General features: G+C 45.4%; 62 protein-coding genes and 1 non-coding gene across 63 annotated transcripts; 24 read left to right on the top strand and 39 right to left on the bottom strand.

Annotated features, from left to right (window-relative positions):
• Positions 1-8,594: 8,594 nt before the first annotated feature.
• GGS25DRAFT_524458 (uncharacterized protein) lies at positions 8,595-9,792 on the bottom strand (the record flags this gene model as incomplete). Its single annotated transcript, XM_049264611.1, has 3 exons — positions 8,595-8,754; positions 8,815-9,474; positions 9,536-9,792. 3 exons carry the CDS (start codon positions 9,790-9,792, stop codon positions 8,595-8,597), a joined length of 1,077 nt encoding a protein of 358 aa, XP_049113750.1.
• A 1,496-nt stretch (positions 9,793-11,288) lies between these two features.
• GGS25DRAFT_406675 (S-adenosyl-L-methionine-dependent methyltransferase) lies at positions 11,289-13,380 on the top strand. Its single transcript, XM_049258466.1, has 4 exons — positions 11,289-11,440; positions 11,917-12,154; positions 12,268-12,354; positions 12,589-13,380. Exons 1-4 carry the CDS (start codon positions 11,412-11,414, stop codon positions 13,141-13,143), a joined length of 909 nt encoding a protein of 302 aa, XP_049113749.1. The 5' UTR covers positions 11,289-11,411; the 3' UTR covers positions 13,144-13,380.
• Positions 13,381-19,904: 6,524 nt separating this feature from the next.
• GGS25DRAFT_406610 (uncharacterized protein) lies at positions 19,905-22,188 on the bottom strand. The gene is made up of 4 exons (XM_049258465.1): positions 21,652-22,188; positions 21,491-21,561; positions 21,011-21,418; positions 19,905-20,946 (listed from the first exon to the last, which is right to left on the bottom strand). Exons 1-4 carry the CDS (start codon positions 21,713-21,715, stop codon positions 20,050-20,052), a joined length of 1,440 nt encoding a protein of 479 aa, XP_049113748.1. The 5' UTR covers positions 21,716-22,188; the 3' UTR covers positions 19,905-20,049.
• A 2,013-nt stretch (positions 22,189-24,201) lies between these two features.
• On the bottom strand, positions 24,202-27,313 carry GGS25DRAFT_406540 (SET domain-containing protein). Its single transcript, XM_049258464.1, has 3 exons — positions 25,579-27,313; positions 25,122-25,504; positions 24,202-25,065 (listed from the first exon to the last, which is right to left on the bottom strand). Exons 1-3 carry the CDS (start codon positions 26,885-26,887, stop codon positions 24,337-24,339), a joined length of 2,421 nt encoding a protein of 806 aa, XP_049113747.1. The 5' UTR covers positions 26,888-27,313; the 3' UTR covers positions 24,202-24,336.
• Positions 27,314-33,692: 6,379 nt separating this feature from the next.
• GGS25DRAFT_502762 (cytidine deaminase-like protein) lies at positions 33,693-37,095 on the bottom strand. The gene is made up of 3 exons (XM_049262036.1): positions 35,289-37,095; positions 34,413-35,073; positions 33,693-34,355 (listed from the first exon to the last, which is right to left on the bottom strand). The coding sequence occupies exons 1-3, from the start codon at positions 36,372-36,374 to the stop codon at positions 34,132-34,134; spliced, it is 1,971 nt and encodes a 656-aa protein (XP_049113746.1). The 5' UTR covers positions 36,375-37,095; the 3' UTR covers positions 33,693-34,131.
• Positions 37,096-37,978: 883 nt separating this feature from the next.
• GGS25DRAFT_502761 (uncharacterized protein) lies at positions 37,979-41,669 on the bottom strand. Its single transcript, XM_049262035.1, has 2 exons — positions 39,242-41,669; positions 37,979-39,181 (listed from the first exon to the last, which is right to left on the bottom strand). The coding sequence occupies exons 1-2, from the start codon at positions 41,009-41,011 to the stop codon at positions 38,309-38,311; spliced, it is 2,643 nt and encodes an 880-aa protein (XP_049113745.1). The 5' UTR covers positions 41,012-41,669; the 3' UTR covers positions 37,979-38,308.
• Positions 41,670-43,236: 1,567 nt separating this feature from the next.
• Positions 43,237-45,270, bottom strand: GGS25DRAFT_524452 (uncharacterized protein; the record flags this gene model as incomplete). Its single annotated transcript, XM_049264610.1, has 3 exons — positions 43,237-43,350; positions 43,421-44,794; positions 44,857-45,270. The coding sequence occupies 3 exons, from the start codon at positions 45,268-45,270 to the stop codon at positions 43,237-43,239; spliced, it is 1,902 nt and encodes a 633-aa protein (XP_049113744.1).
• A 1,453-nt stretch (positions 45,271-46,723) lies between these two features.
• GGS25DRAFT_406347 (uncharacterized protein) lies at positions 46,724-49,339 on the bottom strand. The gene has a single exon (XM_049258463.1). The coding sequence runs from the start codon at positions 48,766-48,768 to the stop codon at positions 46,783-46,785; it is 1,986 nt and encodes a 661-aa protein (XP_049113743.1). The 5' UTR covers positions 48,769-49,339; the 3' UTR covers positions 46,724-46,782.
• Positions 49,340-51,344: 2,005 nt separating this feature from the next.
• On the top strand, positions 51,345-54,052 carry GGS25DRAFT_502744 (uncharacterized protein). Its single transcript, XM_049262034.1, has 3 exons — positions 51,345-52,012; positions 52,087-52,518; positions 52,577-54,052. Exons 1-3 carry the CDS (start codon positions 51,899-51,901, stop codon positions 53,483-53,485), a joined length of 1,455 nt encoding a protein of 484 aa, XP_049113742.1. The 5' UTR covers positions 51,345-51,898; the 3' UTR covers positions 53,486-54,052.
• Positions 53,716-54,052, bottom strand: GGS25DRAFT_502741 (uncharacterized protein). Its single transcript, XM_049262033.1, has one exon. The coding sequence runs from the start codon at positions 53,998-54,000 to the stop codon at positions 53,839-53,841; it is 162 nt and encodes a 53-aa protein (XP_049113741.1). The 5' UTR covers positions 54,001-54,052; the 3' UTR covers positions 53,716-53,838.
• An 805-nt stretch (positions 54,053-54,857) lies between these two features.
• Positions 54,858-56,924, bottom strand: GGS25DRAFT_515437 (uncharacterized protein; the record flags this gene model as incomplete). The annotated part of the gene is made up of 3 exons (XM_049263082.1): positions 54,858-55,695; positions 55,783-55,933; positions 56,693-56,924. The coding sequence occupies 3 exons, from the start codon at positions 56,922-56,924 to the stop codon at positions 54,858-54,860; spliced, it is 1,221 nt and encodes a 406-aa protein (XP_049113740.1).
• A 4,639-nt stretch (positions 56,925-61,563) lies between these two features.
• On the bottom strand, positions 61,564-62,596 carry GGS25DRAFT_406045 (uncharacterized protein). The gene is made up of 2 exons (XM_049258462.1): positions 62,185-62,596; positions 61,564-62,076 (listed from the first exon to the last, which is right to left on the bottom strand). Exons 1-2 carry the CDS (start codon positions 62,329-62,331, stop codon positions 61,720-61,722), a joined length of 504 nt encoding a protein of 167 aa, XP_049113739.1. The 5' UTR covers positions 62,332-62,596; the 3' UTR covers positions 61,564-61,719.
• Positions 62,597-62,915: 319 nt separating this feature from the next.
• Positions 62,916-63,686, bottom strand: GGS25DRAFT_502727 (uncharacterized protein). The gene has a single exon (XM_049262032.1). The coding sequence runs from the start codon at positions 63,306-63,308 to the stop codon at positions 63,009-63,011; it is 300 nt and encodes a 99-aa protein (XP_049113738.1). The 5' UTR covers positions 63,309-63,686; the 3' UTR covers positions 62,916-63,008.
• Positions 63,687-65,331: 1,645 nt separating this feature from the next.
• Positions 65,332-66,260, top strand: GGS25DRAFT_405801 (uncharacterized protein). The gene is made up of 2 exons (XM_049258461.1): positions 65,332-65,924; positions 65,978-66,260. Exons 1-2 carry the CDS (start codon positions 65,589-65,591, stop codon positions 66,080-66,082), a joined length of 441 nt encoding a protein of 146 aa, XP_049113737.1. The 5' UTR covers positions 65,332-65,588; the 3' UTR covers positions 66,083-66,260.
• A 1,556-nt stretch (positions 66,261-67,816) lies between these two features.
• GGS25DRAFT_502679 (protein-tyrosine phosphatase-like protein) lies at positions 67,817-70,202 on the top strand. Its single transcript, XM_049262031.1, has 3 exons — positions 67,817-68,864; positions 69,357-69,709; positions 70,002-70,202. Exons 1-3 carry the CDS (start codon positions 68,466-68,468, stop codon positions 70,180-70,182), a joined length of 933 nt encoding a protein of 310 aa, XP_049113736.1. The 5' UTR covers positions 67,817-68,465; the 3' UTR covers positions 70,183-70,202.
• Positions 70,203-72,041, bottom strand: GGS25DRAFT_502675 (eukaryotic mitochondrial regulator protein-domain-containing protein). The gene is made up of 2 exons (XM_049262030.1): positions 71,173-72,041; positions 70,203-70,966 (listed from the first exon to the last, which is right to left on the bottom strand). Exons 1-2 carry the CDS (start codon positions 71,650-71,652, stop codon positions 70,424-70,426), a joined length of 1,023 nt encoding a protein of 340 aa, XP_049113735.1. The 5' UTR covers positions 71,653-72,041; the 3' UTR covers positions 70,203-70,423.
• A 2,920-nt stretch (positions 72,042-74,961) lies between these two features.
• GGS25DRAFT_515436 (CheY-like protein) lies at positions 74,962-76,502 on the top strand (the record flags this gene model as incomplete). Its single annotated transcript, XM_049263081.1, has 2 exons — positions 74,962-76,221; positions 76,308-76,502. 2 exons carry the CDS (start codon positions 74,962-74,964, stop codon positions 76,500-76,502), a joined length of 1,455 nt encoding a protein of 484 aa, XP_049113734.1.
• Positions 76,503-77,770: 1,268 nt separating this feature from the next.
• GGS25DRAFT_502670 (uncharacterized protein) lies at positions 77,771-81,597 on the bottom strand. Its single transcript, XM_049262029.1, has one exon. It carries the CDS (start codon positions 81,070-81,072, stop codon positions 78,325-78,327), a length of 2,748 nt encoding a protein of 915 aa, XP_049113733.1. The 5' UTR covers positions 81,073-81,597; the 3' UTR covers positions 77,771-78,324.
• Positions 81,598-82,005: 408 nt separating this feature from the next.
• On the bottom strand, positions 82,006-84,671 carry GGS25DRAFT_502668 (putative sulfate adenylyltransferase). The gene is made up of 5 exons (XM_049262028.1): positions 84,195-84,671; positions 83,985-84,012; positions 83,749-83,931; positions 83,536-83,684; positions 82,006-83,476 (listed from the first exon to the last, which is right to left on the bottom strand). Exons 1-5 carry the CDS (start codon positions 84,361-84,363, stop codon positions 82,281-82,283), a joined length of 1,725 nt encoding a protein of 574 aa, XP_049113732.1. The 5' UTR covers positions 84,364-84,671; the 3' UTR covers positions 82,006-82,280.
• Positions 84,672-94,342: 9,671 nt separating this feature from the next.
• Positions 94,343-96,260, bottom strand: GGS25DRAFT_405461 (uncharacterized protein). The gene is made up of 8 exons (XM_049258460.1): positions 95,839-96,260; positions 95,698-95,772; positions 95,178-95,611; positions 95,065-95,097; positions 94,968-94,999; positions 94,841-94,914; positions 94,699-94,769; positions 94,343-94,647 (listed from the first exon to the last, which is right to left on the bottom strand). Exons 1-8 carry the CDS (start codon positions 95,889-95,891, stop codon positions 94,547-94,549), a joined length of 873 nt encoding a protein of 290 aa, XP_049113731.1. The 5' UTR covers positions 95,892-96,260; the 3' UTR covers positions 94,343-94,546.
• GGS25DRAFT_502661 (uncharacterized protein) lies at positions 96,071-99,736 on the bottom strand. Its single transcript, XM_049262027.1, has 2 exons — positions 97,009-99,736; positions 96,071-96,960 (listed from the first exon to the last, which is right to left on the bottom strand). Exons 1-2 carry the CDS (start codon positions 99,291-99,293, stop codon positions 96,630-96,632), a joined length of 2,616 nt encoding a protein of 871 aa, XP_049113730.1. The 5' UTR covers positions 99,294-99,736; the 3' UTR covers positions 96,071-96,629.
• A 1,292-nt stretch (positions 99,737-101,028) lies between these two features.
• On the bottom strand, positions 101,029-103,094 carry GGS25DRAFT_502657 (uncharacterized protein). The gene is made up of 2 exons (XM_049262026.1): positions 102,564-103,094; positions 101,029-102,499 (listed from the first exon to the last, which is right to left on the bottom strand). Exons 1-2 carry the CDS (start codon positions 102,677-102,679, stop codon positions 101,506-101,508), a joined length of 1,110 nt encoding a protein of 369 aa, XP_049113729.1. The 5' UTR covers positions 102,680-103,094; the 3' UTR covers positions 101,029-101,505.
• A 130-nt stretch (positions 103,095-103,224) lies between these two features.
• On the top strand, positions 103,225-104,515 carry GGS25DRAFT_405292 (uncharacterized protein). The gene has a single exon (XM_049258458.1). The coding sequence runs from the start codon at positions 103,475-103,477 to the stop codon at positions 104,330-104,332; it is 858 nt and encodes a 285-aa protein (XP_049113728.1). The 5' UTR covers positions 103,225-103,474; the 3' UTR covers positions 104,333-104,515.
• A 111-nt stretch (positions 104,516-104,626) lies between these two features.
• Positions 104,627-107,308, bottom strand: GGS25DRAFT_524437 (putative GMC oxidoreductase; the record flags this gene model as incomplete). Its single annotated transcript, XM_049264609.1, has 11 exons — positions 104,627-104,656; positions 104,719-105,187; positions 105,284-105,344; positions 105,433-105,582; positions 105,658-105,717; positions 105,854-105,889; positions 105,966-106,418; positions 106,491-106,617; positions 106,679-106,941; positions 106,999-107,031; positions 107,098-107,308. 11 exons carry the CDS (start codon positions 107,306-107,308, stop codon positions 104,627-104,629), a joined length of 1,893 nt encoding a protein of 630 aa, XP_049113727.1.
• A 3,959-nt stretch (positions 107,309-111,267) lies between these two features.
• On the top strand, positions 111,268-114,169 carry GGS25DRAFT_524436 (uncharacterized protein; the record flags this gene model as incomplete). The annotated part of the gene is made up of 10 exons (XM_049264608.1): positions 111,268-111,352; positions 111,432-111,477; positions 111,539-111,619; positions 111,689-111,895; positions 111,955-112,084; positions 112,133-112,223; positions 112,285-112,472; positions 112,535-112,769; positions 112,845-112,921; positions 113,000-114,169. The coding sequence occupies 10 exons, from the start codon at positions 111,268-111,270 to the stop codon at positions 114,167-114,169; spliced, it is 2,310 nt and encodes a 769-aa protein (XP_049113726.1).
• Positions 114,170-117,712: 3,543 nt separating this feature from the next.
• On the bottom strand, positions 117,713-119,354 carry GGS25DRAFT_502642 (N-glycosylation protein-domain-containing protein). The gene is made up of 2 exons (XM_049262025.1): positions 118,514-119,354; positions 117,713-118,451 (listed from the first exon to the last, which is right to left on the bottom strand). Exons 1-2 carry the CDS (start codon positions 118,844-118,846, stop codon positions 118,002-118,004), a joined length of 783 nt encoding a protein of 260 aa, XP_049113725.1. The 5' UTR covers positions 118,847-119,354; the 3' UTR covers positions 117,713-118,001.
• Positions 119,355-142,497: 23,143 nt separating this feature from the next.
• GGS25DRAFT_515427 (uncharacterized protein) lies at positions 142,498-143,493 on the top strand (the record flags this gene model as incomplete). Its single annotated transcript, XM_049263080.1, has 2 exons — positions 142,498-142,711; positions 142,802-143,493. The coding sequence occupies 2 exons, from the start codon at positions 142,498-142,500 to the stop codon at positions 143,491-143,493; spliced, it is 906 nt and encodes a 301-aa protein (XP_049113724.1).
• Positions 143,494-144,919: 1,426 nt separating this feature from the next.
• Positions 144,920-147,721, bottom strand: GGS25DRAFT_502628 (uncharacterized protein). The gene is made up of 5 exons (XM_049262024.1): positions 147,359-147,721; positions 147,216-147,295; positions 147,058-147,090; positions 146,186-146,530; positions 144,920-146,123 (listed from the first exon to the last, which is right to left on the bottom strand). Exons 1-5 carry the CDS (start codon positions 147,418-147,420, stop codon positions 145,072-145,074), a joined length of 1,572 nt encoding a protein of 523 aa, XP_049113723.1. The 5' UTR covers positions 147,421-147,721; the 3' UTR covers positions 144,920-145,071.
• A 935-nt stretch (positions 147,722-148,656) lies between these two features.
• Positions 148,657-150,658, bottom strand: GGS25DRAFT_515425 (zf-DHHC-domain-containing protein; the record flags this gene model as incomplete). The annotated part of the gene is made up of 2 exons (XM_049263079.1): positions 148,657-149,445; positions 149,507-150,658. The coding sequence occupies 2 exons, from the start codon at positions 150,656-150,658 to the stop codon at positions 148,657-148,659; spliced, it is 1,941 nt and encodes a 646-aa protein (XP_049113722.1).
• Positions 150,659-151,764: 1,106 nt separating this feature from the next.
• Positions 151,765-153,432, top strand: GGS25DRAFT_404686 (uncharacterized protein). Its single transcript, XM_049258456.1, has 5 exons — positions 151,765-152,149; positions 152,215-152,518; positions 152,641-152,692; positions 152,784-152,968; positions 153,158-153,432. Exons 2-5 carry the CDS (start codon positions 152,387-152,389, stop codon positions 153,200-153,202), a joined length of 414 nt encoding a protein of 137 aa, XP_049113721.1. The 5' UTR covers positions 151,765-152,149; positions 152,215-152,386; the 3' UTR covers positions 153,203-153,432.
• A 160-nt stretch (positions 153,433-153,592) lies between these two features.
• On the bottom strand, positions 153,593-156,016 carry GGS25DRAFT_404627 (phosphoserine phosphatase serb). The gene is made up of 2 exons (XM_049258455.1): positions 153,932-156,016; positions 153,593-153,756 (listed from the first exon to the last, which is right to left on the bottom strand). The coding sequence occupies exon 1, from the start codon at positions 155,360-155,362 to the stop codon at positions 153,941-153,943; it is 1,422 nt and encodes a 473-aa protein (XP_049113720.1). The 5' UTR covers positions 155,363-156,016; the 3' UTR covers positions 153,593-153,756; positions 153,932-153,940.
• A 2,000-nt stretch (positions 156,017-158,016) lies between these two features.
• GGS25DRAFT_404752 (phosphoadenosine phosphosulfate reductase) lies at positions 158,017-159,620 on the top strand. Its single transcript, XM_049258457.1, has one exon. It carries the CDS (start codon positions 158,373-158,375, stop codon positions 159,378-159,380), a length of 1,008 nt encoding a protein of 335 aa, XP_049113719.1. The 5' UTR covers positions 158,017-158,372; the 3' UTR covers positions 159,381-159,620.
• Positions 159,621-160,659: 1,039 nt separating this feature from the next.
• On the bottom strand, positions 160,660-163,643 carry GGS25DRAFT_502604 (uncharacterized protein). Its single transcript, XM_049262023.1, has 4 exons — positions 163,364-163,643; positions 163,177-163,243; positions 162,313-163,046; positions 160,660-162,243 (listed from the first exon to the last, which is right to left on the bottom strand). Exons 1-4 carry the CDS (start codon positions 163,373-163,375, stop codon positions 160,987-160,989), a joined length of 2,070 nt encoding a protein of 689 aa, XP_049113718.1. The 5' UTR covers positions 163,376-163,643; the 3' UTR covers positions 160,660-160,986.
• Positions 163,644-164,449: 806 nt separating this feature from the next.
• GGS25DRAFT_524425 (complex 1 protein-domain-containing protein) lies at positions 164,450-165,227 on the bottom strand (the record flags this gene model as incomplete). The annotated part of the gene is made up of 4 exons (XM_049264607.1): positions 164,450-164,459; positions 164,545-164,594; positions 164,810-165,013; positions 165,174-165,227. 4 exons carry the CDS (start codon positions 165,225-165,227, stop codon positions 164,450-164,452), a joined length of 318 nt encoding a protein of 105 aa, XP_049113717.1.
• A 349-nt stretch (positions 165,228-165,576) lies between these two features.
• On the bottom strand, positions 165,577-167,549 carry GGS25DRAFT_404548 (uncharacterized protein). The gene is made up of 2 exons (XM_049258454.1): positions 166,338-167,549; positions 165,577-166,280 (listed from the first exon to the last, which is right to left on the bottom strand). The coding sequence occupies exons 1-2, from the start codon at positions 167,316-167,318 to the stop codon at positions 165,912-165,914; spliced, it is 1,350 nt and encodes a 449-aa protein (XP_049113716.1). The 5' UTR covers positions 167,319-167,549; the 3' UTR covers positions 165,577-165,911.
• Positions 167,550-167,868: 319 nt separating this feature from the next.
• GGS25DRAFT_404485 (splicing factor 3B, subunit 5) lies at positions 167,869-168,401 on the top strand. Its single transcript, XM_049258453.1, has 2 exons — positions 167,869-167,959; positions 168,035-168,401. Exons 1-2 carry the CDS (start codon positions 167,957-167,959, stop codon positions 168,311-168,313), a joined length of 282 nt encoding a protein of 93 aa, XP_049113715.1. The 5' UTR covers positions 167,869-167,956; the 3' UTR covers positions 168,314-168,401.
• GGS25DRAFT_502598 (MAGE-domain-containing protein) lies at positions 167,892-169,759 on the bottom strand. Its single transcript, XM_049262022.1, has 4 exons — positions 169,297-169,759; positions 169,109-169,237; positions 168,036-169,025; positions 167,892-167,960 (listed from the first exon to the last, which is right to left on the bottom strand). The coding sequence occupies exons 1-3, from the start codon at positions 169,502-169,504 to the stop codon at positions 168,490-168,492; spliced, it is 873 nt and encodes a 290-aa protein (XP_049113714.1). The 5' UTR covers positions 169,505-169,759; the 3' UTR covers positions 167,892-167,960; positions 168,036-168,489.
• A 72-nt stretch (positions 169,760-169,831) lies between these two features.
• On the top strand, positions 169,832-173,007 carry GGS25DRAFT_502595 (mitochondrial inner-membrane-bound regulator-domain-containing protein). The gene is made up of 3 exons (XM_049262021.1): positions 169,832-170,911; positions 170,974-171,248; positions 171,348-173,007. The coding sequence occupies exons 1-3, from the start codon at positions 169,981-169,983 to the stop codon at positions 172,767-172,769; spliced, it is 2,628 nt and encodes an 875-aa protein (XP_049113713.1). The 5' UTR covers positions 169,832-169,980; the 3' UTR covers positions 172,770-173,007.
• A 926-nt stretch (positions 173,008-173,933) lies between these two features.
• Positions 173,934-176,588, bottom strand: GGS25DRAFT_404252 (translation elongation factor EF-1 alpha). Its single transcript, XM_049258452.1, has 6 exons — positions 176,505-176,588; positions 176,135-176,206; positions 176,036-176,076; positions 175,888-175,976; positions 175,409-175,547; positions 173,934-175,344 (listed from the first exon to the last, which is right to left on the bottom strand). Exons 2-6 carry the CDS (start codon positions 176,137-176,139, stop codon positions 174,233-174,235), a joined length of 1,386 nt encoding a protein of 461 aa, XP_049113712.1. The 5' UTR covers positions 176,140-176,206; positions 176,505-176,588; the 3' UTR covers positions 173,934-174,232.
• A 1,335-nt stretch (positions 176,589-177,923) lies between these two features.
• On the bottom strand, positions 177,924-180,795 carry GGS25DRAFT_502587 (uncharacterized protein). The gene is made up of 3 exons (XM_049262020.1): positions 180,425-180,795; positions 179,356-180,370; positions 177,924-179,296 (listed from the first exon to the last, which is right to left on the bottom strand). Exons 1-3 carry the CDS (start codon positions 180,663-180,665, stop codon positions 178,459-178,461), a joined length of 2,094 nt encoding a protein of 697 aa, XP_049113711.1. The 5' UTR covers positions 180,666-180,795; the 3' UTR covers positions 177,924-178,458.
• A 358-nt stretch (positions 180,796-181,153) lies between these two features.
• On the top strand, positions 181,154-183,826 carry GGS25DRAFT_502582 (UPF0016-domain-containing protein). The gene is made up of 4 exons (XM_049262019.1): positions 181,154-181,277; positions 181,468-182,226; positions 182,286-183,180; positions 183,265-183,826. The coding sequence occupies exons 2-4, from the start codon at positions 181,600-181,602 to the stop codon at positions 183,333-183,335; spliced, it is 1,593 nt and encodes a 530-aa protein (XP_049113710.1). The 5' UTR covers positions 181,154-181,277; positions 181,468-181,599; the 3' UTR covers positions 183,336-183,826.
• Positions 183,782-185,191, top strand: GGS25DRAFT_502580 (rhamnose mutarotase). Its single transcript, XM_049262018.1, has 3 exons — positions 183,782-184,352; positions 184,441-184,583; positions 184,672-185,191. Exons 1-3 carry the CDS (start codon positions 184,169-184,171, stop codon positions 184,753-184,755), a joined length of 411 nt encoding a protein of 136 aa, XP_049113709.1. The 5' UTR covers positions 183,782-184,168; the 3' UTR covers positions 184,756-185,191.
• GGS25DRAFT_524416 (uncharacterized protein) lies at positions 185,012-185,864 on the bottom strand (the record flags this gene model as incomplete). Its single annotated transcript, XM_049264606.1, has 3 exons — positions 185,012-185,079; positions 185,237-185,601; positions 185,722-185,864. The coding sequence occupies 3 exons, from the start codon at positions 185,862-185,864 to the stop codon at positions 185,012-185,014; spliced, it is 576 nt and encodes a 191-aa protein (XP_049113708.1).
• A 607-nt stretch (positions 185,865-186,471) lies between these two features.
• GGS25DRAFT_524415 (MFS general substrate transporter) lies at positions 186,472-189,076 on the bottom strand (the record flags this gene model as incomplete). Its single annotated transcript, XM_049264605.1, has 5 exons — positions 186,472-187,888; positions 187,956-188,029; positions 188,081-188,394; positions 188,483-188,800; positions 188,926-189,076. 5 exons carry the CDS (start codon positions 189,074-189,076, stop codon positions 186,472-186,474), a joined length of 2,274 nt encoding a protein of 757 aa, XP_049113707.1.
• Positions 189,077-191,142: 2,066 nt separating this feature from the next.
• Positions 191,143-192,165, top strand: GGS25DRAFT_524414 (uncharacterized protein; the record flags this gene model as incomplete). Its single annotated transcript, XM_049264604.1, has 2 exons — positions 191,143-191,733; positions 191,872-192,165. The coding sequence occupies 2 exons, from the start codon at positions 191,143-191,145 to the stop codon at positions 192,163-192,165; spliced, it is 885 nt and encodes a 294-aa protein (XP_049113706.1).
• A 420-nt stretch (positions 192,166-192,585) lies between these two features.
• Positions 192,586-193,438, bottom strand: GGS25DRAFT_524413 (ribosomal protein L37e; the record flags this gene model as incomplete). Its single annotated transcript, XM_049264603.1, has 5 exons — positions 192,586-192,725; positions 192,847-192,918; positions 193,057-193,119; positions 193,182-193,198; positions 193,407-193,438. The coding sequence occupies 5 exons, from the start codon at positions 193,436-193,438 to the stop codon at positions 192,586-192,588; spliced, it is 324 nt and encodes a 107-aa protein (XP_049113705.1).
• A 305-nt stretch (positions 193,439-193,743) lies between these two features.
• On the top strand, positions 193,744-195,782 carry GGS25DRAFT_502555 (autophagocytosis associated protein). The gene is made up of 4 exons (XM_049262017.1): positions 193,744-194,768; positions 194,843-195,305; positions 195,378-195,541; positions 195,598-195,782. Exons 1-3 carry the CDS (start codon positions 194,248-194,250, stop codon positions 195,429-195,431), a joined length of 1,038 nt encoding a protein of 345 aa, XP_049113704.1. The 5' UTR covers positions 193,744-194,247; the 3' UTR covers positions 195,432-195,541; positions 195,598-195,782.
• A 352-nt stretch (positions 195,783-196,134) lies between these two features.
• GGS25DRAFT_515409 (MFS general substrate transporter) lies at positions 196,135-198,732 on the bottom strand (the record flags this gene model as incomplete). Its single annotated transcript, XM_049263078.1, has 10 exons — positions 196,135-196,472; positions 196,590-196,603; positions 196,683-196,708; positions 196,811-197,076; positions 197,248-197,317; positions 197,455-197,500; positions 197,580-198,049; positions 198,191-198,354; positions 198,427-198,520; positions 198,622-198,732. 10 exons carry the CDS (start codon positions 198,730-198,732, stop codon positions 196,135-196,137), a joined length of 1,599 nt encoding a protein of 532 aa, XP_049113703.1.
• Positions 198,733-199,344: 612 nt separating this feature from the next.
• GGS25DRAFT_403799 (uncharacterized protein) lies at positions 199,345-200,471 on the bottom strand. Its single transcript, XM_049258451.1, has 2 exons — positions 199,996-200,471; positions 199,345-199,941 (listed from the first exon to the last, which is right to left on the bottom strand). The coding sequence occupies exons 1-2, from the start codon at positions 200,043-200,045 to the stop codon at positions 199,677-199,679; spliced, it is 315 nt and encodes a 104-aa protein (XP_049113702.1). The 5' UTR covers positions 200,046-200,471; the 3' UTR covers positions 199,345-199,676.
• A 596-nt stretch (positions 200,472-201,067) lies between these two features.
• GGS25DRAFT_403784 (uncharacterized protein) lies at positions 201,068-202,108 on the bottom strand. The gene is made up of 2 exons (XM_049258450.1): positions 201,197-202,108; positions 201,068-201,145 (listed from the first exon to the last, which is right to left on the bottom strand). Exon 1 carries the CDS (start codon positions 201,968-201,970, stop codon positions 201,281-201,283), a length of 690 nt encoding a protein of 229 aa, XP_049113701.1. The 5' UTR covers positions 201,971-202,108; the 3' UTR covers positions 201,068-201,145; positions 201,197-201,280.
• Positions 202,109-202,136: 28 nt separating this feature from the next.
• GGS25DRAFT_t84 lies at positions 202,137-202,208 on the bottom strand. Its single transcript has one exon. It is a non-coding gene; the product is annotated as a tRNA-Arg (tRNA).
• Positions 202,209-202,405: 197 nt separating this feature from the next.
• GGS25DRAFT_502549 (uncharacterized protein) lies at positions 202,406-204,665 on the top strand. The gene is made up of 7 exons (XM_049262016.1): positions 202,406-202,643; positions 202,822-203,508; positions 203,577-203,749; positions 203,819-203,926; positions 204,007-204,158; positions 204,226-204,357; positions 204,434-204,665. The coding sequence occupies exons 2-7, from the start codon at positions 203,095-203,097 to the stop codon at positions 204,457-204,459; spliced, it is 1,005 nt and encodes a 334-aa protein (XP_049113700.1). The 5' UTR covers positions 202,406-202,643; positions 202,822-203,094; the 3' UTR covers positions 204,460-204,665.
• Positions 204,666-205,703: 1,038 nt separating this feature from the next.
• Positions 205,704-207,517, top strand: GGS25DRAFT_533790 (uncharacterized protein; the record flags this gene model as incomplete). The annotated part of the gene is made up of 2 exons (XM_049265712.1): positions 205,704-206,311; positions 206,465-207,517. The coding sequence occupies 2 exons, from the start codon at positions 205,704-205,706 to the stop codon at positions 207,276-207,278; spliced, it is 1,422 nt and encodes a 473-aa protein (XP_049113699.1). The 3' UTR covers positions 207,279-207,517.
• Positions 207,518-208,376: 859 nt separating this feature from the next.
• On the bottom strand, positions 208,377-209,155 carry GGS25DRAFT_524406 (uncharacterized protein; the record flags this gene model as incomplete). Its single annotated transcript, XM_049264602.1, has 2 exons — positions 208,377-208,733; positions 208,898-209,155. 2 exons carry the CDS (start codon positions 209,153-209,155, stop codon positions 208,377-208,379), a joined length of 615 nt encoding a protein of 204 aa, XP_049113698.1.
• Positions 209,156-219,089: 9,934 nt separating this feature from the next.
• Positions 219,090-220,566, top strand: GGS25DRAFT_403568 (RNA-binding domain-containing protein). The gene is made up of 3 exons (XM_049258449.1): positions 219,090-219,396; positions 219,480-219,585; positions 219,669-220,566. Exons 1-3 carry the CDS (start codon positions 219,175-219,177, stop codon positions 220,199-220,201), a joined length of 861 nt encoding a protein of 286 aa, XP_049113697.1. The 5' UTR covers positions 219,090-219,174; the 3' UTR covers positions 220,202-220,566.
• Positions 220,567-220,637: 71 nt separating this feature from the next.
• On the top strand, positions 220,638-222,039 carry GGS25DRAFT_403542 (uncharacterized protein). Its single transcript, XM_049258447.1, has 4 exons — positions 220,638-221,193; positions 221,302-221,345; positions 221,522-221,747; positions 221,817-222,039. The coding sequence occupies exons 1-4, from the start codon at positions 220,931-220,933 to the stop codon at positions 221,953-221,955; spliced, it is 672 nt and encodes a 223-aa protein (XP_049113696.1). The 5' UTR covers positions 220,638-220,930; the 3' UTR covers positions 221,956-222,039.
• Positions 222,040-222,687: 648 nt separating this feature from the next.
• GGS25DRAFT_403550 (uncharacterized protein) lies at positions 222,688-224,231 on the top strand. Its single transcript, XM_049258448.1, has 2 exons — positions 222,688-223,781; positions 224,034-224,231. Exons 1-2 carry the CDS (start codon positions 223,381-223,383, stop codon positions 224,188-224,190), a joined length of 558 nt encoding a protein of 185 aa, XP_049113695.1. The 5' UTR covers positions 222,688-223,380; the 3' UTR covers positions 224,191-224,231.
• A 3,249-nt stretch (positions 224,232-227,480) lies between these two features.
• Positions 227,481-229,142, bottom strand: GGS25DRAFT_533784 (uncharacterized protein; the record flags this gene model as incomplete). Its single annotated transcript, XM_049265711.1, has 2 exons — positions 227,481-228,167; positions 228,204-229,142. The coding sequence occupies 2 exons, from the start codon at positions 229,140-229,142 to the stop codon at positions 227,823-227,825; spliced, it is 1,284 nt and encodes a 427-aa protein (XP_049113694.1). The 3' UTR covers positions 227,481-227,822.
• A 2,315-nt stretch (positions 229,143-231,457) lies between these two features.
• On the top strand, positions 231,458-233,738 carry GGS25DRAFT_403458 (glycoside hydrolase family 16 protein). The gene is made up of 2 exons (XM_049258446.1): positions 231,458-232,396; positions 232,462-233,738. The coding sequence occupies exons 1-2, from the start codon at positions 231,921-231,923 to the stop codon at positions 233,396-233,398; spliced, it is 1,413 nt and encodes a 470-aa protein (XP_049113693.1). The 5' UTR covers positions 231,458-231,920; the 3' UTR covers positions 233,399-233,738.
• Positions 233,739-236,862: 3,124 nt separating this feature from the next.
• On the top strand, positions 236,863-240,016 carry GGS25DRAFT_403381 (glycosyl transferase family group 2-domain-containing protein). Its single transcript, XM_049258445.1, has 3 exons — positions 236,863-237,497; positions 237,557-238,210; positions 238,307-240,016. The coding sequence occupies exons 1-3, from the start codon at positions 237,066-237,068 to the stop codon at positions 239,897-239,899; spliced, it is 2,679 nt and encodes an 892-aa protein (XP_049113692.1). The 5' UTR covers positions 236,863-237,065; the 3' UTR covers positions 239,900-240,016.
• A 2,947-nt stretch (positions 240,017-242,963) lies between these two features.
• On the top strand, positions 242,964-244,782 carry GGS25DRAFT_403359 (glycoside hydrolase family 16 protein). The gene is made up of 2 exons (XM_049258444.1): positions 242,964-244,095; positions 244,168-244,782. Exons 1-2 carry the CDS (start codon positions 243,284-243,286, stop codon positions 244,655-244,657), a joined length of 1,302 nt encoding a protein of 433 aa, XP_049113691.1. The 5' UTR covers positions 242,964-243,283; the 3' UTR covers positions 244,658-244,782.
• Positions 244,783-245,489: 707 nt separating this feature from the next.
• GGS25DRAFT_533780 (uncharacterized protein) lies at positions 245,490-246,551 on the bottom strand (the record flags this gene model as incomplete). The annotated part of the gene is made up of 3 exons (XM_049265710.1): positions 245,490-245,968; positions 246,067-246,288; positions 246,378-246,551. The coding sequence occupies 3 exons, from the start codon at positions 246,549-246,551 to the stop codon at positions 245,720-245,722; spliced, it is 645 nt and encodes a 214-aa protein (XP_049113690.1). The 3' UTR covers positions 245,490-245,719.
• A 2,178-nt stretch (positions 246,552-248,729) lies between these two features.
• GGS25DRAFT_403300 (citrate synthase) lies at positions 248,730-250,994 on the bottom strand. The gene is made up of 4 exons (XM_049258443.1): positions 250,560-250,994; positions 250,299-250,483; positions 249,543-250,241; positions 248,730-249,468 (listed from the first exon to the last, which is right to left on the bottom strand). Exons 1-4 carry the CDS (start codon positions 250,605-250,607, stop codon positions 248,976-248,978), a joined length of 1,425 nt encoding a protein of 474 aa, XP_049113689.1. The 5' UTR covers positions 250,608-250,994; the 3' UTR covers positions 248,730-248,975.
• Positions 250,995-252,536: the final 1,542 nt, after the last annotated feature.

The following is a 252,536-nucleotide window of genomic DNA, read 5'->3' as shown; positions in this document are numbered from 1 at the left end:
AAGAATCCCGTTTTTGTATTCTGACAAACGATGAGGCATAGGTCCAATCGCATATCACAAACGCCCAATATGTATACGCGGCCCGTAGTTCCCCTGGATGAGCCGACGTCAGGCGGACGGTCATCTCGGGTATGGGAGGAGCGAGGACGGTGACAAGTCATGATTCCCGTCGGTTTGTTGGTACCACTTTCACTCCTTGGCCAATCAGCTTCTCTGGCAGGGTATTTCGCTACTGCATCGCGCAAGTGTGATCAATCAGCATGTCGTGAGCGGCCCGAAATGTTCAATTCTTTTCTCGTTTCATCGTGGGTCTTCCACTTTAGTCCATGATGAGGTGTGAACGTGTCAGCTTTTAGATTGCCACGGCTCCAGTGCTTATTGACTACCTCGTACATACTGGAGTCTGGAGGTAATAATATCAACAACATTATCACTATACGACATTATACGAGCTTCCTTCGGCTTACCGTGTTGATACTTACATATTACCTACCTATTTATGTAGCTACTACTCCGTACATAGGTAGGCATGTAAGCATCCATCCATGCAGCCATGGAGGCGTAGGGCGGCAGTGTAGGCAAGACCTTGGTAGGTACCTATCCTACCATGTACCTAGGTAGGCAGATATGCATCCGCCACCTTTTAGGCTCTTCCCGCCCTTCGTACATATCCGCGCAGATCCCACGTTCGTTGGAATTGAGACCCCGTACCCGTAACTATCTGTATTGTACCTACTAGTGTATGTAGGTAGGTATGTAGTTGCGCAAGGTGCGCAAGGCACTGTAGGTACCGTGTACTCCCAGGTTTCAATTGCAGCGTGCCGTTCCAATATGCCAAGAGCCCCCAGGGCGGGCTTTTATGGCTTCTACACTACAGTACCTACACAGGTGCATATTGGCATTACCTATACTTACCTAAGTGTAATACATAGATGTACTGTATGTATGGTGAAGACTTCATTTGAACATCGAAGTTGCTAAACCCAACTTATATATGTACTCGCTCTTGTCAACATACAAGTTAATGTAAATGCCAATTCGTCACTATTCGTATTATTCCCACTGGTGTAGGTAGTTATGCCCAATCTCACGAGCCATGTGCTCATTATTTGGTTCAGAGAGGATCTGTTCCATAAATTCTTCTTCGCACCTAAAACACGTGGAGAGCGTAATCTGTCTTCTTGGCCACGGCTTACTCGAGTCTGCATGAACATACACGTGTTACTGTTATACTTTTAGTGGCCACCCACCCTCCCATCCAACCAGTTAACTATAAGTTTCCTGCAAGAAAGAAGAAGAAAGTAACTGACACTACATTCAACCTCCGACGAGCTGTCGTTATCGGTCAATGCAAGCCCCATGTCTTACGGGAAGACTGGGCGCTGTTGGCTCTAGACCCTCCCAGCTGGGGTGGTAAAGACCGCGATAGCGCGCCACGGCTTTCTGCAGGAGCTCGACGCTGTGACCCAACTGTGCCTACTAGTGTGGTGTAGGCAGGTTACTAGTCTAGGCACATGAGGCAAAATCTACACAAGTCCACGGCGCTGAGCGAATTAGAGGAATTCGATTGGCCCGGTGCATCGAATGCATCAAATGCAAACTCGCACTCGCACGAGAAACCCCCCGATGCATACTTGGATGTTTGTCTGCATAATCTGAAGCCACCTGCTCATCTGTACGCCCAACCTCCAAGTTGCACGACGGTAATGAATGAAAAAAACCCCCCCAATTATGAGGTCTTAGTTAGAGGGTTGGGCATGTTTTAGCGATGTGACTATGCTGTCCTTGCTACAGTTGATAATGACCCCTATTTGCTTATGTAAATGCTCAAGGCACAACAAACGTGTAGACAAAAGGATGATCATCTTTGATTCTTTTACAGTGGTAATAATGGCTTCAAATTAATTTATTCCGAAATACTATCTAGGCGGGTAGGTAAATTGAGAGCCTACTAACTGACAAAGTTAAGGAATGTTTTCTGACCATCAAACCGCTACGCAGCAGACAGGATAAATTTACTGCCTGCCAGCGCGACTTGTAGTAATCTATAAATATACCTACCTAAGTATGTATATATATGTTCTCAGCCTCGTAGTCTCTTAAGTAGGTACTCTTAAAGAATGAGTTTGTTAATTCTATATCTAACCTAGCGGATCTCACAGGTCTCGCCCTATTTCTCAGGTATCATCCAAGACGCTACGGTTCAATTTGATGCGATATAAGTTACCTGTACCAGTACCAAACATGATGAAGAAGCGTGGGCGAAATAGCGTGTAGAAAAGGGTATAGAAGGAATCATTTTAACAATACTGTTTTCTTGCAACTGATAATGCCTAGTGAGTTACATTCCATTGGCTTTTTCTTCTTCGTTTTACCATCGAAGACCTCAACACTTAGCACTACCTATAATACAATGTGATATACTAGCCCTATGCCCCTAGAGTTACAGCTAGACTATGCTAAAATACTTAGCTTCAGCAACCTAAGAACGATTAGGTAGGTCGGATCTAACATGCTTAGGGACCCACGGGACTCGAAGACGGCACTGTTAGTGGTTCTGCATCATTCTAATAGCGGACTTAGGTAGAAGACCTCCCTTACCTTTCTTGCGGTTACTACAATGTTATTTTACCTGTTTTCATCCGACAACGAGGTGTGAATAGACACATAATTAATACGAATCTAACTCTACGTACCAACGATAAGGGTTCCTCGCTAACACATATTCTCCCGAGTGCCCCAAACATAATAAGCTAATTCTCTACGAAATTTCCTTCAATGGAGCGGCTATCTGTGAGTGTAAGAGACCGAAATTCAACGCTTTATTGCCTCCAAACGTCTGATACGAAGCTCTCCAAAAATGATAACAGAATCATTAAACTACCTAGGCTAGTACATTCTACTCCCAAGAAGCAGCGATGTCTCCCTTCCTGTACCTAGTAGTTTGGTGGGCAAGTTTTTAATTCTAAGTGACGCATGTATCGTTATTGTTTGGAATTAGACTGGGCTTGAAGTCCGGATATTTGTAGGAAGTAGGGCTACCAATTGTTCAATAGAAGCTAGAGCGAGCGACCCCTCATGTCAAGAAACAGTTGTATGATATTGTAGTCGTCAATATGCTTTCTTAAGGAGACCGTTTTGTATCTAACATGGCAGCCACTAGCAACTACAACATAATCGTGGTAGTACAGAACGAAGTCATATTAGAACGATATTCGCACGTAACTCCTATCTATAGCACTGCAAGCTTCCAAGGATTCCGTCGAAACACTCAAGTCTCCTTCTCTATGTCCCTAATTACTAACGCTGAAAGTAAGTGGGTGCCTACACACGCCGCCGGCACTTGATTCTTTAATGATTTTAGCTTCGCATCTATTTCCCTTCCGTCGTTATATCTCGGGACTAAGCTACTAGATAACTACGATGTAGCAATATGTACTATCCTCCCTTGTACTAGGCATATATATACATACTATGTACCGACCTACCTAGTCGAGTAAACACATAAACACCTAGGTTAGTAAACTTCTACATACATATCTAGTAATAATAGCAGTAGTGAAGACTAAGATAAACGGCTAACGGCAACAGAGGTGATTTTTCAAGTGAGAATCGCGACGACAAAAGAAGAGTGGCAGGACGCCATGTAACAGAGGCCAGGGACCCATATCGGCGCCCGATCTAGATGCTCGGCTACCTTGTGAGCCGATAGAATCTCTCGATCGATCGGTTATGCTCTCATAGCAGCGTATCGGAAGCCTCCGTTGAGCATTTCAACTTTCAGCTTTCCCACTTTTATTGGGTTTCATTCTCTTAACCAGGTGCATATGAGAGGGGTCTGCTTAAACCAAAACCAGCAGGATGACCGCATGTTGACTGCCACGTAGGTAGGCAGACAGGCAGGCAGGCAGGCAGGTCGGGTATCAAAAGCCTTCTTCTCTTCTCCTCGCCTCGCCTCGCCTTGCCTTACTTTTCCTATTTTCGATTTCTATGAATTACTATCCAAGCACCTATGGATAGAATCTAGTGGTAAGTAGGTAAGTATGTATGTACATATAAGATACCTACCTACCTACCTACCTACCTACCTACCTACCATAGTAAAGATATGAACTCCAGAGTCCAGACCGCAATTCTGGTAGGATGCAATTAGGCGGGGGAGGGGGGAGGGCCAAGAAGAGGACGAGAAATTCACTCTAAACCGACTAACCGTTCTCGACCAACGATGGAATCATAAAAAAAAGGGAAAGAAGAAAATCACACCGACAATTTGGAAAGACAAAAAAAGATAGACTACCGACTAACTACGTAGTACGTAGTACCTACTAGGTTAACTACATACCTCCATGGTAGACCGTAGGTATGTACTACTAGTAGTATCTAGGACTAATTACTACCTATATGGATCCAAATCTTCGGGAGCTGCACTTAAGCGATATTTAGGCGATATTTAAATATACTTAAGCCATTCTAAGTTAACAAGTCGGGCAAAAATGATTGGATAGCTAGAACGACCGACCAATCAAGGGACCTTGATGTCTTGTTCACGTGACTGAATATGCATGCAGCGAGCCGCTCCCGCAAATTACCCCCGTTTTTTACTAATCTCTAGTTGACCTATTGAGTTAGCTACATAGTACTAGTAGTACTAAACTTAGCTCTAGAGCTGTTAAAGTTAGTTATTTAGTGGTACTACCAAGGTTACCATTCTTCAATGTCCCATTGTTCCCTACCTCCACTGGTCCTTCCAGGGCTACTTACCTAGGGTAGGTAGAGGTACCTGGTAGAGGTACCTGGTGTTTGCTGGCCTCCATCCATTGAATCACCGCTAAACTTTATGGCGGATCTTTTTTAGAAAAACTTCAACCATTTCTCTTCCTTAGATCCTCCCCCCACTACAAAACCTCTCTCACCAATATCGGGCGTATCCAACCGACGACACTCTAGGGTATCCCCAGATGAATAACTGTGGACAATGCACAAGTCGTACGAGAATTCTGGGTACATCCTAGGTGGGTAAGTATCAAGTATTCTCATCTGAGCTACAGTTATGAACTTATGGTACGAAACCAATCAAGATGGATCAGCATGAGATCATTTCGATTGCTGTACGAATAATAATTCGTCTTCCATTTGCCGATCTCTTGTTTTGGCATGTCGTCACGCCCAACAATGAGAAGAAAAGGGTATACTGGTTAGTTATGCCCCTCATCTTCTCTTCTAGGATAAGAGAAGCAAGGGAGATCAATGCTCAGAATGGCCTATTGTTCCGGAGGCTTAAGCCAGGAAACCCCTTCAGTCGAAACCGACATTGTGGATGTGTGTGATCACCATCGTCACAAGCCTACATACGCGTTTCCCTAACGGCCTACGGGCTACTAACCTACATATTGTCATATAGTACTATACCTACTAACTATGTATGTACAACATTGCTATTATGATACCTAGTAACAATCCGTACATAAAGATGGGTCAGTTGACAATCCCTCGCTTACCTATCAATACCCATTTCACCCCGAAATGCCATCTATTCGTTTCATTGGCTGCCCCGGATATAGCCGAAATACTCGGCGTCTTCTATGCCAAAGTTTTATTTTAAGACACCAGCACATTTCAACTTTATGTCAGCCAGCCAGCCTTCGTACAGGTATCGAAGCTGGGGAAATTAACGCTTCGGCGCGGCTTCGCGCTACGCCACACAGCTTATGTATTGGACTTCGGCCCACATCCGCGTACAGGACCAACCCAACAGGCCAAGATTGTCCTTACCACATAACTACTATTATCAACCTTAAAGTATGCGAAATGGACAAGGCCGTACGTAGTAGTTTACAGCCTGGAGAGCGGGGATGCATGTCATTGCTATGGCGTTCATCTTCAGGGCCATAGTTCTAGACTCACTGATCGACAGAACCTCATGAAACCTTAGCCTAGACTAATGTTGCATCGTTGGCATCCTGAAGTGTCAGCCATACAGGGTATACGAACTGTAATTGAGCTGTTGCCATCCAATGCCGTTACAGACCAAACTTTTTCTAGCACCCAACCTGATCTCGATCTGCACAGGCGGACGGAACCAGGAACAGCCTATATCGTGACGGAGGGGAGGAGGGGTCCGAGACCTCGAAACCATGGTGTCGTGGGGAGCGGCAGAGCAAAAAAAGGCTCCGAGACGTACATATCTGCATCACGACAAGGCAGCGATAGTTAAGAATAAGTGCTGCACTATGCCTATCCCAATACAAAATGTCCACGGTAGGTCCGTTCTAGATGGAAATGTATACGCAATTGGCGGATTGGATACCTGAAAATATCCGGGCGACTTGGCGAAGGGCTGGTAGCGCTAAGAAGGGAGCCCTAACCCGTCCTTTCGCAACAAGCTCTCGGACTGCGCAACTATTCCAAGAGGAAGCCGCCGACAGAATGCCTATCACCGTATGACAAAGGGAGCTGAATATGGCCTGGTCCTGTTTCCCCCCTCCCCTTTTTTCTCGATTGGTATGTACGGAATTGGAAAGTAAATGATAAGCAGGTTTCAAGTTTGTACAAGATACTCCTATTCAAGAATTGGGGGTTTTTTCCCTGCCCTAAATAGACATTTGAGGCTTATAATTCAATAGTTTGTTGGGCTCGTGGTGGTTTGAAATCTGCGATCTACGAGGCGAAGCCGATTACAAGCGCGTTGTACGGCCTGTCTTCAAAGCTGTTGGTTGGCTGGCTATGTATGCTGGTCACGCGAAGATGTAGCGGCCGCCATTGACCGCGCTTCTTCCCTCTAATAACCGACACGACTCTACATAGCATACATAGCTAGGTTAGGTACTTGCACACACACTTACATATGTCAACATTGATTTGCTAGAAACAGTAAATGATAGCTTAGTAAAGACAAAGTAGCTCCACGGCGGTATAAGACCTTTACACCCATCTTCTCGTGCCCACGCTGCCACGTACGTATACGACGGTTGTACAAAACAACATGGATGTAACGGCAACAAAGATAACAGTAACAACAGAAACACGCTCAACCGAATCCTGCGCAACGGTTGCGCGGTGAAGCAGCGGTGAGAATTGCAACCGAATTTATTCCATCCGTACCTACATACCGATCCCCCTTCCGAACAGTCGCGAATCCTAACTACTTAGAATCTTCATAGGGCAGGAAAAGGAAAGTATGTCATCCGATGGGTGAATTGGGTGAATAAGCTAACTAACTAAGTTGGGCAAATAGATCATACACATGTACATACCTAGCCTACCTATCTACCTTTGTACAGGGTCTTGCTGGCAACCACGGGGTAGTAGAATATACATAGTAGATTCCATAACTTTATTATCTCCGGATCCACCTGTTGGATCTTACTAGATGTAGGTTAGTGAACTATGTAGGCATTGAACCTGCCTTGCTCGTCGTCTGGTTGTCAAATTGTGTACTAGCTGGAGGTAATACGTGTACTTGCCGTACCTGTCTGCCAGCCTACCTACCTGCCAGGCCCTCCCTACCTGTTATATCATACCGTACAATAGTCTTGACCCGATATTAACCTCCTTTCGCTGTCGAATTGCGGCGTTTTGCGTGATACGGTCTTGGGAATAACTATTGGTATATTATATCAATATCATTGATTTTATATGTGCAATACATGCAATGCAGTACCTACATAGTACATACATAAGCAACTGCAGAGAAGTACTAATATGTACCTAGGAACATTGAAGAAGAGAAAGAGGCACACATCATTGCATTTACAGTTTACAATGTGGTATGCACCTATGTACTTAAGTAGTACCTTCCACGGTAAGCCTCAAATCCAAGATCGGTCACGTCATTTATCACATTCAGTATAGTTATGGAATTAAGTTTTTTCTTTTGTTTCCTTTCCTTTTTAAGGTTTCGTCGTCATTTCCTTCATTTGGCTATATCTAGGTTGGCATTTACCTAACAGGGTAGGTACGTTACTAGGTAGGTAGGACCTGGTAGGTGTATTACTACATAAGATGTAGTGTTTCCGTATCTTCGATCTCTTTGCTGTCCACCCGGTGGGAACTGCTACAACTACCAGGCGTACATACCGAGGTGGTCCCAAGCGGATTCATGTCAGCACCAATACTACACTTAGGATGATTCTTATAACCCTTTCAAATATTCCTCGTGCATTTTTACCCGACATGCATGCTGACCACCTGCAGAGAGAATCCCAAAATCCCAGGAGTCCAGAGGCCCCAAGGCCCAGAAGCCCAGCCCCATCCAAGCGCTTGGTGTTTGATGCTTGGTGCTTGGTACTTTGTCGATGCCCAAACCAAATATCGCACCACCTGACTTGATCAACCCCATTAACGGACGTTTCCAACAGGTGCGTGAAGGTTGAGTGAGCATGGTACTTGGATTCACTAAAGCTAGTAGTCATCGCCATGACTACCTCATGACCTTTAGAACTATTCAAGGAGTTCGGGCATTCATTTGCGTGACACTGAGCAAAGGCGATCTGGAAGGGTAGTAGAACACAAACTACTCACACACACAGCTAACTGCTGGCTTTTCAATCATAACGTTAGAGCTAGATAGGAGTAAATACTTGGCTCCTTGCTCTTTATCGCGCTCCTTCAACCGCCGGCATTCTAGTGCGTATACTCATTTGGGTCAAATAGCTGAAAGCCTTCATCTCGGTCGATGGTACAGTAAAATGCGAGACACTATACTCACTCCACATCTGCCTTGTACGGGGAGTCTCTGCGTCCGAAAACACCTCGCTAAAGCTGATATTTTAGTCTCCTTTTTACCTTGAGATATAATGTAATACCTCGACTTACAAATGACCACTGAACGTCTGGACGCCACCGGACGTAATAACCAATGCTGGACGCGCAATATCGGCAATAACTTCACTAATGGCGACCGCCGGGAAGGCAGTGAATACAAGGGTATCCTCATCGATTTCTGCGAAGCCACCTGCCCCATACTTGCCTATAATTTGGAAGCTATTTTCGCTTAGAATATCATTTGTCTGCTCGCGATACCTCGGATCCTGAGCTTTCAGTTCGACGGAGACCCCCGTGTGGTGACGAATTACTTCTGCCATTGTTAAAGCCATAGCATGTTGCATCAAACCTTTTTCGACGACTCTTGTTTCCGAGACTGGTTGTTCCGTGTCGCGCCCACGGCTCAATTCCCATTCACTAGTTTTGGTGACTATATCACCAAGGCCAAAGCATACAACCTTTGTTATCCTTCGCTTACCGGTACTCAGTAGCCGTTGGAGCTGTGCTCTGAACAAGTCGCAAGTGATGCTGTTGTTCCATGATTGTCGCCTTGTCTCGAAAAGCGATTTGCTATGCTCTATCACCCCTTCATACCTTAGGGGAGTTTGGTTTCTCCAACCCAGTAGATAGGAGCATAGATATGTCTCTGGAGGACCATCTGGTTTGATTGCTACAAGCTTCCAATATCCTTGAGTTTTGAGACGTGGAGCCCTAAAGGGTAAGTCAGACTAGGGGCGTCTAAGTATTAGAGGTGGGCGAAAGGAGGTCTTACCAAATGGGATTTTGAACCCTATACATTGGATTCTTTATGCGGGCTACGACGCCATCAATACGGCGTGCTGTGAAATATTCGATCTCGAAGGACCGTGCCAGTTGTGCCTCAATATCTACTAAATCTTCCGTTCTCCAGAGCTTAACTCCTGCTTCATACAGATCCGAAGCGCACTGACTGCTTAGTATCCATGGCGAGCAATCGTGATTGAGTTCTGGGGTTGGGTCTTGGCTGGGAGAGGGATTTGAATTAGCCATGGCGCTCTCACAATCGTGCTTCTCGCAGTTGGTGGATATGCGCTACTTACGAAGTCGCCAACGTTACTACATGTATGCAACGAGCCTGGAAAGGTAGATAGGCCCGCGCACCGCCACGATGAGTCATCAGACACGGTGGACGGTGGGCTTAATGCCAGGTGAGTTCCCGTGTTCCCCTTTTTTTTCTCTCCTTCCTTCACTCCACTATTATTTTCAAACGCACTTCCGCTTTCTTCACCTTGCAGACGCCTGTGACGCCTGTGACGCGGTACATATTTACTGCATACTGCATACATATCCTACCAAGGTACATATACAGCGCACCCCTCCCTTGCGGTCAAACCAGGTAGCAAGGTAATATGTACCTAAAAGCCAAAAGCTAAAAGGCCAAGGCTAGGGCTCGCCCAAACTTGTTCCTGCTTTGGGTGCTGTGCATTGCTACAGCACACCACCTTAGGAGGTCTGAGGGCCACATTGCAGCAGTAAGCCCTACATAGTACATATGCACTTCCTCTTGTGACTGCGACTTGCTGCGAAGCTTGCAGATCCGCCTACAACATTCCAAGTCTGTTTAGGTAGATTTGGGGACCCAAGCACAAAGTACAATACCAAGAAACCACTACTGTCACACTATCTGACTGGTAGGTATGCAGTATACTATGTAGATGATAGATGATAGTTCCATGAGTTGTCAGATTTGGAACCATGCTGTTGGAACGGATGATGTGGTGGCACGCATCCAAGACACCCTTACCCGTGAAACCCCGTCTTTCCCCCCTCCCCCCTAAAGATGCACCTGCGGGAGGCACTGTCCGAAGCGCACCTACGGGAGGGTTAATAGGGGAGATCCAATTGAACCATGCAAGGCGTAGTATGACTAACAAGGGGCCTTGCTCTCCACGATGCAAATGGCCCATCCAAGCTCCAGTTTTAATTGCTTCATCGCTTCTTCGTGGTTGCAATGAATGATCGAGCCTGTCGTTGCGTTCCCGAGGTAGGCTTCCCGCAAAAATTCCCCCGATTTGCTCGGTTCCGTGCGTACTACTGCGGCGGCTGGCTGCCCGTACAAGGTATATATGTAGTTGTTTGAATTATTACCTTGGACGATATGATATAGGTACGGTATGCTATGTACCTACCTACCTACATCCTGCATCCTACCAGGACCTACCTACTTACAGTACATATGTACCTACATACATATTGTAAGGCGGTGAGTGTTCGTTGCGTCGAGTCTGGGCCTAGATCAGATAACCCGACGGGGAATAGACGAGGTGCATACATACATATATTATGGGTTAATTACCTAGGTTAGTATGATATGGTACATACGGGAACGTAATATACGTACTTGGAACTGGTATTAACTAGTTAGCGAGTAAAGTACAAGACTGAAGTTACAGGTAGGTAAATATGGATTCGGTTAGACGCCCCGGCGTGGCTCCGAGGGCTCCACCGGATCGAAGTGCAATCCAATGGCTGCAAGGAAATCCCTAGGTTAGGCAAAAGTTACCCGCGATGTTCTTAAACGACAAACCCACGAAGCATACAACGAACGCATCAGACCAGGGACGAGACAGGACAGGACAGGACAGGACAGGACAGGACAGGACGGTAACATGGCTGAGCTTAATAGGTTACACTTTAAGTAAGTTGGACCCCGTTCTTCCGTTCCTCCGTTCTGCTTGATTGGTAAATCGCTGCTTATTGAGGACCCCCTTTTCCTTTTCTGGCATCTATGCCATGTAACTTTCCGCCCGTATCTTGAGATCTGCATCTACACTCCTCCTTTCCATCCCATCCAAGGCAGCCGAACAAGAATACCGAGAATAGTTGTGCATAGAATGCGCATTCTTTTGTCCCATCCCCCCATCCCCCCATAGCTCCATTTTCATGTCACCTGAATAGATAGTCACCTAGTATCATCACTCCTTCGGCCCAGTGCGCCCCCCTCGTGCTCTTTTTGATCTTGAACACGTATTTGTATGCATCGTCGATCTTGTGGATCGATTTGGGGAGGCGCTGCGCAGCGCAGCATTTTGTTTTTCTTTTTTCTTTTTTTCAGAGCTACCTAGATAGTAATACAGCAGGGTCAAATTTAAGCTAAACGAGATGTATCTGTAGTGAAGAGGCGTCAGTCTATGATTCCAAGCACGACAAGTTCAATGAACGTGTTGCGAAGGAGATTCGGGCCCGCTTGGACTGGATAGGCGTCGATTGGGTCTCGGATGACGACGACGACGACGATGATGATGACGATTATGGTGATGGTGAAAACGATAAGAGCAACCGCGATCCTTCTCGACCCAAGAAGGAGGTGAGACTACTAGACTACGCTTGCGGCACTGGTGGGATGTCGAGAGTAAGTTCTTGGCCTTGTCGGAGGAGGACCTTTATATTCTACAGCTCTCATTTCTCCCCTTTATCATATTGCTTAGGACGTAGTGCTGTAAATTATTCTCTAATACGTGCCAGGCTCTTGCTCCTTATACGACACAATGTATCGGCATCGACATATCAGAAAAGATGGTCGAGGTGTATAACTCTCGTGCCGAGAACCAGGTACGTGTTGACCGTGGCTTGCTTTCCTACAAATATATATGCATATACACATACATGTATTACATAATTAGAACCCGAACCGACAACTGAGCTCGTTCGGCTCATAATTATACCTACTCTCAACTTGAATCATAACCCTCCAAATACGCGCGCCTGGCGCTTATAAGTGGGTCGTGGTCACATCCCCAGGGGGCTTTAAATCTGACTTTCGGAATCGATTTTCTTTTTTTAAAGGGTCTATCTCATGACGAGATGCACGCTATAGTGGGCGATCTGCTTGCGACGACGGGAGAGCTAGGCTCATCAGCCGAATCCCACTCCCCATCCCTGAGGGTGGTGGAAGGGGCCCCCTCCCCTCGCCTCTTCGGCTTCGACGTGGCGGCCGTGGGGGGCGGGCTCCACCACCTCGCGGACCCGGAGCTGGCCTCCGACCGCCTGGTCCAACGCCTGCGGCCGGGTGGCGTCCTGCTCGTCTGGGACTTCCTGCTGCACGGGCCCCTCGGCGACCGAGACCGAGACCGAGATCACGGGGTCCTGCACCACGGCCTCGCCGAGGACAGGGTCCGAGCCTTGTTCGAGCACGCCGGCGCCGGCAAGGGGTTTGATTTGGTGGTTGTGGGGTCCGGGGTTACTCGTGGGCGGCGCTGTAAACATGGCCATCACCATGATCACGGTGGACATGGAGATGGACATGGTGATGGTGGTGATGATAATGAGGAGAATGGCGATGGGGAAGAGGAGGTGTTGGTGAGGAGACAGCTGTTCTTGGCTAGGGGGGAGAAATATTGAGTTAGCTAGGTAGTCGGGTTAGAGCGCGTAAACCTTGCAGCGGCCCTGCAAATTACGAGATAGGTAGGCAAGGAAGGAAGGAAGAAAGAAAGAAAGAGAGCTAACTAGCTTCGAGAACATTTCCATCAATTTTTTTTGTAATTAAACTTGATTGATAGCTTCCTCTCCACTTACTCAAAGCGTACTCCTGAGATCCTGACTCTAGATTCTTGAAACTTGCCTATTTATTACCCTAGGTATATTTTATTTATTTTGTTTTATTTTGGCATTGGTGATGGGATGAATGGATGCCATTACGCTGGGAACCAGGATCTCCTTTTTATTTTCCCAGAACCCCATTGTCTAACCTTACTACCTACCTCTGGGTACTAACTATCGGTATCCATCAGCTTCCCCGTGCTTTGGACACTCTACGTGGATATGTTGTTGGTCTACGCTGGGGTCTAAGGGAAGACCCTGACACACTCACTCACTCACTCACTCTCTCTCTCTTTGGCCAAGACCAACCCCGATCTTGGGTCGGCTTTTGGTTGGGCGGGAGGGGAGAAGCAATGCGCGGTGTTTTTCTTCAGATCGTACTTATGGTACCTACTGTGTGATGCGAAAGGCCGTTTGTTGGTAGAGGGGGGGTGGGGGGTATATCTCGCCCCTGGGAATCATGGAACATCCTAGATGATCTCTCGTCTTATTACCACCTAACCAGATCAGTTTACCTCGCTTCTCTATTGCTTTCCCGAACGCCGCGCACGTCTACCATGGCTAAGCTCCGGCGCGTCCGAGTAACCTAGACCGTGAATGGTGTTCCCAGCCGCGGTTGTCGTTTACAAGGCGGGCTGGGTCGAGGGGTTCTGTTGCTGGGTTGTTGGTTAGTTAGTTGTGGTTTGCTTTTTTTTTTGGACTGCTTTGGGACTGTTAGAGGGGCAGCCTGGGCGGCTAGAGACATAGCAACGACCTAGCTTCTTCTCGGACACGTTTCTAGCTTTACCCTGGCTCTGGATTTGGGGAAGGTGGCTCGAGGTATAGAGGAGGGCTGTGGGGATATGGGCAAGCAGCAGGCCAGGTAGATAGGTTGGTGGGTAGAGATGTAGGGTGAAGTCTAGGCTTTCCGGTTCTTTGATATGGGCGAGATGTTCGGGCATTGTCATCGTCTTCCGTGTGTAGGTATTAAGCTAGGTAGGCAGATATTGGGATTTGTTGTGCTTCGCTGGTTAGGTAGACGGGTGTCTCGTAGATTCATACACATATTGATATGCACATCTGCGATTAACCTATGATACATATATCGCTCTACTTGCGCTACGAGGCGGATTGCTTGTTGCTCGGTGGGGGTTAACCTAGGAGACTGCTATGTCGGGGTGCTTAGCTAGAAGGTGACGTGTCGGAACGTGTGACCAAGTAGGATGAAGCCCGTTCTTGCTATATACATAGTTAGGCGTCGATGAATAAGTGCGGCTAGAACAGACGCGATATCCTGTCCCGGATGCTGGTGGCGACTGTCAAGGGTCTACCAGGGGGTTAGCTGGAACAAAGAGGTTATCCAGTATGTATACCTAGTAGCCTCTGTAGTCTCTGGGGGTTTGGCTAGAGCTTTTCGAACAACAACGATGCTTGTCTGTGTCTTCTAGGTTCCACCTCGTAATAGTTAAAGTGTTTTATACACTTATCTGGAAGTCCAAGGCAAGAATTCATCTACATAGATAAAACTTGATATTACTTGGCCATCAAGTACCCTCGTAGGAAGTTGTAATCCTGGGTAAGATTTATTTTCCATGCTTCTCTACTTGCCCCCCAGTAAGGAGACTATAGGCACAATAGATGGATGGCTACCAAACCAGGGAGAACATATGGTTGTAGATAAAGGTACTCACATCTTGCTATCGGTCTTCTTATCGTGCAGAGAATGCCGTGTGAGAGACTCTAACGGCTAGCTATCGCCCTATCGATACCCAGGGGAAACACGATCGACATTCTGATAGCCTACTCCCCATACCAAGCCATCGGCAGTTAGATGAGCGGAATGTACCCTTAGCTAAGTAAGACCGGGGGCCGCTATCTTAGATCCTTTTCAGGCCTCATATGCCTGCAGCGATCTCATTCGTATTTAAGGAAACTTGCTCGTGTAGATCAGAATTATGGCGATGGTGGTGGTTTCGCTGCTGGACCGACTTTAGTTGATACACGCCAGGGGCCATGGGGAGAGCTAGCCTTGGCCTCTGCCCAGCTGTTGCGCAGTGGAGCACACGACGCGTATATATGAGTGAAGCGTCAATGTAGTTATAATTCCTATTATAACCCTACTAGGTAGCTTCTGTCTACCTAGTAGCTATTGAGCTATTGCTGTATACTATCGTCCGGTACAAGACCTCCAACCACGGGACAGGCCCTGATACTATATGAACTAAACCCATCTTTCACCAGCCTCAGAAATATGGACAAAAGAGGCGATTGAGATGCTCGTAAGTGGCAGCTGCTCCTACGTGTTGGAACTGGGTAACTTACTGGAGTGGGTAGCCAGGAATCTAGATACCTAGGTAGGTAAAGAAGGTCTAGAAACATATTAGAGCTACTACACATCCAAGTTTCCCCTTTACAGGAAAGCTTGTGGGGCCACAGGGCAGTTAAATGAGGGGACCATCACCATCGGAAGGCCAGGAGGCAAGGTACAAGAACTTCAATAGGCCCTGGGTACCTATGAGGGAAGGGAAGTGACGAGACCAGCAAATCATGAATATATTAGATATCAGTTCGGTATGGTCCCCCTAGCTACAAGATTGTTGATTAACACCTAGTCCCCTTACGTACCTAATGCAAGAACACCCAAGATACCTGATTATCAAGAAGATGAACTTGCGTTCGATGTCAGATGGATCCGTCAACGCCAGAGACCCCTTTCTGAGAGCAGTCACTATGGGTAGACATTGACTTGCTATACCCCCCCCCTCCCCGAAACTATTATCAACGAACGATGCTTATATAGCGCTCCCATGTATGCCCCCGCTAGAGCTCACACCTCTCTTGATTTCGAACCACCTCCAAGCATAAACATCATATCCTGTTTAATACTGACCAAGCCTTACTTACTCCTTTAACGGACTACAGCCGACCGGACTCGCCGATAGTTATCGATCATAACGCGCTGTCATAGCCCTCCCTCCCCGCACTTCATTGCCGAGACCGAACCCATAAAGCTCTCTCATTCTCTATACGACACGTTAAAGGCCTATAACGCTGATTGTATGCTTATGGGTGGGTGGGTGTCCGAGCAAGAGCCTAACCCCCAGCGAAGAGAAACCAGCCAATCCACACATGAAGTGAAGAGTAACTCTTGAAACGAAGTCTCTTTACGTAGCCCCTGGCTCCCTCCCCCGCATTGTCAGCCAGCTCGAGCTCAGATGACTACATATGTCTGACGTGGCAAGATATCGGCAGTGGATTCTTCCAGGTCTCATCGATGTCACGAGCCCGGTAGGTAGCACACTACAGCTGGAATTACTTGGAGGGTTAATGGATTTGAAATGTGGCAAGCGTGCGAATAAGAAGTTGCGTCCGCGGATTTCGGCCGCCCTAAACTAGTGGGCAGATCATTAGAGGTTGCGGTGTTTCGGGAATTGCCCTTTCAGGCGTACCAAAGAAAGAAATCGTGTTTTTGGGTGATAGCGACACAGGGCCTGTCGTCTCTGAGGGGGAAAAGGGGGTTTCTCATTGGTGTTCCCAATAGATCAACATTGTGTGGGTATTTATCGAGTCATCGTAGAGGCTGCTGCTGCCGCCGTTGCAGCAGCTCGATATGCAGCTCGGTCTTGTTGACATCTGGGGTTATCTTGGATTTGGGACATCAAGAGACTTTGAGACTCGAAGACTAAAAATGGCACTACTTCTCAACCTGTAATATTGAGTTGACTATGATATGAGAATGATATATTTGGATATAAAGAGCCGTACTTACACGTGGTGGTGGTGCTTTGCGTCTCGTTGATAGCTCCCTGGTACTAGCAAGTACAGTGGAGGTAACATATCGTAGTCCCTAAAAATAGAGAGAGATACAGGTGTTCAGCTTCGCTGATGAACAGTTTGGAGCGATCCAATAGTTATGAACGGCATTTTCCTCAATACCAGAGTCAGCATCTTCATAGTTCGATGGCTTAGTACTATGTTAGTTACCGCTGTCGCCATGAAATTGACTAAAGCCGGATAATTAGTACCTATATTCTGGTCGATAATACCTACCAAAGCTACCTAGGCAGGCGTGAAAAGGAGACACTAGATTCGATTTCCACCCCAATACATACCCCTGAATGCCGTCACAGCCTGACAAAGAAGAAACAGATCTGTCAGATCGGGATTACAAGAACATGAGACAAGAAAGATCCTTGAGAAGTGAAACGTAGCACTAAGCAAGCAAGTTATTATACACTACATAGACCATTTTGCTGTCAGAAGGACAATGTCTTACTACTAGGTACCTATTATTGATGTACTTCACTTACCTAATGTACCTAGGTACTTAGAGACACGCGTCGACAATCAACTTCGATTAAACCACGTGAAAATCTCCCCCACACGGCGCTAGCACCCTAAATTGGCATATGTACAAATACGTACATACCTACATCATACCTATGTACCTAGTAGGCCCGGACCAGACGTTCGCCGCCACGCGCGCTGAGAGAGAGAAAAGGAAAAGAAAAGAAAGGAAAAGCCACGGATCCTTTGGGCTTGATCCGAACGCTTTCCCCGCTGAACTTGAGCGTTTCTTTTTTCTATTTTTCTTTTTTGGCTTTGCACGTGGAAGACATGGATCATCGGGGGAGAAGTTCTAGGCCGATCTTACATACATACGCATTTTCTTTTCTTTTCTTCTCTTTTTTTGGTTACGTAACTACTAGTTATGTACAATACATACATACATGTTACTGATCTAGCCATGAAATAAGGATTGCCTAGGTCTTTGCAAGAACGCTCATCAATTTTGTCTTTGGAAATAACTAATCATCATCGCATAGTTACATACACACCTAATCAATCTCCGACGTTACCCAATTCTTCAACCCTACCCGCGCCGCAGTATACTATGTAGGTAGCAAACATACTACCTACAATTTACCACGTATGCAAATACATAACTACCTAATTAACAGAATAACAGAAAATTAACACACAAATCGAACAACACGCGCGCACTAGCGCAGTTCGTCGCCCTATTAAATTACCCGATTAGGAAAGTCAAGTGGGCCATCGATAGGCGGGTTCTGGGGTTTGATTTGGTGTGGTGGTCTCCATTTTGACTGTTGTATCTGATTAATCTAATGTATGTTACCTGCACGTAAGCGAAGCAAATCGAGGGGTAAAAAATTTCTCCATCTTTGGGGTCTCCATCTCTTCTCCCATTCTCCATTTTCTGTCTACGCCTCTAAGAAATGGCATCTGGGAGCACATCCATTCGGAGAAATCGAAAATTTTTCAAAAGAAACAAAAAGGAAGATGAAAGATATTAACTAGATTTAAAAAAGATTAAATGAGATAACTTAGATCTAACCAACCAACCCTGCAAAACTATCAAGTGGGACCCTGTCTAATCTAATCTACCTCCGTAGCCTGCTGGGATTAACTATTATCGATTGTTTGATTGATGGGGTTTTGCTCTCCACTCTCCACTCTCCACTCCTCCCCTGCTACATACTAAAAAAGAAAAAAAAGAGAAAGAAAAAAGAAACCCACCGGAAGGGTTCGCGCGGCTAGGGCCGCGTTTGAGGCTCGGGTCGACTTCTCTTTTTTTTTTTTTCCATTTTTGGTGGGGCTAACTACATGTACGGCGTAACTAGTTAGTTAGTTACGTAAGGAACACTGCCTGCTGAGATATCAAAACTCCGTTTGCTTACTTACTACACACATGACACTCTATTTTATAACAGGTTCTAGCTACCTAACGAGGAAGGATTTTAGATGGATATAACTAACAAGGGTTAATTTTCACATGAAACGGATTTTTGACATACCTAGATAAAAGATCTAATTTTAAGAATCTCTATGTCGTACTTATCTACCTGCCATAGAGAAAGAACACCACACAACCTCACAAGTACCTACATATATATATATATATATGTACCATACCCACGTAGTGACAAAGCACCTAAGCAGAAACAACTCATCCTCCTCAACTCAACTCGCATATCCTCAGACAGCCTATCACGCATAGTCGTTAAATAATCCCCGGATACGAGAAACACCTGCATCGTTGAATGGCTTGGAGTCTGTGATACAAGCCCGGTGACAAGTGCGTCATAGCACGTCCGGCTCACCCGAGCTTCTCGCATACATATATGTATGCATAATCAAGTAAATCAGGTATTTACGCAGGGTCAGTCTTGATATAAACTTGATCTTGATCGGGCTTCTCGGTATTACATTTCGTTGAGAAAAAAGGTAGCGCACCGCGATATGCTGACCTCCATGGTCGATTCTTCATTTCCATGTTGCCTACCAGCAACTCCATCTTCATATCTACCCTACCCTGGTATACGAAAGAGATCCTATAATAATCGTGCCGAGTAAGATTGTTACGCCAACCCACCGCCAGAGGCCGATGCCGTGAATAATAACATGCATAAAGCATCACTCAGTATGAGCATGCGTCAGTATAGGCCATCAGTGTGATGCAAAAAACAACAATGGTATTCTGCATTATTGACATCGGGGGGAATCTCATTTCGAAGAAAAAAGGGACAAAGCTAACATCAACAAATATAGAAGCGAGAAGAAGAAAACCACGAAATGCCTTTTTGTCCTTGCTTGCTACCATCGCATTTCCACAACTTCGTCCAAATTAGGTTCATCGCACATTCCTCCCAGCTTCTCAACTCGATGAGGGGGCCAAGTCGCACGCTGTAGTTTTGAAATCACTGATTAATATCGGTAGATTGGCTCCTTTTGCTTCGACGAAGGCGTGACATCGTAGATATCACTACCCTCATCGTCACCCCGTGACCCTCGTGACCCTCGTGGGCCCGAACCTGAACCCCCTCCGGCGCCGCCGTGCATTGTCTCATTTTCCAGCGCACTCTCCTGTCTGTCTAGGTAGCTTGGTGTAGACTCAAAACCTGGATGGAAGGGCTCAAACGCCAACCGGGGTTCCTCGATAAAATTGGAAGATGCTCCCTTACCAGACCCAGAGCCACCAGCCGCGTGAGATTTCGACCCTAAATAATCGTGGTCCGTTTCGGGATCTCTAAATGGATTATCTTGCTCGATAGAGGGCGTGTGCGTTCTTGATGGCCCTGCTATGCTAGGTTCATGTTCCCTTTCCTTGCCCTTGCCATTCGCTTTTCGTGGCACAGGTGGGGGCTCTAAGCTATAATCGTTTGGCTCCGATTCTATCGGACTCACGGATTGTTCCCGAGGCGGCGGCTCCATGGTAGCAACGAGTTTCTTCGCGTTCAGCATGGCTCTTTGATGAAGGCTCAGCGATGCCTGGAGTTGTTCGTTCGTGTCGATGAGGTGTTCCATGGTGTCATTGTCAGGGGCTGGGTCCTCAGCAGTCATATACATTTGTATACTTCGACTAGCGCTCGTGCAGCGATCGGCAAACTCCTTGATGAGGTCATTGCTGAGCACTTCAACAGGCGGGGTATTGGTGACTACTTGGTGCAGTAGTTTTGCGGATGTTCGCGCTTCTTCCAATCTGCTCGCTAATTCGACAGGGTCTGGGAGTTTACGATTCGAATGACTTCGCGCAAAGTAGTTCTGGGAATGAGGATTAATCGGAGGCGCGTTGTAAGGGCGCACTGCGGGAGGTTGAGATGCCTAAAAAGTAGGTTCGTATGTTAGCATCGCTCCAACGGATACATAAATAGGGTTTCTCGCATACTCCATGTAGTTGCTGAGCTCTCTCTTTTTCGGTTTTCCACATGTCTATGATGAGCGCCAAACCCTCATCGTATGACTTGGTTTTCTCGAAAGAATCCAACGTTTCCATCATCATCTGTCGCACACTGTGGTCACGAACAGACCTCAGCAGTTCTTTGGATGTATCGGCAAACTTTTGATCAAGATTTCTCGTGAATGTCTCGCCCGGATTGTCGGCGAGAATGCGGATAAGCATGATGGCATTGTATTGGTATGAGGGTTTCGTCCAATAGTCCTTCTTCAGATACTTTCGGATGAGGCGTGCGCATTCGGCGGCAGCAACTGGAGATGACTCGGCAGCGTCGACTATGGGAGGCAGGAAGAGGACCTCGTCTCCGGCGTTGGTGGAGCCTGATATGCAGAACGCTTTCTGGAGGGTAGGTAGTCAGGATTTCGGGATTCGGAATCACGCAGTATTAGAATTTGATAGATGAAGACTCACCACACAGCGGTGGACAGTGTCCTCAGGGCTCTCGCCGTTGGTGGCGACTGGGGCGCTAGAAGGACCAGAGCCTTCAGGAGTATTAGTTAGTAAAAAGGTGTGTAATCAGCCGACTTCAAAGTAGACTGAATAAATCTATCTTTTTCATTGATTTGGCATACCATTATTGTTGGAAGTCTTTTTCCTTATGGTGCCTAGCACCCTGCTCATCTTAAGTGACTTCATGGTTGGTCACTTGCGACACTGTTTCTCCTTAACAGCACATGCACTCGTGGCCTGAAATTCAGATGGAACTGGGCTGGATTGTCGTGAACTATGTCAAGCGTCTCGATATTTGATCTTTCTTTCTTTGGTGTAGGTTGCAACCTTGAATCAATGTATTTTGTAACTAATTAAAAGTTGGATGATAAAGGTACAATCAATACAGGAACCGTTACAAAATGGATCTGTGTGTGACGGTGATGGCGCTTCTTGAACTTGACAGTGGGTGTTTGCTTTGTTATTTAGCTGCGGGATGCAAATGCAAAGGCAAATTTAAAGCTTGAGGCGCAATGCTGGTGGGCTGAGTTTTGATGGTTTGGGGGGCTGCAGGATGACGGAGAAGGGAATTATCTGGCATATATGGGTCGTCTGGGTCGTCTGGGTCGTATGGGGACGGACGAATGAAGAAAGTGGTTAGACAGATGAAGGGGGGTCTAATAAGCTAACGATTAGGTACTATGTATGCAGTCTAATAATGTAGATAGGCAGGCAGACAACTGAGTAATAGGTATAATTATGTAGTCGTCGCGTTTCAGTCTTGGTATGAGATGATTGGGAAGAAAAACATTAAAAGTAAAAAAATAAAAAAATAGAAAAATAAAATAATAAAGGGGGGAAGGGGATTGGGGGTAATTGGAAGGATGAATACTTCCAAGACTGGATATTGGTTACTAATTGGCTGTTGACTGTTCACCGTTGACCGTTGTTGTTGCTGTTGCCCGTTGAAGCGTGTTAAAACCAAGACGGGAAGCTACCTACCTAAAATTGTTGACTCCAAGGATATTGATATAAGGCGGCGGCCCACTATATCTCATGTAACCTTTTATCTCAGCCGTGACTGCCTAGACTTTAATAAGTACCTTGAAAATAACTACTGGTTGGAGTTGGAGAATCATACGTGCGCGGTAAATCATCGGCCCTTTTTTTCTCTCTTTTTTTCTTCTTTTTTTCTGATATAACAATTCATTAACATACATACTTACGTAGTATGGAGTTTAGTATGATGCATGATGTAAGTCTGTTCTGTCTGTCTGTCTGTGAATAGTTATGCGCCCAGACAACCCCAGAGCCAAAGAGGCTAATCAGGGATTGTCCTGCAGCCCAGTTGATGTGCACAGCCTCAAAACTACACGCAAGCAGTCCCTTTGTGCATCTTCAAGCTTGTCAAATATGCAAGCTACCCTACGTAGCAGTACGCGCAAATAAGGCAACTTGTAGTTAACATGCAGGTAGGTATTGTATTGTAGTTACTATGTATTAGTTATATGTATTATACAGTTAACTAAATGCATACATAATACCATACCATACAATACATTCAATTGCCTTGCCTTGCCCAGCCTGGCCTAGACCGCCTCCTCTCTACCCCCCTATCGCCTACTTCCGCGACCACAAACCTCTCTCCATTCCCACATGATGGATGCATCACCTGTTGCTAAATTTTCTTTTCCTTATTCTCAAAATTTCCCCTTATTTCTCTTCTTCTCTTCGTTGTCCGTGGCCCAACGATCTACATTACATAGTCATCGACACCCTGTTCCGTTGGCCGCGCTGGTATACCTATACATATCAGAACGCGCGGCATCATCGCTGACAACTCCATCCTTTACGCACTATACTACGCAGTCTTGTTCGTCAACTGACCCGTTATTACTTGTTCAAAATGGATCTAATAGTTTCCGACATCCATATATCTCAATAATAGGCACTATATAGGTAGCTGGTGCGGAGGCAGCCCGTCATACTATCCTAAGATTCCTAACCTATATGCTGACAAAGCATCGTGTCCTATGTAACTCCTATCCACCCCACGTGCACCTCGTTATCTACTTAGATACCTATATAGAAATTAACGATATTCTACTCTTTTATTTTGCCACTTCTTTATGCTTCATTATGATTAAATTGTTACGAGAAATACCATCTTGTCAGGGATTTTCCGTTTTAAAGGCTTGATGATGTTGACCATAAAGTTTGATTAAATTCCAGGACGATGTCACTTCAGTCTACGAAGTTGATTACAGAGTAGGGAGGTACCTAATGAGCAAAAGTGCAAAAACATATGAACACGAATAGTGTCAATTGGAAGTTATCTTCAGCCAAGGTCTGCTGATACCCGGCCCCCCTTAAACGCCGGGGAAACTAAAAACAAAAGTATTGAACTTGAACCACCCCTTTGGTACACATGCCCTTGTGTACAGGTCCATAGCAAAGCCTGCCATCCATGCAGAAATCAAGCCACTCCTCTTCAACGCCATACGCCGTATTAATGCCATGATGGTTTAGTAGTAATATACACCATGATGAAGTCCTCATTATTCCATTATATTTCACCTAAGGCCCTGCGTTCCCTTTTCTACCGGTGTGATCATTGTTGAATAAAACATCGTTCATATGACGACTTGGCGAGGATATGCTTAACGTCAAGCCCGAAGAGGGTGTGTTGAAAATGGGGAGGAAGATGGGGGTTTCGATGTCGTAATATTAAAGGTTATAGGGTTAGAAACGGCAGTGAGAGATTCCAGGTGATGAGATTAGGGTATCGGTTCCCGGATTTCTGTTCATCGTAAGCTCGTTGCGTTCGGTTACGCCTTCTCCGAGCTTGCCGCGACGATCGTCGCAGAACCCGAAGCGCGGGCGGTAGCTTGTCGAGGGGTGGTTCGCAGAGTCGTCAGCGGTCGCTTGGATACCTTAGTCTTACTATAGGTTCTAACCACAGTCTTAGACTTCTGGATAGCCGCTGTCTTGCGGCCCGAGGACTTGGAACCAAGGATGGCCTTGGTGTTCACCGAGATCGTCGACGCAGTACTCTTGATACTGGCGACGGCGCCCTTGATGGCTCCGATGCTGGCCTTAGTTAGGGTTTTGCCCTGCTTAGCCTTGGTTCCCGTTGGCGCAATTATCTTGCGCTTCTTGGACGAGGCTACTTCCTCGTCATCTTCGTCGGCTTCTCCCGAATTTCTCTTGCGCTTGCTAGCGCCCTTTTTTCCAGCTGCGGCTGCATCATCCTTCGGCTGCTTCGGTTGCTTCACCTCCTTTGGTTTTGGTCCTAGGACGCCACGACAGTTCGCACTACCACAAAGACACTTCTGAACGTTCTTAGCCGAGAATGGGTCAAAGTTGTAGTCGTATGTCAGTTCTTCGCCCGTCATGATATCGCGGTCTCCCGCGAAGAGGGCCATGCGTGGCTGACCGGAAACGATCCATTTAATCATTCGACAGTTCGGCGAGCATGAGTGATTGACGAAACGAGCGATACTACCGGTCGTGGCGTCGATGATCATGTTTTGGTCGAAGGACATGAGATAGTAGCACTATGCTTGTTAGCAACCAAATCAGGCACAGGCAGAACCCCTCCTATTTAGCTTACCTCAGCATTCTGATATTTCTCATTCATGCGGCGATCGCACTCTTCTTCGGTGATAATCTCGCCGATGTATTCCATGATAATCTGGTTGGCTTCGAAAGGTCGGTTTGCTCGAATGCCATAACCTCGATCCTCCGTCTTGAGGACCTCGACTCCAACACGATACTTGCCTCCTAACTTCGTGCGCTCTTGTAGTCTCGCAAAGGCACGGTTCTGGCAAAGCTGCGGGCCAACATTGCAATTGTTGTCGTCGCATTCGTAGAGCATGATGCGGTTCTGGCAGCTCTCACCGCATCCGTCCTCTGGGGCGCACACACACTTGGATTGATAGTCCTTGAAGTGTGGAGTCTTCTTCCAGTAGGCGGCCGCATCACCAATAAATCGATCTGAGAGACATATTAGCTAAAAGGGCCCCACCAAAGGATAACATAGCTAGATAAATTAAAGACAATTAACTTACTCTTGGTAAGCTTCTTGAAGTCCGGCTTGGGCTGGCCGGGGGGGAGAGGGTTGCAGACATCCCAGGGCAGCTTGAAGTCTCGGCCCTCAATCAAGGTGCGCATGCCATTAAACATGGGCAGCGGCATCGTCGTATTGGGCCTACCGCTAGGCATCAACTCGGGTAACTCTGCCAACTTCTTCTTCTCTGCCGCAGTGAGACCTTGGTAGACATCGGCAGGGGTCTCTTGGCCTGCGTAGAGGCCGCGATCGAGGTACTTCTTCGTAACTCGTGGGGGGGGAGGTGGTGCCTGTTCCTCGATAATATCGTCCTCCGACTCATCCTCCTCGTCACGAGCCTCGGCTGTACCTTTAGCCTTCTTTCGAGATGACTCCGATTGGGGATTGGAGCGGCTGCGCTTCAGGCTACCACGGCTGGGGGTAGCATTCTGGTTGGAGTGACGACTGGAGTTGGATGTGGTGGTAGCGCCTGCGGTGTTGTTGGTGCGTTCGTTGTCAGGTAAGACGGGCTTTCCGTTGGCCCAGGTCGACACAATAACAGGCTTCTTATCAATGAATGCAAATTCATCGGTGTCCTGCAATCGTCGCAATTCACGTGACATCTTGGTTAGGCCCTTCTCAAATGTTGTTCGTCCCTTCTTGCCCAAGGTAGATAGCTTCTGCGCCAGTGAGTCGGGCTCCACGGCCGAGGAACGCGTTCGGATGCGTCTCACGAGCTCTCCATCCGTCTCCTTAAATGACTTGGAGTTTTTCGTGGCAATTGGCCCTGCACTCTGTGTAATCGAGAGCGGGTTGCTCTCCTCTTCATCCTCAGACTCAATTCGCGCGTCACCACCGGTTGTGGCGCGTCGCTTTCGGTCCGCAACATCGTCGCCCTTGGCTCTTCGCTTTCCGTGAATCGCAGTGCCAGCTAACTTCGCAATATTGTAGATAGGTGCGCTGAGTCGTTGTCGGCGCGAACGTCCGCTAGAGATGCTAGGCGTGGCATCGAGGGCGTTGGGAGAGGGAAGTTGGGAAGCGTTTGGGAGAGTTGGGAGGGTTGGGAGGGTTGTGGGGGCAGACGCGACAATGGAGTCGGCAATAACAGAAGACGCGTCAACGTCCAGTGCGTCAATAGTATCGTCAATAGGGCCAATGGCCGCGGCATTCTCATGCTTGGAGTTCTCGGAAGCCAGACTCATCGTGTCGGCAGTAGTAGTAGGGGGGGTCGATGTGGAAGACGCGACAGGAGAGAAAGTGTCGGCAGCAGCGCCGACACTGGACTCGGAAGAAAACGCACGAGGGGAAGACATGGTTGCAGGTAAGTCCATGTCTAGTGAGGTACAACAACGTTGTGGCAGTTCAATCCAATATAGTGGTTGAAAATAGACACGACGCGTTGAATATGTAAATGTAAGAGAGGAGTTTAAAGTAAAGAGTGGTGACAATAATAAGGTAATATGTAGTTATGGAGGTTATGTAATAGGCGGGATGAGAGAAGGGTGTATGTAGTAGAGATAATGTAGGTTAGATGAATGGATGATTGGGGGGGTAAGAGAAGGAAATTATGTAACCTGAAGTTAAACAATTGGAGTTAGTACGTACTCATGTAAAAAGTTGGGGGACGTAAGAAGTTTAGTTGAGAGCTTAGAAACATGAAGGGGAGTGAAAATAGAATAGCTCAAAGTTTAAAAATGCAAATTCAAAAAAGAGAGAGAGTTCAATCAACCAATAGCTAGCTAGCTAAGCTCGTTTCGTGGACCACACTATGTACTGTATGTACATGTATGTCCTACAAACGTGACCGGAACTTGTAGGGGTACTTTAATACCGTCTCTGCTTGGGTGCTTGGTGCTTGGTGCTTGGTGCTTGTGGAGGAGCTTGGAGTAGGAACGAACGATCAAGGGGGAACAACAAGAACAAGGTACCTCCGTACTACTATACCCAGTACCACTATCCACACATGTAGATTGGTACTAGGTAGGTGACTGTACTGCAACAATATCTTCCTAAGTAACTAAGAATGTAGAATGTAGGACGACGATGCAGTTCAGTGCAGTGCAGTTACAGTATGGTGTAGTGATCATGCAATGGGGGGTAAATAAGGAAACACAGCTCAATAGAGCAGACAGGATCATGTTCCCCGAGAAGGGATAGATGGGTTGATAGAAAGACAGATCAAGATCAAGATGATGATGGGCAATGAACAGGACGGGATGGGCTAGGATAGGATAGGATAGGAATACCAAGCTCAGAAGGAAATATAAAAATAGGGAGAGGGAGAGGGAGAGGAGGGAGAGAATGATGATGTTGAAGAAGAAGAACAAGAAGAAGAAGAAGAAGATGATGATGATGATGGTTGTAGGATATAAAAATGTACTTACTATTCTCGCAATAATAGCTCGTGTTCATCAGTAGTCGTTCAATATTGATCCCGATTGCATTCACAGTTGTCTGTGGTTGAGTGTGGAACAAGAAACGAAAAGTTGGTTGAATGTTGTAAGTTGTGTGTGAAGGTTGGTAAAGTAAGGTTGTGGGAAGGAATAAAAGAATTAAGCAGAGGGAGGGGTCTGACTAGGCCAAGGTCTAGTAGTAATAACTGGTGCCTGAGGTAACTCTGTTCTTCCTGGTCGTGGTAGTCGGTAGCGGGTATCAGGATAATGGTAAGGAAGTAAGGTACCAAGTATGGTTTGTTGTGTTGTGGTATGTATTTGTTCGACCTACGTACCCCAGTATTTTCTGATGGGTGGATATGGAAGTATGATGTTTTCCCGAGCCGACTACTATTAGAATAGCGATGCGGGTGATAACTTCAGATATCCAGGTAATATTTTTGGGAAGTTGCAGTAATTGCAGAAGTTGCCGTACTTGCAATCAAGATTGCAGATGTGGTAGAAAGTTGAATGTTGAAAGTTGAATGTTGGAAGTCGAGGAGAGAGGAGGGGGGAGACGGGAAGACGAGATGGGTTGAAGGAAGAAAGAAAGATGATTGAAATTTAAGATCTGGTGCACAGTAAAAAGAGAAGGGAATGGGTCAGTTTATTTTTTTTTGGGAAAAGTCGCGGAGAGGAGCGTGCCACCGATCTAATTACACGTTCAATAAATGTTATTTTATCGAGAAGGCTGGGCTGGGGTGGGTGGTTAAGTTAAAGAAAGTAAGGTAAGGTAAAGGTCGTTAAGGTATGGAGTATTATGGTAAGGTAAAAAAAAAAAAAAGGGTAGAGCAGATAGGGAGCTGATAGAGACGACCAGGTAAAAGTAGATAGAATGGAATGAATGGAGATGAACGGGGATGAATGGTTAGGATAGAACAGGATAGCCTAACAGTAAGTATTGGTATTTATTATTTGCCTTGCGCAACTACACCAATCCTAAATCCTAAAATATACATACATATACTAAACAAATGTACATTCAAACATACATAGAAACATACAGACCAGATCAGTCACCAGTGATCAGGGTGACCAGTCAGCTTTTTCGGATTACATAGTCCGACACCTCCGTTGGCCTCTTTTTTGATTTTAATCCCCCCCTGTGACTTCATTATGCCATCTCGACTTGTGCTGCTGCGGCTGACTGACTAAATACTTAAATACCCGACTACTCCCCGTCCTCCTCTCGCTCTTTTGGCCTTGAAACTAGTTGGCCACGACATCCTAGCTATCAACACCAACCAGAAACTCAATTTGGAATGACCCCTCCCCCTTCTCCTCTACCGAGAAAGCCAACCAACTAACCAACAAACATCACTACCTGCCTTCCTATTGCCACTAGGTATCTTCAATCCTCGAACCGGGGACGGCCAGTCCTCCGACTCTTGTCATTTATATAGATCAGGGGTAATTGTATATACGAGTCGCCTCCAGGCGGGGGGTCTAGACATCTCACTTCATGATCACAGCCCCTTCAGTCATTTTCACGACACTTTCACGACACGTTAGTCGACGAGACTGGCTTAAAGGGCCAGGTCGAACAATCGCAGAAACCATCTTATCTCTACATCGCGAGAAATATCAAGTGCTTCGATGGTTTTGGGGTTATACTAGTAGCATCTGGTCCACCATCGTCTTAGACAATCTCGAGGCGGAGAGGTTAAGGTGTCGAGATAATGGGCAATGGCTTTCGATAAGGTGCGGACATGTCACTCGAAAGCGGTGCTTCGCCTCGATCGGTTGAAGATTCCATCAATGCTCCGAGACAACTATCACAAACGGAACTTTCATAATTTACGTTGATGCTGGTGAAATATTATGATTATGGCGAGTATTGGTCGAGTGTCATACTAGGGAGACCCCTTGCGCTGATTTAGTTAGTTGAGGGCGTAGATCCCGGACTGTGTCTAATGATGCCGCTCCTCCGACGTGACCTCAACAAGGCCGCCATTAGGGGTAACAACCACCTAACTCTCTTGTCTACGATTTTCATTTAGTGCCATCGCGAATAATAGAAAAGAACGATGTCCGTTACTCGGTGTGTTATATACCTAGCAGTGTTATGAGATCTTGGTAGATGGAGTCCTAGGTGCATTCACATACATATATAGCTCGACATCCTTGGTCCATGGGGACGATCCTGTCTCTATGACCGCTAGATCTACGTGCTACCAATCGAGAACATCATTCCTAAATCTAGTCCGTTTAGATATGCCGGAATTGATTATCATTATTACGATCCTCCTAACTCAGCTCTGCATATGGAATGCCCCATATCAAGACGGTCGATGTGCTTCTTTTGAATCCTGTATCGCAATTCGGGATGGAAATAGCGTCAATATTATACGACGAGGTGAATTAGGTCGGTGAATTGGCTAGTAGATTGGTCTACCTCTTTATTTCTCTAGAGATCGGGTACCTGTAGGAAAAACATATCGAGGTTAATGGGATGACACTGGACATTGCTGCAACAGGGGATTGAAAAGGCCTTTCAGATAGACCAAACTTGGTATACACTTAAAGTAATTAATCACTCGGCAGGTATGTGTTCTTTGTTGCTGGCCTTGATTTGAGCGACTCTACAGATATCGAGGGCATGAAGTCTGGTTGCGTATGGGCCCATTGCATGTGCGTCAGCTGAGAACCAGATCGATAATCCCATAGATAGCGGGGTAGGCGAATGAATTGATTGTCTTGAACGATCTTCTAGATGGACTCGTCGTGGTAATTTTGCGGGAATGCGTCCTCTGGTTATGGGAAAGTAGATCCTTGGTTTTTGGTGGCGCGAGAGTCATGAGTTCGTCTGCTAGGGGCGTGCGTGTGAGTGATTGGAGACACCCATAGGTAGCATTTCTTGTTATCGTGACACCGAAGTTGACAGTGAGGGCGTGTTCACCTATCATGACAATGCGAGTTCTGCCACAATGATAGACCTGGAAGCTTTTTGATAAGTTTGATAAGAAAACCGAGTCCATCAACAGAGGACTCCTGGCTAGAAATGCGGAGCAAGAACACTTCAAGGGGATCATGGCCTTCGTATACTTGCCTCCCTAGTGAGTAGGTACCTGGCAGATATTGGTAGGGTTTGCGATCGAAATGATTAGAGTTGAAGTGTCGCATATGTTTAATGGCTCTGTTTAACTGAAGTTTCTGTGAATTCGGATGGAAATAAGTATATCTAGGTGGGAAATCGGATTGCCTACAGCTTCATGAATTTTCCGAACCGACACCGGCCTCCTGAACCACAAAAGATGGCACTACGCTGTTGAGACATCACGATACTGGGAATTGGTCGCCTAGATAAGGATTCGGATTGAATCTCAACGTATACCAATGTTATGTATTAAACGTTAAGCATTAAACTTCCAATTGCTATTTGGACCACCTGCTGAAATTGACACTGGCTAGATATCGTCACCCTCTGGTGTACCTACCATATCTGCCCTCATCTTTCAGGGCTCCTACTACCTAGTTACCTAGTCTTCGTTTGATATCGCATACTATAGGATGGATATGAGAAAATATTATTAAAATCAGTTCTTATTATTTGGGAACCATTGTATCTTTTAATCGCGTCTAAATAGGAGTCCTACCCCGTGAAGCCCAATGATCTACGACAGAAAGAAAAGAGGTCTTGAACTTTTACTGACCTTCACATACCATAACATCGCAGAAGACGCCCAGAGTTCCACTTAGCATTGAATTATAACGATGCAATCGATATAGTTAGAATGGAGTTAGGTTAATAGGCCTTAAAGTTGATGCAGCGACACAGTCACGGTCGAGGCCCGCTATAACACGATGTATGTACGAACTCGTCTTGGGGGTTCAAATGAGCACAGTCATGATATCACCAAATATGCCGCCATGCTTCATCCATTCTTCAGACATTGCTGGCGATGAGTACCAAACTCAAGATAGCTCTATATGTTATATAACCCCTAGAGACCATGAAGGAAGGTTACCCCTCGCTAAAGCATCGGATATCCCACCCAACCGACCAACATACAACCAACAATGCTTGAATGAAGACTTATTTCAAGAGTGACTATCTACTGGGCATCCAAATGATGAAGACACCCAAACTCCCAGGCTCTATGTCCTAATATAGCATACGTCCGCGCCGATAGCAACCTAGACTACGCCTTAAATATCAGCACGACATGACCAAACCTCCATGGTCTTTCGCATGTAAGTAATGTAACGCGATCTCGCAGAGACATCTCCAGACCATCACCAGCACCCTTTCAATTAAGGGTCCTTATCCTAGTAGATAGCATGATCCGACATGGTTTATAGGAAAGTGGACGTCCCATACCCACTCCATACACGACACAGCACCAATCCAAAGCATTGGCCGTTGTCGACCTATGATGAAGAAGGCGAGAACCACTAACAAGAAGATATTGCTATATACCTATCTCGCTTCGCTCATCTATCTATACACATACATTTTCCCAGTGATACGTGCCCGAAATGCGCCTCCCCCTTTTAACAAGACGTACGAGATAGTCTGGGGATGATAACCAGCAAGCATGGCCATTTTCTAGAGATCGAAGCATCTATCCATAACCAGAGAAACCCCATCTACCAACCTACATACATGCCTACTTACTTACACATCTCAGCAAGTCCACCATACCCCAGAGAAGCCAGCAATCAGACCCAGTACACCACCCCAAAACATCACCCCCCCCCCCCCCAACACCCCCCCCAACAGGAACAACAACAACAACAACAGCAACCACACCATACACCATACACCATACACCATACACACACAGGAAAAGCCACAAGAAAACCTCAAACCACCCTACCTTCCGTCAAGCCACCCCCTAAGCAGTTTATCGACCCATCCAACAACCCATGCCAGCCCCAACCCGATCCGAACCCGACCCGATGACGAGAACCACACACACATACATAATACACACACACACACACAAGACACGCACGCACCCCCTTTTCCCTCTCCCTCTCCCTCTCTTTTCCGAGAACGATAAAAAAAACAATAATCACCAGACCACATCTGCGTAGAAACCAAACCAAACTGACCCCCCCCCCCCTCCCCCCTCCCCCCTTAGAGCTAGCTAGCTAGGTTAGCTAGCTGTGATGAACTATGTACAATACAATACATAACAACATCTAAAAGCTACCAGAGACACCGAAACCCAGCTTTACGCTTCTTAAAAGGTCCTTCAATATCTCAGATATGCATACTTGCATACTTACATACACACAGACAGACAGACAGACAACCACACGTGAAAGAAATACTCGATACTCAATACTCGATACTCGATACTCCCTCCCTACCTACACCTGCCTACCTACACCCAGGTACCTAGCTATCAAGATACCAAGCTACCTACATAGCACCAACTCAGCTCACGCATCAAAAAAAAAAGGGGGGGGGGAGTGCCAACCATGCCAGATAGATATTTCCCTGCGTTCCTTACCTCCAGTATCAGTGCCGCGAAACAACTCACTGCTTAGGTACCTACTAGCCCACCTATCTACCTAGATACGTTAGGTGAATTAAAAGTCTCCTGTTCATGACAAGAGTGTTGAGTACTACGAATAGGAAGTAGCTAGTGTCTTACGTACCTAGTTAGCACCTAGCTAGCACCTAGTTAGTCGCGAAACGGGACCCTTTAAGGCTCTCCCTACTACAGTAGCTTTGTTCAATTATACGCACAACTTAAAAAGTGACACGATTTATTTACTCTAGTTGAGCATCAACGAGAGCCTAGTAGCCCATTCTCGTGACTCTGTAGTAATACTAGTAATACAGTTTCGCGGTTAGGGGAGATAGCCCGTGATGGCTATCTAATAAGGAGTACCTCATATGCCGAGCAACTTTTAGAAAACACCCGTGCCAGGGCAAGGTCAGCTATTAGCTATGAACCTCCCCTGCCTGCCTGCCCCCCTAATAATATGCTGCCTAATCGATCCTGTGGTAATTTTTTCCCTTCCGTGGATGAAGAAAGCAGGAACCAGTAACTCCGGGGTGGGCTTTGCCATCCATGCAATGCGTGTGTGGGAATCTGATGCAAGTCTATCGTCGTAATATTACATTGTCGGCATCGTAATCATTATGGTCATGCGTAATTTGATGATCGATGGTGATGAACCATTGGTCAATAGAATGAAGTGTCGTTACGAATAGCAGGGTTCTTGCCTTCGTCAACTTGTACCTCGGGCTCCATGGTCACTTCTTTATCGACTGGCGTTTCGGGGCTCATGGGAACATCGGGCTGCATAGAACCGTCCGAAAGCTCAGTGCCACTAGCGCCATTCTTAACCTGGTTCTCCATAGCAAATAGACGAGCAGCTCTTCCTTCCTTCTTTCGAGGCTGTGGGGCTGTGAAAGAGAGAGTCAGTTGAAAGTACCAGCATACATAGATTCTAATAGACTTACCTCGGCCATTCTCCTGGACGTAGAATCGACGAAGGAGTGAGACTGCTTCGTCGCGGAGATATCCACCCTCAACGAAGTAACCACGCTCCACATTACCACCATCACCATCATCTTCATCGCGGGGAACGGGGGTAGATCTACCCTTGACGATGCGATCAACGTCCGGGGGACCGTATCCATTCTGATAAGGACGATCCACGGGCTTGGGCACGGGTTTGGAGTTCATATGAATCTTGAAAACGCCTCCAGTGCCACCAAATTTATCGTTAACGGCACCGAAATAAACCTTCTTGATGCCCATTTGCCGAAGAAGAGAAGCACACATGACACAAGGTTCAACCGTAACGTAAAGGACGCACTCCGACAAGATAGAGCGAGCAACCACAGGGGCGGGATGAAGCTTCTGGCCGTAAGGATAGATGTGACCATCTTTTGGGTCCACATCTCCCCAACTGGCATCATCCAGGGCTAAGTGGTTGTTAACTTCCTCGACATCTCCGGGCTCTCGTTGGGAGAGCAAAGCGGACAAGGCCATAAGCTCCGCATGGCGAGTACCGTTCCGAGTGATATTAGTCGCATTCATTCCCTTGGCAACGATTTTGCCATGATAGACTAGGACACAACCAACTGGCGTCTCATTGGTGTTTAGAGCTAGATCACCCTATTGTTTCTTTTGTTAGTGGGCTAGGCAGATATAAACGCCAAAAAGGGAAACAAGTATAAAACGAATAGGTGAATCAATGCATCGACGCGTGGGTTATATCGGCTAAATATTTGCGATAAAAGCTTGGAAGAAGTGGTTGATTTTCACTCAGAGGGGAGGCTGGTAGGCAAGGGGGGAGAGGAAAGAGGAAAGAAGGCACAAAGGGATCTTACCATAGCGAGTGCCTCTCGCATGAACTTAAGATTGTACTCTCGCTCAGCTCGTCCTTCTTCGGTAGTAGGCTCGATCAACCCAGGTAGATTCTGAGTAAGTGGGTCAGGCTTAGGCTCGACCGGTCCGCTGCTGAAGGGAAGAGGGACAACGGTAAGCGTTGGTGTGGCCGATGACTTGATAGCAGCGGCAGGAGGGTCAAGTTCTGATTGGGCTTGCTGTTGGGTTGCATTGGTGTCGTCAAGAGTAAGACGGTCGACACTTGTACTGAGCTCTTTGACCTGCACATTGGTGATCAAGTTCTCGGCAACCTCCATCTTGCCAGAAGAAGTGAATGCCGAGGTGGCGGACTGGCTGCGGGTACCCGTGTGATGAACCTGAGTCTGATTATCCGCCACGAGGGGCTTCAGGGCTGGCGACTGGCTCTGAAATGTGCTGTGAGCAGCGATGCGAGGAGTATCGTTCTCCTTTCTATCATCAGTAGGTTTTTTGGAGGGCAAAGAACCACGGCTCCAAGAGGGCTGTAGAGACTCGGCTGGCTTTTGACTGTTAGTCTGACGAATGGTGGCTTTAGTGTCACCTTGATTCGCAACAGGAGTAACACCGGCCGGACCAGACATTTGGGAAGCCGGGAGCGGCGCAGGGGAGTTGTTATTAGTGGTAGAATTCGAGGTAGTGCCGTTTGATGACGGGCCGACCGAAGGAGAAGCAGGGTCGACAGGTTTAGGACCGCTGCCTTTTTGACCACCTCTCTTCTGACCACCGCGCTTCTTAGACGGCGCCATATTAAGTTCCTTAGATGAAGAGTCTAACCCTTGTTCGAGGTCTATGAAAGAGTTGGGCGGGGGTTGTTGTGGTGAAGATGGATGGTTTTGGGGAGATGGGGTACATAAAGAAGGTTGTGGTGAGTCAAAATTTTTAATGGTGGGAGAAGTGGAAGTGGGTGACTGTTGAGGTGGCGGAGGCTTCTGAGTTGAATCCGTTGTCGTGGTGAAATAATGGGAGACGCGGGATAAGAGTTGGATGAAAGACGCAAACAGTGCCTGCCAGAGGCTCGCAGCGTAACCTGAAATTTTGTGTCCCGCCATTGTTTCCTCTTCTCAAACTCCCGCACCTTCCTTCACATTGATTTTTTTCCCTTTTTTTTCTCTTTTTACCTCTCCGTGAGCCTTAGGCGTCTATCTTTTAATTTTCTCTTTCTAGCACCCTTAAATTCAAATCCAAAACCTTAGGCTCCAGGAATAATTATACACCTCACAAGAATAAAAATGAGAATAAGGGGAGGAGGAGGACGACGACGATGAGGACGAATAATAATAGCAAGAATATCGTAATCCAGCAGGTAGTTATTCCCGGCTGCCTATTAGATAGATAATACAAGCCGTTCAATTACTAGATAGAAACAACACTGACCGCAAGTGAATGAATAACTGAATAATAAGGCAAAATGAGTTTTATGAACCTCGCTGACGAGTTGAGTGGACCGGCGAGACAATAAGGTTGGTGAGGTGAGAAAATACTAGGTAATGCTATTCATTAGGGGGCACCTTAAAACGAAAGGCATATCCAAGTATGAGGATCAAATGGTCAGAATTCCTTTCTTTTTTTTTCAGAGCATCATGAGAAAGAATATTAGAGAATTATGGATAAGAAGCGCATCCATGAGTCGACCGTAGATTATGGTGGGGACGAGTGATCATGGTCGGAATGGAGTTCTTAATAAGAGTACAGTAAATGGATGAAACAAAAAGAATGTTTCAATATTTTACGACAAGGTGAAAAAAGACGGCGACGCGGCTGAGAATTTTCTGCCGTGGGGTTGAGCTGATTGACGCTAACCTTGCTAGCTGATTTCTTTTACTTCCTCACTTTAGGTAAGGATGCTTAACTCTACCTAGGTCCCACCATGCCACGCCATCCCAAGACTAGCAGGCTAGCTAGGTACCTGGTAGTAGACTACTAGGTACTAGGTACGAAGGTTGTGGCCAAAAGTTTAGACCAAGATATACCTCAGCCCCACAGTTCCTCCACTTTTCTACCACTGTAGGAAATATCATTGCCAACATACTTACCTACTTATAAAGCTTTATAAGTTTATTTAATAAATATTAAATATATCATTACGTTATTTATTTAGTTTATTTAATAATAGAAATTTTTGTAATTTTTTTCTTCATTAAATTAATGTAAATATTTGTATAATAATCTAAGGTTGTTTAGGACTAAAGGCTTTAAGTTTATAGCACATTATAGCGTTTAAGTGTGCTATAAGGTGCTATACTTTTAGGGGTTGTAGGGGACTTGACGTTGAATGTATACCTATTATTGGTAAAGGCCGAAAAAAGAGTGGCGCACTGTGGGGCTGAGGTATATCTTGGTCTAAACTTTTGGCCACAACCTTCGTAGACCGTAGGTAAAGCTTTAAAGTACCTGCCTGAAAAGCAGGTTCCATCTATTAAAGTTTATCGATTACCTATTGGCCTGAGAAAGCGGGAGCGCCCGTCTTGAGGTTTAACTATGCAACTATCAAATCGTCGTCTAATCGTACTGTGTAAGTTGCATATCTAGGCATTCAGTGTACCTAGGTATGTATGTACATTAGACTACATACACTGTGCACTTGTATCAACACATCAAAGCACATCACAAGATTATCAACATCATCACTTTTTCATATAAACAATCAGAAACATTAATAAAAGCAGTCAAAGGTCGTATTAGTCTAAGTAGGCGCGGGGAAAACACCACCTCGCAGACATCATCAGCTAGACCGACCCTCAACCATCAGTTTTTTTCCTTCTTAACTACACAGTGGTATGTACCTAGGTAGGTGCTTGTATATCTACATACAAGCTAGGTAGGCACATATGGTACTACTACGAGGCTTACTCCTAGCCAATTGCCATTCGCTACTATCTTCCCATCAAGGATATCATCTTTTCGAGGCAATACGAATCCCACGCACGCTGATCCCGTCGATGCATGCAAATGCATCCCCCTTGTATCATCATCCAAATAACAATCACGAAGTGATCGTCATCATGGCTGGCAAGCGGGACAGCAGACCTTTGGTCATGGACTTATCGGATGGTCGAAAAGAGATGCTCTTTCTCAGGTAACTTTGCAGTTCAGAAAGGCCTCGGGATAAGCGATTGTGTGTCGTCTTCATATGGCTCATGGCCATCGAGGGGAGTCGTTTCACGGCAAAAGGATGGCGTGTGGCCAGATCCAGCATGGCCACGCCTGGGCCACCTTTTTGTCGTGAATTGGTATGAGCAACGGTGATGATCAAACACCCCATTAGGGCGGGGATGAATCCAAGCTCTCTGGATTTGTTATCCAGCTGTTGCCATTGACAAAGCGAGCTTAATATAACAGCTGCGAAAGTAGTCATAGCTAGCAACCAGGCTACAACCGTAGCTTCTCTGAGCCAGTTCCATTCTTGTGGTTCCGATCGGCGTTGTGTCTTTGGGTGTAGGGCTGTCCCAATCCAACTGTTCCCTAGGGTGGTGTTCTTTTGGTGCACCGGCTTGAACGGTGATAAGGGCAAGGCCCCATGTAGAACAGAAACTAGGGCTGAGAGTATCATGGTGGACCGTAGCACTTGGTTCTCGAACGATGACGTGAATAGAGTTTCCAGGCCACAAAAGATATTTCTGGTAACCATTCTGGCCTGGAAACTAAATGCAGCAATGCTCTGGAACGTTCGGCTGACAGTGCTCATGATGAGAGAAGAACGATCGGCTGTATTCTGATCATCGAATACTGTAATGACCGTAGACTTCATGAAAAGCATCACATTCGATGAAGAGGGCACAGGGGATAAGCTTCCTGCTATATACCCTTCTAGGGCGGCAGGGCGTGATGTTGGTTTCCCGCCGTGAATAATGAGCGGCTGTTGTGCATATATTAGCTTATATCCGGTGATTAGAGTATGTACCGAACGGAGGCTTACGCTGTGGGGAGTTTCTGCAGGGGTGCTGTTGGTTGCAGACAATCCTGAAATGTGGGATAGAGAGTTGTTGGAGCGAGAAGTGGTGGCCAAAGTAGTAGTTGATGGAGAAGTAGTGAACGGAGAGATTGAAGGGTCGTGGCTAGTTGCCAACATAGTCGTCAAACTCTTCTGAGTTTGCCGGTTCGTTACGACCGAGCTGTCTATGTTTATTCCGCCAGAGGGTGCAAGCGATCTAGACCGCAAGCCTTGTAGTCTAGGAGATGCTCCCGGTTGAGTTGGCGATACATCTGTCCCGCCTGGTATAGATAACATTCCGTTTGCTCTCACGTGTGGTATGAGGTGTGGATCGCCCGTGGAAGTCGGAACATGCCACTCCGGTATCTGACTAGTCTGGCCGTTATCGCCGTGTGTCGTAATGGGTGGTTGAATTGATGGAGATATGCTAGAGAAGTAATTCCGGTGGGCGTATAACCGCTCTGGTGACGATGTCTGTTCATGCCAGAAGAGCGACGTGGGACTTTCTGCGCCCGCCGATGTCCCTGATTGCGTGGTGAAGTTATGGTCCTGGTACATGATACCCTTTTGTCTAGAGTTGCCATCAAGTGGTTGCTGACGGCTCAGATAATCTGAGTACTCCGGATGGGGCATGGCAGCAACTTCTCTAATTAGTGCAGGATCGTCGTCGAGAGATGTCGAAGAACCTGGTGAGTAGAGATTGAAGTCGGCGTAATCATTTCCAGCTTCACCACCTGGGTTGTAATAAGGTGGAAGTGGTAGTTGGGTTTCGCCTTCGTTGATAGCGAGAGGCCTGTTCTCGGTACCATATGATTGAGCAGGTGTGATGGGTTGTGATGCAGAGAATGAGTTCGATGATGTGGGTGAAAGATAACCCGCAGGATCTAGGAAGAAGTCATAGTCATACGGAATGGCTTCGGTTGGCTGCTCGTCAAATTGGATAAATTGGTTCCAGTCCATGTTTGGGTCGACTAGCGACTCTGACATGACTGAATTAAAAGATAGCGATGCCGCATGTGTATCAAACGAGGACGCGAATACAGATGCTGATGATGTTGGTGCTGGTGATGGTGCAGGTGCCGGTGCTGATGGCGCGGATACAGCAACTGACTTCTTTACCTTCTTAGTCACCCTGGCCCCAGAGGAACCCGATGACCTCTTATGGCTCGGGTCACAACGTACCTTCTTTCTCCTGCAAGCATCGCACGCCTTGATAACTCGCATAAGATGGGCATGGTCACGTTGCTCCTTAGTCTTACACCCGCGGGAAGCTGAGTTGGTAACGTCCATTCCATCCTTGGTTAGTATTTTCATACCAGGAAGGTGAGAGAAGTCAGTAGATGGAATCAACTTCTTAGAAGACGTCTTTTGAACATTGGATGTGGGAGATGCGGCTGATCCACTGCTGCTTGGCGTCCATTGACTCTCGGATATTACTGGAGATGTGAAGTTGGACACGTAACCGGAATCGATCGTGGAGCCAGCGGGAGATTCAATCGTAGAGCTACGAGATGGATAAACTGTGAAGAATTTGAACGATTCGCCGGTGAGCATGGCGTGTTGGAAGAATTCCATGGAGACAGTGGCGCGCTTCTCAGAAATGGAAGCATTGCCAGGGACGTAAGCATTGATCAACTCATCCAATTGCTTAGAACCCATGGCAGGGAAGAATTGTAAAGTGCCTCCCACGGCTGGCTGGAGAATAGAAAAGCCCATGAGCGAAGCGGAAGAGTTATTTCGAGACATATACGACATCTTGACGACGTTAATTTCCGTAACGTGGCTAGAAGAGTCGTTGAAGTACACGATAGGCAGATAGGTGGCTCGACAGTTACGAGTAAACGTGAAATCGTCAATAAGCACCAAATTCCCTGGTAAGGGGTGGTAAATGCCGTTAACTCCGAGCTGACGTGCCGGACCGTCTAGAATACCTAAAAGGTAGGTATGTACTAGATAGTACAAGAGACTCGAAAGAGAATATACACAAAAGTATTGATGTATAAAGTATTAGATGAAGTATAGTTATAGGGTAGGTGGTATAATATGGTATAGTATTGTCTGTATACGATATCCCTTGTCTCTAAGTTGACCTGTACTTAGTCGTATGGGGTAAACCCGACTAGTATGGAGATGTCAACTCGTCAACGACAAAAAGGATTTCGTTTGAGTCAAGGCGCGAGCCACTGCTGACAGTGATGCCTAGCTCAAGAGGGTAGGGGAAGAGGATGTGGGTTAGTGAATGAGGGTCTTCCAAGTGTAGGAAGGGTAAACAGTAGTATCAGATCCGAGAGACAGAGAAGAAAAAAGAAAAAGGAGGAAAAAGATTCAAAGTCGGGAGGGAGTCACAAGGTGATATTTCAGTCCGATTTTCCAGGCTTCAAAGTTGGTTTATTTTTTTTTTATTTTTTTTTTTGACCATACATCGTACTATGCAGGTATGTAATTGCGCACGCAAAGCCTCAATTCATCGACATTGGAGAATGGCGGAGCAAAGTGAATTGATCCACTCGGCGAGAACTTGCATTGATCAATCAACCAATCATAGCTACTCTCGTGTGACTCCATCGTTAAGTACCTGGCCCTAAACCTTGTTAGTGCTCTACAGGTATTTTATATGGAAAATAGTAACAATACTGGGTCTTGATCAAGTCTCGGCCGGGGACAGATGCACGAAAACCTCAGGCAGCAGTCGGCCAGACAAAAACGGTTGGTCTGATATTTGAGTCATCCCTAAAAACCTTGGAAGGATTATAAGTAACCACTAAAATTCTTTCAATGTGATTACATGTACATGTATATGATACCTACCTAGGGTATGTATGCATTTTGTAACTAAGCAGCAACTGTTTGTGAGTTGAGTGAGATGAGTATCAATTGGCCCGTCTATTTTATTTCATGTATTTATTTCATATATTTATCTCATATATCTACCTATAACACCTAAGGTAATTCGAATGTTGGAATCCCTTCAAAAAGTGTACAATACATCTAAGCTTTCGTACATATCTTAGTACATATAACTACAGCATGTACAATACCTTTGTCGGAACCGGGAATCCCTACCAACTTGAACCCCACCAGATCTTGAACGATTGAGGGGGCGGAGTCAAGTACCTAGTACCTAGCCTCATAAGCACATGCCAACTTCATAAAACTTGATAAAAGGCTTTTATTACCTAGGTAGTGTATGCATCGCAGGTGCGATACTATGTAACTAGGTGCAACCACCCCTAATATGACTCAGCTCTGAATTTCCCATTTTCCCATTTTCCCATACTACAGTATTACTACTACCTAGGCTTTGTACCTACCACTAACTACTGTCCATGCATATATGATATGCTTAGTAGTATCTATCTGCACGTCGCAAGCTCAGAGGTGCATACAGACTACCAATATGTAAGTCATCTTTCTGGATGATTCGTTACTGGCATTGCTATGTATGTACGCCAGCATGTAGCATATTGCTCATAGTAAGTATCACCTCAAAAGCAAAGGAAGCAGTCTGTCAGTCACTGACTCCTATCCAGGTAGGTAGCAATATAACTAGTTAGATAGATTCATGATAAAATGTTATAGTCTATTTTCAGACTTACATAATAAAGAATTATCAACTATATATTAACGTAGGTATATACCCGTCAGTGGCTAGGCAGGTATATAAAGCTCAAAGGCTGTCCCATCCCCTCCGTCCCATCGTATGGGCCAGCATCTCTTCAACGTATAATTCTCATCCTAAGAACGTCAATTATTAATTGGTCCAAAAAAACGCAAGGGGGGGTATCAAATCCGAATATTCAACATAGCACCATCGCTTGTCAGCCTGGGTTCTAACAAGAGGGGTGCGGGCCTAACCCAAACAAAGCCCGCGTATCCAGTCCCCAACAAATGAAGCCCCTTTACGGATTTTAGAACCGCCCTATAACTCATTGCGCATCCAGTCTAGCGAATCCCACCTACTTAGGCAGGTATCGAGAATGTCACGCTGTCATCAGTGTGCCAAAACGACGCCAGGATTTGATTTCATCGTATCCGATGGATGGTAATCGCCTTCTAGGATGTGGACGGCCATTAATAGCTTGAGGATTATTAGGCTTTTCACATGTTAGCATGGGTTGTTGTTGAATATACATAGGTAAATTTGGGAATTTCCAATATACTAACCTCGTGTATATTCCAAGACTTGAATCGGTCCTTGATAGTCCATGTAACCACGAATCCAAACAGAAGCAGGGGCAGCCCCAGCCAACAAAAACTATCGGTCGTGTCGGGATTCGCCGCGTGAGACGTGGGTAGGTTCGGTTTGGTCGTGTAGAGGCTTTCTTGGGCCACTCTGGTTAACGACAGGAGCACGATGGCAAACAGATAGGCGGGGCGTAGCCTGGCGCGAGACACTAGGCGTATGGGGCACTGGTGAGAGAAGCACATGGGCTCGACGGCATCGCACGACGTCGTCTTCGTCGTCGTCGGGTCCGGCGGGTGCCATTTGGAAAAATACTTGGAGTCAGCAGGAGGATGAAGTCGATCCGGTAAATAGCGACTAGAGTCTGTGGAAGAGTCTGTGGAAGACTCGGAAGACTCGGAGGAGGAGTGGCTAGACGTATCACTGCCAGTGTCCCACTTGGTATCGTGCAAGTTATAAGAATACTCATACGGATTCCCGCCGCTAAAGTGCCGGCTATATCCGTCGTTTGAGCCTCCCGCACCCTGCCAAGGCTGGCTCCCATCCGGAGGCAAAATCCAAGAATTTCCGGTGTCAGATTCGCTAGATAACGTTAACGTTATTCCAGATCCAGCCACAGACTCATCTCGCATAGATCCGTAGTACCACCTCTGCCAAGTCGAGCCCGGACAACTTTCTCTTAAACACGGAAATGGCGACGGTGGCGACTTAGGGTCACCGTGATTTGATACTTGGAGACCACAATGAGCACACACGAGCCTAATGCTCGGGCAAGCTTCTTGAAAGGGGTGGTGTTCGTCTCGAAAATGGCCCGGTAGCTGCTCGATCGGCCCAGTCCAGCAACACGCTTCCGACGAGACATCTGACAAGGAGTCCACAGGACCTCTATATTCGCATTGCCAACGGGTCGGATAGTCGTGCATCTGGCTACCAATCTCGACGAGTTCGCTTTCCATGGGCCCATGTTGCGGTTGTGCACCCATGTGATTACCTGGGAGATAAGGTGGGTCTCTGACCTGTAACATCCTTTGGCTCAAATAAACTCCTTGGGAATCAAAGCCATTGAGAATCTCCTGTACACTTCGTCGAACTACATCCTCGCGGCCACTGGTGGACGGACCCAAGGTGAGCTCGTTGGGCAGGGCGTCCGAGGCGTCTGAGGCACCCGGAGCGCCTAGATCGGGTGATACTATCGCGGCACCGCCAGCACCAAACGTCTCACCGTTCAGTCTTTGTTCTAGGGGTGGAAGTAACTGGCTATCGTTTCGGGCATGCGACCTGGTATGACTCGAGGACGGTAGGGGCTGGGAGTTTTTATAATTCTCCTCTAGCTTGCTAAAATCATGGCAGTCACACTATACATGGCCATTTAGTTACCATGACTGACAAGTTATGCGGTATTTGTTGACGGTCTTACAGTGATCTTTTTAGCTCGATGGCGTCGGCAAGTGAGTTTGAGCTTCCTCTTGAGTGCAGTTTTCAATCTCGTATCGGTGTCGAGAGGGCCTCTCCTCCTACCTCGTTGACGTCTCGGCGGATCTGCGTCTTGTGCTGTGATGCTTTGGGTTGAGGGTGTTCCGGGATCCTCTATAGGCGAATGAATAGTACTAGTGGACGGAGCTGTGGGAGGGGGTGGTAAACCCTGTTGCGAGGCAAGATGAGTCTGCAGGTTCAAGCGTTCAAGCGACTGCCGAATTTCATTGTATATTTTTTGGTACTCTGGAGTGGCTGGCACAAGAATTCTTTTGGCCTTTCGCGGATCGAGGCCTCTAGAGGGTTGGGTGGTGTATGGAGAGGGCGGGGCCCGAGGAGGTCTAGCGGGCGAAGCCATGTTAAAGGCCTGTTTAGTGTGGCGAGCAACTTGTCTATCACGCAATTAGAGGCAGACAGCCTCGTGAAATGAGGGAGGAGCTGGCTTGTCGAGATGGTAAGGTTAAACGCGGGAGGGCTCCGGAGTGTATAAGGTAGCAAGTGGCTAAATACTAGGACCAAAACAAGGGATGGCGAGACAGCATTGGATGTGACAGATCCTAGTCGTTAGAGAGATGGCCGTATAGTAGGCGGATAAATAGGCAACTAGGTTGGTAAATAGATGTACAGGTAGACAGAGAGGTTGGAAGGTTGGTAAGGTAAGAAATTGGACATGGAAAGCTCAAGTCAAGGCTTGACTAGCAAGAGGTCCATTGACTTCTTACTTGCAGTACACTTGCAGTATCACTACCTACTAGATACTCTTCCAAGTTCCTAACCTACTAGGTAATAGGTAGGTCGATAGATGTACTACATCTTGATATACAGTACATACATAGTACGTATATATGTAGGTATGTTCAATGTTATAGTAAGTACTGCGCCTTGATGAGGCTGCCGAGGCAGATTCTTCCCCCCCCATCAGACTTACCTATCGCTCTTCTTCCGTCTTCTCAAGGCACGATCACATGAGATTAGTGCAGACACGACCTTGCAACTTGCAGTTCGTACGTGACATTTAACCTTGGTAGTTTGGTAAAGGATTGTTTCTGGCTGGGTCTTTTCTCCTCTTCCGTGAGTTGTTCGTAACATGACCAAGATATTTATTTCCCCCTTCCCCCCCTTCCCCGAACTTTCGGTGAAATATTATTCTAGTTGGAATTGGAAGAAATTCGAAGGAGATGGTATACTAACAGATGAGTATTATTTATGGATTCGATATATGTGTGTATGTGTGTATGTGTGTTATTACATTTGAGCGGGGAAATAGTCGAAACGGATTGGAGTGCCATATTTTTTGCTTTTTCTTTTCTTCAATTCCTACTTATACATATACCATCTAAGTACATCAATGTATTAGATCCACGACTTACCCTATATACCTAGTAGCAATGCCATATACATGTATGTAGTAACATGTATAGTAGTACATGTTATCGTATGTATTCATGGATGTACTAAAGTAGTATACTTACGTGTGTATACTTACCCAGGTAGGTCGCCTGCATAATGCAACATCAAATCTTTTTACACATTTACACATAAGTACCCAAAGCAAGCCCAACATACATATTTGTAACGAGTACATACAGTAATGTATACATACAGTTTTTGGCGGTCAACGAAAAAAGCAGCAACGCTCACCCTCTCGTTACGAAAAGAAAGAGAAAATTGTCGTCCATCTTTGTCATCGCAGACCGCCGTCGAGCCGTCGAGGCTGGCCCTTGGGACACACAAACTCCTAAATTATCCCTAGCACTGCCATAATTGAATTGTCACACACATCCCAGATATAGCATATGGATGTAACTGCCAGTTGTATTTATCTCGGACTTGGCCGGCTACCTATAGGGGTAATGTAATTATTTTGCATCTATGGCGGCCGAGTGAATTCAAAGAGGTCGTGAGCCTCCCTGCTCCAAGCCCCCCCGCTCGCTCTAGAGAACTCGGGCATTGGTATAATGTCGGCTCCTTTAGTCCGGCTTTCTAACCCAGTCCCCCGCCTGTTCCGCATATTGGCACCGTGAACCCCAGATCCTAAGAGTTGCTTAACTGCCACTTCGGGCGGCAAAGGACATTGCGGTACCTGGCCAGCAGCATCCGATGGCTTGGCAGCCTTCTTACCTCGCGTTGCGGGGTTAATCACAGGTCCTTTAGGTGGCGGCCGTGCTATTGTAGTAGTATCTTCGCCTACTTCAGCTTGCACTTCTGTTTCCGTACTTATCCATGCCGATTCCGAACGGCCTTGGTCCCCCAAAGGATGCCGATCGGGTGTAGCTGTGTCGGGATTTCGAATAAACTTGGGGGCAACACTATCGTCGCCCACTATTTTCTTATTGGACTGTGCCTCAGGCACACTGCAGATGTCGGCTTCTTCGTCATCCAAAACGAACCCGATAATCTCCTTGCTACGGATACCCTTACGCCCCAGTGGAACGAGGCGGGGAGCAGGAGCTTTATTAGGTATATGTTGGACTTCATCACACCTTACTATTGAGCGGCCATCTACACTCCTGTCTCTTACTGTCTTATCCTCTCTGGTTGGTTGCATGCTGCCTTTACGAGATTTATTAGTGTCGTCTTGTGAACTGTCTTTGGGTTTAGATGTTTCGATGGCCTCAGTTTGGTCAAGATAATCTAGGGTTTCCGGAGTATCCTCGTTACGACCGGCACTAGAATGGCGCATGTCCGATCTGTATTCTGAGGTAGTGGATGAATTTTGACGGTCGATTCGGCTCTTAGTCGTCCCCCCCAAACTTTCAGTGATCATTAGCAGGCCTCGCTTTTTCCTCGGCTTGATACGAAGTTCCGTCCTCGGTTCGCTGGGAAATTCATGGGAGATAGTTTGGCGCTCTTTATTGATCTCTAGTGTCTGTGCCTTTTTCTGACGTCTAGATTCCGACAAGGGGCCCGTGGCTGGAGTCGAGCTTTGGGGCCTAGAAGCTAGAGAGGGCTTGCTAACCTCTTTGCTCCGTAGGTGCGCCACCGAGGACCTATCATTGAACCTTCCGCGGCTTTCTCTTGCCAGAAGCGAGTTTGGTCCATCTACCTCCGGATCACTTAACTCGGTAACTGATAATCGACGTGAATGATCGGTTTCCATGACAAGGTCTTCAGCTATCTTCCTTTGTTGTAAATCCTGTTCTCTGATCCCGACTGCACGCCCCAAAGAGACAGCTCCATTCTGCATTGTCGGAGTACTTGTTGGCGTTGCTGATAGTGTGAGAGCCGCACCGAATAAGCTTCGTGCGTAGCCGTTCTTGCTCGGAGGCGAGGGTTCTCGCCTTCTGCGTTTCGGCGGGCGTGGGCTCTCAGTCTGTGGCAGTGGATTTGGCTTCTGCCTTGCTTCATAGGGCGACTCGTTGGAAATGAGCGCACGCCCATGGTGTCCGGTGGGGGTGCCAATCAATTGGTGAAGAGGTTTGTGTCGCAACTGAAAATGGGGGGCAGCAACTTGTGAAGTGATAGCTTCAGGTATAGGGGGGCGACGTGCGATAGCCGCGGACTGACGTTCAGCTCTTTCCTGGGCTCGTTTGTCAACCAACTCAGAGAGGTCCTGTTCCCGACTCCCTACACATTCTGCGACTTGGACGATGACACCTCCTCGCTCAAGCGTGAGCTCTTCTCCATCGCCAAAGTCGTAATCTTCGCGCCAGTGTGTGTCTCCTATAAAGTTCCCGCGATCATCATACACCATAATGCGCTTGTTAAATGTATGGAACTTGAGCCTCCCATCCTGCCACCTCTTTTGCTTCCTGCGAAGGTCGCGCGTAAATAGGCAGACAAATTCAAGAACAAGAGCGGTGCTGGGAGCTGATGAGGAGGCGGGAGCGGACGCGGAACTATGTATGGCCTGCATCGTGATATAGCCAAGTGATTATGTCAAACCATCAAGCCTGGTACTGTATTACTACCTTTTTTATTTCTTTCTTTTCTTCTTTTTCTTTTGAAACTCTTGAAGTCGAAACTTTGGAAAGATCGTGGATGACTCAGTTTATGGAGCGCGTCAACTTTAGGTTGTTAGTTGCAGGTACTAGTTATGTAGGTACTAGACCCAATCACCCTACCTAGGGTAGGTAGCTGACAAAAAAGGCCTTCTCGTCAAGTATTCCTTCCTCGAGAGCTGAATGCATAAAATACCCGGCAAATTGCAAGCAATTTAAATTAGTAAAACTTTACTAATTTGATATCTGGAAAATCGTCGCTCCGCAACAATTTTGATTTTAAGTACTATTCATTTATTAAATTTTTTTATTTTTTTTAAATACTAAACATTTAATCATGCCTCCGGCGGCTCCTGCGGAGTGCTGCTCGCTCCGCTCGAAAAGAAGAAAAACAGGTTTAAATCACCCAACGGTTTAACCCAATTAAAAGCCAGCCATTGGCCAGTTTGAGTGGGCACTTTCTTTCACCCAAGGCAATAGTTACATAACAATCACGTGACGGTAGGTTCCTTTCACATCAGACACCGATTATATAATACTCACGCGAGTGACGACGGATTCCTTTGGCATGGATTACGTGGTACTCACGTGACGGTCGGAATACCGGCGTAATGGACGAACCGGACTCACACGTAAAAGAGTAAATTATACTTACCTCCAGGCCACGTGATATTGTTGAATATCGAGTGGCCCATCTGCTAAGCCTAGATCAACCCATGCGCCGGGACTTACAGGTGTTAGGGCTGGAATCGGCTTGGCCGGATGGGGAGTAATTGTCGGATTGGGGGGATTTATGGGTATAGGAGGGAGGTTCGGAGAAAAGCCGGTTGTCGGAGGCCGGCTGTCGGAGGCCGGCTGTATTTGGGCACCGCTTGCGGCGATGGGACCGCCCCAGAGGTTATTTACGGCTGATGGCACATGTTAGCGTTGGGGATAATCCCTCCCGGAAGCTCTGAAAGCTCTCCTTGAGCAGGTCACGGCAGCAGCGGCGGCAGCGCAGCATTCCGGGGCCGGCCGACCCGCCTCGGAATGGGTGTATCAGCCATTAATTCAATGGATCAACTGGTTTGGGGCTGTGTGGCTCTTGAAAAGCTCTTGAAAACTCTTGAAAACTCTTGAAAACTCTTGAAAGCCCTTGAAACCTGAAAAGTGGTTGAAAGGAGGAAGAAAAGAATTACAACAGCTTGGGGGTTGAGAGCCCTTATATAGACCGGTCTAGAGCACGCTCCATCAGTACGTACCCCAACCATCCAAGGCAAACAGTTAGGCAAACTAAGCGCTAGTAAGCCTATTGAAATTGAAGCCATCCTATTGGCTCAAATCTGGACCTATTGAGCCGCTAGTAAAAAGTGAAACGTTTGGAGCCAACTTTTCAAGCTGTTGATTGATTGATTGGGTGCATCGCTTTTCAGCCCCCAAATCCAGCAAACCACCTTCCACACCACCTTCAACACCACCATGTAAATCAATTATTTCAAATATTTCTTGAAATATTTGATTTAGGTGGTGGTGTTGAAGATGATTAATAAGATGGATTAAATGGATCAAATGGATCAAATGGATCAAATGGAAAAAAGTTGAAAAAAAGAAGTTGGAATGGAAGTATTAGAAAAGATGGATTGGATTAAAAAGATGGATTGGATTAAAAAGATGGATTGGATTAAAAAGATGGATTGGATTAAAAAGATGGATTGGATTAGTCAGCTTTGATTATTAAGAATGGAACTGAATGGATGGAATTGAATGGAAAGTGGCTGATTTAAGGCTGTGGAGGCTCAGCTCCTTATCTTATCAGTTTCTGCGGGAAACAGAGTCCGAGCTTGAAATTTTCACTCATAGGCACGGCTCCACTACACGATTTTATTAAGTAAAACTTTACATTTAACTCGTCCCTCCTTAGTAAAGTTTTACTAATAATAGTCATGTATGTGATGTAATTCTAGAGGCCAGATCCACCTTCCCGGGCTCCCTTTCATACATGCATGCATATAGATTTACCCTAGTAGTATTCGTATAATTAAGAAGTCGCGTCCTAATTGATTTCAAGGTTGCTAAAACGCGGAAACACGTGCTGTTCAATCTAACTATTTAATGCTGTAATGTTGTCACGTACCCACAACGTCTCTTCGTATGTACATGAAATTATGAATATATTGAATATTACGTAGATACACACATGGCAAGGTTATGGGAAAATCTTATGGGGAAATCTAAAAGGAGACCTGCTTTGTTATCGTTATCGCATGCCTATTTATATGGACATCCACTCCAATTCGTTTCAAACCTTGAAGGAATCCTGCAGACTGGAACCAAACGTGTTCCCTCGAGAAGCACTGACTTAGTCTTACAGTAGTTCAACGGTGTTGTACCAATAACCAAACTTTCTCGTATTCATATATCCATACTATTCTCTAGCCTCCAATCATTCTTAGCTGCATATTTAGGTACATGTAGGTAAGATCCATAAGATACTTTTAAGTAACATTGATTTACAAAGTACGCACATCTATACTCTCTCAATACATACATCCGACCTCCTAGGCCCTTACGCTTTACCCCCTGTACATCTATCTCTTCTGTCTGACTGTCTTTCTTTTCCACCTTCTCTAAACGTAGCGGCACAGCTTCACCAAACTTACTTAGCCTACAGTACTTCGCCTACTTTGCCTACCTCGTCTACCTCGACTCCTACAAACCTATCCCCTCGGTCTTCCTCGCTCGCTCAGACACCAACCTTCTCTCTTTCTCTCACCCTCTCACTCTCTCACCACTCTTTGACATCCTAATTGGCGCTCTTCTATTTACCCAACAAACTTGCCTCGTTCACCTTATTATACCGGAAACCTGGACTCGAACTTGGATTGGTCGCATAGCTTCTTGGATGCTAATTATGTCCGATCTCGAGGCTGTCAACCCCACATTCTAGCCCATTGACCATTCGGACATCGAGTCGAGCGCCTCATTCTGAGACCAGACTAGAATCTCTTTGTGACACACAGCGAAAGATTAGTGCCGTGCTATAACGAACCCATCAACTTGCCCAGCATGCAGTCCATGCAGAGACAATTCGGGAAATTACTCCATAAAAGTCCTGGGGACAATGCCCGCGTCGCGGTTCTGTTCAATGATTATGAGGACGCTGACAGGATTCTTGCTAAGGTATCATCCAAACCGCCCCCATCCTCCCAACTCGGCCAACCCCAGACGTTTACTGATTCGCTATACCCCTCCAGATCATCGACCATACCAAAGCCTGGCGGGAGTCATGGATCAGTCTAGCTATGGCGCAACTAGGCATAGTTACTGAATATGATAGCCTTTGGGATCCTATCGTCGGTGCCACTGATGGCCACGGAAGGCCTGCTATGCCCACTGCCGACCTTCAGTTGGAACGTACCTTGAGGTTAAAGGAAGCCTATACTGAGCTCAAAGCTGAGTTGCTCGAGGAAGTTGGCCTTATTGAGTCTACCATCATCAGACCCGCTATGGATGCTCGCGAATGTATCGCCCCCCTAAGAAAAACTATTAAGAAACGAGAAAATAAGAGATTGGATTTCGAGAAATGTCAGGAAAAGGCCAACAAACTACAAAGGAAGCCCGCTCGTACTCCTAAAGAGGATGCTACTTTAGCAAAGGCAGAAGCTGAAGTTGCACGGGCAGCCGAGGTATGGACCTGGTCTCATATAGGAAGAAGCAAGCCGCGCAAACTAACAAGATCTGTAGGAGTTCGATTTTGCAGACTCCCATTTAAGGGAGACACTACCGCCTCTAGTGTCCGCGACGTTCAGCATCATACCACCGATAATAGCAGGGGTGGTGGTGCTTCAAAACAGACTTCTAGGACTCTACTATACCACGCTTCATAACTACTGTCAAGAATATTCCTTCCCATCCCCACCACCCCCCATGGAAAGCGTGGTGTCCGAGTGGTCGGCCGACTTTGAACCTGTCAAACGTGAAGTGGAATCAATAACGTTCATCGCAACGGGTAAGGCTGTCAAGATGCCTATGAAACTACCCGATGACACAAACAGCATCGAACGAAAACCCTCTTCTTCGTCTCTTAACTCTACTAGCGAGAACAGCTATCGCCGGTCCACGCCCAACCTTCTGGGTAACGGCAACAATGCTGCACCACCTACGTCAGGCCCACGACCAAATCGTATACCTTCGTCGACTTCGATAGCATCGTCACAAGGAGGTACGGGAGTGCAGTCGCGTCACCTCGTTCCCACTGATTTTACCATTGCATCGCGACTCGGCCAGACACCAACGCCGTCCCTATCCCCGGGCCCAACCGCATCACGATCGGATTATTTCGGCAGACCCTCGACGGCATCGACAACCACGTCCAACACGTCACTCCACACGTCCGCCAGCGCAGTTTCCATCGCGGCCAAGAAGAAGCCTCCACCCCCGCCGCCCAAGCCGAAGAAGATCGGCGCAAGCCGCGTCGAGGAGTTCGTGGTGGCCCAGTACGCATTCTCGGGCCAGAACGCCGGCGACCTGTCCTTCCAGGAAGGCGACAGGATAAAGATCGTCAAAAAGACGGGCACCGACCAGGACTGGTGGGTCGGCGAGGTCAACGGCGTCAAGGGCAGCTTCCCCGCCAATTACTGCAAGTCGGCTTAATTAAGTCGAGACGCCTCGGATTTAGTATGTATGCAAGGGGTGACATGCCTGCTAGATCTTAGGGCCAACTCAACTGGGGACTGGGGATAAGTCAGGTGCACACGTGCATACTAATTACGAGATGCTAGATTAGCTAGATGATGAGTTACAGTCAGTAGGCAATGCTATATATCCCCCATTCTTGTGTGTGTGTGTGTCAAGAATGGGGAGAGTTGGAGTTGATTTTAGTAATAGTAGTAGTAGTAGTAGTAGTACGGGTGGTGGCGGTAGAAAGAAAGAAGTTATTAGAAAATCGGGGAGGGGCGTCGTGTCGTATCGTATCGTATCGTATCGTGGATTTTATTATTCATTCATCAAAGGAAGAAGAAAAATAGTAATTGATAGGTAAAGATGGATGGGAATGGAATGGAAGTCAAGGCGAAAAGAAAAGAAAACTGGAGAGAGGAAGAAAGAAAGAAAGAAAGAAAGAAGGGCAAAAAAGGGGAAAAGCACAGAGGGTTACGTAAGCCATTCATTCACCTGATAGAAAGTGATGAGATACATAATTGATGAATGTTCAAATGGTCATGGAATACGAATATGCTATTCATCTTTTTCATTCCGAACCATCTACCTATGCATTCTGTCTGCTGTATAATTCAACTGCGTCGGATCAATCAGTCAGTCCCTGAACCAGAAGAGATACAATACAATACAATCCCATATCTCCACCCATTCCCTTTCCATCCCTTGTGTAAACTTTTTTTCTCTTCATTTCTTGTACTATCACATTCCCTAACAGCAAATGTGAACGAAGCGATCGATCGCTCGCCCACTGATGAGTCATCTCTTGATAAGCAGAGCCAGAATACAAATCCACATCCACCCATAAGAAAAAACCCAGAATCGGCGTAAACAGCTTGCTCCGAGTCAGACTGCCGCCGACTGCCGAAGTCTTGCCATTTCCGTACGCCTGTTGGGTCCATGCATGCAAGTGTGATCGTATCCTCCCATCTTGAATGGGAAATCGGGTATCATAAGTGAGATAAAGGAGATATCACGGCTCGGAGGGCCAAAGTACGTTATGTGTACTAGGCCAGTAGCCGAAATGATAGCCGGCCGGGTATGAATGCAGCGCTAAATAGATCTGAGCCATCCGATGCAAATTCTTGGAATGAGAAGAGGCAGTGTCGATGATACAAAGAGCGGGAATTTACTTCCTGCTCTTAGAGCAAACCAGTATTTAGGTAGTAGAGAGGAGTTTCGTGTAGTCGAGGTGAGGTGTATGCTCAGGATGTGGTTGGAGATATAATAAACCAAGATTATGATAGACACGGCGCATGGTAAACCCGATAGGGCTCAACGAGGAGAAACATGATATCGGCCATCATGTTCAAAAAGTGCTGGGCCCCAACTCAACCGCTGGCGATGAAGCACCCTCTCGTTGTTTACGCTCCTCTTCGGCTCTGATGGCTCGAGCAATCTCTTCGACTTGGGCATCTACCGGTCCACGTGCCCCCAAGTAACCTTCTCCCGAACCTTCCAACTCCATGGGAGTTACAGGTCCAGGTGATCCCAAGGGCGCCAGTCTCGGCTTACTTGGTTTGGACATGCTTGCGAAGCCGATAGTCCTCAGAGAACTTAGCGCTGCCGCATTGACATTTCCGCCATTAAGGGCTAGTGTAGCTTGAGCAATCATATCACGTTGATATTGCTGTAGTCTGCGCTTCGCGTCTGACTCATTTCGCGAGTGTCCCATAGTTGAAGTTTCCCGCGTAGTAGGGACCTGGGATTCCGACTTGGATCCCATCGAAGATGAAGGAACCGAAGTCTGCGGTCGGCTTTGCTTCCTGCTCCTCTTTTCTTCTTTCCTCTTCGTATAGTTAGAAGGATAGTATTTGCCCATCGGCAGAGGGCTATCCTGCGCGCCGGTTGGCAGGTAGCTAGCAACAGGCATGTTGGAGCCAGAATCGAAATTAGATTCTGGTAGTCCTGCGGCGACGGGCGGCGCGGTTCGCGTAGTAGGTCGTTCTGACATGGTGACGGGGAGAGTGGTGGAGGTTACTGTTACTGGCTTCGTTTGTCTGGTGGCGATGGCTGCTGACTCGGGATCGGGAGAACCTGACTGACCAGCACGCTCAATAGATTTCATGCGTGCGTGGGAAGCATCGAGGTGAAAAGGATGAGGACAATAAACTCGGTTGTGGTCCTCGTGCAAGGGGAAATAGCCGCTATAACCAAGTAATGTGGGTTAGCCAGCGCATCCATGTTTGTCAAAACGACCCGGGCGCGACCTAACTTGGTCAAAGACAACTTACCCAGGAAGATCCCCGCGGGCGGAAAGCGGTGCGGGTGGGGTATAAACAGGAGCACTGTTGACTTTCTTGGTGGGAGGTAATTCGATTGCAATGGGCCTAGTTCGCGCAGGTGTTGATCTTGGAGAATCGAACAGAGTCGGATCCTTTCTTACTAAATCAGTTGGGAGATTTATTAGTATCGCTTGCCTACGATGACGATGACGCACCTAACGAATAAAGCACGGAACGATTGCAAAAGAGGAGACAAGAGGAGTGATCCATGGAATTGGGGATTCGAGACATCGTCAGTGGCCACAAGACCCCCAAGGACCCCAAGACTCCAAAAGAAACCCCCCTCTTAAAAGACAAAAAACATGTTAAAGAAGCGCCCAAAAGATTAAAAAAGGGGGGGGGGTTTAACCAAAAGGCCAAGAGCAAACCAAGGGATACAGGATACATAATGGCATCCATCCATGGATCCCTGAAATGCACCCCGCCCTGCCCGCCTTTACTTTAGTAGGGGCTGATAGTGGAGAGACAGAGAAGCATTAGTGGCTTGCCATCCGCTCATCCAACCAAATCTTCAACCAACCGGTCACAAGTTCTGAACTGACAAGTCCCCATCCAGTTTCTCAATCTAGTCTGCAGTCTGCAGGTCGGCGAACCCGGCAACTTTGTCGGATTAAAAAGGGGAAAGACAAAAAAGAATAGATACCTAACCTAGTAGGTTACTAATTTAAACCCATGTGGACATCTTTCCATTGTCTCATGTTCGAGAACTCTTCCACTTGAAACATCCAAATTTATCTCCTCCCTAAGTTGGACGTGATCGTGATCGTTATTACGACAAGATGACCGCAGCCCATGTAACGTGAGAGACTCAAACAGAAAAGAGTAAACAGGAAAATGATGCACCAAGAAAAGAACATACCGTTACTAGACCTGAGCTTCGGGGAAGCCCCGGGTTGTTGGTATTGAGGCATCTCTATCGTCGGGTTCGGTGACGGTCTTGTGGAGAAGATGATATCGTCTTGCCGTATGTCGGGCGAGGACAATGGGGACGCTTCAGACGAGCTAGACATACTTCTTGCTGGCGGTGCCGGCCTTCTCTTCATGGAAGACAGATACGAAGTTGGTTTGAAAGAACGACCGAAACTTGCCATATTATCGTCAATGTCTCCAAGTCACAGTCCACTCAATCCTCTCTTTTGGCTAACGTTTCAATCAGGGCGACAGGCGCAATGAAGATTCGATAGACGATGGGTTGTCAGTCGATGCAAGTTTTCGGTCTTCAAGCTTCACTTGTCACGAATGAGTATCTAGATAAATAGATAACTGGAAACAAGCGTGAAGAAAAGGTGAGAAAGAAATTTCGAATTCTATCAATGTCGAGACTGTTCTTCAGGTGGCCTTGATGTTGGACGACTCGGCTAGGATTCCGACTTGTTTTTTTTTTTTTTGATATCCACCAAATTTTCAAGATAGTTTGTTTTTGGCTTCCTTCTAAGATAACGGCGTACTGCGTGTTTAATACAGAGCAGAATTTGATAGTGGTACTACCAAGCAAGCGGCGGTTCGTTGCGGTACTTGAGCATCTCAAGCAAACACGATAATGTAATGCGACGGAGGCAAAGAAGGCGAAGACGTATTGCCAAGCGTCTTACCTGAGCAAAAGATTTCGGTGGGTTGTGTTAAACGTGAGGATTGATACCTCACGCTACTGTAGGTAAAATGGAGTGTTGTGCTGTGTTCTGTTGTGTTGTGTGATGAAATTGGGATTCGGTCCAAGAATGATCGTCGTTTATGGCTCGTTTCGGGCTACGTAGTATGCTGTATGCATGTGTGTAAGTTAGGATGGCATTCGATGTATCCACAGGCGATGCTATCTGGCCATGGATTGACGACTGATGACCGAATACTCTCTCTTCTCTGTACTGACTCTTTATTATCTTAACTTTGTGTAGAGATGGCAAGCTGTGACATCTGATGTGTATGTGTGAGTATGTTGGAGTGTGTGTGTGTGTGTATGTGTGTGTGTCTCGTCTTTAATCGTTTTTGTTCAAGACGGGGGTGGTGGGAAAGCTTATCAACAGTGATATGTAGTATGTTTGGGTAAGTACTATCTGGGTAGTATGTAGTTAGATATGGTAGTAGTGGTAATGGTAATGGTGGTGGTGGTAGTAGTAGTAGGTAAATGGGATCGTGAGTCAAACAAGCAATCAATCAATCAATCAATTAATCAAGGTATGTATGTAGGTATGCATGTATGCAAGTATGTAATGTACGTAATGTAATGTTGTATGCTGTATGTTGTAAATATGTATGTGGTATGTATGTGTGGCAGATAATAAGCTCAACTTGCAGATGTCAAGGCAAATAACTGTAGGTACCCATAACTGCCATATCATTTGTTCTACCTGCGCTTCTACCTGGGCAAGTGCCTCCGAAATGGAACCCTGAAATTCCCGGATAGGAATTTTATATGGGATATATGGGATATATGGGAAGGAGCCACAAGCTTGTATTTCTTGGAAAGTTGTAATCAATCAAATAAGGTTGCCTTTCTAACCTACCTTTTCCAACCTTACCAACAACTTTTGAGCATGGAACATGGAAGCCAGCCCCTGGTTTTCGTGGTAAAGTCATCCGAAGGAATTCATATTTGGTACGTACACACAGACATGTACTGTGTATGTATATACATACATACATACATACATACATACATACATACATACATACATACATACATACATACATACAACAATAATGTATTTATTGTACATACATCTAGTGGTGAACATGTTAAACTAAAAGGGGAATAATTGATAGACCCTTAGATGTGTTTAGCATGGTAAGGGTAAGCAGGCTCCACCACAACATACTTGTCTTATGTGACACCCCTTTCCCATTGGGTAGCCTTATCGGTGTATATCAATGCTGGTCAACAGCGAGGAGAACTTGGAAAGTGAAATCAAATACACCAAATACATATATTCACATCAGATGCCTACCTACATATGTACTGACTTACCTACGGACTACATGTATGTCAGTTACATGTGCCGATAACATCCAACGGACATTGATCTATCGATATACGTAACAAGTAATTTTCCACGGTCATCATCCAACTCCAAATAGGAAGAATCATACGAGCTCAGTTATCAACTCATCCCACTCGCATCAGCAATCATACATACCTACAACTATACCTACATACCTTGATGCCTACCTAGGTACCTTAATACCTAACCTGATGTCGTTCCAGGCTTCTAGCCTTCCCGAACTTACCCTATCCTCACTGATTCGGCCGATTGTATTTGTGAGTTACGTATTGCCGGCCGGGTAGATCGTCCCGGCTGCTCGTAGGAAGGCTAGCAAGCGAGTTTCTATCTATCTACTAGGTACCTTATCACCATAGGCAAATACAAGTGGCTTGATTACTTCACCATCAGATCTATGTATGTCATGGTCTGCTTCAAACTCACCCCCCCTGTTTCTATTAAGAACGTGGATGGCAGGGTGCGTACTACCCATTCTGCAGAGATCAACGCACCGCATTGAATACCCGCATTGAACATCAAGTCGCCTCCGTCGTAGGTGCCCGAACAGCCGAAGCGTCTAAGCTATAATGCCTACACACCTACCTCCCTAGCTACCTATGCCCAATACACAGCCTCTGAAACTGAAGACTAGGAACTTACCTAGGTTAGTAGATATTCTATAATAGGTAGACACGGCCCCACAGAGCTTCAGCCTACACTACAGCAGAAACAATCCCAGATACGTAGTAATATTTAGCAGGGATTCTGCTTCTCTGGGTTATGCTGCCCGATAACCTCTGTTTCGGAATATTGCCACGAGCTTAGCTGCACGATGAGCACACCGGGGCCCCAAAAAAAAGTCTCCCTGAGATCAAATCAATGTCTGGGCAGCATAGAAATCTATGGTGTCGGGTACAATACTCACGAAAATATCGTCATAAGTAGAATAGGCCCACACACACTAGCTTCACCAAGAGATGTACGCATAGCTTCTTCGATGGCTGTCCATCAGGGGGGAATCGCACTATCCCCATTAGAGGCGGAAACACCCAGACCACCCCTGGCGTTGAGGCATTTCGCCATGGAGGATTTCGAGAGTTAGATGTGAAGGCCTCAATGAATATGCTTTTACTATTAGCACGAATCACAGACGGAATGGAGGTAGGCTCCGCCGATCTAGCAGATCGATGCTCGAAGTGGCCCATGTCACCCGTTCCCGTCAAGTCGTCAGTGGTTGGATTCCGAAATAGCCCCGCCAACGTTTCTTCCCTCATCTCAACTTTTTTTTTGTTATTCCCTTTTCTTCTCGACGTTGGGTGAAAAAAAAAAAAAACAAAAAAAAAAAACGCTCAAGCCTTTTACTGAATGATTACTAAACTCCACGAAGCGTCATTAATGTTCGAGTAAGCTTGATTGATTTTCTTGAAAAGGAAAAAAAGAAATCAATCCCCTTAACCCCTGGCACGGGTTGGATGGATTAAAAGCGCCGAAGGCGGTTCCAACAAGAGCTGAATGAAGTCTTGGAAATTCTTCAAGGTTATAGTTCAGTCAGGGGTATGAAGGATCGGCACAGGCCTCCTAATTTAGAATTGAACATCTTTTTCTTTTTTGTTGTCAATGTCGAATGTGCTAATTGCCACGAAGATCCGGAATATTCAACAAATCTGTTTCTTGCCTAGGTAGTAGATTCGCGGAATCGCGGTGCCTTAGTTGAGTCGAAAGGATTTGCCAGTTAATGCTCAAAAGGGGAGGAGGTTTCGAACTCGAGGGACACGAAAAAAAATGGAGAGTAAGAAAGAAAAGGGGGGGCTACTCTATTCGGGTTATCGGCTTGAATTCTTCATGAAGAAAAAAGAAAGTTCCTGTACGACCAACATAAGTTACATAGGGTATGCTTGGTAGAGGAGTACGAATTCCGATAAGATATGACGTATGTGCCTGTCCTTTTAGCGCAATAACTCTCAAGGTTGTTTCGAAATCATATATGTATGCAATAACTTTGGAATTTAGAACAAGGTATCCGCTTTTGCCGCTATAATATTCTATAATATTCTCTAACTTAGGGCAACTAACGCATGTGAAGCCATACGTAAAAAAACGACGCGAACCACGATTCTCATGATCAGCAAGCTTGTTTGATCATCTTTGATCATCTTTGATCATCCTCAAGACCTTGATGCGGGGGACTCGGACGGATTTGTCATTGGACCATTGGTCAGCTAGCCAGTGGCCACACTTCTATATGTGATGAGAAAATATCGTGACGGGGCCAATCCATCGTTACGTGTGTGCCTTCGCGACACGGCCAAACCTAGCCGGTGCCTACAGTAGGGCTGCGTAAGTTCCAAGGTTTAATGGATCATCTAGCTACCTAACATATGCACTTTACACCACTAGTAACAGTAATAGGTAGCAACACGACGCAATCACATGAATGCATTTACACAAACTCTCCCAGTACCAAGCATGACACAGCGAACGTCATAATCCAGGGAGCATACTATGCGGATAGCATATTGCATCCTTAGCCTACCCGAGTTATTATAACTGCTTCCCATATATAGAACGGGTAGCTGCGAACGAAGCCAAGAGCGTAGCATCACATAAACCCCACAAAGCCTCGAAGGTCGGGCAGATATTATATGGCTACCTGAATGGATATCTATCGAGTTACATTACCGCCATGACGAATTGAACATGAAGCCGTGCTTCTGGGTATTCAGGGTATCTTCAGTTCTGCATAAGCCCAACGCCAAGTAAACCCTAAGCTTTTTCTCCGTCATTACCTCCCTTACCCGCCAAAGCCTTCTTCCCTCATTCCCTCACCTACAACCAAAGCCTTCCCGCCCACACACCAGTAAGACAAAACCATTAACTCTTCCTCTGATTTTCGACACCAAAAAGTTGACTACTATGCAGACAAGCCAGTCGAGCGAGTCGAAGCGTTGCGGCCTAGCCTAGCACGGCCGGTAAAGCGACTACGGCGTTCGCGGTGCGTCCACCAATAGGCGGCGCTGGCAATGAACCCGATCAACCAGAGCAGTGCGTTAGCCAAGTCCACCCACACAGCGTTCTTCATCCGTTGGATGTCTGCGTTGCCTTCTGGATCCTCGTGGATGTACATGCTACCAAACAGGCCGAAGAGGGCGATCCACAAGACAAACATGACAAAGCTCCAAATTGTTACTGCCGCAAACTTTAGGATGAAGGGAATAAGGTAAAGGATCGCCGTCAGGGCCGAGAGTCCTCCAACGACCTCTGCGTAGACCTGCGCTTGTTGTTAGCCTAATGCAATGATTCTCAGTTGAATCTTTGCTTCGACATGGAGAGTTCCATGTGGAAACGAAGACGACGTGAATGGATGCTCCTAACTTACCCATTTCCCATCAGCATATGCACCATGTGAACGTGCGCGCTGTAGGTCGATGCCATAGAGTCCACAGACAGTAACGGCTAAGACGAACTGGAAGAAATGGAGAATGGAAAAGAGCAAATAGCCCGCCGTCATGCCTAGAACACCCATGGTCGTAGTGAAGGGTTGAAGTGATTAAGGTAATATATTAATTATTATGACTATAGTTATTATGATTATGATGATAATAACAAAGGGCTGTTATACTACCACAAGCAAGCAAAGCCAAAAGTAGAAAAAGTGATGATATCAACAACTATTTTTGTTGTTGAGAAGAACTAAAAGTCCAAGCGTCTTTCTATCTTTCTATCTTTCTCTCTGTCTAGTTAACTTATCTCTTCTCTGACGCGATTGAACTTGTGGGAACCGGCAATCATTCGAAAAAGCGATAAAGTTGAGAATTTCCAAGATCAAATCAGGACCCCTGCCCCCAAAACCCCCTGTACATGCCGGGTAAATGCCTGCTATTGGCTCAGGGCAAGCTATGACGCAGATGGCGCATCTGTCTCTGTCTCTCAAATGATGAACCCATGTCCATGCTCCCACTCCCATGTCCGTGCTTTCCATCTCGCTCGAGTTAAAAAACCCCCTGGCACCTGCTAGCGCTAGCGCTAGTGCTATTCCCCAATATCCAATAACTATGGTTTATGCCAAGAAAGCCCAACGTTGCCTTTTTTGTTCTGTAACCTGTTCGGCTTCCAGTTTGAAGTTAGCAAAAAAGCAATAGTTAGTACATAACTAACTAACTAATTATCATACATAAGTTCACGATTGCCTATTAAGATATATCATTCCTCGGCAACGTCAAAGCATTGAGAACCCCCAGCCTTTTCAAAACTCAGCTCTCGTTGTGGCCTGCATTTATTAAGAAAAGGGATCCAAGAATTAATACTATAATACATCGGTATCGAGGTTAGATTAGCACCTGCCTCGGTACCGTGAAAGCCGCCCCCATATGTATGTACAATATAAGGTAGGCTGCCTAGGTATACAGCGTACATACATACATACATACATACATACATACATACATACATACATACATACATACATATACGATAGGATAGGTAGCCGTATAACATAATCATCTAAACACCAATACGGCGATATTAGACTAACCTAGGCTAACTATGTACAGTATCTCCAACTTTCCCCAACACAGCCGGGCAACATTCCCTCCCCCCCCCTTCGCGCTCAGTAGTAGTATTCTTGCACTTCTAGTGCCACGGCAGCAGAAGATAAGAGCCGCATGATGTGAAGGGAACGAAAGGGGGAAATGACCACAATCATAAGTTTCTTTTTGGCATTGTGAATGTTTTAGAACTAGAACTAGAACTAGAATTAGAGAAATATAATAAGGCCCATTGACATCCAATCCATGCCTGTCTCTCTACCTACCTACCTGCCTATCTACCTCCCCAGAGACGAAAGTGCAACAAGAGCCTCACAAACACTTTCTTAATAATCCAGTCCATGGGGCGAGCGGGCTGGCTTTTGAAATTATGAGAAGGGGGGGGGGGGGGGGGGGAATGGAAGACTTCAGCTTGCTCCATCAACGACAGCCCTATATTTATTACCTCCCTACCTCCATGGGCACCCTACCCTACCCAGCGGAATATCTTCAGCTCCCCGCTTCCCTCTTTCTCTCTCTCTCTCTCTCCGCTAGTTGGACTTACGTGGTCCGGCTTCCGGTTACCGGATTCGGTTCATGTCGAATTGGTTACATTGACTGGTTGATATTCCTGGTACGGTAATTTATAATAATTCCGTTTGCGAATTTGGGGTTGTTTTGCGCTCGCTCGGCTTACCTTACCTTACCTTACCTAACTTTACTTTACTTTACCTAGCTCGACCGGCCTACCTGCCCCATACCGAGGTTATGAGAGAAAAAAAAAAAAAAAACGTCTGCCTCCCAGCGATCCATGAAACGGAGCCCCCCCAAATAATTTTCTTTATTTTCTTTTAAAAAAATAATTTATTAATCATCATCTTCTTCGGTCAGCTCCGATTGAGTTTTCGATATAGTGATGATCTCAGCTTGCTCAAAACTCCAAGCTCTCCATCTGATTTGATTTTGTATAGCGCCCCCCCTTCTCCCCTTGCCCTTGCCCCTTGCCCCTTACCCTTGTCCCCAGCCTCCCCCACCTTCCAGCTCGGCCTTAGCCTTACCTGACTGTCTACTTTCGGTAGACGAAGCAAAAGCTGCGAGGTACTAGGGGATTAGGAATAGGAATAAGAATAAGATAATCTGGGGTCCGGCCGGCGTTCGGGACCGTATGGCTTATTGCTAACTAATGTTGTAGGTAGGTGTATGTATAGAAACTGAAGCGGTGTGGACGCGGCGCTGGTGGTGGTGGTAGAGGAATGAGATGGGGGGGTGGGAGGAAACATCGGAGAGAAACTTCGCTCTCTCGTCAGGCTTGGATGGGTGAAGAGCCGACTGGGTATCCTGAAATCCAAGATGAAGGGAGGTGTGGAGATGTTTGAAGAAAGGAAGGAAGGAAAAAGAAAAGGAGGATGGGATGGGATGGGGGCATTCAGCCCTACGAGGACAGACTCCCGCCTGCTTGGCTACCTACATGCTGGTCATGCAGCACATACGCATATTACACACGTACACCACGGCTTCCTGCTTGGCTTTGTACCATCGTTAGACGAGTCACCCGAACGGGGGGTGGGGCATGGCTACCGAGGAAGTGGGAACCGGTATGATTGCTGAATACCCAGGTATGTGGCATCCTACCTTACATACATACATACTAGATCGTTACCGAAAGCATATCGTGGCTGTACGTGTTGGGTTAGGTAGTTACATTACATCCGTGTATGCGTAAGAGAGCGTTGCTGACTTCACCCAAATAGTCCTTGTCTGTATGTCTGTATATGCCGGTTGCTGCTGTGCATGGCGGCGGAGGAGGTGGTGTTTTCCCATGAGTCAAGCAGCAACCTGCGTCCCACCGAGGTAGAAGACCGATGTGGAAATCGGACACGCCTGAGAGTAACGAGTGTAAACTCTGCTGCCTCAGGGAGATTATCACATGCTATACATGGCAACACTCTTCTCATCCAACGCGGCGATGCTCGCTCGTTGGGAGGCCTATCAGCTCCATTCGTTTCATATTCTTTGGCTGTCTCGATGGGGGCTTTGATCCAGGCACACTCGTTGGGCTATCAGAAGAAAGAAAGACCAAGAAGATCTGACCGAAAAAGAAATCGTCAACCTACACGGTAGATTATTAGTCAGTCATACGGTACAACTCTGACAACTATACTGAGCCACTCCGGATAGACCACTTGTGGACAAATCGGTCACTAGCACACAGCTTTGTCCTTGATGGGCTTAGACGGATATAGCTGAACAGCTGAAGATGGTGAAAGATAAAAAGAGGGAGATCTCCTACAAGGAAATCTTTTGGTATGCTCGAGATCATCGCCTACTCAGAGACCATATAAAGCCATCTACACCTCACAACCTCTCGTTGCTGCAAAACCACTCCCAAGTTATCATCAGTATTCAAGTTTCACACACAAAAATGCCTTCCCACTCTCACTACAACAGCCAAAGCTTGAGTGGCAGTCACCAATGCCACACAAGCACCTACACAACAAGCACCGGAGGATCTTACCATAAATCCTCCACGGCCAGCGGTGGATTATCGATGCTAGGGTCCTCGAAGGATCAGTCAAACTGGCGATGGAATTGTGTTAGTAACCAGATTCCCCTAATGTGTCGGGCCTATGACTAACACGAATCAAGTGCAACTGTAGGGAGGGCGCGAACAACTCTTACATGTTCAATAGTGACTGCCCCATGTGTTCACATGCCAGGTGTACCCAATGCAGTTTCTGGGGGACCGAGTAAGACAGCCAACCAAGCTAGGCATGAAGCCTTTCCAGTGTCGAGTCTCCAGCCGGGCATTGTTTGAGGGGATAGACTCGAAAGCGTATACACGGCGTGATTGGATTTTTGACTAGGAAAACTGGGATTATCTTCAGGCGTTCAAAGAATAAAGAGCTCCTCGTGGGGGGCGGGGATATATGGAATGGCTCACGCCAGGATTAGAATTGTATGGGCTGGCCCTCGTCCTTTGAAAAATTTGGCACGGGTCTAGGGTTATTGTATGGTTATTGGTTTCTATAGAGTCTACCAGCAGAGGTCTTTCTATCTTTCCAGTTTTCTTGGTATTAGTTGACAAGTGATATAAAAACTTACATGGATGCCAAACCTGCCATTGGCTGTGGGGGGGATTTGGTTAGATTGTAGTTCCTTAACGACACAGGGGTATTTGTTGTCTCGCCATGGGCAATCCCCAAGGCACCCACGGCTAGATGGATGTGATCGTACTCGAAGACTTCCAAAGGCACAAATGCGCCTATTGAGTTGGCCATCGGCTATGCTGTAAGTTACACTAAGCAGCTAAGTCAAAGACTACCTCAAAGTAAATTTAAGGTGACACAAACGCTGTCATAATACACTTCTCACTCCGGCATATGCGCCTCCTCTGGCTGACAGGAATGATTGCTGGGCTTTCTCAAGACGTTACAGATAGGAACTCCACTCTTGGAAGGTTGCATAAAGTCTATACCGACGAAGCGTGAGGCGCTTAGTCGCCAATGGGCGGCGTCATTGCCATTGAGCAAGGTCAGGGGGTGCGGGATAGTGTACTAGGTATCATGTAACAGAATCACCGGCAGTTAGGTGGAGTGGCCGCGGACGACGATTCCCTATTTCTCTAATAGGGAGACACGACGTGAATAGCACTCAAGGCGTCGGACGCTAGCAACTAGGCATTAAGCTGCCTACCTACCTGCGTGCCTGCCTTCCAGGCCGCATCTACGCGACCACTATTATAACTGGTCGGAAAAGGGGTAGCCTAGGGCAGATCTGTCAGCCGAACTGCTAGTAGTAGAAAAAAGAGCGGTGGGACGAAATGAAGTTAGTATCAAAACTTCCATCTTGGCCCTTCTTTTCGCCCCCATAATAAGTGACTTCAAGAGAGGGGGCGGGGCACGCCGTAATACTTTCAACCTGCAACATACAAGCTAAGCGAGGGTGCTAGTCGTAATTGTATAGAGTGCTGTTAGGATAGGATCAATAGGCTCAATTGGACTAGAAGAGGTAAGAGGTAAGTAAGAGATATGTAATAAGGTATGTATGACTGATTGTCTGCCTAGCTGGGATTATTGAGTTGTATACAACTTGTAGTGCTGTTGGAAACAGATTATAGCTTAGCGTAACATCATGGATGTTAGAAAGGCTGCGCAGTGATAAATTGGAATGGGGAATAGAAAGAGGAATAGGTTGAGAGTGTGGAAGAGAAAGAAGTTGGTTAGGTTAGGTTGGTTGACTACGCTAACCTTAGTAGCTTGGTTAGTACTAGGTATTGTACCTAGTAGGCTAGTGTATGCTGCGGTCGTAGCCAATCTACCTAGATAGCATGCGGCTCTGCTCTAGGTACTTAGATACAGCATGTAAAGCCAAAAGTTAGACGGGTAATAACGGGCAGTTATACTGTAACCACGTGACCGACCTACTAGTTCAAGTTTCCTCTTCTCAATTCCCATTTGTATGCACTCTTCTTCCCGTCTCCACCCCAATGCATCCTCTACATAGCATCACCAAAAACCCGTCCATCTCCGTCAAGCAGTCTAGTCAATTGACCAACACCGCCAGCGAAATGTGACTCGCAGTGTGCATAGGGCTGTGAAAGTGAGTAATGCGGCTCTTCAATTACGGAACCCACCGCTTATTCGGTGAGTTCCTGTATCTACTGTACGTACAGTACATACATACTATGTGCTATCCAATATACAACTTGAATGCCATGTCATACATATACCTACACACATACATGGGTTGGGCTGTCACCAGATTAGTTGCGTCAAGTGGAACACCAAGACTTGAACGCCGATTGGGCTTCAATAACCTAAAAAATACCCTTACCGAGGGGGGCTGCTTATGTGTTCTATAGCGTACCTAATTATCTACCCTAAGTACATATAACACACGAGACATATTATTGGCTCGTTGCTGTTCATTACCAACTTAGGTATACCTCTGCTTGTCTTTGCAACCATCGCAGCTCCGGAGCATTACCGAAGCGCTTACGCACCTATCAATCCTGCCCTGTTTTGTTTCGCCTAACCTGACCACCACCACCTTGAATCAAATAGCCTATATTCGAGACTCCTAGCGACTTAGCCCAGGCACCTGTATTCTTTCTAAATACCTGCCTATTATCACCATGACAGAGACCGAACTCCCCAGCCCGCCCTTCCTGCCAGTTCCGGGCTTAGCCAACTTCCGCGATATCGGAGGGTATCCTGTTTCCGGTTCAGGCCTCAGTTCGGGCCCGGGCTCTGGGAAAACAACGGTTGTGCGCCGCGGATTAGTATTCCGGTCCTCCGAGCCATCCAAAGTCACTGCCGACGGGATATCAAAACTACAGGCCTTAGGTATCGAGAAGGTATACGACCTGCGCTCAGCTGTCGAGATTGAGCGTGGACTACAGGAGGGCCATGGATGGCAAGTCAAAGAATGGGAGGGCGCCAGCCGTGTCTTCGTGCCCGTCTTCCTTGATCAGGATTACTCGCCGGAGGCTTTGGCGCTGAGATACAAGAACTATTCCGCAGAGAGCTTCGAGGTACGTTGGTTCACAAATACGTTACACAAGATTGAACGAACGCCTGCACGGCGCACGCATCGTGCAAAAGAACCAATGCTAGGGATCCTGGTATAAGGGGCAAATTCCAGGAGGGAAAGATCTACTTTGCCTTAGCCCCTCCAGTTCAGCTCTCAGGGGAGGGATGGGAGAGCTGGCTTGTGCGCAGCTCAATACCATAGCGTCGTATTTGGGGGCCGAAGCCTCACCTTGTCCAAAACGCCCCTGGCTGAAGATTAGTGACATTGGGGTCCATGATTGGGCTATCTCGCTCGCCTTACCTTCTATCACGAACCTCTTTTCTAGTCTCTTTACTTGTCGGTCACCTAACATGGGTTACCTCTCACTTTCCATTCTTGTGCTCCCTTTTCGCTAGTCTGTCCACCCCCCAAGGGGCTGACAATCTAACTAAGCCAAGTTCGTTCCAAGTCGCCCAACTCGGTAAACTAACATCATGTCTCAATCCCAATTTAGGGTTTCGTGGCGGCATATAGCGACATCCTGGCCGCCGCCGCCGCCCCAAGCAACACCTACCAACCGTTCAAGACGATCCTGGAGCACCTAGCTTCCCCGTCATCCTCATCCTCATCCTCATCTCCATCGCCGGCCCCCTGCCTAATCCACTGCACAGCTGGGAAGGACCGCACGGGCGTGATCTGCGCCCTTATCTTGAGCGTGTGCGGCGTGGCAGACGATGTCGTCGCGCACGAGTATAGCTTGACGGACCTGGGGCTGAAGTCGCGCCACGCAGAGCTCATCTCCCACCTGATGGCCAACCCAGCGCTGCGCGAACGTCCCGAAGGGGCCATGCGGATGATCTTGTCACGGTAAGTTGCCTATCTAATCTACCTCACCTAGATACTTTTCTACCGTTTCGCAAAATACCTCCCGTCTAGGCTTAGATTACTACCTACCTACCTACCCAAATTTCACTGCCGTCTTTGCCGACTTGTGCCTGCCTGCCCGCCTGTCATGGGTGGGCGTTCCTAGGTGCCTCTCTTTCTTTCACCTTGGGCTATGCATTTTGACGGGCAAACTCGTACTCATATATATTTTTTTCATTCTCTATTCACAACATGCACTACATGGAGCAGCTAACACTTGATTGCAATATGACAGAAAGGAGGCTATGCTGGGCACCTTAGCTAAAATCCGTGAAACCTACGGCTCGGTCGAGAAGTGCATTGTCGATCTGGGGTTACTCTCGCCCGAAGGGGTCAAGCAATTACAGCGAAACTTGGTCGTGGAAACGGATGAAGAGGCGATTCCGTGGCAAAGTCATGCTGAGCTTCTGGTATAAAATAAAGTTGTTTTTGGGTATAATTGCTTGTATTTTCAGTAATATATGTATGTATGTATGTATGCCTACGTATAGAAGCTGGCTATTTAGACTACTGCCCTGCTCTCTATGAGCATATATGGGTGTAAGTAACAGCTCATGACCCCTAACGTGATGGTTCCACCCATGCTCGTTCGGCTTATTTATACATCTCTTATACAAAGACTCCCTCGCCATTGACTTTGACTTACCCAGTGCTGGATCATGGCACGGAGGTAGGAATCTTGATTTGACCCTTGGCACGATCGTAGTGTGGTGCACCGTACTTCCAGCCAACTGCCTGTCGGGACCTGCCCTTGGGACCGACGTTCTCGGCGTTGATCTGCCTGAAGCGGAACTCGAAACGACTCGTTTTCACCCGAGTAGTGTATTTCTCATCGATCTGTGCTTTCGCAATCTGCTTCTGGGCCGCCTTTCTCTCCGACTCCGCTGCGGCCTCCTTGAATCTTTGAGCGGCATCGTGCAACGGCCGACCTTGCAGCACCTCCCGCTCCATCTGAATCAGTTCAGGGTGGGGTACTCTCTTGTCTGCGGAGAGCATCTTGGTGTTGAAAGCCTTGGCGGCATCCTCACGAGTGAAGTGACGCGACTCGGACGTGGGCCAGAAAATCTGCTTCATGGTGTGTGGATGCACATGTAGCTCATTGATGGCCTCGAAAGGTAGATTTTGATGGCCTACCCGGATGGAGTGTGTGGGCAGCATGGATAACACAGCTTTGGCGTACGGCTTGGCCAACCGCTTCCCCTATGACGTGGACGTATTAGCAAGAGGTACCTCTTCTAGACGAATGTCTTATGTAGAAGCGTGAATAACGGCGTTATAGTCAGAGAGGCTCGCAACCAATACTTTGTAACCATGTTTTTGTGTCTTAAAGACTTATCGAAAATGGGTATAATAAGAATCATCAGGGAAACGCCGGGGAGGGTTATGTTGCGCAGGATGCGACTTACCGTATTGATCCAGTTCTTCTCGACTTCCTTTAACCTTACGACAGCAGCCACTCTCCTAATGTCGACGCCTAATTCGGCAGACACCGCCTTTATGGGCTCGCCGTCACGCATGACCTTCTCCCAAATCACCTCCCTCGCCCGATCATCTAGAACGGTCTCGCTCTTGAATTGGCGATTGAGCGGAAATGGCCGGGTCTTGTTCAAATCCATATCAGTCCTCGACTGGATGTAATTGGGACCATCCTCCGCAGGTCTGCGAAACCTGGAACCGGGGCCATTAATCCATATTCTGAAGTTGCGGCGTAACTTGGTGAAGCGAGCTCGACTGGGGGTGGTAGAGAAGTTTGCCCTATCCTTCGGACATGATGGAGTGGGACATCGAGCAGAGCATTGAGCTCCGCTGGATGAAAGGGTAGATGATAGGGAAAGTCTACCAAAAGCGGACGATACCGTTGAGGAGGTTGGCATGCGTGGTGGCATCGCAGGAGATTTTCTGACGCCTCGACCTGGAGGGTAAAGAAGGAGCTTTATAGTAAAATGTGTGAAGAGAAAAAATAATTAGCTCGATTGAAAATTGGGTCACGGTGTCGGAAAAATTCAATAGCGGGGAGATTCACCCATCGACTGATCTCACTGATTCCCGACAAGGACTGACCTAGTAGACGTACCTTGGTCGATCCACCAGGTTCAAGGGTCCGGGTTCTAAATAGTCCACTATAACTTTCATTTCTATTAGCAGTCCTGGACTCCTGGCAGTTCGCTTTATTGCCCCTACGGCGGCTCTTCGTTTTTTTCAAATACCATCGTGCAGCAGCTGCAGCCAGTAGTTTAGTTATTATCGAATCGAACATCTAGATGGGTAAGGTAGGTACATAGGTACACCATTATGGTATATGTACATAGATTTATGTACATATGTATGTAGACAGTAGGTACTAGGTACCCGTTGACCAGCTTAGTGAATTCTTGGCATTGGGAAATGGCCTTATTTTTCTGCGGCGGGCTGCAAAGTCGATTTGGATTCTTACCTGGTAACTATTGATCTACTTCGTATGGATCTCTTCAAATGTTGATGTCCTTTTAAGCTTCAATGTTGTATTGAAACCCAATCTTTTTAAGAGTATCAAGGCTATAAAATATTATATTATATCTTATTATATCTTTGTTATAAAATACTGGCATATAGGTGCATAAAGTGCTTAGCCAAGGGCATTAGAGATCTGACTGATATTTCGATTGAAACGCGTCGACACGATGAGAGGCGTTGGGCTTTGTAGGATTCCTTGCTTAGGTACCTACCTACCTGGGTTCCAGACGGCCGCTACGTACATGTAGCTCACATGTATGTACAATACATAGCCCTGGAGTTCAATGATGATTCCCATTCTTCATGCATACTACGTACACATACATACACATACATACACAGGTTAGCTTTCGTTTCAATGTTATTCTATATACATACTGTGTAGGTACTGGCACGGTTGGGCCGTTTTGCCTCCATACCTACTAAGCCACTACAGTCTACATGTATGTACTATACATTTTATGTACTACCTAGTATACATTTTGTTTCATTTTGTCCCGAGACAACGAATGGATCTCTTTGTGAAGCTAATCAAGTTCAGGTAGCTACATAGAGATAAGCCCGAAGCTACTACATAGTAGCTTAGTGTAGCTACCTAAACTTCCTAAAGGCTAAAGCTACTTGAAGCTAATAACATTAGAGTTCAAATGAAGGTTGCTTCAAGTTGAATACCATCAATCATATTGCATCTATTATCTACATGGAATACATACATGTATAGTTAGCACTCAAACTCTGTAAGTACATACCTCCATATGTACTCACTGACTGGACAGTCTGGACTCTGGACTGGACTTGACTGACCCTTGAGCTTCGCATTCGTACAAGCGCCAACACTTTTTTTTTTATTCATTTTTCCCTTTTCCGCTATTAACCACCACCATATTACATGCTATACCTACCATCCATACCATCCATACCATACAGACCATACAAACCATACAAACCATACAAGCCATACATCCCATACATCCCATACAAGCCATACAAACCAATACATACATAGTAGGCTTGCAGGTGCACGCAGCCCTTCCTCGCATGGGTACTAACTTAGGTGCGAATAAGACGCTACCAGCTACCAGTACAACGCTCGCTCTACTTTACTTTACAGTATGTGACAATGCATGCACGCATATAATTATATTGGCTGTTCCATCCGGCATGTAAATGGGCGTGATTCGACCATCTGTTCTGTCTTCGTTCCCTTTTCTTCACCACATCTCCTCTCCCTCTTGTACGACTACAGACATGCTAGGTACATACATCACATAACACACCATAAGATACATACTATATGATATTATAAAGAATTCCCCTCTCCTCTCCTCTTCTCCCCTCCATGAGTATTCACAACAACCGGCCAGATGGGTGATCTCAAGGCCCGTATCAAGGCCAAGTTCCTGCGGAGGCACAGTGGTGTCTCCTCCCTGGGCTCGGGCAAGCAGAGTCTTGGCCGCGACAGGACTTCTAGCAGTACTCACACCACTCACACCACTCACACCCATTCCTCCGCCACCGGATACGCGGCGTCGATAAGTACGACTGCCGGTGATGAACATGAAAACCATAACGAAAAGGAAAATGAGAATAGACATGGCAAGGTGACCCACCTTCTCAAAGATCGAAGCGCCAAGGATAAACCCGGTCACGGTCATGGCCACGGTCACGATATTGTAAAGAGTATCAAACGCTCAACTAGCAGCGCTTTCAGATATCGGCAAGTTGATAATAACAATGGAAAAGGTGGTGTTGATGTGGTTATTGTAGCGCCGAGTTGTTCAAGTCCAGGTGATGGCCCAACAAGAACAGCAACACATGCAAATCAGAACCAAAGTCTAGATGATGATCTTCCAAGTCAACAACAACATGATCTTGTTCTAGTGGAAGTTGAGGCTCAAGCTCAAGTTCAAGTTCAAGTTGAAGATCAAAGCCAAGAACAACGGGACCAAGAAAAGAACCAAAATCAAGAACAAGAACAAGAACAAGATCAAGATCAAGATCAAAACCAAAACCAAAACCAAAATCGAGACAGAGCTGAGACGGTTCCACCTGAACTACTAGAGCAGCTAGACCTAGTCAGCAACTCTAATAACATTCACGAAAACGAGAATGTGAACAATTTACCACCTTCCTTACCTTCTCTTCTACCTTCTTTACCTTTACCTTCTCCCACTTATCCTGCTACCTATCCCGCATATCCCGCATCTCCTGCATTTTCCATTTCTTCTACTACTCCTGCTTCTCCCATATCTCCTACTACTATTACTACAGCTACAAATATCACCAAGAAGTCCAAGTCCAAGTTTGGTAAGGATCTGCAAAATCCTGCACTCAATTCAACCACTATTCCCACCATCACCAAGCCTTCCAGCCTAGATATACAAACTCCCGAAAAAATAAACAACGACGTCCTCCAACCTTCGCTTTTACTTCCACCTCCACTACCGAGCATCAACGAAGATTCCCTCCTTCAACGTTTGAAAAATCACGAAGACGGCCTCAGCGACTATTTGCCTAGTCCTGCATCTGCCAGCCGTGCGCTTTCGCCATCGTCATCGCTCTCGAGACCTGGAGCCCCGCCGAGACGTCAGAGCATTCTCCCCAACCGCCAAACCACCTTGATCAAAGCTCTCCTCCACACGGGCTATGCCAACGACGTAGCTTCACCCGAGCCCGATTCACTCCTTCCGATAAGTGGCAACATGGTGACGAGGAAGATTTGGGTCAAGAGGCCTTTGGCTTCTCCTACGTTAATCACAATAAATGAAGATGACTTGGTCGACGATGTTCGCGATTTGATTCTGCGAAAATATGCAAATTCTTTAGGACGTCAGTACGATGCTCCTGACCTAACCCTTCGCATATGTGATAGAGAACAACAGACGACGAGGCCGTTGCAACCCGACGAACCGATGGGCAGGACCCTTGACGCATATTATCCTGGTGGCCAATCCGTGGACGACGCTTTGCTGATTGATATTCCTTCCCGCCGAACCCCCAAGGCCTCTCCGAATCCTAGGTATTATGGCGACGACCGGCCTCACGAGTCGGCAACCGACTACTTTCCACCGTATCCGCCCATTCCACAACACCCGACCTCTTCCTCGACCACAGTTACTACCGGCCCTCATCAACTACACTTTCCTCCATCCTTGACTGTCATCAGCGGAGGCCAACTACCACCGTTACCCTCCCCCGGCGGGACGAGACGACTTGGATCTTCCCGACCCAAGATCCAGAGAATGCACACCGCTTCGCCAGTTTCTACTGCCACCAATGGCCATGGTTCACAAACTGGAGCGCCACCTATCGGTATGCACAACTATCCAAGACAGCCACGTTCAAGGACTCATTCAGGTGCATCTTCAGAACAATCCAATCATCCGCCTGTCGCTCCCTCGATACCCACTCCTCCGATCCCAGAGCGTACCGCTACCCCTCCTCCTCCCCGCGTCTCCTCCCCCCGACCCGTACAGCGACCCAAGAAGAACAAGAAGACGATTGACCATCCATCCCTACCGCCCGGTATGCTGAACGGTGGCGTCCCGCCCATCAACGTTCTCATCGTCGAAGACAACATCATCAACCTAAAACTATTGGAGGCATTCGTCAAGCGATTAAAAGTCCGATGGCAAACCGCGATGAACGGAAGGGAAGCCGTGAACAAGTGGCGCGCCGGTGGGTTTCATTTGGTTCTCATGGACATCCAACTCCCTGTCATGAGCGGTCTCGAAGCTACTCGTGAGATTAGACGAATAGAAAAGGTCAACTCTATCGGCGTCTTCTCGTCATCCGCCAGCAGTCCGCCGGATGAAGTCAAGGCAGAACCTGCCGAGGAAGATAAGCTGGTCAACACGGAAATGTTCAAGAGCCCTGTCATCATCGTCGCCTTGACGGCGAGTTCGCTGCAAAGCGACAGACACGAGGCCTTGGCTGCCGGTTGTAATGATTTCTTGACCAAGGTAAGTAAAACGATTACATATTACCATGTCCCTCCCCAACCTGTATAATCCAAATGATTTGCTGACATGAATTTCCACCACCACAGCCCGTCAACTTTGTCTGGCTCGAACGGAAAGTAATGGAATGGGGCTGTATGCAGGCTCTGATTGACTTTGATGGATGGAGAAAATGGAAGGATTTCTCACAGAAGACAGAGGTGGACGATTCCAAGAAGGCCGTCGCGAACAAGGGGTCCAAGATGCCGAAGAAGGGACGATTTTCTATGGCAGCCGCAGCATGAGAGTTATACACACACATACATGCGCCCACACACCCCGAATATCCTACCTAAGCTAGTCGGAGCCCCTGAGTTGATGGCTTCTTAATGAGATCTGGACTCCTTCTCTACTCTGTTTCTTTTCTCTTGTATTTTTGTCGAGCACGAGGGACTCTACTAGGTACTTACGATATATCTAATGCTATCGAAGAGTATGCATGTGTCGATGCCTCTTTTTACAAAAGCACGGGTAGCCTATAAGGTCATCTAACCATACCTTAGCCTTATGTGTTTTGGTAGATCAGAGGCGAGGCGTACGAAGAAATACGATGCTTGGACCATTTCCCGTTTCCTTATTCAAGGTTAACAGAGAGAAAGAAACGAGAGAGAGAGAGAGAGACAGCTTCTATCTATACCTACTGACTTATTTACCTACTACCTACTTATGTATATACCTATATATGATTTCCATTTTTTTATATCTTTTTTCCATTTTTATATAACTTGGGGAATGATGGGTGGGCTGGGAAACGAGGGGAGGAGGAAAGGGGGCAAAAGGCGAAAGGACAAGGCAACACAAAAGAGAGAGCACACACACATATCACATATCGTATATCACATCACACAAATAAGCAAGGCAAAGGTCATTGGCGAATAATTGATTAGGACGACGGCATGGTATGGTATGGTTTGGTATGGCATGGCATTCTCTTTTTTTTTTTGTTCTTGGGTCCAGAATGATTGATACCACTACAATGCAAATATCTAGGTTACACAAATCAAAACCATCATCACCCTGTCTATCTTGAAAGCACCCATGGAAAACGGATCTTCGGGGTATGATATAGCAATAACACACATTGTATGTATATTCTACATACATAACTACATAACTACATACATACATACATACATCATCTCATCATCATTTGCTAGCAAAATCGTATCGACTATAAGTAGGTAGGTAGGTAGGTAGGTAGGTAGTAGCACCTCACCTCACCAGGCTCACCTGCGTACTCCCTACATACCTAATATATGCCACCTTAGTAGTTAGCTCAGGTAGCTATGTATGCCCAAAATCCTGTGGTCCTTATTAGGACATCCATTCCATTCCGATGGCATTTTTTTTTCTTGTTTTGGTATCTTCTATCCCCCCCCCCCCCTCTCCCTTCCTCCTCAGACTCACCTTCCACCTCCCACCTCCCTTTCTCCTCTTTGCCTCTGCCTCTCTCTCCTTTCCTCCCCCTTCACCATTTTCAAAAGCACCAAAAGCATAAAAAACATAACGACAGAAAAAAAAAAAAAAAGGATACATAAGCTAAAACTCCGATCCCATGCAAATGTTGTATTGTACGTAAACGTATGGTATGGGTACTGAGTCAACTACCCCCTCGTAAGGTAGGTAAATAAACGACCAGAATTTGAGGGTTCAACCGTTTGGAAGAGAAAAAAAGGTAGAAAAAAAAAGCCCCTTGACTAGACCGAGCTTCCTGAGTCGGCTAGAAGATTGGCTGACCACTTCCACTCAGTTAAACTCATTTATTCCCTTTTTTAGATCGTGATTTAATGCCCTGTGCCCTTCTCTCTCTTTCTCCCCCTCCCTCCCTCCTTATCAACTCAACCGTCCCTCCATGGAATCATGATAATCAACTCGTAACTGGCTCATGTATGTAGCCACTCGTAATGCAATGTAGAAAAGAGGAAGAAGAAAAAGAAATCAGGTCGAAAATGGTATCAGAGAACTTTTGGTCGGTTCGTTCGTGACGTTCGTGAAGTAAAACAGCAGAACCAACTGACCCCAATATAAACCCGGTGCATGCTAGGTAATCAGTCGAGATAGTGAAATTTAATTTTCCTCGTCGTCTTCTTCGATAGGAGCTGGGGTTCTTCGTTCGTTTCTTCGCTTCGGACGTCTATGTCTCGAACTCGAAATATTGCTTGCTGAGTCCTCGGGAGCTAAGTCGATGTCATCGCCACCCCAGTCGCTCTCACTCGCCACACCATCGTCGTCTCCAACGGCCCACGGCGGTCTCTCGGAGCCCTGCGAGTTGCCTGATAGTTGCGGGAAAACATCGATTCTTCCCGAACGACGGTTTTGTTGGTTCATCAGTAAGCCGTTATTACGCTGTCGGAGAGCGTTTCGCACAACTTCCGCACGCTCGTGAAGCTTCTCAAATGCGTCTTCGAGCGTTTCCATGCCCCGGTAGATTTCTCTTTCCACCTCAGCCAGAGCGGCCATTTCCACTTCTTCGTCGTGAGACACAGGTTGGCGACTGTGACCCGGTCCAGCAGACGATGTCAGGGATATAAAGGATGCCGGTGTTGCACCACGGGAGTACATGCCGGAGAATGGAGTCGTGCTCCGAGATGCGAAACTCGGTGTATGTCGTACTCCCCCGCTGGGTCCTCGGGAAGATGGTCGGGGCGAGAACGCATTTGCGGGCGTGGCACCTCGAGATGGTGAGCTGTCGGCCATAGCCGCCATCGCGTCATCAGCATCGGCGCCGGACCACAAAAAGCCATCGAAGCGGCCCGAGATGAGAATCTCCCACTCTGCCGGGCTGATATCCGTGATAGTGGCAAGGAGATCATGGTGGGAAGGATATTTGACCAGGAACACAGCCGTCTCCGAGTCACGGGGTGCCTGAGGTAGGCGATAAAGTCGCTGTAGGGCTAAGCCGGTCTTGATCATGAAATCTGACCTGGCTTTGCGCAGTGGTGTAGGTGCTCGTACGGCAGGTTGTAGTTCCCGGGCGCCGGTGAGTAGAGCATTGAAGTACGGGCGTTCCTCGTGATCAAGATTGGTGAGAATGGCAAAAGTCAACGTCTCGTCGTCAATCTCGGAGGGCGCCGGTGCAGGTGCTTCGGCGCAGTTGGTCATCCATCGGTCAACCGCCGACCTGACCTTCTTGGACTGTCGTAGGTAATGGCCCCTAAACTCTTCGGCGATATCGGGGTCCAACTTGATGGGAGACGCTGGTCTGGGAGGCATGTCCGTTGCGCTCTCGATGGCATTCGCGCTTAGAGAAGCCAGATCAAAGGGGGGCCAGGAAGGCATTTCAACCCTACCCCCAACCCGTTCCAATACCTCACCCCAGCCTAATCCTCGATGCTCACCTGGTGCCTGGTCGCACATGATACACGGGCAACCCTCGGCAGGAAGATCTCTAGAGAACACATCTTCTAATCGGTCAAGTAATCGGCGTGCTACGGATTTGTGACCTGTCGCAACTGCTACCGAGCCTTGCTTGTTCATGACCGATAGGTATTGATCTAAAAGGTTGAAGAAAGGCGCAAACAAAGTCTCGGCACCGGCTAGAGGTGGGTTGGAAGGTCGTGTTCCATTCTGGCGCGGAATCACTGACAAGAAATTCTTCGGTATGGGGTGTGGCAGACCGCCATATTGAAGCAGATAGTCGACTCGAGGAGCTTGTAAGTTCAACGGAGGGGGCGGCGGCGGCGGTGGAGGCGGAGGTCCGAAGTCCGTCGCTTGACTTGCCGGAGTGGCTGAAGAAATATGACGTTGTTCCTCATGTCTGTTACCAGAGTCGAACTTATCGTATGGAAATCCCTGGGGTGGAAACTGCGGCGTAGCTGTAGGTGTCTTCGGTGAGGAGTCCTGTACAGATTCAGGCGAGTAATCGACTTCGATTGGGCTGGGAGCTCTGTGAACTCTTGGGGTTCTCGCAGAGGCTGTTCGCTTCGGCGGAACGGAAGTAGTGGTTGACGGAGCTCCTACAGTTATGCTATCACTCAAACTAGAAGCACCATCGTGATCGTAGCGAACCTCTACACCCAGTGGCGGAGGAGGAGGCGGCGGTGGGGGTGGGGGTGGTGGATAGGCCGGAGGAGACTGGATGGTAGTGGCTAGGCTCGAAGCCTTAGACTTCATAGATATCTTTGACTTATCGTCGTGCTTCGAACCGGATCGAGATATACTGGATCTTCTCGATTTGGATCTTTCCAGGCCCGAATCCTGGTCCTCTCTTAACCTCGCCGAGGACGTCTTGCCCCGTCTCTTCTTCTCTTCCGACAAGTCTGTCTCGGGGGGACTAGGAGGTCGACCATCTCTGTGCATATTCTTCCTACCAGTTGAGGGATCTGGTGATTTAGACCTTTTGCTGCCAGAGCCAAGGTCTGTAGTGTCGGGGGTGAGAGGCTCTTCGTGATAGGTTGGGTTGCCTACATCTTCGCGGCTAAGTACGGCTTCTTTACTGTGAGCCTTGCTGAAGGTGGGATACGGTAAGCTAACTCTGCTGCTAGCAATGGAGGTTCTCGCGAGCTCGGGCACTAAGTCGTTCATTGATGATGTTCGTCGGTCACGTTCTCTCTCTCGTTCTCGTTCTCGCTCTCTCTCTCTTTCTTTTTCTTTCTCCTCTTTTGTTCGATGACGGCGGTGTGATGATGTATGGGAATCGGCATCAGTAGTGGATTTGTGCTTAGAGCGGTGGGATTTATGATGATGAAGATGGCCATCTTTCTCCCCCTTGGCCCGCTCCTTGTCCCTCTCTCGCTCTCGATCGTTCTTGCTGCGGCGCCGATCTCGTGGACGACCATCAGTGGTCCCATCGACTTCGGGGTCTTTGGAGCCCATTGTGGCAGACTATGTGAGCCCGACTGGGCCCAACGGCTAATTAGAGGTTGACGGGGAAACAATTGCCAAAGATTTTGTGGGTGAAATCAAAGCGCCCCTCAACGATAGGGCATAGATACGGCATGAATGACCTGGTATTGGTGGCCACAATCGGGAAATAAAGATGGGCGTGTGTGTTGGTACCAGGCAGCCGTTTGGGTGGTTTATGTAAATGGGAGGGTATCAAATAAAAAATCAGGTACTTGGTATGGATAAGAAAAGGGAAAAAAAAGTGGTGAAAGCGAAGTACAAGAAATGATACTTGCAGATTCCCAAAGATGCAAGAAGGAAGAACGAGGTGGAGGTGACGGTGACGAGGACGAGGACGAGGAACAGGGGGGGTGGACGGGACGGGAAGCGGTAACAATGATGGTGACGGTGACAGTGACGGTGACAGTGACAGCAAAAGGTAAAAATGGTTCAAGGGCGTAAGTCACAACTTGGAAGTGGAAAGGTAAACGGTTGAACGATTGGAGTTTCCTTTTTTTTTGTCGAACAATTCATTCGCGCTACGCAGCCGCTTAGTTAAAATTTGACGAACCATATTGCAGGAATCGGGTTAGGGATCTATAATCAGTTAGTTCATGTACCTTGACTTTCTTCCCTTCTTGCAACATATGTGTCAATATCAATTATACCGATTAAAACTTCAAGACACAAGTACCTGTACTTCTATTCCTATCAGTCAATTACGCCTCGCTAAATGTAGGCCAATCATTGTTGCCGAGCATTCACGTGTGTGTAACCTACAACTCTAATGCTATTTTTAATATACCGGGTTACCTCGTAACCTTCAAGTTACGTACGTGCGAAGAGGGGAATTATGTGATATGTACCGCTATCACATCCCTTACAGTTCACATGTCACACAAATATCTTCAAAAACTAAAGCAATCATTTTTAACCGATTTGTATTTATATTCTCCAATAGCTAGTAGTATCAGCGCCTACTTAGTTTCTAATCTGGAACCTAAAGGTAAACCCGGGTGCCATCTACGCTTTCGCGGCTGCACGCCAAAGGTAGGCTCGCTCATTTTGTTTTATATGTATGAGTCTATCCCTTTCCATCTTCATCTATCTATCACATAATATGCCAATATAGAATTCCTGCTACGGAGCTCAATCCCTCATGAATTCCTAAAGATATATTCCTACAAGCCTGGCCAAGTTTATAGGCGATCTAGCAGGCCACGGCTCTCCAACATCAGCACAATCTGGTGCACGATAGATCGTACAGTCTGCTTCTCACAGTCGACGACCAAGTCGGGCTTAGAGGGAGGCTCATACGGGTCATCAACACCCGTAAAGCCTACAATTTCTCCCGCGCGAGCCTTGGCGTAGATTCCTCGCTTGTCAGTCTTCTCGCAAAACTCGAGGGGAGTGGCGACGTGGACTAGGTAGAAGTCGCCGTACTTCTCAACAGCCTCCTTAGCGAAAGCTCGGTCTTGGTCGAACGGCGCGATAGGAGCAGCGATGACGGCGGCACCTGATCGGGTAAGCTCGCCAGCCACGAATGCGATACGTGCAATGTTTTTGCTGCGGTCTTCCCTGCTGAAGCCTAGCTCAGATGATAGCTCATGTCGCACGTTCTCGCCGAGCAACATGGACACTGATCGACCACCTTGCTGGTTGAGAGTGACCTGTAGAGCTCTGGCAATCTGGTCCTTTCCGCTGTTTGTGTAGCCTGTCAAGAAAACAGTGAATCCTTGCGAAGCTCGCGCAGGGTGCGACTCACGAAGCACCTTGACGACTTCAGGGTACGAGAACCATTCGGGGATGTCTCGGCCACTTCTAAGCCTGGAGCGCAGCTCAGTGCCAGAAATGTTTAGAGTACGGGTATCCTTGGCAATCTCGTCGATGGGTGCATATTCGTCCTTGTCGGGCAGATAAGTCATCATTTGGAATGGCACGACTTCAATACCAAGCTCATCGCGGTATTTCTCAACTGCGTATTGAGCATCGTATGGCCCATAGAAATCAACACCTTGGCTGTTCTTTCCGGGGCCGGCATGGTCTCGGCCGACAATAAAGTGGGTTGCTCCGTGATTCTTGCGGATGATGGCGTGCCATATGGCTTCACGGGGACCGCCCATGCGCATGGCTAACGGAAGTAAACCCAGCACGGCCATGCCGTTGGGGTATCTTGGCAACAGGGCCTTGTAGACACGAACTCTGGTGAAGTGATCAATGTCACCGGGCTTGGTCAAGCCAACCACCGGGTGGATGAGCACATTTGCGTGATGCGAACGAGCAGCACGGACAGTCAACTCTCTGTGGGCGCGGTGCATGGGGTTTCTTGTCTGGAAAGCCACAACACGGCTCCAACCAAGCTTATCGAAATGTAAGCGGAGCTCGGCGGGTGTATCTACGAGCACGTCAGTCAGTTTCCATAAAGCAATCGTTCTAGACCGAGATCTGACTTACATCGGAGATCTACAAAGTCATAGTGTTGTAGGCGGTTGACAGCCTCTACTTTGCCGCCTACATTGAACTCGGCAGCCTCTCTGAAGAGGTATTTGACAGCCGGGTGGGCTTCATCATCACTCCCGAACACCTCCTTAGCTTCGAGGACCCTAGCGACTATGTTAGTGGGTTTACTTTCGCAAAGTCTATCGACAGAAGAGGATAGAGCCGTACTTGTCTGGCTTATAGACGTCATCTACGGTAAGAATAGCCAAGTTTCTGTCGTCACGAAGGTCACGTAACGTCACTCGGGTACCCGACTTGAGGCCAAGTTCCTTGATTGTTTCCCCAGAGATATCTAGGGTAATCGGTATGCTGAACAAGACCCCATCGGCCAGTCTGTTCTCTTTCACGACACTATATAAAACGTTAATTTTATCTATGAACAGCATAGTCTTAGAAGAACTCACCCCTTATAATCGGCCTCGTTCATGAACCCTATAAATTGAATTACGTAAGTTTCATTCCGAACCTATTGGAGACCCAAGCTGGTACAAAGTCTTGTGCAGCTCAAACCCACCCCCCAAGGCCGATATAGGCGCTTGGGGAGAGCTCCGTAGCAATACACTGCGTAGAGGGGGCGCAAGCATCAAGAGACCAGCTTAAGGGGTAAAACACACCTTCAAGAGGCGAGAAGCCGCCATTGAGGATCAACTCAAGATCGCAGAGTTGTCTCTCGGTCAAAGTGATGGCGGGGAGAGTTTCAGCCTCGGCCGCAAGCTCCGCCTGTCTAGGGAAGTCTCGCGCAAGCAAGTCCTTGAGGACGCCGCCATGAGGGGGGTTGGCCATTGTCTCGGGACGAATAGATGGGATGGATCACAGACCCTATACGTATAGATTGATAAACGAGACGTACGAGTGCGTTTAAGACGAGGTAAAGTAGATGAAAAAGATGGAAACTTGGAACCACGTTCTGACAATAATTACAACCTTACTAAAGTTCTATATAAAAAGAAAAATTTAGGAAAGAAAAAAAAACCGACTTCAATGTCTTTGAAACTAAAGATATCGAAGATACGTAATCTGTACTGGGTATTATACGTACCCACCTATAACCTACGTACTATTTTAGTACTTGGAGGTACTTATTATTCGCCCTACGCTAGAACGGCTAGAACATGGTTTAAAAAAAAATCAATCGAATGGTATTTAGCCTTGATGACGTGCTTAGTGCTTCAGCGACAGCCGCTACGGGTATCGTCCTCCACTAAACCCGACCCGATCTTTTTTAGCCAGTTTTATCGGTCATGTTCAAGCAGGGTATTTCCATCCATATGACGGCTCTCGGCTTGTAGACCCTGGATGATGCCTTAATAGACATTAATTACCTAAATCGTAATACTCAATTCTCACTACTCCAACTTGATATCTCAACCATCGACAACCATCGACAAGCAAACCGTCAGAAGGCTGAGTAATTGCCAAGTGCTTAGGTGCTATGTGCTAGCATAAAGCGTCAAAATTGGCGGTAAAGAGAAAAGGTAAGGGGTAAAATAGGTACATACCATGTACTGTAACTTCAAGTATTATCCTGGAGATGGTGGCAGGTACGCCAAAGAAGAAAGTGCGAAGCACTATGGTCATGTATTTAAGAACATTTTAGTAGCAAGGTCTAATCCTTAGATTTTATCCTTTTAATATACAAATCCACCCACATTTATCTGGTAACCCCCCTACCGGAAGAACTATGGTAATAGTCTTATTTTTGGTTTTTGGTTTTTTTTGATAATTAAGACCTTTATTATTTTCAAAATTATTTTAATCCTTTTATTAATTAAAACGTTATTGTTGATTAAAAGCTCTGTTTTAAAAGTTAACGTTTATTCAAAAAGTCGTTTGTTCCAAAAGCTGTTTATTTAAAAATCGTTTAATCAAAAGTCTATAGTTAATTTATTCAAATTAAAAAGTCTAAAAACCATTTATTTAATTTAAAAAGCCTACAGTTTACTAATTATTATGGCTTATTTTATTACCTCTTATATAAGATACACTACACCTTATTTATCCGATTAATTTTTTACTTTAAAAGATCATATTTTTGGCACCTTATTACTATTCCAATACAACGTTATCTATCTTTGATACTTATTAAATAACTATATAATTTGGGAACGTTTATATTAGAGTTTATTAACGTTGTTAAAACGAAGTTTGGAGGTGCTTGGGATAGGCACTATTATCCCCCCCCAGTAGATAATGGCAGGTACGTTAAAAAGGAAAATGCAAAACACTATGGTTATGTATTTAAGAACATTTTAATAGTAAGGTCTGATCTTTAGATCTTATCCTTTTAATATACAAGTCCACCTACATTTATTTCCCGGCCTCCCCATCTCCCCGTCTCCCCGCCTCTTTTGGCTGCGGGAGGCTCAAGTTATATAACTGGAGTACTTGCCTGATATAATGCGGGTGCGCGGCGTTGACCATTCATGCAATTATGCATGCCCCGGAGAGTATCATGACCCTGAGACCTCATATTAGGCTGCCTGGATGCCTGGATGTCTAGCTATACGTTATCTACCTGGGTAGATCTGTATTCAAAGCTGACAGAAACTCAGGGTTCTGTCCTTGCCTACATTAACAGCAACATTGTGATCTTCAAGAGACAATCCAAGACGTTATCACGGCTAATAGCTGATCTTCCATATCCAAGGAGTGCTTTGGTTTGAGATAAACATGTGGAATGAGAAGCAATTATGTTATTACAGAACCACATGAAACTCTAAGTTTTGTCCCCATTATCATCCTCTCATCTAAGTTCTCATCCTCATCCACGAGCCAAAAAAGAAATGGTGATATCATTTTCTATTACACACTTACAAGCTCAAGCAATCCATCCGAAATACGCCCGTTAGATGGTTAGACATTGTGGTAAAGGAAAAGCCGAAAATGCACGGTGCAATGTACGATTCAATGCCTTACGGCATCGTCTCCTCATTATCGCTAGTTGAAAATAGCCCGTTGACGAATCGACGCCAATAAGACATAGTATCACTGTGCGTCGTAGCTCGTACCTCAATTCCAGTAGGCGTAGGACCGGCTGGAGGAGTGTGCCAATGGTCACTATCTGGCATGGGAGGAGGTAATCCTATCGTTGGCGGCGAAGGTGGTGGACTAGCCACCGACACGACACCAGGAGTTGATTCGGGAGTGACACTGGTGTTGTTGAAGAGCTGACTGGATATGGACACCATGGTTGAGGTCTGGAAAGTAGTCGGGTGACCACTACTATCAAACGATGTTATGTTTCCTATTTCTTTCGTTAATTTTCTTCACTTAGTTCATTTGCAGTTTTTAGTCGCTCACCTATGGAGGCTCCCGTGCTAGATGGCGCTAGCGGAGAAGCCGAACTTCCATTCAACGACGAAGCTGGAAACGGGGGGGCTCCTGTAGCAGCCGCTACGCTCGACGTAATCAAGACGCTTGACGAAAATGTCAATGTGGTGATCATACCCGACTGCGTGATCGTCTCCTCAGTACAAGTTGTATCAAATGTGATGATGGGAGTCTCGCTCTCTGTACAGGTTGTGTCCGGTAGCTGGGTGGTAAGGGGCTCCTCGGAGCAGGTATCTGAAGAAAATGCCGTAACAGAAGGGCCTAAAGCCGAAGACGGTGTAATCTCCGGGGGAATACCTTGTCCACCTGGTGCGCCCGGTGTTGCTCCCGTGATAGATGGACTTGACGAAAACGGGATCGGCCCCGTAGGTCCCCCTGATGTGGTAAAATTGGATAAAGGAAATGGGATAGGTGTGATACTCAAGGTTGTGGTGAATGAACTGACAGAGGATTGTTGACTTGTTGCGCCGGGCTGCCCAGTGGAAACAGTAATTGAAGATATAGTGTTCGTAATAGAACTTACATTTACCCCAGCCAATGACGAACTTAAAGGCCCAGAGGACGTTGCGAGAGACGTAAAGGAAGAAACTCCGGATGCTGTTGTCGACACAACTGATGTCTCACTAGTACTCGGTAGTTGCCCAGTACTGAACATAGGAGTCGAGGTACTATTTAATAGGGGAAACGGCACCGAGCTCGAGATCGGTTGGCCACTAGAAGTAAGAGGGCCGGTACCTGAGGAAACCGGAATCTGTGATGTTGACTGAATACCGGTTCCTGTCTGTTGTCCAGTGGGTCCACTCGTAGAAGGGTTGAAGAATGACAATGTGGTGTTGGAAGATGATAACGGAACAGTACTAGAGACTAAGACGGATGAACTAACTCCACTGGCGCTGGTAGTCGGAGTACTTCCAAACCCGCTCTCACTTCCAGTAATTGGTTCTCCAGAAGAGCCACTGATCGAAGCGGTTGGGCCTAATAAAGTTGTTGAATTCGAAAGGGGGAACGGAGGAGTGGTCTGTGAGAGCCCAGATGATGTGCTAGATGCACCACCACTTCCAGTAGTGCCTGAATTGGGAGTAGGCTCAGTTCCGGGGCTAACAGAAGCACCACCTGGAATAGTCGGGTTCGGGGATATTGTAGCATTTGTCAAGGGAAATGGTGGGGTGGAAGTTGATACTTCAGGTGGTAGTGTAGGTAGTCCGGTACCCAAAGATGAGCTACGAGCGCTTGAAGGTACACTTCCAGTTCCAACTGTGCTTGGGATTGCTTGAGTGGTAGCCGTGGCGGCTGAGATCGTGGTTGAACCCGTCGGAAAACTTGACAGGCCCGAAAGTCCACTGGAAGAAACTGTTGGTCGCAGACTTCCAGTGGAATTTGACAACGGGAATGGGGGCGCTGATGGGACTGATTGAGAAATGGATGTGATGATAGAGCTACCACCTGTCCCTGAGCCAAAGGGAGTTCCTATAGACGGTATAGTTGAATTGGAGGGGCCATTTGGTGGGCTTGTTGGTCCAGTCGAAATACTGATTGATGATGCTAAAGAACCACTTGCGGAGATTGTTGCATTGGGCATGGGAAATGGTGCAGACGAACCAGGGACTTGGGCAGTAATACCGCTGGAAACGCCGGAACTTATGGTGCCACCCGCACTGTTAGGCCCGACAGTGGAACCTATCGAGAGTGTAGTTGTGTTTATAAATGACCCTGTCGGTATAGGCGTGGAGCTGAGAGAGACTGGGCCTGGTCCAGTAGACACTCGACTCCCCGTGGACGATAACACCGGTGTTGTGGCATTGCTCAATGGGAATGGTGGGGATTGACCACTAGCACTCGGGGAGCTAGATGCACCGGTTCCTAAAAGCGAAGAAGTAATTGTTGGTCCGGAAGTTGGGGTTGTAAAGTTTGAAAATGGAAACGGGGCTGAAAGGGTGGCAATTGTGCTGCCACCTGAACCAGTAGGTTGCCCTGTTATGCTACCGAACGAAGACCCGGTGCCTGTGTTTGATGGACCGGTGGAGCCTAGTGTTAACAGGGTCGAATTAGACATGGGGAAAGGGGCTGACTGAGAGCCACTAGGTGAGAGGATGCCACTCGATGGAGTCAGCGATCCTGACACAGTCGTAGGAAATGTCGATGCTGAAATGGCTGTGTTGGAGAGGAAGCTGGTTGTTGGTACTGTCTGACCAGTGGCTGATATAGTTGAATTAGGAAATGGGAATGGTGGTGATGATTGAGACACCGTAAGGCCAGGACTACTAAACCCGCTACTTGCTCCCGGAATGTTGCTATTTGTCTGTCCGGGAATGGTTCCCGTGAGTGAACTTCCAACGGTAGTCAATGCTGATGTATTGGCAGATTGAGTTGGAAAGCTACCCGTCGCTGTCGTAGGAACTGATTGGCCGTTTGGTCCCCCAGTAGTGTTTGATAGAGGGAATGGTGGCTGTGATATTGAACCGACACCTGAGAATGGGAAGGTTGCAGTACCACTAAAACCAGTGCTAATCCCCAAAGATGGGCTACTCAAAGAGCCACCCGTCAAAGTGAAAGTCGGATTTGACTGCAAACTCTGAGTTCCAGGCTGGCTACTGGGAGGGAAAACGCCGGATGAAATGCTCGGTGAGGATGTAGCTGTGGGACCTGAAGGGAACGCTGTAGAGTTTGTAACGGGGAATGGAGGCAATGGAGAAGACACTCCAGGGCTTGCTATCACGCTACTACTTGCTAAGATTGTTGGTAGTGAACTAGACGGCAATGGGACTGTAGGACCACCTGTCATGACTGACGAGTTTGTCATTTGGAAGGGAGCTGACACAGAGGTGACGGAAGATAGACCACTATGAATAGAGCCACTCGACAATGTCATGGTGTTTTCGCCTGTTGGCTGAATACCTGAGGCTGAAGGATTCGTCGTTGTGTTTGCTGGAAACGGCGGAGTTGGTGAAATTCCTTGGCCACCAGGGCTACCTTCTTGAGAAGACGGACTGGGAGGCAGAATAGTAGAACTTCCGATAGTTGTCAGTGGTGTTGTTGAGTTGTCAAAGGGATTAGGCACTGAACTGGCGCTTGAGTATGGAATTGAGCCCGATGCGGAACCCGATGGTTGAGGGCTTCCTGTCCCTGTCAACGAAAGAGATTGACTTCCGATACTAGTAGTGATACCAATACTGCTGTTAGAAACTGGGAAAGGTGCTGTTGGTGGAGAGGATGTTCGACTTTCTGTAAGTGACCCAGACGCTACAACACTGCTTATCAACATAATTGATGTTGACGTTGTGGATATTGAGGCCGTAGAGCTTCTTGTTGGGAAGGGTGTGACTCTAATACTTGAGCTGGAAGTTGGATTCACTGAGGTGCCTCCAGGAGGCAGTATGCTACTTGTCGCGTTTGAAGTAGGAAAAGGGGGAAGACTGGAAGCCGCCAAGCTCGATGAGCCAGAGCCCGCGGGAAAAGATGCGATTGTCGATGCTGACGCTTCAGTACTTCCTGTGCCACTAGGAACACCCTGACCTGAAGGGCCAACTGGTAACGTGGAAGTAACATTGAAAACCGAACTAATACCGCTAGGGGTGGAACTTCCACCGAAGCTCCCTGTCGTGATAATTCCTGAAGACAATACAGAACCAGTACTTGAGCCGCCGAAAGAAGAAATGGCAGCGCTAGTGCTAGCAGAGCCTGTGATCAAACTGCTATTGGAAAAAGATACGGGGATCGTAGCTGGTTTCGAAGTTAACGTGATAGAACTAGCCTCAGAGCTGATGAACGGAACAGACGAGGGCATGGATATTGGAACTGAGAATGAACTGCTTCCGGTTGACGTGGGACCTGAAGGATTGACAATGGATGTTGAGTTGGCCACTGGGTTGAGAGTAGAACTCCCGCTGTTCAAAACTGAAGATATACCAGAAGAGGGAACTGGTGACGCGCTTGATGCCCCCGAAGATATAGGCTCCGAGCCAGAGAATATAGTGCTTTGCGGCGATCCTGGCTCAGAAACTGTGACGTTCATAATTCCAGATGATGTTATGATTGATGGAATGCTGCCTGAGAACTGTGATTCAGTGTTTGGATTACTTCCTGTTACCGCGGCTGTGCCGGAGGTCCCGCTTGTAGTTATAGTCTGGATTACAGTTATAGTTACCGATATTCCTGATGACAATGTAATTATCGTAACAGCTTCTCCTGTGCTCGCTGTAATGAAAGTACTAGTACTTTCACCTGCTGGATTGGTACCAATAGTATTGGTAGGGGCGCTGGTCTGGCCAGTAGGTTGCGATACAGTTTGGCCTTGGGGTCCACTGCCAATACCCGCACCACTGCTCGTGTTTAAAGCTGTTGGACTTGGAACACTACCCTATTTTGAAGTTAGAAAAAGAGTCTGGCTATTAGATATGCGCCGTGTCTTTCGCGAATATCTTCTCAATATTCATCGGGGTAACCTACTGGACCAGAGCTTGGCACACTGGAGAGAGATGGTATAGAGTTGCTGATTGGCACTGATCCTGACTGGGTTGTTGAACCTGGTTCGGACGAGGCTAAGCAGTGTGAGTAGATGCCTTCATAGAAGTCTAGCACAAGATTTAATACCTGATAAAATAGTAGAAGCGGCACCGAAAGTTGAAGTAAGACTACTGTTACTAAAGATGCTGGGCAAGTTTGTGCTAGCACTGAATTGACCTAAGGTAGACGATGTGACAGAAGTCTTCGAAGTCGAGGGGGGAGGGGGAGGAGGGCCATATCCTCCATAGGTAGGAGTAGGATAATTATAAGCGCCGCGATCCGGCGGAGGCCCACCAAAGAGTTCGTAATGAATTTCCCCACGAGTGTCGTCGGAGAAGGAGTCATGCTTCATAGACATGTCCTCTCCTTGTGACACTGCTGCAACGGCAGTGATACTGCCGAGCAGCAGAGTTGCCGACACCAAGTCGACGGCGAGAGTTAGGACCCTCATGGCAGAGGAAATAGATGATCTTTCGAGACAACTCTAAGCCCCTTGAGATACACTACAGATGCTTGGAATGAATGTTAAGTAAGAGACTGTAGTACACGATGAGAATAAAATGAACGTAGTCGACTTTATGCCGGTAGTGGTAGGGAGAAAGAAATAAAGAGAATGATACTGGATGGTATATATTGGGGAATCGATGATGATGATGATGATGATACCGTAATGATAGGGGAAAGGGGTAAAGGGGAAAAAGAAGGAATTCCTTCTACACCACTATGTAGATTTTCCCAGCGTTTTTGGAGGTAAAGAGAAAGAGAGTGTACGTGTGTAAGACTAGTAAGAGAGAGATAGGCGATGTGAAAAGGGAAACGAAAGAAGAGAAGGAGGTACCCAGATAAATGACTCTTGAGCAGACGAACTGAGAGGAACACGCCAATTATAGAAAGAAGGGAAGTGACGGCTGGGAGGGATAAAACGTGGTAGGTGGGCCGTTTGGGGTTTGGGGCGTGAAAAGCTAAATGCATGGACAGGCATTCTGTCTGTTGCCCTTTTGGCAACATTGAAGGAAAGAGCGTCACCATCATGAGAGATTAGAGAGATTACCTCGAGACAGCTTCGGATTTTGACCGAGAGAAAAGGGTGACATCCCCACTTTTAGGTATCAAGTAGACGATGAGGTACCCAAGTATAATACTTTCAGCGCTACATGCTATGTAGCAGTACGTACATCAAGGTATTTCATCCCCTGAAGAGAACATGAACATCTGCACATCTGGTGAATAAATCTACATACACATATACATACATATGTACACCTCAACTGCATGTGTATGTATGTACCTATCATAAACACCAGCGAAGATCTCTGCTAGAAGCCTTCCATCTCAATTTCTTCTACTCGTCTACCCGTTCAAGTGCCCTTGCAACACTCGCCACACGGGAGAAGACAGCATCAATATTCCTCTTCCCTAGATCCGGATGTCGTCCCCCGTTGAAAATTATACGAAAGCTGCTAAATCTAGAGGTTCACCTTGTGATATTCAGGTTACGTACATTTGTATTTGTGAAACAACTCATACATATGCTTTCCAGAAAAAATGCCCACCTATATACCTACATGTAGGTAGGCAACTCTGAATGTTATGGCGTGCTGATGTTCACATGTAGTTATGCTATAGGAAGCCGTTCGTGTCGAGATGTCCATGAAAGACTTTTGGAAACACGGCGATCAACTCAGACAATGATCTTCTTTTACTTGATTTTCCCCACGTTTATATCATTCTAGTTTTTATCTTTTCAAACGTTGCAGACTCAACGCCATCGTACAAGAGTCCCAAGCTTTAAGACAAACGATACAGCATTGCTAGGCACATAATCCCCTGAGAGCTTCTCCCCCCTTTACTGATGCTAGAGTGTTATGAACTGCTACTATAAGATTACGAAGGGTATATGGGATTAGAGTGCTGGACACTGTGCTCGCTGCTGTAACATGTTAAATCTTGGAGTTGCAGTGTCATCGTGTAATATTGCCTCTTTACCACCCATCGACCTGGTAGCAAATCAAGATGTGCATATTCATGCATGTCAAACAGTTAGGGCCCAGTTTGATTGCTGTGTAAGCGATAGAAACTCAACAGTTCTCCGAAAGTTCTACCATAGGTGTCCCACTTACTGCATTCACATTGCCCAAGTACCGTCGTGGTCGCACGGTTCCTTGCACTAGATGAGGCTGTATGCATCGAGCTGCAAGGAGCCTCGCTAGGTGGTAAGTGTCAAATGCAGCTACCCGTTCTACAGGTAGCCTATTCAAGATCGCCTTGAAGAGAACCATCTTTCCTTGATTGAGATTGAATATAATCAAGTCTCTGGATGGCTCGATTCGAGAAGCTATTTGGCTACCCCTATCTCCGACTGCGTTAATGAGACGACACGAATTAAGACGACAGCTCGGTAGGAGACTAGAAGAGACAATGTGAACAGAGACTCATCTAGATGGCGGTGGCCACGAACTCTGCTTCATTTCGTACCCTGGCTCGTATGTACCACGTTCAAAAGCCTCACTGCAGCAGCTCCCGCGGGCTCGCTTTGCCTTCGCTGGAAGCAAACCTCCAGCTCAAAGGTATGAGAGACCATCTCTACATCTACTTCAAAATCTGACAAATCGGACTCGAAAATTTCCAGAAGATAAGGCATGTTTCCTGCAGCATTGACGTGTTTCGATTTGATTAATGAAGATTGTGCGGTTTCCCACACACTCCACACACTTGCTTGAGACATACGGCCGTGAGCTGGGACAGCACGTGTGAAAGTTTTTCCCCAGGATAAGAGACAAGATTAAGACATGCGGGCATTTAAACTGGGAATATGTCCATGTAACTCTAGCAGGCCACCGTATCAGATCAAGCACATTTCATAATTAGTGCCCCTCTTGGAAACCGATTCTGAAGTGACGATGTCTGCACATTCTCGGCATATGGTAAGTAACCTGAATCTCCATAGACCAACCGACCCTCATGTACGTTTGCCTAGTATTGCAAGATGTAGATGGTAATGGCGACACAAGCCGTCCCAAATCATACAAAAGCTAATGTCGTACTAAGATGCATCCCGGCTATGCATCGCCGTGCAGGATCTTCGAGCCACCTAATCTCGGAGACGGCGGTCTGGTACATCTCTGGTATCACCCTACTCGGCCCTCTTTGCAGATTCTCGTAGGCTAGGGGCCGTACCATCGGTCGTCTGTGTCTTCTTTTGCTCAATGTCGGCAGCCCAGAGAGCAGCACCCACTAATCTGGATGTCAGTTGTGAGACATTTTAAGAGGTAGAAGAGAACGTACCAGTGTTAGTAAATGCAAATAACATTGACACTACAGGGATCATCTCCAGCAGAGTTGCTATTGTGCCAAAGCTGCATTCTAGTGTCAGTGTATGTTTTGGGGGTAGGCGGGGGTAAAGTTGCTGGGAACAAGTAGTACTCACGTTGTATATGGGCTGATATGGCGTTTATGCCAATCCTGCTGTTGCGACGAAGACCACCCTTTCAGTTGGAAATACTGTCTCTGGTTAGACATAATCTAGAACAGGAGACGATTGTGGGAATACACACCCGGTTATGAACAGAGCTACCCCTTGATCGACCTGATTTGCATATTAATACATGTTACAATTACATACTATCACTAGAACAGATAGATATTACGTACCTTGAAGAAGTATAAAAAGGGCTGTGCCGACAACTATTTGGCCAATGGTTCATTAGCTACTCGACTTCAAATGCATTCGTAGGTGGTTTGAGATATAGATATCGCTGACATACCGGGGATGAAATTGAGGGGGAGATACATGATGTATCTGACTAGAGCCTTTGGGGTGAACTTGGAGAATGGGTTTTTAATAAGCTTTCCCAACCTGGCGATAGGGTCTCTCCCAGATTTCAGTTGTCGCCCCTCGCTAACAACATCGCTCGCGTTCCTTGCTAACAGGGTGCCGTCAAAGGTGTCGACGAGAGCCTCCTGGAGGAGAAAGTTCCGAGAGATGATATTGACAATGGTAGAGCTTTCGTTGAGAACCAGGAGGGTTGTAGTAAAAACGGCCAAGGGGCCGTTTACGAAGACAAGGACTGCCAGTTGTGGTAGATAAGTGAAGAAGAACATAGAAGCAAGTACTCCCGCAGTAAGCCCTAAAGTGGGCAGGATACGGGAGTAAAACGGCCTCCATAGCGACCTATGTGTTGCAAAATAGATGATGCCCCTACATGAAATATTAGTCTATGATATCTAGTGATAAGTCGATACATAAGTCGGTACTCATGATTCGGTGGGGACGTCTCGATTTACTTGAAAGGGTACAGATAGGCGCCGCTCTTGGCAGCATCTGAAATGAGAATCTTGGCCTTTTCATAGTCTTCCTTTCTGCGAGTTATCAGTAAGCTTTCTCGAAGGAAGAACCGTGTATCTATAGTTAGACGGAGTACTTACGCGACCTCTTGGGCCTTTGCCTGCATGTTGCTGGCGAAACCGGCAGCAGACATTGCGAATAAACGGTTTGAATCACTTCCGAGTTTTGTAAAATTTCAAGGGGAATTAGGTGGAAAATAAAGTTATGTTGAGTTTTCAGTAGAGATAGATGTAAGTTAGACAATTAAAGTGCGGCCTAGTATATATTGGTTGGATGATGTTTGAATGTCACTGATTCCGCCTAGGTTGTCATCGTACACAGATGTTGTCGTCATAGGAAAGGGAAATCCTTGTTCTCCAAGTAGCCAATCATTGTCCATCTTAAAGCATCACTTGCCCCTTTCGACAGGAGCTTGGACCACATACCCGATATATGCATTTACCCTCCATATCAATATCAAATATGAGGTAGTTTATTCAACGACCTCCATCGAGTATACTGGATATTCTCGTTTGGCCTAGGCTAGGCTATTTACCGACTGTGACCGTAATAGTCTATAATCCAGGGGCCAACTCCCAGAGTTACATGTTAGCAATGCAACGCATGATTACCTACTAGGGACCTGATCTAGTCTTGGAATGCCCCCCCCCACTCCTCTAAAAAAGCAACTTATAAAGGACGAAGAGCCCTGCAAGAGGTAACTGATCCGTTTCATTACGCCTACCGACATGGTAGTCCTGTCCCTTAGCCTATTCACCATATTCCATGATGCATTCCCAAATCCGTACCCAGTATGTATTTATAAAGTCAAGTCGCTATAGTGTGACCGAACGCCCAATGATATGTAGAATCAGCTCAAATAGAATATCTATTATCTATCCCGGTTGTCGTCATCTTCCGGTGCTCGCCTGGATCGAGACAATAATCCGGTTCGAAAGCTATTTCTAAGAGTATTCAACCAACCATCTTGATGCGAAGTGTGAGGGGGCACTGGCGTTCCTTGCTCTACATCAGCGTCATCTGCCCGCCCGAGAGGGTCGTCAGGCAACGATGAGGCTGTTGCTGGTTCATCGAGATCATCGTCACTATCGTCCTGATAAGGCTCATACCGTGGGCTAGACGGCATCCCACGGGCCAAAGACCGGACAACGTCACCCTTACAGATAGGGCAGGTCCGACGCCGCGTTATCAACCATGGTGTTCTTGTTGCTTGTTAGCTATGCATTAATGTGGATCGAGGCTTGACTTACATGCAATCCACGTGGAACTCATGCCCGCATGGTAGACTCATAACCTGGCTGACACCGTCGACATATTCTTCTAGGCAGACGACGCACTCGACCTGCCGGCCCATGTACTTCTTCCACTCACTTGAGGTATGCGTATTGCGCTTCTCGTGGGCACGAGGTGTTGACCTTGGTGTCGAAGAATCGGCCTGTATAAAGTCCCCCGCTGACAGCACGCCAGTAGTGGTCTGTGACCGGGGTCTCTGCCTTGATGGGCCATGTTGATTCTGAAGTAACGGTGTTGTGGGGGAAGAACTGGTAGGAGATGGCACTCTGGATGTACGGCTTGGGGTGGACGCCACGGTATGGTACGTACGCACCGGGAGCCGCTCAACGACGGACTTCGGAGCTCTCCATCTTCGTCGTCGAATCCGTGCTCGTAATATAAGTAGGGCATATACTACCGTGAGTGTGATAAGAGGACTGACAACCAGGACCAAGAGCGTGTCAAAGAAAGGACTGGCACCACTAGAAGGGGTAATGACGACCCAAAGGCCTTCTCGCTCTTCGCTGGATTCTCCAGAAACAGAACCAGGTTTTCCAACATTGGGGGGGTTAATTGGCTTAGACTTGGTAAGATCCGCATTATCCTCATCATCATCACTGTCATCATCATCGCCAAAGATTTTGGAAATAAGACCCCCGCTACTTGAGATGGACGTTTTCCCTTTGGTAGACCCAAAGGCATCGACCCCTTTAACCGGCATACGGCTCGCGGCATACTCCCCACTGTTGGGAGTAACCCTGCCATTCATCAAAACTTTGCCGCCTTGCTTCTTATCAGACGGCTCGGTGTTCGAGGCTTGATCAGACTTTGGCTTTGACTTAAGGGGCTTGCTATTGCCCTCGGCTGCATCTTGCGCCATATTGTCCTTGTCGGAAGGACCAAGGAGGTCCGGGTCTCGCCAATCTTCGACGCCTATTTGGAAGGTGTCATCAGGGATCTTTTTAGTCTTGTCCTTGGAATCGGCATTCGACCTGACCTTAGAGGCGCGCTCTAAACTATTCTTGATAATCTTGTCTTTTTCATCTGAGAAGTCTTCAACTACTACCCAGTCAAGTTGACCACTGCTAGGCGGACGGCTTCCACTGGCAGCAGAATTTAAATTTGGACCAGGGCCCCAGCTAAAAGCCTTGGAGAGCCATGCGAGCCGTGAGCCTGATGCTTCGCTACTTGCTGGGGAGTGCTTTTTTGTTATTGGTATCTTTGCACTGTTGGGTTTAGAACTGGTTTTGGGGGGCTGGCCTGAAGTAGCTACGTGCCTTGCCTTCTTGTTCTTCCGAGTTTTGTCGGATTGCTGCACTTTCAAAGAAGGCTTGCCATTCTCGTCCACTAGGTCTTCTATAAAGCTTCCGGGCTGCATCATGAGTGAAAGTAAATAGGCAGTCGTACGTGATGTAAATATGGACGGTATGGTAACATTCGAAGTATCTCCATGGGCGTACATTTGTATTAATGGCCCGCCTCTTTGATTGTCGCCGACAATAAGAGCAATTGCGCCTCGTCGCTGTGCCCATTTTACTTTCTCCAAAAAGCCGCAGCCACCGCGGCTTAGCAAGACTATCTTGCCGGCAATCTCGGCTCCCTCCTGTATCGATTGAATATCGGCATGGCTCGAAGCCAAAGAACCAAGCAATTCGCCTTGCGACTTGGCCGACATATCGAGCCTCTGGTGAAGGTAATCATCGGTTCCGTCATCAACTGGCTTGGCTTTGGCCTTGGCCTTGGGCTCGATTTCGGAAATAGCAGTTCGATCAACAAGCGGGCCTTTCGAATCGTTTCGTTTCTGGTTCTTGGCCTTGCTAGCGACAGCAGCCGGTCTGTATTTGTGCTGCATTTCCTTTACGGATGGCTTCAAAACAGCATTCGAGCTGCCATCACCCCAACCAGGTACGTCGCTGCAGCCTAACTCACCTTCACCCTCTCCATCTTGCATGGATTCCTCCGTGAACCCGCTACCAATCCATAACTGCCCATTCAAACCCTTACTTGGCAAAGGGGGTCCGAAAGCGGCCGGCCTCGCAGCAAATGAGGTACTGTTGTCGTCGGCTATAGTAATAACGGCATTCGGCGGAAAAAGAATGAATGGCGTCGAGAAGGAAAAGAACGATCGAAAACCAGATTTTTGTGAGGATTGAGGAGATGATATCGCAGGAGTAGAACGTCCGGCCGATGTTATGGCGCGACACACGAGGAAGAGGCAGGCGGCGAAGAAGAAGGCGAGTATGGCGATTCTTGGAGGTCGCATGTTTGCGATGGCGTGGAGGAAGGCGTAGTAGTTGCTGTGACTCGACGTAGCTAGTATTTCAGCTACCCTACTACGTAGACGACCATTCGTAACGACAGTATATGTACTGTTAAAAGCTTATACTGGAGGCAGAGAAGTTATGAAATATGTAACTGTTTAAGATAGTGGCAAGACGAGACAATGTCTAAACGGGAGATGGATAGAGTGGGGGAGTTCAAGATATTATTAACGAGATTGGTTCCAAAAAAAGAATCCGAGGGGAAAAAAAAACAGTTGATTAACTGTGTAAGAAAACAGTAGAAGCGAAATCTACGTAAATTTCAAGGGATTCTCACCAAAAGTCCTTGAAGCAGGAAGATTTTGAATGTAGGTGGACTAAAAGATGGTAACGACGTTGCTACTACCAGACAGTTGTTGGTGCTCTTGCTGAAGATGATGATAGTAATAAATAAATCTAAAGTGGATGGGGATGCGCAACTGCGGAGTTGACGGCATGACCGTATAGTACATAAAGGTAGGTACTAGACCACTGCTAGGCCACTACTAGTAAGGCATGTACAGGGATCCCTTTGCTTACATGGTTTGCATTGGCACCTTGGTCACCCAACTGGAGCTTTTTTAAGTTATGATGGCGAGGTTAGGATGCCAGGCATTGCCAGCTCTCACCCGTGTGGACCATTTCAGCGGCCTCGGTGGCTTGGAATAGCATTGGTAGCAGTGGTTAGCCTATCATAAGCTTCATCGTGACTGCTAAAGCCTCCGAACAGAATGAGCTGGTTGATTTAAGTTTGAAATATTATCCACATCAGGTTAGTTGGGCATGAAGGAAACGCGTTTACACAGATGTACGGAGCGAATGTACGTAGTACTAACCTACATATGTAGGTACATACTAGGTAGTTACATAACTCCAGAGTCCAGAGTCGAACCACCTGAATTATGTACATAACTGCCATAAGCCTAGGTGGGCAGCCGTGGGCTACCAGGCTGTAACTTCGACGCTCGTATCAAAATCTAATCACACTCGGCCATTCACACATGTTTCCAAGAACCTAATCCCCTTCGTACATACCCGTGGACATAAATGGCATCTAAGAGGTCTTTAAAAGAAGCTTGGTATGTGGTGGTGGGTGTCAAAGTATATGTAGTATCTGAACTTCTGAAGAATTGATGTTGAAAATGACCTCATTGATCACACGAGCAAAAGTACCTCTGACCTAGGTTAGGTCACAGTGGTCACTTGCCTATTAGTTACCCATGATAAGTTGATAACTAAATAACTAAATATTCATATAAAAGTAGGGTGGGTCTCCGCATAATTCCAACTAATGCAAGCATTTTATCAATCTGTCGATCATATGCCATTGCCCATTGAATATCACCGAATTTCAACTTCATTGTTGCAATGTTGCAATGTTGCAATGTTGCTAAATGTTGCTATGAAAACCTGAAACGATTCGGGGACATCTAGTTGTTAGAGACAATCAGTTAGTTAATACCTGTCACTCGCGAACCCCGATGCATACATTTATCCCCACATCATTAAGAATCTTACGTACTGCTTATACCCATTTGTGCATCTTATCGGGGATTCGATACAAACATATCAATTTTCACATGTATGACATTGTATGTATGCTCTTAAATGTCTCAGAACCTCAGCTCCAGATGTCCTTCTTAGACCTTATTACCGACCTCCTGGTTAGATAACGGGATGCGCCGCAATACCTGATTCATCCCACCACCCCAACCGCAAAATGCCAAATGCCACTACTTTTAGCAAATGGCACCTTGCCTCTGACTGACTGACACGGCTATTGTTTCTCATGTATGCATCATCATAAACACAGTTAGATTTGAAGTATCGAAAGGTCCCCCCAACTTTCGCGTGTAAGAAACATTGAAACCACTAACCTAGGTAGTACATACCCGGTACATAGTATGTAAGTAGTGGCACTATCAAAGTTCAATATAAAGGTACTAGGTATGCACTTTCAAGTTTCTAGGAGCCGACAATTCAACGTACTACCTAGCGTATCCCATCGCGTGAAGTGCGTTTACTGTTTCGTTGCAAAATTGCCACCAACACCATACCATGCCATGCTTTGCTGTGCCATGCTATGCTATGCAACTGATAAAGCCAAAGAAAAAAAAACACCTGTAGGTATGTATCCACAACTGCATCGACTATAACGTGCCTCATGAATCGTCTTTACTTTTTGGCATCTTTAGCAAGGCTCACAGTGCCATCTTTATTGACCACCTTGCCGCGATCCCATTCTCTCAAGCCACCGGCTTTGGTCCATTGGACGTCGGCTTCGTCTTTCTCGTCACCCTTCTCCCACTTCTTGATCTGCTCCTCGGTGAATCCCGCAGAACGCAATCTATCAGCCCCTTGCTTCTTCCACTTCTGGCGATCGCGGAATGCTTCTGCCGCAAGAGTCCAGTCGTCCTTGTCATCCGGCTCAGGCGTCACATCTTTTCTCGGGTCGTAGTCAGGTGCAAATCGCTCATCTATCCCAGACTTGGCGGCATTAGCTCCACGTCCTCGTCGACGAACACTGCTGCTTGTTGCTGGTGCAGGCCCAATAATTTCATCCAAGGGATCTGAATCAGATGAACTTTCAGATTGGGAAGACTGATCTTTAGCACGCTTTGCGTCTTTCGATGGTCGGTGACTATCGCGTCGAGGTGAACGTTCCCGGTGCTTGCGCTTTCGAGAACTAGACGAAGTCGCTTCCACTGTTTCGCGTTCTTCTTCCCGGCGGTGAGAACGACGTGGTACCTCCATACGTTCCGCTATACGATCCCTTCGGCTCTTCTCCTTCTTAGCGTGAGAGTCGCCGTTCGTTGAAGGATTCTTATGTGATCGATGGGAGCTTCCTTCCGAGGCACGTTCCGACGATGTGGGAGCATTGCCAGTAGACGTATCGGTGTTCTCGGTCTTACGCCTCTTGGATGATCCACCCAGTATGGCAGCAATATCTCCAAGCATACGCTTTCGCGTATCACCAGGGCCAGGTCTAGTCTTTCGTTGTCTGTGCTCCTCTTCCCTTTGCTTTGCCTTCTCAGCGACCTCGAGTTCACGTAGTTTCGCTCGTGATTCAGCGCTTTCTTTGGCTAATAGAGCACGATTGTGACTGTTGGTATCACGAATGATGTTGTTGAGAAATCGGGTATTAGGCTTAGGCTGATTCGCAGGGCGCCTAGAAATGAAGAACACCCATTAGCGACGTGGAATTCGGAACCAAGGACGAACAAGTCGCATACCTGGCAGGCTTGATAGCGTCGAGACCCATGGCGGAATATCTAAGCGAATAATCTTTTGCTTCTTCAACTAGAAGCTCGGCAGCTCGTTCATCGGTGAGGAGGTCATCGGGAGGCATTTTCGCTTGAGCGGATGTGTTGATAGGGATCCTAGGTATGTTTATGGTTTTGCCTGTATATGTAATCGAGAAGGGGGAGAGCGAGACAAAAGAAGGTCAAATGGTTGGTGTTCAACGGGTTGGTGTTCAACGTTGAAGGTGGAAAGTGTAGTCCTTTAAATTATTGGTCAAATTATTGACCACCCTGCCACCTTGTATGTTCTTGGTAGCAACTTAGCAACTCAGTGGCACAATGGGGCTTATGTAAATGATTCCAAAGTGAGGTGGACCCTGACTGTTGTGGGGTTCAAAAATTGAAGAAAGAAGGAGATTGATGAATCAAATTGAATTCAAAATGATCACCGTTGCGATTCAAGGTTTCGTCCAGGCTTTCGTCCAGGCAGTGCCAGGTTACTAGCGCAATACTACTATGTACAATACAGTAGCATTTGACCTTTATCCTTTAGTTATCGATAGCACAGTTATCCCCCACCTTGTCTAAATTGCTTATTAAGGGCCTGCCTACCTAGGATCCACCTGTACCTTACTGCAGATCATTCTTTTCGCACCTTTCCCTTTTCAGCCAAAATGTAAATACTAAGACCGTGACTTCGCGATCTTGATGTTTTGCTTCCAACGCCAACCAATGTTTGATACATCTATATATATTGAGCAATTCACGAGGTATCTGCAAAATAAAACAAGTTGAAATAAAACCAAGTATATAAAACTATCCCCTAGAGTCGCCCACTAGAAAGAGCGACTCTTTTCAACAAAAAGGACCCACGCGACCAAGTCACATTGCATCTATATACGATGGCGCCTATCACAGCAGATAAGGTCCTGACTAAGTTACAGTCACTTGCTGCTGGTCAGGAAATCACCATCCTAAAGCTCAGCGAGCCCATATCGGCCGCAGTTACACAAGCACAGGATCTCCATCAGCGCATATCAGACATCTCCACCTCATCCCTCGATGCCACCACGCCGTCTTCTCTCGAGGCAGACTTAACCCATTACCGGGAGCTGTTTTCCAAGCTCCGTTTCAGTTACATAGAGCAGGTTACCAAAGAGAAGTTTATCCGCGCCATCGTGGGCGATCCGCCTCTGATTGTAAGCCCGCAGGAAAATGTGGACCTCGAAAAGGAGAATCTGGAGGCCAAGGCGATGCTCAAGGCTTTGAAGACCGAAGTGGCGGGCATGATCACCGAGCTCGAGGAGAAGGCAAAAGACTTAAGTCAAAAGTATGAAAAGGTCAAGGTCGAGACGGTGCAATTGACCGAGCTCCCCGGCAAGCTCGAGGAACTTGAAAGCACGGTTGCCGAGCTCAAGGAGGCACGGGCAAAGGGGTCGAATCCTAACCCTGAGATGAACTTGCCCCTGGCCAGGACAGCAGACCTGCTAGAGATGAAGAAGCGGCGAAAGGCTGAGCTGGAACGACAGCTAGAGCAACTACAGAGCCAGGTCCCGAGGAAGAAGAAGGAGCTAGATCGGCTGCAGGCGGAGCTCCAGCCCCTCGAGACCAAGAGGCAGAATAGTATGACGGCCGCGAAGGAGGCGCAAAGACGAAAAGAAGCTGCGCTTGGGGGGGTTGAGGATGATCTCGAGGAGAGGGGCCGCTGGTATAAGACTGCGGAGGGTGGCTTACGACAGGTTCTGGAGATTGAGGGTTAAGTCATGATTGCTGTTTGATACTCGAGGGGCGTCAGGCGTTCCAAGGCGTTTTGTTTTAACCATTGTTAGTTTTACTGCCGAAATACGAAGTACGATATGATGCCAATACCAAGTGTTATGGACTGAGGGGGGTGAATGAAGGATTTCTACACCTAGTGACTCGCAACTTTACTACTACATCATCGTTCAATCATTACCACCATAGGACCAAGGAGTTTCAGTTACTGTTCTGGAATTCAGGAAGATAAAACATCTTCGGGCTATTTATATTGACATCTCCTTCACGGCTTGAGGTTACGCGTCAGCGATGATAAGATCAGCCGCCTACAGCACGATACGTTAGTACACATCTTCGCACAAACGAGTCACACGAGTCGAGCACTCACCTTCTCAGCAATAGCATAAACCGTCTGACAAGTATTTGCCCCCGGCAGCGTAGGCATTATGCTCGCATCCACGACCCTCAAGCGATTGACCCCGTAAACCCTCAAGCGCTGGTCGACCACGCCGCCCAGCTCCCTCGGCATCATCGCACAGGTGCCCGACGGGTGGTACTCGGACGGGCTGAGGTTCTCTGCCAAGAAACCCGCCAAGTCCTCGGGCTCCTCGACGTAGCTGGGGGGCTGCACCTGTCTTGGGCCGAACTCGCGGAGCCGCGTCTCGAAGAAGTAGCGCTTGGTGAAGCGCAGCATCTCGATCATGATGTCCAGGTCCACGGGGTTCGTCAGCGCGCGGTAGTCGACGATGGGCTCCGTGTTGAAGGGGTCGGTCGTGTTGATGTTCACGGTGCCGCGGCTTAGGGGGTGCAGGTCTACCAAGGTGCCTGAGGACCCCGCGCCTGTCAGGACGTGGTTGCTGTAGCGGGTGATGTTAGTAGTTGTTAGGTACCTAATTAGGTACCTATTTATGAGACTAGAGCGCTAATCCTGAGTCAAAAGACGGTCCACTCACTAGAACGCGGTGTTTGAGGATCGAATCGACGCTGCCATATCCTTCATCTGTGCACTATATCCTACAAATATAACATTAGATCTATTTCTATGGGGTTTTCTGTTGCCTTTCCCCTGTAAACAAGTGTATAAGGCACTGAGGTGACTTACCAGCAATTACCGTTGGGTCGGTGCCTGGCGGTAGCTGGGCAGCATGATCCTGACTCTCCAATTTCGCAGCTATATCCTCGAATCTATCAGGCGCGATGACTGGCATGCCTAGCCATGCGGCAGCATTACCGATACCCATGGAGTACGGGCCTAAAGAACCACAAAGGATTAGACTCAGCTGTGGATGCTAGACCTTCAGCGAGGTTCTTTTCTTTCGTGACTCACCTGTCTTGTTCGCCCTCCAAACTTCTTGAGCCCAATCGCTGAAGTTCTGGTTTCGGAACACTGTAGTGGGAGGAGTTGATTAATAAGTGCTTTCGCGCGTGGATGAAAGAAGGGGTAAGACAAGTCTCGCGTATAGTAACCCTTAAGTTAGAGTAGTGCGATTAGGAAAACCTCCATAATTTCAGAAATCACTTACTATCCATTGGGTTCGGAGAGGCGGTGAAGTTTGCGACTGATTTAACATTTTAGCTTCCGTGCTGCTGCTGCTTCCCCAGCGACTCATCAGACGTAGGAAGGCTGCTACTCACGAGTAATGCTCATGAACATCATCGGGTGGTCCTGGAAGTTCTGGCCAACCCCAGGCAAGTCGACCGTCGTGTTAATGCCCGCAGACTCGAGAAGCTTGCTCGGCCCAATCCCGCTGCGCTGCAGTATCTGCGGGGAGTGGATTGCGCCCGCAGACAGTATAACCTCTCGGTTGGCCTTCACAGTGGTAAGTGTGGTGGCGTTTCCAATATTATGTCGGAATACGACTCCTGTAGCCGCCCCGTCCTCGAGGAGAATGTTTATCACGTGCGACTCGGTGACGACGTCGTGGTTTGTTCTGTTGATGCCATCGAAATGCCCGGTTCTGGCGTAGGACCTCTGCACCCGTTTGGGATCCATGAACGTCGGGAACCAGTATACGCCTGCCCTTCCAGCACCACTGTCTGGCGGAAACTCGACTCCGGGGATGTCTTTGAAAGCTTCCATTTGCGTAGCTTTCTCTCGGGTTAGTAGGATTGAATATTAATAGGGATATATGTTAAAAAAAGAAAAAAAAATATACTAACCCAGCCCAGGCCACTGGAAATATGGCCATCCCGCGTAGACGCTCGAGCTGTTTCCCCAGAACGACGTGTCGTAAGTGATGTTCACCGATTGTGCCACAACCGGATCAGGAGGCGCAAAGTTCAGAGCCTTTCCCATGTCAGCCGAGAATCAGGCAACAGAAGAAAAAGAAACAAAGGTAAAACCGTACTTTCTTCAAATAGGGCAACATGCCACTCCAAGACCACGACGAATTGCTGCCGAAGAAGTTGCCCCATCGATCGTAGTCCTCCGTAGTCCCTCGTACCGTCATCATAGCGTTGATGGCCGAGCTGCCACCAACCAAGTTGCCCGCCAAAACTGCAGTACTCCGGTTCCGTAGGTTGGCCTGGGGAATGGAGTTGATGCGATACGACCACGTCGGTCCCATGGCAGCGCCGCCGGTATAGACCTGGTCGATCCTAGGAGAGTCCACTGGGAGTGATAATCAGTATCGACACTATCTTCGATATATTTCGCTGCATATCGCACCTATTTTTCCATTTTCTATAATCAGAACAGTAGCTTGAAACACAATTTAATTAGTAACCATACTTAGTTTTCGCCTGATTGATTATCATTGTCGCTCACAGTTCCCCTCTGTCGTCAAACGATCCGCCAAGGTCAAGCCGGCTGTTCCTGCTCCGACGATAACGTAGTCGTACGACGGCTTGACTTGCGACGAGCCATTCAAGAACCTTAGCTGGAGCTCAGGGTGGCGAATCCCCCGACCGAAAGGCTTAGCTATCGCGAGTAGGAGGGTCGCCAATACCCCAAACTGAGTGATAGAAGCTAGATACATCTTGGAATACCAGGCCTGGTCAGACACGACGTGTGGGCATTACCCATGGTGTCAGGAGTCGCCATTTATAAACTTTTTTCTGCCAAAGATCACTCTGTACTATTACTACCCTAAGAATTTGATCATTGCCAGGATTGGTCTTACTTGCTGAGAGCAAGAAAATATCTACACAGATGTATGAGTGGATAATAGCACTCTAACACGAGCACGCAGATTGAATGGAAACCCCATGGGTGTATAGAAGCAGCAAGGGGTGTTTTTATACGACTCCAAGACCAATGGGATGTATTATCCATATTGGAAGCTGTCGATCCTATGAGCCTCAATCTATCGGTAGATCTCGTGGGACTGGCAGATATCCCCACATGAAAAAAACGTGGTGGTGTATCCATGAAGGTACATACAGCTCGCTTGAAGTCCATGAGGGATCGCCAGGATTTTCGGTGCTCCTTACCATCCCATCCATTCTAGCTAGTCCTCGTGCCCGAGCAGTGGAAAGAATGTGTCAATTTTCCGGAAGCTTCTAGGCTATGTGGTATTAGCCGCTGTATATAGAAATGCACTACACAAGCTCTCCAGCAGTGCTCATATAACAACTTACTGGTTTATTTGCCGAATCTTAGATTGCCTAGAACTCGGATGGGTATCGTTTTTCTTGTAAACAAATAGGGAGAATCTACAGCCATGGGTAGCTGGCAAGATGTGTACTTGATACCTAGTCAGATATTGACTCGGCGAGGGATGCTCAATACTAGGTACCTACTCATTAGCTTCATCTATCCAAAATTAGAAACAACATATTTTAATGATTCCTTCAATCCCTATTCTTTTTTGGTTCGTGTTCAGCCGAAAGTGACATTCGAAGCCGACTTCCACTACCCCGTCGCTTCGGACAAGGGGGCAATAACGTGGGCTCTCCGTGACATATCTAGGTACCTTCAGGTGGGTTTTTTTTCAAGCCTTCACGTAAGTATCCTGGTAGGAGATCCTAGGAAAACGGGGTTCCGCTCGGGTTTTGGTATATATATCTTATTGCGTCCTTCTGGCCGAATCGCACGTCGATCGCATAATTCTTGCCAATCTCTAAGTGTTTTGTGTGTGTTCTTAACCGCCTCGATATCTTAACTTAAACATGTAGGTACCTATCAATTTCAATTTCTTGTTAGTAATGGCGCATAAGACGACAGACATGGGTTTGTAGCCACTTGTTGAGAATGTTCAATATTGTATCAGGGCAGTTCAACTTCAAGAACATTGAACTTCGATGTTGCAGTTTGGATCTGGATTACCTACCTAGGTACCTAGGGTACCAAATATATCTCATACCTACAGGGCACCTTCCTGCTTCAAGTGAGTACTGGCCCTGAAGGCAGTCGCCCAAGTTAAGGCCTTCCTCCCTTACAAGTACCAGAGCTCCTTCCCCATATCAGTTTCTAGCATCATCCATAGATTCTAGGCATGAGGCTCAAGGGAATGACTAACCAATGTACTCATGTACCTCCCTAGGGCCTAGGCAGCACTGAGGTTAGGTACCTAGTAGTTAGTACCTACCCAGGAGTACATAGTAGAAAGGCATTCAGTGGAGAGTCAACTAGACTTTGCTCCAGGGCCACTAATAGGAATGAATAATGGGTGCATAGTACATCCCTAGTGAACAAGTGGAATATACGCAAAGGATCCTATCACACCCAAGAGCCATTTAGAATTGTACATATAGTCAGGTTACATAGACGCAATTGCCTGCTAATTAACAAAGAATGATACGCAATAGTACTGCTTTTAAAGGTACATTTTTTTCAATTCTTAAATTTAGCAGTCATAGGAAAGGGGGGAGACCTAACAGCTAGTGGTAACCCGCCACGTACCCCTTTTCTCCTTACAACTGTATATCAACTACACATCGACTATGCGATGTCTCCTTTTCGACTATACCAAACCTCCCAAACTCAATCATTCATCCACCATTTTCGACTGCCCCTCGTTTCGTACAGCAACTGAGAGAATCAGATCAGATCAGTACTTTGTACTTTCCTAATCACTTCATCAGTGTTCACACTGGGCACCTGGCACTTGGCACCTTCCCTAACAAGGACTTTAAGCACCCCTATACAAGTGAAACTACCCAAAGCGACAGCTGCCACTTCCATAATTTATTAATTCATCTTTCACAAAATCATTTTAGCTATTTTTGATAGGCCAGACCCCACGGGGATGAGCTGGTTTCCCACAGGCTTAGTCCTAATTCGGACATATGAGCCTCATCATGCTCACCCAGAGCAAGTAACAACTACCTTCTTCCTCCGCCGTGCCTTCTCATCGCCACAGCGTTTGAAAAAACTTTTTGGTCAAGAAACACCCCAGAAAGGAAAGGCGTTTGTCGGGGTGTGTACCTACAATGTATACCAACGATGTATATTACCATCTATGATGTTGGCCTCCAACCCGGGATTGGCGTAGATAGTAAACATATATATATATATATAGGGTGTAAAACAGTAATACACAAACTCTCATACGCCGTAAATGTAAAAATGCAAATATATAAGCTGTAAACTCGATCCCTAGGAGCCTGGGGAGGTATGAAGGTAAGTACACCGTAGGTAGCGTACGAGTTACATCTACATAGCAGGTACCTACCCAAGAATAGGGAAGTAGCCATCTGCCCCATCATCACCGCCTCTGGCGCCGTGAAAACCACAGCACAGAATAAACACCTTCCAATTCTTTTCTTAATTCCTTTTTTTTTATTTTAAAATCAGGCTAATGAAAATACAAGATCGAAGATCAGTCCAAAAATTCAGATCAAGTCGGTAAATGCCCTTTCTGAACCAGAGGAAAGTACGGACGAGGCCATTTTACCAACTTGTAAAAAGACCAGCCGTCATACCACTTTCCTTCCCTTCTACTTCTAACATTTCATAAATCCCGTACTTACATTAAGAGCAACTCACGCCCAAGCCGATAGCTGCATTACATTACAAGTACAGCATTGAATACACATAAAATCCCATCACTTCTTTAGGTACGCTTCCTTCTTTTCTTTTTCCTCTTCTGTTTTATTTTCTACAGCATCATTCCTCGTCTTCTTCGACACATATTCGTCCTCCAACTTCTTCATACACCGCCCGCGGCTTTCTATTTTGATTCCTGTTTCCCTCTTCTAGCAGCTAACAACTGCATCTGATTTCTTCAAGAAGGATTTGTTACTAATAAACAACCAAAGTTCTACCTCAAATAATCGCACTGCAAGATTTCATCTAGCTACGCGTGTTATATCAAGCCAGCATAGAACTTGATACGCCGTCGTTCTTCACAACTGAATACTCAATCCGGTTGCAATAGCAGTAAGTAGCTACCTCTTCTTTTCCTTTCCTTTTTTTACTTTTATCTTTTTCCTTTTTCTCTTTTTCTCTTTTTCTTTTTTCATCCCTCAATTCGTTCTACTTCGTGGCTTGCCCAATTAATCTCACCCACCGCGCCCCATCCTATCTCGCTATACTTACTCCTTTCCATCAACACGAACTTCTTGTTCGCATTGCGATCGCAGCTAATCGTGACAATCTTTTCTTCTCCAGGCAATACCTCATCCCAATCTTTCTCCTTGTGATCATATCACAGTTGACCAATACTTTTATTAAAGTATTCGCCCCTTGGTAAGTTTATTTTCTGAAGTCATCATTCCATCAACGATGGTCGCCTTGGTATCCCATCATGGACCTCATATTCTTTCCGATGGAATGGATGACCAAATGCTAATATAATCACAAGTAGAAACCAAGATATTTCCCACTTTAGTTTCTTGTTGACTTGCTTCACAGTCGACATTTCATTACCATTAGTAAGTTTTCCTACCTCACCCCCCACGCTGTTCTTCTTCGCTGTTATTCTCTTCAACTTTGTTGTGAACTGACACTCGAGTTCTCAAGCCTGATCAATCCCAGGCAATTTTATCCTTTAGGATGGACAGCCCAAGCAAGTCCGCCAACCTGGCGGTAAAATACCCAAACTCGAGACTACGATCTCCGAGTTCGAAGTCTGAGCAAGGTAAGTCATTTCTGACAGGTGATCCGCCGGGCCACGAAGCTCTTATAACAAGGTTCCTCTACTAACAACCCTTTTATAGGAGGAGGTGCCAGTCTTCTAGATGAAGACACATCAAGATCGACCAGGTAAGTCCTTCAAGCTAGTGGGCGGCCCCTGAGCTCCTAGTGACTGATTGTTGTTCATTAGTCGTCGGGAGTCCTTCCGCGGCCGAAGCGGTCACAGTTCTTCAGATGCAGTTATGATGAAGGAACCGCGTGAAGTCGTAAAGTAAGACCCCTTGAAGATACTTGGTATGCCCAAGGGCCATCACTAACACTAATGATTTATGTATTGTAGAAAAGTCGGTGTATTAGATGAAGACGACGTCTTTACGTCTCAGGACGCCCGTGGCAGGCCCGAAAAGCTAATGCAGGCTTTTATACCTGCATCGGGCCCATCCCGAAAGCTTCGCAGCCGAGCTTCTAACTTGAGTAGCCGATCTCAAGTGGAAGGTGTAGATGCCCAGGCTTTCTACCCAGCCACGGCGTGCGTCTTCGTCGCCAAGTAAGTATCCCTCTAAGTGTCAAAGTACGATCCAGAGACCAAACTAACCTCGCAATTAGCTTACCAGACACGGTCAATGATACTCGTCTGGAGCGTGAGTTGACGAAGACCTTTGGCCAGTATGGAGCCGTTTACGTCAAGATTCGTCGCGATCAGCGCAACATGCCTTTTGCGTTTTGCCAGTTCACCGTAGGTGCAATCAAAACTCGTCATGAACTAGGCTAACCCCGCGTATAGAAGGACGAGGACGCCCATGCGGCGGTGTCGAAGGCTAAGGGCACATTGATTGAAGGACGCCCATGCCGAACAGAAATGGTGAAAGCCAACAGTGAGTAAATCTCTCATATATTGAAGGCTGACTGATTAGATCTGGGCTAACTCGAATACAGGAAGCTTTGTAATCTACAGACTTGACGGGGACAAAGTTACCATTGGAGAGGCTCAAGTGCAGATGCAGGGCTTCGGGGCCATTCGCAGATGCGAGCAGTTGCACCAGAAGGTGCAAGAGGCCATGCACATCCAAGGCGGCGCGTTGGTTGAGTACACCAACTTTGATCCAAGCCGTGATGTAATTGCGGTAAGTTGAAACTCCACCTTTTCAATAGTATCCGGGACGAAAGTATGTTGACGAAGTCGTAGGCCTATCGTCACCATCCGACATTTAGGGTCCTACCATATGACTTAAAAAAGTCACAAAGACGCAAGGTCGACCCGGACGAGGCGTGGTTGCAGCGCTATGAAATCGATCGTCGATCAATTTATGTCGCGAACCTTCCGGTGGAAGGTGATGATGTGCACCTGCAATTGGCCGAACTTGCTCGAGAGTTCGGAAAAGTCGAGCGTGTCCAGGTTATCCGCAAGGAGCCCCGAAACGGTAAGTAACAACCCTTTGGAAGCTTCTTGATGGTCGAGGGATAGAATACGCTAACATATGCGCATCATCTCTTAGGTCGTCCCCAGGCGGTCGCATTTGCCTTTGTCGAGTTTGTTCGACCTGATATGGCAGATTATGCCGTCCAGCACATGGTATGTCCCTCATCTTGCCAAACAGCAAAGAGCAATACGCTCCGATGATTTGTAAAGTAGCTGACTTTTTCTCTGCAGGACGGTAAAATGCTTGGAGGTCGCCCACTAAAAGTGGAACGAAAAGGACTGAAAGACGGAGCCCGTGAGTCCCGGAAAGAAGCAGAGAATTCTCGACCTCAACTTCCCGAGAATCTAAGCAACGATGAAAGCGAAGATGGTCCCGTATACACAGGAGACCAGAGTAGTCCCTCATATGGCAAGGGTTCTGCCTATCGAAAGAAAAAAGGAGCCGAGAGATCCACGACGGCGGTCCCAAGTGAGCCGGTAACTCCGTCTCGCCACTCGCCGGCAATGTCGAAAGGGCCTCAAACACCCACAGTTGACCGATACCAGTCAAGCCGTCGTAATAGACAATCCGATACCCGATCAACGGGTCATCGACAGATTCATCGGGTCCAATCTTATGCAATGCTGCAGCCAGGCGAGCAGCATTCACTCTCGCCAGTCCCATACGGAATGTACGAAGCGAGTCCGCAAGGTGCCATGATACCATGGCCGAATACCCCACAATCGGTAGCTGGGGGCATGGAGACAGGAGTCTCTCCAGGCTTGGCGACGCCGATGAGCTTTTATAACCCGCCGCTCTGGTACACTCCATATCTCCAGGATAGCGGAAGCGGCAATATCGAGGGAACTTTGTATCCTAATACATCACAGTTTGCCTCCCCAGCGCAAACTCTACGTCATGAGGAGTCTCACCAGAGTCTCCACTCACGGTTCTCTCAGCAGAGCCTACACCACCAAGGCTCTCAGCAGAGTCTGCACCACCAAGGCTCTCAGCAGAGTCTGCACCACCAAGGCTCTCAGCAGAGTCTGCACCACCAAGGCTCTCAGCAGAGTCTGCACCACCAAGGCTCTCAGCAGAGTCTGCACCACCAAGGCTCTCATCAGAGTCTACACAATCGAGTCTCTCAGCAGTCTCTGCGGCACCGAGACTCGTACCGTTCTCTCCATCATAAAGAATCGCAGCGCTCCCTGCACACTCGGCAGTCACAAGTCCAATTGCGAGCTCGCCCCTCGACTACATTTGTCTCCAGTAACCTTGCATCCGGTGGCGCACGTCTTGATTCGGATACTGATTCGACGCCAACGAAGACAGACAGCAACGGAGGACAGGCCGCAGATAGCCACCAGTCCGACCATCAGTCCGAGGAGAGTACGAGTGATGAGCCCTCTGAGTCCGCGTAATGTTCCACGTCTGACAGGAGGCAGATCTGTCCCTCCGGTGACAGTCAATGGGTTTCGGGGGCTTGATTTCCGAGATAAAGTAAGATTATTCTTGGTATTTCGGTGTTAGGCGCGCAGGCGTAAAGGGCGCTCGGGAGTTTTGCGTCACCATCAGGCCTCGCTTCGCAGGTCGTCAAATTGCTTCTTCTCACCAGTAATTGTCAGCAGGGTTTTCCAAGGTGACATTTCGTTGCAGTCATCGGCCAGTTCTGAACGAACCTTTGCGCATTACTTGATGCATTTTCATCCCCCCCTTTTTCTTTTTCTATTCTTCTCAAGACATTAAGATCGGGTTTATCCACCCTATAATAAGGGCGCAGACCACAGGATAGAGTTGGACCATCTAGCCCTAGCTAGTTGTCCAGGTTCATCCTTTTGTAACCTAGATAGTTAAAGTCGTTAATTAGTTACCATTCACAAATTGAGGAGTCGTTATTGTACCAACTGCTAGTTTCGAAATACCCTCAGTGGTCTCTGCTTACCTTGTAGAATGAATTGTACTGACCAGTAAATGCCCGCCCGCCCTCCCTCTCGTAAATGAAGCCGTCTTGATCAACAATGATAGCATTCGCCGGTAGGGGCTACCATTGGCGAGTCCTATTGTTGCTGGTGATCATGAGCATCAGCCTTGTTGATCAAGTGTTGGGTTGTTGAAGGCTGATGCTAATATCGGTGGATATCCATCTACGCCGACACTTATAATTTGCCCGGTAGGTAGGTCAGGTATCACGTAGCTACCTTGGTAGGCAGCTATCACAGCCAAGCACATCATACTGCTGTCGTGTAGATGGCAAAGATTGCAAGCCTCCTCTGCCTATTTCGGCCAGGAAAGGGAAGACCTTTCAGCACTGAGAGAAGGCTTGCTTGTGTGTCTTCACGCAAGAAATACAATCAACCCAAGATCCAATGAATGGGATCAAGGTGATATCATCCTAGATGTGTTAGTACAAGTCAGCTTAGAAGGAAAAGAGGGTTAGAAGAGATATTTAGGTGCGGCGGATTGAAAGTTGATAAATGAGAGTTCTGAGATGATTGATTGGCGAGGGCAGCGGCATGAGAAGGAAGGGTGAAGAAAGGGAAGAGGAATTTTGTAGCAAGATGTGAGGGAAGCAGATCGGCGTGTAAAGAGGCAGACCTGGTAACATGTGAATGAGACGAGTTGAGTTTAATGACTCAAACGAAGAAGAAGAAGAAGAAGAAGAAGAAGAAGATGATGATGATGATGATGTGTAAAGGTAACGGCGAAATTTAAAAGCGCCATGAATAACAACAAGAATATAATAAGAGAAACACATACCATGATTAGACAGGAAACAGAAGTAGAAGTGAAGTGTCGCCGTTAGTAGACGTAGGAAAGCCTACTGTTGTATGAACAAGTTGGATTGTGCTGAACAGGCTGGTCCAACAGGTCGCGCACATAAGCAAGACCTTTGATGAAAAATTAGAAGAATACAATACCTTGGCTTGCCGTTGTAGAAGGGAAGAGGGCATTGATCATGGTAGGAAGTGTAGAATGAGTATGATTTGGGTTGGGCAACTTACTGATGACCGCATTGAAGGGAAAGTAGACGATAAATGAGAAACGGTGGTAGGGTCAAGGAATGGGTGAATAATAAAAAGAAGCAAAAAATTAAATACGTTAAGAGAGGTGTGTGATGGTGAGGAAGAAAGGTGGCGGGGACTCGCAATGAGGTTGGGAAGAATGCGGTTTAAGTCAAGTGTTGTTGTGCTGGTGGTGTCTCGTGCAATATGTTGGTGGGGGACGAGTTGAACGAAAAGTGGCATAGGCCAGAGACTGGTAGGTACTAGGTAGATTGCATAAGGTACCTAACAATTCAACGTTCGGTGGACGTTTAGAGAACGAGTTGAGAGAATGAAGAAATAAACAAAAAAAAAAGTGTAGGTAGATGATGTGTGGAAGAACCGGCGTAGGTAAAACAAGGTGGATGAGGGAAGAAGGATAACATAACGCTGAAGAGGTGGGATAATATTTAAATCAACGAGAATGTGTGTGGGCTTGGAGGGGAAGAAGCAAGGAAGCCACTAACCTTAGACGTGATTCCTGAGGGTATCGCGGTCTCGAATCTGGTACCTGTGGATACTTGCCAAAAGGGGGAAGGAGAGAGGATGAGTAAATCGTGCTGGGATTATTCGGCAAACATTTGAACTTCAACTTCGACTTGAAGTTACTTCGCTCTTGCTTTGAAGTTTGAGCTTTATTTGTGAAGAAACAATAAAGGGCAGAACATATTCTGGGAAATCAAATGGGTTGATGTTCTTGTTATGTACGGCGAAGCAACGACGTGGATGTGCAAGAGGGTAAGAGTACCTAGTCAGATTGAAAACTTTTATAAGCGCCGGCAAGGTAACGAAATAAAAGTAGAAAAGAACCCCAAAAATAAAACTGGCAAGTACCCAACCTAGGTTGATAACGCTACCTACCTAGGATAATAGGTGGGTAAGATGCAGGGACGGTATACAAACATTTCAGCAACATCTAGTATTAAGCAAGAACCAGACTGACAAGCCTCATTGTCTAGGTAACGCTACTTCCTCCCATCTCCTATCATACCCACAAGGGATGTGTGCCTGCCCCTGACCACCAACGCCACAGCCACAGGGCAACTACTCACCCACTAGCTCACTCTTGAGGCCATCTTTCATCCTATCATACCTCCAACAGAACAGCCCCCAGCCATCACCTCACCTAACCTTGCCTTGCCATAAGACAGGCAGAACAATCTACAACTTCAACCTTATCCTCACCGCCGACGCCACCACCGCCACCATCACTACTACTACCACTACCACTCCCCTATCTTCGAGCCGTCATCATGTGACACATGACAGAAATCACAACCCTCAACCGACACAAACAACAACAGCAACCTCACTTCTTCACTCTCTCCACTCCCCTTTCAGCTTCAAGACTCACAGGGACATAACATAGCTAAGTATATACTAAATAATACACAACATACACTACCACTTCGCCCACTACATACCTAGTAGCAGAGCCACTACTTCACCCACTTCAACCCCAGCTTTTGCCCAGTACTACTAGGCACCTACCTACCTATGTACGCCAACACCTTCTTCACTACTTACTTCCCTGCTATTAGATACCTACCTAGTAGGAGCCTTGCTTTAAATATGTAGGTTAGGTAGGTTGAAATTTTGATTAGAGCACGTGCGGTAGTATGATGATGATGATGATGTATGAAGGCGTGTAATGAGTTTCTGGGGGGGTGAGAGAGAGAGAGAGAGGAGAGGAAACACGAACTCGTTGGAGAGAATTCTAGTCTATATAAGTACCTAGGTAGGTAGGTAGGGGCATTCATAAATAGCATTTGTATCATTACCATTACTAAAAAGAATGAAAGAAAAAGCAATGATATTACGGATAGCAACATGATATAAGGTGGCTTGACAAGGGTTCACAAGTTTACCTTTACCTCGGCAGCATACCTCCCAAGGTATTTAACCTATGCTTATAAAAACAAATAAGACGGCAAACGCAGCTGGCTCTATTATATACGACCCAGTAGATGAAAATAAACGACAAACGCTCCATATACTATTAGAGATACACTTCTAAGTTCTTATATGCAAAGCCCAGAGACTTTTTCGACATACTGGAAACACTGTTGAATGTCCGCTATTCAGGCGAATTTCGACAACGTTTAGTTTCGTAACAGCACCCCAGACTTCGTCTACTGGGGCCTCTCAAATCTCTTCAGAAGTTGTTGGTAGACAGCCACCCGAGAAGAAAACGCCAAGATAATATGCTCGATCATAACCCATCCAAATCCATAGTAACTCCAAGAATACGGACAACAATATGTCCGGCAACCTTGCACGCCCACTTGACTACAGCAACCAGAGGTATGTTCTGATATCCCACCCTGGTTGAATGTGAGTGTAGCAGTAGGGCTACCATGCTGAGGAAGCTGGCAATAGAGAACACGCTGACGCTAGCAAATGTTTCCTTCCGTATCTTGATCTTGCGTTGGGTAAAGTGATAGCACGTGGTCAGAATCGTAGCAATACCAATCCAAGCAGGAAGCAGTAGGCCGGGGTCCTGGGAGCCGGCCGTCAAGTATACGGTCCAAGAGGTCAGGTAAGCAAAGGCACAGCTAATGGTGAAGAGACGCACGACGGTGGCTTGCGGAGTATAGTTGATGAGCCATCGTGACATGAGGCAGTCGGTGAAGAAGAAGGCGAGGTAAGCCGAGGCGCAACACTGTTGGGTTCGGGGTTAGCACGTGTAGGTACCCAAGATGCAATACACAACAAATGACATACCCATATGATAGCCAGGCCGGTCTCCGTCAGCCTCAAGGTATATGGGGAGATATCACGGCCATGGCGGCCTTGGGTAGACAGGCGCAACAGATCAGCAACTAGAAAGCGCAGAGCAAAGCGCAAGCCCCAGCAGATGGGAGGGGCAATGGACAATAGACGACAGGCGGATAGAGTATGGTGCCAGCGCTTAGGCACACCGAGAGCAACAGCAACGCGAGGCTGTAAGAGGGGGACGGCTACAACGGGGGCACGAGACTTGTCGATGCCATTGGTAGAGTGACTAGAGTGAGTAGAGTGAGGGAAAGAAGAGGAAGAGGGGGGTGGGTTGGCCATTCAAGGGGCCTTCCCGAAGATAGTTCGAGTAGATAGTTATAGATACTTCAAGTACCTATCTATCTCAGGTTTAGATGGTTATATGTCGTCGAATGTTTGTGGTAATGTCGAGCTGGCCATAGGCACACACACACAGAGAGAGAGTAAGTATGTAGTTAAGTAGATGATATATGGTACAAGGTAGATGAAGGAGTGAAGATGAAGTGCTAGAGAGTTCTGAATATAACGATTATAGAAATATCGGTGTCGCACCTACCTACCATACCTAGTACGTACCTGAGCATGTAAGGTACCTTCAATGTTCTTCATCAATGTAAATCCATACTAGGTACTATATGTGCTACTAGTAGCATTAGTGATACATGTATGTAGTACGTACTTTATAGAAGTAGGTGTGTGTATGGAGGTGTAGGTAGGCGTAGGCGTGTGTGCATTGACAGAATAGAAAGTTAGAAAGTGCGTAACAGGAAAGTATGTGAACATTGGGCAATTACAGTAATGGCTAATGTGGCCTTGTGAGGTCATATTACTACGTAACACCCCCCCTGACCTTTTAACGGTCCAAACGTATTACTAATAACTAGTATATACTAGTTATCGTAGTATTGTAACCAGTTACAAATTATGGAGAAGGTTAAGTTAAATTATTATTTTATTTTATAAGCTTAATTATAGCCTTATATATTAGTTTAATTAATTAATTATATTATAATGCTTTAAATAATTATAATTAAGGTAACCTTAGGTTATTATTACTTACACGCTTTTTTAATTTAAGGTTAATATAATGTTATTTTCATTTATACCGTTTAATTTTATTACTTATACGCCTTTTTACTTTTATAATAATTTTATTTGTAAAACTTTAAATTTAATAACTTAATAAATTTAACATAATTTAATCTTTTAAGTGTTTTTATAAAACCGTTTATCGGGTTTTTTTTTAACTTAACGTATTTTATTTTAATGTGGTTTATAACCACTTTTTACTTAATGTAATAAAAATCCTTACGTATATATCTTTTTTGCTTATTTATAGCCGTTTTTTCGCTTTATTTTAAGGCAGTTTTATTATTATTTAAAATAATAATAAGTTTATCCGATATAAATTTAAGTTTTTTAAGGAAGTTATAAATTTATGCGGATTTTAAAGCTATAAATAATATAATTATATATTTAACCTTAATTATACTTTATATAATAATTGCTTAAAGTTTAAATAATTATAAAATAGGTGTTTTTATAAGGAAAAATACATATCCGGTGGTTAATTTAATTATATCGATATTATTAACGTAGTTAAAGTTAATTGTTTTAAATAATTTAAAGTTATTATATTTTAAATATGGGTAATTATTATTAAGCTTTTTATAACGTAAAAAGTAATTAGGTTTACTTTTTAAGTATTTTATTATACGTTTTATATCGATGATATATTTAAGTAATAAATTACTTATATATTTAACCTATATAAACACGGTAAATGTAATATTTAATTTAATTATTTATATTAGAAAGTTTATTTTATTAATAAATAAAACGTAGTTATAAATGGCTTAGTAATTAACTTTATTTATATTATTCCTTATTATTACATATATATGAGATTTAAGGTTTATAAGTAATGTGACTTTTTTACATTTATTAAGGTTTAAAGTCTTTAATATTTTAATAATATATTATTTTTAATTAAGTTTAATATCTTTAATAGGTAAGGATTTAATAATCTTAACTCCGAGATATTAATTTACATTTTTAAGGTTTATAATAACGACGTTCTTTTAAAAATTTAAAGTAAAAGCTTTTAATAATTTTAAGTTTATTTCGTATAATAAGAAATTATCGATATAAAACGCGATAATATTTTCATTCTTTCGGTTAATATATATGGCATCGTTTATTTTAAAGGGAAAATAATTTAATCGTTAAAATATTCTACGGATTTTAGTTTATTAAGCGGCTTTAAATTGCCTTAATTTATATAACGGATTTATTAATTTAATAATATTTAAAGGATAATAATTGCATTTTTTTATTTTATTAAGGTGTTTTATAAAATATTTGATGGGACTCAAGAGGTCAATCAGTCAATAGAGAATCTAGAAGAGAAGAAGAGAGCTGAGCTCCCAGCGTCTCAGGCTAGCTATATATACACAGATAAGGTTCAGCTAGCTGTGGCAGCAGCAGCCATGGGGATGCCCACATGGCAGTAGCCATGGATAGCCACGGGAGTGGCTATCCACGTCCATCCATGTCCTAACATCACCCCCCTTTTAATGGAAAGGATAACGTCCACGTTATCCAAGTCCAATAACCTATATACACACATGTGTGTTGATCCCTGATCCTAATCTCTAAGCTGACCCGTGCTGCTTCAATTGAAGTAACTCCAGACAGTCCTCCTAGCGGGATACATGTGGTGTTAGTGGTCGGGGTGGTGTCGGGTTGCCCTGAGGCTCTGCCGATGGCCTGTGCGTTGAGGCTCTATTGCGGCTCTGCTGATATATAGGGATAAGGATATAAGGGGATAAAGGGAATAATGGTTCCAGGACAACCATGTTGAATGGTTGTGCTGGAGGGTCTCGTCGGTTGGGGTAACCGAGAATTGAAGGATCTCGTCGGTTGGGGGGACCGAGAATTGAAGATTGATCTCGTCGGTTGGGGGGACCGAGAGTTGAAGTAATAAGGATGGTTCCAGCCACGAACGTCTCCTGGCCAGGGAGAGCATTCGTTGCGCTCGGTAGGTGTCGGACCGGCGCCGGATATGCTGAAACAGATTGATATATCTATGGGGGTCGGTCGGATTGAAGAGAGGTAGTTGGACAGCAATGGATAAATGATATAAGAATTGTCCCAGGTGCGTAGGTATCCATATAGCAATGGATAAGAGATATGGTGAATTAATAAGGATGTGGTCAATGAATAAGGATGGGCAAAATAGGGATATGGTCAATGAATAAGGATGGGCAAAATAGGGATATGGTCAATGAATAAGGATGGGCAAATAGGGATATGGTCAATGGATAAGGATGGGCAAAATAGGGATATGGTCAATGAATAAGGATGGGCAAATAGGGATATGGTCAATGGATAAGGATGGGGTTGTTGATTGACCCTTCAACAACCAAAAGGTCTGAGGATTTTCTAGGTGAGCATATTGCTCACCCTTCGGATGAACCGGGATGGTATGGGGGTTGGAGGTCTTCCAACCGTAGCAAGAGGTGCTACCAAATGATGGGACTCAAGAGGTCAATCAGTCAATAGAGAATCTAGAAGAGAAGAAGAGAGCTGAGCTCCCAGCGTCTCAGGCTAGCTATATATACACAGATAAGGTTCAGCTAGCTGTGGCAGCAGCAGCCATGGGGATGCCCACATGGCAGTAGCCATGGATAGCCACGGGAGTGGCTATCCACGTCCATCCATGTCCTAACAATATTTCTTTAATAATGGGAATTATTTTATAAATATTCTTTTTTTTAAGTTACCGTTAAAATAAACGGTAATAAAATTTATTTAAATTATATGTTAATTAAAAATAATTATAAAGGTTATAAGTATTTGTTAAAACGTTATTTTAATAATCGTTACTTTAATTTTATTATAATTTAATCTTTTTTTTTATAAAAATTCTTATGTAATAATTCTAGCCTTATATTTATTTAGTTTATTAGTTAATAAATATTTCTTTTTTAATACTTATTTTATATCGATAAAATAATTATAAGTTGCGTTAAATGTAAAATAAAATTTAAAGATATTATAATCGAGGTTTTTTTATATTTTTATAAATATAACTTTTAATTACTTATTACGATTAAAACTAGTTATTATATTTTTTAAGGATAAAAGGTCGAGATTTATTATATGTAAATTATTTTTAAGTGTTTATTTAACGAGGTAATTAAATAAAGCCTTATCGTTAATAAGGATATATGCGTTTTTAAGCTTTAATAAATTTGTAATTATGTTTATTATGAAAAAAAATTTAATTAATCATAGGTATACGTTTATAAATTCGCACTTATTATCTTTTAAATTAAAAGATATATTTAAAAATGATTTGAAAATAGGTTTAAGCTTTTAAGGGGTTTTATAAATATAAATGTTTAAGAGTTTTTTTTTAAGTTTTTTACGTTTTAAGCGGACGTGTTTAATTTTTTTATTTATAATATTATTTTTAACGATATTTTTATTTTTGTTTTTAATTTTTATTCCTTATAACTTCTTATAATGTTTTAATCGTTTTTATATATGTTTAAGTAAGAATTAAACGATGTTTTAAGGGTTAAAAGCGGCGTTATTATCGTTTAAATATTTATAAAAAATAAAATAAAGTGTATTAAGGAAATGTTTTTTTTTAATAAGTTATATAACGTAATTATATATTCCTTAATACTTAAGGAATAAAGCTTTAACTTTGCGAGTTTTTATTTTTTTTACTTTAATACGGTAATTTTCGTTAATAAAAGTAACATATTATATATTTATAATTTTTAAGTGAGTAAGGTTAAGTTTATATTATTAAAAAAGGTTAAAGCCGTTTATATATTATTTATAAGGTGTAACGCCCTTTATTATTAACATTTTTAATTTATTTAAAACGTAAGTAATAATATCGAATATATAATTTTAGAAATAAATAAGGATATTTATAATAATATAAATTATATAAAACTTATTTTATAAGAATTTAATATCACGTTTAAGTTTATCATTTTAATATTAATTATGTGATATAAATAATAATAACTTTATATTTAATTTTTTATAAGTTATTTTAATGGTTAATATTTCGAATTTTTAACTATTATTAATTTTAAATATTTTAAGTTTTTATTAATTACCGTTAAATTTAAATAATAAGGAATATAATTAATTATATACGTAAATTAAATAAAAAATAAGTTTTTTAAAAGCGTTATTTTTTAATATATAAGTTTTAAATATCTTATAACTATTATTATTATTAATAATTAAAATAAAATAATAATTATTATTAATTAAAATAGGTTTTAATTTTTTAAGGTTATATTATATGATTTTTTTAAGGTATAAATTATGGGATTAAGGTTTTTTAAACGGGATTTTCTTAATCTTAACTTAATTATAAGTATAATAAGATAAAATCTCGATTAATTTTATATCGAGGTTAATTTTAATAATTATATTAATGGTTTAACGTAATCGTTTATTATTTAAGTGGTAAAGTTATTTATGTTAAAATATAAGTTTTTTCGTTATTTTTTTAAATAATTTCTTATTTAAAGCTTTTAAGGAGTTTAATAATAAATCCAAGATTTCTTTAACATTATAGGAGTAATTATCCATAAAATAATTATATTAAGTTATATTTTTAGTGGTTATATAACAAAGGTATGTATTAATACGATATGTATATGGCTGGAGGAGGTATTTATGTAATTTAAATTATATAAGGAGTCAAATCCTTTTTTTACTTTTAAATCTAAACCTCCTTCTTTAAATATTAATATTACACCAATCTTACCTTTATTATTCTTATTTTATTTATTATTTAATTTATTATATATATATATTTATTAATATTAATTAATATTATTAAATTATTAGTAATATAAATTAATAAAATTAAAAAAGTTATTGTTATAATAATTTAAAAGATTTTATTATAGTAATATAAATAATATTAATAACTATTCTTTTAATATTTATATTTTATTTATAACAAAATATAATTTTGCTTTACTTAATTATTTTAAACTTTTATCGTTACATAATAATATCGATTTATATTTTTTCTTTTCTTTAAATTCCCTTATATTAATTGTTAATACGATAGCTATTTTAAAAGGATTAACACTATTTTTAACGTTTCAATTATAATTTAAAAGCTACGATATTAATATTAACCTTACTGCCTAAAAAGATATAAACAAGTTATATAAGCTATTAAATTTCGTTTCTAGCAAAATAATATTACTAAAATAATAATTTATCTTAAAGATTGTTAAGTAAAACGAAATATTACTATTTACTATTTAAGAATAAAAGAATATTTAAGTATTATTAGCTTTTACTAATTTTAAAATAACCAATAAAAATGTTAGCTACGTTTATATAATAAAAGAAATATTTAAAAAATATAAAAAATATTTCGACATATTTTATTTAAATAATTTTAATGGAATATTAAGGGTGTTATAAATAACGTTACGAAACATATTTATATAATAAAAGATTTATATAAGCAAAAACAATAATAATTATGCGGAAAAATTAACTAATTTAATAAATATATAAAGGCTATTACGTTGGCATTTTTAAGATTTAATATAAGCTTAAATAAAATAACTTAATACGTTAGCTTAGAAAATATTTATGTATTAAATGGAATTAAGTCCGGTTATTTTTAAGACATAACGGTTAAGGTAATTGTTAATATAAATATTATAAACGCCTTAAAATCTTATTTAATCTATTATTTTTATTATATTTTCCTTTACTTTAAGAAGATAATCGTTTTTAAATTTATTACCTTTTTTATTTTAATTTTTTTGTAATTTTAGCAATTCTTTTTTAAGGTTTTATTTATTTTTTTTTCCTTTTAATTAATTATAAAACCTGGCTTTATAATTGTTGGATCTTATTTAACAAATAAATAATGGCTTATTTTCTTTTATTTAAATATTTATTAAGATTAGATTTTTTAATTTATTTTAATTATTTCCGCTATTTTAAAGATTAATATTACCTTTAATACCTTTTTTATAGCCGTTAAATTTTAAAGATCTTCCATTTAAGTCCTTATATAATAACATTTTATGGCAGGGATTTGGTTAAAATAACTAAAAAAGGCAGTTACAGGGTAGCTAAATGGCCTTAGGAAATGATATAAAACCCCTTAAACCGTTATTAAGAGGTTTATTTATATCCTTAGCATTATTTTTAAAACTTATATTAAGAGAAGTAAACTATTTTAGTAGAAATTTAAGTTTTTCTTTTTAAATAATATCATTATTTTTATTAATACTTAATTAATAATGGTAAGTATAAATGTTTATTAGTAATTAAAAAAACATTACTTATTATGATATTCCCTTTATATAAGTTTTTAATAAGATGTGTCCATTAATTATTATTAGCTATTTTAAAAAGGCTTAAAATAATGAGAATAATTATATAAGCAAGTTATATAATATTTTTAAAGATAAATTTTAATTCTTCCTTAATGTTTGTTATATGGTAGGAATATAATAGATGTAATTTTATGTTGTATTTTTTATAATTTTTATAAAAAAGGCAGCCTTATATTTTTTTTATAATGTTTTACGTTATTAGACTTTCACGGATATGTATTTAGTTATGGAACGATATTTTAATATTAAATAAAATAAGATTTAATATTATTATAATTAAATTATAACAACGTTTTTTAGTGTTAAAAATGATAAGAAAAATGCAGGGAAAAGTGATTTAAAAGTGTTATAAGTTTTTTTTAATAAGCTTTTTTTATGTTAATAAACGCTTAGCCTTAAATTTAAAGGGGAATAATAACTTATTACATTTATTTATTGCGTTTATTATGTTATATCTTAGTTATAACATGTTTTATTTAAACTATTATTAAGATTTGAAGATTTAGCTAATAAGCTTTAAGCGTTAATTAAAACCTATGAGATTTTTAAGATGGTTAGGTTAAATAATTATAAATGTATTAATAATAGCGATAATAAGGAAGAAAACACTTAGTTTTATATAGATTGCAAATATTATAAAATAAATAAGGGTGGTAAATATAATGTTAAAAAATCCCTTAAATTATGGAAGTGTAAATATTAAGTTTATAAAAAGAAAGGTTATTAATTTATTAAGTATTTTAAGTATAAACGGAAAAAGGTTAAAAAGGAATAAAAGAATAAGTATAGTTTATTAATTAAAAATTATATAATATTCTTAATAAATTATAAAGGATTTAATAATCCCGGTTTGGAAGTAAAATAAAAAGATAAAACGGTAATATTAAAAGTAAATTACGATAATAATAATAATTTTTTTTTAATCATTACTTATTTATTTAATTAAGTTTTCTAGTATTATATGATTACCCGCCCCTTTTTAAATATAATAATAACCGATAATATCTTTTTCTTAAACTAATATATAAAGGATATTTTTTAAAATATTATGTTTAATATAGGTGTTATTTAAGTATTCATGGTTAGAAAAGGATAGTGTTTGGTTTTTATTAAGGAATATTTTAATAAATAAGTTACGATAAATAAATCCTATGTAAGAAAAGCTTAAATTCATTTTAAAAATAAATAACCGATAAAATTTTTTAAGATAATTATTATTAATACCCCCTTTAATTATATCGATTTTTATGTTATAAATATTAACACCTTATTTTTTTTATCGCTAAAGGATATAAATCGATTAAGAATATATCTTAATAATGTCATTAATTAATTAATTTATAAAAACAGTATTATTATTAACATTATCCGTAAATGAGGATACCCGTAGTTTTATTTTAAAAATACCACATTTTTCACGGAAACGGAGTTATAACGTTTATATATTCGTTTTAGCTATTTATTGGTTAGTAAATTATATAACTTATTAAATAAAACTAGCCATAATGTTAAGATTAATAATATTAAGGAAATTAATAAGTTTTGCCATTATTATTAAATTAAAAATAATGCCTTTTAAAGGTTTAAGTTTAATTTAAAAGATTTTAATATAGATTTTAACTATAAAATGATTATTAATATTATATACCTAAATAAACAACTTATCCTTTATATCGTTAATATAGTTATAAGTTTTTAAGCGGCATGTTTTATAAAAAATCTTTCCGTTAAGGAAACTTAAAAAATATTAAAGTAATATTAAATCGACATATATCTTAATTCATTAAATATTATCACATATAACGCCGGTACAAATTTTAATAATATTAAGTTTAAAAATAAAACCCGTATTATAGAAATTACTTATTATTAAATCCCCATAAAAACGCATTAATTAATTAATAAAATTAAAAAATATTATAATCTTATAAAAAAAACTTATAAAATTATAAGCGAAGAATTTTAAAGATTAAGGTTAAAAATGTCTTAATTTTAAATAGCGGTTAAGGTAATAAACGATATAATTAACCTTAACGGTTTTATTTTTATTCTTTTAGTTTTTAGCGTATATTTAAAAATTAATATAAATTTATCATTAATTTTAGTGTAGATTTAAAAGGTTTAAGCCGTTTAAAAGGCGATAATAAAAATTAAAAAATTAAAAATATAACGATTAATTAAGGATGTTTTAAATATAAGAAATAGCTTTAATACTTAAAAAACATTTTTTATATCACTCCTTATAAGTAATAACGTGTTTATTTACAAGGAAAAAGGTGGATAAAAAAGATTATATAAGGTTATTATTATTATAAATAAGGACGTTATAATCGCTTTTAACGTTTTAAATGACACATTAATATTTAAAAACACCTATATTAAACCTTATACCTAATTAAAAAAGTCTCCAATATTATTAAAAAAGCTTAAAGTGTAATTATTAAAGCTAACTTTTAACCTTAATAATTATATTATCGTTTTTAAAAAAAACCTTATAATTACTAATGACCTTTTTTACGTTATAAACTTATATCTCTTAATAAAAAAAAAAAATAACCTTACCTTAACACTTAAATTACAAGTAAATAATAAAATTATCGCCTTAAATAAACCATATAAAACCTTAAATATAAAGGAGTTAAATGTTTTATTTATAAAAGACATTTTTTAATTTAAAGTATATAACTTAATAACTTATTAAAACATAATTATTTTTAAGTTTAATAAGGCCACTTATTATATGCTTTTAAACGTTTTTTTTATTAAAAATAATTAAATATATAAATAAATAACTAAGGTTTTTAAACTTTAATTAACCTTTTAAAGATAAGTTTTTTTAATTTAATTTTACGATACTTATATTAAAGAGTTTTGTTATCCGCACCCCCCTTTTTTGATAAACAAGCCTTATTTGCACCCCGGTACATTGAGATCGCAGCGCAAAAGGTCCGAGCTTCAAGGCTAGCTTCCATCAAAAGATCCAGTACAACTTCCAATCCAAGAGTCGGATTGAAGTGCATCCTATTCCGTTCGAATCAGCTTAATTAGACAATCCAAACGATATATGTTTCAGATCAATGCGATCGCTGGCTGAAAAGTTATTTGAATTCAAAGATCAAGAAGCAGCTTGAAAATGGTACAAGTTGAAGTGGTCCGTGCATCACGTGATGCCCCTCGGCTAGCGCCAGGCTAGCGGCAAAGGGTCTATTTGACTCTTTTCTGAATAACTTTACAGCCACCGGTCGTATCAATCTGAAACATATATCATTTGAATTGTCTAATCGAGACGGTTCTAATGGAGTTGGATGCACTTCAATCCGATCCCTGGGTTGGAAGCTATTCAGGGTTATATGTTTGAAGCTAATTGGAGCGCTCGGACGACCGGCATTTTGTCGCTTTTTTTCCATGTACCGGGGTGCGAATAAGGCCTGTTTATCAAAAAAAGGGGGTGCGGATAACAAAACTCATATTAAAACTAATATTTGGTAATTCTATTTTACTTCTTTTAAATTTGTTTTTATTTTACTAATAACCTTAATTATCGTAAAAAGGTTTTTAAATTCTTTGAAAAGCTTATAACCTTTTTTTATTTTATCATTTTTCCCATCCACCCATTTTTCTCTTATCGAGATTTTGCTTTACTAATTATATGCTAAAAAAAGATCTTTTAATTTATTATTATTATTATTTATTTTATTATTATTATCTTTTTTCATAATAATTTTAAATTATTAAAACCTTTATTAAGCCGCAGCTTTTATTATTAAAAATAAAAACCTATTATAAATGCGTTAATTAAATCCTAATATTATAAATCGGATATTTTTTAAAGTTATTAACTTACCTCCTTATATTAAATAAGAGTTCCAAACGTCCCCACTTTTTTAATGTTATATTACTTAAAACTAGAGCATAAAAACGTTACTATTTTTTAATAAATGACATATTAATTAATTTAAGGTTAAATAAGTAATTACTTATGTTAATAAGTTAATTTTTAACGTTACTTAATTTAATTACTTAAAACCTTCGATATTAATATAATAGAAATCTTTTTAAAAAACCCTTTTATCCTTTAAACTTAAACATTTTAAATATAAATTTATAAAACTTATACCCTTAATAATAATAAAAACCTTATAAATTTTAAAAACCGCGTTATAAATTTTAAAAAACGTATCGTTCCTTAATATTAAAATCTTTATATTATAATTAAAGGTAATTTCCTGGTTTATTAAGTTATAATTATTTTAATATATTTTTTAATATAATTTGGAAAATAACCAGGTAATTATACTTTTCCTTTTTAATAATTATAACTTATAAGACCCTTTTGGTGATTTATTAAACCCAAATAATATCCTTAATATTTTTAACTTTTCCGATATAAACCTTAATTTTAAAAGGAAAAACAAAAGGTATATCTACTTTTCTAAAAAGCTAAGCCATTTATAACAAAGCTTATTAAATCTATTATTTTTTTAATCTCTTAATTTAACCTTATCTTCTCCTTTTTTTATTAAATTTTTTAATAAGCTTTCGAGGCCATTTATATTTAGCTTTGCGATAATTACTTATAAAATCCTATAAAATATCGGATTATTGTTTTCAAACTTTCCCAAACCATAATTATCATTCCCGCCCTTACCATCACATACCTATCCATTACCTTTACCTTATTTACCGCCACCGTTACTATTATCACCAATAACACTACTAATAATACTACTGCTGTAGCTATTATTAATAACTTCCTTTATACCACCCTAATTACTATCATTAACAATACTACTAATAATATTATTGCCGCAACTATTATTAATAACCTCCTTTATACCATCTTAATTACCATTACCAACACTACTAATAATACTACTACTACAATCACCTTTAACAACCTCCTTAATATTACCCCAATTACCATTACCATTAACAACCCCTTTTATATCATAATTACAACCACAATTAATAACCCCCTTAATAACACCACCTCCACTTATAAAACCTCCTTTATTATCCTACTAACCCTTATATCTACCACCTTTATTATTATTTAAAAAGCCATTTCATTTTTTTCCATTAAAAACAAATATTATTTACATTAACGCGTAGAAATTTTCTAAATCCATAATAAACAAAGATTAATAAAAATATATTACGGAATTAATTATCGTAATTAAAATTATTCTTTAAAATAATATTATTTAAAAAACCTTAAAAAGTATTAATATTACCATAAACGCCATTTTTAAAAAAGATAAGAATTTTTACGATTAAAAGTTATAATATATAAGATATTTTTACCTTAACACTTTTATATTTATTAACGTTGAAAATTACGTAACCATTAGATTTAATATATATTAATATAACGTTAACTTATTTTATAATATATATTATAACCACTCCTTCCACTTAATTAAGGCTAACATTATCTTTATTAATTTTATTTAATTATTTTAAAATAACACACTTATTTAATTTTAAGCTTGCCTTATATTAAATAAACAAGCCTTTTACCGTAATAATCTTAAGTTTATTTTAACTAAGATTATCTAAGCTTATAAGTTTAATTTTATTAACATTTTTAAAAGGATATAAACAATAATATATAATAAGATAAAGCTTATTTAAAATGTAAATATAATATTTTAAGTTATAAAACTTATAAGATATATTAAAAATTATAGGCTTATTATCGTTAATTAATAAACCGCTTAAATATATAATTTTTTAATAGTTAATTTTTGCAAACTTATTAATAAGTTAAAGGATAAGGTTATTTTAAATAATTATTTATAATATATTTAAAAAAAGTAACGTTTTTACTAAGATAAGGTTATATTAGTTAAATTATATTATTAAACTTTTAATTTTTTTATTATCCTTATAACTCTTGCCATTAAAATAAATTAAAAGTTAATTATTATTAATGCCGTTTTTAACGAAGAAAACGTTAATTAAAACGTAAGACCTTATTTTTTAAATAATTAACATAAACATGTTAATTATAAATATAATTACGCCATATAAGGCTACACCAACTAAGGTTACTATAATAATTTTACCTTATAAAATAATTATTATCGTTTAAACTATTTTTTAAGTTTTAATTATTTAATTAAATTTTAAAGCTGTGATAATTAACCGATTAATATTTAAAGAAATTCTTACAATTATAATTAAAGATTTAATTCTTATTTTAAATATGGTTTTTACCGTAATTAAAAATTATAAACTTAATATTTTTAACGTTAAATTTGCCTTACTAGATATGTTAACGGATACGCCAGAATTTAAAATAAAATTTAAGTTAAAATTAACAACTTAAATGTAAAAATAGCTAAATATAAATTATAAAAAGCTAAATATGTTATACTCGAAGAAAAATAAGAAAAAAATCGCAAAAAAATATATATAAAATTTAATAATAAAATTAAGAAAATCGTTAACGTTTATCTAAGTTATAAGAATAATCTTTTTATTAAAAATATAACCTTTTACATATATAATATCTATTTTAAAACGTTTTAAAACATTATTAATTTTTTTATACACATTATTAGCCATATTTATGAAAACCATTTAATCTCGTAAGCTATTAATCCTTAAACTTATACTAGTAATAAAAATATATTTATAGTAAATAACTTTTTTAACATAATTATAACCTAATTATTAAAAGGGTATATAAACGCTAATAATAAGCTAATATCATATATATATATATAGTTTCCAATAATTCTTAAAAATTCCAAAAAAACGATAATATGTATAAATACTAACTATTTAAGTATAATAATATTTAAAAATTAATTTATTATTTATACACCTAACATATAAATTATTATAATATTACTAATTAACGTTAAAAAAATTAATAATATAATCGAAATAATAAAAAAAGCTATTTTTAATTTTATAATTAATGATTTATGTAATAATAAAAATAAGTAAAGGATTTTTACCGTCGACATATAGGTTAACTCCGGTTTATTAAAATTAAACCTTTTTTTAAAAATATTTTTTTTATATCCTTACGGAGCTAATATAGATTATTTTAAACTTATTATAACTTTTATTTTTTACGTTAATATTACGATATTTATTATAATATTTTACAAATAAAACCTTATATATAAAAGGGTATTAAACGCCGCAAAAACAGTTATTTTACTTAAAACGCTTATATAAATTTCCATGTTATATGCTAAATTATTATTTTCAGATAATTTTAACTTTATTTAAGATTATACTTTTATAAAGATATATAATAAAACGATTAACGCATTTATTAATATAAGCATTATTAAAATTATCTTTTATTTAAATATAATAGATAATATTATAACGATATTTAAACGTATTTTTTTAAGGCATTTATACGATTATATTAACGATAACGTAATTTAGATTTTTTAAGAAAAGGTTTTTTTTGTTTAAATAGTTATAATATTAGTTAAAAAGGACGAATATAATGTTTATTACGTCGGCTTATAATTTAACATCGATATAAATATCTTTAATAAATTAACGCACACCTTTATTGCTTAATAAATCATTTTTTAAAACGTTTAAGCCGTGTTTAAAGCTAAGAAAATCTTTATTATTTTTTTTCTTAAAGCTTAACGGCTTAATTTATTATTTATTAAAATTAAATAAAAGGCTTTTATATGTAAAAAGAACTTAAATATTAGGTTTATTAAAAAAGTTAAAAAGTTTATTAAACGTTATAATATCTAGAACTAACCCGATTATGTTAATATATAAAAAGACGAAATAATAAAAGTCTTTTTTATCGAAAGCTAGTAAAATTAAATCGATTTAACCATAAAGATTTATTTATTTAATATTAAGGATAGAAAAATGATCGATAAAGTTTTCGATAATATATATTAAGATAAAAAAATTAATTAAATAAAAAATCTTATATTTTTTAGTTATCTTATTTTTATTTTATAGAAGAATATTAACAAATAACATAAAAGTTATATAATAATGGATTTTAAGGTTTTAAATAAGGTTGTTATGTTAAATTCTTACCTATTATTTTCTTAAAATAAGATAATAAATAAAATATGTAATAAAAAATATATTATTATTATTAATAAATTGAAATTCTTTTATTAATTCTAAGTTTAGCTTTTATATTAGGACTAAATAATAATTATATTATTAAGGGGGTTAGAGGTGTTAAAGATTATTTTTATAGGTTTTTATAATAGTGTATCTTTTACGTAAAGGTTTATAGATTAGAAATTATAGGCGTTTTAAAACTTTGTTTATATATATATAAACGATATTATAATTGGTTTTATTTTTGCAAATGCTTATTTAGAATATTTAAATAAGTTATTTACTTATTTTTAAAACTTAAATTTATAATTAATTATAGCAAAATTTTTTATTAAATACTCAACCATTTAATTACTTAAGTTTATGGTTAACGGCATCGGCATAAGCTTAACATAAAGCTAAATAAACGTTTTATAAAAAATCGCTTAACTTATAAATTTTTATAATTTAGAAACGTACATTAAAATAACTAAATTCTTAAGGTATTATATTACTTAATATAATTAAAAAATTGAACCGTTATAAAAGCGGAAGATAAAATTAATCGCTAATTATTAAGATAATATTAAAGGCATCTTAAAAATGTTAATAACTAAAAAACGATAAGCGAAAAACGTTATATTTAAACCTATAATAATAAAAAAAAGAAGCCTTTACTTTCCTTTAAACTTAACTTATAGATTTGATTTATTTGGTACATTGGAATTATGGCGTAATTATATTTTTTAAGATAAATACCTCCTTAAAATAAGGTTACGACGTTATGGTTTTTTATTATAAGAATAGATGAAATGATAATACATTTAACATAAATAACATATATTTAATTTAATTCTTAAGTAAAATATTTATTAAAATAAAAACTAATTATTAAGCTATAAAATTAAAAGTATCTTGCCTAATATAAATTTATTAACATTTTTAGATATAAGTTTAATTATGTAAACACCTTATAATAATCTTAATAAATTATAAGTTCACTTATAACATAATAAATTAAAATTCTTTACGCTTTATTAACTTAATTAAATTAAATATATAACTTATATTAACCTTAATATACTTATTTTAATTTTCCTTAAATATTTAATATATCCTTAATTAGTTAAATTTAATATTAAATACCTTATCTTATTTGCCGACGTTACTTAACCTTAACAACGAAAAAAAGGCTGTTAAAAAGACGAAAAACGTTTTAAACGATATTATCGATAATTTTAATTACATTTCCTAACACCACACACCTTTTACCCTTAATTTAAAACCTTTTATACCTTCCCGCCTAATACTTAACAATGTTAAATAATATAATTATAACTTTAACGTAAAAAATAACAACTGCGACAAACATTCCTCGCCTTTACCGCTAAATTTTAACTACACGATAAAAACATATATTTAAATAAATAATATTAAAAAGTAAATTATAATGGCTAAATATGCTAATAACCCTTGTCTCGCTAAAATTATCGCCAAACTAAGGGCCTATAAGTAGGCATAACGTTTAACCTAAAATTTTATATACGTACTCGAAAATAACAGCCTCCTTTAAACGAAAGGGCGGAATAACCGCTAAAAATTATGTATTTTTAAAGGCTAAATATAAATACTTTTTAAGGCGGTTCATAATAAAAAACACTATTTTAAATTATGTCGTATAACACACGACTTAAACAGTTTTAATATTTAATATCTGGTAAAAAAACTACGTTAATACCTCGCTTATTATTTATATTATTAACTTAATTAAATAAACCGTTAAAAAGCCTTAAAAGAATTAAAACCGATTATAAAGCTTAACATCTCTTACCATATAATTTATATAAATTTTATAATTAGCCTACTTAAAATTAACGTTAAAGGGATTATATAATACGTATTAAACTATAATTATTATAATTCTTTTATAACGATTATTAATAAATTTAATAAAAAGATTTTACTAATTTTTAAACATTTAATATACACCGCTAAAATTTAGGCTAAAATGTTTTATAAAATATTTATCGCAGTAAATTAAAGCTTTTTAGTAAAAATAATTACGGACTAAAATTAAAAGTTTACCGGCGAAATATAGCAAACACTTTAACGTCGTAACAGCATTAAAACTATTATAATAACGGGTTATCATGCCTAAATAAATAATATAAGTAAAAAATATAATTAAAACGTTAAAATCGTAATAAGGTTTTAATGCGTTATTTTTTTTAATATTTTTTAAAATAAAATGTTAAATGTCCTTTAACATAACTTTAATAACTTTTATTATTTAATACTTAAAAAGTCGTTAAATAAGGTCGTACTAAGCTTTAAGCCTTATATCTTATTATTTATCTTAAAAATAAATATCGGTATAATAAATTTTAAGGTTTAAAAAGACGTATATTAATAAAAAACTTAAGCCGTTATTAACTATGTTATAATTAACGCCAAAATCCGTTATAATGCCAAGTAAAACCTCCAATAATTTAACGTCGAAAAAGAGATTTTTCTTAGGTTATATAAGAGCTATTATTTACCTAAGAAACCGGAATAAAAATAGTTTAAATAACGTATAAATCCTTTTACGATTATAAAGAAAATTAAGGATTTAACTTATAAATTAAATTTTCCACGGCATTAATAAATTCACCGCATTATTTTAATCGCCCACTTTATTCCCACACTTATTAATATAAACCCTTAATTAAAACGTTAGCTAAAGTTAAACTAAGTTTTCGTTAACGGAGATAACGATAATTTAATTTCATATAAGATTAAAAGATTTAAAAAACGTTAAGTTAATTACGTTAAAAAGCGCCTTATATTAAAATATTTAATATTTTAAAAAAGCTACGGTTTAAAATTTAATAAATAATATTTAAGATTACTTTTAATATAAAACGTTATATAGCTTATTAAGAAGTTTAATAAAAGTTATCGATTTACCCTTAATAAGTTAAAGCTAGTTAAGAAATTAAATTTAATTAATGAATCAACCCTTACGTATAACATTAATATCCTTACTATAATCTTTTTAAACGGCTAATAAACCGATTAAAAAATAGTCCACGTCGTTAAAAAAGGGTAAGGGAAGTTAAGAAAGGCTAAGCAAATCGGATAAATGCTTAAATCGATAGTTTTAATCAAATCGTGATAATTCTTAGTTATAAGCATACATAAAAAAAAAAAAAAAAAAAAAAAAAAGGCGCGGGGATAGTAACAAAGCCACTTATCACATACCCTTAAATGCTTTTTCTACTAGAAATAGTTAAATATATAAGTAAATAGCTAAGGTCTTTAAACCTTAATTAACCTTTTAAAAATAAACTTCTTTAATCTAATCTTATAATACTTATACTAAGATTAATAAAGTTATAAATGATTTAAAAGATTAAAAATAAAAATATTTTTACCCCTTATAAAAAATTACGATTAATAATTTAAAATTATAATAATTTTAATAAGGAATTTATTATAATATATACTCCTATAATTTAAAAAACTAATTAATAAATAATATTTATTTTAATACTTATATTATATTATTAAGGAATAAAGATTATAATAAAAGATATTATAATAGCTTATACTTAATTAATTATATTAATAAAATAAATAATTTTAATATACTTATTAATTAAATTTAAAGAAAAATATCTTAAGGGGACGTTATTATAAGTTATAAAACTATTATATAATTTTATTAAATTAAGAATTTATTAATTTAAAATTTATTTGTAACATTATTAATAGTAGTTATATATAAAATTATTAACGTTTAACTTATACTTATTAATAATATAATTAAATCTTTTTAGGTTTATTAGTTTTTAAATAAATAATATTTTTAACATTAGTATAGATAAGTTCCTTGCCGTTAAAGATAAGACACTTATAAAAGCAGGTATTAAAATATAATTTTAAAAGATTTTAGATAAAGGAATAAAAGATTTTAACGATTTAAGAATTATAATTTACGAAGAAGGCTATAATATATCTATTATATAAAAAGGATAAATTAAGAAGTTTAACCTTTTAAACCTTAAAACCTTAGATATAATTAAAAGGTTTATTAAATAAAAGGTTTAAAAAGTATATATTTTATTAATTTATTAATTTAAAGCTGCCTTTAATTACTTAATAACAGCTTAACACTTATAGCTAAGGCTTAAAAAAATAAAAACATTAAATATTAAAATTAAATAATAATTAAATAATAAAGATTAAAAGTTTAATTATGTTAATTTTAAGTTTTAAAACTTACGCTTATATATTTTCATTAATAAATTATTCGTAAATAATTAAAACCTTAGCTTATAAATTAGTTATATTATTATTTTAAGAATTGAATAAATTATTAACTAAAATAATAAAATGCGAATTATCAAAAATATTATTTATTAATTATTTATTAAATGTAAATAAATTATACGTAATATATTAGTTAATGAAATTTATAAAATAATTTAAGGTTTTAATATTAATTACGTTATTTATTACATTTTTAACATTATCTTAAAACGGTTATCACTTTTTAAGATTTCTTTCATATTTTATATTAACTTTTTTTCGTTATATTAATGTTTGATTTAAATAAAAAGCATAAATAAGAAGTAATTAATGATTAATTTAATAGCTTTTTAATAATTTTATGAGAATTAGGAAATAAATAATATCCGTTAAATTTAAGAGCAACACTAAATCCGCAGTAGGAGTACTTAGCTTTTTGTCCGCAGTATGGCGCTAGTAGCGCAGCTCCGGCGGCTCCAGTACACACCAAGCTGTCAATCAATTGCGACCAGTCCAAACCATCTTCAAATCCTTGATTGAAAGTATCAATTTGAAGGTCTCAATCTAAGGAGCAGATTGACCCCGGTTGCACGATTGCACCTGCTCTATTGCAAGAGTTATCAATGGTTGAAGTTGCAACCAGTACCGTGCATGGGCCACCTCCCTTACCACCTTGATTCAGGACACCATACAGTAGGGCCCGATGAGATCAATCAAAGATCAATCAATATCTCGATCAATTGAATTTTCTGAGATCTAAAACATATATCAATCAATCCGTCTCGTCGAGGCGAAAAAGATGACCGTCTCTGGAGATTTTTGAAAAATTGTTTGGATGGGCTAGAGTGGGTTTGATGTGGCGTTGAATTAGGCGTGGCGGAGGTACTTGTGCGCGCACCTAAATTTGTATGGGAGACCAGGTAGTACTGCGGACGAAATGCATGTACTCCTACTGCGGATTTAGTGTTGCTCAAATTTAAAGTAATTATAACCCAACCAATGTTATAACTAAGGCATTTTCAAATAAGGTTATAAGGATGTTAGTGGAAGCTAATTAAATTAATTTATAATTAAAGGGATGGGTTAAGCGTGAGGTAAACGTAACGTTCGTAATTAATTAATTATAAAAAGAAAATAAAGTAAGTGGTGGTTATATAATAAAAGTATATATTAACGCGGTATGTATATAGCTAAAAAAGATACCCATATAATTTAAATTATATAAGAAGTTAAATCTTTTTCTTATTTTTAAATTTAAACCTTTTTTTTTAAATATTAATATTATATTAATTTTACCCCTATTATTTTTACTTTACTTATTATTTAATTTATTATACGTATATATTTACCAATAATTTTTAATAATATAAGCTTTAATAATTTTAAAGCGGCTATATTATTAAAAATAAAATTTTTATTTTTTAATATCGATAATAATTAATATAAATTTATTAAAATTAATAACCTTACTTTTCTTTAATTATCCGCCTTTTTTATAAAAAAGTTTTTTTAAGAATATTTTTATAAGGAATTTTAATATATATAAAACGTATTAAAGATTTAAATTAATAAGTTTTTCGTTTTAATTTATAAGGATAAAATAAGTTATTTTTATTTTTCGTACGATTATTAATTTAATATTAATTATAACCTTATAGCTTTTATTTTTTATAATAACAATAATATTAAGTAATAAGTTTTATAAGTTATTTATAATATATATATTTACGTTAATATTAAATAATAATTTAAAAATTATATATTTATAAGAAAAATAATTCTCATTATTATTAATTATTTAATAATAAGTATATCTTTTTTTATTATTAAATACGGCGGTTATATAAAAGGCTTAAAAAAACTTTATATTTAAGGGGATATAATCCGGGTTTTATAAGCGTATTTTATTATTATAATATTATATAAGCTAAGTAAGATTAATATTTATAACTTTTATTATATAAATGCCATTATTATTAAGGCGTTATTTATATTTTTTATAATTAATAAGTGGCTTAATTTAATAAAAATTATTATTATTTAAAACATTTTTATTATTATTTTTAAATATATTAATGTTTAAGTTATTATTATTTATTTTAATATAATAGTTTTTTTATATGTAATTATATTTATTATATTTATAATAAAATAAGTTTTTACTTTCCTTATAATTAAGAAGGTGTTTAAACTTTTAAGGTTTTTTTTTTTAATTGCCACTTTTAACGTTATTTATAAACTTAGTTATTTTAAACTTTTTCTTATTTATTTTATTTTTAAATTTATTAATAAAGTTATTAATAATTTATTAAATAATAAAGTCTTTTATACGTAGTATTTTCGTTATTATTTTAATTTAATTTTTTGCTTTTTTTTCGACATTAATTAAAAATATAATAACTTATTAATTATTATTGTTTTTTATATCGGTTTTACGGCATTTTCGTACGGTTAATTATTATTTAAATGTATATTTAACGGGGTTTTTATTATCGTATTTTCTTTTTAATAAGGCGTTTTAAAGGTTTTTTTAATAAGCTTTTTCGGTGAATATATATGTTTTTTAAAATATCTTAAATATTTTAATGTCCTTTTTTATTTTTAAGATTAAATTAAGTAAAATATATTTATAAGTTTAAGTGATTACTTTTATAAATTAAAGTTTATTTTTTTAATAAACTTAATACTTTTTTTATATTTAATCTTTTTAAAAGCTAATATTAAGGTTTTTTAATAAATTTAATAGTTTAATATATTTTTTAAGTGGTTTTTTTTATTTAATTTAAAATTAAAGTGTTTTCATTTAAAGTTATAATCTTTTTATTTAAAGGATTTTTTTTTTTTTAATTTCGATTTTTTTTTTTTAAGAAAAGTTATTTAAGCTTTTATTTAATAATAATAATAATAAGCTTAATAAGTTAAAGTTAAAATTAAATGAATCGTTATTTAATTTATAATTATCCGTAATAATTATATCGTTAAAAGTGGTTTTTTTTTTAGTTTTAATTACTTTAACCTTTAAGGCTTTTTTAAGCATTTTAAGTTTTTAATAAGTTTTTTAATCGTTTTTAGATTTTAAGTTTTTAAATAACTTAAGTAAATTATCTTTAAATTTTAGATTTTTATTATTAAATAATTTTCGTTTAAGTTTGTTATTTTTACCATAAGAATTACGACGGTTATTATTAAGGAATTTATTGTTATTAATAAGTTTTTTATTATAAAAGGAATCGTTTTTTTTTTTAAGTTAACCCGGGGGGTTTTTATTTAATAAAACGGGTTATTATTAAAAAATAACTATTTAAAAGTTAATTATTTTTATTAATTTTTTAATTTAACTATTATTAACTTTTCGTTATTTTTTAATGTTAATAAAATTACGAGTTATAATAAATTTTAATGTTTTCATTTTTTTATTATAATTTACTTAAGTTTTATCGAGTTTTTTTTTTAACTTTTCCATTTTAATAACTTTGTTAAATAATTTAATAATGCGATTAATAATAAGGTAATTACGTATTTAATTCTTTATAAACCGATATAATTAACTTTTTAAATTATTAATTTAATTTTGCAAATTAACGATTATTATTTTTTATTTACTTTTAAAAGAAGTTATTTAAAAAGTGGTTATCGTAATTAATTAAAGTGTGAGATTAACGTCGAGGTGTTATTATATAATTAATTACGAATTATAAAAAAAGTTAAGTTAAATTATTACTTTATTTTATGGGCTTAATTATGGCCTTATATATTAGCTTAATTAATTAATTATATTATAGTGCTTTAAGCAGCTGTAATTAAGGTAACCTTAGGCTACCACTGCTTATAAGTATAAAAGAAATATAGTGGAGTGGGGTTGAAGTGAGCCAAGGTTTGCATAATGTGTTTTCAATCATGTTATCCTATTGGTTAGCCTTGCGAGCCCGCCTTTTAGCTCGTTGATCCACTTAAATTTTCAATCTTCAATTTTCTAACTTAAGTCCATAATTTCTCAACTGCTTTTAAATTCTTACTATTTTATACGACTTCGACGACATCAACCAGAGCCTTTCTGAGGTAGGCTCTAGTAAATCACACTACCCTTCCTAATCGACCTCAATGCCATCTCAGTAATCCTACCCTCCACGCCGAAACCCCATCCATAGGCGCCCACGCGACATACCACATACGACCGTTACATACACCATGGCCAGCATAATGCGCCTGTCGCAGCCGTGGGTGTACTCTCCCCTACGGTCAAGGGCACCATCTCCTATACTTTCCAGCTTCTACCGCAGTTTTAGCGTAACTGCGCCACAACCATATGCCGTCAAGAGTAAAAGTGCGAGGAGGTTGAAGACTCCCTCCAGGAAGAACGAAATCGTGCAAAGAGAAGCCAACATGACCTTATTAATACCTCGTTAGTCATTCTATTTTTGGCTTTTTTATACACACAATATATACATATTCCAACTTACAATCAACAATCTGACCGGACTTCTTCCCCTAGATACCCTCATAGCCCCTCCGTTATGGCGCTATCCGCGCCACCCTTCCAAGTTCTTCAAAATGATGTGGATTCACATCAAAGCCCGCTTCCAGAGCATATGGGCCATAATATCCATGAAGATGGTGTCCCAACCGAACATCCTCGTCAGCAGGCCACGCTTCAAGTTCCATAAGTCCTCCGTCGTCCCTACCGCCAAGGCCCTCCACGTCCGGATGTCTGAGGCCATGGCCGCCGGCGACAAGGAGACTTTACGGAGCATATGCACCCCCGAGCTCTTCGAGACCCTCGCCGCCACCATCGACAGCCGGCCGCACGGCGTGCGCGCTAGTTGGGAACTCGTCCGCTACACCTACCCCCTGCGCTACCCGCGCATAGCCGACTGGCGAGTCGGATACCAGCCCCTCTCCAACAACGACATGAAGATCGTCAAGCAGGTCGTCGTCAGCATCGCCAGCGTCCAGCGCATAGCCCGCTACGACGACACCGCCAACGGCGCCATGATCCCCGGCAGCGAGCGCACCCGCCAGATGATCGAGCACATCGTCATGCAGGCCACCGTCGAAAAGGACACCTACATCAACGGCCCCTGGAAGATCTGGGGCACCCTCCCCGAGTCCACCTACGAGGAGTACTTGGCTGAGCTCGAGAATATAGAGGCGCTCATGGCGGACCAGGCCAAGTCACATAGTTAGGTGCCTATACGTTCAAGAGTAGTAAAAGCAAAAAAAAGTTAAAATGCAAAAAAGAAAGGAGTATGTAGGTAGGTAATCTACTTGCCTGATTACATGAAAAGGAAGAAAACCACCAAAACTGCACATATGTACCTATGTCTGTATTATGAATAAACAAAAGCTGGGGGGTAATGCTACTTTTGATGTCTACTCATACAGGCTGCTTCTAGGCCTCTCTTATTACTGTACGTGAATAGGTACTAGGTATCCTGGTAGGTATGCCATAAACATTGCACAGTGAACAACTCGGATAGACAGGGTAGGTTTGTTTCCTACGTGTATAGGTACATATTTAACCCCATAGCAAAGGGAAAGAACCTGCCTTCGCACCCTTCCTAGGGGTATGCGGCGTGTAGAGGTACTCCAGTAAGAACTATGTACATACCTACACGAATCCCCATTATCCCATAGACAGGACAGTGACAAGCCTGTTCCAGTATACCTACTACCCTAGGTTAGGTACATATCAGCCCTTAAAAGCCATCCACGACGATGACATCTGTAGGTATGCTCCAACTGTTCCCCCAGTCTCCTCCGCGTGAAAAACCGTGTCCGGCGCAGATTATGTTAAAGGGCGTTCCTAGGTACCTAAGTACACTCGGCCACACTGTTGGGTTCCGTCCTGTTAGTGAATGTCAGAGTGTTAGACCTTAGTTATAGGTAGTAGGTCTGGGGTTTTCGAGTCTTGGTATATAGTTAGGTATATAGGTATACCATACGGTGTGTAGGTATTTGAAGCCTACCTACCTACCTATATTATCAGCGAGGGAAAACGCTGATACCTGGGGTAAATGGGGCAGGCACCTATGTAGGTAGTAGGTAAACATCTAGTCTGAGGCCTCTGCACGCATATCTAGGTAGGTAGGTATGCACCCGGGCATCTAGTAACTTGGTTATAGGTAGGTAGGTGAGGATAGAAAGATCGTAGGTTTGTCGCGAGGTACGTAACAGCACGTGTCAAGGCTGGGTAAATTCCTGGGCAGGCAGGCATTTATGGATTAGAAAGCACCACATGGACGGACGTTGAGAGTAGAATACTTGCGTGCATGCTTTAGACTTGGTAAGTGGCAAGTAAACGACAACATCATGATTTTACTTAATTACTAGGTAGTAGGTAGGTAGGTAGGTAGCTAGCTAAGCAGGCACGAAGGCGGTTCTCCTATACTGCCCAAGTCAAATAACATTGTGATTACAAGAGTCCATAGTAGTTAAGACATCCATGTGTAGGTATCCAGTTGTGTACCCAACATATCGCTGTACATAGGTAGGTAGGTATTTAGTGATAGTCTTCAACAAGTCTTATAACATACAACCCCTATCATCTCCTACCTATCTCCCTACCTGCCTGCCTGCCTGCCTGCCTGCCTGCCTGCCTGCCTGCCTGCCTGCCTGCCTGCCTGCCTGCCTGCCTACCTGTCTAGGCATCTATTTATTCCAAACCTCTCTTACATCTCCTCTCCTCTATCATCCCAACCCCTCCCGCCCCTTCACGCGAAGCCACACCAACCCAACCCAACCCAAGCCTAGGCCCTTCCTCCCCTAAAAGAACTTCCCCGTAACCTTCGACGTAAGCCCCACCCCACAATCCCCCTCCACCTCCGCATCCGTCTCCTCCAGCGGCGCCGGGGGCCTCGGATAATCCAGCGCCTCAAACCTCGTCCCCCTAGCCCTCGCAACCACAAACTGCACGCTCAACCTAACCCCCAGCGCCACAAACCCACACACCAACCCCCCCACCGGCGCCGCCACAAACGCGCCAAACGCGCCCCAATCACCCGTATACAGCCCCTGCTCCAGCAGTATCAGCTCCGCGCCCAGCCTCGCGTCGCCGTAATACACGGTTCCGAAGACAAAGACGGAGAGGATGCCGCCGAGGCCGCCGACGAGCACCTCGCAGCCGCGCCACCAGTAGCAGCGGTGGGAGAGGCCGAGCATGAGGACGGGGATGGTGGCGGCGGAGAGGAGGTCGGAGATGAGGTAGATCTGGAGGATGGAGGGGGCCTTGAGGGCGAGGACGACGACGGGGACGATGACGAGGACGACGGCGCCGCGGATCCACCAGATGTTGAGGCGGTTGCGGAAGAGGTCGTTGGAGGCTGAGGACACCATGGCGGATTGTAGGCTGTCGAAGGCGGCGGTGCTTAGGGACACGGACATGACGATGACGATGCCCACGACCCAGTTGGGCAGCTGCTCTAGGAGGAGGAAGAAAGCGACGGAGCCGTCGCCGCCGGGCTCAAAGGCGCCGGACCAGACGGCGATCAGGCCGGTGAAGCCGACTAGGGTCAGGATGATGAGAATGACGACCATGGCGACCGAGATGCCGATCCAGAGGTCCTTGTCCGTCTTGGACGCGAAGGCGCGGAGCCAGAAGTTGGCGAGGAAGAAGTCGTTCGTCAGAACGGCGACAGGTAGGATGTACACAAGCTGCCAGCCTACGAGACTCGGGTTCAGGAGTCCGGAATCAGCGATCAGCTCGGGCTTGATGTCGGTTTTGGCCCCAATCGTGATAGTGGCTATGATGATCAGACAGCAGATCATGGCGCCTTGGACGTTGTCGGTGATGAAGGAGATTTTGAAACCTCCGAGTGCTGGTGGGATGTTCTTAGCAACAAGACCTCTTATTATTCAAGTATTCGTACGGGCAGCTTACAAGTGTAGACAGTAGTCACGATGCATTCGACAATAACCACAGGAAGGCCATCCAAGCCGGTCAAGGCCTCGATGACTTGACCGATCGCTGAAAGCTCAGCAACCATGTACAAGAAGAGCGTCAGAAGGGTCAGGGCACCCAGGTAAAGGGCCGCCACTATCCCATACCGCTGCCTCGTCCACTCCGTGAGCACGAAGCCCTCGGGGCACTTCCTACGAATGATGGGCGCGAGAGCGGCAAAGACAAACAGTGGGGCGGCGGATGAGATGGCGTAGATGATGACGCCCTGGAGGCCAGCAAGGGTAGCTAGCTGAGGATAGGAGAATAAGATACCCGAGCCCATAGCTGAATTAGTTGGTAATGGCGGTTAGTACATCCGAAAATTAAGGGGATAAAAAGGGGGGGGGGAGAAAGGGGGGATCGGAGCGGCAGCACGTTTCCCACGCAAGCATTAACTTGATCGAGTAATTACGGTACAGTCTCAGCTTCATCTCTACAGCATATCTAGCGATCTCTTCACAAGCCTCCCCGTATAGGAGAAGTGCGAAGTTGGATCCAGAGAGCTTATATCGAATCGGCGCCCGTAGTGAGCCGCAATCTACCTCCCCTCAGTCCCAGAATCCTCCAGAAGAGGAGTCAGTTCCCAGAAGGGAGGTAGATCTATCGTACATGGGTACAAACCTACTTGTCAGTTATACTACTCGCAACATGATCTCGGGATTGCCATGCCGAGCCAAGACCAGATTGGCTCTGTTCGTCGTGCGTGCTGTCATGTGAGAGAATCCTGGCTGTGGATTGGCACGAAAATTGCTACCGCTCTTGATCCGAAGGGGGATAAATCGCCTATGCGCCATAGCATCTTGCCTACTCACCGGCAGCGATAAAGTTGAGAGCCAAGGGGAAGGCTATAAGGGTGTTAGTAAGCGTACCACCAAGCAGGTGCAAGACTTTTATGAAGAAGAGGAGAGGAGCAATTAGAAAGCGGCGAGAGTGATATCGACGCGTTCAAGTCCTATTTTGGATTTCTAACCAGTCTGAGTTCTGTTTCCTGAGAGGAAGTCGGCCTTGCTCTGGTTTCTCATCTTCCAGGCCAAGCCTGTTCCCAAGACTCTGGATATTTCATGATTAGATGATCAGCAGAGAAGAAGAACCTGATACGATATCACAACGTACAAAAATGCGCCATAGGTAAGGTAAATGATGGCGTTCGAAGCCTCAAACGAGGGTTGCCCCATCTTGAAGGGTTGTTTCCTCGGCGAGGGTGTTTAATGGGGTGGATCCAAAATAGTTGAGACCTCTCAACGACTCATACAAAATCTAAAGATATATCGCTGAATAAGAGTCGCAATGACGAGCCACAGCAAAACAAGTCAGTCACAAAATACGAGGAGAAAAAAGAAAAAAGAAAAAAGAATCAAGAATAACTCGAATTCCTTGCAAATACTAATTTAAAAATTAAAGCGTCCGGGTTGAAAGAAACCAGTTCAGTTCAGCTAACGATACTAATCGCGCTTTAGCTTCCTGATCAAGTTACTACCATCTTGATGTGGAGGTCACGTTGGTAGTCACGTTGGTAGTACTACATTTACCAATATCGTATCGTCTTACGTAATTGACTTCAAAACTTGTCATATAAATCAGTTACTCGACCTAGAATATCCATATATTACACATAGCAGGAGAGGAAGGGCCACACGAATATAGTTGCGTACCATGGTCAGTTTGAGGGAGATTATAGGAACAATAAAGTCGGGATAATAAAGTAAAGAGGATAGCAAGAAATAACCACCCAACAGCTGTACATCAGCTCCAATCATCACCTCTACACGACACAACATTACACGACGACACGATACACAAAACATCAAATCACCGTGGTCGAAACAGCATCACCCCATATACACATACAATACACATACACGTATGCACGTACAGTATATACACCCACAAGCCAACTCTCAGATTCAACCATGAAACGTATGAAAAAAAAAATACACATCTACGACTCCGCGCGTAGGCGAGAAAACAATAGTACAAACCTCATAATAGCCCCTTAATAATAATAATAAAAATCATTCTCGTATGAGACGCACCAGAAGTATTCCTTTCCATTCCCCGAAAAAACCCCCTTCGTCCCTTTTTTTCATCATAAAAACATTTAATCTCTTGATCGAGAAACTTTTCTTGAAAAAAGCGTGCGGCTAAATGGTGCCGTTATTTTACATGTAAATCCCCTCCTATCTAAATAAGGGGGCATTTCTCCTTTTTCTCTTTATTTTTTTTTAAAAAAAAGGAGAGAGATAGAATGATAGTGAATTTTGAGTGAGAGAATAGAACAAAAAAGTTGATTGTTGGGGTATAAAAAGACATTACACAGAAATGTAACCAGCATCAAGAACATCTGACGTATAGGTCATCGAGGAAGAAGTAGGGTAGTAATTAGGTAAGTAATAGACAACATCCGTTGGCATTTATCGCATAGTGGCTGTAAGGTTACGCAAAGCTGCTGGCCCTTGAAAGCCGGTAGTCGGTGCTCCCACAGCCTGCATCTCCATCTCCTGTCCGTCTCCAGTAGAATTGTTTTTCTGTTGATTCCGATGCACTCCGAATCGCTGGTCCCCCTCTTCAAAGCGGTACTTGAATCGATAGTACGTTGGCGGTCGTGGTCGGCACAGCACTACAATCCAGTTCTTCCACATGCTACCTTGCGTGAACGCCCGGTACCGATCCTTCTTCAAGAACTTGTGAGAGTTGAGGAACTCTCTTGTTGTTTCGCCCCTAGCCATGAGGAAAAGGTGATATCCCATCAAGGCGGCCGGATACATGAAGGCCAGAAGGCCGTAAATGACCATGGCGAATGGAACTCGAAAATGGCTTATAGCTTCGCCAAACGAGACACCCTCCTGGCTCGAGAATACCGAAACTTGAACCAACGACACAGCCACCAGGTATATCGAAAGGAACGTGGCTGAAGATAGAAAAGTAAAGAAATATCGATAGTTCCGTCTGCCAACGCAATTATTAATCCAAACGCAGTGATGATCCTGTGTCTCAACACAATTATCGCATAATCGACAATGATGAGCTCGAGGCGGGCGCCAAATATTGCACGTTTTGCAGTATTTCGTTGGCACTTCCATTGCCGCCGTACTCGACTCAGCCGATTTAATCAGGGTCCAATCATTAGTTGGAGGAGCCAGACGCAGAGGATCTTCTTGCTCATCCGCTGGGGGGAACTGATGGAGATTTCGTGGCAGAATCTAGACGAGGTTGTTAGTGGTTTGAGGCAAAAAGGATCATCATGACGCTATCTCTACTTACTCCTGGATCTGAGCCCGACGCATGAAGGAAGGAGGATACACAGATGTAAAACACGTATGCAAAGAAGATGGGGATGGCAGGCGATACGTGATGCCAAAGATAAGACGCAGAGAATGCGAAGAAGAGGATGCCAGGTAATATGACAAGGAAACCAGTCGCAATATTGATAGGCCTGTGACGGGTATTTTGCAAACGGCCTCCAATACAAAATACAGTATTCCCTTCGAAATACTCGTGGTTATGTCCATGGCCTACCACCTTCTCCTTGACTGCTTTGGTTTTGGGTGCGGGAGTAGTTGGGGCTGAGGTTGTGAACCGAGGAGTCGACGCGCCAGAAGACAGCTTCTCCGCGCCATGTGTGTTACGATTAGCGGCCGAGCCCGTGGATTCTCCTTTGCTCGGTAAGAAAAGACTTGACCTGAAAGAGCGTGTCGACGGCATGGGGCTTGGCATATTCCCAACTCCAATGTAGTTTTTGGACTTGTTCATATCCAGGCTGAGCCCCTTCTCCTCGGCCTTACGTTGCAAGGGGCGCACACTTTCACTAAGACTTCCCGTCGGATGGTGGCCGCGGGTCGGACTGGTAGTGGCGGTGATACGATCATAAGGTTCTGTTCCTTCAGTACCCCTAGAAGGAGGCGATTGCATATCGCCGTCGTCGTTTATGTGGCGGACCACAAGAGGTCTCGAAACAGTAGCCCCCTGCGGTGCTATTTGAGACAAATCCTCGTCCGGTACGTCGTCCATGCTGGGCCGATGCTGGAAACTGCTAACGCCGCTGAGATGATTCGCGGCCCGCTGGGCCTGTAGCTTCTGAGAGCTCATGGGTCGAAAAAAGGCATGGGAAGCTAAGGGGACATGGCTTCGGCTAGTCGAGCTAGTTGGGCGACCATTGTTAATGCTGCCGCTAACACTTTTCTGAAAAGTCTTCCTCATCGGTGTTGTTTGTGACCATGCACCACGGGAAGATGATATGCCAGTCCTTGCAGTACCGGGACGCGAGTCGTTGCGGTAGCTTCTTCTCTGGCTGGGGTTTGTTCTGGCCTGATCTTGGGTACCAGCATCGCCATCCTCGGAAGCAATGTCTGTCATGCGCGACGAGATAATACTCGGAGGGCCGGCGGGGAACTTCGGACTCGGGAAGCTGCCCATGCCATCTTCGGGGGATATTGGCGTCTCCGGATCGTTGGAAGACATGATGAAGGCTGTAATTATTGGTCGAACAGTATTAGGCGGTATCTAAATCCGTCGTGACCGTTCCTTACAACATGGCATCCACATACACGGTAGTTTGAGCGTTATCTCCCTAAAGGGAGAGTTGCTGTGATTGTTTTTTTTTAGGTTAGTTACGACTTATGGCAGACTCTTGATGAGTGACAGGGATCTAATGCAATCTCAATTGCGAATAGTATCGTATCATAGGTCGATTATGAATACCAGTTTCTTGGGTATTGGTAAAGAGTGTGGGGTAGAGATCGAGGGGTTGAAAGAGAGGGTTGGGCGATGAGATTGAGATGATGGGTGAGGCGGTGGATGGTTCGTTTTGTCGGATGAAAAGTTGGAATAGAAATCAAGAGAGCGTTCTCCGTAGAGTAGTATCGTATGGGTTTGTTGGCAAGTCGATCACGTCTGCGCAGCAGGTTCTGGCGTAGCGGTGAGATCAATGTGTAGGAAATATTAATTATTGCGGTGAAGATGTAAAAATTATTAAAAGAAAAGAAAAAGGTAATTAAGGAATGACAATCGAGTCAAGTCGAAGGGATATTACAGGTGGTTCTCTGCAGAAATTGAGAGTTCGCGACAACTGCAAGATGAGATGATGCAGCAGACTGCAGTCAGTCGTGGGTTGGAACGGGGACAGGACTAACTAAAAAATTCCAAGGTTTGGGATAGGTTGCTTTTTGGGTTGCCTGGGTTGGATTGAGTGGATAAGTTGGGATAGCAAATCTTAAGGGGGCTTGGGTCTTGGGTCTTGTCCTCTCTTGTCCTGCATAAATTTCCCTTCAGCCCTTTTCGGTCTTCCCTATGTATTTACGCGGTACCTTGTGCAAGCCTTGGCATTCTACGCGTGTGAACAAATACAACACATATGATGAATGTGACAGCCAGTCTGAGCCAGATAATACTAGGTAGTAGGTACTGAATACATGGGAGTACTTCAGGGAGAGCCTCTCGCTTAAATATCTTGGGTAACACCAGTGACCAGCCGTACCTGCTTTCGCCCTTCAACAGGGAATTTTTGATTATTCGATTTTGTTCATTATGTAGCAATGCTCAGATAGTAGTCGAGTAGGTAGTAGTTAAGCAAGCTGGCTATATGTAGGTATAACTATGATAGTTATTCGTATTCATCATTGAAATGTGTCTCTTTCCTTCAGGGCCCAGGATGCTATCCGGAATGTACAATTCACAACACCAGTAAAACATGATATTGTCTGGAACAATTGAATCAAGGAAATCATTAACCTTAAAACAATTTCAGGCCCAAAAACGTAAGATGATAATAAGATGCAAGTGACTGATTTCTACGTCAAATCGGTTCCAAGTAGTATGACGCAAAAGCGCTCGGACCAACTTGTAACGAGGCATAACTAAAGATTTTAAACATCGAAGGTTTGCATGCGCACATGTAACTTGATGTAAGTAGGTAGCCCTTCGCTGATTGGCTCAATTGCGGTACAAAGCTAGGTACTTACTACTCATACAAGTTCCAGTTAGATCGCCAACAGGCCCAACCAATCCCATTTGTCCACTTTCCACATCGTACCACCTTCGAAGTCCTTTCTTCCTAAGCAGCCGAAAGAAAAACCTGACTTTGATAAGCCGAAACCAAACCACAACCACCCTGTTACAATTACAAACAACTCAAACCTTTCAGCCATGGCTTCCATCATCGCCCGCCGAGCCTTCGCGCAAAGAGCCCTCTCCCAAAGGGCTTTCTCAACCTCTGCCCGCCGCCTATCCACCAACCCGGCCCTCAAGGAGGAGACGAAGCGCAACCCCGAGTTAATGGTCCGTCACCCACCCCTCCCTTCCCACTCCCGAAATCCGGGGTCGCCCGTCCGCCCGCCCGCGCTTCATCGAAGAAGGAAGAAGAAAAAAAAGCATGTGCTAACCTGTCTCTGCCTTTATAGATTCTCGGAGGTGTCATGGTTCTAGCTTTGGGTGGTGCCGGTCTTTACTTTGGTATTCTTCCTTCCCTTCCCCACTTTCTCTTCCTCCGCAATCCTTGATATCGAACTACAATTTCTAACCTCAATGCTTTTCCCATTAACAGGCCGCTCCCCTACCGGTTCGACCTCCGAAGAAAACGTCGGCATGGCCAACTCGGGCATGCCGTGGGAGACCGGCGCGGGTGATGGCAAGTACCAGTACCACCCCGGTGGCGATCCGCACGCCGAGCCCAAGGATGCTCCCAGCGCCGTCAACGTTGTCATCGTTCCCAACGTGAACTTGCCCAAGGTACGCCCCCCATGAGCGCGCGCACACACACACACACACACACATATATGCCCTCTCATCACCTATCATAAGCCATACCTAGAAGCGATGCTTGCAAAGCACACATGCCTGCCTCCCTACCTCCCTACTCACCCATAGCATCACGCTACAATAAAAGCGAATCCAGCTAACGCCTCTTTTTCTGCGCAGGAACTCCACGACAAGTACAACAAATGGGGCAAGGACGGCTACTAGATCAAGTCCCTACCTACCTACCTACCTACCTCCCTATCTAGGTATCGACCTGACCTGACCTAACCCAATCGACGAACGAGACAACGTCTAGGACGATTTCTTATGTCACCATGTTGTTTGGTTAAACAATACAACGCAACAAACCACAATACACTGCACTGCACTGCACTGCAGACTGTAAGGACAAATGCAGCATTTTTTTTGCGCTGGATGTACATATAAATTAAACCCCTCCCCCCCTCCCCAAAACCTGGGCATCGGGCAAAATATAACTAGTACTACCAGAATTAACTGGAAAATTATGAATACGTATTCTAGTTACTGGCAATGGGGGTTTCATACAGCTCAGGCTACCCCGATGTAACACCGTAGTCTGATCATGTCGGTAGAGTATAGTCACTAGCATATCAATGATAGTTTTCAGAAAGGGGCAAGAAACGTGATAGAAATGCATCTGTATCACCGTCCCAAACGATAGCTTGGCGCATATGAAAGCAACCGGTAAGAAATCTCCAGGACGGAAAGTTCTTCTCGTCATATCCCCCCTATGTAGCCTAAGCAAAGCATTAGAAGGCCTCCTTTTTTTCTCCCCCTTTTTTTGTTCTTTTTTACTTCCCATCCAGTGATCCAAATAATCTAGGCGTGGACATCAAGACAGACCCGAAACTATATAGGCAGGTAGGTAGGTATATGGGGCAACCGGCGCAGCAGACGGTAGACGGAACCTACCGATCAGATCTATGCTGTCAGCATATCCACCTCCTCACTAGTGAGTCCGAATAGATATAACAGGTCGACTAAACTCTTGCCATTCAGTCGCGCACCAGCTTCCAACTGCACCCTCGGTTTGGCGTTCCAGGCCACACCCAAGCCTGCCGTGTCAAGCATCAGGAGGTCGTTGGCACCATCGCCTACCGCCACGACTTGTTCAAGAGCGATTCCTTCTTTCTTAGCAATTTCCAGAAGTAGTTCTTGTTTTCGCTCCTTGCCGACGATGCGACCCTTCACTTCACCTGTCAGACGCCCCGAGTCATCTATGACGACCTCGTTCGCATATGCATAGTCGATGCCTAGCTCACCAGCCAGCCAACTGGTCAGTGGCATAAAGCCCCCAGACAACACAGCCGTCTTAACACCCAACCTCTTGAAAGCCTTCAGGACCTCTGGAACCCCCTTCGTGATGTCCAACACCGGTCGCAACTGCTCAAAGATGGTGGCCGGAAGCCCCTTGAGCAGAGCAACTCTCTCCCGGAAGGCGGAATCAAATTCGAGCTCCCCCAGCATAGCTCGATGGGTAATATTTGCAACCTTGGCAGCCAGATCAGGCGGGTCCTTGATTGTCGCCGCGAGTAGGTCGATCACCTCTTGTGTGATTAAAGTGCTGTCCATGTCGAAGACGACCAGGCGCGGGTAGCGCCGCCAAATGGTATCGCGCTGCAGCGCAACGTCAACGTTCCATTCACGTTCAAATCGGTAGATCAACTCATGCTTCCGGAGATCGGCCAGCGAGAGATAGCTAGGCGAAGGCGCCGGAGATAAAGTCAACTCGACAACCAGCGGATGCTCCGGATCATCTAGGCAGCGATGGGACGAAGTGGTCTCCTCAACACCTCGCGGCAGGGGAAAGGTGGACATGAGATGAAGGAAGGATGTGAGACATAGTGGAGAGATGTATGAACCATACAGATGGTCCAAGGATTCGGGCTCGGACGGAGTGGGTGGCTCCAAAGGAAAGGAGTCGATATTGGTAGTCGGGGCGAGGTTGGCAGGAATGTCGGAGGAGGATGGAGCGATTCGTGGGGAGGGGTTAGCATTACGATTGCGAGGGGACGCAGACTTGTAGACCAGGGTAGCTACAAGCTTATCTGATTTGGTGCCTCGAGTGGGAGCGCAGTTGGGATGGGAGAAGTCGTGACTAGCGCCTTCAAGAATGCGCGGTGGTTCGTCTTTGGATGGTACGCCATTAAAAGGGCTGAAAGACTTGGGAGGGGATATTCTAGAGCTTTGGAGGTCTTCGACAACAGTATCTATGCCGAAGTGGCTGTCCAGATGCTTAGGGGGACGATACTGCTGATGCTCTTTTAGATAGGAACTAGTTCTCATGGATGACAACTGAGGTCGACCTGAGTTCTGATGTGCGGGGCTTTCATCGGCGGCCATGATGGAATGGAACCAAGGATTTTCTTTCCTTTTCTTTCTTTTAATTCTCTTCTTCCTTCCCTCTTTTTGTTTTTCCTTTTTCCTATATATATATATATATATATATATAAATATGATATATATAGGTACGGTACGAAACGGAGTGACTAATAAGATACAACTTGAATACTTATAGCGTATGGTCTGCACTTATAGAGAAGTAAAAGTTGGCTTTAGGATGTATGTAAGCTGTCAAAGATGAGGCTCGTACAAGGGAGGGTTTTTGGTATATCTTAGGTGAGCATGAGCGATACCGATAGGAATGATATGATTCCGTTCTCTTTTACTGGAGGAGCATTGAACATTGAAGAAATGAAGTTCAGTTCACAAATTGCGCGGGGTGCTTTTCCTTAGGGTGCTTTCCTTAGCTGTAAAATCGTCTTGGTGGAGCACATGCACCGGAGTTAAAACGTTAATAAAAATCCAGAAACCCCCAAGAAAACCCACCGTTCCTGGTGGTTGGGTCTCTACTCGACTTGTCATTGGCCAGGTAAATAGCCTGCAATGTTTTTCAACGCTTCTTTTTACTTATGTCCAGCGTGTACAACGGTACCAAAGTTTTAGGTGAAGCACTGGTGAGGTTGAACATTGAACTTAGCTGAGCCGAAGAGCTACCGACAGTATTAGGTAATCATTCAGTATAGAATGTGCAGGGATCAGATGTTATCAGTGAAATTTCAACATCATGATTGAAACTTTGAAAGCCCTCATCCTTCTCAGAGAGATGATATTCAATGTTCTTGACAAGAAGTGGAATTAAAGAGGAACTCGACAAAAATCAACCGACAAATATCAGGGCGCACTCCCTTTCTCTATTAATAGTCGAGTGAACCCCGGACACCCCAGGATTTCGCCACAGTCCCTAGACTCCCTACCCAGGTCCCTACCTACTATGTACATGTAGGGTAGGTATGTGATATCACTGATATGTACGTACAATTGTCAATACATATTACTATCAAGAGATTAGTACAAGAGATAGGAGGGCCTAGATGGCAGAGGCGATATTAAGCTTAGATTATACCTAGTAATGCCAGTTGATATGTACTAGGTACAATACTAGGTAAGCTTACAGGTAGTACATGGGTACAGAAGATAAATTGTATCATCAAGGATATGGATCTATCATCTATGAGATCTGGGTTTGTACGGTTGTCGGTCCCGACGTACCGTTGAAGCGGCTCTTTTATCCAATACAACATATTGCAACTTCATCCCGAGACCCGTAATTCTCTTAGTCGTCTTTCCAGTCAAAAATTTCAAATTTCAATGTCAACTTTCCGACAACCGTCACCAATTCGCAATGCGGTTGAGCAATCACGACATTATCAAACTTCGCCTCGCTTTTTTTTTAGAGCCGCCCAAATATGTATACCAAAAAGGGGGAGTTACATTGTCCCGTGTCGCGACTCGCGAAATCCTGCAGAAGCATATGTCGTGAAACTAAAAGTGCCTAACTGAATATGTAGGGAGGCAATCGATATTAACGACCAAGCGCTCCATCATCTTGCATTCCGTCATACTTGAGTAAACAGAAAGCAGTTACTTAAAAACAAAGAAACCGCAAGTCTAAATCGAGACCTGCTAAGATGCTCGTGACGAAGGTTCAGAGTCTGCTTTGTCAAGCATTTCCCGTGGTCAAATACGGGTTAACAACAGTAGATCGAAGTACGGCGTATAGTAGAAGAGGAGCACCAGCATTCGTCTGCAGCATCATGGAGATAATTCGATACGGCGGGAACTGAATGAATGAAGTACGGCTGGGCGGAATACCTAGTCTAAAGTCTAAACGTCGTCGGAAGTCGAGACCTATCCGATCGACAATTGCGTGCTTCGTACTTCAACTTGCAAATATTTACCGCAGGTACCTACTTGTGTAGGTAGCCAGGTGTGTTGAGTCACACCAGATTATAACCAAATCTGTTCAGTTATAATTAGGAGCGATTCGCACCTTGGCCATTTTCGATAACTATCGAGCTTATAAGTATCCATGTCCTTGTTCAAGTCAGTGGCATTATTGCAAGTGCACTTTCTTGCGAAGAGCTAAAGTAAGAACTTAGAAGACTACGAAGAAGAAAAATAAAAACTCGCACGGATAGGAACTGACCTAGTTTCTTTCTCGGTCGTGACGTCGTGACGTCGGAAGAAAGATGGGAACATTTGAACCTGGTAGCATCCCAAGCTCCAAGCAAAAAAAGGTACCAGGTTCCATCATTGCCACCGCATTGGGTCGGAAGTCTAAAGCGGATCAATGGCATGGCATTGGCATCAGAACTTAGAAGTATCGGGAACTCCCTTGCGGCTTTTGCCAATCAACACATCGGCTTTGTTGCTTGCGACTATGCTAGCGTCGATGTCGTGATCGGTGTCTAAAATTTCTAACAAGACTTTGACGCCTCCGGGCTTGGGCGTTAGGCATGTTCGCCTGTAAGATCTCAGCTAAGCGGATCGCGCAATACCCCCAGCTCCATATGCGACAACTTAACAACCTTCATTTCCCCGGTTTTTACTCCTACTACTGCCCGAGAACCGGATTAGTCATATAGATACTGGGGAAAATGCTAGAAGAGAGAGTAGCTACAGCACCGAGCTACGAGACGATGTGCTACATAGTACAGTGTCAACGCAAGGTAGATTTGTAAGTACCGCTCGGACGACAGGCTCCTTCTCGTAGTCCCCCCTTATAACTCAAACATTCACCTCTTGACGCCTTTCCTTATACTGAATCTTCTCGAAATATTCCTCCATCAAACACTCTTATTGTTCTACCACTGTTCACTTGTCGTCATATACAGGCCTGTTATAACAACCTCTCATCCTCTTTGCCCTCTCAATCTCCTCTAGTGTAATATCAGCTTCTGCCGGTATTCCGTCCCGACAGCCATCCCTCTTAAAACTTTTCCTTTTTCAACCCAAGTAATTTTCTGGGCAAATAGAAGACCAGAACCTAAGACACACACAAAGCAAGACGATGGAACAGGCGTCTTATAGAGAACCATCTACGAGCTCTTCCAGCTCATCTTCCCCACGTCTCATATCCAAGACAATGCCTCCCATGTCTGAACTAGAGTCTGGATATGCGTCAGCCACATCGTCGACAGCGGGTTCCTCAAGCGAGCTACCCCTGGTGACGCTCTGCCGGCCACACCTTAAGCATCTGAACCAACAACTGGAAAGGATGAACGCCATGGACAGGCTTCGTTTCGTCAAGGCCTGCTTCCCCAACCTTTACCAGTCTACCGCCTTTGGCCTCACTGGATTGGTCTCCACAGACATGCTGTCCAAGATAGCGAAGGAGGAGGAGCCACACTCGTCACCGGTCGACCTCATCTTCCTCGACACATTATACCACTTCAACGAGACCCTTGACCTCGTCGAGCGAGTCAAGGAGAAGTACCCCAACACCCAGGTCCACGTATACAAGCCCCACAACGCCAACACCGTCGCCGAGTTTGAGGAGCAGTACGGCGAGAAGCTTTACGAGACTGCCGCCGAACTATATGACTGGATCGCCAAGGTCGAGCCCCAACAACGCGCATACTCGGAACTCAACGTCGCAGCGGTCCTCACAGGACGGCGGCGATCTCAAGGTGGTGAGCGCGACAAGATCCCCATTCTCGAATTAGAAGAGGACACAGGGATCGTCAAGATCAACCCGCTGGTCGACTGGACCTTCTCGCAAGTGCAAACGTACATCCGCGAGAACGATGTGCCGTACAACGTGCTTCTCGACCAGGGGTACAAGTCCGTCGGCGACTGGCACTCGACGTCTCCCGTCGCTGCTGGCGAGGATGAGCGAGCCGGTCGCTGGAAGGGTCAGGCCAAGACCGAGTGCGGCATCCATAACAAGAAGTCCCGCTACGCCCAGTATCTCCAGGACCTCCAGCGCAAAGCCGAGGAAGAGGAGCTCGCCGCTGCCCTTGAAAAGATGTCGAGGGAACAACAACAGCAGCAACAGCAGGAAGTGACGGTCTCGTGAGGACATTAAACAGAGGGGGAAACGAAGAGGGAAAAGAAGCTGCCTACCTAGAATGCGGGGCTGGCTTTTTTTTTCTTTTCTTTTTTTTTTCCTATCGCACGATGCCCACGAATAGATGGGGAATCGCATTATAAGCTGGGACATACGGCTCGGCTATCATAACCAAACCTTCCTGCCTGCCTCTCCTCCACACGACGACGACTTTCATCATCATCATCTTGATTTTTATTTTTTTTACTAACCCCCCGGGTGCTGGGAAATCGGGCATTTGCAAACGGCGACGGCGTTCTGGCGTACTCACATACAATACATACCTACATCATACCTGGGTATCCTCACCTTGTCTTACCTTACCTACCGAGTACAACATACATACCTATCCACCTACACGTGTCGATAGTGTGCCTCTTCTGCTTGACTAGGTATCCTAGTATCTAGAGAAGAGAGAGAATAGTATATATATATATATAAAGAATAAAGTTAAAGAATTGTTAACTTGACTCGCTTTCGTTGATCTCTTGTGATGATGTGGCTTGACGGTGTCAATGTCAATGTCAATGCCGATGCTGATAGGTGAATGATGAATATTTGTATATTATGTACCTAACCTAGGTGAGGGGGGGAGGTGGCACCTTATGTAATTTTTAGATATCTAACCTACATAGTTATGTAAGTTATTCCAGACTCCGAGATCACGATCGATACCGCTTCCCTGACACCAATCAGAGAATGGGGTTGAATCGATGCGGGGCCCCCTGAGCTTACATACCTAACCTACAGTAGTAGTGTAGAACCATCTCACGATCGCATCTTGATGAATAACTACCTAACACACCAAACCAGATAACCATTCCGGCTAAAGAACAACCAATTTCATATTCATTCATACATGTATTCGTCCCTATGTACCTAGGTTAGGTAGGCTACTTTCAAAAGACCGATAGATAACTAAAACGGGTTCCCATATCATATCATATCATATCATGTACGTACGGAAGAAAAGGAACACCGATCACTTCAATTAGTTATAACAACAAGCCCAAGTGAGAGAAGATGATTAACACAGCTCTTACATAGGCATTATGTACCTCCTAACTAACACATCCATATCGTTGATATTATTATTTTTTGTCCTCGATTACTTGAAAAGCCCCCCCCAAGTAGACCATCCCGACATAATACCTAGTTAATAGATAGTCTACCGAAATATCTGTAACCAATATCTTTCTTTCTTTCTTTCTTTACCTAAGCCTAAGTGCCTAAACCTAGCATAAGTAAAAAAAAAAAAAAAAAAAAAAAAAGTAAAACGGTAAAAGGGTAAAACCTCCAGGGCTAGGTATCAATAACCCGGGGAAAATAACAAAATTCCATCCATCCATCCCATTCCATCGACACCAAGTCCTTTAGATACTTCAAGAAGAATGGTTCTCGTACCAACTCATTTTGTGTAATTGTATTCCTGATTCCTTCCATGGCCTCCTAAATATCGTCTTCCCCAAGGATTGCTTTCTGTTTTGTTTGAAGTTGTGAATATGAATGGATGGGTTCCTGGTAATAGTTCTAACTGAACTTGGAATCCCTTATGGTTGATGATATCATGATTACTTTACTCTACGCTAGGAATGTTGTTGGCTTCTGCACCCGGAAGACTCTGTCCATCTTTTGGGCTGCCTTGTTGGTTCAGGGCGGCCTCTAGACCGCTAAATAAGTCAGGGCTCTCGGGCTCGGGCTCAGTATCTTCTACTCCCCCTATTACTGCGGCCAAATCCACTACAGTATCGAGCTTTTCCGGAGCGGGAATAGGGTCCAGAGCTGGAGCCGAATCCGAAGCCGGGGCCGGGGCCGGGGCCGGGGCCGGGGCCGTATCAGCATCAACAGTAACAGCTACATCAGCCTCGACAGCTACCACGGGCACTTCAGGACCTTGTGGCTCCTGTGGCTCTTGATCCGTAGACATGCTCACAACCGTGCTATGAACAGCCTCTTCAATTGGCTGGTCAGTGACAACAGCTTCCAGCACCATCGTACGCGGCGGCGACTGGACTGCCGTAAGAACATCTTCGGTTGGGATAGGATCTAGGGCCGGTAGCGAAACTAACTCCGTGACATTAGATTGCTGTATCTCTTGGCCTGCCGTTGCTTCCTCGTGTACTTGGTGAGAGGCATCCAGCATCTCGATGTCCTCATTAAGCATTGTCGTGGTAGGAGCCGAGGGAATAGGGATAGTAATAATAGGACTAGCAGGGGCGGGAGCAACAGCGGTAGGAGCAGCAGGAGCAGCAGGAGCAGTAGTGATAGGGCCATTGACAGGAGATGGCAATTTAACAAGTTCAGTCGATGCTGGGATTGGCTCCAGGGGCGCTTCTGGTAGCTTGGTTTCGGTTGTAGTAATAGAATCTAAAGAGTTTCCGTCGTTAAGAACGTCGTCAAGTATAGGATTTGGCAATGGCAATGGACCAGTCGGCGACGCAATCGCTACAACATTCTTCAGAGGACTTCCTTCGAAATGGGACGGGAGATGTGGTATATGGCTTTGAGTAGCGGCCAAGGCAGCATCGAATGGGGGCGAAGGTTGCTTCACGGGTAGTGGTGCGACTGCGACTGGGACCTCAATCGGTGGTGTGTCGGCGGACTCGGTCTGGAGGACGGTCGGTGGAACTTCCGGCATAGGATCGGGTTTGGTCTCGTTATCAGCAAGAGGTCCCGCTCCGCTCTCACCATCCGGCATCTCGCTATCCTCTTCGTCCCCTTCCTCGCCCTCTTCGCCATCGTCGTCTCCGTCGTCTCCATCGTCTCCATCATCGTCGTCAGCCATTTCACTATCTTGATTCTTGATTTCAGACTGATCTTCCCGTTTGATGTCCTAGAAAAAGTTAATACCTACATAAGGGTTTAAAAAGAGGAGGGGAACGGCTGGTTACAGCCTACTTACATTGGTTTGTGGGCCACTTGGTTGAGTAGCATTGATAGCAACACCGGCACCTGGATTTGGTGCTTCGGGTCGCGGATTTACTTGCACAAGTACCTTCTTTCTTCGACCTCGACCAGGGCCCCTAGGCTTCCTCTTTGGTGGCGGCGGACGTCTTCGCACGGGTGTTTGTGCAGCGGGTGTATCCCCATTCGTGTTGGTATTTGGCGCGGGTACTACCGTAGTAGATATGATATCTCCATCCACATGCTGACCCTCGTTCAATGTGATCTCTTGTGTATAGGGATTTCCGGCTGCATCAACGCGACGGACGGTGGCTCTTACTACGGTAGGGCTGGATGATAAACCTGAAGGGAGACTCGAGGATAGTGTTTTTATTCCCTTTCTCCTCTTCGCCAGATGTGAAATAGTAGGTCCTTCGGCATTGCGGGGGACCTGCTTCCAGGTTCTAATTTGGAAGCCCCTAGTGCTTGGGTCATCCTCTTTCTTATCTGGCTTCTCGGCGAGGGCGGTATCTGCATCGCCCTCTTCCTCCTCAGTAGGCGGCGGTCGTTTGTACAGTCTTCCAGAGCGAGCTGCTCTCAGAAGCTCTTGGGTATGTGTGGGTAGTAGATGTGAATCCTTGGGCATGCCATGAGGTAGTTCGATTGCCCATACGTCGTTCTTTTGAGTTGTGTTCTCGGTCGGTGGCGGCGCAACGTTCACCCATTCCTGGCGCCATTGTCTAACGGGTAAACCTAATAAGAGAGGATTAGACATGCTAGTGCTAGATATGGCTACTTTGTATGTTGCGATAGATTTGGAGATTTGGAAATTGTGTATCTGCATCTACATCTGCATCTATGTTTGTGTTTGTATAGAGCGTACCTTCGAAGTCGTCATGTTCTACATATCCACTTCGATTTCCACGTCGGGTTTGAGTATTCTGTCGAAACTATTGATGAATTTATTATTAGTATCACTTCACTATAACTTCACTGTGATATAAGAACAGCCAGGCAGGCAAGGAGGCAAGTATGGCTTAAAAAGGGCTGGGAACTGGGGATGTTCATACATTTGGAGCCATCTAGTCGCCGGTCGCAAAATAATTTAGTTGGCCTAAAAAGAGTATGCAGACGATTAAAGAGCCAATGGGTTGAAATCAAGTATGCAGCAAGTATAAAGACCGGTGATCCGGTAGCCGGTGCATCTAAAACAGATTTCCAAGAAAGAAGTGTGACGCAAAACAGGAGTTCGCTTGCGATACCTATTGGTGGAAGAGTATGGTTAAAGCTGCGCAATTGGGGGGGATTTATGTACAATCCAATACGTGATATAATACGTCGCGAAAGTTGAGAAAGGCGTCGACATGCGCGCGACAACAATTCGTACTAGTATGTGATATTCATTTAAAAGGTATTCATGAAATACCGAATATATGAATACATAGGTACCTAGTAGGTACATACCTATGTAACATCAAAACTGGTACGTACCAACTTGTCAACAGTGAACACATCCATGATTCCATGATAACTACTAGGTACCTAGTACTAGGTAATAAATAAGAGACGACAATTATGGACCGGAGAAGAGAGTCTGGTATACATTATCATAGTCTCACTTAGCTACATAACCCTAGCCTGCCTACCAGCCCATCTCAAAAGCAGCACCCTACGTATCTGCTCGCAATAAGCAGCATAGGGTACCTATGTAGGCACTATAGACCCCAGACCTAGACCTAGACCTAGACCTGTACATCGTTTCGCCTCAAGGTATCATAAAAACTGTCGTGATTTAAATCGATCGGTCTATCGATCTATCATCAACATCCATCACCATCACCTCGCCCGCCTTCAAGCTGGACAGATGTCTGTGCTCACAAACACACAACTTCAACGCCCAATGCTCCCCCGCACTTCCGAAGATGGTTGGAATCCTCCAATAAAGGGAGAGGAGAAACCCTGCCATAAGCCTTAAAGTTTCAACAACTGCGCGATTGATGTACAATGGACAAGTATGTATAGTAGCAGTAGTAGCAGTAACAGTGCGAGGCGCTTCGCTTCTCACAAATACGAGGACGACGCGTGAGTGAGAATACCACGGTGAGCGAGCCTTTCGTGGCTCACAATGTAAGGCCCCCCGTTGGTGAGGTGCGATTTCAGTCCCAGCTACAGGTAATGGTTAGTACTAATCTACCTAACCTAGAATATTCATACTAGTTCGGGGAGGGGAGGGGGTAAAGTATGCGCTTACCCAGTATCCTTCTGTCGAACGACTTCACCAGATTTGCCGCTCTGCTTGCCCTATTCCAGGTAGACATTGTTAGCCAAAATACTTCTTTTTCCTTTCTTGGCGTGGAGGGGTTGGCGCAGGCGCATGCGCATGAGAAATGTTATATATAGGCAACAACATACCGATATTCCACCCTCAACCACCAATTTATCTATTCCGTAGAACTGGCTGATGACTGTTTGGCGCTACAACAACGAAAAAAAAGTCTCACGTTAGCCTGACATACTGCGCCTATGAAAGTCGAACTTTGGCTGGGGTGCCGCACCTTCATCATCTGCAGCTCCTTGAGCCCCTTTTGTATCAGACCCTGAATCTCTCTGGGGTCCTGCACGGCGGCATGGTCGCGGAAGGCGTCTCTCGTCCGTCGCTTCGCGTATGCTCGGAAGTTGTAGGCTTGGAATTGCTCGCCCTGGCGCAACAACTGTCGGTACTGATATCATAAAAAAGAGTCAGCCACAACTTGTCTATAATGAACCCTCTCCATAAATTGCGCAATGGTTCAAATGCTTTCCCCCTCTTTCTCTTTCTCCTCCTATAAATGTGTACATAACTCAAGGCAAATAATAAAAATGAAAAAAGAGTAGGCTTACCAGCGACCGTGCCTGTTGAGGCAAATCCCCTTTCAGCCCCGAAACGATAGACATTGTTGGATGCGCTATGCTATCTCATGCGCTGACGTAGGTAGGGTCGGTTGAGTAAAATAAGTACAAGTAGGAGGAATTTCTAGAATTCAAAGAGAGGGGCAAAGTTTGTGAATTTGGGACTTGTGGATTTGTAAAAGGTCGGATCCGATATGATACAACAAGGTGATATTGTCGCGGCAAGTTTCTTGGTTACGTACCAGGAACTCTTTTTTTTTTTTTTTTTTTTTGGTTCTAGCGATCACTGCTCCGCTCGGTCTAGATGCATAATCGGCGCCGAGCAATGGGTAGTTATGTCCGCCCTCCTCAGCTTGCACCTTCCATATTGTTAGTGGTCAATCAAAATCAAAAACGTCACCTCGGATTTATTAAAAGCGGAGATATGCATTAATGCATGTATCAAATGTATGCACCTATTAGGTCATGTAGCTGGGTAGATTTGTGTAACACCGTGACGGATACCTATATGAGCTGCTGCTATTAGGTAGGTATGTAGGTAGACACTTACCATCTATTAAGGGGTATATGACTTTTTTTCGGAATCGACCTGTTCCATCCTTTTGCCCATCGAATTCGACCCATCTAGCCTAGAGTATATATATATGTACATACCTACCTATATACTAGGTTAGGTAGGTTACTAGGGAGACTGTATGTAGGTACTCTATCATTATCATTCAACTTATATCACTTCACCGTAGCACCCGTCTTTCGCTGCCACTCTGTCATAGCGTCGTCAAACGTGACTAGATGTTCCTCAATCTTCCTAGCCCGATATTTCGTCCTATCATCCGGATCGAATTCGAGACTAGTCTCGTCGTGCACCTCGCGTCGGGACTGCTTACGCTCGGGAAGATGGACTTCGTCGCGGTGATGTTGGAAGTTCTCGTTCAAGCAGCGAGACGAGCAAAACGTAGATGGGTTACTCCGTGTCTCCATGCACTCTCGACAGAATACGATAGTGCTCCCCCCGTCTTCCATCTCCACGTCCTCGTCGTGGAGACCAACGCATCTCCAGCCAGACGCGCATTCGTGTTTTCCAATCACGTGTTGGTCCTATTCACCGTTAAGAATTCAAAACACATATTGAGATGAGGGAGAAGATCAACTTACGTAGACATCGTCCTCACATTCTTGAGAGCAGAATATGGCAGGCTCAACTTGGAATCCGTAATTCTCGTCAAGTATTTGACACAAAGGGCATATGATGAAACCCTGTGCATCTGGAGGTTTGGAGCAGGCTGAGCAAGGTGGAAGGGCATGCTCTTGACTAGCGGAGAGAGCAGCGGCTCTAGCTTTTTCCTGTCGGGCCTTGTCCCTCCTCGCTTTATCGAGCTCATGAGCTGCTTTGGCTCGCTTCAGCTCCTCGAGTTTCTTGTGAAGTGCTTGTTGCTGATCTCGATTACTCTCAGCCGAATGTCGATCCCGGATTATGGAGCTCATAACGTCGGCAATCGGTGACCCATTCATGACCAGTTCGATGTATTTGCTATATTTTGCAGCGTTGGTGGTATCGTGACTTGGCTGAAAGAACATATCAATGTAAGCTTCTGGCCTTGCCTGGGGTGTTTTGGCAAGCTTTAACCGTTCTATAAAACCGTTGAATGCTTCTTCGTTCTGAACGGGACCGTCGCTAAAGGCCCCCCTCAATTCCGAAGCGAGCTGGTCCACGGGAATGCTCCGGTCGTTGATTTTCTGTTGCAGAATCCGTTCCTCGGACGGAGATTTGGTCGCGTGTTGAAGCCCTAGATTCTTCACCTTGTCTCGATACCATTCCTTCTTCTCATCCATTATGCGTTGTTCTATGGTCTTAAAGTCGACCTCGAGGTTGTAAGCCTCGGAGAACATGGTGTCCAGCTCAAGAAGAAACGGCCGTCGGCCTGAAAACCATTCCTTGGAAGCAGAGTTGAGATATCGATCTCTTATTCGATTGAGCAGGCGAGTCCAGCAATCTGGGCACTCAATTGGATGCTTCTTGTTGTGGTCCTTCATACAAGAAGTTTTGACATTTTGCACATCATCGGCGCAGAGCTGTCGCTCCCTCTGAAGGGCGATGACCTCATCCCATGGCTCTAACATAGCGTAGCTGGGCATGCAACCGTAGGATTTGAGCCTGTACAGGAACGGAACTGGATGGTATATATAAATAAATCCCGGTGTGTCTCGTTATTGTGACAAATGTATACCAATTAATTTAGAATGTAGACAGGTACATATGAGAAAAGATGTCAGGATTGGTGTATCTTATATTAAGGAGGTGTGGCATGAAAAGTACACTACATAGTCTGATGAAGAAGATCCATAGATCGTTTTAGTTAAGGTATCTCATTCATTAAAGTTGCATGTTTATAACTACCACGTACATAATACTTCGTAACCAGGACACTTCAGGTCCGAGCGCCAGAATTTTACTGCGTTACGCGCCCCGTTACCAGATCTCGAAGTTCGTAACGCGCCCAGAACAAAAGTACATACATGTAGCTTACAGGGGTAAAGGTACTAGCCTACTACCTAGTACTAGGTAGCTACAACATTGAAGATACTAGTAGACCCACAAGCAGGTGTATACTAACCGTTTATAGTAAGGTTTCTACCGCTTAATCTCACCTTACTACAAGGTACATTCCATTAACTGTAGCTAAAAGTTGCCGAAGGAAAAGCAACAAATCTCTTAACAACAACGCAAAGTCATACACAGTCACAGTTAAACCCCATTACACAATCCAAGAATCATGGTTCGTCAACCTTTTTACTTGACTCAACACCCTCTTAACCTCAAGTAAACCTCTATAAAACTAACAAACAAGTAGGCGGACAAGTTGCGCACCCAGCAGGAGCTAGAGCGATTGCAGGCCAAGTACGTCGGAACCGGTCACCCGGACACGACTTCGTGGGAATGGAGAACCAACGTTTCGCGCGACACCTACTCGAGCATCGTCGGCCACCCTCCTCATCTAGCTTATATATCGCTTGCCCAGAACGAACCTGCCGCCAAAGTCCGAGCTCAGCTTCTACGCAAGATGATACAGCCCTCTGGCCCTCCTCCCCCGCGAGAAGGCGAAGAGCCTATACAAAGAATGACTGAATAGTTGGAGCCTTGACAGGAAGCCGCCGCATTGAATTATTCTAAATAATCCTCGGGCTGATCAAGATGGGGGGAATTTTACGTGAGATCAGTTCAAGTGGAAATTGCATGGACATCGGCGTTATTGGGAAGCTAAAAATGAACACTTTGGATTGAGCATAGTAATAATTTGATTTATCCTCATTCCTCCTCCTCCTCAACATCGGGGAGGTCATCGCCGACTTCCAGCCGGAGGAAATCCTGTATTCCCAAACTCCGTTCGATTTTCTTGTTGAAATCATCCGGCAGCTCGCCCCAGACTTCGGCGACAACAGCGGCGATGCTCTCCGGCGGAACCTCGATTCTTCCTCGGGTGCCGATACACCAGGTCACCGTGTCCTCGTCCCCCTCGCTTCTCTCCACCACTTTATCAACATATCCCTGTCTCACAATCTTCTGCAACACGTTGTCGGTCTTGTCCATTGGTAGATTCTGACTCGCATTCAGACGGGTCAGGTATCGTCTCAGCTTGTTGTCGCTCAGTTCTCCTCCGTTAAGCACAATCAATGAGATGACCATGGTATAAAATCCGACGTATGCTGCTTCTTCGGCAGTGCTAGGTATACGTGATGGGGCGACGATGACCTGGGATTTGTATTGGCGCGGCAGGACAGATACTAGGATGTACTGGCGGGAGGACGTGGAACCTTGGGAAGCTGCCTTTCTGGCATTCGCCTCTGTAAATTACCTTGTCAGCAGGAAACAACACAGAAACTATGGTATGACTGGTACAAGACAATAGCAATCACGTTTCACTTACTCTGCTTCTCCTTCAGCGTACGCTTTTCCCTAACGGGGAGCTCCTCCATCTCCATACCGAAGACGGTTCGCAGCTTATCCTGAGCGCCCTCAAAGACAGCCTTGAAGGATCTCGCATTGCTTCCGAGGACTAAATTAACCATGATCAGTTAAAAGTGCGAACATGGAGGACGTATTGCTTGAACCCACCCTTGTCTCTAATGCCGTCTCTCCTGATAGGTATTCTCGCATATTCACATGCGAGGGCGTATCGCACAAGTTTCTTGACTAATTGATCTCCTGTACCGTCTGCTGCTCGATCCATCTCAACATCGCCATCATGGTCGTCATCGGAGGCATCGGAATCCTCTTGATTAACCGTTCTGCGCCGTCTCTGAGATTGGGTCGCGGGCGGCATTGTCGACTCTTGCCTTTACAGGTGTTGGTAATATGGTCGACTTAGTTTCCTTTGGCAGAATATCTCTAGAATAACAACCATCACACCCGCATGATCATATATTCGGTGATGAGATGTACAGTGTATGTATAAGTGTAAGTGTACTAGGCAGTGGGCAATGCGCAATACATACGGAGCGCAAGTGCGGGACAAGTTGAATAAGAATGATCGCGTTGGAACCAACAGCCAAACGCGTAGAGGACTAGGTTGGTCTTATCGATAACCGGCAGGCTTATCGAGACTCCCATTTAAAGCGAAGCTTATTGCCCGATTAGGAAGGATGATTTTTTTTAATTGATTTTTTTTTCTTTTTTCAGAAGGAAAAGAAAAAGTGGCGACGAACTTTTTTTTTTTTTCAATGCAAAAATTTGAAATACGATATAAATCAAAAGAGTAAATCAAAGACAAGAGTATAGAGCAACGCTCTGCACTTCTTCATGATTTCTCCCGGTGTATCCGCCGGCGCTGTCTGTCTCAGATGCCAATTGCGCCTCCTCTCCCAGCGCACTCCTCGGTCCATTCAGAGATGCAATCCCATCTTAAGGCTCCCGCGATCAAGTCTGCGATACTCCTCCAGCGAGTCGAGTGGGCCCTTGCCTGATGATGAACCAGTTAACAGAAACGTTGTCAGATTCCCATACCATGATGATTTCCCTACCCCTTCAGAGAAGGAGATCCAAGGTTGGGGCCCTCGCGCGAAGAGGAAATGGGTAGGAAAGAAGCGCATTTCTCGCAATCGCATTCTCACAGAATCTACCGAGTCACTCCAATCGGATATGCTAGGAAAGCCCGCCTCTGTCATTGTCATGAAAGATGGCGGTACTTATCAGAACAGGAGTCGCGCGCTCGGACGTGATGACTCCGTTGAAGAAGAACATCGAGACGATAGCCCCGTTGATATCCAAGCCATACTTGACCATCAGCGGACACGCCCCGAACACGAAGAAGTTCGTGCGAACATTGATGACCTAAAGCCAAAGACAGAGACTACATTGTCCGAAAAGGAATTCCGCTCGCTGCAGTCCTCGTTGATGGAGGGTTTTCTGGTTCCCCAGCTCGAAGACTACCTCACTCATCAACGTTTGATTCGTGAACTGAACCCCTTGGCGGTTAAAACGGGAGACGCATATCTCAAAAACTACAGCTGGATTAGAAACATATCACCCTGGATACCACTGGGCAATCAGTCAAGCAAGTTAAAGGACGACCCTGACTTGCGTGGCTACATAAACGACACAGCTACACTCAAGGAGAGACTAGTTGTTAAAGTCATGCGCCAGTGTTGGGGTCTGTCAATTGCAGAATTTGAATCCGGACTTGGAGAAACCGTAATTAAGCTTGGAAATTTCGAGTTCCTCCTTTTGATGCGTACGTTCTTCCATTGCGCTCTATCCCCATGAAATGAATGATTCATGCTGACCCTTCATTAGGCGGTAGCCAACGGTGGGTGTCCGTCATGGGCAGGGTATGGCTAGAACCAGGCGAGAAGATCGAAGCTATCCGTAATTCCAAGTCGCTACGACTAGTAACAACAAAAACGAAGGTTGGAGTCCTGTTAAAAGATCTAAATGACACGCTGAAGCGGACCGTCTCCAAAGTCATTCAATTAGGCCTTATTTCGCCCAATTTCATCAGTGGAGAACTGATAGAGGAGGTCGGGCGCATTACAAACGCACACGTTAGACAAAATGAACCGCAGAGCCGGGTTAGTCAATAACCACACCCCCCCTTTTTTTTTCTCTTTCCCCTTATCCCTTGGAGAGAAAGGGGGTGTCCTGATTCCCCGCTGACATAATTCTGGTAGCTCCACATTACATGGATCGAGGCGAAGAAACGGGATTCTAAGTCACATAACCGCCAAGAAGATATGAAAGAAGTTATCTTCCGTCTATTGTGGACAGCTTTGAACACACCGCCAGCAACAACTACCTCATTCCGTATAGCTGGCTTTGATAAAAATGCCGGCGGTAGGTTCGTGAGGGATACTACAAGCCGGGAAAAGTTGGCATGGAACCATAGGGTGGGCCAGTGGGCTCGTTACGTCGTTCCATTAACCTCATTTGACGGCCGAAAAGAAGTAGAAGACCAGCTGGAGAGGCTCGAATTACCGGTTGAGCCACAACAGTCCTTAGCACTCGAAGCCGACAACGTCAAGGAGCTTTTATCAGCGACAGACGCCTCTGAGTTTCCCGTGGACTGGCCCAAGTCCCTCAAATGGTCAACAGTGGCACATTTTGGCTCCATTCTACACTCACAAACCTCAACCGTCTCACCTCCTCCCCCCCCTGAACTCCTAGCTATAAACCACCCTCGTGTGTTCTCCACCATAACACCACACCCCTTTCACCTCGCCAAATTTGATGTAGAGAACCAAAAAACCGACAATGTACTTGTGCAAAACAAATTCACCATCGTCATCCGGTTCTGGCCCACTCCTTACCTCGACCCTGCCCTGAATCAGCAGACGAAGAAAGTCTCTAAATATAGATTAAGGGGTACCGAAGGGGTAAGAGTTAAGAAGAATATAAAAGCGATCAAGCAAAAGAGGTTGAAGGGTTACGAGCCCAAGGCCGTGACAGTCAACACACCCAAGGGACCGATCATCGAGCTTCGCCTCCTGGTAGTAAACGACGAGGTCAAGGGCGTCGAGAGCGTGCGCGCCATCCGGCAGACACACATCACCGACGTGATGCTCCCCGCTTCCTCCGTCGACGTGCGCTTCACGCAGGAGGAGTACGGGATGCTCAGGGGCGAGCCCGCCGGGTTCACCGCCTGGGAGCCCGTCTCCCAGTTCCTGGACAACGCCGTCTTCGACGTCCCGAAGAACAAGTTCGAGATGCCGCCGCGCCAGAAATTCCCCATCCCCCGCCGCTTCTTCAGCGACTACCCCCCCAGCCCCTTTCAGCCCCAGCCCGAGACGCCCCTCGACCCCGACGAGCTCGTCAGCACCGACTACACCTTCGTCGGCCTCGAGCTCCGCAAGGCCGTCTCCATGCCCTACCACGGCTTCACCCTCACCTACACCTCCGTCGACGCCCGCCGCGGCGGTGGCAACCGCACCGAGATCAGCCTCGAGCCCACCGCGGCTAACACCGAGGGCATATCGCTGATCAAGCGCATGCCCCCGCAGGAGAACTCCAAGCTCCATGATGATTTCTTGGCGCTCTGCCGCAAGTTTGCGGGCGCGGAGACGCTTTGGTCAGGCGATATTCTGGAGAGGGTCTGATGGACTTTTAGATCCTGAAAGGCAGGAGGGGGGAGAGTGGTAGAAGGTAACTATACATACCTGATCCTAAAGAGAGGGAATGGGTAGTGGATGAGAGCCTTAGCATGGGTTCATTGTAACATTAAGACACTGCTTATTAGGTACCCTAAGCAGGTAGGTAGGTAGGTAGGTAGGTATGAAGGTAGATTAGCACTTATGTATGATCGAGGGGCATAGCAGACCTAACCTAGGTATATTTACATACACAATCTACACTTCTATCTTTCCTACCTAAGGTTAGGTATCTTATCTTACTGTAGGTGCATACCGAATGCATCAGGACTCTTAACCAAAAAGACATAGTTAACTACCTACATAAGTACATAAGATGAACAAACTCCCCCAATTCCTCCCCACCTTGAGCATTTACCATCATTACTACCTTTTATTTTTTTATCATGCCTTGCCTTGCCTTGCCTTGCCTTGCCTTGTCTTGTCTTGCCTTGTCTCATCTCAACCTTTTACATACCTACATACATGTACATACATCGCCCACATGCACCACCCAATGGCACCCACAAACGCTTAGTCAATAAACACGTAAAATCCCTCCTACCTACCTAGGTACGTACGTACGTACTATCACGACACCAAAGAATCTACTACCTACTCCCACTACATACATATGTGCAGAACACCAGTCTCAATACCTAGTACCTACATATAAAACATACATACATACATACGTACGTGCATATTATATCATGCCTATGTATAATGTAAGTAAGTGAGTACTAATATAATCTAGGTCAGTAGGTAGGTACGTACATAGTAGGTAAAGTACATGGTAGCAAGTATTGAATGACCCTCAACACATTTATTGTAAAGTGTTGTACATTACTGCCGCTTTTTTAAAACCTCTAACTATGCCTTAACTTTCATGTACATACATACCTACCACTAGTTAATCAATAGGCGCGTCAATTGGAAAAGGTGGGGCTTTAGTAGGCACACTGCCTATGAGTGTGGGTGTGATCAGAACACCTTCAGGGCTGTCAACTTTCTATCCCACTCAGAACTTGTGATGGAGTAAATGCACTAGGTCAGACTAGATCAGAAAAGTAGTTCAGGCAATGGAAGATGGGAGCAGTCTAAAGCTACGAAACCGTCAAAGCAGACACATCACTGGACGAAATTTATCACGTTGGAAGCATAAGTAACAGAAAGACTTTGTTCACGGTCTATTATGACTCTATTTTACTACAAGCACAATATGAGAAAGCTTTGTCGCAGAAATGCCCATAACCCTTCCTCTCATGTTTGCACTCCGAAGTCAAACGTCCGGGAGAACAGATCGTGTCGTGGAAATGTCATGAAAAAAGAGATTCATCGAGGCATGGGCGTGTCGTAAAAGCTCAAAGGCAATTAGACGAGCCGACAGAGTATTACTCCCAGCGGCTGTAGTCTTATTATGACTAGCAAGCTTATTTCTTGCCAGTAGCCTTGGCAGCAGACTTGGTGACCTTGCCGCCCTTGGTGGTGTTCTTAGTGGTGGCCTTGATGACACCGACAGCGACGGTTTGACGCATGTCACGGACGGCGAATCGTCCCAGAGGGGGGTAGTCAGTGAAAGCCTCCACGCACATGGGCTTGGAGGGAATCATCTTGACGATGGCGGCATCACCAGACTTGATGAACTTGGGGCTGTTCTCAACAGACTTACCCGTTCGTCGGTCGATCTTCTCTAGGAGCTCGGCGAACTTGCAAGCAATGTGGGCGGTGTGGCAATCAAGGACAGGTGCGTATCCAGCACCGACTTGGCCAGGGTGGTTAAGAACGATGACCTGGGCAGTGAAGTCATCGACACCGTACGGGGGGTCGTTCTTGGAGTCACCGGCGACGTTTCCTCGTCGGATTTCCTTAACGGAGACGTTCTTGACGTTGAAACCAACGTTGTCACCGGGGAGACCCTCAGTAAGCTGCTCGTGGTGCATCTCGACGGACTTGACTTCAGTCGTGACACCAGCGGGGGCGAATGTGACGACCATACCGGGCTTGAGGACACCAGTCTCGATACGGCCGACGGGCACAGTTCCAATACCACCGATCTTGTAAACATCCTGGAGGGGAAGACGGAGGGGCTTGTCTGTGGGTCGCTGAGGGGGGACGATAGCGTCAATGGCCTCTAGAAGAGTCTTGCCAGTGACCTTACCACCCTTGCCTTCCTTCTCCCAACCCTTGTACCAGGGGCAGTTGGTGGAGGGGGCAAGCATGTTGTCACCGTTGAAGCCGGAGATGGGGACGAAAGCGACGGTCTTGGGGTTGTAACCGACCTTCTTGATGAAGTTGGAGGTCTCCTTGATGATTTCGTTGTAACGCTCCTCAGCCCACTTGGCAGTGTCCATCTTGTTGATGGCAACGATGAGCTGCTTAACACCGAGGGTGTAGGCGAGCAGAGCGTGCTCACGGGTCTGGCCATCCTTGGAGATACCAGCCTCGAACTCACCGGTACCGGCAGCAATGATGAGGACAGCGCAGTCGGCCTGCGAGGTACCCGTAATCATGTTCTTGATGAAGTCACGATGTCCAGGAGCATCTGGAGAAAGAACATTGTTAGCAATTTGAAACGACCAATGATAGGGAATTGCCAACAAACTTACCGATGACAGTGACATAGTACTTGGGGGTTTCGAACTTCCATAGAGCGATATCAATGGTGATACCACGCTCACGCTCGGCCTTCAGCTTGTCCAAAACCCAGGCATACTTGAAGGAACCCTTGCCGAGTTCAGCAGCTTCCTGTTGTTGAATGGGTCGGTTAGCATGGTTCTTTTACCAAATCGATTGGTTGGCTTGGCATGTGTAGGGTTGGTTGCTCGTGCACCAAAAAAGAGTTATTGTGCAGGACGTCAGAGCGGGGTAGGGAAAATTTTGTGCCCCTCGGTGGGGGGAGGGTGAGACATGAACAAAAAAGTAAGAAGAGGGGCACACGCAGATCCCAAGAACGAAAAATCGTCGAGAAATCGAGAAAACACATGTCTCAATAATTCCGTAGCGTGATGAATACAGTATATGTGAAAAAATAGTAGAAAAACAAGAGGAAAAAAGTAGATGAATATGATTATGGATTTGAACTAACCTTCTCGAACTTCTCGATAGTTCGCTTGTCGATACCACCGCATTGGTAGATCAAGTGGCCGGTAGTGGTGGACTTGCCACTGTCGACATCTGGTTTCTTTTGTTAGAATTCCGAATGCCTTGTCTCTAGGGAGTATCAAATAACTTACGGCCGATGACGACGACGTTGATGTGAGTCTTGTCTTCCTTACTATAAACAAGTTAGTGATGGGTACGCGCAATGAGTCTGAGATCGGATTCCAACATACCCCATTTTGGCAGGAGAAATATGTGACTATCTTAAAGTATTGTTGTGTTGCACTGAGGGACCCGAGTGATAACTGAGAAGTTTAATAGTTAGCTTGATTGCTTCATCGATGTAAAAGCTGTCGCTGATGCAGTGGTTTTGTAGGGATTGATGAAGAGTGTTGGGAAGGTTATGTGAAAACGGATGTTGTGGAAGATGAGAGGGTTGTGTGAAAAATGGGCAATGGAAATGGGAATCGGCGTACAAAGGTGTTTGAGAATTGTGGTAGATGATTGTGATTGTTCAAAGAAGAAGGAGGTGAAGATGGAAGTTGTGATGAAGATGAAGATGGGAATATGAGGAAGGGAAGGAAGAGAAGGGAGAAGACTTACGATCAGCAGGTGTTAATGCTATCTGATTAACGGTGTGCGAGACGAGGTTCAAAAGAAGAATCAGAAGATTGATGCGAGAGTGTAATGGTTGGGTTTATAAATTATTTCTGACGGTGGCTAAGGGAGATTTTGATTGTGGGTACGGTTGCCCCTCCTTAGGTCCTTCCCTCTTTCGACTACGCACCCCTCCTTCCCAATTCACAAACTGAAATTTTTTTATTTGTTATTTTGCCTCTCAGATATACCTGAGTACTTGTTCTTTAGAGTTTACCAGCCTTGATTGGTTCAGGGTTTCCCAAGCTAATACGGATATGAAATCTGTTTCCCGCCCATGTACCCTGCTAAGTTCAAATTCTGCCTGGTCCAATCTTTCCTGTAAGATATCTCGGATGTAATATTTATATTCATATTGATGCACGCATGCCGTTCCATGACGATAATCATCTATTACATACTTTATAAACCTACTTAACCATCCATGAATATTTACGCTTTTGCCATACTTCATAATAGGAATTTTAATAGGAATTTGCTCATTGCTACACGGCGGTCAGCTTGATGTCTACTTATACTCCCCTACATGTAATACCCCATCAACTAGTATAATGCATCAGCTCGATCTTGACGGGGCTAGGCATATGTTTTCTCCCATTTTTTTTCTCCATTGAAGCCAATGCGCAATGATGTACTAGCGTAAGTATATAAAGTAACGCCCAAGGCAAGCTACTGCTATCATAGCAGTACTGCAGTAGCTTGTACATAGGTAGAGAAAGCATGATCGTTTAGATTGCCCTACCTACCTAGGACGATACATATATGTAATGCTTAGGTGCCTATAACATATGTTGAACCTACATACATCCTGTCTGGTTTTCGTCTCTACCTAATTCCTGACTATCGAGAACTCTGAAGGCAGTAGACTGTAGAGCCGACCCGTCCTAATAAATGCTTGCATATGTTAGTATCTAGTAGGTACGTGTAAACAGTCAAAGTACCCAAAAAGTACCCAATTATTCTTCAACCACCTCGTACCCGGTCCTGCCAGTATGATATGTACGCTTTGCCCATGTACACCTAGTGTGACTCAGACCGATGGATGTGACTGGATAAAGAAATTTTGTCCATCATGCCGGAATTTTTGGAGAAGAGAAAAGGACATCTGGAGCGTTCATTGATGGCTACATTGGCTAGGTACATCCATGATAGCTGCCCAACCTTGGTACATAAAACTTTTGCCTATCAAAGCCATACGTACTTTAGGTACTACTGCGTATATGTATGTAGCGGTACACATGTGAAATACATGAGCATCCATGCTACAGCGGCTATTAAAATTGTGAAATTGTGAAATTGTGAAAATATGATCATGTGGGATTCGTCAATTACATGTCCTCAGCTTATACATACCCTACATACCTACATGTATACATAATGTCTGAACGTACATGATATATGCAGGATGTGGCCCTCGGATTTCCTACATGTTATGTTTAAGTCCGTGCCGCACCACAGATATGAACCCTTTGCAGCTTGTAGACTTGATGTAAACACTACATACTATAGCAACGCATGCACATCAATGTACACACAACCTGCCTTTATCCATACAGCCTAGAAGTGTTAGTTATTCTGCAAGTACTAAGTAGGTTCAGTTACAATGGTTACAACGGTGGTAACACGAAGTACAGAGAGAGAGAGAGAGAGAGAGAGTCGAGACACGCCAGACACGCCGGACACGAAGAATACATTCAATTTGATATCATAAAAGTCTCAATATTTATTTTGGATCTGAAACTGAAGCACTTGTGGGTATCTATTCTCCGAAACGCCTCCAGGCTCCTGAGTCCTTACACAATTGTAAACCGGGAACGTACCAAGTAGCTAAGAAGCATTCAACTTAGTACTATATGTACCCAGTCTTCACATTAACCATCTTCCTTTCCTTGCGATAATCTTAGCCATCCCATACGTTATTAATAACGTGCCCATCTTCATCTAGGTCGTCTTCTAATCGGCCGGGGTTTTTGCCGCATCTAATGACAGCCTCCTTCTCTTTTTGACCTAGCGCGACTTGATCGAAGCCCGCCGGCAAGATACGATCACCCTCCAGGTACCAAACTTTGAGACCGCGAGCCTTGTCACGTATTTGCTGCTGACTTCGTCGAACCTCAAATACATTGGCTTTCTCCATCTTGCTCCAAGAACAACACAGGTCAGGATCGGCTATTAGGTCTACCAGTCGTGAAGTATCGACTGCGGACCACGGTGTGCGAATTTGCGGCTGCTTGTTTGCTTGGTTTGCCCGTCTATTCCTCCGCGCTACTTGACTGAGTACCAATATATCCTGTTCTTGCAAGTTGGGATCCTCTGGCAAATTTCCTACTGATTGTCTACCGATAGTTTCCCGATTGCTAGCAACTGGCGGTGATGACGGCTGTGAACTACCAGTTTGCTGTTGCCTTGAGAACCTGGGGCGTTTTGGCAATGGCCTCTTAGTTGTCGAACCCCCTCGGCGCGTCTGCTTAAAATCATTGAGTAGCTGCTCGTGAACTTCGAAGTCGTCGTCCTCATCTTCATCGGCACTAGACTCATCGGGACGTTGGCGTTTCCTTGTACCACTCAGGACTAATTCTGGCTCGAGGCTTCGGATTGCATTTATTGTATCTATTGCCTTCTCCTTTCCTTTCGCAGCTGTTTGGCTGGAGGATGCTCCTGTCGTTGTACGCCCCCCGATAGTCTTCTCACTCTGTATCACGGCTGCTAAGGTGTTGGGATTATCGATAAAACTTTGACTACAAATCATTAGCATGGTGTTGTTCGGAAACAAAAAAACATGTGGCTCTGAACATACTTGGCTTCCTGTGGTGCGAGTTGGATATATTCTTCTTCATCAGCATCTGATGCAGAGTCTGAGTCGCTTTCCTCCTCATTATTAGTGTTAACAAATAGAGATTCTGACTGCGCACGATTTGCGCGAGCATCCGTCTCCTGCGTTTCGTGGATAGGCTGATCTTTTGGTTTACCAAGCTGCCTATACGTCTCTAAAGCCCATGGCTTGAGATCCTCATAGAGTTGAGCCAGAGAGTATTTCTGATCTAAGGATGATAGTACCTCAACTCTATCGTTGGAGGAAAGCTTTGAAACAAGCTTCTGCATCACAGCTTGAAAGGTGGTGTAGGAGACATCGTTTTCGACATTGATGCCAGCCAGGCGCTTGAGTGGTCCGTTTTGGAGAACCTCCCGTGGGTTTTTTGCTTGATGGGCGGATTTGCGGCCGAATATCTTAGAAGCTAGCATCAATGGCTTGGCAGAATAATCCGCTTCCAGTGCTTCCATGAAGTGTCGACACCGAATATAGAATGCTAGTTCCAGTCTCGTATCAATATCTTCCCTGTCTGTCTGGGTTTCCGCAATGAAGGAAGCCGGGAAGACACCGTCTAATTGTTCGAAGAATGAAGGTGGGCCCTTCCCCCCAGACATTATCTCGACCATGGATGCAAGGAGTGTGATGAGATTTCCGGAGCAAGTCGCTACTTGAATCTTGGCTTGCACTTCAGGATCGTAGTCTTCAGGTAAGCTGATAGGCGTGATGAAAAGAGCGTTATCTTCAGTCAAAGCACGCCGAGCTGCATTGTAAGCTTTTGCAGTGCTAGGGAATCCCGACTGATCAATCGTGGCTAGCTGGTCATCGCCAATCGACGATAAGATGTCATACATCTTACCGGACCAACGCATCAACTTTGGTATGTCAAAGTCAAGCAGGTCCTGGATTCTAGCGGGATCTATCTCTGGTAATGCATGTCCATCTTCGCTTTCAGAGATTGGACTAGGGTGAGACAGTGGGGGCTCAACTACTGGACTTAAGCCTGCGTGATGATTAGCTGAGAACTGGTGAAAAAGAAGCATTGAAAATGATATACCTCTGTCTTCTGGGCCGGGGCTCGCATTTTCTGGGGAGTCTTTGGTGAAGTCATTTGTAGCAACGCTCTCAAGACTCCTACGACGTGAGCGACGTGTGCCACGCTGGGGGAACTGAGTCTCGGGCTTAGATGTGGGTTCTATAGAGGCCTCGGGACGTCTAGCGCTACGTCGCGTTTGTCTTGTGACGATTTCACTAGTAGGCTCAACGGAAGCGGTCCGTCGAGTAGCTGGACGACGCATCTTTGACCAGAGATCAGAATGACGTGGGTTTTGTTTACAAGTGATGAAATGAATTGAAATGAAATGAAGTGCGATGAATGTTGTTGTTGTTGAACGTTAATTTTCAGGGTTAGGGTAACTATTTTGATTACACGGTTCGAGGCTTGAAGGGCGGTGCACTAACATGCACGGACCAACACGCCACATCTAATTGAATCCACCTGTTACTATGTATGTACAATACAATGTACATAACTACACTCCACTCTTTCCCCTGTCCCAATTCGAGTTACCAATTGAGCATAGGTACCGGTTGGTTGCAGTTGATGCAGGTGGATAGTGGATAACCCATAACCATGGCACCCTGGCATTTTTGATCTTTTTTGTACTTGGCTAGCACAAACAAGCATAGTACAGTACATTACATATGTAGTACCGTAGACTCCGTACTGTAGACTACTGTACTTTCTAAACATCTACATAACTAACTAGTTATGTACCTAGGGTGACTAACTTAAACCTGTCTTGCCCCCTTTTGACCACAGATCGCGGACCACAGATCATAGATCACGGATTACGGACCACCTTCAACCTTCTTCTTTGCATTCTGGCGTTATTATCCTTCTCACTTATGTATGTCACTTCTGTACAACTTAGTTAACCATAGCTGCATTCATCTTGGTGGAGTAGTCCTATCATTCAATCATTCATATCATTCACATCATCTTCTCTTCTAGCGCCCTTTCATCGCCCTTTCATCGCCCTTCCAATTGCCCTTCTTGCTCTGTTCTATCTGTTCTGAGTTAACCGTAGCTTTTCTAAGGGAGAAGAAATAACACCCACTACTCCCATTCCATTCATTGCTCTACCAAAATTCGCGTTTTTCCATCTCGATTCGGCTTTCTGCGCGTTTCAATCTTTCAATTACGACTTCTAGTTTAGCATTTTGCCCATCATGAAACTCCGTCAGCGACGAGTTCCGCTATTTCTACTAGTTTTACCATCCCTCGCCCTTGTCACCTCTGCGCTTGACTCCAGGCCCGCCAAAGATGCTCATGCAGCAGGTGTGGATGGTGCATCCCCTCAGGCTCCTCTCGACTCAACCCTTACACCCTCGAAGAAATACGAGGTCGGTACCAAGGATGCCCCCGTGGATGGTAAAGATGGAATGCCACACGAGGGTCCATTTGTGACTCTCGACAAGGGACGCAAGAAGACCGATACCAACGAGGTCCCAGAATCCAACCCCCTTTCTACCACCAAAGAAAAGCCAGCGGAACCTATAGTCATTGATGGCAAGGAGATCCCCGAGAGCAATGACGGTGTTATGGATGACCCCAATCGACTGCCCCCAAAGCAAGGTACCACGGGCACAGAGGGTGGAGTGAGCCAGAAGGATAAGGCCAAAAAAGCCAAAGAGGGAGTCACAGGGGAGAAGGTCGAGAATATACCCGAGACTCCTAAGGAAAAGCCTCCCTTGCCTCACAGCGAACAAGAGAAAATCACGGTGGAAAAGCCCAACAAGAAGGAAAAGGGCAAAGGGGACTTGCACCAGACGCCTGAGGATATTGCTGGGCTTGAGGTAGGAGCACCAAGTACTTATTATCGTTGTGGCATATGCTAATCCAACTTGCTATATAGAAGCCCGCCGATTTACCTGATAAGTTGCGCGACGACCCGAATCCGCTTCCCAATTCAGCTCACAAAGACCATCTCGATGTATCTAAGCCTCCAAAGTCAACCCCAAAAACGTGGGAGCAAAATGACGACGGAAACGATGGAATTATTCGACCCCTCCACTCTTTTGTCCTCTCCCTCACCATGATACTCTTTTCTGAAGTGGGTGACAAGACGTTCCTCGTTGCGGCGCTCATGGCTATGAAGCACGACCGTATGGTAGTCTTCTCGGCTGCTTTTGGTGCTCTCGTGGTCATGACCGTTTTGTCTGCTGTGCTAGGGCACACTGTACCAGCCTTGATCCCCAAGAGAGTTACGGCATTCCTAGCCGCAGGATTATTTTTTGTTTTCGGTGCCAAGATGCTGCGGGAAGGCATGGCCATGGACCCGAATGAGGGTGTTTCAGCGGAGATGCAGGAGGTCGAGATGGAAATGCAAGAGAAGGAACACCAAGCGCTAAAGCAAGGCCGACGGCGCTCCTCCTTGTCACCGTACGCCCTCGAAATGGGACTTGGCCATAACCGGAAGTCAAGATCCCAGTCTCGTTTCCCGACTCCGCCTAGAAGCCCCTCGACCTCGCCGGGCAGAAGCCCATCACCTCGACGTAGCCTTCTGGGTGGGTTCGGCACTGGTCTCTCGAATCTCTTCTCGCTCCTCCTCAGCCCCGTTTGGGTGCAGACATTTGTGATGACCTTCTTTGGCGAATGGGGAGATCGTAGCCAGATTGCGACGATTGCTATGGCCGCTGGCCAAGACTACTGGTGGGTAACACTAGGTGCCATGCTCGGCCATGCATGCTGCACGAGCGTAGCTGTCATTGGTGGCAAAGCTATTGCGGGCAAAGTGAGCTTGAAAGTTGGTAAGTTAGGTCAGATTCTGAGAGTTGCGAGAGTGGCCCCCTTATATGAATGATAGCTAACGGTTGGCTTGTGCGTCTGACTAGTCACGGTCGGAGGCGCCGTTGCGTTTCTTGCATTCGGCTTTATCTACTTCGTTGAAGCGTTCTATGCGTAAGCACTGTCTACGGCCTAAGATGTCGAGGAGGCCGGCTTCCTTCCGTCGATAACAACGTACCCCATATTATTTAACATGATTCACCAGAATTTAATAAGACACGAGTGTGGCAGTTCTCAGGAGGGCTATAAAAAGAAAAGAAAGAGGATACCAACGGTTAATAAGGGTCTACATAACAGATGAAGGGTACGGACCAAGACGTCCTGGCTGTACTATAATATGTTGGGGCCGGTGGCTACAAGAGGGAAATGGACACCGGCATACAGAGGGAGTGGGCTATATCGTTGCATGGACGGAGTTTGGAATACAAAATAAGAAGGACTCAAGGTGGCCAACGTCAAATCAGGTCGTGTAGAAACCTCCGTTAAATATGGTAGTGGCCGAAGAAGGGAGAGGGAGTTCTCTAATTTCAGAATTGTTCTTACCACATGAATTATAGAGAGATTTGGTAATTTTTGTCCACTGGACGCGACGGGAAAACATATAAACTATCTTTATTGGATCTTATGGTTGTGATATTTGCTATTCATTACCCTGCAAGGCCATTTATATGGTGCAGACATGTAGTTGTCCGCAAGATAGACCGAATACCGAGGCCAAAATTGGGTACATGCGCTATGTACATGCCCCATCCCGTGTATCCCGTACGGGCTCGTCATAGACTTCTACCGAACTCTCGTGTTGCACGAATATTAGTATCTACCTAGGTCACATACGCAGGTGATACTTCAATATCGATACAAAGTGTTGATAATTGTATCACGTACGACTTAAAGGGCACAAAACAAAACATAATAAAACATAATAAGATACAGTAGCAATAATCCAGCATCATGGCCGATACCACCGCAGCAGCAACGTCGCGTGGCCCGGAAACAAAGCCGGGGCAGGAGACGGGCCGGCGCATCGCGCAGATCGTCAAGCTGAAGCCTGAGTTCGTCGACAAGTACAAGGAGTACCACGCCGCCGTGTGGCCGGACGTGTTGCGGCAGATTAAGGAGTGCAATATTCGGGATTGTAGGTTGCCTCTCCCCCCCCTCTTTAGTATATATGTATAGGTACCTAGATATGGTTATGGGTTACACGATTTTAAACGGCGCAGCAGACAGCATATACCACGACCCGGGCACCGGCATCCTGTTCGCGTCGTTCAAGCACGTGGGCGCCGACTACGCGGGGGACATGGAGAAGATGCGCGCGAACCCGAAGGTCAGGGAGTGGTGGGCCATGACGGATGGGTTTCAGGAGGTGAGTTTCCCCTGCCCCTCGCTTTTCCAAAAGTTTGTGAAATACCTACGTTTGGGATGCGTGCTAAGGGTGTCGATGTTGCGGAAAGAGTATGGTCCCCGGTGCTACGAGCAGCGAGGCTGGGAACCCGCCGTGGTGGAGAGAGGTTGAGGAGGTGTTTTACGTGGCGTAGGTGGAAGGAAGGGGAGGGGCGGGGGTTGGTGAGTGAGGGCTCCGAGGTTGTGTGGGATCTTTATATATATATTTCTTTCCTTGCGAAAGCAGAGGTTGTATATGCACGTACCTGGGTAGGTACCTAGTATATAGACATTACTGTGATGCTTGTACCACATTCTCATCTATACCTAGATTCCACGCCTGTGGTAGAATCCTTAGTCTACTTAGGTTGGGTAGGTACTTAGGTGCACTGAACCGAGCATGTGATAAATCTAACCACGCCACCACTCATGGTCAAGGCAAAGAGCAACCAAGTAGCAAGAAGCTGCACTCAGACCCGCTACCACCGCAATATCAACAAGACACCGCGCTGCCGACCATAGGCAACCCTAAGCCAACATCTCCCCTCTCCACTTACTTCCACAACCCAAACAACCCCCCCAACAAACCCCCCCCTCCCCCACCACCTCCTCCCCCTCCCCCTAGCCTTGCCTCACTCCTAACCCACTCCTCCAAAACCCTCCTATCCCCCAGCACCCTCGCATCCACCACCTTCGTCTCCGCCCTCGGCGCCCCCCCCCCTCCAGCCCCAGCACCGCCAAACGCAACCAGCGTCGGCACCGCCGTGATCCCGTACCGCAAGCCCAGGCCCTCGGCGACGACGTCCGGCGCGTCGAGCTCGACGACGGCGTACGCGACGCCCCCCTCCGCCTCGCCTACGCCCGACGAGACGACGGTCTGCAGGAGGGGCGCGATGGTGCGGCAGGCGGGGCACCAGGATGTGGTCCAGAGCGTGATGAAGGGGGTGCGCGAGGAGAGCGCGAGGAGGTGGTGGGTTTGGAAGGTTGGGGCGTCGCGGATGCTATGGAGGGGGGGGTTGTTAGTCGGACAGGCAGGCAGGCGGGTAGGTAATGGTTTCGGCTAGAAGGAAGGGGAAGGGGAAGGGAAAGGGAAAGGGGGGACTAAAATCACCTTGACTTACGGATCAAAGATCTGGTTGCTGGCGCTGAGGCGACGAGATGCCGAGAACCCCCGTGTTGTTGTCGTTGTTGTCGTCGTCGTCGCCCGGGAGTGGCGGCAGAGAGCTTTTAGCGCTATTGATGGGACGAGCGTGGTCCGCATCATTGTGGTGGTATGTAGGTTGGGGGGTTTTAAGAGGCCGAGTAGTCGAATCGGAGTCGTGATAGTATTGGATTTATTCGTTGGTTTGATAGGTACTATGTATGTATACAGATCGGCGTTAATGGTATAGTTATTATCTATATTATTACAGATGTACATAGGTAAGTAGGTATGCAATAGCATCCATGAGATATCGTGAATATGCAGATCTTTGTGCTCTAATTATAGCTATACCTTGTTCATAGGTGGTACGTGCATTCATGAACACCTCTTACGTCACCGTTCTATAATAGATAGATACTCTTCACATGCCCAGGTGTGTTCATGTTTACACGATGTTGTCATTTGTTGCTTGTAACTCATAAAATAATCCTGGAAGGTAATAATTGCTTATATTAAAATCATATATATCATCATGTCATATCGTATGAATAATGCCTCACCTATATAAAACGCCCAAATATGCGGCAACCAACAACATATCTAGATGCATGGCAGATCTTCTATCGTAACAGATCCATGAATGCCCTGCTCCAGTGAAAATGCTCTGGCAAGATATACACGCAATCCACACTTCCACGCCGTTGAACCCTCCCCCAAAAAGGCAAACCTAGTACTTCTCCATCAGATTCATCCTCACCGTCCACATCCTCGCCCTCTTGCCATAGATGTACATCGGGATCGTCGTCAGCACCACGATCAGCTGAATGACGCCGATCCAGATGAACACCATCTTGGACCCGGCATGCGCGAGCCACTCCGTGACAAACGTGCTGAACACGAGCCCGTGGAAGATGTTCTTGCTGAAGTTGAGCGTCACCAGCGCCTCGCCCGCGTACTGCCGATAGCTGTCCACGCAGAACGTGATCGACGTCGTCGACCCCAGCGAGCACCCGAACGAGACGATCCCGAAGAAGACCGTCGGCACGATCCACGCATCCTGCACCTCCGCCGACCACCCGAACCCCATGAGCCCGACCACCGTCGTGACCGCCACCGGCGCCGCCATCACGAGCCGGAACTCCGGCTCGTACAGCCCGCCGTTCCGCCGCGCCATCCCGCGCACGATCACGTCGCTCACCTTCCCCGCGACCGCCGTGCCGAGCACCCCGCCGATGAACGGCGACAGGTACACCAGCCCCGTGCCGAGCGCGCTGAACTGGTAGCTCCCCTGCCGGAAAATGACGGCGACGGACTCCGAGATCACGATCAGCCAGCCCACCGAGCACGCGTAGATCGCCGCCGACCACAGCACCGCCGGGTACGAGAACAGGATGAAGGGGCGCACCGCGGCCTTCCACCACCTGTCCTGGTTGATCCGCCCGTGGTGCACGCGCAGCTGCTGCGCGAAGGATTTGGGGGATGCGTTGCGCAGCGCGTCGGTGTAGGCTTGGCCGCTGGTTACGCGGGGCAGGTTGGAGAAGGACCCGAGCTTTTCGCTTTCGGTGTCGGAGCGGGTGGCGGCGGTTCCCGGGGGTGCGTGGGATGGCTGCCCTCCTTCCGAGGCCCGGATGTGGTCGTCTGAACGATGTGCGTCGTAGGGGGAACCGGGGTGGCGTGCCGGCGACCATGCGCTGCTGTTCGAATGCGAGCGGCTTACGTTCGGGCGGGGTTCGGTAGGAGAAGATGTCTGCTGTTCGGGTTTATCCTCGCTGCCAACTTGATCTGAAGAGGCTTTATCTACGGGAGATGCCGGCAACGAATCGGTAAGATGTTTCGAATCAGACGCTGCTTCTCCCTCAGGGCTCGCCGCAAATCCGATATGGGATCTCTTGCGTCGTGGCTTGGCCTCATCGTGACTCTCCTGGGGCGCCCCCTCCCCAGCCTTTTCCGTATTCTTCTCGTTATTAGCGTCGGCGGCTTCTTTTATCTGAGCCCTAGAGACGGGTCTAGCTGAAGACCTTCGACTGAAAATACTAGGCCGCTTGACATGGCGCGACCTTGGCACCGGAGATCTATCCCAAAAGGTTTCGGGGACGAAGAAGAATAGCAAGGAGCCGCAGAAGGCTACGACCATGGCAACGATCCTAGATGATAGGTTTTTAAGTCAGATGATAGAGGTATATATAACAGGGGATATAGCTAGCCACTTACCAGAACACCCAGCGCCACCCAAGTCGCTGGATGATAGCAGCACTTACGAGGGGGATCAGGTTCTTTCCACTGAGCTCAAAACAGAGTTAGTACACCCTAGCATGGTAGCGGCAGCCGTAGCTTACTAGTAAAAGGGTATAAATCCCCAGCCGCCACGCGCGATCATGCAGGTAGTATATCTCCGCGATAGAAGCCGAAGGGAGGCACTCGACGGGGCTCACCGCGATGCCCTGGAAGATTCGGCCGAGAATAAGCGTGGTGAAGTTGGGCGCAAGAGCACACCACACGGCCGATATGATGAACAGTATGGCGCTGTATAGGTAGACGGGGCGTTTCCCGTATAAGATGGCGGTGGGTGAGAATATGACGGAGCCGATGCCGAGGCCCATCATGTATAGACCGGTGGTTAGTGACACCTGGGCAACGTTGATGTTATACTCTGTGTGACATAGTCAGTAATGGTTACAAAAGATGGGATGTTGCCCAATTTTCGATAGGCTACGAGTAGCTAGTCTGCCTGCACATACCAGCAGCAACATCCGTGAATCCCGCCGCGATCAAAGGCGTAATTCCACCTCCAATCATACAGTAGACGCCCAGACAAAGCAACGCCGTGTCCCGGCGCCAGGACGGCCAGTTCAGCGGGTCGTTGTGCGAGTCATCCGGCTGCGGCTCCAAAATGATCTTCCCGTCCTTCGTCTTCTTCTTGTCATCCTCCTCCCTTGCCGCCGTTGCAGCCGGCGTTTCTTGGAATATGCCGGTGGGGAGAGAGGAATGGGATGTCCTGGCTGGGGTGTTCCGGAGACCTAGGGGCTCGTTCCGCTGGGCGAGGAGGAGGACGGAGCCTATGTGGGAGGTTAAAAAAGGAAAGCAAAGCAAAACGAGAAAAGGGGAAAAGGAAAAGAGAGTGAAATGTATGTCTCTGTCATGTGATCTGAGTTCTATGTAGGTTAGATTGTATCAAACTTACCAGGTACGGCTATAGTCTCCTTGTCGTTCAGCATCCCCATGTTCCATTTCAACTTCTCGTTGTTCCGGTACTCTTCATCCCGGTCAGGTCTCCTCCGGAAGAGCACTTTGCGCAGCCCTTTCGGCGGCTCTGTCTCTGATGGCCCGTCCATTTTGTTTGGTCTGTGCCCACAAATGGGGTGCTTGTTGACGGCGCTCAGACTCTCCCTTTATTATTGAGCCAGATGGCTAGGATAGAGACAGATATTATAACATGTATAACATATATACTTGGTGTGTATCACACTTGGCTATATAAAGTATTAGACACTGTTAAAACCAACTTGGGTTAGTCTAAGGAAGGACGTATATGTAAGGGATAGGGGCCCTGGTGTAAGTGTAACTTATGAAGCTTCTTGCGGTCAAGTTGCCAGACATAATAAGCAGGGCCAAAGTAAAAAATATGTTTACGCAAGTGGTCTATGATGGACAACAAGGCAAGCATACGAAGCCGGGGTAGAAACAAGAGATGTTCACCTTGATATGTACCTAGCCAGCCTCCTTGGTTCACTTGCTCTCACAGCCCTGGAGGCAATGAATATACTACCTTACGTAGGTAGACAGCGTATAGGGCCAGACGCTAACGAATAACAAGCCCACCTGAGCAGCAAATTCCAACGGCTAGGCAAGTAGCCAGACGGCGTGGAGCTCCCAGACAAAAGCACGGGACTCTCGCGGCTACTAGCCAAAAGTCCAAAAGTTAAAACTAGCAGAGTCAGTTAGTTATAAGGAATGGGAATGTAAGGGTGGGAACGATAGGTTACTCACCTTGTAGACCACTAATATGTGATTAATACCAGGTAGGTATGTATAGGTATGTAGTCGGTCTTACCAGCCACCCGGGTACAATTACGACTTGGATAGGTCTTAGGTAACCTAGGGGAATCAAGCACGGACAAAGGTTGGCAGAGGGTCTAAGGAAAGCTTGTTTTAAGGATGGACTGTAGGCTATATGTATGTATGTACTGGAAGCTGACCAAGCTATACTATATACATCTAAGATCTGGAGGTAGGTATTATAAAGTCGAGACAAAGAGACGGGATCGAATAACAAGGGTTGGTCAACCAAAATACTATGTACATAGTAGTAATAGTAATGCATACATACTACATAGTAGGTAGTGTTTATGCGTGGGTAGGTATCTAGATACGGTAGTTGACTACATCCAACAGATCCATACATGGAAGAAGTTAGGTAGTCTAGTGAAATAGTGTGTTAATGACAGGACCCCCCTGACAAGCAACGAAAACCAATGAAATCGTAGAAGACGTCTATAAATGGGCCAATGTCTCTCTTTTTGGGTGGTGGTAAAAGTTCGCAAACGAGATGGAAGTCAGGTGGTGATGGGGGAGGCACATGGACTAGTAGGCTGGTCAATCAGAAAATCGCCGCCATCAGCCGCCTGTTGACGGATATACCTATTTTGCCCTAGGCAGATGTAAGCTGTTAGGGCAATGTAGCTTGCTTACCTAGTCTGTTCATGTGTGTGCGTGGAAAGAGGTTTAAAAATTGGCTAGTCTCCGAGATGCTAACATTTGAAGTTGGAAAAGGAGAGAGGGGGAAGAAGAAGTGCATCCATTTAGAAGATCAATTGTACAATACAATACAATACAATACAATACAATACAATACAATACGGCGGGGGTCAACCACCTACCCAGTACTACCCACCCCCTATCAAGTAACTCCTCTAAACCCCTAAACCCCTAAACTCCTAGGCCGCTTAGTTGATGCATTATGACGGCATCTTATTTTTTTCTCCTCTTAGAAGTTAGTTAACCTAGGGTTTTTTTTTAAATGGAGATGAGATCCACTGACATGTGCACATGAACTTTTATTACCTACATAGTAATAGTACCCTACAACTAGGCTACAAGAACTTCTCAGCGCGCTTGTCGCTAGACCTTATGGTAATACAAATTGAATGTGCCATTCGTCATTAATCCCTGTCCATTTACCTAGGTAGTATACTATTATGTATACCTAGTAACACTGTTAACACAACCTCATGAATTTGAGTACGTAAAGATGCACATATTACAGGTAACCTACATATTCAGATGTGTGTATTCGTAGATCCAACTTGAAGCTACCGCCGGTAAAACAACAACATTGATTGAAAAAGAATCAACCCTACCTACGCACATACTTAGGAGATATCTCGGCTCTCTCCCTCCCATGGCCTCCCGCATCCCACCCCTCCTAGACACCTACCTCCGCCTGCCGCCTGAAACGTCCCTCGTCCTGCTCAGCGGGGTCCTGGGATCGACCACCAACTGGCTCCTCCTCCGCTACCTTCACTCTCTCCTCCTCTCCTCCACCCAGCCCGACCCTGCAGCTGCAGATGCGGAGGCAGCAGGGGCTAGCACCACTGTAGTTCTCGTCAGCTTCCTGCGGGACTACGCCTTCTGGAAAGACGGCGCCGGCAAACTCGGCACCGACCTCGACGGCCTTTCCAAAAAGGCCCGCTTCGTCTTCGTCGATGGGCTGACTGCCTTGTTCCGCACCTCAGTCGGCGCCTCCCCCCAGCATAGCAATGGCAATGGCAACGGCCATGGCCCGGGCCTGAAAAGCAGCAGGGCCTTGTCGGCCCCTACGCTGCAGCAGCTGCACAAGGAGTTGCAGGATGCCGTTGCGCAGATCCGGCGCGTGACTTCTGAGGAGCAGAAGATCGTGCTGGTTGCCGACCAGTTAGATCTCTTGTTGGCTGCGTCCGGAGGTGATATTTCGAGTCAGCAACTACGGGAGACGCTGCTTGATATCCGTGAAGTAAGTCGTTCCTTATAAGAATTTTTACTTTTCTCGGTTTTCTTTGTTTGCCTTGTTACATCCCCACGATATACACCCTCACCTACCTACCTACCTTACCTACCTACCAGACAGAGACTAGAGGTTAACAATTGGTAGAACGTGCATTCAGCCATCGTCACCGTGTCCGCAGACAGTCCCTTAATAACGTCGCAAACCACGTCCCTAGAAAAAGAGCACGCGGCCTTCGCCATTTCTTTAGCTCACGACGCGCACCTCACGATCGGTCTTAGGATGCTGGATACGGGCACGGCAAGGGATGTAAGCGGCGTGCTGAGGATCGCCCAAGGTGGCGCGGAGAGCAGCACTACTGCTGCTGATGTGGTCGAGGAACGGGAACTGCTGTATTACGTAGCTGGCGATGGTGGAGTGCGGGTGTTCGAACGAGGCTAATCACGCAAGATTAATTTTGCCCTGTCGTACTGAATATACCCTAGGTAGACAGTGAAGTTTGATACTTTGTGATTTTGCAAGTTTGGATACGAAGTAATCCGTTCGTAAGTAATAATCCCATTTTTGACTCCGAAACTTCTCCTATGAAATCAATTCCGAACCCCTCGAAACCTCGACAGACCGGAACTGTATCTTTATATTCACGTCACAATCATACAGAGAAAGCGTTGTACTTGTCAAATCACGATGCCATTTTGTTCGGAAATGCTAGCTAACTAGCATAGGTACCATTTCCGCCGAAACTCTTTACTCTTTATGTAAGATTGTTACGAGTCCCTCGATGAGCCAGTCCAAATGTCAGAAAACACCGTTCCCTTGCCATGCCACTGTCGTCACCCATCAATCCTGTATGCGTGCGCCTTATTTCAGAGCAGGACCTCGCGCATCCTTGGGTACGCCGGTTCGGAAGCCGTTCTTGAATTTGCGGGAGACGTCCTTGAGGTATCGCATGCGGCCGGTACCGACAGTCTTTCTGCGCTTGGCCTTCTCGCTCCAGTTGTCTGTGATGTGTGAATTAGAATCAATATCGTAGAGTATTCCCCGAGGATTGGCTATAGGTATATCCATTCTTGAATGCGATATACGTCGGTCCTAACGGAGAATAGAGATCATCAAACGTACACTTTCGGGTCTTAGCAGCGGGGTATCCGCATGAGGAGCAGGTGTGCTTCTGGATGTGAAGAGATCGACGACCTAAAATAATATTTCCCGTCAGTCCAATTCTGTCGCGGTCCTAGGCGGGTAGACGAGTCCAAGTCCAATCGCGAACTGCAATTGCTATCCTAATTCCACATTCGTCCTTCCCCAAAGGTTGATTGGAGTTTTACTAACCGCATCGTCGGCACAGAGTGTGCGTCTTGTTGTGACGCTTTCCGAAGCTGGAAGTTCCCTTGGCTATATTGGAGGTTAGTCGGGAGGTGATGGAAATGGGATTAGTATTTTTCGAGGATACGCACTCATCTTGACGGCGAAACTGTGATGGTAAAGATTATTAGTATGACCGAGGGAATTGACGGAATATTTTTAGAGGAATTGAAACCGGGCTGGATCTGAATATGGTAGAATTATAAAAACATACCTTCAATGTGATCTGGATTAGAGAAGTTTCGTGGATGATGTGTGCGTGCGTCTTAGTGTGTTGCGATTGTGTTGCAGTCTGTCTTGGGAAATTTTCGCTTTACGAGAGATTTCGTGGGGAGTCAGGGATTAGCATATCCGATGAAGAACCGAAGCGACAGCCCTAAAGGTAACTAGGCATTGGAGTGGTGGGTAAGTGAATAAGTACTGATAACTGGGTTTAATTATGGTCTAATGTATTTAACAGGTGATATGCCATTAAGTGGAGTACTTGTATGTAAGTAACACTGTAGCGAAAGTACCAATGTACCCACATAGTACTACACGTACCTATGTAGGTAACTAGTTATCTGTTATCTTAAATTTGATAAGATAAAAGATGGGGGGAGGGGCATGGTTAAGAAGTGGAAGTCAGCTCCCGCGCGCTCATGCCATGTGACGGAATTAGGAGAGCATCATTAAACTCAGAGCTGCATGTGCTACCTAGAACTTACTGCCTATGGATGTACCTACATAATAGCCACTGACACAGCACCTACCGACCGTGGGCCGTGGTAGACCTACATATATGTACAGTACAATACAGTACCGTACCTTACCTCATTCAAGTTCTTTATAAACAACTGAACCTTAGCACTTGAGATCTCCACTCATCGCAAACAGTCTACTGTACATACTATTTACATTACATCCATACTAATCTCAAGTCTATCTCCTTAAGCCTTTAGTTGAGGCTTACAAACCTTTGAATACATGTCACTTTACTCACTTTAATCATCTCGTTAGGTTTGTGGAAGCACAGATAAATAACCTTACCTTTATCTCGATTCATCCTTTGATCCTTTATAGCAAACAAAAAGCCTCAGCCGAATCCTCAACACTCCAGCGTTTGCACACCATCCATTGCCCAGGGGGTTTGTCCCACATATCCCGACAACGCCCAAGATGAATCTCATCTACTCGACCGTCAACACCATCCGGGACAGGTACACTCCCGTCAGCCATACGTCTACCTTTCGAAAGACGGGTCAGATTACACCGGAGGAGTTCCTAGCTGCTGGCGATTATCTCGTCTTCAAGTTCCCATCTTGGTCTTGGGCAGATGCCGACTCCGAGTCCAAGCGCGTAAGCTTTCTTCCAGCTGGAAAGCAGTTCCTAGTCACACGAAATGTTCCCTGCAATCGTCGTCTTGATGATGACTTTGCTGGAGATGCAGGCCATGAAGAAGCCGTCGTTGGTGATGGCGACGACTTTGGTTCCAAAGGCCGCCCGGATGACGATGGATGGCTGCGCACAGGCGGTCTAAGCAGCTCGCAGCCCCTCAAGGCAAAAGATGTGCGCACTGTCGATGATGCCGGCAATGTAGGAGACAGCAGTCTAGACGATGAAGATGAGATCCCAGATATGGAAGACGATGATGATGACGAAGCAATTATTCGCGATACTGATGCGCACAAGAAACAAGGGTGAGTGCTTGCTTGCTTTCATCTGCCAAGGCTCTACCCTGCCTGTATAGCTACTAACTACCATACTACTACAGAGCCCGTCGCACATACACTCTCTACATCATGTACTCCCCCTACTACCGAACCCCCCGCCTCTATCTCTCGGGCTATTCCGAAGGGCAACCCCTCCCTCCTCATCTTATGATGGACGACATCGTTGGCGACTACAAGGACAAGACGGTTACGTTGGAGGACTTCCCTTTCTTCGCCAACAACGTCAAGATGGCTAGCGTGCACCCCTGCAAGCACGCTTCTGTCATGAAAACCCTACTCGATCGCGCAGACGCCGCCCTGAAGATTCGGCGCGACAAGATGAAGTCGGGGAAGACTGTCGGAAATGACCCCGGGATGGAAGGTTTGGTAGATGAAATCAACAAGCTGGATATTCGAAGCGCTGAAGCTGCCGCCGAGTCGAGTAATGACGATTGGGAGGAGGTAGAGGTGGAGGATCAGGAGGTAGCCATCCGAGTCGATCAATACCTCGTGGTGTTCCTGAAGGTATGAGCACCCTTATTTATAGATCGGCGACGGTCTAGGCAAACGAAAGTCTGAATGCTGATCATCATCTAGTTTATGGCCAGCGTGACTCCTGGAATCGAGCACGACTTCACCATGGGAGTATAAGTCGTCATATATTGCAAGCATTTCTCAGGTGTGGACAGGCCTATTGATCATTAGTACCTCTGGGACGGCGTTATGGTTTGGATTTGGACGACGGACGGGTAGAGCATAGGGTTGGTTCTTAATTGTTTACTGCCTCGGCGAATACTATTATCTAACAGTATTCAAGACTTGCATTATACCATCCGACCTCACCCACGATGAAGGCAACGCCTAGGTGTTTTCTTGGGTCTGTTAAGCTCTTTCGGAGGAACAGGTACTGAATGGGGAGGGAAACACAATCTCCAGCAGGGTTATTTAGATATATAATGTAGTATTCGCAAGATTAACAGGGGCACTTTTTTCTAAGCCAGCGTGCTCTCTCACGTAGGCGTCTTATGGGATTATTATAATAAAGGCACGTCTGACAATATGAAATGACCGAAGAAGCAATCAACTACGAGACACGTCATCGGGTCTCATTCCGTACTACTGGGTACTATAATGACTTGTTAAATCACATCAAGGTCTTTTTATTTCTCGAAGCAAACTAGAGGTTCCAGTATGTATTCGTATACTTGGGCCACAAAGCACGAAGCCCTCTCCTTCGGGTGTAACCCCGTTCCCCTAACTACCCTCAAATTCATATCATCGCCATCAACATTGCCGTCGTACACTTCCCCTCCTCTTCTCCTCCTCAATCACCACCACCACCACCACCACCACCTCACACCTTCGCCGCCGCCCTGCCCCCCTCCCTCTCCTCCATCTCAATCTGCAGCGCGACCTGCTTGTCGACATTGCTCTGGACCTTATCCTGGACGCCCTTCCCCTCGAAGATGAAGGACAGCTCCTCCAGCGTCCGGTTGTGCGTCTCGGGGAAGAGCAGGTACACGACGAGGACCTCGAACAGGATCCACGCGCAGTACACGATGTAGTACCGCCACCCGATGCGGTCCATGGCGATGGGGTTCACGTACGTGTTGAAGAAGACGGCGAAGCGGACGGTGAGCTGCTGCACGGAGATCCCCTTGGCGCGCTGCTGGTAGGGGAATATTTCGACCACTGTGGGGGGGGAGGGTTAGGGGGTTGTTTGGTTTTGTTTTGGGGCATTTCTTTTGGAAGGGGGAAAATGGGGAAGGATTGGGAGGGCTGGAGGGGGGGGGGGGGGGGGGGGCTTACTGTATGTGTAGTTCCTGTGATGGCACGAGTTAGCAGTTAGTCCTATGCGTGCGGTAGAAACGAAAACATCTCGCGGATGGGTGTATCACTCACAGTGCGTTCCATCCGATGTTATAAAACTAGGTAGGCAGATGGGCAGGTAGGTAAGCACAGGCATATCAGAGCACAAAGAGGCAGATTCGATGCAAGGCAGGATAAGACTGCGTCGGGTGCACACTCACGGGCGAATAAACAAAGATGAAAACCAGCACCGGGATCGCGGCCCTCGCCGAGTTCTCGATCGCGAACCGCGCCGACGCGATCGTCCACACCGTGTACACGACGCACGTGCCGACCGTGCACGTCAGGAACATCGGCCGCCGCCGGTACCGCGGCACGATGATCGCGATGGGCACCGCGCTGATCAGCCCCCAGCACGTGTAGCTCAGGATCACTTTCTGGACGGTCCGGTTCTCGGTTATGCCGACGAGGTTGAGGATTTTTTTCACTGGGGGGGTTTGAGTTAGTAGAGGTATAGGTATGAGGGTGTTTGGGGATACAAGTAAAGATCGAGGAAGGATGCCCTTCTAGACAGATGCCTAGATAGGTAGGCAGATAGGGGAACTTAGTTACGCAACGCACTATTTTATGCAGGAGTCAGTTGGTCATGCGTAGATACAGAGTAGCGTTGTAGAATTCACATACCTGTAAAAGCTAAGTAGTCCGTTTCCGCTCCATTGGGTGAAGAACTTTGCAGTGGGAGTCAGCGCTTTACCTCTCCATATAACCTCATTTTCCAAAGAGGCGAGGCATTTCTCGAGAGCGTAGTGACCCAGGACAGTCCGTCTCCCAAAACATTACAGAAGGGGGAAGGGAGGATACATACCCCGACAATAGCAGCGAGCAGGAATCTGCGTCTCATAGGGGGGTCCCTATACAAAGCTAGTCAGACACCAAGAACCCCTCGGCAACTAAACGCGATTCAAAAAAAAAAAAAAAAAAAACACCCACCTAAAAACATCCGCCCACACAAACGCCTTCGCAACCTCCCTCTCCATCGCCAGCGTACTCTGGATCTGCGCAAACTCCAGCCTCACGAACTCGTCCCCCCCATCGCCCTCCCCATGGTACCTCCTCAGCACCTCGTGCGCCTCATCCGCCCGGTCGACACTGATCAAGTACCGCGGGCTCTCGGGGCAGAACGGCAGCGTCGCTATCTGGCACAGGGAGGGGACTAGCTGGAGCAGGGAGGGCAGACGCCAGGCCCAGGTGGACGCCATCTGGAAGGTGCCGTAGGTGACGCCGGCGGCGACGATGGCGCCGACGTGCCAGGAGGAGGAGAAGAGGGAGGTCATGGTGGCGCGCTCGCGCTCGTAGGAGAGCTCGCCGATGAGCGAGGAGGCGTTGACGATGGCGAGGGGCACGCCGAAGCCGAGGGTCCAGCGCGAGAAGAGGAACATGTCGCTGTTGATGGAGCCAGCCTTGGGGGGGGGGGTTAGTATGCTACTGAGGTTTTTTATATATGTGAAGCTACAACGAGGAAGAAGTGGTATGGGAGAAAGGGAAAGGGAAAGGGGGAATTTGTTAAGGGGTTGCCTGGCTCGCTGGCTCGTTAACTTTACCTGAAGTCCAGCCCCAACACAAAGAATCAACGACGCAGCCATGATAGACCAGCGCCGGCCCAGGTACTGCGAGACGCTGGGGATAAAGGGGATGGCCATGAGCGCGCCAAGCGAGTACATCGCGTTCAAGAGGCCGAGTCGGCCTTCTGTGGGGTTGTCGAAATCTACAGAGTTTGCTCTACGTTAGCGATATACCTACTTGGGAGAAAGAGAGGGAAGGGGTAATAAATACATACACTCAACCCACGAGGCGACGGCTTGCAGCGAGTTCATCATCGAGGAGTCGAACCCGGATGTCCACTCGACGCCCATGGCGCACGGGACCAGGATCTATAGATGAATGCATTAGATAGGCTGGGACATAGGTAAAAAAGACACATCGTTAGGAATGTATCAAGAGCTACAAAAGGTAGATAGGCAGATAGACAGACCAAGTAAAGAGACCGCAAGTTCGGCTTCTGGTACCATCGTTTGGTGTCGGCCTGCGCGATGCTCGTGAGCCGCGGGTCGACGTGGTGTTCTTTGGTCCCGAGGATAGCCATCGTGACTGGGATTTCTGGTTTCTAGAAACCTGTCCTATCCTATCCTATCCTAACTTAGCCTAACCTGTCCTATATATCTGTAAAACTCGAGAGGGCAAAAAAGCGAAGACCAGAGGTCCATGCCACAAAAAGACAGAATAGGTCTCATGGTGATAAGGCTGTTTTGCGATTTTGGGGTTTTGGGGTTTTTGTCGTCGCATCCAAACTTGAACTATTTGGGGAAAACGGACTCCGAGGTTCCGCATCGGATCTTTGTCACGTATTCAGCCCTCTTGGCTGTAGGGGTTTGGTGTTGTATTGGGGTTTACGTTGGAGTATTTGTGGTTAATTGGTAGGGGAATATGTGTATATACATTGCCTAGGTGGTAAATAGGGGTATAACGACTAGGCCAATTAAGAGTGACATAGGTAGAGTAAGCGTGGGGTATGGTTCCAACAAATGCGCGAGATGATGGCCCAGAGACTCGGGACTTGAGTAGGTATAGAAATACCTCGGTAGGTAGGTGTATAATTATACCGAACATGTTAAATAGGTATGGTAGTGATGCGATGGAGTTCAGGGGGGCATGAGAGTGGAAAAACTTGCCTTAGTACCTACCTACCTACCCTTAACATTAGTAGACTAAGCAACACCATGATGACATCAAGGTAGCATCGTAAATAAATAGATGGCAGATTCTACGGTATCAAGTATAGGACGAGAAGCCCGTACCCAATGGGAAGCAGAGCAGGCAAGCAACGTAGCTAGCTTTTGAGGTAGTTGATTGAAACACTAACATGGCTAAAGCCTTTTTTCTTAACCTATCGTTACCCCTTGCTACGATAGCAGTCGTCCCAAATTATAACATTGACACTACTGACCTCATCCATCTTCCTTCATTCCATACGTCAGCGTAGCCAACGGCGGAACAACCCCGGCTCCTTTTAGTTCATAGGTGTCCTACTCAAGCAGTGGGGGCCGGCACGCAGGTGTTACACCCGCAACGCTCTTCCACAAGCACCTCCACGGTACACGCGGGCAACGTGGTAGTCACGGTGGAAAATGGCGACCTGACAGGCTCCCCCGGCGCGCAGGTCTTGGTTGGTGGTACGCACTCCTGGCGCTGGCAGATACCCACGGGAAGAACGGTGCTGGTGACGGTCGTGAGAGATGTGCACACGTAGTGTCCCGGGAGCGTAGTAGGCTCGCTAACAGGGGATGCGAGGGCACTATATATACGCTGTTAGTTTCAAGGGGAGTGGGAAGAGGATGAGGAAACCCACCCTTGGAAGACGGCCACGATGGCGAGAGTGAGCTGGAATAGAGACAGCATGATGAATGGTGGGTACAAGGCTCAATGTTCCGAAGGGTTGTTTATTGGGGGCAGCTGAGGAGATGCTTGCTGGGTATCATATCTCGTCGATTTGACGTGCAGAACCATCGTCCTTATATATTGCTTGGCGCTAGCTTGGTCACTTAGAGGCAATATGATGATACCGGCTCATTGAGGCGGAGTGGTGTAGGTGGCGCTCATCATTGGAGCCGAGATGAGGGGATGGAGACGGTGTTCGCAATAGGGTCGAATACGATAGGATATATTGGGTGCCATGACACAGACTCCCAAGGTACTGATTCAGCAAGCAGCTTCTCAGCACACTCAGCTCTTAGATAAGCTGATCCTCCTATAAGAGGAAACGGTATAGGAGGCAGGTAGGTAGATAAGTATGTACATAGTGGTAGTAGAGGGTTAATAATTTGCACTGTGATATAGACCAGCAATTTACTGAATCATGCTCAGTAGCCCCATTGTAATCAGGAGATGGGTTCTCATTTATCACGTACTACCATGATCATGGCACGCATGACTGCTTATGACGTTCACTGGGCAGCTTTGTAGAGAGCATACCAGGGGCCTCAATTGTTCGTCAGCCCTACAAGGCACAGCATATGCGACCTCTCAATGATGCCCGTTCAGCTGACGGATGATTGGCGGGACCCTATTTTGGGGACATCTGTCGAAAAATTGGATGTAAGCTTACGGCTTCTACGGGGAGTATGCGCAACGTGAACCGGTTGGGTAGGCACCAGAATACTGGGAAATCCTGCCATCCAACCGGAATGTGACTGAAATAGGGGGTTCCACGAATCTCTCACGGGGCGTAATCTAGAACTCTTCAGCTCGGCGCGCCTCATCCAGATTCCGAAAGTGCCAACATGGTGGTCGGACCTTAGGATTGGGCTAGAGCGGATGGCTGCTTATGGTTCGACGGATGGTGAAGACTGTTGAAATGTATTGGCCGATGATGAATAGAGGCCGATATTAGTTCGTATTCATCTCACTGACCTATCACAACAATATTATATCAAAGTGACAGTATCGGAGCCTGGAGCCTTGAGCCTTGACCTTTGTATCGTACCTCTCCAAACATCGCACTGTATCACATCAGTGTCATGTGCGATGAGCGGTCCGAGAGTAATCCTGACAATTTTGATATCGAATGCGATGCTATCTCGATTTGGCTGCGCTAATTTGACGGATGGGGAATCGTTCGGTACGGATCTTTGCTTTTACCAATCGACGGCCTGTCGCGATATATCTTGCGTTGGAGCGGATGCCCCATCGGCTTCGGATTGAACTGTGTCACCACTGAAGATGGCGAGATTTTGGTCCAAGTTCCAGCTTTTGAGCTCTTGATCTACGAGTGCACTCCACTTCGAAATCAAAGGGTGTTCGCTCGCAACATCCTCGTAAACAACATCGCCGTCACTTCCGGATCCTTGAACGGGATATGTCCAACTACCATCTGATGCCCAGTATTCTTCTGCGAATATGGAATCGACGCTGAGTTCACTCGTCGCACGTGATAAAAGCTGGTCGGCATATGCCATTGCTTCGTGACTAGGATTTTCTCTCAAAGCGGCGGCAATTCCTTCAAGAAGACCGAGTAATCGACCAGCTTTTAATCCAACATGGGCACCCAGTCCGAACCCTTCATCAAAACCCTGCTGAATGCTTTCTGCCTTACCGCTAATGATGCCATCGCGATAGCCCTCAGTTGTATGCTGAAGCTGCAGTCTTCTAGAATCTAGCGAAATCGCATGGTCATTCTCGGCCTGATTGTGATAGGCTTCAAAGTCTGGCGAATGCTGAATATCTAGGCTAACCATATTATCGATAATATTGGCACCGACGGGTATGTGCGCATGACCGATTTGTAGGTATTCTTCTTCGTCTTGAAGCGGTGGTGGCAAATGCATTATTCAGCAATGTACGTGCGATATCAACTGGTTCTGATTACAGAATTCTACGAAGTAGCATAATAAAAATAAAATAAAAATTGGGTTGAGATGAAAACTTTACACTTAATCACTTGACTTGATGATCTAAGCTTTGCTAGATACAAAACAAAAAAAGAAATAGATGCATCCTACGCCGGGCTCGAACCGGCAACCTTCAGATTAGAAGTCTGACGCGCTACCATTGCGCCAGCAGGACATAGATCGACTTTTGGAATGCTAGTTAGCTTATATGTATCATTATCATATCAGTAATGGTACTGGCACTGGCATGCTGCAAATAATAACGTTTTAGGGCTGTGGCTGTGATTATAGTGGCTTTCACAGGGTCTCAGTGCTGATTAGTCCCCACTCCGCTCACTCTACCACTAACATTGAACTGGGAACTTTCTTCAGCTTCTCCCGTCACAAACCACCAACCACCATACCCAATCATAGATGTTTTCCTGTTTCTTAGAAATACTTACATATTAATTATGTATCTAGACACTCTCTCTTACCAATACACTCTCGCATCATAACAGTTGATGTACCTACCGCCCCATTGACAAATCATGTAGTTAATCAAGTCACTGAAATAGATGATGTAGGTCATTTTAGGAACTCGCGGCATATATGGCGGACCAGAGAAATGGTAAGCAGTAAGTGAGACAGCACTTTTGCCAGCGAGTCACAGCCTTGCCTGCTGTGTTGAACATCCCAAAGCAGACATAGTTGAGGAGTTTGGTGTATATATAATTTAAATCCCCATGTCGCCGGCAAAATGCCTTATAGTACGTTAGGTAGCATGGTGGGAGCTGATTTGCCTATAGAGAATCTACGGAGAAGAGCATGACCACCCTTTCTTGGGTTTAAGATTTGCCTTTCAACTACCGCGATATGTAATGTGTAAGTAATAGATTGGACCCTTTTCATGATGGGTGGGCACGATAAGGGAGGTAAGTAGGAATACGTAGGAATATGTAAAAGAAATACTAGGCTATAAGAGTAGAAAGGGGACCGAGTTTGGGCCAGCCTACTTCGCTTGCTTGGTTTCTTTTTGCTTCTGCACGACTTTGCAGCCGAGAACAATTTTCACCGCCAAGATGAAGTCGTTCTCCACCATCGCTCTCGCGCTCGCCGCGCCCGTCCACGCAGGACTTCGCTTCGGATGCTCGTCGCTGACCATTCAGCGACTTGACCCCGTCGTCGAGCCTGGCAACAACCCCTCTGCCCATGTCCACCAAATCGTAGGCGGCAACGCCTTCAACGCCACCATGACTGGCGATGTTGGTGAGAGGGCCACCTGCACCACTTGCGAGATGTCCGAGGACTTCTCCAACTATTGGACCGCTGTCCTGTATTTCAAGCACCCCACTAACGGCTCCTACCACCGTGTGCCCATCATCAACAACGCTGCCCTCGCGGCTGGCACCACCGGTGGAATGACCATCTACTACACCCCGTACGACTTTTTCACGGACAACATTCAGCAGCAACCCATCCGAGCTTTCCCACCAGTAAGTATATCTACCTAGGCAATCCACTAATGCCAAACGTCACTACCGACGATACTGACAGCTTCTAGGGTTTCCGTATGACCGTCGGCAGTCCGGCTACGGGTACTCTGGACGAGGCCAAGGGCCACGTCGGCCTCCGCTACAACTGTCTCCGGACCACCATCGACCGAGGCCCGGAGATGGTCGACTTCCCCGACAGACCATGCCAGGGAGGTATCTTCGCTGTCCACCACTTCCCCGCGTTAGTAGCCCCTTTAGCCCCCACCAAAACGTGAGCTCGTACACTAGGTGCTAACCTTGGCTGGAATAGCTGCTGGGATGGCAAGAACCTCGACAGCCCCGACCACCAGTCGCACATGTACAACACCATCAAGTCCGACGGCTTCACGAACGCTCCCCCGTGCCCGGCTTCTCACCCGTATGTACCTACCTAGCATCGAGAGTCATTCTCATTTCCCCCTTTTTATCTGACAGAGGAACTAACTTACTTTATTCAAGCGTCCGCATGCCCCAGTTGACATACGAGACCGTCTGGGACACGACCAAGTTCAACAGCATGTGGCCCTCAGGCACGCCTAACCCCTTCGTCTGGAGTTTCGAGGGGTCCAGCGGATACGGCACGCACGCTGACTACATGTTTGGCTGGAAGGGTACGTTTTTAAAATTGAAAAAATTATTATCCAATGATGATATGATTTGCTGATGTAAGATCTACAGGCGACTCCCTTCAGCGCGCCATGAACAAGTCCAACTGCTTCTACGATGGCTGCGGTTCCATCACGAAGCAGACCATGGCCCAGGCCAACAAGTGCACGGTCAAGGACATGGTTGGCGAGGAGACCGACGGATGTAAGTCTTGATTTGATGCCTACCTGCTTGATAAGTGATCAAGGTTATATGCTAATTCTTTTTTTTTCCACTCCAGGGCTTGACAAGCTACCCGGTATGTAAAGAGTTCATTCCATCCAGCAGCGGTGGTGTGCTCAACGGGAAGAAGGCCAAGATCGTTAGTCTGGTTAAATTCCTTGTGTGTAGAAAGTTGAGGCTGTATAGTTGAGAATTGATGGTGATGGAGGGGGGAACTGTTATGTAGTTCTTTCCTTTCAACGATGTATATCGATTATGTCGTTTTAGTGAATTGGATGACTACATTATAGCGACGTTGTTATTGGTGCAGTTTGACGATTGTGCTATGCCGTGAATTGTTTGCTATGTACCTAGGTAGGTCATTCCTTCCTTGTCTATCTTTTATTGTTATGATGATATGATATGAGAATGAGGTTGAGTAAGTATGTACTCAGAATTTATGTCATCCCGTAGGTGGTGAATATCTACCAACATTGTATAGGTTGGTGCCTATCTACTACCATTATTTATATATACTTACCTACACAACTCGACTACAAGATGGAGAGAAACTCGGGCCGTTATATTTCAGTACAATATAGGGGCTAGACACCGCTACAGGGCATATCTAGGACCTAGTAGGCGGCTACAAGCCGACTTTACAAGGTACAAAATGGTGCCTGAGGCATGCCTCCCATCGTGGGGCTATCTCAAACCTTACTGCCGCGCTCGACGCGTCCTGATGCGTTCTAAGACCACCAGTCTGTTTATTTCAGGCCCGCTATAATGCAAAAATGTACCTACCTAGGTGACCGCCCAACTACTTTATCTTTCTTCTTCGGCGGCTCTGACAATTTCGTTTCTTTTCTTCTCCCACAACCCATCATACATTTCCGACACCTCCATTTCTTTTTCTCGTTAATACACACCTACTCACCCGCCGCCCCCCTACTTACATCATTTCAATTCGTTTTCTATCGTCTAATCTCTGTGATTAACTTGTGAAGAAGCTATCTGTCGTTAGACAGAAATAGTTATCGATATGGAGTCATCTCCAGAGCTCATCGTCGATCTTTACGACAAAAAACATCCCAAGTATAAAAAAACACTGAAGAACCAAAGCTCGCCATTGTTCGCGAAGCTACCTGTTGAGGTATTTATTTTATTTCTCTTCCCTTTCATTTTTCCTTTTTCCTTTCTTTTCTCTCATTCTCCAATTTTCATCTTCACCTGTTATCTTATGACTCAATTGAGAACACACACTCACGTGCTTTTTTTTTCTCAAGACCCGACGAGAAATCATCCGCCTGGCTGTAATAGCGGATGAGTATAAGAGACGATACACCAAGATGCCGATCCGCCCACAGCAGGTGTTCCGCAACTCCAACAAGTTCCACCGAATGGCGCTGGCGGAGGAAGTCCTCCCGCATAATTGGGTTGCCTACGACGACGCGGAGCATGACGAGTTGGTCGAATACTGGTTTGACGGGTCTTTCAAGCCCGCCAAAGAAATGCTCGTTGCTGTCGCGCTGTCCCGAACCTGTCGTGCGTTATACCACGACCTTGAGCACTGGGGCCTCTTCTACAGCGCCAACACTTTCGAGTTTAACAATGTCCACAGCGCCGCCTTATACCTGGCTGCCATCACCCCCCGCCGACGGGCATTTATCAAGGACATACACATTAAGCAGAACCTCTTGGCCGAGGGTGGTTGTGGTAGTCCCATGACCAAAGATGACTACCTGCTGTTGAGTGAATCTCCATTGGGACACCGCAAGCTTCGATGCACTGTCAAGATTCAACTCGGCGGCTTTAGTGCCCAAGACAAGACCGGCCGCATGCGGCACATCATAAACAGCTTGCAAGCTGTCAAGAACAACAGGATCACCGCCCCAGCCTTCGAGGTCAACCTGGGTACCATCGGGAAGAGGAACGAGCCTCCCGTGAGAGAATTGGTGTAGGACATCAAGCTACCCTGTAAGTGCCTATACCTATAACTATAACAAAAACTCCTCTCCATTTTACGCATCCCAATTCCCACCCCCCCCCCCCCCCCCCCCCCCCAAAAGCCTATCTGCTAAACTCGTTCCTCCTTTACAGCACGAGCCAGCACAGAACTCCTAGAGTGGACCAAGGACGCCAACCGCGTCGACCTAATCAGCCAGGCCACCTTATCCTACGACCTCCATTTCCCTGGCCCACTCCGCATGCTAACCACCCGCTTCGACATGCCGAGCGGCCCCGTCGCATCCCGCACGCGCGCCATGTGCCGCGCCCCCAACGACATGGGCTTCGTCTCCCACCGCACCGGCACTAAGTTTCACACCGACGGCACTATGTTCCCCAAGTTCGAGGCCGTCCACGACATACGCGAGTATGAGAAGGGCAGCGGCATCGAGTGCGAGCTCACCTTCGGCCCCAACACCAACACTAATACCAACAGCAACAGCAACAACGCCAATACCTGGGTAGACGTGCGCGCCATCTGGAACAACGCCGACCACGCCAAGGTCTACCAGTTCTACATGTCCAAGATCAACCTCGGCGTGCGCCACTCGCTGTTCAAGAAGATCGAGGACATCGCCGCGCGCCCCTCGCCCCTGTCCGTGCTCGAGGCGACCGGCGGCGTCGTGGTCCCGAAGAACGAAGTCAACATCTTCGGCATCCCGCAGCCGGAGAAGGGCGAGCGCTGGTTCGGGATGAGCCGGAAGCAGCTGGACGCCGAGGAGAAGGAGAGCCGCAAAGCCTGGAAGCAGCTCGACAGAAAGTGGGACGAGTGGATCGAGGAGGTACGGCAGGCGGCGTGGGTTGAAAAGAAGAGAAAGGAGCGCAAGGCGGCGTGGAGGGAGAAGAGGGGCGAGGCGGTGGAGAAGAGGAAGAAGAGGGAGGAGAAGGAGAAGGTGGGTAAGAAGGCGGATGCTTGATTTTGCAAGCTGAGATGTCTATGACAAGAGGGCCTACGACGAGAAGGTTTGGGGACGGAAAAGGCATCAAGACAACATAAGGGGAGGAAAAGCACCCAGGCTGTTTACCATGACGGCATCTGTGGTTTATCGAGAAGGTATCGTGATGAGCCGGTGTTTAACGAAACACTGTTGGCCGATATCGAGGAACACAAACCACAGATGCCAGAAAGGAAGGGAGGGGGTGGCTGTTTAGGTACCATGACGGCATCTGTGGTTTACCGAGAAGATATCGTGATGAGCCGGTGTTTGAAACAAATACTGTTGGCCGATATCGAGGAACACAAACCACAGATGCCAGAAAGGAACGGAAAGAAGGGGAGGTGAAGGGGTTGATCGAAGGACTGATACTGTTTTCTTTTGTTTTTTCCTATGTTTTCTCTTTTCCTATCACTCCTCTTCGTTGATGGCTTCAACTGGCTGTCGGCCAGGGTTCATACATACTTGAGTCCTGTGTCGACTTTTGGTTGTTTCCATCTCCGTTGTTTTTTTTTCCTTTGTCGTTTCCTTTCTCATTCCCTGTTGCAAACTGCTGCCTTCCTCTCTGAAGGCGTTGATGGACCTCCTGTTGTCGAAGGAGGTATACGATACGACGATCAAGTCGCCTTCGCAGTTGATGTGCGAAGGGTGAAGGATGAGGATAAGATGTCTACGAAGGAGTGGAGATGTTAATGATGGAACCGACCTAATGCTTCGTGCTTGGGTCGATATAATGATGTTTTGCTTATGGCTACTACGTTGAGATACCACTGGGAGCTTTTAGTTAGCACGTTAATACTTTAGCATACCTACATACGTGCAATTAAGGCTCGATTACATACCTCACAAAACCCGTTCAAGTGAAAGACACTGACCTGACCTAGGGGTTTTCACAGCTACTGGGTGCTCTTCTTGTAGTAAACTCACATGTAGCCCTATTTCGTTAATCCTGCTAAACCTGCTGACTCCATCGTCGCCAAACTAGGCAGTCTAGCTTCCTACTTAGCTACCTTATTAAAGTCCATAGCTACCCCTATTCGCATCTCATCTTCTATTCACTCCTAAACTGCTACTGGTTTCCTAACCAACCTCCACCACCACCTCCTCCCCATCCCCATCCCCATCCCCATTCCCCACCTCCGCCTCCTCCACCCCCCCTTCCTCCGGAACCTCCACCACCACTTCCCCCTCCCCCTCCTGTCCCACCAGCACTTCCACCACCTCCCTCCCATCTCCCTCCTGACTCGCCTCCCTCACAGTAATACACACCCGTGTACTCTTCTTCCTCTTCTTCCCATGTCTCCGGCGATGCCTACCGCATGTTTCTCTGCACCGGTTCGGGATCTGCGTGCGGACCCCGTTGATGCGGCGCGGGAGGTGGAGGCGGGAGACGTCGACGTTGGAGCGGAAGGCCAGGGCCCAGTGGTCGCGGTTGGTCTGTTATTTATTTATTTATTTATTATTATTACGTATTCTTTTTTCTTTTTGGGATGTGGGGGTTTAGTTAGGCGTGTGTAGGGTTAAGTAAACTACCTGCATAGGTGAGAGAGGCTTGGGAAAGGGGCTCGGAAAAGAAGAAGAAGAAAAAAAAAAAAACCTACACAGCCCTTCCGCCTCGCAACCCCCACCACCGCGCCCTCCCAGCCCCAACCCCACTGCCCGTAGTTTCCCTGGTGAGGAAACCAGAACATATCCTGCGGCCAGCCGTACGACGTGTAGTAGACCTCTACTCCCTCGCCGTCGTCGTCGTCCTCTTCTTCTGAAGATGTGGTAGATGAGGAGGAGGAGGGGGAAGAAGAAGAAGAGGAAGGATCGTAGCTGATGTAGAAGACGCGTTGTTTGCCGAGGATGTTGCCCATTATTTGTCTGTATGTATTTCTCTCCGTGTAAGAGAGAGAGAGAGAGAGAAAGAGAGAGAGAGAGAGAGTGTGTGTGTCTGTATGGGTATGTGGGTATGTTTGTCTAGGCCATCGAGATTAAGACGCTCGCTTGATCTACTGGTGTAGGTAGGTAGGCACGCCTACGTTTATTGACTTGCTAGCTTGGGGGTATTAAGTAGTAGATTACCTAGGGTAGGTAGTAAGTAAGTATGTAGGTAAGTAGACAGCAACAACCCTCTCCTCATATACGTAACCAAAGTGATACCGCCCTGTCCCGAATTCACCCAGTGGAAGCCAAAGGTAAAATATAGATGGTCTATCCACTTCAATACCTACCTACCAGGTATCCGGTATCTCTTTCAACCAGCATAAAAAGGCGCGAGCCAGACTATTTCAGCTCCCGCCGATGAGGCTGAAGACCGGTACAGGGCCGTATTTTTGAGGCGCGCTCAGTTACATACAGAGGTATATAAGGTAGGTAGGTACATGCCTAGCACACTTACACCGACACCGACACCTAGGTATTTACACAAACACGCATACATTCAGGTACACAGACACATTTACACACTAGGTATATAATTGTATACATAGGTACACACACACACACACGCACATCACAAATCACCACCACCTCAACCCTACCACCAAAACCAACCACAGAAAATTCGCACCGCCGCAACGGGACGGGGCGGAAGTGCGGGAAGCGAGCTGGCACGTCTCACCTTTTTTTCTCTCGGAGAGTTGAATAGGGTTACCTACCTACCTACCTACTGTACCTACCTACATATGTAGTACCTACCGGCCTATACATATATGTACTGACTGACCGGCTGTTGCCGTTGCGTTACGTGGGACATGTGATGGGTAGTTGCATGTATTCATACCTACCTAGGTACTTACCCACTTGTGAGATGGTACCTAGGTATACTACAATTCAAGGCAGACGTTGTATGAAGAGTGGAAGTTGCAAACATATCACCCAGCAGGTCTGATATATCACATGATCTTATTTTGATACCTACTACCTGCCTACACCTTAGCCTGTGACCTCTTGGCTTGTTTGCTTGTTTGTTAATGTGTGTATGTGTATGTGTGCGCGTGCGTGCCAGGAAAAGGCGAGAAGAAGAGGGCCAGAGGGAGAGAGAGGCAGAGGAAAGGACAAGGGAATAATGAGATTCTTACCCCCCCTATTCACTTCCAACCTACGAAACACAGCAAAATTCAAAACACCTTCAAACTCCAGGTGCCATCTAAACACATCATTCAACACCTTAACATTCATTATCCTGTCCCCTATCCTAGCCTCTGCCTCTACCTCTGCCTCCGCCTCTGCCATCATCTCGACGCATTATCATGATTAATACACGTGTGCTTACCTAGGTCCTAGGCACCTAGGGTAAGGTAAGGTAATTCCACAAGATACTACTATAGTCAAGAAAGCCCAAAAAAAAAAAAGAAACAAAACGCCCCAAAAGCCGGTCACAGTCATTGATACATTAATAATACCCCCTCCCTCCGCCTTAATCCCTCGTATTTACCCCCTCCTTATTCATCTCTCATCCCCAGATAATTAGTTCCTCATAAGAATCCCTTCGTTAAGCTAGGCGTGCGTCCGAGCCCAATGCTGCTTTTCCTCTTGGGCACCTCGATACCCGTTCCACTCAAGCTGCTCGTTTCGTCCGCATCACCACTAGCCCCGGTACCGTTCCGCCACGCCGAGAGCCGCCTGGTCCCCCCTTCCAAGACTGGTGTGCTGAGTCGCACGCTACCATTGACACTCCCCTTTTCCATCCGCAGGTGCTTCCACCCTTCCAATTCCCGCTCTAGGCGTAACGTCCTCTCCTTCTCCTCTCTCAATTCTCGTTCCGCCCTCCGGGTCGTTAGTTGGTTGTCGCTCTCGCTAGCTTGGAGCTCGTCAATCGTCTTGAGAAGTTTGTCGACCCTGTCACGTAATCGGGTTACATCGTCGTTGAGTTGCACTGCTTGCTTGTCCTTGCGCTCTATCTGGGACTGGAGGTCTTTCATGACTCGGTCAACGTTGCGAACGGAGCGTTGCGATTGCGAATGTTGATTCTCTTGGGCTTCGAGCTGTGATTCAAGCTATGGTGGTAAGGCAATATTAGTACCACGTCTTGTGAGCCTGCGAAACAAAGAAGACTTCTGTTTCGTAGGAGATTTTGATGATGACCTGGATTGTGATGGGATGGCTTTGGGAGGTTCTAGTTCTAACTCGGATGCTGATGGGGTTGTACTAACCTCCTGAATACGTTTGTGCAAGAATTTGATGTCTTGGCTGCCGCTTGAATATCCCTTAGTCTCCAGATCGACGAGGCGCACTTGCACTTCGTTGAGGCTCTTCTCCAGAGCAGCCTTTTGTTTGGCTAGGTCTGCACTTGCTTCGCGTTCTGCTGCGATTTCTTTCTGCACTTCCGTAGCCAGAGACTCGGCCCGTCGCATCTTCTCCACTGCCGCTACGGCAATGTCTTCTTGTTGAGCGAGGCTGGATTTCAGTTCCAGAATCTCCTTGTCAGTGTTGGCCGCATTGCGCATGGCTGGGCTCTCGCTCTTGGCCAGGTCTTCAAGTCCGGCCTTGGCTTCCTTGAGCCTGGCTTCGATACCAGCCTTCTCCCGAATAAGTGCATCACGCTCAGAGGTAATGTCGTCCACCGAAGTGCGAAGGGATCGGACTTGCGAAAGCAGTGACACAACCTTGCCCTGAGCTTCGTTGTGAGCGCTGACAGCTTCGTCGCGAGAAGAAACCACGTCGGCGAGCGTGGATTCGAGCCGTGCCTTTTCCTTGGACCACGTTGTGCTATTGAGTACTTCGTCATCCCATTTGGAGCGGAGATCATCCAGCTCTTCACGTAATCGGGCGATTTCGGATTGCTTGTAGAGCTTCTCCTCCCGTGCCAGATCGAGTTCCTTGGTGAGGGTGGCAAATTCGGCCTGGTACTTTTTGCGTGTCTGCTCCATGCTCGCCTCTTTGTCCTCGAGGTCAATAGCCCTCTGGTTTCTGTAGTCCTCCAGTTCATGTTGAAGACGCTTCTTGGCTTGCAGAGCAGTTTCGAGATCTGTCGACATATCTTCCAGCTTCTCCTCGAGACGTTGGTTCTGGCGTAGCATATCCTCCATGCTTCCGTCTGATTTTTGGCGTTGAGACATGATCTCCGCGTAGGCATCCTCGGCCTCCTTGGCTTGAGACTTGGCAAACTGTTCGGCCCTCGTCGCCTTAAGAACGGCAATTTCAGCTTGCTCAAGCTTGCTGAAATATTCGTCAGCACGACTCTTGTACATCTCGAGGCTGGAAGTCACATCCTCTAGCTGGGAGGTCTCCGCATCAAGCCGAATCTGCAAGTCGGCAAACTCCTGGAGTAATTGGTTGCGACTAGACGCTTCTTGCTCTCGGGCGATCGCCATTTCCTGGAGATCCGACTTAGTGTCTCGAAGTTCCACCTCTATTCTGGCACGCTCGTGTCGCATCTTCTCGAAGTGATCCTTGACATCAGACAACTCTGCAATGGCATCGTTGTGGTTGTGTAAGAGCGTACGGCGAGAATCCTCTTGGCTATTAAGCAGATCAAGAATCTCTTCGTGCGACTTTGTCTGCAAGTCCCTCACAGAAAGCTCACCACTCCTAATCGCCTTCTCGAGCTGAGAAACCTTCTTGGTGGAATCATCGAGCATGTCATGTAAGCGGCTATTCACCTTCTCTAGCTTCTTCATCCGGCGAATTGAAGGACTTTCGTCGGGGCTCGAATCTTGAGTGGGCGTGACGCGTTCTAGCTGGCTCTGTAGGTGGCGGTTTTGCATCTGTGATATTTGAAGTTGATTTTGCAGCTCTTCCAGTTCAGTCTTCAGGTCTTGTTTGTGGTTGAAGCTGAGAATATCCGCTGTACGATCAGATCTACCAGAGTCCGGAATCACATCATTTTCGTTGCCCATTCGCTGCCGAGTAGGCGTAGAAGCTCCTGAGTAACGTCGGGAATTGAACTTGCTTCGCTTTTGCGTGGGGGAACCGTTGAAAGGGGCCTCGTTAGGGTGCATTTCTTCGAGCTTAGGTCTCGTTGGCGATTCGGATCGGTTTGCACGCATCTCAGATAATTGTGCTTCCGCATTGGCTCGCCCAGCACTCTGTACGCGGAGATTTTGTTGCAGTTCCTCAATCTTCCTAACCATATCGAAGTTCTTGCTCATGATCTTATCGTGACTTGCGTCACCCTGAGCGGGAATCGAGATTTCTGGGTCGACAGCCTTCAAAACCCGTAGCATTTGCGCTCGTAGCTCTCCCAGTTCCTGGTCTCGGGAATCGATGGTTCCTTGCATAGCTCGGATAGTAGATTGAGCCTGAGTTCGTAGTTGGCGCTCAGATTCAATCGTACGATTTGCCTCAGCAAGTTGGATCGTGTGGTTGGATGCCGCTTTCTCAGCGTTACGGGCAGACTTGACTTCACGTGCCACTTCGTGGTTGAGATCCTCCACGTTGAGTTGCAATTTTTCAACCTTCTTTTCCAAGCCTGCGATAGTCAGGGATGAATCCACGAGCTGCTTGTTGAGGTTGGCATGCTGTTCTTCCATTCTCGCCTTCTCACGCTGGAGAGTCATAATCTGTCCCCTTGAGGCTTCACTAGCCCTCGAGCTAGATCGTGCAATCTCAAGCCCCTTCTGCTGCAGCTTATTAAGTAAAGCCCGATTGTCATTTTCAGATGCCGTTAGACGACCTTTTACGGTGACCAGTTCCCGTTCCAGGCGTTCCTTGGCCTGGTCATTTTTGAGGCCATATTCGCCAGATGAGATCATGAACTTGTTGAGATCTTCTATCTCATGATTCAGCTTTTCACACTCACCCTCGAACCATCTCAGCCGCTCTTGGGTCGCATCAAGATCCTTCTGCAAACTAGCCTCTCGTTCTCGAGCAGCGCGTGTGGCATTGCGCTCACCTGCTTCTTCGGCTTCCAATCGAGCCTCCTCGGCTTGGCTTTTCGCTACTCGCAACCGCCGAATTTCTTCACGCGCCTCGTCTCGTTCCCGTTCGACCGTTGCTCGTGCTTCCATGGTCCGTCGTAGTGTGTCTTGCTGGAGATAGAGCTCTTTCTCAATTGTTATCTTTGACTCCTTGAGTCGGTCGTGCTCGTCCTGCAAAGCTTGAAATTTGTGCTCGGAAAGGAGGGCCACGTCATCTCGGGATTGACGCTCTCGGCTCAAATCCATTTGAACTTTGTATAGTTGCTCTTTCAGATCCTTGATCTGGGCCTCCAACACTTCTCGGTTCTGGTTTGCTTGAGCGTCCTCAGAGAGTCTTGCTTGAAGCAATTGTTTAGCATCTTCTGCTTCACGCTGGAGATGAGTATGTTCGGATCTCATAGCCACCATTTCAGCTTGGACCTCACGCAGTCGATCGGCCGTTTTCTCCTTTTCCGACAGTAGCGCTTTCCTTTGATCCTCGAAACCACGCTGCTCGATTTGAAACTTCTTGTTATCTGACCGAAGAATCGCAAGCTCGCTCTCCTTCTTCATCACAAGCTCTTCGTAGTCTGTCGATGTCTTCGATAATTCGGATAGTTGTTGATGCGCTTCGCGGTTTTCTTTTGTCAGGCGCTGCTCCTTTGACCTAAGAGTTTGTAGTTCTTTTTGGGTGGCAGCAAATTTTACGTCCGCATCTTGCTCGCTTCTGAGTAATTTTCCTTCAACGTCTCGTAATTTACGATCCTTCAACGATAGTTGACTTTGAAGCATCTTAACCTCATCCTCGAGAGCGTTCTCTTGTGCGCTTCGGTCTGCTTGCTTCTTAGAGATCTCCTCGATCTGCACCTCAAGGTCGGATACTCGGGAGTCAAGTGCCGACTTCTCTTCTTCGAGTCGAGCAATGAGAGCGGCGGCCTGTTCCAACTGAGCTCGATACTTGTCCACGTCGTGCTCAGCCCTCTTTTTTGCATCGAGGAGGTCATCCAGCTGAGTCTCCAGCTTCTCCTGGTCCTCAATGGCACCCTTTAGTTCTTCCTCGAGCTCGGACTCGCGAAGTTGAAGTCGTTTGAATATCTCTTCCTTGTCCAGGGCTAACGCACGCTCACTTTCAAGGATTTGCTGTGTTCGCATTAATTCCGCGTTGCAGTTTCTTCTCTCTTCCTCGAGCCGAGTGCGATTCTCTGCTTCTTGTCGCATCTTGTCGCTTAATTGCCGAATCTTCTCATCGCGTCTCTTTACCTCGATAGCCGTTCGAGTCGCACCCAATAGTGGTTTCATCTTAATAAGAAGTTGCCACCAAGGATTCTCGCAAAGATCAAGATATACATTGAAGTTCCTCTGGATGACCCGGGTTGCTTCGGTGCGGTACAGCCTTTTGAAGGCCATACGCCGTTGTATATAGCCACGAGCAACGGACTGAAATCGAGACATTATCTTGGTGATCAGGGCGTCGCGCTGCTCTTCTAATTCGGCAAGAACACCAGCTCGGAAGAACACCTTCGTGAGACCGACACGGAACAGGGACCTGTCGATACCTAGCTTATCCAGCATTAACGCCGCAGCCGCCTGCCCTTCCAGTAACCCCTTTGGTATGTCCTTGCAGAGAACTTCATATCGCTGTCGGAATTCTGCGAAAGAAAGTCGATTAGGGAAACCAGTTCGAGCGATTCTTATGCCTTCCAGTACACCATTGCATCTCAGCTGGTCAAGAACGAGTAGCGCGTTAAATTGCTTAGGGCGCTTCTTATGATTCGGAAGGATACAGCGGACGAAATGAGGGTGAGTACATTGGAGCTGCGACATAAGGCTGGACAACTGCTCCTTGTGTCTCTGTGCAACGGTGCGGAAGAGCCCCTTCTTGACTCTACTACGAGGACCGCTATTGCTGTCATCAGTATCGGCACAGTCCAAGAACAGGTTCGCGACATGCTTGTCTGTGGAGGTGGCCAATAGCCGTGTTACATTGTCGTTTAAGGGGTCTTTATTCTTTTCTAACCAACCCTCGGTGGAATATTCTACTTCGGCCGCATAATGGGTAAGAACGAATCCTTGACGAGCCCCAGGACGCGATGTTCGATATTTGGTAGATTTTTTATCCCACAATGAGTTCAGTTTCTCGGTGAATGATTTATCGGTCGCTTTTGGCATGACGCTATCTTCGTCAAGACAAGAGAATATACCAATAGGGTTCGGTAGCTCGATGAGATCGATGGTCGGCTGTAGGTCGCGGCCGAAATCGATGAACTTCCACTCAATCTGCTCTCTTGCATACTCCTCCTGCTCGAGGACAAACATGTGATGGTTGAAGAATTGCTGAAGCTTTTCATTGGTGTAGTTAATGCAGAGCTGTTCGAAACTATTTTCTTCGAAGATCTCGAAACCTGCAATATCGAGCACTCCAATAAAACGCGCGTCGTCGATGCCCATACCAGTCCGGTCAAGCTGGTGATTTATTCTTGTGACGAGATCCCCGAAACCCCGTTCGTATATACCTTTGGCCAAAGAATCGATGCCGAGTCGTACTTGTTCAGGGGTTTGAACCTTCTCCACCCACTCACGACCTGCCTTGACTTTTGGATGAAGTAGCCCTTGCAAGAAAGGCTCTAGGGGCACTCCCAAAAGCTTACAAACTCGGGCGGCAACTTCCTTTGCATCTGGGGCAAGGCGAGCCTGGTCGGCCATGCGACTTTCTTTGACAACGGTGATGTTGCCAAGGTGTAAAACAGCTGCGACGGTACGTAGAATAGCACTTTGATCCTTGTCAGAGAACTTCATCACGTCGAAGGCCTCTAGTAAAGATTCCCACTCGTCGAGATCCGAGACGCCGGATATCGTATCGTGGCCTTCTCGGGTGTAAGCAAAATCTTCCACCTCGAAATCGTCCAGCAGAAAGTCGCGTCTCATTTCCTGATTTGCGCCCTTTAAGAGCTGGTAGAACACATGGTAATTTCGCTCCTGGGGGTTGATACGGACCACTCTAGATTTCTCCAACAGGTACCAATCGATGAAGGCGCCAGCAATAGCTCCATTGCGAGTGAACTCGATACGAATGAATTTTCCGAATCGGGAAGAGTTGTTGTTTCTTACAGTTTGCGCATTACCAAAGGCTTCGAGTATAGGATTGGCCCTTAGGATTTGCTGAGAGAGTGTAGACTGCTGCCCCCTGCCCTTCACTGGAGACTCCGAATGGGCTACCGCGGCAAGGTATTGAATGACCTTCTTTGTATTCTCGGTCTTTCCTGCACCAGATTCACCCGTGACCAATATGCTCTGATTCTCCCCTTCATCCACTAGGTTTCGAAACGTCTCGTCCGCCATAGCAAAAATATGTGGCTTAGTGTCCTCTCTGCTTCGGCCCTTGTACCTATTGACGTACTCGTTCGTATATATCGGTAGAGGACAGTAGGGATTCACAGTGACCAAGAACAAGCCAGAGTAAGTGTATATTAAGTCGGCTTGATATCTCATATGAAGGTTATGAACAACGGATGCTTCGTTGAGGTGCGTTAGCTCTGCCATATCGTTTGCCTTGTCGAATTTGGCTGGGTTGACTTTATCGACGCTTTCGCTGTCCACCTCCCGTTGCTAAGCATTGAGTTAGTACCAGTAAATACAAATCCCCAAGAGAAGTAGCACTTACGGTCCCATCGTCACATTGTACTAATATACGACCCTCGCCGAGCTCCTCCACGATCCAACCTTTGACGAAGGCAGCTTGTGGGTCCTTAAGCCAAACATATCTTTTGCCAGAGAAGTCATTTTCACCCTCAATTCCTTTGACAGGGTCTAAGGACCTCCGCATTTCTTCGGTTTTGATGAAGGATGGTGCAAATGTGGTCGAGTTTGGGCCATTGCCTTTAGAGTCGACCCGGTGAGGTCGTGGGCCATTGGAGCCAACGGGAAGTAAATTAGCTGCACCTACTGATGCTTGCGATTGTGCGCGAGCATGTGATGGTGGTGTGGTACCCCTCGGTAGGAGAGAGGGTTGGGGGAGAAATATAGCTGATTTTGGTCTACCGACACCGCTCGAAACCGGCGAGGGCGAAGGTGAGATCTTCCGAGCGAAGGGATTATTTCGTTGTGACATGTTGGGCACATCCAATATCGAAGTAGACAATATGTAGAATCTTGAACTAGAGCATTAAGCTCATTGAAAGTAGGTATGTCCTGTAATCGTTGTCGGTAGCGTTATACAAGAAGAGAGGTAGTATGAATGGTGAAAATGGGTATCTCGAGGTAGGATGCCATAGAATAGGTAACACAAAGTGTGGCGTCCCAGACAAAATTAATGTTGATATGGAACACAATTAGAAATGAAACCAAAATCTTCGTTTCCGAACTTTTCTCAGAGGATTTGTTCCTTCTGCCGTACAGTTTATTTTTCTCCAAGTCGCAACGACGATGCTTCAAGAAGGTTAAATTTACTTGTTGACATCCAACGGGAAAGCCCAGCAACGGTTGTGTGGGGGGAGTAAACAGTGCTTGCCCAATGCTTATCGACTTAATTATTTTAGTGCGCCCCCACCTATGTAGATTAGTGGACCAATCCAGCTTGGGCTTCCGAATTTTAAGCAATGACCAAGTAGCTGCCAAGTTTCAACGCTTGGGCTGCCCTACCTAGTGTAATCCTGGTCAATTGAATCGGAACTAGTGTATTTCCGTCGTATGTGAGAATTGGAATTGTAACTTTGAATTGGAAAAGGTCGAGTTCAATATTCAAAAAATAATCCCTGCATGGTTTATCCTTTTTACCTACATGTAACTAGTACTCAGTACCTAGTACTGCACATATGTCATATGGTGCTTGCATCTGGTACATATGTACCTGGTAGTTACATGCTTAACACTAGCGTTCATCATTGAATGCTAGGCTGGATAGGTACCAAGGCACCTACAGTACATGCTTTAAGCTCCATACTACGGCAGTTACATCAGTTACTTAGATTCTTCGTTTTCAATCCGAAAATTCTAAGCTTTGACAACTTCATCCTCAACAACAAACACCGTTGTTGAAGAAATAATCATTTGTCAACATGGATTCTCGATCGCCTTCGCGAGAGCGTTACGTATCGCGCTCTCCCACTCCTAAATCGCGTTATTCGCCGTCACCTTCACCAGCTCGGCGACGTCGATCTCCTTCCCCTACGCCTCGTCGCAATGGTAGACTTCGTAGTGAAAGCAGAGGCCCGAGTCGCGACCTTGATGACCGTGACGATCGTGGTAGAAGCGAGAGCCCTCTTAAAGGCAGTACCAAGGTTAGTAACTCACATCCATATCTGCAAACTAATATATTCTTTCTTTAAATGGATCTCCCTTCTAACGTTATCCCGGGTTACAGATTGTCGTTGAGAAGTTAACCAAAACCATCAATGAGGATCACTTGCACGAGATATTTGGCCAGTATGGCCCTATCAAGGACCTGGAACTGCCCAAGAGCCGACCTCGTGAGTTCTATCTTTTTCTTCCCCTAGCTGACTCTCTTACATACCCGATCTAAACTCAAGGGCTAACTTTTGGCTTAAAATAGACAATACAAACCGTAGTACGGCTTATATTCTTTACGACCATGAGGCAGATGCAGAGGCGGCCATTGCTCACATGCACGAAGCCTCTGTTGACGGCGCCATCATCAACGTATCCATTGTCCTACCCCGACGCAAGTTATCCCTTCCTCCACCAACTGCAAGCCGAGGTGCAAATATCGACCCTCGCCTTCCCGCTCCTGGTTCCAGAGGTGGTGGTAGAGCTGGTGGACCCGGTTCCTCTGGCGGAAGAGGCGGTAGCTTTGGCGGGGGAAGACCACCTCGATCATCCCCGCGCCACGGACGGGCAGGTCGCGACAGCTTCGATACCTACCGGCCACGCTCCTATTCAAGATCTCCTCACCGCCGTAACCGCAGTCCTACTGGATCATACGGCTCCAGATCCCGATCTCCCCCTAGACGACGAGGTGGAAGGAAAGATAATTACGACGATTACGATGACCGACGACGTAGTCCTAGCTACGATAGCGTGCGAGGCCGCAGTCGTTCCCGTAGTCGGGGCAGAGGATATCGTTAAGCAGGGAGGATTAGGGATTAGGGCGATTGCATTTAGATGGGCGTCTGGTAGGTTATTCGGTTTAAGGCCAAAGACGATAAGTGTCTTACGTATTATTGACATCAACTATTCTCTGGCCATTGACTACTACCTACTCAGTACTAGATAGTAGGTATGGATCTTGGTGTCCGTATGTTCACCCGTCTTTTTTTTCCTTTTTTTTTTTTCTGGCTGTCTCGGATCAGCTGCTCATGGTCCTCTAGGGCAACGGAATACCGATCATAATGGTTTGTGGGCATGCGTGCCACATCTGACGACAGCCTCCACTCCGTATCATAAAAGGACGGGCCATATTGTCGCCCATCTGCTATACGTGCGTTTTAGAGTCGCTCTACCGTCTAATAACATACGAGGAATTACTTGACTTCAAGTTTGCCCTGATGCCGATGCCTACATCTCACAGTAACTAGGGAATCCTTTACGAATGAGTATCAAGGCACCTGCCAATGATATTCATAGATCTCTTCTTATACTCTAGCTCTTAAACTCTCAAGCCTCCAGGTAAAAATAAGTGCTTTATAACATGCACCATTTCTCTTGATTTATAAGAAATATCCATATATTCCGTTGTTGATCGACAAGCCTAATTTGTCATCCACGGCTGCCTAAGACTGGATTAGTGATAACTTCTTTGGTGGCATCTGCCTTGATATATATACGAACTTTCTTACGAGGCCAAACGCGGTAAATATGCCTAGTACACACAACATTACAACTATCAGCGTCACACGGTATCACCAAAGAATCATGACTTCACCAATCCATTTATCATCTCCTAGGCGGATTACTGCGTCCAACCTCCCTCTCTCAGGATCTAACGCCACAAGCTTGCATTCTGAGCCCGGTGTAGAAGTCCTCGTGGACACGCTCAAGTCCGAGCCTATATTGGGGGGTGCCTTGATAAGATCGCGGATAGCATCTCATAACAAGGTGCCCACGAGCAACGATGGACAGTGAGTCGCTCTCCTCTCTACGGTCCCAATTTTTTGACCTTACTCCGTCTTATATATAAAGGGTCAATCAAACAATGAAGGAGAAAAGAAAGCTGACATGCATTTCAGCGGCAAATTAGAACTCGATCAAGTGCCCGGGATGGGAATCGTGCGTATGTGACTTTTATATCTCCTGGGCTCATTTCAGTCCATTTGCTATGCTCTACCCCCAACTGTAGACTTACTACCGTATACATACGCAGCTGCCTACATAACCTACCTGGTACTTGGGTTAGAAGGTAACTATCTTTGGTCTGTCATGGATTGCTGACCCAAGTTTCTGTTGCAGTACCAGGAGGGCTTAACGTGTATTACTTGGACGTTGCCCCCAATACAGAAGGGGTGATGCATCGTACAACCTCTACCGATTATCTTGTGGTCATACAAGGGACTCTAAGTCTTCTAACGCCCCCCAACCCGTTCAACATCGTAGATAAGCAAGGCACCTACGGTACGCCTGCTGAGACCTTGTGCAAACCAGGTGACATCGTGCTTCAGCGCGGAATCATGCACGCGTAAGTATATTCATTTCTCAAAGCCTAGCATCTATAACAAGATAAGATGGGATTCTGATAAAGTTATAGCCTTTCGAATCGTACTAGCGAGTGGGTTCGTGTCGTCGGCATGGTGGTGGCTTCGGAACCTAATTGTGTTCCGGTGATGGGGCCGGGCCCCGCGAATCAGCTGGATACGACCGTCTTGGGTGACAGATGGCTTCAATAAGCCAATTAAAGGCCTTGGCGCTCGGCAAACCAACAGCATGGCTGCGGCTGTCGTCTATTTCTCACTCAGCTCTGGGCCTTTTGACGAGATGCCAGTACCACTAGCCATCATTCACCCCCTCTCTTCTTCTTCCCCCACGCGCTTAGCTCGGTTGACATGCGCAAACGATGCGTTGGGTTGGTGACGACAAGGGGCAATGCCAACCACGCTATTATGAGCCTCACTTTCGAGATCTCGCTCTGTGTTACCCTTTCTGTGATCATGACAGGCCAATTATGTCGCTCGAGGTCGTTCCCATCTGTACGGTAACCGAGAACCAAGCACGATGATAACCTCTTTGGACCGTTTTTCTTTTTTCGCTAAGATTCTTCACCTTCGATATAGCCTTTCACATGTTCACACCGCACACCGAGTTCGCTGTATACCTACCTACCTTCATTTTTCGAAGATTACTTGGGTTCGCACACGCTACTGAAGTATTTCAAATATAGTAATATTTTTATTATTATAATACCTGAGACGCATCTCACGAGAGTGAGAACAGTCAGACTTGAGTCACGAACCTCCCGATATGTGTGCATTTTTCGACTCTCATTGGATTTTCATTCGGATTCGCGTCACTTAGTTACGCGCTCATTACTCCTGGCCTACATAGCTCCCCAGAATATACTCTAATACGAATTAGCTTCGTGAGGTTTGCGCCGTAATTTATAGTCCATCTTTCGTCAAGTGCTCAAGAAGATGTTACTCTGTTGGAATAGACCCACGCCTGGAAACATGACCGCGATGACTTCATTGTCTACCATTCAGTCCTAAACAGTAATGTCATAGGTATAGCAAGTACCTAGATAATAAAAGCCTAGTCGCAGCTATGAAGAGAGTAAATCGAGGCGCAGATCTGAAGTTCCTGTCGCAAATTGAATCCCTAGAAGCAGTGTAGGCCCGTAGTGGGGAAAGCACTATTTGCAGCAGGTTGGTTTGCTCCCTACCTACCTAGTACCTAGTATAGCAGCTACCGTAGCCGTTTTTGGATCTCTGTAGGAATGCCTGCCCAGGTGCCCAGATGGTTTGCTTGCTCCATCTTTAGATCATGATGTGAGTCGAATCTATTGCGGTACGGCCCGTCCATCTCACTAACCCACATCCTTTTTTTGGTCCCTTCCTTTGCCTCCTTTTCCCGGGCCCCCCTATTTCTATCTACTTCAGCAGGAATAAAACTTTGCCATGCGGTCGAAAAAGAAAAAAAACTATAAAGCAAGGCCCTTGGAAGCACATCTGGATGGAGAGACCTCCTTTACTCGCTACCCTCAAACCAATTCATCAGGGCAACACTCATCACAGCAACTTTTATCTTTCCCAAAAAATTAAACTCAACCCAAAGAGGCTTCCTAACGAGTCTTGTTGCAACATCGATTCTCCAGCACGATGTCGCTTTCTACATCCAAACCCCCTTTTTCTCCCTCATGGCCAACGCCAAAACTCCCAACGGGCCATGGAGGAGGAGCTACTGGTGTATCGTCCAACATGCTTGACGATCCAGTCTCTCCAGCACCCCAACAGCATGTGAACGTGTCTGGCGAGATCACGCTCCCCTACCCACCACGTCCTCCCACCCCAGGACCGCCGCCCAGGCCACCCCCAATCCCTCCCCGCCCGCCGGTCCCAACGCCGCCACCCAGCCCAAGGAACTCGATGGCAGAATCAGAGGGGCTTCAGGACGTGATGGCCAAGCACTTCTCTGATGTTGCTGTCAGGCTTGTCCAGGTTTGGCTCGCGCTAGACGTGCCAGTCCATCCTCAGCCACCGACGACTTCTTATGGGCCTAGGTTAGTTAGCTCCTATCCATCCATCTTTCTTCTTTCTACTCCCTCCTTCAGCAGTCAACCCCCATAGCGAGCCAAAGCAGGACATTGATATAGGCCTACCCTGAAACAATGACTTCATATACCCATCACATTAAGGAACTTTTCCAATAGTGCCTATCTTATCACCCTCACTCACTTCCTTCCTACTCACCGCTGAGCCCACGCCATGCCAGTTACAGATATCCAGCTAACAGGGGTAAATGACTATTATAGCGAGCTGAATGGCAGCCGGTGCCGAGATCTGGAACTTCTGTGCTCGGATCCGGGTTCGGGTTCAGACCAGGCTTGGCCAGGACGCCGGTTCCCCGGCCTTGAGCTTCGTGGCCATGGCCTTGGATATGGCGACAACAACATCCTCATCGCGGCTTAACTCGCATTCGCATAAGCCCAAAAAGAAAAGCAAAAAATGGGGGGGGGGGGGGGGGGGAAAGGACGTCGACTTTTACTTTTACTTTTCTTTTCTCCCCCTCTCCCTTTCCCAAAACGGCTAACCCGGGAAAATAAGCTTACCTATACGATACGATACGATACGATTATGATATGAGGATTCCAATTTTTTTTCTTTTTTTTTTCTTCCTCTTCCAGATTGGGTGTAGTTATATTACGGCAGCCCCCAAATGGAAGGGGGATCCCCCACATGTCTTACCTACCTACCTACCTACCTACCTACCCTACTGTTCCTGCATTGTTGGGAGGTAACTAGTCAGAAAGGCTACTAGACGAAGAACTGGATTCCGGGAGCGTTTGCTTACCTGCCTTACATACCTTAACTTAGGGAGGGAGAAGAGAGGGGACGGATGGGATGTTTCCTTGGCATTATGGCAAAAGTGGCTGATGCGTGCACGGGTTGTACGACGCTACACACGCGACACGGCGGCTTTGCTTTTCTAGATTTGCTTTTTGTGGGAGTTTTTTTTTCTTTTCTTTTTCTGTTGGGTTGGAGAATGCTTTCAGGTGTTATGGGATAGAATTACTACATAGATTGATAGAGCTTTCTCGCGGAAGAATCACCCCCCCTTTTTCTTTTTTTTTGGGGAGGAGGGGTTACGTACCTAGAAAGGGGATGAGGGGGGTTATGAACTTTTTCTTTTCTTTTTTTGGTTCTTTTGACGATTCTGGGAGGTTTTTTGGGGGGGGATTTGTTCTCGGGTTACTTATGGCGATTGGCTTGCACATGCGGATTTGCATGGCAATGGCATTGGCCTGAGATTTCCAGGGATAGGAGACTAATGCGGAGGATATACATGATGAGAGATAGCACACTATCTTAAGGCAGGCACCTCTTCAACTCAGTTTACTTCTTTTTTACTGCCCGCGTGGGGGCTTGTCGATCTCTTTTAGCTACCTAGTTAGTTACAACGAAGAACATTGCTATACTTACCTACCTAGGTATGCAATGCTACTCTACTAGATCTGACTCCGACTTCCATTATCATCCCATAGGAGGTGCCTAGGATCAAATTTCAAGTCTTCAATGGATTCCTATCCTCGACGACTTTTACCAGAAGCAGCGATAGGATTCGGAAGGACTCCGAATCCCCAGTTGACGATCTATATATTCCTCGCCAGATATATACGGAGTCGTCCTTTCGGTTCCGGGACCGAGAGTAGGCGCGGTCGCCGATACGCCCGTAGCGTAAGCCGCGTTCATGGATACTAACCTAGGTGCTTATGATTATGATGATTATTGTTATTATTATTATTATGTCCGTCATTGTATTTCGTTCTTACTACGAGCTCGTCATTGTGGATCATTCTGAAGATATATTTACACTGGAAGCTATCAACATGAAACAACGACGAGCAAGAGCCGATTTAGGTAGCTACAGATCTGTAGGTCTGTATCAAGTAGCTATTACTATTTCTAGACTTTTCCCCGGTAGGGCTGGGAAGCTCACGTTCGACTCAATCCCGATATTCTTTTTCATCTATCCTAGGTAACACCGTCCCAGCTGCTGGTCATGGTGTAGGCAGAAACCGTTTCCCCTGCCCCCATTTGATTTCCAAGACTTTGACTAATCCGGGTAACCTAGTACACTGCTTATCCCCGATCATCATCCATTCTATAGGGTTTGTTTCATCTAATCGGTACTGTTCTTCCTGTCATGATATACCTAGCCCCAATTGCTTCTTTTCTGTGCTACCGTGGGATCAACGACCGACCACCTTTACTTACTGTGACACAAGCAACTGTCGTGCACATCAGTCAGTCCCAAGCAAGCTCTTTATTTTCCCCTTCTGTGTAGCACCCACTGCCTTTCCAAAGCCGGCACATACATGGCGGGCCTATAGGTACCTACTCCAGACCCTAGGTAGCCCTACGCGCTGATAGTACGCCGTGGACACCGTCTCTGCAATGCGCCAGTCAGAACAATGCGCATACCTACCTACCAGAAGCACGGCTTGCATGCTTCGCCCAGCGACGCATTTCCGTTAAACACGTCGTCGTTTCAGAGTTGCTCGCAGGTGGCACCCAAGCCATGTGCATGCACAGCGGCACAGGCGTGTGTGGCTGACTCCCAGCAACCTTAAGGAGAGCCATGACGGCGACCTGCGAATAGGATCTCACTTGGCGTCCCCCTTGTGCAGCGGTATGGAAGCAAGACCGCGAAAGTCGTCGCCTTGCTGTTATGTAGCTTCCAGGGTTGTTATATTAGGTCTGCGTCTGAGTAGGTACCTTAGGCACCTACCTAGGTAGTTACGTCTACTTACCTACCTAGGCAGTGCTCTGTTTCCGCATCTATTTATCTCTCTGCGAGAATGGCGAATGCCTAATCAGCAGTCATGGAACTAGAGAAGGCCGTTCTTCCTGTTAGAAATGGGCGTTATGTCTGTGGTGGCTTGGATATCCTGCCACCACCATGATGCGCATGCATGACATGCGTATGCCATGCCACTATTTTATCCCCCCTTTTAGTATCAATATCTGCGGCATGGAATAATTGGACTGGGGCGCCGTGGTTTCTAGTGTAAGTAGGTACTCGTAGATGCTCTGAAGTTTTCTGCAAAGTTATGATGAATTTTCGATGTTGGTGCAAGAAATCACGTAGGTTAGGTACCTATATCTCCGTAAATAATGTTACATGCCGTCAATATATGGCCTGGGTTATAGATTTTCGTGATTTTATATGGAAGTAAATATCATGTCGCGAGAGATCAAACTGTACATGATGTATAAAGGGTTAGATAAAACGTATTAGTTAGCCCCTCTCCCTTCTTAACGTAAAGGAGGAAGGCATCTAGTAATTGCTACTCTGCCAGAGTCCATAGCCCACGACATGCTGTGACATGGATACAATCCACAGCAATGGCAAAGCCTGTGGGCGATGTAGGTCTACTTAGGTTAATAGGACTTAACTAACCTAGGCTAGCTGTTATTGAGGTCATCAACGCAACCGTTACTACTCAAAACTACGACAAAATCACGAAGTACGTAAAAATCAAGTACCTAATTTCACAAGCCTTAACTATCTTCTACCTAATAGTAGCAGGAGGTTCAGTACCTATTGCATTGTGGTTCACGTTCAGTTCAAAGCAAGGATGAAAAAAATTTCCCATTAAGAGAAAAAAGGCCTTTTACCAAGGCCTCTAACATCCTTGTAGAACCGTGAGCACAATGCTATCGCCCATAGTAGCTTCAGCCACTCCGCGCAAACTGGAATGCCTGCAATCACGCCAGGTATCGTAGATGGTAGCAAGGAGCTACAAACGCAGAGGGGAAAGCGTAATGCGGCCAATTCATGCGTGCAGTTGATCGCCTATCGGGGGTTGTGTAGATGCCGGTTCCTAGGTTTCGGGGGTTCGATCGTAGCTCACGGAATGACGCTTCACAGATGTGTAGGGCCTTGATGATTCCGAATCGTCACTTCAAGCTTTGCCAGCAGGCATGGCTTCTGCTGCCACGGACTTCTTCATATCCTCTCCGTTCTCCATACTCTCCATCTCTTCATCCTTCTTACTCTTGTCCTTGTCCTGCTTCTCTTTCTTTTCCTCCTCCTTGTTCTAATCGTTCTTCTTGTCATCCTTATTCTCCGTGCATTTTTTATGCTGATCAGCGTTCTTCTTATTCTTCATATGCTTCTCGAAAGGCCGCTCAGATACGGGGCCCAGGAATGAGGCGTTCTCGACGGCGTAGTGTAGGTACTCCCAGATCCGCTTGGCACTTTCAGTGGCCAGTGTCTCCCCCGAGGTCGTGCCGGCTTTCATTTTCTTAGCTCGCACCGAGTCGATGATGTCGTGCTCCGCGTCACGCGCGGCGCACGCGCGCGCGTCGTTCAGCAGACCAAAGAGGCCCTCGGTCTCCCAGAAGGTGGCGTACGTGTACTGCATCACGAGCACGATCTCTTGCTAGTAGATGTCGTGGCCGTGTGGAGTCATGTGCACGCGGAGCGGTTGGGCTGGGTCGAAGAACAGGTACAGCATGAATTTTGGATTTGCTTCGTCGATGGCTGCGCCGAGCGTAACGCACTGCGCTAGAAGCTTCTTCTCTGTCTGTAGGAGCGACGCGTGAGACATCAGATGGAGTTTCTTGGACAAGGGGCTGCGAGTTGTCGCCAGCTCGATCTGGTCCTTCATTTCAATAGGGAGGTGGCGATATCCGGAAAGGGCATGTCGGGTGACCTTGATGTTGCGAATATCAATGAGAAGCTTTAGCTTCAAGATGAGGAGGCATACGAGGGAACTCAGGTCGTTGTGTTCTCCGAGAAAGGTAAGATCCTCGAGGGGGTCGGCTCCATGGACGTCGAGGAATGGCAGCAGAGTCTTATCTCCTCGTTTTTTATCATTGCCGGGGTCGGCTGTCTCCCACCACTTGATGAAGTCATAGCACTCCTGGTCAAGATCCAGGCGCAGCATGGTGCCCGGCACGAGTTCGCGAACTCCCAGGTCGTCGTCCTCGCTTAGTCGCAGCAAGTCTCGCAAATGTTCGAGGCCCTCGGTGACAGCGTCCACGGTTCCTAGCAAGAGCAAGCGCTTGGCCAGTTCGAATCGCACTAACATATAGGGCCGCGTGCTGACAATGTTGAAGAAGCGACCGACGTGTGTTGCAAAAGCGTTGGCGGGGACGTTATTGGTTTCTGTCGCATGGCGGACTTTGTGCTCTTCTTTGGCAACCACTGCGCGAACTTTCTTGAGCTTCTTACAGACTGACTTGTGCTGAGGCCTGTGAGCAGTCTGATGCTCGTGGCCGCAGTAGCTGAGCGCAAGGCATCCGGTGCAGCGACGAAGATCGGAGGTGACTAAACGCGGTGGGCATAATGGGCAACGTTGGACAAGGGGGCCGATCGGGCCCTTGTATAGGGCGATATTTGCTGGGAACGGCATTTTGAATGAAAATTTGACGATGAGAGATGGAAATGGAGAGTAGAGGTAGATATCTACCTAGGTAAGTGGTCGCGAGGAAATTTTACGATAATTTTCAGTGTTGTAAGTTGTTTAAATTGTGTTGGCAGGTGCGATGTAAACGCCTTCCTAGGTACACAACAGTTGTACCTAATTTTGAATCTAGCCCGTTGGTCCTACCTTCCATTGACCGCACCTTCCCTAGGCTGCAACTTCCATATTTTACTGATTTGAGATTATGGATGAACAGGCATGTGGACAGCGACATCCTACCCTATATTTGGTGCATGATTACTACTTAGGGTATGTACAGACTAGCTAATATACAGAATCATTAATCACCTTACTGACATTCGGTACCTGGCTAAACACCAAGCCCGGTCGGCGGGCGTAATCCGGGATCGTGACTGCCGTGTGTATTGGATTTAGTCAGCACAGACGCCCACATCCGCGTCCGTGCCCACTATTAACTTAAAAGAAACATTGAATAATAGAGGTGGGTGAGCAACAAGACGTTTTATATATCTTTTGGTATTTATTATATTACTTTCCATCACATACGTGCATACTTTCAACTATCGTAATTGACTTGGCGTCGCTTGTGTCATTGTAGTCCTTGTCCGTCGCAATCAACTATTGGACAGTCTGGATCTGATATTATGTCCTCTTTACCTTCTATGATTGCTATTTGTTGTAATTATTTCAACTTATCTCAACAGTGTTTGCGTTTTCACGTATCCTAATATCTACCCCTTAACGACGAGTGCAAATAACTGGCATATATTCTCCCTAGGTATTTCAAAAAGGCATGCAATTCTCAAATAGGGCACTCTTGTCACCTACAGGCTCGGGATGAATTATTGCATCTTCAACTCAAGATGGTCTACTCTAAGTGCTTGTGTATAAGTAGAGCTTCGTAGGAACTTCCGACAGGATAGGCGACCAGAGCTGTAAAGGAAACATTTTCTTGGTAGGTATAACGCGAGAATCGGCGAGCCTATCATACACATCGATGCTGTGCCTAATCCGTCCACGTGCCTTTCCATTCTCTCTATCTACAGCCACATCAATCTATAATTGAGGCCATAACCGCCTGGGCAGCTGAAAACCTTCTGGCCTAGGTTGGATTATGGACCTGCAAGTATACGAGCAAGTATACGAACACACCCTCATCCCAAAGCTCTATTGATCGAAATCGCCCCCTGCATACGTAGATAGGTAGGTAGGTAGGTAGGTAAGCTTTGGGTAATCAGGCCGGAGTTTTCAGTCTAGGTCATTGTATTATCGTGCTCGCCTCTTGGAGAAATACCGTCGGGCATTGGAACAATAATATTTCGTCAAAAATCCGACACTCCGATAATTATCGTGGGATGTAAGATAAACTCGTGGGATCTCGTGGGAGAGCTGAAATGCGACTCGTGCCTACCTGCACTACTTACACTACGTCTTGTGAGCTTATAGGTGCATGATGTCGTTGGCCATTAGATTGCAACTGTATGCGGCGCTAAGGCAGCCACTATTTACCATAGTAGGGAGTCTACTAGGGACCTACCAAGATAGGTAGTTGAATGTACCTTCTCACTTCTCACCTGGCACCACAGTTTAAGCTCTGATCTAGTGGCGTATATGAGCCGCGTGGGTCAATAATTTAGAACAAGCTTCAATACTAACCTTTTCAGTCTTTTTGAACCTCTAGGTACCTAGTGCTAGCCTAGGGTCAATCGATCAATACCTTCCCGCCCGCCCCTATTCACTTGTCAAATCTTGCGGCTGAACACTAGATGGACGTCATCACTCATCCCAAGGGGTTTTCTATCAACATTAACATTCATATTATGTTCAATGATAAGCCGACTGATCGAACACCTATCTGGTACAATGCCTACATTCGTTCCAGACCTGATAGGTCTGAGAATGAGGTAGTAGGGATCGATTTGGATCGAATCGAAATGAACAGTTGATTTTCATTATTTTCGACAGCAAAAATTGGGAATTTCAATTTCCATGCCTATTTACCTTACCCAGGCACATTCCTATCAGCGACAGGCCTCATCAATTTCTGACTTCTCCAGGATCTCTTATTATTGTAGTACTATCTCAAGCTTTGACGCCGCTCAGACGCCACTAAACCTATTCAAGTGTGTATGGCTTTTAGGCGCGGGTTGGTGATCCCTAATGTCACCATGTCACCCAACATCTGCTTGCTTTCTTAGGCTAGATGAGGAACCGACCGACCAACCCCTGACGCCCCCACCATAGACTTCCCCCCTTGCAATCCATAGGTAGGTAGGTACTTGGTGTGTACAAAGCATCTTGAGTGGGATATGTATTGTACAATGCTTACATCTAGCATTGATGTAGTAGGGTTACTGGGAAACCGTCGAGCAAGCGGCCCTGAGTCTAGAAGCTTAGAGACACTCAAAAATATTTGGTAGGTACGAGGTACAACGAAAGGGCCAGAACCATGGGTAGCTCTATCTCGCACATGCTTCTCGTTCCTATTTTCTTATCAACCAGTATCCTATACAGTTGGATTCGAGAATATACATAGTTGTGACGTTGGCCAGACTCTAGAAACGAAGCTACCGTACATCGGCTTGTCCTCAAAATATCCCTTCTTAGCTGCTTCATCGTTCTGTTCTTTCTATGGCACTCCGGTCTTTCTCGCTGTCGTTGTATCTTGTCTGATTGCATTTCAAGTCATTCTCTTGCTAGCACCAGACACCAGACGTGCACTGTCACATAATTTAGATATCCGGTATGATGGATCAACACCAAGCAGGTAGTTCTTCCGCCCAACCGACAGCTCTACATCCGCCCGCTCAACCACGCACCTCCAGCACGGGCAGAAGTGATGAGAGGGTAGACTCTCAATCTCCTACACGGAGAGTAGGTTCCACAGACCCCTTCACATCCCCCCAAAATTCACGGCCATCCTCTAGCTATGGCAGCTCCGATAGTCGTGTACGAATCACCGGGTCGCAATACTTCCGCTCGAGAAGGGTGAAGAAAGGGGAGCTAGAGAAACCTTGGCTAGACAAAAAAGACCCCAAGGAGAAGTGGGTGACCATCATCCCGATCCTAGGCATAATTGTTGGGTTGGGAATCTCTGGCTTTTTGGTTTGGGATGGGTTGCGAAGTGTCGTGAAGCATAAGTACTGCTTGGTACTTGCGGACGACTTCACGAGCTTTGATGATGCCGTCTGGACCAAGGAAGTCCAGGTCGGTGGCTTTGGGTGAGTTGGAATGAGGAGAATTATCCATTGCTTCTCCATCCAGGCTAATGATTACGTCTACGTAGCAATGGCGAGTTCGAGCAAACTACGGGGGATGACGAGAATGTCTATGTCCATAATGGACACCTCTTTATCAAGCCTACGATTCAAGATTCACGGCTAGTTAATAACGACGCCTTGATCGACCTCCTGAAGGATGGGACCTGCACCTCGACTAACCCGTCCGACTGCATAGCTGCCACCAATACTACTGTTGGGAATTCCACCATCGTGCCCCCTACCAAATCTGGCCGAATTCACACCAAGAAAGGAGCAACTATCAAGTACGGTCGCGTGGAAGTGACGGCCAAACTTCCACAGGGAGATTGGCTCTGGCCAGCCATTTGGATGATGCCCGTGCAGGATACATACGGAGCTTGGCCAGCCAGCGGCGAAATTGACATCATGGAAAGCCGAGGTAACAATTGGACGTACGGCCAAGGCGGTAACAACATCATCTCATCAGCTCTGCACTGGGGCCCCGATCTGATCAACGACGCCTGGTGGAGGACCAACGTGAAGCGCGAATCTTTACATACAACGTATTCCGCCGGCTTCAACACCTTTGGCCTTGAATGGTCCCAGAAATATCTCTTTACCTACGTTAACTCTCGGCTACTCCAAGTCCTCTACACCAACTTCGACGAGAGTCTTTGGCACCGTGGAAACTTCCCCGAAGCCACCAGCAACGGCACCCGCTTCGTAGACACGTGGTCGCAGACGGGTCGCTTGAATACCCCCTTCGATCAGGAATTCTACCTCATCTTGAATGTTGCCGTTGGCGGTACCAACGGCTGGTTCGAAGACTCACAGAGTGGGAAACCTTGGATCGATAACAGCCCCAACGCTAAAAAAGACTTTTGGAACTCGCGAGACTCATGGCTGCCAACGTGGACCAGCCCGGCTTTGGAGGTTAGTAAGGTTAATATGTGGCAGCAGTGCGATGGTGACGAGGAGTTGTGAGGAGGGGAAGAGATGAAAAAAAGGAGGCTTTCCTACATAATCAAGCGAGTAAGCAAATAAAGATAGGTGGCGATTGAAATGATATTTGGGTATAGCGGTATTTCTCTATGAGCTTAGATACCTACATAGAAACTTCTTCGGGGTAGGTGGGCTTCGAGGTCATTGAGGGGTGATGATAATATTATTATGTACAGCGTTAGGGGGTTTACAGGGGTATTTCTCTACAAAAAAAAAATACATCAGGTAGCCAGGTTGGCTATGAGTTGTGGTGTTTTAATAGTACTTAATGACGATCTCTTGAGTTAAAAAAGGTACATAGGTGTCGATTACCAGAATACTGAATACTACATGCAGCATGCACCCTGCCAACTGGAGACAGCGATCCCTGACCTTCCACGTTGCCGTGTCTCAGATGCGAGTACCCGTGCCTGTCTAGAACATGCAGCCGTGGCTTGGGGCTTGGGGCTTCACTTAACGGTTTTTTCTTTTTTGGTTTCCTTGTTGTAGAAATGCACATATTTTTATTATATCTAGATGCAAATATCTCTAGGGCTGTTTACTCGGCAGCAGACCCCATCACAAGAAGAATGTATTATGTCAGTGGAAAGAACTATACATACATGTGGTTGAAGCACCGAGCCTTACCTACCTAGTAAGGATGGCCACTCGGGTTCTAGATACCTCGTACATAGCTGTTCTCTAGCCTGAGATAGTTCAAGCCAGCCCCGAGATTATTTAGATTTCCACATTGGTAGCTTATGTTAGCTAGTTCGGCCCTATATCCAGCTCTTGTACGCCGCACCGCACACTACCTACATGTAGCTAACACACAACAAGACAACGCGGGATATGTGTTCCTCGGGATCGAAGTACTGTAGAAGTACCTGTATCTATCTGTTCGAATATGCAAGAACCTACTAACTAGGTAACTTAGCATATGGTAGCAATGTGAGGTCAGCATTAACACTAGGTACCTAGTATGTAGTATAGCATGGGGATAGCGAGCGAGCAAGCTGTAGAGTTCACCTTAGTAGATTTGGCAGCTCGCGATTACATGTATGAATGAACCAAGCTTCAACTTAAACGCCACGTGCTGTACTTGTACATGTGTAAGTATGGCAGGCTACGTAGTCTTGCACATGTAGCAGCTCAGATTTGACAGTTCAAGCCATGTAGCCACTTTGGCTTCCAGACGCAATCGACGACATAACATATGTATTGAATGTTAGTTGTTAGCATACATACATAATATCGGCTCGCCTATATGTACGCGAGTGGGTATTGTACCTACCTACATAAGATACTTACACGTAGGTATTTGCCAAGTACCTACTACCTACCTGTCGTTTATTTGGCATGCAAACTACCAGGTAGCTCGGAGACGAACCGGATCTACTTAATAAGCAAACATCACCCCCCTCTCTTGCATAGAAGATAGAAAGAAAAAAAAAGGTAAGAAAGAAAACAAAATGCAGGAGGAATACGAGAAAGACGACAGTTGCCTGAATAGGAAGGTTTGGGGGTTTCTGTGTTTTCATTGGATCCCGATACGCGTGGTACAAGTACAGCATCGTAGCTGGCTGCTGCTGCAGGCGTGCAGATGCAGAAAGATAATCTACTACCCTGGCTACCATGTACATACACTGCTGGGTAGATAGATATTTCACATTTTCGCCATCGTCGAAGTTCGCAAAGAACCATTGGAACGGCGTTTCTGGTTACGATGTGTGCTGCGGGGTACGAGGTGCAGACAGCCCTGGAGGTTATGGATATGTAGGCATGTAGTGTATGGATGAATGTATGTATGTATGTAGGGGAGAAGAGAGACATGCATGAGAGCTACATAGCAGCTGGGGTTGCTTTTCGGTCGGATAAATGAGATTGATAGGTATCTCATGCCCCAGATGTTCGGGCTACACGTGCAGCGGCGCCAGGATCTGGACATCGAGCCCGACTCGGCATTGATATATTGTTTCTTATGTATGGCGTTTGTTATACATACATACATACCATAGACCATAGTATGTTCGGCTATGTCTACTACGTATGCTATCAAGTAGGTACCTAGTAGGTAAGTAATGATAGTAAAATCCCACTATCATTCCCTTCTTAATCTAAACATCCATCCATTAATAGATGATACACAGTAGTAGCTACAGCAACACGATGCTAGCCTTGGAGAATTGAGTGGTTGGTTTACTTACCTACCGATTTCCTGCCAAGACGCTGTCAATACCACCCCCTTGATAGATACCAAGTAGGTGACGATGTTCCTTCCTGCTCAAGTGGTCGATGGATTTTTGACAGGCCAGGGGTGTATCATGTATGTGCCTATTGATTGAGTACCTACCTACCTACCTACCTACCGTGACCAATGCGGCCAGGCCCTTATCGTCTACCATGCCGCGACTGCTACACTGACAACTGACGCTCTTTCGCCCCCCAACCCGGAACCCCTGTTATACATATCTCGTCTCGACTTGCTGCTAACCCGAAGGCTGGAAGATAATACGGCTGGCCTAGGTATGTGGTTTTCTCGTCTAGATAGGTATTCCCGGCCATGACCGAACCGATCCAATACTGGGTGGAGTTACAGCAGGTGGCTGCATTCAACACTGTTCTCGACTCGGTGCTGAAAACTCATTGATCCCATGCCTTGCTCATCCTTCAGAATCCGTTACCTATCTATCTTCAGGTCCTTCTATGAACGAACGCCCCCTCGCTACCTAGTATGTTTAAGACCCTCACTCATATCTACATTCGTTCCAAAGTCCCGTCCCTCGTTTAAATATTGAAACTCGAACGACTTGTGTGGCTTGTCGACTAGACCGAAGTTCTTTTTTAACTCGTGAAATTCATACCGAGCTATTATTATCAAGCCACATGAACTTTCTATCCATGCTAAATAGATACCTAGAGAAGGACTTGTTCTGAAGTAAGCTTGAGCTATCGTAAACCTAGACGCTCAGTCAGTTGCATACTATATGGTGGAAGACGCTATGTCGATCTAGTCCGAGCATTGTCTCTTTTACATTTGTCCGTCGTCTGTGTTACTTTTGCTTCCCGGTCCGTCTGTGAGTATATTTCTTCCTGCTCCTCCTGCTCTGCCACTTGGCTTTTCGAAACCCTGGTATCTAACCCTAGTGCCAGACGATTTGTTTTGGTCATCGTGGGGCTTGACTACTATCGAAACCCTTCCAGCCATTTTTATATCCCACGCAGGATTATACTTTCAGTGGCCGCTCTCATTTCTCACTTGACACTCTTGGAGGCTTAGGTGATTCATCCAAGGGAAACGATCTTACCCTTATTGAAAGGTCGACTCTATCCCTTCTTTTCTTTCACAAGAGGCTGTTACATACACCTTATTCTAGCGTTGCTGTCAAATCCTGGAAGTGGTGTTGAATACTCTGTCGGTAGCAAAAGTATCTAGCACGAGCCTTTGCTGTCTCTGATGCTCTAACACGCTGGGAAATCTCTTTCTCATCTCATGACTACCTGTCGTCCCTGCCCAATCGTGAGTCAGCTTCCTGCCTTGTGAGGATTCTGATAGTCTCTGTCCAACTCTCTCGCTCCCATACACACACCTCGTCGTCGGCTGTCCTTCCAGTTAACCTATCACCTCAGAACTTGCCCATAGCGGAACTCACCAAACGCACACAACACCATGGGCCTATACAGCTACTTCCGGGCCGAGAAGCCCAGGAACACCGCCCTTTCTCCCAGCAACACCATAATGAGGGCCCTCCCACCACCACCACTCTCCCCGGTTCACCACGGCGGACTGTTCGAGGGATCCCTGCCAGTCCCGATAGACCTGGCAGACTTCGGCCTGCAGATCCCGCCGTCGAGCTTCGGGTCGTCGCGGCACTCGATATCGGGGCGCTCGACCAACAGCTCCGTCTTCCTCGACGACATCAAGCACGAGGTCATGGTTAACTACCTGTACCAGCAGCAGTGCGCGCACCTCTGGGTCAGCGACGGCAGCGGCGATGTCGAGGGCGTGCTGCTGCGCAAGACGAGGGGCGCGTACATGGCGTGCCCACCTACGCTGTTGGATTCTCCGTTCGCGATGTCGTGTACCGCTCTTAATGTCCAGGTACTGTCTCGTCATCTCAGGCCCCGTAGCCTGGCTACTTTCGCTAACGATTTACACAGTGTGCCATGACCGTGAATTCCAGAGTGATCAAGACCTTCCTGTCCTGGTCCCCAGATGCCGTGGACGTGCCGTTGATGAACGGCCTCCGCATCCAGATCCTGCCGACGATGGACGATCTCGCCAGGGCGCGGAAGCACCAGTTCGCCGCCTTCGTGGCGTCGGAGGCCCTGCTGGTCGTCTGGGACGACGACGCGCTGCATCTCGTCCAGCGCGCCAAGGCCATCGAGTCGGAGCTCATGGAGCTCGTCTGGCAGACCGGCGAGATCGGCGAGGAGGAAGGCGAAAAAACCCCCCGCATATTCACGGGCGGCGAGATCGAGATCGACGAGGAGAGCGGCCAGATCAAGCCGGAAAAGCGGCCGGTCCATCTGCTGAACACCTACCTCGTCTCCTTCGTCCTCGTCATCGTTACCACGTCCCTGGGCGCGGCGTGGAGACAGCTGGCGATCGAGGTGTCTGTCGACGGCAGCTATGTGCGACTAGCCCTCATAGGACTCTTCCCCATCCAAGTTTTCTTCTCCCTCTTCTTCGCGCAGGTCCTCGTCGGGTGTCTCGCCCAGATATTCGGCCCCATTCGCCAGCTTACCATCAATTCTAAATTCTACTCTGCGCGTCCGCCGCCCCGGTTACGGACACCAACTTTACCTCACATTGTAAGTCTTTACTCCTCCATATCAGCTCGACGGCATCACCCTTACCCCGCAAAGGAGTCTTATACCAACCATCTGATTTTTTTAACATTAAAATAGACAGTACAATGCCCCGTCTACAAAGAAGGCCTCGCCGCCGTCATCCTACCCACCGTCCGCTCCGTGAAACAAGCCATCAGCACGTACGAGCTGCAAGGGGGCTCCGCCAACCTCTTCATCAACGACGACGGGCTGCAGCTGATCCCGGAGGAGGAGCGGCAGGCGCGCATCAGCTTCTACGCGGACCACAGCATCGGCTGGGTCGCGCGGCCGCGCCACGGCGAGCACGGCTTCCTGCGCCGGGGCAAGTTCAAGAAGGCCTCCAACATGAACTTCGCCCTCATGATCTCCTGCAAGGTCGAGGACAAACTGGCGCTGTACGACCGCGGCCTCGGCTGGTCGCAGACCGACGAGGCGTTGGCGTACGAGAAGGCGCTCAAGGAGGTGCTGCAGGAGGACGGGCGCGCGTGGGCGGACGGGAACATCAGAGTGGGTGATTATATACTGCTGGTCGACTCGGACACGAGGGTGCCGTCGGACTGCCTGCTAGATGCCGTGTCGGAGATGGAGCAGTCGCCGGACGTGGGGATCATGCAGTTCAGCTCGGGCGTGATGCAGGTCGTGCACACGTACTTCGAGAACGGCATCACCTTCTTCACGGACCTCATCTACAGCGCGATCCGCTACACGGTGTCCAACGGCGACGTCGCGCCCTTCGTCGGCCACAACGCGATACTGCGCTGGAGCGCGATCCAGCAGGTCTCGTACGAGGACGAGGACGGGTACGAGAAGTTCTGGTCCGAGTCCCACGTCTCCGAGGACTTCGACATGTCGCTCCGGCTGCAGTGCAACGGCTACATCATCCGGCTGGCCGCGTGGGCCGGCGAGGGGTTCAAGGAGGGCGTGTCGCTGACGGTGTACGACGAGCTGGCGCGGTGGGAGAAGTACGCGTACGGGTGCAACGAGCTGCTGTTCCACCCGATCCGCAAGTGGCTGTGGCGGGGGCCCTTCACCCCGCTGTTCCGCCGCTTCCTGTTCTCCAACATCCGCCTCACGTCCAAGGTGACCATCATCTCGTACATCGGGACGTACTACGCGATCGGCGCGGCGTGGATCATGACGTCGGTCAACTACTTCATCATGGGCTGGTTTAACGGTTACTTGGACAAGTACTACATCGACTCCTGGCAGGTCTGGTTCTCCATCATCATCGTCTTCAACGGGCTCGGCAACGTCGCGCTCGCCGTCATGCGCTACCGCGTCGGCGAGCGCACGCTCGGCTACGCCGTCTACGAGAACTTCAAGTGGACGTTCCTGCTAGCCATTTTCCTAGGCGGCCTCTCCCTGCACGTCAGCCAGGCGCTGCTCGCGCACATGTTCGAGATCGACATGACCTGGGGCGCCACCTCCAAGGAGGCCGAATTTTCCAACTTCTTCATCGAGGTCCCCAAGGTGCTCAAGAAGTTCAAGTACTCCATGGCGTTCTCGCTGCTGTTCCTCGTCGGCATGATCATCGTGGCGGTTGCGCCGTTTGTCCCGCATAACTGGCGCATCACGGACTTCGTCGCCATCTTGCCCATGGCTACGGTCGCGAGCAGTCATTTTCTGTTACCGCTCGCGCTGAACCCGGCGCTCATGACGTTTTCGTGGTGATCAAGCCTAAGCCCAAGCCTAAGCCCAAGCCTAAGCTTAAGCCAAAGCCAAGGCATAGTTATATTATAATATTATATCGCGGCTATTAATAAGCCCCAAAAATATTTCGTCGTGGCTATCGCGGCAAAGACCTCTCTGCCGTACACGCACGCCCTCCTCCTCCTCCTCCTCCTCCTCCTCCTCCTCCCACAAATCCCACAATTCTTCACGTTGCTCCTAAAAACTTACATTGAACTATTTTCCCTCCAATTCCGAATATACCCTCACCGCAACTTGACTGTATTCTGGGAAGATGGATGCATAGTATGTACGCGTGTACAGGGGTAAAACAAAAAAAAAACAATCATTGTCCGGTCTGATCTGATAGCTACAGTAATAAGAGCGACGACGACTCGACTCCTTAATGGAAATTTTGTGGTCCATAGATTTTCGTGCCATTTGGTCCGGCATCGTCAATGGTGGGATAACTACAGGTGAGCAAGGACCGACCACAGCAACAGCTGTGGAAGTACATAGATAGTACGCGTCTCTCCGGCCGAAGGCGAAGGGGGGGCGTCGTGGACAAGCCTACTATGTAACAAAAAAAAAGCTGTACGTATGTACTACGTACTACAAAATGGATACTCATGTTAGAATTTTGTGGGTGTCGGGTGGATGATGGGATATCTAGTGTATACTATGGACCTGGATATTTATTAGGTAAAGTAGTAACTAACTAACCTACTATGTAAAGAGAAGGCTTAGAAGCACGTACTGTACATAGCCCATATACCGTCTTAGCCGTAGGATAGAGATTAGGGACCATATAATTATTCTTGGAATAATAATAAAATCTAATGTTACCTACTAGGTTAGGTATGTAGCTTTGCTGTGTAGTTAATTACTGGAACAATCGGCTTGTCTGTTCGGCGATGTGTCTGGATGAAGTTACTTGTGCCAAACTGCCAATAACTACACTGGAGACTGAGTAATTTTGTGAAGTAATGTACAATACATGTACCTAACTAACCTTAGCATACTTGCTGATCAGGATTATCAGCACCATTTTGGACTTTGATAGGATATGTATGTATTATTTTTGAGATTTGATAGACAATCCCCATTCTATATACAGCAAAGAACTTCGTACAACGAATGTTATACATAGTAAGTAAGTAATAACTACCTACATAGGTAGATATCGCATCCTTGTGTTGCTCTGTAAATCGGAGTCCCATACACCAAACGGATGCTTTGCTTTGCTTACCTACATAGCAATCACAGGTACACACTTTCGGATGAACTTGGGAATACACTCACAGTGACAAGACATGATCATTTGATGTTGTTCAATGCAATCATGTCAACTGAAACATTCAATGTTTGCATGGTTATTGTCATCAATGAAACGCCCAGGCTTTCTTGCTTGGTACAATACAATACATACGTAGACTGCCGGGTATGTCGTAGACTCATAGTACCCAGCACATTAATACCAAGCCTTTTACAGCGTCGTATTATTATGTTACTCTCGGCTTGCATCATCTCTGTCAGAAGTTACTTACCTATCTAGATAATACTAGTCTGGGGTAAGTACAGATCTTTGAAGGATGTAGGACCATTGTAGGTATGTACTTGGAGTATAAAAGATAGGTATCGATCACAAGTTCTAACATTACTATAATGTTTATGATATTTGGCTATGAACAATGAGGTTAATGAATAACAAGTCTAGCGACAAGACCACGGAGATGACGAAAATAGTACACCTACTATTTAGTAGTAAGAAAAAGAAGAAGAAAAAAAAGGATACACTAAGAAAAGCCATGACGAACGGTGCAGGTCAAGTTAAATTACCTTATCATAAAAATACATGTTGATTGTTGAAGGCGTACATGATTACCGCTTGATTCGGTAACTTCCAAGTAGGGTTTCGGATTGCACAAGTGTAAAAGTGCACTAAACAGTTCTAAACAGTTCTAAACCTGCACTTTTCAAATCAGTGTAGCACTTTTCGGGCCGGAAATATTCCGGACCCATATATTTAGGATTTGGGACCCATATTTAAGATATGAATTCAGTTAATTCCTGATAAATATCTTGGTTGAATATACCAAATTTGAGTTTTTGCTTTTTTGTAGCCGTAATATTATTTCAAGTTTGAGCCTTTTCGCGTGTCTTTAAGAGGCATATCGTGATAGTCACAAATTCGTAATATCGTAGCGACAGCAAGCTCGATATTATATTCCCTAAACATTATGGATTAAAGCTTAAGTGTAAGTTATTGTGGTGATAGTAACGGTAGTATACTAGTGATGTTTTGGGAAAAGTGGGGAAAAGTGTAAAGTGTAAAGTGCTGTTTTAAACAGCACTTTACACTATTCAGCACTTTTCCGAAAAGTGCTACACTTTAGAAACCCTACTTCCAAGCCTATACAGTACTTAATTGTCGATCAACTAAGCTGGAACCAGTAACGCGTCGAACTTCGGATCGACAAACTAACCCTGACCCCTTGTTTGTCTTCCCTGAATCCAAGATATTGGAAGCTAGCTAAGCGGCCGGCGGGAAGCCCCTTTTCCCCTGACACTATGAACCAACCAATGACCAATCACCTTATCCTCTTATCACCTTCGGGAAGTGGACAAGCCAAAACAGGGCCGCTGGATGGTTGAACAAGAGAGAGGGGGCTGCTTTAATGGAAAATTCATTCATTCATTCATTCATCCATCTACCTATCCATTCACACCTGGGCACTGATTCGGCAAATCAAACCTCAAATCACTCCTTTATGCTCTGACCGGCATCCTAATCGGCATCCTAACCCACGCTCCCTTCATCTTCGTGTGTGCGCACCAAGACTTTTGCGAAAGAAAAAAAAAAGATAAACTCTTACGATCCTTACTAACTCGGGTATCTACATTGTAATCTACGGCCTCACGGCTTTCAACGTATCCCTACCTATTAACTACTTCTTATACCAAACCTTTCTCTTACTATCTTTAACAAATATCTACAACTTACCTAACTATCTCGAATTAGACTAAGGGTCACCACGTTCCTTACTTGGATTTACCTATCTATCTGCCAAGTTACATCTGATCTAGAACTGCTGTTGATCACTGCTCTAAAACAGATCCTTCCACTCTCTATTAAAATTAGACTCACAGTCGGGGATTATGTTGTTGTCAAGATAAATCTTGAAAAATAAAAAAAAACGAACTCGTCAAGAAGACTCGTTATATTGGCACTAGTCCAACCCACGCTCTTTGTGCGCCGTACTGTCTTCGAGCAAGGCAGTCGGCTCAACTCGGTACCTACTGTACCTACCTAAAACTGATCTTGAATCAGAAATCACATACACCCCCCCTATATTACACATCATTCCTCGGGCCTCCATCATCACCATGCCGTCCCGATCCTTCAAGACGCTAGCGGCTGCGCTGCTTTCGTCCAGCGTCATATATCCCGTCGTGGCCCAGCTCGCCACGCAGTGCAACCCGCTCAACACGACCTGCCCGCCAGACCCGGCGCTGTCCACGTCGCATACATTCTACTTCAACGCCACGCCGCCCGCGGGCACATTCAACACGACCGCCGGCACCGTCGACTACTCGTTCGACAAGGGCGCGGCGTTCACGATCGACAAGAAGGGCGTGTCGCCGACGCTGATCTCGAACTTCTACTTCTTCTTCGGCCGGACCGAGGTGCACCTGAAAGCCGCCCCGGGCACCGGCGTGATCAGCTCGATCGTCTGGTCCTCCGACGTCCTCGACGAGGTCGACTGGGAGTTCAAGGGCGGCAACACCACGCACACCTTCACCAACTACTTCGGCAAGGGGGAGCCCGACTTCAGGAACGCGGGCGACCACGCGGTCAACGGCGGCGTGCAGGCCGACTACCACAACTACACGTCGACGTGGACAAAGGAGAAGCTCGAGTGGTACCTCGACGGCGAGCTCATCCGCACCCTGCTGCCCCAGGACGCCAACAACACGCACTTCTACCCGCAGACCCCCATGAAGCTCAGCCTCGGCATCTGGGCCGGCGGCGACCCGGACATGCCCAAGGGCACCATCGAGTGGGCCGGCGGCCAGACCGACTACGCCGAGCCGTACACCATGTACGTCAAGAGCGCCGCCGTCGAGGACTACTCCACCGGCACCGAGTACTCGTACAGCGACCACTCCGGTTCGTGGGAGAGCATCAAGATCGCTACGTAAGTTACCACACCTTCCCCCCCCCCTTCTCCCCCCGCACAAATAACCCAAACTAACCAAACCCTTCCCAGCGGCGGCAACTCCACCGCCTTCCAAAACATCAACAAAGAGCCGGAGAAATCGCTCTCGCAGAAGTGGGCCGAGCTCCCCTCGTCGACCAAGTCAGGCGTGTACGCCGGCGCCGGCGGCGTCGGCGCGATCCTGTTCGCCGCGCTGGCCTGGTACTACATGCGGCAGCGGCGCAGCGGGCAGCGGGAGGCGGCCGCGCTGGCCGCGCGCCAGGAGCAGGAGCGCATGGAGATGGAGGGGTTCAAGCGCGCCGGCGGCGACCCGGACGCGCTGCGCTTCGACGGCACGGAGTACAAGGGGGGCAGCGCGGGGGCGTACGCCGGGGGTTACGGCGGCGCGGAGAGGGGGGACTCGCCGCCGGGGAGCTCGATGGGCGCGCAGCCGGAGAAGGGCTGGGATCCGACGGGGTCCGGCAATCAGGGGCCGGGGGCGAGCATGCCGCTTTTGAGAGACGATCCGAATACGAGCGCGATGTCCGGGGCGAGGCGGTAGTTGAGGAGTAGGTGTGGTGTGGTGTGGTGTGGTGTGGTGTGGTGGTAGGCTTGCGATGGATTATGGAAATGAAGGGTTAGCTTTTTTCGATCTTCACCGACCCCTGCCCCCCTTTTTTCCCTCAGGGGCTAGCTGGAGCAATAAGGTGGTGGAGAAGCAGAGAGGAAGATAGAGATGGAGGGGTGGGAAGAAGAGAGGAAGGGAGGTGGAGGTAGAGGTAGAGGTAGCGAGATGATATAGAGAGATTTGGCCGATACAGTTTTTAACTGAACTATACCTAATGCTTGGTTTCTAGAATCAATCGGGGGATACCTAACTATATACAAAGAGATGGGTGGGAAGCGGAGGGAAGGGTACCTATGAAGAGAGGGGGAGGAAGGAGGAAGGAGAGGAGTGAAGGGCGAAGATTAACTCGTTCCATTGTCGTCTGGCTACGATGGGTGAGGGATGGGGTTCGTGAAGTTTCATGTAATTTTTTTATTTTTATTTCCATAAATGGCCTCCAAAAAAGAGAAAGCTAGATGTGTCCCTACCTAGGTATCTACTTGGGTGGTCTGGGTTGGGTTGGGTGTGTTCTCCCTAGCAGCGATTGTATTTGCTCGGCATAATATACTATATATGTACATCTTCCTGTCTTTCTAGGTGCCTGCCTTCTAGGTACCTTCTATATAAAGGAAATCCGTTCCTGGACTTCCCCCGAAAAGGGGTATTACATAATCACCGTAACAACCATTTCACATCATATCAAAACTTAGTCAGGTATAGGTTGTATGAGTCGGACGATTGAATTATCCTGTATGCTATGCTATATATGTCCACGAAGTTGTAGTGTGTCGCTTTCAGGTAATAATAAAAAAGTCTTCGGTTTTCCTTTGCTGGCCCTTCTTAAAATCCCCTTGTCCCGTTGTACCCAAACCGCCTCTTTCGTATCTGGTCACCCCCTTACTTAACCCAGTACCCTACTAAACCTTTCGGCAAGCATCCATACTCGGTCAAGTAGATGGTGTAGGTAGATAATCGGACACCTAGACGTGATCCATCCGCAGCACCCCCCCTCACCCCCTACGCCTTGCATGGCTGCCAGCTAACATGGACCTGCTGGGTGAACGCTACAGTGGCGTCGTCGTCTGAGATCTGGCCGGACGCGCTGGCGTTGCTCGACGTCAGCGCGATGCGGTTGTTGACGTTGAGGATGCCCGAGGCGCCGCAGGGCGACCAGATGACGGACGCGGTCGGCACCTGGTCCTGCTTCGTGTACACCTGGCCGTCGACCCAGAGGCCGCCGCCGTCGATGGAGGTGCGGGTTGTGGTCTTGTTTGTGCTCGTTAGTGCGTATCTATACAGGATATTTGCGTATTCTTGTGGGGAGAAAGGGGGGGTGGGGAAAGGGGGAGAGGGAATAAACTCACAGTAGCAGCCGCATCCTGCGAGAAGTAATAAGTCGAGTAGAAGGTACCCGTCACGCCCGCCTCCAGCTGGGCATAGCCGTGGTAGGTGGACTCGACGATGGCGAACTGGAAGCCGCCGGGGTACTTGAGGTTGAGGTGCAGCTGGCAGTTCTTGGACTTGTCCGACGGCGTGGTGCCGGGGCCCGTGTACACCTGGAAGGCGTCGAAGCCGAAGGTGATGACCTATCATTTCTTGTTAGTAACCTTAGAATTGACGCAAGTGAAAAGAGACCCGGCCCATTCTCTGGCAAGATCAGTTCAGGGATTCTCACATTTCGATCTGGAGCCAGATCGGTCGTCACAGTACCCTGCGGGCACCCGTTCCCGCTAGCGGACGCGCTGATGATGGAGATCTCGTCTAGCTTCGGGGTGTCGTCGTTGCCAATGATGCCGATGGGCTTAGCCACGGCGAGGACGGGGGTAAGGAGGGCAATGAAGGACCGCATGGTGATTGATAGCTAGTAGTTTGAATACCTAGAGAAAAGAAATTGGAGCAATATGAAAACCTACAACTATAGTAGCAGACAGGATTTGTTATAGCTTAGTAGTCGGAAGCTGACATGGACAAGATCGACCATATTCGCGGGACGTGGCCATATTTATAACTTTTTTTTTGTTCCTTGCCATCATGAAGCATGTCGTCAGACCCCCCGGGAACCGAGAACCTGAGTCTATGGGTAGTGCTTCCGGTCAAAGACGGAGATAGGTCCATGACATGACAACCCAGCCCCAACACGCTCTAGGCGATACACATTCACGAATATGTGTGGTGATGAGCAGAAGAAGGAAGTCCTAAGAAGGCGTAAGAAAGCGCTACCTTGATTTAATTTCGGGAATTGATTTCGCGAACCTAGACCGCGAGCATTAGGAGCCAAACCCCAGCTCATGGACCTTTCCAGCCCTCGCTCTCACAATTTGCGGTTGAATTGCTAGTACATACGATGGTGAAATAGATTGAAATCATATTAAACTCGAAGGGGGGCCCCTAGCACAGGTTTCTCTTCTCCGCTGGTTTGGTACGGCCGGTTCTTTTTATAGAAACTATCTATTCATTAACAAATAAAGAGAGAGAGAGAGAGAGAGAGAGAGAGGTTTCAAACCTGATTGTTAGATAGATGGATAGAAAGAACCCTTGAACACATGACACGGGTAAGAAGCAACTCACCGTCCAACGATGTACACTTAGTTTTGATCCGACACCCTGATGGAGGCTCTGGAAAAGCGAAAGGCCTCCCTCTCTCTCCTTTGATACAAGGGATCTAGACGGAGTGGAACCACTTACTTACAGAATCTAGGTCCTGACAAAAAGGCGAGACATCCGTCCTTGCGGAGCCATCATCAGACAACTTTGGCAGGGATACTAACAAGTTGATGCTATTTTCGGTCGGTTTGTAGCGTTCGCGGAATAGATTAGGCTTGATTAACCATTCCCATTTATAGATCCCTGCCTCAGGTCAATTTTGCCCGGGGACTAGGCATAGGTACATGATATGCAGCATGGTTAGGTAGGTACCCAGAAACTGCTAACATCTTGGAATCGAAAGACAAAAACGGTATATCATCCCTTATGCTTCCCAAGCAGAGCAAGAAACGCTGTCTCGAATATACGTCGGGTAGATCGGAATCTGCCGTATATAGAGCTACCGGCCCGGTAACCGCTACTAAGCTTGCCGTCTACATAGGACGTCTAAAGTGAGTGAGTGAGTGGCCATACGAGTGAAATTCGCCTTCAGATCTAGAGTGGGCGGGCGTTATGACGACTTTGATGAACCCAGAAACGATTGATATCAATGGACAGCAGGCTATGCTGACTCGGGCGTCTCCGTCGACGAACTTTGGCTAGACCGCTGACTTGCAACGAAAAGCGATCATACGCGTGAGGAAAAAAGAAAAAAAAGGACTGCCTACTCGGCCTCGAAGGCCTCTTTAACCTCTTTAGCCGCCTGAACGGATGTCAGGGGAATTATGCACGCTAGACCCAACACGACCGTTGCTTACACGTGTTGTTCAAGGATAGATTCATATTACTTTCGTCCCGTATGCTCATTTTGACATTTCGATGCTTTCAGCAAATCCCCGGAATCCTCCTCCTCTGGTCCAAGGAACCAAATATGGATGACTCTTACGAGGGCTAGACCCTTTTACTTCCCGCAACGTTTTGGATCTGAAAGATGCTTTGGAATTCATAGTTCCGTGTCAGCTACCGGACATACATACATGTGCATGCATGCAAATATAACAGAGCGGTGCATGATCTGGGCTGTGAGGTTGGCTGGACCACCTGACGTGACATACGATGATGCAAAAAACGAACATAGCGTTGTATGCGTGAGCCGTGTCGAGGCCCTCGTAACACACTCGGGTAGGATCCAAATTTAGAATCCCTGTGATCCAGTAACCGAGATGTTTTTAGTGGTTAATATTTTCATTCCCCTCGCAGCCATACCATGACGATATCAGCTCACCCCTAATTACCTAAGGTTAGCTCTTCTCGTTTATCGGAGCTCTCAAGGTTGAATGTCCACCCTGCTGAGGGGTTGAAGCTATTCATGGATCTTCATTGTCACATAAAAGAGAGATAATGGCGTGGATGGGTTGTACATTGCGAGTAGGGAGAATCTGCCTTAATACTGTCAGGTAGTTCATCCCCTACACGGTGAAAACTGAGAGCTACAAGTAGCGGTACAAGCTCACTCCCTTGACAGATAAGGACAGCTCGCCTACTTGAACTAAGAGCGAGATATTAATTTCAAAGTTGTGGTAACTAAAGTATTCCCTATTCTCGATGCCGTCATGCAAGTAGAAATCTAATGCGAAAAAAGTTGTTGAACTCGGAACGCCGAAAAGGTACGGTCTTGCGCACAAAACTCTCACGATTCTACCAGCTTCAGTATGCCTTCCAAATTTATGCTCTTGGGTCGCTCAATGGGCAAGCCTAGAGCACGATCCCAGATAAGCTGAGCGAGAGGTCCCAATCCTCGACTAACACCAAAGGTCGCTGTGTAGTAGAGGGTTTCGTGAAAACCGTAATGGTGGAACAATACTCCACTGCTGGAATCGACATTGGGATAGGGGTTCTTTGTCTTACCATGCTTCTTCAAGACTTGAGGGGCAACTTCACTGTTTATCTTGACAAGCTGGAAGACGGGATCGTTTGCAATCGCGGGACGACTAGCCGCATAATCCATCAGTGCCTCGAAACGAGGATCGGGTTTGCGAAGAACAGCGTGACCATAGCCAGGGATGACTCGGCCGCTCTTGAGCGTGGACCATAGGTAATCATTGATATCCTTCTCCGAGTACTTTTCCGGGATGCTTTCCTTCATTTGAAGAATCCAGCGTAAGACTTCCTGTGCGGCAAGCCTGCAAAGTATGGTTAATCGAGTGTGTTCCCAAGACGATACCAAATTGAGACTGAATGGGGAAAAAGAACTTACCCGTGCAGAGGTCCAGCCAGACCTTGGAGACCGGCACTATAACTTAAGAAGGGGTCACTGAGGGCGCTTCCGACTAGGTGAGTAGCGTGAGCTGAGACATTTCCACCTTCGTGGTCACCATGCAGCGCAAGGTATAATCTTAATAGATCCTGGAAATCTTCATTCTCTTTTCCACCCTTTCCAAGCATGGAGGCGAAGTTGTAAGACCAATCCTGATCGGGGTCGACATCACCGGGTAACGCACCGCCAGTTCGGTACGAGTTCTGGTATATCTTGGCGGCGATAGTGGGTAGCTTAGCAAGTAGACTGATCACGTCGTCAAAGGTGGGCTCCCAGTAGTCGGCCTTGTTCAAGCCTTGTTCGTAAGCTCTCGCAAACTTAGAGGTGTAGTTTAAGGCGCTAACTGCCATGGAAAACTGGGTCATGGGATGTAGGTCCTTCGGAAAGCTGTCGAGCATCTTGTTGACAAAGTCCGGAAGCCGAGCCTGTTCGGCAAGCTCGCGTGATAGATGGCGGACTTGGTTGACCGACGGGACTCGGCCTGTCAAAAGAAGCCAGAACATGGCTTCCGGGAGCATTTCCGTTCCCGACGTGCCCTTGGGCAGCTCCTTTTGGCAGTCCTTTATCGTTCGACCGTGGAATCTGATTCCCTCGTTCGCATCAAGTACTGAACCTTCCCAAACCATGGCCTTCAAGCCTCTGTAGCTGGATTAGTCCCCATAAGTGAATATGGCGTAGAAATACACATGACAGTACCTCATTCCACCGACGGTGTTTTCTACTTTGAGTTCACCGATGACCTTGGAGCCATTTTTCTTGATCTTTTTAAGAAGCTCCCTCTTGGCGGGAATAACCTCTTTCAGGGTTTCCTTCAAATCAGGTTCCGCCGACGAAGAATACAGCCTAGCCGCCGGGGTAAAGACCGCTGAGACGGCACGTGGCTGTTGGGCGTTGAGTTAGATTATTATCGCGTAATGAAGGTAAGGCTACCTGGACGTCAGGTGCTTTCCCACTTACCCTCAGAGCTCCCAATGCTCTAGACGTGGTTTTAAGATTCATAGCCATGGCTGGATCGGAACAGCTACCTAATATGCTTTTGTGGTTGAAATGTAGCCGGAATTATGTAAATTTCTAGAATAAACCCGCAAGACGCCGTTACAATTCAAGAGAACTGGGCTGAGAACAGCATGGAATGACCAAAGACGAAAAGCAGACGCAATGCTGATACCAAGTTGTAATGATTAGGGAAAAGGTGACAAGAAATCACGTCGGGGGTTTTCAATGTTCAATGTTCCTGACAACTCTCTCTAATGTTGCATGTGGATGAGCTGATACATGTACATGTACATACCGGTATGCATATATGGGTACCTAGGTATCATGTACTACGTAGGTATTTCACAGATGTGCATACAACGTTGAACGTGTACTACCAGTAAGACAATCATCACAATGGACACCAGATATATGCAGGTCACTACATACTAGGTACAAACAGATTACTAGATATGTAATACTATGACCCTGTATCTCCCCACACGATTGACTAGCTCCTCCCCCGCACAACCGAGGGAAACCATGCCTTTAGCCCGTCATTCATCGTTGTATCTTGTGTACGCCTGCCATGCAATTTATTGTGTATTATTTTGGAGATATGTACCTAGTACTATGTATATACTTAATATACCAAAGAACCTACATGTATCAAGTGGTCGTACTCATGTAGGTACCTGGCTAGTATAGCAGCATAACATGAACCGACTTCGGATCGAAAGTCTGCAGCCAACAAGATTGAATGTTCTCATCTCCAGATATGCAATTTTATGTATACCTACCTGCGGATATGTAATGCATCTCGGCTATGGATATTTACCCCTCATGATAGGTGCAAGGTAACTAACCCCTACCCCTAAAAGCTCGTGCAATGAGAAGATTGACTACATCCCTGGATAATGCAATTGTCCAATCCAAGGGAGGAACGCGCCCTTACTCCTGACTCCGATGTCCTATGTATTAGGGTACCTTTCAAATGTTAACACTTTTAATAACCCTTGGTAAATAGTATAAATGAAATAAGGAAGCCGCGGTTTACCGTATAAGCTTATTAATGTTTTAAAAAATACCCGGCAAATTATAAGCAATTTAAATTAATAAAACTTTATTAATTTAATATTTAAAAAATCGTTATTTTATAACAATTTTAATTTTAAGTATTATTTCTTAATTTTTTTAATTTTTAAAACATTAAATATATAATTATACCTTTAACGGCTTTTATAAAATATTATTTACTTTATTTAAAAAAAAGAAAAATAAGTTTTAATTATTTAAATAATTAATTTAATTAAAAGTTAATTATTAATTAATTTAAATAAACGTTTTTTTTATATAAAATAATAATTATATATAATAAAACTTAAAAAGTTAAATAATTAATTAATGAAAATATATAAAAGAAAAAAAAAAAGTTAAGCTTTTAACGTTTTAAGCTAATTATATATACATAAATAAAGTTTAATTAATTATAATAATAATAATTATAAGGATGTTTATATAATAGTAGTTATAAATAATTATAAAAGTGGTTATTTACGTTTATAATTATGTTTTAATATTACTTTTTTTTTAATAAAAAGGATAATATTTACGTTATTTAAGTTTAATAATTTATATATATATATATATATTAATCCTTAATTTTAATTTTTAAGTTAACTTATATTACTTTAATTAAAATAACTTTAAATAATCTTTTTAATGGGATATATATAATGTTAATAATTAAGGTGGTTTTAAGTTACCTTAAAACTTTATTAATAGCTTATGCGTTAAAGCTTTATTATAACTTTGTTAATATATAAGGATAAAAATATAAAAGGAATAATGTTTTTAAGATAGCCATGTTAAATAACTATTATGTTAAAAGGTTTTATTAGTTAAGGTAATTAAAAGTTAAAAAGTTTTATTAGTTAAAGAGATCGAGAATTAAAGGTT

This window comes from Hypoxylon fragiforme, assembly GCF_022984875.1.
Source record: "Hypoxylon fragiforme strain CBS 206.31 chromosome Unknown GGS25scaffold_8, whole genome shotgun sequence".
Lineage (NCBI taxonomy): Eukaryota > Fungi > Ascomycota > Sordariomycetes > Xylariales > Hypoxylaceae > Hypoxylon > Hypoxylon fragiforme.
Note: the sequence above shows the minus strand (reverse complement) of the source record. Positions and strands in the feature narration are given on the sequence as shown.

What these genes read in the sequence shown, in the direction of transcription:
- GGS25DRAFT_406540 (XM_049258464.1), bottom strand. Translation starts at nt 26,887, where the DNA reads ATGGACTTACCTGCAACCATGTCTTCCCCTCGTGCGTTTTCTTCCGAG. An exon ending in CTTCAAGAAGCTTACCAAGA is followed by an intron (nt 25,505 to 25,578) that starts GTAAGTTAATTG and finishes TATGTCTCTCAG; the next exon opens with ATCGATTTATTGGTGATGCG. An exon ending in AGAAATATCAGAATGCTGAG is followed by an intron (nt 25,066 to 25,121) that starts GTAAGCTAAATA and finishes TAACAAGCATAG; the next exon opens with TGCTACTATCTCATGTCCTT.
- GGS25DRAFT_403359 (XM_049258444.1), top strand. Translation starts at nt 243,284, where the DNA reads ATGCCGTCCCGATCCTTCAAGACGCTAGCGGCTGCGCTGCTTTCGTCC. An exon ending in GAGAGCATCAAGATCGCTAC is followed by an intron (nt 244,096 to 244,167) that starts GTAAGTTACCAC and finishes AACCCTTCCCAG; the next exon opens with CGGCGGCAACTCCACCGCCT.
- GGS25DRAFT_406045 (XM_049258462.1), bottom strand. Translation starts at nt 62,331, where the DNA reads ATGGGTGTTCTAGGCATGACGGCGGGCTATTTGCTCTTTTCCATTCTC. An exon ending in CATATGCTGATGGGAAATGG is followed by an intron (nt 62,077 to 62,184) that starts GTAAGTTAGGAG and finishes CAACAAGCGCAG; the next exon opens with GTCTACGCAGAGGTCGTTGG.
- GGS25DRAFT_404548 (XM_049258454.1), bottom strand. Translation starts at nt 167,318, where the DNA reads ATGCCCAGCTACGCTATGTTAGAGCCATGGGATGAGGTCATCGCCCTT. An exon ending in AATGTGAGGACGATGTCTAC is followed by an intron (nt 166,281 to 166,337) that starts GTAAGTTGATCT and finishes AACGGTGAATAG; the next exon opens with GACCAACACGTGATTGGAAA.
- GGS25DRAFT_403300 (XM_049258443.1), bottom strand. Translation starts at nt 250,607, where the DNA reads ATGGCTATGAATCTTAAAACCACGTCTAGAGCATTGGGAGCTCTGAGG. An exon ending in AACACCGTCGGTGGAATGAG is followed by an intron (nt 250,242 to 250,298) that starts GTACTGTCATGT and finishes ATCCAGCTACAG; the next exon opens with AGGCTTGAAGGCCATGGTTT. An exon ending in CTGGCTGGACCTCTGCACGG is followed by an intron (nt 249,469 to 249,542) that starts GTAAGTTCTTTT and finishes CATACTTTGCAG; the next exon opens with GCTTGCCGCACAGGAAGTCT.
- GGS25DRAFT_502670 (XM_049262029.1), bottom strand. Translation starts at nt 81,072, where the DNA reads ATGGGCTCCAAAGACCCCGAAGTCGATGGGACCACTGATGGTCGTCCA.
- GGS25DRAFT_403568 (XM_049258449.1), top strand. Translation starts at nt 219,175, where the DNA reads ATGGATTCTCGATCGCCTTCGCGAGAGCGTTACGTATCGCGCTCTCCC. An exon ending in CTCTTAAAGGCAGTACCAAG is followed by an intron (nt 219,397 to 219,479) that starts GTTAGTAACTCA and finishes CCCGGGTTACAG; the next exon opens with ATTGTCGTTGAGAAGTTAAC. An exon ending in ACTGCCCAAGAGCCGACCTC is followed by an intron (nt 219,586 to 219,668) that starts GTGAGTTCTATC and finishes GGCTTAAAATAG; the next exon opens with ACAATACAAACCGTAGTACG.
- GGS25DRAFT_502668 (XM_049262028.1), bottom strand. Translation starts at nt 84,363, where the DNA reads ATGGCCAACCCCCCTCATGGCGGCGTCCTCAAGGACTTGCTTGCGCGA. An exon ending in CGGCTTCTCGCCTCTTGAAG is followed by an intron (nt 84,013 to 84,194) that starts GTGTGTTTTACC and finishes TTCAATTTATAG; the next exon opens with GGTTCATGAACGAGGCCGAT. An exon ending in TGACTTTGTAGATCTCCGAT is followed by an intron (nt 83,477 to 83,535) that starts GTAAGTCAGATC and finishes ACGTGCTCGTAG; the next exon opens with ATACACCCGCCGAGCTCCGC.
- GGS25DRAFT_502642 (XM_049262025.1), bottom strand. Translation starts at nt 118,846, where the DNA reads ATGGCCAACCCACCCCCCTCTTCCTCTTCTTTCCCTCACTCTACTCAC. An exon ending in CCGGCCTGGCTATCATATGG is followed by an intron (nt 118,452 to 118,513) that starts GTATGTCATTTG and finishes CGAACCCAACAG; the next exon opens with TGTTGCGCCTCGGCTTACCT.
- GGS25DRAFT_502727 (XM_049262032.1), bottom strand. Translation starts at nt 63,308, where the DNA reads ATGATTATGTTATACGGCTACCTATCCTATCGTATATGTATGTATGTA.
- GGS25DRAFT_404252 (XM_049258452.1), bottom strand. An exon ending in CAACGTCGTCGTCATCGGCC is followed by an intron (nt 175,977 to 176,035) that starts GTAAGTTATTTG and finishes AAAAGAAACCAG; the next exon opens with ATGTCGACAGTGGCAAGTCC. An exon ending in GTACTATGTCACTGTCATCG is followed by an intron (nt 175,345 to 175,408) that starts GTAAGTTTGTTG and finishes TTCTTTCTCCAG; the next exon opens with ATGCTCCTGGACATCGTGAC.
- GGS25DRAFT_502598 (XM_049262022.1), bottom strand. Translation starts at nt 169,504, where the DNA reads ATGCCGCCCGCGACCCAATCTCAGAGACGGCGCAGAACGGTTAATCAA. An exon ending in AGACGGCATTAGAGACAAGG is followed by an intron (nt 169,238 to 169,296) that starts GTGGGTTCAAGC and finishes TGGTTAATTTAG; the next exon opens with TCCTCGGAAGCAATGCGAGA. An exon ending in TACGCTGAAGGAGAAGCAGA is followed by an intron (nt 169,026 to 169,108) that starts GTAAGTGAAACG and finishes GGTAATTTACAG; the next exon opens with AGGCGAATGCCAGAAAGGCA.
- GGS25DRAFT_403550 (XM_049258448.1), top strand. Translation starts at nt 223,381, where the DNA reads ATGTCGCTTTCTACATCCAAACCCCCTTTTTCTCCCTCATGGCCAACG. An exon ending in ACGACTTCTTATGGGCCTAG is followed by an intron (nt 223,782 to 224,033) that starts GTTAGTTAGCTC and finishes TGACTATTATAG; the next exon opens with CGAGCTGAATGGCAGCCGGT.
- GGS25DRAFT_406610 (XM_049258465.1), bottom strand. Translation starts at nt 21,715, where the DNA reads ATGAAGTCACTTAAGATGAGCAGGGTGCTAGGCACCATAAGGAAAAAG. An exon ending in AAAGACTTCCAACAATAATG is followed by an intron (nt 21,562 to 21,651) that starts GTATGCCAAATC and finishes ATACTCCTGAAG; the next exon opens with GCTCTGGTCCTTCTAGCGCC. An exon ending in GAGCTCAGCAACTACATGGA is followed by an intron (nt 20,947 to 21,010) that starts GTATGCGAGAAA and finishes CCTACTTTTTAG; the next exon opens with GCATCTCAACCTCCCGCAGT.
- GGS25DRAFT_403381 (XM_049258445.1), top strand. Translation starts at nt 237,066, where the DNA reads ATGGGCCTATACAGCTACTTCCGGGCCGAGAAGCCCAGGAACACCGCC. An exon ending in GTACCGCTCTTAATGTCCAG is followed by an intron (nt 237,498 to 237,556) that starts GTACTGTCTCGT and finishes CGATTTACACAG; the next exon opens with TGTGCCATGACCGTGAATTC. An exon ending in CACCAACTTTACCTCACATT is followed by an intron (nt 238,211 to 238,306) that starts GTAAGTCTTTAC and finishes ACATTAAAATAG; the next exon opens with ACAGTACAATGCCCCGTCTA.
- GGS25DRAFT_502762 (XM_049262036.1), bottom strand. Translation starts at nt 36,374, where the DNA reads ATGGCGGGACACAAAATTTCAGGTTACGCTGCGAGCCTCTGGCAGGCA. An exon ending in TGCGAGAGGCACTCGCTATG is followed by an intron (nt 35,074 to 35,288) that starts GTAAGATCCCTT and finishes AAGAAACAATAG; the next exon opens with GGTGATCTAGCTCTAAACAC. An exon ending in CGTCCAGGAGAATGGCCGAG is followed by an intron (nt 34,356 to 34,412) that starts GTAAGTCTATTA and finishes TCTCTTTCACAG; the next exon opens with CCCCACAGCCTCGAAAGAAG.
- GGS25DRAFT_502595 (XM_049262021.1), top strand. Translation starts at nt 169,981, where the DNA reads ATGATTTCTCCCGGTGTATCCGCCGGCGCTGTCTGTCTCAGATGCCAA. An exon ending in CGAGTTCCTCCTTTTGATGC is followed by an intron (nt 170,912 to 170,973) that starts GTACGTTCTTCC and finishes ACCCTTCATTAG; the next exon opens with GCGGTAGCCAACGGTGGGTG. An exon ending in AAAATGAACCGCAGAGCCGG is followed by an intron (nt 171,249 to 171,347) that starts GTTAGTCAATAA and finishes TAATTCTGGTAG; the next exon opens with CTCCACATTACATGGATCGA.
- GGS25DRAFT_502604 (XM_049262023.1), bottom strand. An exon ending in AGAACATGACGACTTCGAAG is followed by an intron (nt 163,047 to 163,176) that starts GTACGCTCTATA and finishes CTCTCTTATTAG; the next exon opens with GTTTACCCGTTAGACAATGG. An exon ending in CAAGTGGCCCACAAACCAAT is followed by an intron (nt 162,244 to 162,312) that starts GTAAGTAGGCTG and finishes AACTTTTTCTAG; the next exon opens with GACATCAAACGGGAAGATCA.
- GGS25DRAFT_502744 (XM_049262034.1), top strand. Translation starts at nt 51,899, where the DNA reads ATGCAGTCCATGCAGAGACAATTCGGGAAATTACTCCATAAAAGTCCT. An exon ending in CTGACAGGATTCTTGCTAAG is followed by an intron (nt 52,013 to 52,086) that starts GTATCATCCAAA and finishes ATACCCCTCCAG; the next exon opens with ATCATCGACCATACCAAAGC. An exon ending in AAGTTGCACGGGCAGCCGAG is followed by an intron (nt 52,519 to 52,576) that starts GTATGGACCTGG and finishes CAAGATCTGTAG; the next exon opens with GAGTTCGATTTTGCAGACTC.
- GGS25DRAFT_502587 (XM_049262020.1), bottom strand. Translation starts at nt 180,665, where the DNA reads ATGCGTCGTCCAGCTACTCGACGGACCGCTTCCGTTGAGCCTACTAGT. An exon ending in CCCCGGCCCAGAAGACAGAG is followed by an intron (nt 180,371 to 180,424) that starts GTATATCATTTT and finishes ATCATCACGCAG; the next exon opens with GCTTAAGTCCAGTAGTTGAG. An exon ending in CTCGCACCACAGGAAGCCAA is followed by an intron (nt 179,297 to 179,355) that starts GTATGTTCAGAG and finishes AATGATTTGTAG; the next exon opens with TCAAAGTTTTATCGATAATC.
- GGS25DRAFT_404752 (XM_049258457.1), top strand. Translation starts at nt 158,373, where the DNA reads ATGGAACAGGCGTCTTATAGAGAACCATCTACGAGCTCTTCCAGCTCA.
- GGS25DRAFT_502761 (XM_049262035.1), bottom strand. Translation starts at nt 41,011, where the DNA reads ATGTCGTATATGTCTCGAAATAACTCTTCCGCTTCGCTCATGGGCTTT. An exon ending in CTGCAGAAACTCCCCACAGC is followed by an intron (nt 39,182 to 39,241) that starts GTAAGCCTCCGT and finishes TATGCACAACAG; the next exon opens with CCGCTCATTATTCACGGCGG.
- GGS25DRAFT_502679 (XM_049262031.1), top strand. Translation starts at nt 68,466, where the DNA reads ATGACAGAGACCGAACTCCCCAGCCCGCCCTTCCTGCCAGTTCCGGGC. An exon ending in ATTCCGCAGAGAGCTTCGAG is followed by an intron (nt 68,865 to 69,356) that starts GTACGTTGGTTC and finishes ATCCCAATTTAG; the next exon opens with GGTTTCGTGGCGGCATATAG. An exon ending in ATGCGGATGATCTTGTCACG is followed by an intron (nt 69,710 to 70,001) that starts GTAAGTTGCCTA and finishes GCAATATGACAG; the next exon opens with AAAGGAGGCTATGCTGGGCA.
- GGS25DRAFT_403784 (XM_049258450.1), bottom strand. Translation starts at nt 201,970, where the DNA reads ATGCATTTGCCACCACCGCTTCAAGACGAAGAAGAATACCTACAAATC.
- GGS25DRAFT_403542 (XM_049258447.1), top strand. Translation starts at nt 220,931, where the DNA reads ATGCCTAGTACACACAACATTACAACTATCAGCGTCACACGGTATCAC. An exon ending in GCCCGGGATGGGAATCGTGC is followed by an intron (nt 221,346 to 221,521) that starts GTATGTGACTTT and finishes TTTCTGTTGCAG; the next exon opens with TACCAGGAGGGCTTAACGTG. An exon ending in CAGCGCGGAATCATGCACGC is followed by an intron (nt 221,748 to 221,816) that starts GTAAGTATATTC and finishes ATAAAGTTATAG; the next exon opens with CCTTTCGAATCGTACTAGCG.
- GGS25DRAFT_406347 (XM_049258463.1), bottom strand. Translation starts at nt 48,768, where the DNA reads ATGCAGGCCATACATAGTTCCGCGTCCGCTCCCGCCTCCTCATCAGCT.
- GGS25DRAFT_406675 (XM_049258466.1), top strand. Translation starts at nt 11,412, where the DNA reads ATGGCTGAGCTTAATAGGTTACACTTTAA. An exon ending in CTTAATAGGTTACACTTTAA is followed by an intron (nt 11,441 to 11,916) that starts GTAAGTTGGACC and finishes ATGTATCTGTAG; the next exon opens with TGAAGAGGCGTCAGTCTATG. An exon ending in GCACTGGTGGGATGTCGAGA is followed by an intron (nt 12,155 to 12,267) that starts GTAAGTTCTTGG and finishes AATACGTGCCAG; the next exon opens with GCTCTTGCTCCTTATACGAC.
- GGS25DRAFT_405292 (XM_049258458.1), top strand. Translation starts at nt 103,475, where the DNA reads ATGGCGCCTATCACAGCAGATAAGGTCCTGACTAAGTTACAGTCACTT.
- GGS25DRAFT_502628 (XM_049262024.1), bottom strand. Translation starts at nt 147,420, where the DNA reads ATGGGGCAACCCTCGTTTGAGGCTTCGAACGCCATCATTTACCTTACC. An exon ending in AGGAAACAGAACTCAGACTG is followed by an intron (nt 147,091 to 147,215) that starts GTTAGAAATCCA and finishes ACACCCTTATAG; the next exon opens with CCTTCCCCTTGGCTCTCAAC. An exon ending in TCTCAACTTTATCGCTGCCG is followed by an intron (nt 146,531 to 147,057) that starts GTGAGTAGGCAA and finishes CAACTAATTCAG; the next exon opens with CTATGGGCTCGGGTATCTTA.
- GGS25DRAFT_502549 (XM_049262016.1), top strand. Translation starts at nt 203,095, where the DNA reads ATGAAGTCGTTCTCCACCATCGCTCTCGCGCTCGCCGCGCCCGTCCAC. An exon ending in CTACATGTTTGGCTGGAAGG is followed by an intron (nt 204,159 to 204,225) that starts GTACGTTTTTAA and finishes TAAGATCTACAG; the next exon opens with GCGACTCCCTTCAGCGCGCC. An exon ending in TGGCGAGGAGACCGACGGAT is followed by an intron (nt 204,358 to 204,433) that starts GTAAGTCTTGAT and finishes TTTCCACTCCAG; the next exon opens with GGCTTGACAAGCTACCCGGT.
- GGS25DRAFT_404686 (XM_049258456.1), top strand. Translation starts at nt 152,387, where the DNA reads ATGGCTTCCATCATCGCCCGCCGAGCCTTCGCGCAAAGAGCCCTCTCC. An exon ending in AGCGCAACCCCGAGTTAATG is followed by an intron (nt 152,519 to 152,640) that starts GTCCGTCACCCA and finishes CTGCCTTTATAG; the next exon opens with ATTCTCGGAGGTGTCATGGT. An exon ending in TGGTGCCGGTCTTTACTTTG is followed by an intron (nt 152,693 to 152,783) that starts GTATTCTTCCTT and finishes TCCCATTAACAG; the next exon opens with GCCGCTCCCCTACCGGTTCG.
- GGS25DRAFT_502741 (XM_049262033.1), bottom strand. Translation starts at nt 54,000, where the DNA reads ATGAATGGCTTACGTAACCCTCTGTGCTTTTCCCCTTTTTTGCCCTTC.
- GGS25DRAFT_502555 (XM_049262017.1), top strand. Translation starts at nt 194,248, where the DNA reads ATGAATCTCATCTACTCGACCGTCAACACCATCCGGGACAGGTACACT. An exon ending in GATGCGCACAAGAAACAAGG is followed by an intron (nt 194,769 to 194,842) that starts GTGAGTGCTTGC and finishes ATACTACTACAG; the next exon opens with AGCCCGTCGCACATACACTC. An exon ending in ACCTCGTGGTGTTCCTGAAG is followed by an intron (nt 195,306 to 195,377) that starts GTATGAGCACCC and finishes ATCATCATCTAG; the next exon opens with TTTATGGCCAGCGTGACTCC.
- GGS25DRAFT_403799 (XM_049258451.1), bottom strand. Translation starts at nt 200,045, where the DNA reads ATGCTGTCTCTATTCCAGCTCACTCTCGCCATCGTGGCCGTCTTCCAA. An exon ending in ATCGTGGCCGTCTTCCAAGG is followed by an intron (nt 199,942 to 199,995) that starts GTGGGTTTCCTC and finishes GCGTATATATAG; the next exon opens with TGCCCTCGCATCCCCTGTTA.
- GGS25DRAFT_502661 (XM_049262027.1), bottom strand. Translation starts at nt 99,293, where the DNA reads ATGCGACCTCCAAGAATCGCCATACTCGCCTTCTTCTTCGCCGCCTGC. An exon ending in GAGTTCCACGTGGATTGCAT is followed by an intron (nt 96,961 to 97,008) that starts GTAAGTCAAGCC and finishes ACAAGCAACAAG; the next exon opens with AACACCATGGTTGATAACGC.
- GGS25DRAFT_405801 (XM_049258461.1), top strand. Translation starts at nt 65,589, where the DNA reads ATGGTGAAAGATAAAAAGAGGGAGATCTCCTACAAGGAAATCTTTTGG. An exon ending in CAAACTGGCGATGGAATTGT is followed by an intron (nt 65,925 to 65,977) that starts GTTAGTAACCAG and finishes ACACGAATCAAG; the next exon opens with TGCAACTGTAGGGAGGGCGC.
- GGS25DRAFT_502582 (XM_049262019.1), top strand. Translation starts at nt 181,600, where the DNA reads ATGAAACTCCGTCAGCGACGAGTTCCGCTATTTCTACTAGTTTTACCA. An exon ending in AGGATATTGCTGGGCTTGAG is followed by an intron (nt 182,227 to 182,285) that starts GTAGGAGCACCA and finishes CTTGCTATATAG; the next exon opens with AAGCCCGCCGATTTACCTGA. An exon ending in CAAAGTGAGCTTGAAAGTTG is followed by an intron (nt 183,181 to 183,264) that starts GTAAGTTAGGTC and finishes GCGTCTGACTAG; the next exon opens with TCACGGTCGGAGGCGCCGTT.
- GGS25DRAFT_502675 (XM_049262030.1), bottom strand. Translation starts at nt 71,652, where the DNA reads ATGCCACCACGCATGCCAACCTCCTCAACGGTATCGTCCGCTTTTGGT. An exon ending in AGAAGAACTGGATCAATACG is followed by an intron (nt 70,967 to 71,172) that starts GTAAGTCGCATC and finishes TCCACGTCATAG; the next exon opens with GGGAAGCGGTTGGCCAAGCC.
- GGS25DRAFT_404627 (XM_049258455.1), bottom strand. Translation starts at nt 155,362, where the DNA reads ATGGCCGCCGATGAAAGCCCCGCACATCAGAACTCAGGTCGACCTCAG.
- GGS25DRAFT_502580 (XM_049262018.1), top strand. Translation starts at nt 184,169, where the DNA reads ATGGCCGATACCACCGCAGCAGCAACGTCGCGTGGCCCGGAAACAAAG. An exon ending in GGAGTGCAATATTCGGGATT is followed by an intron (nt 184,353 to 184,440) that starts GTAGGTTGCCTC and finishes ACGGCGCAGCAG; the next exon opens with ACAGCATATACCACGACCCG. An exon ending in TGACGGATGGGTTTCAGGAG is followed by an intron (nt 184,584 to 184,671) that starts GTGAGTTTCCCC and finishes TGTTGCGGAAAG; the next exon opens with AGTATGGTCCCCGGTGCTAC.
- GGS25DRAFT_405461 (XM_049258460.1), bottom strand. Translation starts at nt 95,891, where the DNA reads ATGTCTGCTGCCGGTTTCGCCAGCAACATGCAGGCAAAGGCCCAAGAG. An exon ending in GCAAAGGCCCAAGAGGTCGC is followed by an intron (nt 95,773 to 95,838) that starts GTAAGTACTCCG and finishes GATAACTCGCAG; the next exon opens with AAAGGAAGACTATGAAAAGG. An exon ending in GTAGCTCTGTTCATAACCGG is followed by an intron (nt 94,915 to 94,967) that starts GTGTGTATTCCC and finishes AACCAGAGACAG; the next exon opens with TATTTCCAACTGAAAGGGTG.
- GGS25DRAFT_403458 (XM_049258446.1), top strand. Translation starts at nt 231,921, where the DNA reads ATGATGGATCAACACCAAGCAGGTAGTTCTTCCGCCCAACCGACAGCT. An exon ending in GTCCAGGTCGGTGGCTTTGG is followed by an intron (nt 232,397 to 232,461) that starts GTGAGTTGGAAT and finishes ACGTCTACGTAG; the next exon opens with CAATGGCGAGTTCGAGCAAA.
- GGS25DRAFT_502657 (XM_049262026.1), bottom strand. Translation starts at nt 102,679, where the DNA reads ATGCCTCCCGATGACCTCCTCACCGATGAACGAGCTGCCGAGCTTCTA. An exon ending in GACGCTATCAAGCCTGCCAG is followed by an intron (nt 102,500 to 102,563) that starts GTATGCGACTTG and finishes CTTCATTTCTAG; the next exon opens with GCGCCCTGCGAATCAGCCTA.